We start from the raw sequence: 221,241 nt of genomic DNA, 5'->3' as shown, positions 1-221,241 counted from the left end.
GGTATGTGTGTGTTTCTGTGTGTGAGAGGCAAGATAGAGATAATACATTTCAATGTTCTCGTATGGATCAGAAGCAACTTTGATTTAAAGCAACTCATGATGTACATGAACCATTCTCATGATGTACATAAGCCATGAAGGCAAATATATTTGGCTTTTATTTGTCATAAGGCATAAGGACCATAAGCCATAATATATATTTATATATTATAAACATGTATATATAATATATATATATATATGTGTGTGTGTGTGTGTGTGTGTGTGTGTATATATATATATATGATACACACGTATATAAATGTGATAATGATGTATATAATTATAATACATACATTTGTCTCTAGTTTCTTATCTATATATACACGCATATATTCATTGTATATATATATGATTCGTATATATATATATGTGTGATATATATGTATATAAATATATAACACGTATATATATTTCTCTAGTTTCTTATGATCTCTAATTTTGTTGAACTTTTTTTCTTTCTTTCATGCAACCTCTCTCTCTCTCTAAAATCCTAATATTGTGAATAAGATATCAAAGAACACATGCCAAGATATTTTTTCATTCTATATTAGTGTAATGAAATGTAGTGTATACATACCTACATTGATGCAGAAGTGCGAGCATTAGACATGAATACTGTGCATTGCTACGATAGTTTAGTTTTTAATTTAACCTATATTTGAGGTAACTCTAACATATATTTGAGGGAAATGAGTTACCGTATTTCCCGGCAATGAAGACGCACCACCATTTGAGTAGATAAATTTTGAAAAAAGGATGGCGGGACAGGATCAAGGGTTTAGTCCAGGGGTCTGCAGCCTTTTTTGCATAGGGGCCAGGACCCTCCTGTAGATCAGTGCATGCTCCTTTAACATAGTGACCTCACCACTACTAACCACTCCCCATTATCTCCTGTATAACTGTAGCCTCCCCACGTCTCTCTCGCTCTCTAGCTCCAGTGACAGACCACGGACAGCTAGGGCACAGTGTGTGTTTTATACCAGTGTCTATAATAAAACATGTAGTGAAGACATCGCGTGTTTGGAGGGCATTACACCTCCAGGACTAGTGCAGTTCCTAGGGCGCCTGCGAGCCCCGGGTCTAGCTGCGGTTCCGGTCTGGTCACAGCGGCCGCTCGTGATCCTACTCCTACAATGAATACATATTGCTGGCCCACTAGTTTATGCAATACATCAGCACTTTTAAAACAAACACGGATGTTGCAAACAGGTCACAGGTTGCCACGCACTGCAAGGGAGCAGTGGACCAGACAGGAAGAGCGGACGGAATTACCACGGAATTACTACTAGACAGCCAAACCAGTAGGTAATTTACGGCTGGGGTGAGTACTTTCCCATTTATAGGAGGTAGGATTATATAAATAAGGGGTGTATCAATACAGTAATCCGGGTAGGGGATTCTTAAATAGGACCAGTTAATTACTTATATAAGATGGGCGGCCAGGAGATGTGCCAATACTGTGAGATGTGGGAATTTGTCGACACCATTGATGTAGATGATTCCTACAGCTGCAGTAAGTGTTTGAGGCTAGCGGAACTCGAGCTCCGCATTGATGAGCTGGAGACCCAACTTCATACGCTGCGGAAGCGAGAGGGAGAGAGAGGAGATAGAGAGAGGGGGAGGGAGAAGAGGGGGAGAGAGAAGAAAGAGAGGGGGGGAAGTGAGGGAAGAGAGAGTTAGGTACCAAACACTGGGTAGAAACGGTGGAAGATAGTGGACTTCAAATGGGGGTGGTTGGAGAAAGCATCCTGCTTGCCTGCTAGATTTTCACTTACTGTAACTGCAGGAAAAATGTTCCCGATGTTGGGGGCGTTCAGAACCATGGGTCACAGTTTAAGAATAAAGGGGGGGGGGCAAGTTAGGACTGAGATGAGGACAAACTTTCTTCACCCAGAGAGTTGTGAATCTGTGGAATTCTCTGCCACAGAAGGCAGTGCAGGCCAATTCACTGGATGTTTTCAAGAGAGAGTTAGATTTAGTTCTTGGGGCTAACGACATCAAGGGATATGGGGAAAAAACAGGAAAGAGGTACTGATTTTAGATGAATAGCCATTGATATATATTTTTTTATTAAAGGTAATCAATTACAATGCTTCAAACAACTTTATATCAAATTAATTCAATTTGCATTAAGTAAAACACTAGTAATACTTATCTACTATTTTTTTAGAAATAATGATAGAAAAAGAATAGAACAGTTATAAATCATTAAGAGAGTGATTAAATAATAATTTGATTATATATAAGAAAGAAAAGAGAAACGGAAAAAAAAAAAAAAAAAAAAAAATGAAAAACCATGAAAAACCACAATATGTATTGTTAATAACACTACTACAAGTGATAGTATCAATAAAGACATATATGTTAATTCCAATATAAAAATGAATTATTCTCACCAAATCCCGCAGGGTGCACGCCGAGCTGTGTTGCCAAGAACAGCTACTTCTCTAAATACTGTATATATGGAGACCATATCTGTTCAAAAGAATTATACTTGTCCAATAGGACAAATCTAATTCTTTCCAGATGTAACGTCTCCATCATCTCTGTTGCCCACATTTTGGTTGTGGGGGATAATGTTCCCTTCCAAAATTTCAATATGATTTTTTTCCCAATTATCAAACAGTAATCAAAGAAATTTCTTTGATTTACTGTAAGTGATAGATGTAAATCCGGAATTCCAAATATTATTAGCTTTGGGTTAGGGTCCAATTTAACTTTGATGACTTCAGAAATAACTTTAAAAATTTCTGTCCAGTCAATTCAATTTAGGACATGTAACGAAACTATGTATTAAATTTGCCTCTGCTTTCTTGCACTTATCACAAATAGCGGAGAGATTCGGAAAAATACTATTTAATTTAGTTTTCGAATAATGTAACCTATATAATACTTTAAATTGTATCAATATATGTCTGGCGTTTAATGAACACCGGTGTATTCGTTGTAGACTTTCTTCCCAGTTTTCTTTTGTTATAGCCAATCCCATTTCATTTTCCCATGCTTGACGATATATTTCCGTTATTGGATTCTCCTTATCCAAAATGATGTTATATATATAGGCTATTAATTTTTCTGTATTTGGATATAAATTAAACAGTTCGTCTAACAATCCTGCTTCTTTATTTTTATAATCTTGTGTATTGGATTTAATATAATCTCTAATTTGTAAATACCTAAACAAATGTTGTGGAGACAATCCATAAATATCTTGTAACTCCTGGAATAAAAGAAATTTTCCTTTTCTATAAAGGTGTCCTATCCTTGTAATTCCTAAATCATCCCATTGTTTAAACCCCCCATCTAATATAGCAGGTTTAAACGATGGGTTATTCATAATTGGTAATCTAAATGAGAGATTATCCAAATGTAGAGTCTTAACTATTTGTTTCCAAATACGTCTATTATTATATATTATTAGGTTGTCTTTATAATTTTTTTTTTGTACTTCCGTTGGTGCAAAAATTATCGAACCTACATTGAAAGGTAGACAGTCTTCCTTTTCTATATTTAACCATGTCGGTTCATGATCCATATTTACCCACCAGAAATTCATATTCTTAATCTGAACAGGCCAGAATAGCCATTGAATGACAGTGCTGGTTCGAAGGGCCGAATGGCCTATTCCTGCACCTATTTTCTATGTTTCTATGCTTGAGTATATGGCAATAAAACTCGATCACTTGATATTGAAGCATTCATGCATGGTGGAGGTATAAGGTAGTCATAGAGTGATACAGTGTGAAAACAGGCCCTTCGGCGCAACTTGCCCACACCCGCCAACATGTCCCAGCTACGCTACCTGCTTTTGGTCCATACCTCCAAACCGGTCCTATCCATGTATCATTCTAACTTTTTCTTAAACGTTGGGATGGTCCCTGCCTCAATTACCTCCTCTGGCAGCTTGTTCCATACACCCATCACCCTTTATGTGGATAAAGTTACCCCTTAAAAAGTTACCTCTTAAAAATACTTCATACAAAAAACATTGAAATCATACTTCTACAGTGCACTAAAACATGATTTTAATACATAAAATTTCAAAAGGTTCCTACCCTTGGAGGGGGGACCCCCTTCCTCCACACCCTCTCCCCACTCAGTTGCTCCACTCCCTCACCGGGTATCCGCAAGGCTAGTGATCAGTGATCGCACAGCCTCCCCTCTTTCAAAAACGCTCCAATCCAATTTAAAGCATATATATTGTATTCAATTGTAAGTTAAAAGACTCGCTGCAGTATGCACCATATTGCACAATTCCAATGGGAGGGGGACACCCTCCTCCCCGGTCGCTAAGCTCCCTCGGGCTTGGTCTCTCGCAATTTCTCACTCCCAACTCTCACCCAATGTTGGCAGCCCTGCAAGGGCCTGAGCTAGAGGGAGAGATTGTGCAAGCCAGGACTTTATTCCTGGGAGTGCAGAAGACCGAGGGGTGACCTTATAGAGGGTGAATAAAATCATGGGGGGATAGGGTAAATGCACAGTGTTGTGTTCGAGGGCTAAATAATTCACAATCTACACTTGGTGTACAGAACCCAAAGTGTGTTTATTACAAGCCTAACATGGCTGCTGCAAAACCCCTGCAGATCTCCCAGGGACCCCCCATTAGGAAACATTCAGCTCTGGTGGTGACTCTAGGACACAACACATTTCCCTCCTTATAAACGAAGATTAACATATGTCCCATTATCCACCCAAATATGTCCATTATCAGCTTCACAGCTGATAATCCTGCAGATATATCAGATAATCCTGCAGATTAAAGGCAGAGGCAATGCCAGTTTTAAAGATGGCGTTTCGCGTTCCGTCACGTACTACACGTCAGTCCATTGGATTTTGGAGGAGTGGTCTATCTTGCTCCGCTATAGGATCTTTGCTCTGCTGTACGCTGCAAAACCCCTGCAGATCTCCCAGGGACCCCCCTTAGGAAACAATCATCTCGAGGCAGAGCCCTCTAGTGGTGACTCTAGGACACAACACTCAGGGTCTTTTTTTCACCCAGGGCAGGAGAGTCATAAATTTAAAGTGAGAGGGGAAAGAATTAAAAGGAACCTGAGGGTCAAATTGTTCACAATGAGTGTGGTGGATATATGGTACAAGCTGCCAGAAGTAGTTGAGGCATGTACAATAACAAGCATTTAAATGCAAATGGGTACATTAATAGTTTAGTTTACTGTGTGGAAACAAGCCCTTCGGCCCACTGACCAGCGATCCCTGCACATTAACACTATCCTACACCGTTAGGGCCAATCTACATGTATACCAAGCCAATTAACCTACAAACCTGTACGTCTTTGGTGTGAGGGAGTAAACCGAATATCTCGATGAAAATCCACGCGGTCACGGAGAGAACGTACAAACTCTATACAAACAGCACCCGCAGTCGGGATCCAACCCTGGTCTCCGGCGCTGTAAGTTTTATAAGGCAGCAACTCTACCTTTGCGCCACCGTGCCGCCTGTTGGAAATGTTTAGAGAGACATGGCCCAAACACGAGTAAATGGGACTAGTTTAGACGAGAAATTATGGTCGGCATGGGCGAGTTGGGTCAACGGCTCTGTTTCCATACTGTATGATTCTATGACTCCTGTCTAAGGTATCCATTGATGAGGTTAGTCTCGTTCTGTGAAATTAATAGAAATGCTATCTCTGCACTAGGTCCAATTTGTTTACATGGCAAGTTCAGAAGTAAGTGCAGGACCAGCTGCCCGATTTTTGTCCCCCCTCTGGATTGCATGTGGAGCCCAGCATTGTAGCTTTTTGACAGCCACAGGTGAACATTTGACTGCAAATCCAAGCCATCCGGATTTGCAAAAAATTCCCAATTTGCTGACAGTAATGCAGTGAATTTTTGACATTTCTCTGCAAGCTTTTTATTATAAATTGGCGTAAAGTATGAATGATATCCCCGAGATATATCTTACAATTCATTGAATCGTCAAAACCAACCTATCAAAAATCTTCTCCAGAGACAACAGCAAATTAACCACATTGCTAAAAACCATCCCGTGATGAAATATTACTCATATAAATAGTGAAATATTATCGCAAGATTCAAACGTACTTCTGTGCCATGAGTGTCGATACTTCTCTTCTGTTTTCAACCAAGAAAATAAAAATCAGTGTTATAATATTTCAGTATTCACATAAATTATAGATAAATCCAAATAGTGTAAAAAATTAAATCAAATTCCAAAGAAAAACAAATCACCATTTCTTCTCTCCTTTGTGAGGTAGAGTTATGAATAGTGATCTTTGATATGATCTCCCAGGATACAATTTTATTGTATAAAAATTATTTTGAAATTATAAACAAAAATCATAAATTATAAATACACATTAATTGTTTCCATTTTGGATTAATTTGCTTTTTTTTTGCAATTTTATAAATGTTTTATTAACAGGAAAGTTGCACTAATAATCACAAAATATATGGCACCTTAAATTTATAACATTGCCCACAATGTGACCATGATCTGAGCACAACATTTTTGGAGTGTCCGTAGAGCTATAGTACTATACATAGGAGCTGAGATGTATAAACACAATAACAATGATGCTACAGTATTAATTAGTGAATATTATAATTGACACATGACACTACACTTGCGCTAAATAATTTGCAATAATTGATCCTTTAATGCAAAGCTGTTCATTAGCAAAAAATAGATGGAAAGCAGTGTATAACTCCCGCCAACTTGAAGCAGTACACATCATTACAGCATATTAAATACTAGACTGGTTTATGCATTACAATTTAATAAGGGTTATTAAAGCTGCCTTTAACTTACTAATGCGCCCATTCATTTGAATTCCCTACTCCCAACAGAATGTTGAATTGTGTCATTGTTAGAATTAATGGGTGCAAGGTATAAGAAACTCATTTCTGTTGAGCGATTTCTAAATAGTGACAGAAGAGGATATCGAGTAATACGATTAGTTCTGCAAATGCTCAGGCATTTGAAGGACGTAAGAAGTAATGAACTATTTTACTTGTAACCATTTTGCCGTGATTAAATGGAGCATAATGATTTACATGCGTGCATTTTCTGCTTCATACCTTCAATGTTCTCGCACGAAGAATATTTGTCCGAGGATCGACATAATTATTCTGCATAAAGTAAAGACAAACGTTTAAATGATAATTTAACACATTAGCACATGTTACTCCATTCCGTATCTTTGTTTTAGTAGTAAGTCATACATTACCTGAGGCTGCTCTGATTCGGTTAAAATGAATTCAGAAGATATTAATATTGGAATAGAAATGAGCAAAAGGAAGGACAACATTGTTTTCATTTTCAACAATGCGTGCTTGTCAAACAAGTTGCAGGGAGCCTGGTTTTATTCTGAGATCTGTTAATAAGTAATCGTTGCATTGATCCTATCTCCTACAATGAATACATATTGCTGGCCCACTAGTTTATGCAATACATCAGCACTTTTAAAACAAACACGGATGTTGCAAACAAATTATGCAATCTGACTCGTCCAAAGAGTGGTCTGTGCCATGTCCGTCCTGGGTGCGGTCCTGGAGCAAGATAGACCACGCCCACAAACTCCAATGTAGTGCGTAACGGAACGTCACTACCGCCATTTTAGTAATAAGACCCCGACCTCCGTTCAGCCTCTCGCAGTTTCATCCAGATACTAGAGGAGCTTAATCCTCGTCAGTCAATTGGATTTTGCAGCAGTTTATCTTGGTCTATCTTAGCCTTCTATGATAGACCATTATGATCTTTGTTTAAAATAAATAAGGTGCTTCTTTTTTTATTATTAAAAAGGGAAATTGCGTATAAAATGGGCGACAATGCGCAATGAAAGGTCTCTGGACCATATGCATTCTATGATCTTTGATTTAATCAATGTTGTGGGGGAACGGTATGTGTGTGTTTCTGTGTGTGAGAGGCAAGATAGAGATAATACATTTCAATGTTCTCGTATGGATCAGAAGCAACTTTGATTTAAAGCAACTCATGATGTACATGAACCATTCTCATGATGTACATAAGCCATGAAGGCAAATATATTTGGCTTTTATTTGTCATAAGGTATAAGGACCATAAGCCATAATATATATTTATATATTATAAACATGTATATATAATATATATATATATATGTGTGTGTGTGTGTGTGTGTGTATATATATATATATATATATATGATACACACGTATATAAATGTGATAATGATGTATATAATTATAATACATACATTTGTCTCTAGTTTCTTATCTATATATACACGCATATATTCATTGTATATATATATGATTCGTATATATATATGTGTGATATATATGTATATAAATATATAACACGTATATATATTTCTCTAGTTTCTTATGATCTCTAATTTTGTTGAACTTTTTTTCTTTCTTTCATGCAACCTCTCTCTCTCTCTAAAATCCTAATATTGTGAATAAGATATCAAAGAACACATGCCAAGATATTTTTTCATTCTATATTAGTGTAATGAAATGTAGTGTATACATACCTACATTGATGCAGAAGTGCGAGCATTAGACATGAATACTGTGCATTGCTACCATAGTTTAGTTTTTAATTTAACCTATATTTGAGGTAACTCTAACATATATTTGAGGGAAATGAGTTACCGTATTTCCCGGCAATGGAGACGCACCACCATTTGAGTAGCTAAATTTTGAAAAAAGGATGGCGGGACAGGATCGAGGGTTTAGTCCAGGGGTCTGCAGCCTTTTTTGCATAGGGGCCAGGACCCTCCTGTAGATCAGTGCATGCTCCTTTAACATAGTGACCTCACCACTACTAACCACTCCCCATTATCTCCTGTATAACTGTAGCCTCCCCACGTCTCTCTCGCTCTCTAGCTCCAGTGACAGACCACGGACAGCTAGGGCACAGTGTGTGTTTTATACCCGTGTCTATAATAAAACATGTAGTGAAGACATCGTGTGTTTGGAGGGCATTACACCTCCAGGACTAGTGCAGTTCCTAGGGCGCCTGCGAGCCCCGGGTCTAGCTGCGGTTCCGCTGTCTGGTAACAGCGGCCGCTCGCAGCCAATGTAGGTATGTATACACTACAGAGTGAGTTTTTAAATGTGAATATCTCATAATGACACATGGCTTAGCAGTAATATTGCATCAATCCACTCAATTTTAAATAATTCTACATCAAAATTCATAAACAAGGATAACACTTAATTTCTGTCAATCATGGTAAGATTTGCATAATTTACATCGTTTTATGTGTGAGATATACAGGGTTGCAGTGTTTCGCATATAAACTAACCTATGAAAGTGATGTAAAATGCAACGTATTTCAAACAATGATACCCCCACCCCTGCTTACCCCAAAGGACAAAATGTCCAACGTACATACAACAATAAATGTCGTCATTTGCATTCTTTTGTGAGGTTAACAAATCACAATTTGCTGCTTTGAAGGCTTTGGTGCAGATGGGAGGTTCTCATTCTTCCTCTTGAGTATCCTGCGTTGGGAATACAGACGTTTCGCTGGGTTAGGGATGTCGCTTAGTGGTCTATCTTGCTCCTCTAGTATCGTTGCCCAGAAGAGAGGAGGGTAGGACAAAGCCTGGTGAGCGATAGGTGGATACAGTGAGGGGGGGGGGGGGGGGGGGGAGGAGATGGTTAAGCAGATGATTGGACAAAAGGCAAGAGATTAAAAGGCAAAAGGTGTGAGATATTTGTATGTTTTATGGACACAGGTCTATCTTTGGAAATTTTGATTAATATTAATAAATCTGCTCACAAAAAAGCAAAGCAAAAGGGTAAAGAAGAATTATGTTCACATCACAAATTCTGGACTGAACAGCAGAAAAAGTCCTGATGCAGGTTCTTGGCCTGAAACATCAACCTTTCTTTACCACGCAAACATTTTGTTTGACCTGCTGAATTTTTCCAGGAAATTATTTTCTGCTCGGCATTCAAATCTCTTGACTGCCCTAAATTATATAGTTAGATTAATACTGAAGGTACAGATTAATTCAATTATTAATTCAGTAATTCATTCCTGAAATAAATAGTGACAACATTAGTTCACTCGGGTTAAGGGGAAATCAACCCTGAAATCATGGTGAGAGATGCAAAAAGCTGGAGTGACTCAGCGGGTCAGGCAACATCTCTGGAGAAAAGGTATAGGTGACGTTGCAGGTCGAAACCACTCTTCAGGCTGAGAGTCAGTGGAGAGCGAAACGAGAGATATGGAAAGGTATATAGAACAAGTGAATGAAAGGTCAGCAAAAGGACAAATCAAATCAGACGTTTCACAGAGTGCTGGAGTGACTCAGCGGGTCAGGCAGCATATAACCATAAACAATTACAGCACGGAAACAGGCCATCTCGGCCCTTCTAGTCCGTGCCGAACACTTATTCTCACCTAGTCCCATCTACCTGCACTCAGACCATAACCCTCCATTCCTTTCCCGTCCATATACCTATCCAATTTATTTTTAAATGATAAAATCGAACCTGCCTCCACCACTTCCACTGGAAGCTCATTTCACACAGCCACCACTCTCTGAGTAAAGAAGTTCCCCCTCATGTTACCCTAAACTTTTGTCCCTTAATTCTCAAATCATGTCCTCTTGTTTGAATCTTCCCTACTCGCAATGGAAAAAGCTTATCCACGTCAACTCTGCCTATCCCTCTCATTATTTTAAAGACCTCTATCAAGTCCCCCCTTAACCTTCTGCGTTCCAAAGAATAAAGGCCTATCTTGTTCAATCTTTCTCTGTAACTTAGGTGCTGAAACCCAGGCAACATTCTAGTAAATCTCCTCTGTACTCTCTCTATTTTGTTGATATCTTTCCTATAATTTGGCGACCAAAATTTACACCATACTCCAGAATTGGCCTCACCAATGCCTTGTACAATGTATTACATCCCAATTTCTATACTCAATGCTCTGATTTATAAAGGCCAGCACACCAAAAGCTTTATTTACCACCCTATCTACATGAGATTCCACCTTCAGGGAACTATGTACAGTTATTGCTAGATCCCTCTGTGCAACTGCATTCCTCAATTCGCTACCATTTACCATGTACGTCCTATTTTGATTTGTCCTGCCAAGATGTAGCACCTCACACTTATCAGCATTAAACTCCATCTGCCATCTTTCAGCCCACTCTTCCAAATGGCCTAAATCTCCCTGTAGACTTTGAAAATCTACTTCATTATCCACAACTTATCCACTATCTTAGTATCATCTGCATACTTACTAATCCAATTTACCACACCATCATCCAGATCATTGATGTATATGACAAACAACAGTGGACCCAACACAGATCCATGAGTCACCGGCCTCCAACCTGACAAACATTTATCCACCATAATGCCCCTGTCCCACTTAGGAAACCTGAACGGAAACCTCTGGAGACTTTGCACCCCACCCAAGGTTTCTGTGCAGTTCCCGGAGGTTGCAGGTGGTTGCCGGAGGTTGCAGGTAGTGGAAGCAGGTAGGGAGACTGACAAAAACCTCCGAGAACATCCAAAAACCACACAGAAACCTTGGGTGGGGCGCAAAGTCTCCAGAGGTTTCCGTTCGGGTTTCCTAAGTGGGACATGGGCATTACTCTCTGGTATCTCCCATTCAGCCACTGTTGAATCCATCTTGCTACTCCACTATTAATACCCAACAATTGAACCTTCTTAACCAACCTTCCATGTGGAACCTTGTCAAAGGCCTTACAGTATCTCTGGAGAAAAGGAATAGGTGATGTTCCAGGTATAAACCACTCTTCAGGCTGAGAGTCAGTGGAGAGGGAAACGAGAGATATGAAAAGGTACATAGAAGAAATTAATGAAAGGTAGGCAAAAGGACAAATCAAACCAGCAATGATAATCAAGGAAATGTGGAGCCCACAATGGTCCATTGTTGGCTGTGGCGAAGTTGACAACGAGTGATACAAACAGTGAAACTAAGCAGGATGACAGTGAAACTAATATGATGACTAGGATGGGGGAGGGACGGAGGAAGAGGGGATGCAAGGGTTACTTGAAGCTAGAGAAGTTACTCCAGCTTTTTGTGTCTATCTTCTGTGTAAACCAGCATCTGCAGTTCCTTCCTACACAGAATTGGGATTGTCACTTTGAAATGTATCCATTTCAAACTTTATTTCAAGTCACATTTATCAAATTAAGTGAGTTAGTTTGTAACTACTTTTTATACTGGATCAAATACCAAATTTCTTGCTTGCAAACTGCAATTATTATATATTTTGTTGTTTTAATCACAATTTAACAGAAACATAGAAACATAGAAAATAGGTGCAGGAGTAGGCCATTCGAACCTTCGAGCCTGCACCGCCATTCAATATGATCATGGCTGATCATCCCACTCAGTATCCTGTACCTGCCTTCTCTCCATACCCCCTGATCCCTTTAGCCACAAGGGCCACATCTAACTCTCTCTTAAATATAGCCAATGAACTGGCCTCAACTACCTTCTGTGGCAGAGAACTCCAGAGATTCACCACTCTCTGTGTGAAAAATGTTTTCCTCATCTCGGTCCTAAAAGATTTCCCCCTTATCCTTAAACTGTGACCCCTTGTTCTGGACTTCCCCAACATCAGGAACAATCTTCCTGCATCTAGCCTGTCCAAACCCTTAAGAATTTTGTAAGTTTCTATAAGATCCCCCCTCAATCTTCTAAATTCTAGCGAGTACAAACTGAGTCTATCCAGTCTTTCTTCATATGAAAGTCCTGACATCCCAGGAATCAGTCTGGTGAACCTTCTCTGTACTGCCTCTATGGCAAGAATGTCTTTCCTCAGATTAGGTGTCCTTCCTCAGATTAACAACATCTTAATCATCCATTGCATGTGCCTTCCTCCCAGATAAAATTAATTAAGAGCTGCATTATTCCCTGTGGGCATCCTGCACTTAATTATTAGTCACTTTGCAATTAAATTAGTTCCTTTTCTCTGCTGCAGGCCAGTTTTACCATGGAGTGAATGCTGAGGTATATGACATTCGCCCCAGCTTAGATCAAGGCAAACCTCATGCGACAATGGATGTGAAAGGTCACAAACTCAGGGTGACAAGGTATTATATCCAAGTGCAAATTCTACTAACTTGTCCTATTCAACATTTAAACAATCTCTGTAGATTTCTTACCTGCATTTATATTCCTATCTTCTAAGGGGTCTCAGAAAGATTACAGACTCAATCTGAAACAAGGTACCAACGTTTCATGCTGGTTTGTTCACAACAACGGGAAAGGATTTGTTGACGGAATTCCCACTGACTATGTTTGTAAAGGAGTTAAGTCTGACACACTGTAACTTTACTGAGTCTTTAATAAAGGCACATGTCAAACACGTCCCAGTACTGACTGCATCTAGTCTTCAGGCGTACTGGAACCAAGGGAGGAGCAAGGGGAAGCTATCACAGTTATACCAAAGATCCTATAGCAGAGCAAGATAGACCACTCCTCCGAAATTCAATGGACTGACGTGTAGTATGTGACGGAACGTCATGGCCGCCATTTCTTTATGCAACACGCGACTTCCGGTATGCCACCCGCTGTGATCCAAAGTAAAGATTATAGAGCTCCTCTATAATCTTTGATCCAAAGCAAAGATCCTCGAGTATCTTGTTGCGGGAACAGCCCCCTCCTTTGCGTAGTTTCCCTTGCATTGTGTTGTGCAGTTTTCCTTGTATTGCTTTAACACACACTGCACAAAATTAAATTTAACGTATATATATTTATATGAATGTGTGTCTGTGTGTGAGAGGCAAGTTGGAGATAATAAAGTTTATTCTCATGGATCAGAAGCAACTTTGATTTAAATAATCACTATTAATTCATTTGTCTTGTAAGATGATGTACATAAACCATAAAGGCAATTATATATATAATTATATAGTAATAATAAAGATATGCATATATATATATTTATACACATACATATATATACACATACATATATACACATACATATATACACATACATACATACACACGTATACACATACATATATACACATACAAATGCATACATACATATGGATACATTTATATGCATACATACACACATATATAAACATATATATACATACATATTTACACACATATACATATACATGCATATATACACATACATGCATATATACACATACATATATATTTATACATATGATCATTTTCCAACGATCAATAGATTTACGATCAGTTCCTGTGGATTGGAGGATAGCTAATGCTATCCCACTTTTCAAGAAAGGAGCGTGAGAGAAAACGGGGAATTACAGACCAGTTAGCCCGACTTTGGTGGTGTGAAAGATGCTGGAGTCAATTATTAAAGATTTAATAATGGGGCATTTGGATAGCAGTAAAAGAATTAGTCCAAGTCAACATGGATTTATGAAAGGGAAATCATGTTTGACTAATCTTCTGGATTTTTTTGCCGCAAAGCTTGGTGTTGGGGCCGCAACTGTTTACCATATATATTAATGATTTGGAAAAGGGAATTAGGAGCAAAACTAATGCATACATCCCTACATATTTAAATTCATCTGATAAGTTGGTCAAATAACATGGGCACCTTCTTGCTTTTTTTGAGACATGGATTTTTTAAACGTGAATGTCTCATAGCAACACATTTGTGGGTCAGCAGTATTTTGTACCAACCCCCACAATTTCAAATAATTCTAAATTGAACTTCTTAAACAAGGAAAACAATTTTTATTTACATCATTTTGTGTGGCTGTCAAGGTGGCTGTGTTGACTGTGTAATTATGAGACTGCCGGGCAGTATCACTGTGAATGGCGGTGGCTGTGTGTTTTAATGCAAGTGTGAAAAGGAGAGTAAATTTAAAGAGACAATGTGAGAACCATCAGGGTTTCATCCAAGAACCAATTTAAAGGCAAGGTTCCATCAATTACAGTATTTTAATTGAAAATCTTACTCTTAATATTCTTCCTAATTAGGCTTTTTGTGTTCCCTCTTGAACCTTGTGTCTCCCAGAGCCTCTGGGGAGGTTCTGGAGATACAATAATCCAATCTTGAGGCAAATAACCATCTTTAAAACTGGCATTGCCTCTGCCTTTAATTCTACATTCTCTGAGGATGCTGGATGCCGCGACAATCTCTTGCTACAAGTACAGACAGGCAGTCAACTGCAAAAAGATCAAAGAGAGGAAAGAGTATGGGAAAGGCTTTTCAGAATCATAATCAGATTTTATTTGCCAAGTATGTTTTGCAACATAAGAGGAATTTCATTGGCCAGGTCAGTCATACAATTAAAAGAAACAGCACTCAAAAACACATTTTAATACGGACATTCACCACAGTGACTCCTACACATTCCTCACTGTGATGGAAGACGAAATAAAGTTCAAGTCCCTTCCTTTTGTTCTTCCTCGGTCGGGGGCCTCAAGTTCAAACTCCGTTAAATGGTGAACTCCTCTTGGTCTCCAGGCCTATAGTGCTGCACAAATCACTGCACCACATGCATCTATTTATTCCCTTTTCACATGGTTCATGCAGCTGGATATTAACTTGCCGACATGGAAAGAGATGCAGTGAGCATTCAATAGTTCAGACTTGTGTTAGAGAGTAGTTAGAGAGTAGTGCGTTCGGCCGAACGCACTATGGGAACTTCACTTGCCCCCCTGTAGGAACTATACATCAGGAGGTGCAACTCCAGAGCCAACAATATCATGAGAGACCCCTTCCACCCCTGCAACGGACTGTTCCTGCTGCTACGGTCAGGCAAACACCTCCGTTGCCATACGGTGAGAACGGAGAGGTTGAGAAGGGGTTTCTTCCCAGAGGCCATTCGGACTGTAAACGCCTATCTCACCAGGGACTAACTCTACTGAACGTTTTTCCTTCCATTATTTATTATGTAAAATAATATGTGTGTTATGATTGTGTTTATAGTTGTTTGGTTGTTTGCCTTTTGCACAAAAGTCCACGAGCATTGCCACTTTCATTTCACTGCACATCTCGTATGTGTATGTGGCAAATAAACTTGACTTGACTTGACTTCTGGGTGAATTAAGGGGCTGCTTGATGGGCTGAGGGTAATCGAGATTGGCTGATTGTCATTCTTTTGGAAGAACTGATGGAAGTTCTTATGGAAAAGCTGATGAATTGACTACGGGATGAACTGGTGGGCTCGAGGATTGCTGGATGAGTGTAACAGAAACATAGAAAATAGGTGCAGGAGGAGGCCATTTGACCCTTCGAGCCAGCACCGCCATTCATTGTGATCATGGCTGATCAGCCCCAATCGATAAGTTGAGCTGAAGGGCCTGCTTCTACGCTGTGAGACTCTATGACTAGGTGATCTGTTGAGGCTGGTGGTATGCCATGAGGAACAATGGGCATGGACCTTTGTAAACCACCACCTGGTTGAGTCTCCTTGAGTCACCATCGGCATTGATAACATCAGTCAAGGGTTGATGATCTGCAAAAAACAAGTTGGTCTCATTCTTGTTCTCTCATGCGATACAGGCAGCAGCTCTGAACTGCCTGTGTTTGCCCTCTTGGCTGTCTTGTCAAATTACGCTGGAGATTAGAGTCACTCCTGAAACAAACAGTGCCTTGTGATCCACAGGGGAAAAAATAAAATCTAAATGCAGAACAATGGATGGTTTAAATCAAAGAAAATGATACAAAGAGGCCATTAGAGCAATACCGATCTAGGAAACTGAGAGCAGATTTTACAATGCATTTAAACCTCTCCCATTTTTATGAGATGCATTCCTGGAATATGTAGGAAGTTTATTGTAACCTAGTGCCCTAGTGGATTAAGGGCGGCATGGTGGTGCAGCGGTAAAGTTGCTGCCTTACAGTGGGTGCTGTCTGTACGGAGTTCGTAGGTTCTCTCCGTGACTGAATGGGTGTTCTCCGAGATCTTCGGTTTCCTCCCACATTCCAAAGACATACAGGTTTGTAGGCTTGGTATAAGTGTAAATTGTCCCTAGTGTGTGTAGGATGGTATTAGTGTGCGGGGATCGCTGGTCAATGCGGACGCGGTGGGCCAAAGGGCCTGTTTCCGCGCTGTATCTCTGTAAGAAATAAAAGCAAGGATAAGCCATCTAAGTTCACACCACCATCAGTAAGATTATTGTTGATCCTGCAACTCAACACCTTATTCCCACATTCTCTCCATTATCCTTCATCCTTTTCGTATTTGAAAAAAAATATCTCTCCTTTCAAGGACTCGACTTTCACCGCGATCAAGAATTCCAAGATTCCCAGCCCTTGAGTGAAGAAACTGCTCCTTGTCTCATTACTAAATATCATGACCCATATTCTGAGACTTTGGCCCTCGTTCTAGGTCACCAGACCAGCCGCAATCTCCACCCACGAGTCCAATCTAAACAGAGATAGACACAAAATGCTGGAGTAACTCAGTGGGTCAGGCAGCATCTCTGGAGAAAAGGAATAGGTGACGTTGCAGGTCGGAAGCCTTCTTCAGACTGCGTTCTGACACTTCTTCTTCTTCTTCTTGCGTATGGCGTGCACAGCCTAAAGTTGGAGGACAACTTGTTCTATTTGATCTTATTTGACTGTGCACACCTGGTTGATTGCATTTGTCGAAACAGGTGAAGGTTGCAATCTGACACCAAAGAGCAAAATGTCCAACGTAGATACAATAATAAATATATCGCCATTTGCATTAGTTTTGTGCAGTTAACAAATCACAATTTCACACAATGTACATAAGACGGCAGTTATTTGACAAATACTCTGCAGTTCGGTGCAGGAGATCTTGTCGACGAGTATTCTGGACCCACTGTTGACATCTGAAATTACAGGAGATATCATTTAGGATTAACTAATAAGAAAAAAGATGATCATAACTACATGCCTGAACAATGGATGATATATCACTTAAATTCAATTGTTTTCAGTTGTGTGGAGAGACCTGTATGTTGAAGATGCTTTTTGCCTCTAATAAGTCAATTTACCTTAAATGTAGAAGAGCTTATTAAAATCTTCTTACAAAGACCATTAAGTATTTTCTTTCTATCCTCTTTTGGACCTAAGGCATAGCAGAGCTGCCAACTCTCATGAAGAGGTAAGGGAGGGAGAGAGGGAAGGGAGGGAGAGGGAAGGGAGGGAGATCGAGAGAAGAGAGGGAGAGAGAGAGAGATCGAGAGAAGAGAGGGAGAGAGAGATCGAGAGAAGAGAGGGGAGCGAGAGATCGAGAGAAGAGCGGGGAGAGAGAGATCGAAAGAGAGGGGAGAGAGAGATCGAGAGAAGATAGGGAGAAGGGGGGAGAGGGAGAGGGGGGAGAGGGAGAAGGGGGAGAGGGGGGAGAGGGAGAAGAGGGAGAAGGGGGGACAGGGAAAAGGGGGGACAGGGAGAAGGGGGCGAGGGAGAATGGAACGATAGCACATTATAACGTGCAGCCGTCCCATTCCGACCAAAGATTATAGAGCAGAGCTCCTCTCGTACCTTTGATTGCAGCCGCCACCGCCGAACCCCCCGGCCCACCATTGCACCCAAAGATGATAGAGCTGAGTTGCATAATCTTTGATTGCACCCTTCTTCACGGCGGGTTTGTGATCTTTGCTTGTGATGTCTCGACAATTCGAGGGACATAACGGGTAACAGCCGTCGCGTTCTCGGACTCGAATCTGAGCTCGAAAAATCTCGTGGTCACTGGGCCTAATGTGTCCCACGGGCCATATTTTGGAGACCAATCCCTTACAAGAACAAAACCAAAAACGTACAGAAGTGTTAAAATTGTCTTTATTATAGTGGTAAGTAAAGATCTATTAAAAAATAAGTCTACTAACTTTCTAATGTACCGACAAACCTAGTTTCCCAATGGCCGTTGATGGGAGAACAGAAAATAACATTTTCACGGCGGAATATCGACAAAAAATAATAATAATATTTTCTTACCTTTCTTTTTTATCGGGGAACCTAAAGAATGACAGGTCTGGTCGTTTAGATTTACGATTAGAACAATTGATAGCGGAGCAGTGAGGTGAAGATTTAGATGAGGACGCCATGACAGCCCAATAAAATGCTCAATAAAATGGCGTAGACAATCACACACGTCATACTAGCGGACAGGAGGTTTGACAACCCAACCCGAGCGTGTGCGTATAGCACCATCACCCTCCCCACCAGATAGAAGAGGAGGCGGAGCAGTAGCAGCCGGGAAGGAGAAAGTCGGCGGAGACCCAACCGGGAATGCGGGAGGTGACCCAACCGGCACAGGTGATCCAGGAGGAGGAGACGGGGGAGAAGGAGGAAAAGGAGCAGGGGAGGAGATCATCTGCCCGAAACCAGGAAGCGCAGAGGGAGGAGAACGCGGCAAGCGAACTGACCGGGGCATGCAGGGAGCTGTGGGGTAATTAGTAATGACAGGCTTGAAACGCAACGGAGGAGCGTAGGGATCCGCAGGAGGAGGCTGCGGCTCGTTAACGACCAACAGGTGCTGGCGGCTCCGGCGGTAGACAGTTCCATCAAAGTCCACCAGGTAAGATCTCGGAGAATCGTCCACACCAACAACGGTTGCGAGCCGGGAGAATCCGGTGGCTGTCTGCATGTGGACGACCTGGCCAGGCAGTAGTGGTGAGAGCGGGCGGCAGGACTTGTCGTGAGAGCGGCGCTGTACCTCATGCTTGTGGGCAATCCGTTGCTGGACGGCGGCAGGCTGGAGGACCTTGGGCACCAGGGATTGTTGGGCGATCGGCATCGGTGGGCGAAGCACGCGGGACATCAGACACTGGGCAGGGGATCGCATGGTAGGGTCCCGTGAGATGTTGCGAAGGTTTAGTAGACCCAGGTAGAAGTCACCATTGGACAGACGAGACTGCTCGAGCAAATTCTTGGCACTGCGGACAGCTCACTCGGCCAGGCCGTTGCTCTGCGGGTATTCGGGGCTGCTGGTATAGTGAGTGAAGTTCCACTTCACAGCGAAAGCCTGGAATTCTGCGCTGGCGAACTGACGGCCGTTGTCAGTCTGCAAGCGGACCGGGGACCCAAAGGTAGCAAAGTGTCTGCGCAGCTTACTGATAACCATTTCAGAGGTGATAGCAGGGAGAAGGTCCACTTCGAACCAATTGGAGTATGAATCAACCAACACCAGGTAGTGCTTGCCTCGCCATTCGAATATGTCAGCAGCCAGCGAGGTCCAGGGCATGGCAGGCGCAGGCTGCTGCAGAAGTGGCTGGCGCTGCTGATGTGGGGCAAGAGTGTTGCAATCAGGACAGGAGGCTACTCGGGCTTTAATGTATTTGGCCATGCCGGGCCAATAGTACTGTTCTTGGGCATGTGAGATGGTGGCATCGGCTCCGGGATGCCCCATGTGGGCAGCGTTGTAGTACAAGTCGTATAGGGAGGCAGGGACAACCACCTTGTGACCCTTGATGATGATGCCGTCCCGGAGCACAAGCTCGTCGCGGACCAGAAAGAAAGGGTGGGCGCCCGCAGGCAGTGAGGTGCGTCTGCTGGGCCACCCCCGCTGGATGACAGCTGCGAGCTGTTGCAGGTCGGGGTCGTTGGCGGTGTGCTCAACCAGGCACTGCAGCTGCTTAGAGGGAACAAAGTTAACATTGAGTACCTGCAGATCCTCCTGCTCGTAGGGATGCCTGTCACAGGAGGAGCGGGGGGCCCTGGACAGAGCTTCGGCCACATGCATCTCGGTGCCCCTCTTGTACACGATCAGAAAGTCAAACCGCTGGAGCTGTAGCATCATGCGCTGGAGTCTGCTTATTGAGGATGGTCACCAAGGGTTGATGATCCGTCTCGACGGTGAACCTGGTACCGAAAAGAAAATCCTTGAACTTGGAGCAGGCGAATACAACCGCAAGAAGCTCCTTCTCGATTTGTGCATAGCGCTGCTCAGTGTCTTCGTGGACAGTACAGTCAAAGGACACCAGCCCGAGATCCTGACACGCCTGATTTCTCAACAGAGTCACACAGTCGCAGTCGAGAATGAAGAACGACAGGTCACGCAAAGATTTCTTCAGCACACAGTGGAAGGTGGCCCTCCCCACAGGTTTCAGCTCCTCTCCCCCATAAGCACGCAATATGGAGCGATCAGCAGTTAACAGCTCATTATTTCTAATCTTCCTGAACAGGGATGTTGACATAACATTCACCTTCACCCCTGTGTCTAGCTTAGCAGTGAAGGATTTGTTGTTGACAGTGACTAGTACAGAAGGATCGGGGAGGCGAGATTGATTATGAAGGAGAGAATAAACACTGGCTTCTCCCATGGAAATACTGGGTTCAGAGTCGAGGGCAGTGTCGACAGAAGACTGGGAACCGAATTCATTATCAACTTGTTGAAGGTTGTTGAAAACTTGTCTGGGAGCTGGAAGAACGTTCCCACGGGAGCGACAGGCAGCTGAGAAATGGTTCATCTTCTTACAGAAATTACAAGCTTTACCAAATGCTGGGCACTGCGACTGCATAGAGTGGACATAATTACAGTTGGGACACTTCTTGACAAGCGGGACCCGAGCGGCATAAATCAGCCGCGGTGCAGGGCGAACGTTGTCTTGCTTGCGACGGGGCATAGCAACACCAGTCAGATTAATAGCCCGATTGTCAGATCCCCTCTGCCCATGTAGCGGGGCAACCACCTCAGCAATTCGGCATGCATGCATAGCCTCAGTCAGGGTGAGGTCCGGTTTCCGCAGCAGCTCTGCTCGTAGCTTCTGATCTAGCATGCCGGTGACTAAAATGTCTCTGGTGAGCTGATCACGCGTGTTCTCGAAACGGCACCGCTGAGCAAGGTAGCGCAGGTCAGCGATAAAACATTCAACAGGCTCATCAGGCTGCCGTTTCCTTGTAAAGATTCTAGCCCGCTCCAATATACAGTTGGAGGGCAAATCACAAATCTCCGCAAACTTGCGTAAGAGACATACCGGGTCGTTGGCAGATTCCACCGGCTCGACGACCTGGTCGTTGTCATCCAGGACCGCTGGATTGTAAGTGAAAGCCTGAGCTCGTTTCATAGCATCGGGACCAGCAAGGTTCAGCAGGAGTGAGGCTTTGACCGCATCGGGGTCATTTCGGTGCACGATGTTGATGAAGTGGTTGTAGTCCAGCACAAAAGTAGCCCATCGCTCCGCAATGTCAGCGTCAAAGACAAGGGGAGAGGGCTTGCGGCACGAGAATGCCATGGCAAATGGGGAATTAACCACTAGTAAAAGTGGGAGCAAATAAAACCCGATAAACAGGAGGCGCGCGTTTAACTTACTGACACCATGTAAAGGAATTAAGTCTGACACACTGTAACTATACTGAGTCTTTAATAAAGGCACATGTTAAGCACGTCCCAGTACTGACTGCATCTAGTCTTCAGGCGTACTGGAACCAAGGGAGGAGCAAGGGGAAAATATCACAGTTATACTGAGATGACTAAGGCGTGGTTAGGGGCATTGAGGTAGCTACATTATAGGTTGCATGCATAAACCATCTACAATGTTGTTCCTTCATTATTTGATTATTTTTATCCAAGTGGTGAGATGGAATGGTGAAAATGTATCCCTTTGCCATCCCTTTCCTGGTTTTATTGTTCAATCACTACATCCTAAACACGATACAGTTGCACCCATTACCTCTCTTTCATTCATGGATCCCTGCAGTCATTTATAATGGACGTTGCACATTGAGCTGACAAGTATCAATCATTGTACCTCGTGGACCGGCACACAACGCTGGAGTAACTCCACGGGACAGGCAGCATCTCTGGAGAAAAGGACCCTTTTTCAGAGCCCAAAACACCACCCATTCCTTCTCCCCAACGATGCTGCCTGTTCTGCTGAGTTACTCCAGCATTTTGTGTCTATCTGGCATCTGCAGTTCCTTCCTACACATAGCACCACGTGGTATCAACAGCAATTGTCCATTCACCTGATGATGGCACATGTTAATATAGACTGAACTCCTTGCCAACTGAGTGGGAAAGATTTAAAAAACAGTTTCCGCCAGGCTTCCTAGTTTAATTCAATAACCACTTTGACACAATACTAATTACTCTAGTGGCAATGATGATCTGGAACAAATGCTCTTCCAGTTCCAATGATGATAACAAATGGAGGGGGAAGTTTCCAAAGTCTCCCTGAGCTGAAACAATACACCAGACTAATTTCTGTGTGAGGGTTTTGAAAAGTTGGAAAGAGCCAACAGTAACAGGTTGATTCTGGCATCATTTTTGAGAGAAGCTCCAAAGGGGGGATATTGAACGATGTCTCTGGTGCCCACTTACTTATCGCGGGATAGAAGGAGGCCATTTGGCCCACAGTGTTGGTGTGACTCCCAGAAGAGCAATCTCTTGGGAAAACTGGCAAGCAAACTGTTGAAGGAACTCAGCGGGTTGAGCAGCATCTATGGGAGGGGGAGGGGGGGGAGGAGTAAAGACATGTTTGATGTTTTGGATTAAAACCCAGCGTTGCATCGCGCACACGTTGTTTCTGCATATTTCACACATGCACGAGTCGCCATATTTAGGTGCCATTTACAAAGATGTCCAAAGTACTAAGTGCTCCATGTACTGGAGCATGAAATCTGAGCACCTGATGGAAATCCATGCACTCTGGAGGGGAACATGCAAACTCCCCCAAACGTGCAACACCTGAGGTCAGGATTGAATCCAGGTCACTTGAGCAGTGAGTCAACAGACAAACCACTGCCACAGCTTCAATAATCGTGTCTTTTGAGAAATAGTGCCCTTGACACCGACACTGTTTTACAGAAGTGAAGTCTCTTCACACAATTAAATAAAGTATGTAATTCTGCAAAAGATGCCCATTAAAACTAAACATTAAAATTATTCTGTTAATTTCAAAATAAGTGCATTGTTGCTTTTGCTGTTCCTTTTGTGGTTTGTGATCTTCCATTTAATTGACTCAAATTTAATTCCAACATTTCTCAGGACATGGGTGTTCTATGTAACTTTAGATTTAGATTCCCACGTTTCACTTGAATTAGGGCTGCCAACATTGGGTTGGAGTTGGGAGTGAGTATAATTGTGAGAGACCAAGCCCGAGGGAATGTAGCAACCGAGTGGGTGGGGAGGGTGTGGGAGGGGATTATCCCTCCTTTCATTGATACAGAGCTTTTGCATTTTTCAGCTTGAAATTGTGCAAACTAGTGCATACTGTTCAAGTCAAGTCAAGTCAAGTCAGGTTTATTTGTCACATACACATACGAGATGTGTAGTGAAATGAAAAGTGGCAATGCTTGCGGATTGTGCAAAAAAACTACTAAACCGAATGGAACAGTATGGAATAGAATGCGGTAATCATTTATGGGGCACTTCACGGACCACATTTTGTATCGCAAGATTTGCTACATCCATTGGCTTCCTTGTTATCTAACATGCTAGTTACTTTGTCAAAGAAGTCATCAATTGGTTGAACACAATTTCTCATCCATATAATTATACTCACTCAGCTGTATGTATTCTGTTACCATTTCCTTCATTTTCCTAACAAACTGTCCTGAAGTAATTTTCACCCCCAATATTTTCAGTATTTTGCTGTCTTCCTCGCAGCTGGGACTTTTCCGAAATACAAAATCCAATAACTATATATTTAAGCAATAATATTCTATTTAATGTGATCTTGAGAGTACATAATATTTTCTGTGTTTTCTGTGTTCTGTGTTACAACACAACAATGATAAAAAAGATCTTTGTTTTGATTGCACCTACCAACATGCATACATTATTATATGACAGTTAATATGTACCGAGGGCAATTTTATATTCCATTGCTCCCCATTCCCAATTACTTTTACATTGAAGTGATTGAAATCCAAGTGAAGTTTATATGGCATCAGAAAAATAAAACCTCCGGAATGGATGATATTCATTACGTGGTTGGTTGGAGTCAGTATCACCACAATTACTATAATAAACTTTGAATCTTCAGTTGTCCTGGTTCAAGCTAAAACTAAAGACAAATAATAACCTCATCACACATTCTCCTGCAAGTAGCTCTGTTACTCCTTTAAAATATGCCCCTTCTTAAACAAGCTCATAAACATCTCATCTGAATCAGTTTCCATCTGATTACACTCCTTGAGGATGTTCATCTATGTGTTCAATTAATAAAACAATGAGATTGGGGACATTTCTATTCAACCTGTCAAAGGAATTGGGGTGGGGGGGGGGGGGGGGGGTAGAAATAGTCAGTGAGGTAAACAAACATAATAGTTGAGTGGCAAATTACTCTGAATTACCTTCCGAATATTTAACTGAAGGAAATAATGGGTTATCTGGGTTGTATGTTGTGACAGACAGCCTGCCACCTTGCATGTCATTTTAATATTACACTTATCCCATACCCCTGGATACTCCGTATTAATAAATGAAGGTTTTGTCAACTAATTACAAATCGGGCTAATTACAAATCAATAACATTAGCCAACTCCGAAACACGAAGCGCTGAGCATCGGGATCCAGACATCACGGACAACTGGCCTCAGTTCCCCACTCACATCTGGCAGTGCTCTCTGTCTGAACCACGGGCCGCAGAATGTTTTTTAAAGTGGGGGGCTGAGCGATCACTGATCACTGGCCTTAGGGGGTACCCGACGAGGGAGTGGAGTGACCGAGTGGAGGGAGGGTGTCGGTTGGGGGGGGGGTGGGGTGCCCCCCTCCCACGGTAGGGACTTTTTGAAATTTGATGTATTAAAATCATGCTTTAGTGCATTGCAGTAGTATGATTTCAATGTTTTTTGTTTGAAGTATTTTTAAGAGGTAACTTTTTAAGGGGTAACTTTTTCCACACAAAGTGTGGTGGGTGAATGGAACAAGCTGCCAGAGGAGGTAGTTGATCCCAACATTTAAGAATGTTGGGATCAACTATCCCAACATTTAAGAAACATTTAGACTGATACATGGATAGGACAGGTTTGGAGGGATATGGACCAATAGTAGGTAGTGTAGCTGGGACATGTTGATGGGTGTGGGCAAGTTGGGCCGGAGGGCCTGTTTTCACACTGTATCATGACTAGATTATACCTCTGTAATGTTTGAGACCACGTAAGGCCCTGTTGTGACTAGCACAAGCAGAAGGAAAACACGTCCGACATCTTGTAAGTATGATTTATTCTGCTCCACCCACGGACACTTCTCCAAGGTCACCTGCTCTCGATCACGAGGCACAGCCCTTTATATTAAAGGGGCACTGGCATTTACATCTACATCACATCTCCCCCTTTACTTTAATTACAATTCTCCCCCTTCCCTTAAATTACCTTACATCTCCCCCTTCAACGTTGGTCAAAATTAATAACTTGAACCTTAATGAATTTAATGTGGATAAAGTACCACAAATAACACAGTGCTCATCATACTACAAAACTATAAAATAATTGCCCAACAATTTTACATAACAAGTCGAGTTGGGGGTTTTGACAATCGCCCACTTCTCGTGCAAGTCGTCTTTCCAACTCGTTCTATGTCGTATTTCTGTTGTATGTGAGTGTGGCTTGGCTCGCTTTGAGCCGATTCCCCCACCACAGACCCTTGTGATGCGGCCTGTGATAGTTCGCTTGAGTTTGGGAGACTAGCTCCTTCTGGGTGAGGGGTTCCTCCTTGTGGGAGAGTGTTCGCACTTGTCTGCTGCGTGTTGTCAGGGCATGGCTCAGCTGCTTCGTGCGCAGGTCGTATGTCCTTCCTGTTCCTGCGGAACTCTGTACCGCTCGGTGTAGAGATGACGTAGCTCCGAGGGGACAGGTTTTCTCTTGCAATACGGCCGTGTTGCCACTCAGTTGGTTTGGCATGAAACCATACCTGTTGTTGTTGTTCCAGGCGCGGCAGTGGCTCGACGCTTGCCTTCACATTGAAGTATGCTGCCTGTTTTTCTTGTCGGATGGCCAGTTGTGGTCCCATGGGAGGGACATGATGAGGCAGTAAGAGTGATAGAGGCGATGGCAATTGCCTGACATGACGTCACATTCGGTGATACGTGAGATGAAGGGCATGTTTGTCGGGTATGGCATTTGTTCTGGTCTCCAAATGGAGGCGTGGGTTCGTATCCCACTTCTGACACCATGTAATGTTTGAGACCACGTAAGGCCCTGTTGTGACTAGCACAAGCAGAAGGAAAACACGTCCGACATCTTGTAAGTATGATTTATTCTGCTCCACCCACGGACACTTCTCCAAGGTTACCTGCTCTCGATCACGAGGCACAGCCCTTTATATTAAAGGGGCACTGGCATTTACATATACATCACAACCTCCACCATGCATGAATGCTTCAAAATCATGTGGTTGAGTTTTATTGCCATATACTCAAGCATAGAGACATAGAAAACAGGTGCAGGAAGAGGCCATTCGGCCCTTCGAGCCAGCACTGCCATTCAATATGATCATGCCTTTTCATCTAAAATCAGTAACTCTTTCCTGCTTTTTCCCCATATCCCTTGATTTCGCTAGCCCCAAGTCTAAATGTAACTCTCTCTTGAAAACATCCAGTGAATTGGCCCCACTGCCTTCTGTGGCAGAGAATTCCACAGATTCACAACTCTATGGGTGAAGAAAGTTTGTCCTCATCTCAGTCCTAAATGGCCTACCCCTTATTCTTGAACTGTGTGACCCCTGGTTCTGAACTCCCCCAACATCGGGAACATTTTTCCTGCAGTTACAGTAAGGGAAAATCTAGCAGGCAAGCAGGATGCTTTCTCCAACCACCCCCATTTGAAGGCCACTATCTTCCACCGCTTCTACCCAGTGCTTGGTACCTACTTCCTGCAGCCACTGGTTGTCCTCCAGGATGCACCGAGCCGCAGTCTAGTCCATGACGATCACCAGGGCAAATTCGGCACAGAGACTCTCACGGCAGCGGCGCAATGCTTCCAGCGCCTCCGACGGCCCGGGACTCTTTCACTGAGGCTGCTCCATGTCCGGAGCTGCAGCGAGCGACTCGCCAGCCCGGCAAACACGCGCAAGCCCCGGCTCCCCATCCGCATCTGTCCCCGCCGGTGCTTCTGTTTCCATCCCTCCCTCTGCCCCGGCTCTCCAACACCCGCGGCCCATGCCGTTGATATGCGTTTGAAAATCTAGTTGATCATAGAATTTCTCACGACAGAGAGCATGAGAATTTGACGAAATGCGTGAGTCTCACGCTCAATGCATGAGAGTTGGCAGCCCTGCTTGAATGCAGTTTGATGCGCTGGTTTCATGTTCCAAATCAGATTGCACATTTGATTTTTTTCTGACATCTCCATTCACACATTAAACTCCTCGTTATTATCTGCTCGTTAGCCACACTTTCCCTTCACAATTCCTTTCCACTTGGGACCTCCTTCACCTTTCTGAAGGAACAAAGATAGGGCACAAGCAGGTTACAGGAATAGCAGAGGAACATATATTGTTCCTGTCATGTCCAGGAATAAAGTGGATTGCATGAAATCCAAGGTGAGCGAGCCAATTACATTCCAAATTAGCTTGGAGGATACATAGAAAATAGGAGCAGGATTAGGCCATTCGGCCCTTTGAGCCAGCACCTCCATTCAATATTGTAGATTGTTATTGCATGTGAACCAATCATAGTAGAAATAGCATCACTAACCCCACCTTACTGTATGATTCATACTAACACCCACTTCCTATACTGGTCAGTCTTGGAAGTGGTAACGATGAACTAACAACTAATAACCTGCTGTACCGCTATACTATGTGTACCGATTAAAGATGATCTTGAACTCCAGATTGTACAGACTGCTTATTTACATGGTGTCATTAAGCTTGGAGTAACCCACTGTGTCCGTTTATCGGTTTTCATTTATATTTATCAGTTTTTCTTGCTTCACTATGGCTCAATCATGCAGAAAGCCTGCGCAGCTTATCTTCAATTCTGACATCGGGGAACGATGGAGACTCTTTGAAATTGACTACGAACACTACATCAATATCGTCCACCGAAATGAACCAGATGCTGTCAAGGCTTCCCTCCTACTTAACCTGGCGGGACCCGAAGCCATGATGAGAGCTCGGAACTTTGAATACGCACCAGCCGTCCATGACGACAATGATCAGGTAGTTGTGCCTGCCGAGTCTATGCGTGACCCTAATGTTTCACCGCGTAAATGCCATGAACTATGCGACCTGCCCTCAAACCGCATTTTTGAAAGAGCCAAATTCTTTGCGAGACACCAGCTTCATGACGAGCAGGTAGAAAGATTTATTTGTGACTTGAAATATATGGCTCAAAGATGTCGTTTTGAAATCATGACCAATGAATTAATCCGGGATAAGCTTGTCAGTGGTATGGCTGATCAAAAGCTAAGGACTGAGTTACTGTGGAATGCTGATTTAACCCTTGAGCAAGCAATACATGCCTGTCAAATGTCTGAGATTGTTGCTCCATTAAGCTTGATTCTGAGAAGAGGACCATAAACCTGACGGGTTTCAACAGACTACAAACACCGACCGATAACAGAAAATTTATGAATGAGCCCCCTCGGAGATGCCCTAATTGTAACTATTTCCACAACAAGGGGCGAACTACCTGTCCGGCTTACGGGAAGCCTTGCAATTACTGCAAAAAGATGAATCATTTCACCGTCGTTTGCAGGGCCCGTGGGATAAGATCCTCCAGCTCAGCATCTAATCTGCACCTGCTGCAACAAAACCAAACAATTCTTGAATCTCAAGACCAGCTCGACTCTGCCCACGAGGACGATCCAATTAACACATATGAGGAGTCGACTGTGCATTCACTCCTTCACACAGCTGGTAAGATTCTGGATCCTTCTGTTCTAATGACAATTATTAACAAGCCAGTGAAGGCCAAGCTAGACACGGGGGCCCGCGTGAATGTAATGTCTGTGCACATCTACAACAAGATAAGGAATAATGAGGCCTTGACTAGAGACAAGTCCACCTTAAATGCTTATGGGGGGGGGAGGTCTTGTATGCTCTGGGAAGAACCACTTTCAAATGCGTGCTGAAAAACACAAGAAACCTAACTTTCTATATTTTGAATTCTGACTGTGACTCTACTGGGCATCCATGCGTGCCAGGACTTAGGGCTAGTCTCCTTTGACCAGTCCGTTCACAAGCTACTAATATCTGAGGACCTGATAAAAGGATACCCTGATCTATTCGATGGCAAACTAGGCAAGCTGCCTGTGACTGACAAGATATCCATTGACCCCAACGTTGACCCAGTCGTCCGTGCACCCCACCGTGTGTCACACGCTATGAAAGACAGAATTGAGTCTGAATTAAAGAACATGGTCTCCTCGGGCGTACGAGCCGAGATCAGCGAACCCACTGACTGGGATTCCACCATGGTTGCTACCCTTAAGAAGGACAAAAACGAGCTCCGTGTATGCATCAATCCAAAAGATTTAAACGCTGCCATCAGGCGTCCACATGAGGACTGTTGAGGACGTCACTGCGCAGATCGGGCGAGCAACAGTATTTTCCGTCCTCTACGCAAAAAGCTAGGTTTTGCAGATACCGCTTGATGATGAGTCATCAAACCTGACCACATTTGCCACTCCATTTGGCAGATTCAAATTTCACAGAATGCCATTTGGCATTAACTCGGCCAGTGAAGTCTTCCAGAGAAACATGGAACCGTTGTTCCAGGGACTCCCGTGTGCCATCATCGTAGACGACATCCTGGTATATGGCAAAGACACAACGGAGCATGACAACAACCTAAAGCTTGTCATGGACCGGGCAGGTCAAATCAACCTGAAATTCAACCCTAACGAATGCAAGTTCAGGGTTCCAGACGTCACATATGTTGGACATGTTTTCACTCCTGACGGCCTTAAACCCGATCCGAAGAAAACTGCTGCCATCACAGAGATGCCAGCCCCCACCGACGTGTTTAGCCTACGATTCCTGGGTATGGTCAACTATCTGGGAAAGTTCATACCGAACCTCAGTGAATTGAGTTCGCCTCTGAGACAACTCACTCGGAAGGATACTGCCTGGTCCTGGTTCCAGCAACATCAACAAGCATTTGACTCTTTAAAGTCGAGGCTGACCAGCGCTCCCACCTTGACGTTCTTCGACCTGAGGCGTCCTGTCATGGTTACCTGCGATGCCTCACGATACGGGCTGGGCGCCACCTGCCGACAAACATCTGCCGATGGGACTTTACTACCTGTATCTTATGCCTCCCGCACCATGACGGACACCAAACAGCGCTACGCGCAGATCGAGAAAGAGCTGCTGGCTGTGGTCTTCGCTTGTTCTAAATTCAAGGACTTTGTCTTTGGGAATGTTTTCACGGTCGAGACAGACCGCCAACCCCTTGTGACCATCCTTAATAAACCTATACATGCAGCACCTGCACATCTGCAGCGTATGATGATGCATCTCCAGCGATTCAACTTCAAAATCGTTTACAAGAAAGGTAAAGACATGCTCGTTGCTGACACTCTCTCTCGTGCACCACGGGCATCCAGCGAACGACACCCCTACGAACGGGATGAGTTTACGGTTCTCAGCATTTACTTCATTCCCACGGAACAATTGCGCCGTCTGACCGAACACACACCTGCCGATGTCACTCTCCATCTACTTTCATTCATAATCAAGAGAGGTTGGCCAGGCAGGCGATCCAGCACACCGCTGGAGGCTCAGCTGTTCTTCTTAGTCCGTGATGAACTGGTAATACAGGATGGTGTCATAGTTAAGGGCCACAAAGTTGTGATCCCTTCATCACTACGTGAGGAATACTACAAAGAGGCACACAGTGGCCACCCAGGTACCGCCCACAAACAGAATATGTTTTACTGGCCTGGTATACATAGAAACATAGAAAATAGGTGCAGGAGTAGGCCATTCGGCCCTTCGAGCCTGCACCGCCATTCAATATGATCATCGCTGATCATGATCCATATTCCTCCATTCCCTGCATATCCATATGTCTATCTAAAAGCCACTTAAACGCCACTATCGTATCTTCCTTCACAGCCACCGTCCCTGGTAGTGTGTTCTAGACACCCACGACCTTCTGTGTAAAATAAACTTGCCCAGCCCATCTCCGTTAAACTTTGCCCCTCTCATCTTAAAGCAACAATCGTTGCCATCTCAATGGGTAGTAGCAGGAGACAGCCAAGTGGTGCATCTGAAATGCTGGCAGTTTATTACAACAATTCACATTTTATGTGGTGAGTCTTTAATGGCCTGATGAGCCTACTTGGAGAACATGGGCATGGTGAGAGTAAACTCATGTACTTATGTTCATGCCTGATTAAAGGTGCTCCATTTGGTCACTGCTGTACTCGATGAAGCATTGAATCTGTGGGCTGACTGTATAAGATACAGAAAGGGTGATGGAAAATCATGTATTAAAACAGCCAAGCACGTATGGCCAAGCACATATGGGACAGGACCGCCTCCTGCCCCATCTGCAACAGCCTGGCACCGCACCAACAGGGACAGCCCCTGCTACAACAACCTCCACCAGCACTGCCCTGGACATCGCTGGCGGCAAACATTTTCGAGAGGCACAGTAAACATTATCTAGTCCTGGTCGACTCCTATTCTAACTGGTTCGAATTTGATTTACTGCTTTCTATCACATCAGAGATGGTCATTCAAAAGCTACGGAAACACTACTCCACATTCGGCGCACCTGTCCGTTTGCAGACCGACAACGGAAGACAGTTTACCAGCCATGTGTTCAAACACTTTGCCAACCGAGGGAATTTCCATCATGTCACGAGCAGCACCGAATACCCTCAAAGTAACGGGCTCGCTGAACGAGCCGTCAGAAGCGCAAAACAGCTAATGGAGCGCGCCCACCTAGCCAAGTCAGATGTGTACCTCGACCTTCTAAACCTCAGAAACATCGCTAGAGACCGGGTCCTGGGCTCGCCAGCCCAACGCCTGATGTCCAGAACAACGAGATCACTGATACCAATTGCCCAGCAGAAGCTGGTGTCACAGGTGCTGAAGCCAGCCACGATCCAGAAGCGTATCCAGGAGAAACACAAAATCCAGAAACGATCACATGGCAAGTCAAGTCGTCCGTTTACAAACTGCTGTGGGACATTCCCATCTAGGTTGCGTTGTTGGCCCGTCCAAAGAACCCCGATCCTACCTTGTTGACATCGATGGCGCCTTGTACTGACGGAGCAGCCAACACTTGCCGGCTGTGAAGGAACCACGTCCACCACCAGCCGATCCTTTCGCTCCACCTCTACTGTTCCAGCCGTCTGCTGCCGTGTCCACCACTAGTCCCAGCATGTCCCTTACCCCACCACAACCGGCGGCCGTGACTAACAACAACACTACCTCTCTCGCATGCTCCCCCTGTCGGTCACCACGTGTGTCCTCTGCTGCTTTCTCACTTCCAGGTTCACCGCCTCCCTCTAACTTTTCTGGTGAAGGGGAGAGGGCTTGGTCCGTACGCGTTCGGGCCGTATTAGTAGACCGCCTGACAGATATGGCGAGTATGTTTGAATTATAAGTTTAACTATATCCGCTCTTTATGGGGAAGGATGGACATGGTTATTGAGTAAACCTAGCAATTATAGACCTGTTAGTTTGACTTCAGTGGTGGGCAAATTAATGGAAAAGATACTTAGAGATAATATATATAAGCATCTGGATAAACAGGGTCTGATTAGGAACAGTCAACATGGATTTGTGCCTGGAAGGTCATGTTTGACTAATCTTCTTGAATTTTTTGAAGAGGTTACTAGGGAAATTGACGAGGGTAAAGCAGTGGATGTTGTCTATATGGACTTTAGTAAGGCCTTTGACAAGGTTCCTCATGGAAGGTTGGTTAAGAAGGTTAAACTGTTGGGTATAAATGCAGGAATAGCAAGATGGATTCAGCAGTGGCTGAATGGGAGAAGCCAGAGGGTAATGGTGGATGGCTGTTTGTCGGGTTGGAGGCAGGTGACTAGTGGGGTGCCTCAGGGATCTGTGTTGGGTCCTTTGTTGTTTGTCATGTACATCAATGATCTGGATGAAGGGGTGATAAATTGGATTAGTAAGTATGCAGATGATACCAAGATAGGGGGTGTTGTGGATAATGAAGAGGATTTCCAAAGTCTACAGAGTGATTTAGGCCATTTGGAAAAATGGGCTGAAAGATGGCAGATGGAGTTTAATGCTGATAAATGTGAGGTGTTACACCTTGGCAGGACAAATCAAAATAGGACGTACATGATAAATGGTAGGGAATTAAAGAATACAGTTGAACAGAGGGATCTGGGAATAACCGTGCATAGTTCCTTGAAGGTGGAATCTCATATAGATAGGGTGGTAAAGAAAGCTTTTGGTATGCTAGCCTTTATAAATCAGAGCATTGAGTATAGAAGCTGGGATGTAATGTTAAAATTGTACAAGGCATTGGTGAGACCAAATCTGGAGTATGGTGTACAATTTTGGTCGCCCAATTATAGGAAGGATGTCAACAAAATAGAGAGAGTACAGAGGAGATTTACTAGAATGTTGCCTGGGTTTCAACAACTAAGTTACAGAGATAGGTTGAATAAGTTAGGTCTTTATTCTCTGGAGCGCAGAAGGTTAAGGGGGGACTTGATAGAGGTCTTTAAAATGATGAGAGGGATAGACAGAGTTGATGTGATCAAGCTTTTCCCTTTGAGAATAGGGAAGATTCAAACAAGAGGACATGACTTCAGAATTAAGGGACAGAAGTTTAGGGGTAACATGAGGGGGAACTTCTTTACTCAGAGAGTGGTAGCGGTGTGAAATGAGCTTCCAGTGGAAGTGGTGGCGGCAGGTTCGTTGGTATCATTTAAAAATAAATTGGATAGGCATATGGATGAGAAGGGAATGGAGGGTTATGGTATGAGTGCAGGCAGGTGGGACTAAGCAAAAAAAGTTGTTCGGCACGGACTTGTAGACCCGAGATGGCCTGTTTCCGTGCTGTAATTGTTATATGTTATATGGTTATATGTGAACTAATCATAGTAGAATATCATCACTAACCGCACCTTACTGTATGATTAATACTAACACCCACTTCCTATACTGGTCAGTCTTGGAAGCGGTAACGATGTTGGGCGAGTCCAGAACCAGGGGCCACAGTCTTAGAATAAAGGGGAGGTAATTCAAGACTGAGGTGAGAAAAAACTTTTTTACCCAGAGAGTTGTGAATTTATGGAATTCCCTGCCACAGAGGGCAGTGGAGGCCAATCACTGGATGGATTTAAGAGAGAGTTAGATAGAGCTCTAGGGGCTAGTGGAGTCAAGGGATATGGGGAGAAGGCAGGCACGGGTTATTGATGGGGGACGATCAGCCATGATCACAATGAATGGCGGTGCTGGCTCCAGGGCTGATTGGCCTCCTCCTGCACATAGTTTCTATGTTTCTATGTTTCTAACAGCTTATCACCTGCTGTACCGCTATACTATGTGTACTGATTAAAGATGATCTTGAACTCCAGATTGTACAGACTGCTTATTTACAAATATGATCATGGCTGATCATCCAAACTCAGTAACCCGTTCCTGCTTTCTCTCCATATCCCTTGAAAAGCTGGAGAAACTCAGCGGATGCAGAGCTGGAGAAACTCAGCGGGTGCAGTTGGGGGTGGTTGTGTTAACTCGTTCGGTGCCGTATAACAGCAGACCTGGTTGGAGGTTTGAGTCTGCGTTAACATTGGTGTCTGTGTGTCTGTCTGTGTATGTGTGTGACTCTTTGTCTGTGTATGTCTCAGTGTTTCTGTGTGTGTGTGGCTGTGTGTGTTTCTGTGGCTGTGTGTGTTTCTGTGGCTGTGTGTGTGTGTGTGTGTGTGTGTGTGTGTGTGTGTGTGTGTGTGTGTGTGTGTGTGTGTGTGTGTGTGTGTGTGTGTGTGTGTCTCTCTCTATCTGCGTGTGTGTCTGCGTGTGTTTCTCTGTCTGTGTGTGTGTGGGGGGGGGGGCGTGGAGAGACAGAGGGGGGGTTTTCAGTTTGCAGACCTGACAGAGGGGGAATTTCAGTTTGCAAACTTGCAAAGGGGGGGGGGGGGGGGAGAGGAGAGAGCGGGAGAGAGCTCCCCTGTGCTTCACCACCACTGTTGGCTGCCCTTTGTGAGTTGATTGGAGACCAAAACCAGTTACCCTATAGATCTCCCTCTCCCTACCTCCCTCCCCCTCCCCTTGCCTCCTTCTTTAGAGGGGGGGGGGTGATGAGGGAAGGAAGGGGGGAGAGGGCGGAGGGGAGAGAGGAGTGTGCCTTGCTTGGTGGAGAAGAGGGATGTGGGAACGCTGTACGCAGGTGGTGTCACTCTCACACTGGGATCCCCCCCTGTCTTTGCGCAGTCTATCTGACTCCCTGCATTCCCCCCCCACCCACCCCCCCTCCATAGAGGGGCTATGGAGCGAAGGAAATATGCAACGTTTCGGGTCAAAACCCTTCTTTAGACCCAGCCCGAAACGTTGGCTATTTCCTTCGCTCCATAGACGCTGCCTCACACCCGCTGAGTTCCTCCAGCATTTTTGTCCACCTTCGATTTTCCAGAATCTACATTTAATTATTAGACGTTTTGCGGTGATGGCTGCATCTGCGGTTCCTTTCTGTTGGGGGGAGGAGGGGGGGGAAGAGTCCGGGCCCGTGGCGGCTCCTGATAAGTGATGTGTTCCCTCCGCGGATGCTGCCTGGCCCGCTGAGTTCCTCCAGCACTCTGTGTTTTTTGTTTGGCTCTGAAGTTGAAGGTGGATCCCCCTGTGTCTACCTTCAACTCCCTGTCTGTGGTGGCTCAGCGGGACGGGCAGGGGCTCTGGGGAGAGGGTTGCGGTTCTGGTCGAGACCCTTCTTCAGACAATCACAAATACTCTCACCGACGAGAGTTCAGTTCAGTCTAAAGAAGGGTCTTTTCTCCAGAGTCGCTGCCAGAGGTGAGCGGGCCGCCAGAAGGTGCTGAGATGGCAGTCGGTTCCGCTGTCCAGTGATGGAGGCCGCTCGTAGCTATGCGAGCTGCTTCTCTCCCCGGCCACAATGCGGTGGCACCCGGAGCGCCGCGGCAGCGGTGAGTGAGTGTTACTGGCATAAACCCCGACCCTCTCCTTCTCAACGCTCCTTCCCTCCTCGCAACATTATCCCTAGCTAGACTCCCCACACGCTGTGAAAGGAACTCTCCCCCGAATTGTCATGTTACTCACGACACGTGACCCAATCATAATTATCTATATTACTAAAAGTCTGTTCTTGACCGGTTTTGGCCTTCTGTGTTGCAATTTCCGAGAGAACGCCGCCACCTACGGCTGTCATTTTTAGCCACCTCGCTCAGAGCCCCCCTCCGCCGCATGTGTGCTGAGGATTTCTCTCTCTCTCTCTCTCCCCCCTCCTCTCCTCTCCCCACCCTCCTCTCACCCCCTCTCCTCTCTCCCCCCTCTCCTCTCCCCCCTCTCCTCCCCCTCCCTCCCCTCTCCCCTCCTATCTTCCCCCCCCCCCTCTCCTCTCCCCCCTTTCCTCTTCCCCCCTCTCCTCTCCCCCCCCTCTCCTTTCCCCCCCTCTCCTCTCCCCCCCCCTCTCCTCTCCCCCCTCTCCTCCTCCTCCTCTACCCCCTCTCCTCTCCCCCCTCTCCCCATCATACCCCCTCCTATCCCCCTCCTCCTCTACCCCCCTCTCCTCTTCCCCCTCTCCTCTTACCCCCTCTCCTCTCCCCCCTCCTCTCCTCTCCACTCCCCCTCTCTCCCCTCTTTTTCTCCCCCTCCTCCCCTCCATCCCCTCCCCCACCATCCCTCCCCTAAACCTCCCTTCCCTCCACACACCCCTACCCCCTTCCCTCCACCCCCCTCACCCTCCCTGCTCCCCACCTCTCCCCCTCCCCTCACCTCACCCCCCTCTCAGCACACCCCCTCACTCCTCCCTCTCCCTACCCCTCCTCTCCCCCCCCTCCTCTCTCCCCCCTTCCTCTCCTCCTCCTCTCCTCTCCCCCCCTCTCCTCTCCCCCCCTTCCCCTCTCCCCCTCCCCTCTCCACCCCCTCCCCTTCCCCCCCGCTCGCCCCCCTCCTCTCTCCCTCCCCCTCCCCCCCCTCTCTCCTCCCCCTCTCTCCTCCCCCTCTCCCCCCTCTCCTCTCCCCCTCTCCACTCCCCCTCTCCTCTCCCCCCTCTCCTCCCCCCCCCTCTCCTCTCCCCCCCTCTCCTCTCCCCCCTCTCCTCCCCCCCTCTCCTCTCCCCCCCTCTCCTCTCCCCCCTCCTCTCCCCCCTCTCCTCTCCCCCTCCCCCCTCTCTCTCTTTCTCACCTCTTTTTCTCCCCCTCCATCCCCCTCCCCTCCACACACCCCTACCCCCTTCCCTCCACCCTCCCTGCTCCTCACCTCTCCCCCTCCCCTCACCTCTCACCCCCTCCCATCCCTCTCTCCCCCTCACTCTCATACTCCCTCTCTCCTCCCCTCCACCCCCACCTTTCCCCCTCACCCACCCTCCCTCTTCTCCTCCTCTCCACCCCCCTCTCCCTCTTGCCCCTCTCTCTGTGTCTCTGTCTCTGCCCCTTCTCTCTCTGCCCTAACTCTCTACCCCCGCCCTCCCCCGCCCCCCCCCCCCCCCCCCCTCTCTAGATGTGACTGCAAGTTGGGGGCTATGCGTCAGTAGATAGGGTGGTTATGGGGTAAATTAGGAGCAAATTAATATATTAATATAATATCAAGGGGGGTAATTAGCGTGAGTGCGGGGGGGGGGGATAGTTAGTGTGTGTGACGCTGCATGCCGCCTCCCCCCCCCACAACCGCACGTTGGGGGAACAGACCCAACGGGTCTGCACTTGGTCTAGTTTATTTATATATTTCTACGAAAATCTTTCCCAATTAGGTCCCGCACCTCCTAAGGCCGGCCCTGAGTAAATGGTAGGGACCCTGGAGATTGTTGCTGAACAGAGATCTGGGAGTACAGGTGCATGGTTCCCAAGAAATGGTGATTCAGGTGGACAGGGAGATGAGAAAGTTGTTAGGTGGCGGCGCGACTCACTGTTGCAGCAGCCCCTACTGCCTGTCTGTCTTTTTGTCTAGTTAAATGTAGTTGTTTGTGTTTTTTAATACTGTTTTTAACTGTGTATATATGGGGGGCGGGGGGGGGGGGGAAGGGGGAAACTTTTTAAAATCTCTTCCCTGTACGGGAGACCCGACCTTTTCCTTGTCGGGTCTCCGTTGTCGTTGGGGCTTAGCACCGTGGAGCAGCCTCCAGCCTGAACGACCTGGGGGTTCCAGTCACGGAGCCTGCGGAGCTGCGGACTTGCCATCGTGGGGCTGGCCGGCATCGGAGCGTGGGGAGCGGTGGTGCATTTTCAAATCCTTACAAACCATGGCAAAATTAATTTACTTCCTGAGAATTTCAGTTGAATTCGAATGCGAATCTATTTGGTCAGTGAACTGAGGGCCAGTCGACCCTCTGAACTCTCCATAATTGTTTTTCCTTCAATATTTTGTCCTTGTTTACTTGCTCAAGCTCACTCACTCGGACTCTGTCAAAGTCACGCTTTCTCTCAAACGCCCACGTACAGTGGGTGGCATGGTGGCGCAGCGGTAGAGTTGCTGCCTTACAGCGCCAGAGACCCGTGTTCGATCCTGTACGGAGTTTGTACGTTCTCCCCGTGACCGCATGCATTTCCTCCGGGTGCTTCAGTTTCCTCCCGCGCTCCAAAGACATTAATTGGCTTCTGTAAATTGTCCCCAGTGTGTGCAGGATGGAATTGGTGTACAGGTGATCGTTGGTTGACGCGGACACCGTGGGCCGAAGGGTCCTGTTTCCACGCTGTATCTCTAAAGATAAAACTAAAACTAAAAGGCAACTTCTTCTGAGGCAGTCCCCTGGGATTGAGAAGCACTCGTCTCCACTCCAGTTCAGGGCATTCAGTGAAGAATCCTCTGTGGGAGATGCAGACTCTGCCACAGCTGGGCAGATGGAACCTATTTGTGTGGCAAGGAATACTGTGCACTCCTTTCACAGTTTGTACACGAGTTCCACCGAGCTCTGAGCTGCTGCTTAGTGCCTTTCCCTGATGATCTTTCTCCATTTCGATCAATTTCACAAGTCTGTCAGGATGTTACAACCGATAAATGTTTGCTCCATCCTCCGGAAAATTTCTCAACGTCCTGGATCTCAGAACAATGAACTTAGGTTAGTTTAGTTTAGAGATGCAGCGCAGAAACAGGCCCTTCGGCCCACCGGGTCGGCGCCGACCAGCAATCCCCGCATATTAATACTGTCCTACACACACTAGGGGCAATTTTATATTTACCAAGCCGATTTACCTACATACCTGCACGTCTTTGGCATGTGGGAGAAAACCGAAGATCTCTGAGAAATCCCATGCGGTCACGGGGAGAACGTACAAACTCCGTACAGACAGTACCCGTAGTCGGGATCGAACCCGGGTCTCCGGCACTACAAGTGACGTCGGGCAGCAACTCTACTGCTGCGCCACCATGCTGCCCACCTATTGCAGAAAGGTCAGGGGTCAGCCACATGGATACAGCTGGGCAGGTATGAGCAGAGCCTCAACACCATAGATGTTGGCCTGACATCATTTAACCCACACTACACACGGTCACGCACACAATGAATACACAGATGTGTACTTATTAACGGAATGATTCACTTTCTAACATCTGGTCATCTCTAGCAAGGCCAGTATTTAACGCCACTAAGTCCCTTGATTTTTTTTAGATTTTATTTTTGGAGATTGTAGAGATACAGCGCAGAAACAGGCCCCTTCAGCCCAGCGGGGGGCCAGGCCGACCCAGCAATCTCCTGTACACTCGCTCTATCCTTCACACTAGGGACAATTTACAAATTTACCAAAGCCAATTAACGTACAAACCCGCACGTCTTTGGGATGTGGGAGGAAATCGGAGTACCCCAAAGAATTTTAGATATACAACATGGAAATGGGCCCTTCGTCCCACTGAGACCATGCCTACTGTCGACCTATGTTATCCCACATTCCCACCCGCTCCCTATACACAAGGGGAAATTTTGCAGAGGACAATTAACCTACAAAATCCACACATCTTTGGAATGTGGATGGAAACCGGAGCACCCAGAGGAAACCCACTGGGAGAACATACAGTCAGCATCCGAAGTCAGGATGATGCTGTGAGGCAGCAGCTCTACTAGCTGCGCCACTATTACTGAGGTACTGTCAGAATAGTCCAAGCAAATAACTGCCGTGCATTTTGTAGATGGCATGCACTGTAGATCACTGTGAATTGGCAACATCGAAAATGAATGTTCTGGGTGGTTGATCATATGGCAGCCAAATAGCCTATTTGTCCAAGATGGAGTGATACGTCTGATGGATTGTTGGTGATGCACTCATCCATGCAAACAGAGCATGGACCTTGTTGGCCTGCTTCCATGCTGTATATCTGAACTGAACTGAACAGATGTGATAGTCGCCTAAACTTAAACTGTAAAATAATTCAAGTCTCAGTCAAAACGTTTACTTCAACACCAAGGTGGGAGAAAGCACAGAGACTTGAGTAAACCGTGGCTCATTCAAGCGCCTGCTACCGTCCTCTCAATGAATACACAGAAGTACAGGCAATATTTACATAGCTTAAAGCAGCCCAAAGCACTTGTAGTAATTTTCCATAAATACACAAAAGAAAGCCAGTCTGCAAAAGGACATGGTTGGGTTCCTTTAATTGTGTTAGGGAGTTAAACAGGAGTTGCACATTGTGTTATGGAGTTAAACAGCTACTATGACAAGAAGGTACCATTGTGTGATAAGGAGGCACCACAAGATGTTAGCACCGGACATTGGAATGTCTAAACTCTGAGAAACAATTCTTATCTGTGTTTCTCTGGTGCGGTGAAGGTCGATCTGCAAAGCCTGTTTTTTTAATATAATAGCACATTTAGCTTAAAATGTTGGTTACAGCTAAAATAAAATGGTGAAATCCTCAGCAAACATGTCCAATTCTGCAGTGATGTCCTGTGACTAGGAGGACTGACCTTCAACAATCACAACCATCTTCTTTTGTGCCAGCTGTGATTTAAACCATGAGAGTATTCTCTCTTTGATGGAGTCTCTCTCACTTCATCTGTCGATTCCAGCTTTTTGAACCATGCCTGGAAGGAGTCTGGAGCCAAGTGATGGAGATTATTGGTGGATAAGTGCTGCTTAAAAATAAAATTGTTCTCACCAAGATGGTGGACGCGTCCCATTGTTTAGTCTTCTTTGTTAATTACGTTTTGCTTTATGAACCTGCTGCCTCTAGACAGTGTTCAAACACGTAACCTTCAATGGATAGAGAATTAGAAGTTACCTGGGACACAGTGGCCTACACAATATGATACGATAGAACTTTATTTATCCCAGGAGGGAAATTGGTCTGCCAATAGTCATAAAACAACAAGATACATGAAACATGAACTTAAAGTGACGAGTGGAAAGGATTGTGGATGTTCAAAGATTGGGGAGGTGGGGGGGGGGGGGGGGGGGCAGGGGGGGTGGGGGGTGAGAGGGGACAGAAGGGGGAGGAGTTGTACAGTTTGATAGCCACTGGGCAGAAGGATCTCCTGTGGCGTTCTGTGCTGCATCTTGGTGGAACCAGTCTGTTGCTGAAGGTGTTCCTCAGGTTGACCAGTGTATCTTGGAGGGGGTGACATGTATTGTCCAGGATTCTCTGTAGTTTGTGGATTCCAAATATCTGTAATTCCAAACCATCCTCTTTTATTTAAGGAGAGAGATGTATAGAACAATTCAACAGATCAGGCGGCATCTCTGGACAACATGGAATGGTGATGTTTCAGGTCGGGACCTTTCTTCAGACTTTTTTTATTTCAGGTCGCATTGTTCAGCAGATGTCAGAGAGACATCCTTGAACTTCCTTCATTTTCTCTTGGTTGTATCTTCATTTTCCATGTGCATGCTGGAAGTTCACCTGCTTCACCCTCCCTTTGTGAATACCTATGTTAATATTGGTTTTTTATTGTCAGATGTACCACGATACAATGAAAACCTTTATGTTGCATGTTAAATCACACCAAACATGAGTGCAATCAAACCATACACGTAAACGGATAGTGAAAAGAGAAAAATAAACAGAATGCAGAACATATAGTGTGTAGGAAGGAACTGCAGAAGCTGGTTTAAACTGAAGGTAGACACAAAAAGCTGGAGTAACTCAGCGGGTCATACGGCATCTCTGGAGAAAAGGAATGGATGATGATTTGGGTTTCGATGTCACCTTGGTTGAGACCCGAAACGTCACCTATTCCTTTTCTCCAGAGATGCTGTTTGGCCTGCTGAGTTATTCCAGCTTTTTGGCACAAATACAAATGAAAAAATGTGCAAGAGCCGCAATTAGGTAAGTTGGAGGATTGGGGTTACCATTAGCTTATGAGAGGTGTGTTCAATAGGCTGATAACAGCGTGGGAGCAGTTATTTCTGATTCTGGAGAAATTTCCTTTTAAGCTTTTGGATCTTCTGCTTCAGGGGACAAGGGGGAACGACCAAAGTATAAGAGGTCCTTGATTACGCTGGTCGCTTTTCCGAGGCAGAATGGCAGATGGGGTTGAGGGGGAGAAGGCTGGTTTTATGATGGACTGGGCTGCGTCCACAACTCTCTACATTTTCTTCCAGTCTTGGGCAAAGCAGTTGTCCAGCTACGTTGTGGTGCATTTTGATAGGATGCTTTCTGTGGCGCATCTGTAGAAATTAGTAAGAATTATTGAATACATGCCAAATTTCCTTACTCTTCTGTGGAAGTAGAGGCAGTGATGTGCTTTCTTGGCTGTAGCTTCAATGTGCTTGCACCAGGGCAAATTGTTGGTGATATTTATAACAAGGTACTTAGAGCTCTCACTCCAATTCAACACCATTGATACAAACTAGAGTGCATATGTCATCCTGCTTGCTGAGGCCAATGACCAGCTCCTTTGTTTTGCTGACATTGAGGAAAAGGTTGATGTCTTGATATCATGTTACTAAGCTCGCCATCTCTGCTTGTCGTTGTTCGAGATCTGGCCCATTACAGTGGTGTCATCACCATCCATCTGCACCAGCCCAGACCATCACACAAACCAACCTCACTCCCATTGACTTCACCCTGCCTCGGCAAGGCCACCAGCATAATCAAGGACCAGTCTCCCTCCAGTCAATCCCTCTGCTCCCCTCTCCCATCAGGCATGAGGTACGTAAGTGTGAAAATGCATATCTCCAGATTCAGGGATAGTTTTTTCCCAGCTGTTATCAGGCAACTGAACCACCCTATCACCACTAGAGAGTGGACCTGAGCTACTATCTACCTCATTGGAGACAATCAGACTATCTTTAATCTGTTGGACTTTATTTTCATTACCATGTATCTATTCCCTTTACCATGTATGTATACACAGTGGATGGATTGATTGTAATTATGCATTGTCTTTCCGCTGACTAGTTGGCACACAACAAAAGCTTTCCACCGTACCGACACACGACAGACAATAAACTAAACTAATCTGCAAACTTGCAAATGGGTCAGTGACTTTTGTTCATTTCAGTTGAGCTTCAGGCTTCTGGATGGGCCTAATTTAACCTTTAATGGTTCAAGTCCCTGTTCATCCTCTCCTGGAGACAACTCCAGCTCAGGTTAAATTGTCACAACCACCACACTGGGGCCAGGCTATGGTCAGGGACAGCAGCTCTTGGCTCATGGAATGCTTATCTCTTGGCACTCTTGAAATTTTAGTTTAGTTTAGTTTAGTTTAGAGATGCAGTGTGGAAACAGTCGCTTCAGCCCACCGAGTCCATGCCGACCTGCGATTCCCGCACACTAACACTAGGGACAACTTACAATTTTTACCGAAGCCAATTAACCCTACAAACCTGTACGTCTTTGGAGTGTTGGAGGAAACCGGAGCACCCGGAGAAAACCCCCGCAGGTCACAGAGAGAACGTACAAACTCCATACAGGCAAGAGTCAAGAGTGTTTTATTGTCATATGTCCCAGATAGGACAATGAAATTCTTACTTGCTGCAGCACAACAGAATATGTAAACATAGTACTCTGTAAACAATATGATAAACGAGAGAGAAGAGAAAAGAAAAGAAAGGTTGAACAAGTTAGGGCTTTATTCTTTGGAGCGCAGAAGGTTAAGGGGGGACTTGATAGAGGTTTTTAAAATGATGAGAGGGATAGACAGAGTTGACGTGGAAAAGCTTTTCCCACTGAGAGTAGGGAAGATTCAAACAAGGGGACATGACTTGAGAATTAAGGGACTGAAGTTTAGGGGTAACATGAGGGGGAACTTCTTTACTCAGAGAGTGGTAGCTGTGTGGAATGAGCTTCCAGTGAAGGTGGTGGAGGCAGGTTCGTTTTTATCATTTAAAAATAAATTGGATAGTTATATGGATGGGAAAGGAATGGAGGGTTATGGTCTGAGCGCAGGTATATGGGACTAGGGGAGACTATGTGTTCGGCACGGACTAGAGGGGTCGAGATGGCCTGTTTCCGTGCTGTAATTGTTATATGGTTATATGGTTATATGGTTAAAGAAAGAAAAGAAAAGCAAAAAAAAGAAGTGAAAAAATAAAAGTTCAGTGTGCATATATACACATGCTCACAAGTACACATATATACGGACAGCACCCATAGTCAGGATCGAACCCTGGTCTCTGGTGCTGCAAGGCAGCAACTCTGCTACTGCGACACGGTGCCACCCTGAATGGAAGATGTTTCTGCCGCCCATGCACCATGGCAGATGAAACCCTTGAACTGAACAGCAGCAGTCGTTGTTTTTTGCTTTGACCAATCTTTAGTTATCAGAGAATAGACAAAGTACACTGTTGCAATATTCATTGCTAGTAAAATTAAGGGACTGATTGAACTCAATAATCAAATCATCAAATGAATCATGGTTCATTATTGAGCTCTTTCTACAGAATATTCTCAAAACTATTCAGGTTACGAAAATTTCCTAAACCATCTTTATTTGCTTTAAAACACAGTTTGTTTACATGACATGGTCTGCCTGGATAATACTTACTGGCAGTTATAGGAATGGGGCCAGGCCACAGTTATTTATTAATAGAGTACTGAATAAAGTCTGTGGTGTGCTTTTCAGCTGGGCATCATTCAAAATGAAGACCATGTTAACGTATTTTTTACTAATTTCTATTCCTGCAATAATATCCTCTGATATAATAATAGAAGTAGACCGCCAACAGGTAATCCACAATTATACCAAGAAGTCTGAATAAGAATTGTGTTAATTAATTGACTGTTTGAATCATTTCTTTTTTTAATTTGTGCAGAGTGACTATGTGAATCCTGGGTCAAGTATTTCGAAGTTGTCCCAAAGAACAGTGAAGGTATAAAGTTGCATGTGTTATTTCTGTTCCATTTAATCACAGTTCATTATTGTGAAATTAATTCAGTGGTTTAATTCAATGAAATGTTCTTGTCAATGTACCTATGTACAGTGAAACGCTTACAGAGATCTTTTTTGTTTTGCAATACTAATCATGCTGTACATTTCCACTCTGGTAATAATCTAAAAGTCTTATAACTTACAACTGAAAATATTTTCTAACCACCAAGTCTCTCACCAAAAGGTAAAGTTTGCGTGGCGCAAACCCGATAAATGTTCCAAATGAATCTGCATGCAAACGTAAACTAATCCCCAGTTGAGTCCTCATGTTAGTTTACAATCCTACAGTCGCTGAATAGTTGTCTCATTTGTTCCAAAACATATACTACTTCAGTTCAACGTGAGATTTGTGTTCCATTGGCAGCACCAGTCAGCTGCCGAGCAAAGATTATTACAGTAAAGATCAAAGATTAAGATGCCATTACTGCAATTTAACAATATGTGATGATGATGATGGTGTGAAGCATCATTAATTGCACGATGGTGGTTAACTGACTCGACCAGAAACACAGAGCAATAAACTGGATAATTAAGTACCCCCAGCATTTTCTGTTTTTGTTTCAGATTTTTAGCCTTCTGCAGACTGCTGGAGAGTTTTGATTGATTTTTTTTGAAGAAGTGACGCCAGGTCTAGGTCTCGGATAGAGTAACAGTGTAGGGACAAGAGTTATCCCAGCAATGCAGCTGTAGAGTTGAAAATCAGTTGATAAAAATCTGGTACATTAAAAAATACTTGGCAATAGCAAAACGACTAGATTGCCTTATAATCATATCTGCTTCACTAATGCCCTCCAGATAAAAAAAATCAACATCTTTACCTGCTCTGGTTTATATTTGACTCCAAGCCACAATGTGGTTAACTCTTAACTGGCCAAGCAACACAGAATGGTTGTCTAGAAAGCAATGTTGGTCTTGTCAGTGATGCTGGGTCCTGAAATACCAATATGATTTTAATGACACTCTATTACTACACTTATTCCTGATTCTTTTGAATAATGTTTTAACAAAGATGAATGCTCCAAATTTGCTTTGTGCTAGAATAACTGAAAAGTAACCAATTGAAACTTGGGCAGGTAAGTTTTGTCATCAATTATTGCAATCAATAGTACCCTCTTTGTTTAGTGGTGAATTAGTTATTTCCTTTAATAAACACAAGTCCCCCATTGGTAGGGTATAATCAGCTCATTCAATGGAATGTGATCACATGTAAGTCTGTGTACATTGGCCTGATATAGTGACCAGTGTTTTAGTTTTAGTTAAGTTGAGAGATGCAACGCGTAAACAGGCCCTTCGGCCCACAGAGTCCGCACCGACCAGCAATCCTCGCTATAACACTATCCTACATACACTATGGACAATTTTCTTTTACATTTACACCTACAAACCTATACGTCTTTGGAGTGTTGGAGGAAACCGAAGATCTCGGAGAAAACCCACGCAGGTCACGGGGAGAATGTACTAACTCCATACAGACAGCACACGTAGTCAGGATCAAACCCGGGTCTCTGACGCTGTAAGGCAGTAGTTCTACTACTGCGGCACCACCCTGGTGTTGTTGTTTTTACTCTTCTCAAAGAAAACTGTGACTCAGGTACTCCAGTATCAAGTTCCCTGCTAAACAACTCCTTTCATTTCACCATGTGTAAATGGTTGTGGAGTCCAGGAACAATAAACTCATTCAGCAAGCTGAGCAGCCCGCCATGGAGAGAAAAATCAGCCTGCAGTTTGTGACAAACAAAATGTAGATTAAATTTAATAATTCAGAAAGCAAAATTAAAGTTGTCTAAATAGGAGATGAAAACTTATTAACATAGAAACATAGAAACATAGAAAGTAGGTGCGAGAGTAGACCACCAGGTCCGTCGAGCCCGCACCGCCATTCGCTCATGGCTGAACACTAAACAGACACACTTACCCACAAACAGTAGACACAAGACACAGAACACAAGACACTACCCTCCCCTTTATACCGCTATCACCCCTCTCCACCCCAAGAACCTCGTGATCTCCTGGGGGAGGCAAAAAACCGGATAAAAACCCAGGTCCAATTCGGGGAAAAAATCCGGGAAATTCCTCTCCGACCCCAATCCAGGCGATCGACACTTGTCCAGGAGATCACTCAGGTCTTACTATACTAACCATACCTAGGTCCATATCCCTGCCCTCTCCCCGTAGCCCCTTATCCCCTTGGCAGCTAAAAAAACATCTATTTTAGTCTTAAATATATTTAACGTTTCTGCTTCCACTGCTCCCTGGGGCAGTGAATTCCATAAATTAACCACCCTCTGGGTGAAGAAGTTCTTCCTCATCTCAGTTTTAAAAGAGCCCCCCCTTATTCTGCAACTATGTCCCCTAGTTCTAGTTTCCCCGATCATTGGGAACATCCTCAGTGCATCCACCCGATCAAGGCCCCTCACGATCTTATATGTTTCAATGAGATCGCCTCTCATTCTTCTAAACTCCAAAGAGTAGAGTTCCAGCCTACTTAACCTTTCCTCATATGTCAATCCCCTCATTGCAGGAATTAATCTTGTAAACCTTCGCTGCACTGCCTCCAGGGCTAGTACATCCTTTCTTAAGTATGGACCCCAGAACTGTACACAGTATTCCAAATGTGGTCTCACTAATACTGTGTACAGCTGCAGCAAGACCTCCGTGTTTTTATACTCAATCCCCCTAGCAATAAAGGCCAAAACTCCATTGGCCTTCCTGATTGCTTGCTGCACCTGCATACTAACTTTTAGTGATTCATGTACTAATACCCCTAGATCCCTTTGCGTTGCATTACAACGCAGCTCCTCCTCATTTAGAAAATAACTTGCCCTATCATTTTTTTTCCCAAAGTGAATGACTTCACATTTATTAGTATTAAATTTCATCTGCCAAGTTGTTGCCCACTCACCTAGCTTATCTATATCCTTTTGCAGACTCTTCCTATCCTCCTCATCCCCTACTTTTCCTCCCATTTTTGTATCGTCCGCAAATTTTGATATATTACACTTGGTTCCCTCCTCCAAATCATTTATATAAATTGTGAACAACTGGGGTCCCAGCACCGACCCTTGCGGAACCCCGCTAGTTACCGGTTGCCATCCCGAGTATGAACCATTTATCCCCACTCTCTGCTTCCTATTTGTTAGCCAATCCTCTACCCATGCTAATATATTACCCCCAATCCCATAATTTTTTATTTTTAGCAATAGTCTCTTATGTGGCACCTTGTCAAAAGCCTTTTGGAAGTCCAAGTATACCACATCCACCGGTTCCCCTTTATCCACCCGGGTTGTTACTTCCTCAAAGAATTCGAGCAGATTCGTTAAACAGGACTTCCCCTTCACAAAACCATGCTGGTTCTGTCCGATGAAGTCATGTTTATCCAAGTGCCCCGTTAGTGTTTCTTTAATAATTGTCTCTAACATTTTACCCACCACCGATGTTAGACTAACCGGTCTATAGTTACCCGCCTTCTGTTTACTTCCTTTTTTAAATATAGGTGTTACATTGGCCATTTTCCAATCCACTGGGACCGTTCCAGCCTCCAGGGAGTTTTGGAAAATTATCACCAATGCATCCACAATCCCCACCGCTATCTCCCTCAAGACCCTTGGATGTAATCCATCAGGCCCAGGGGATTTATCCTCCTTCAGTCTCATTAATTTCCCTAATACCACCTCCTTGGTGATCTTAATAGTATTTAGCTCCTCCATTCCTACCGCCCCCTGTTTATCCAGCGTTGGAATATTTTTTGTGTCTTCTATGGTGAAGACTGATACAAAATACTCGTTTAATGCCTTTGCCATTTCCATGTTCCCCACCAACAACTCTCCAGTCTCACCCTCCAATGGACCAACGTTCACCTTAGCCACCCTTTTTTCTTTTTATATAGCTATAAAAACTCTTACTATTAGTTTTTATGTTGTTCGCTAAATTCCTTTCATAGTCTATTTTCCCCGTCTTAATTAATCTCTTAGTTATTTTTTGCTGACCTTTAAATGCTTCCCAATCCTCTACCCTCCCACTATCTCTGGCTACCTTATATGCCCTTGCCTTCAGCCGAATACTATCCTTTATAGTTTTACTGAGCCATGGCTGACTGTTCTTACCCTTACCCCCTTTTTTTCTTCATAGGAATAAATTTTTCTTGAAGGTTATACAGTAGACCCTTAAACGTACACCACTGCTCATGTACCGTCTTATTCTTGAGTCTGCTATCCCAGTCAACTTTGATCAGCTCAGTCCTCATACCTTCATAATCCCCCTTATTTAGACTAAGCACCCTAGCCTGAGTTTCAACCTGCTCCCCTTCTATTTGAATATGGAATTCGACCATATTGTGGTCACTTGTTCCCAACGAGTCCCTAACTATGACATTTTTAATTAATCCTGCTTCATTACACAGGACCAGATCCAAGATTGCCTCCCCCCTTGTCGGTTCTGTGACATACTGTTCTAGGAACCCGTCTCTAATACATTCTATAAACTCTTCCTCTAGTCTACCCTGCCCAGTTTGGTTTGCCCAATTAATATGAAAATTGAAGTCCCCCATGATTACAGCAGCTCCCTTTTTACATGCGACAACTATTTGCAGATTTATGTTCTGACTAACAGCGTCACAGCTATTTGGAGGTCTATAAATTACACCCACTAGTGTTTTTTTTCCCCTTGTTATTCTCTATCTGTACCCAAGCTGTTTCACTATCCTGATCCTTCAACGCAATATCCTTCCTCTCTATTGCCGTTATTCCCTCCCTTATTAAAAGGGCCACCCCTCCTCCCTTTCTTTCCTGTCTATCTTTCCTAATTGTCGAGTACCCCTCTATATTTAACTCCCAGTCCTGATCCCCTTGCAGCCATGTCTCCGTAATGGCCACGATATCATAACTATATATACTTAATTGCGCCGTTAATTCATTTATCTTATTACGAATACTCCGTGCATTTAGATAAAGCACTTTCAGATGATTTTTACTACCCTTCCTTTCCGTTTTTGCCCCTTTTACATCTAGAGTTTTATCTTCACACATTCTGTCTCCTGTCACATTTTGACTTTCCGCTTCCCCACTGATACCCTGCTCTATTTCCTCTACCCCTGCCGTTATTACCCCCCTTGATACCTCCCCCCCGCTACTTAGTTTAAAGACCTCTCTACTGCCCTAGTTATATGATTTGCCAGGACCCCAGTCCCAGCACCGTTCAGGTGAAGTCCGTCCTTACAGAACAGATCCCCCCTGTCCCAGTACTGGTGCCAGTGGCCCAAGAAACCAAACCCATTTTTCCCACACCAGTCTTTGAGCCACGCATTCAGCTTTTTAATTTTACGTACCCTCGCCGATTTGGCCCGTGGCTCAGGTAGCAATCCGGAGATCAGTACCCTCGAGGTTCTGCTTTTTAATTTATTCCCTAACTGCTCAAACTCCTTCAGCAGATCCTCCTTCCTCGTCCTTCCTATGTCATTGGTCCCCACATGGACCACGACCACTGGATCCTCCCCCTCCCTCTGCAAATTTCTCTCCAGCATCGCAGAGATATCCTTAACCCTAGCACCGGGTAGGCAACACAGCCTTCGGGACATGTTCTGCTGGCCGCAGAGAACCTTATCTACCCCCCGAATAATACTATCCCCTATCACTACGGCATTTCTTCTAACTCCCCCCTCTTGAATGGCCTCCTGATCCACGGTGCTGCAGCCAGGTTGCTCATCCCTCCCACAGCCCCTGATCCCGTCCTTACATTGAGTAAGAGCCTCGGTCATGCTCGTCAGGGACAAGGGCTGTGGCTCCTGCCGCATCTCCTCCTGGTTCCCCCTACCTGCCTCGCTTATGGCCACACCTTCCTTTCCTTGCTCACTGCCTACTGAATTAGTTAAACTGGTCGGTGTGACCATCCCCTGGCACAAAACATCCAGGTAATACTCCCCCTCCCTGATGTACCGCAGCGTATGAAGTTGGGTCTCCAGCTCATCAATGCGGAGCTCGAGTTCCTCTAGCCTCAAACACTTACTGCAGCTGTAGAGATCTTCTACATCAATGGTGTCGACAAATTCCCACATCTCACAGTATTGGCACATCTCCTGGCCGCCCATCTTATATAAGTAATTAACTGGTCCTATTTAAGAATCCCCTACCCGGATTACTGTATTGATACACCCCTTATTTATATAATCCTACCTCCTATAAATGGGAAAGTACTCACCCCAGCCGTAAATTACCTACTGGTTTGGCTGTCTAGTGGTAATTCCGTCCGCTCTTCCTGTCTGGTCCACTGCTCCCTTGCAAACTTTAAAAAACAATAAATTGGTTTCATTTTTAAACTAATTGGAATATTTTTTAATCATGGAATGAATGAATGAAACCTTTATTTGTCATTCAGACCTTTCGGTCTGAACGAAATGTTGTTGCCTGCAGCCATACATGTAATAATAAACAACACACAATAAACACAAATTAATATCCACCACAGTGAGTTCACCAAGCACCTCCTCACTGTGATGGAGGCAAAAGTCTTAGAGTTACTGTCTCTTCCCTCCTCTTCTCCCTTTGCGCTGAGGCGATACCCCACCGGGCGATGGTAAGTCAGTCCCGCGGTTCAAGCTCCGTGGCCCGGGGGTGGTCGAAGCTGCCGCCCTCCAGTCCAGCAGACACAGCTGTTGCCACGGGAGCTCCGGAAAACAGGCACCAGCCTGTGACCTGCGAGCTCCCGACGATGTCGTCCACTGGCCCGCGGCTGAGCCACGGATTCAGGTCGCCGCCGCCAGAACGCCGCCTCAGCCACCGGAGCACCGTCTCCGCCCCGCACCGGGCCGCCCACACGGGAGCGTCTCAGCCCCACACCGGGCCGCCCACACGAGAGCGTCTCAGCCCCGCACCGCGCTGCCCACACGGGAGCGCATTCCAGCTGAGAGCCGGGCCGCCCACACGGGAGCGCCTTCCAGCCGGGAGACCGGGCCGCCCTCACAGGAGTGTCTCAGCCCCGCGCCGTCCGCCCTCACCGGAGCGCCGAGTTGTGCCGCTGCCTGAACGCCGCTGCAGGTCGAAGACGGCCAGCCTCGCGTTGGTAAGTCCTGGCTGGGTCTATCTCCGGAGCCTCGAGGTCGGTCGCAGGTTGGAGGCCGCCAGCTCCGCCATTAGGCCTCAGCGCAGACGGGGGAAGAGAAACATAGAAACATAGAAACATAGAAATTTGGTGCAGGAGTAGGCCATTCGGCCCTTCGAGCCTGCACCGCCATTCAATATGATCATGGCTGATCATCCAACTCAGTATCCCGTACCTGCCTTCTCTCCATACCCTCTGATCCCCTTAGCCACAAGGGCCACATCTAACTCCCTCTTAAATATAGCCAATGAACTGGCCTCGACTACCCTCTGTGGCAGGGAGTTCCAGAGATTCACCACTCTCTGTGTGAAAAAAGTTCTTCTCATCTCGGTCTTAAAGGATTTCCCCCTTATCCTTAAGCTGTGACCCCTTGTCCTGGACTTCCCCAACATCGGGAGCAATCTTCCTGCATCTAGCCTGTCCAACCCCTTAAGAATTTTGTAAGTTTCTATAAGATCCCCTCTCAATCTCCTAAATTCTAGAGAGTATAAACCAAGTCTATCCAGTCTTTCTTCATAAGACAGTCCTGACATCCCAGGAATCAGTCTGGTGAACCTTCTCTGCACTCCCTCTATGGCAATAATGTCCTTCCTCAGATTTGGAGACCAAAACTGTACGCAATACTCCAGGTGTGGTCTCACCAAGACCCTGTACAACTGCAGTAGAACCTCCCTGCTCCTATACTCAAATCCTTTTGCTATGAAAGCTAACATACCATTCGCTTTCTTCACTGCCTGCTGCACCTGCATGCCCACTTTCAATGACTGGTGTACCATGACACCCAGGTCTCGCTGCATCTCCCCTTTTCCTAGTCGGCCACCATTTAGATAATAGTCTGCTTTCCTGTTTTTGCCACAAAAATGGATAACCTCACATTTATCCACATTATACTGCATCTGCCAAACATTTGCCCACTCACCCAGCCTATCCAAGTCACCTTGCAGTCTCCTAGCATCCTCCTCACAGCTAACACTGCCCCCCAGCTTAGTGTCATCCGCAAACTTGGAGATATTGCCTTCAATTCCCTCATCCAGATCATTAATATATATTGTAAATAGCTGGGGTCCCAGCACTGAGCCTTGCGGTACCCCACTAGTCACTGCCTGCCATTGTGAAAAGGACCCGTTTACTCCTACTCTTTGCTTCCTGTTTGCCAGCCGTTTTCTCTATCCACATCAATACTGAACCCCCAATGCCGTGTGCTTTAAGTTTGTAAACTAATCTCTTATGTGGGACCTTGTCGAAGGCCTTCTGGAAGTCCAGATACACCACATCCACTGGTTCTCCCCTATCCACGCTACTAGTTACATCCTCGAAGAATTCTATAAGATTCGTCAGACATGATTTACCTTTTGTAAATCCATGCTGACTTTGTCCAATGATTTCACCACTTTCCAAATGTGCTGCTATCCCATCTTTAATAACTGACTCTAGCAGTTTCCCCACTACCGATGTTAGACTAACTGGTCTGTAATTCCCCGTTTTCTCTCTCCCTCCCTTCTTAAAAAGTGGGGTTACGTTTGCTACCCGCCAATCCTCAGGAACTACTCCAGAATCTAAAGAGTTTTGAAAGATTATTACTAATGCATCCACTATTTCTGGAGCTACTTCCTTAAGTACTCTGGGATGCAGCCTATCTGGCCCTGGGGATTTATCGGCCTTTAATCCATTTACGACAAGAAAGTCGCATTCCCCCGAAGGGAGAGACAGAAAGCCCTGTTTCAGCCCCCCCCCCCACACATAACACAACCTAATAACCAAAAGTATAACTGTACAAGACAAAAAAAAACAACACAAAAAAAGTAAAAACAGACAGACTGCAGGCGAGCCGCAGCCGTTTCACAGCGCCGCCACTTCTGAATGGGAGTGATGTTTCACACATATAAGATTAGAAATGGTTCCATGGTGCAGAGACTAGGGTAAAACAGGCACACCATTTTGTGGCACCATGGTGGCACAGCAGTATTGCTGCCTGAGGCCCGGGTTCGATCCTGACTATAGGTGCTGTCTGTACAGAGTTCGCCCCGTCAATGCGTGGGTTTTCTCTGAGTGCTCTGGTTTCCTTCCTTGCTCCAAAGATGTACAGGTTAGTTGGTTAATTGACTTCAGTAAAAATTCTAAATTGTCCTTAGTGTGCAGGATAGTGCTAGCGTACAGGGGGTCACTGGTCGGCCCGGACCAAAGTGCCTGTTTCTGTGCTGTATCTCTAAACTAAACTAAAATTAAACTATTGAGACTTTATAAGAGGTTACAGATCATTCAAAAAGACTTTTGGAGCAAACAAATATTGAAAATGGTGGAAATCCCAAAAAGAAAAAAAGACTAATATTTGAAGCTTTCAAAAAAATTTAGCAGGTTTAGCGGACGTTACCAAATTGACGATGTCTGGAGTGTTGTTCATATTGAATCATCAACTCTGTGTAAATTGTGGAGGAAATAGGTATCACTGTGGTTTCCTGAATTTGTTCTTGCATTTTTGTGACCATCAATGTGAATGGTCATCTCTGAGCACTGCAGTTTTGTCTTCACCTGACAACAATCAGTAAGCGGAGCCATTGCTCATTAGCAAATCTGTTGTACAATGGGGAGAGGAAAACTACACAGCATAGTACTTTGTTAACTTTTGCAAAGTCAAGTATATATTTTCTTTGGGATGTAACCTCCTCCATTTGCCTGTATAATTTGCAAGTGTGATGCAAGCATCTTCTAACATTGATGTGTTTGTTGATCTTTCTCTTGGCTGGAAACAGAAGAGGAGCCCAACGGACCCCAGACCAACAGTAGGTTTGATTTCTCTGCCATTATCTATTTCAGTAAGAGTTTCCATTACTATTCAGTATGCTGGGTGATAGCATTTGTTCCAGTTTTGTTCAACTCTCTTCTTTCTCAGAATAAGAGTTTGCTTGGATTTATTTCGATGGTTTTGTAAATATTCTTCAGTGGTTACCATTGAAATTCCGTCACCGTGTACAGTAAAAATCTTGGGCTGGATAGTTCTGGATGCTGTCTGGTACCTGGGCATATTACACACACTAGTCCCAACATATGATAACAGAGTGGTTCAACTGGGCTTGAATTCACTGGAATTTAGAAGGATACGAGGGGATCTTATAGAAACATATAAAACTCTTAACAAATTTTACAGGTTAGATGCAGGAAATGTTTTCCCGATGTTGGGAGTGTCCAGAACCAGTGGTCACAGTTTAAGAATAAGAGGCAGGCCATTTCGGACTGAGATGAGGAAAAACTTTTTCACCCAGAGAGTTGTGAATCTGTGGAATTCTCTGCCACAGAAGGCAGTGGAGGCCATTTCAATGGATGTTTTCAAGAGAGAGTTAAATTTAGCTCTTAGGGCTAACGGAATCAAGGGATATGGGGAGAAAGCAGGAACGGGGTACTGATTTTGGATGATCAGCCGTGAATATATTGAATGGTAGTGCTGGCTCTTTGGCTGAATGGCCTACTCCAGCACCTATTTTCTATGTTTCTATGTTTTCTACATGCTTTTTCCTAATGTGCATGGCAAAACGAACTGCACCCAAAAAGTGTTCAAAAGGGAACTGCAGATGCTGGAATATCGAAGGTACACAAAATTGCTGGAGGAACTCAGCGGGTGCAGCAGCATCTATGGAGCGAAGGAAATAGGCGACGTTTCGGGCCGAAACCCTTCTTCAGACTGATGGGGGGTGGGGAAAGAAAGAAGGAAAAAGGGAGGAGGAGGAGCCCGAGGGCGGGCGGATGGGAGGGTGGGAGGAGACAGCTAGAGGGTGAAGGAAGGGGAGGGGACAGCACAGGCTAGCCAAATTGGGGGAATTCAATGTTGATGCCATAAGGGCGCAAGGACCCCAGACGGAATATGAGGTGCTGTTCCTCCAATTTCCGCTGTTGCTCACTCTGGCAATGGAGGAGACCCAGGACAGAGAGGTCGGATTGGGAATGGGAGGGGGAGTTGAAGTGCTGAGCCACCGGGAGGTCAGGTAGGTTAAGGCGGACTGAGCGGAGGTGTTCGGCGAAACGGTCGCCCAACCTACGCTTGGTCTCACCGATGTAAATTAGCTGACATCTAGAGCAGCGGATGCAGTAGATGAGGTTGGAGGAGATACAGGTGAACCTTTGTCGCACCTGGAACGACTGCTTGGGACCTTGAATGGAGTCGAGGGGGGAGGTGAAGGGACAGGTGTTGCATTTCTTGCGGTTGCAACGGAAAGTGCCCGGGGAGGGGGTGGTGCGGGAGGGAAGGGAAGAATTGACGAGGGAGTTGCGGAGCGAGCGGTCTTTGCGGAAGGCAGACATGGGGGGAGATGGGAAGATGTGGCGAGTGGTGGGGTCACGTTGGAGGTGGCGGAAATGGCGGAGGATTATGTGTTGTATTTGCCGGCTGGTGGGGTGAAAGGTGAGGACCAGAGGGACTCTGCCCTTGTTGCGTGTGCGGGGATGGGGAGAGAGAGCAGTGTTGCGGGGTATGGATGAGACCCTGGTGTGAGCCTCATCTATGGTGGCGGAGGGGAATCCCCGTTCCCTGAAGAACGAGGACATTTCCGATGCACCCAAAAAGTGTTTGATTGGGAGCGAGCTGTAAGCTGTAAATATACGGCATGGGCCATATCCTGATACGCTACCCTCAGAATGCACCCATCACCATTGACAGCTGATCAGAATTGAAATCATAGCTGAACTATTTTAAGTTGATTGTCAAGTAGATTTAAATTACTTTAAAATATATAATTATTAATACTAGCAATGCAACAAAATAAAGTAAAATTGCTCACCTTTAACTATGAGATTCAAAGAAAAAGAAGTACTGACACTTTTGAAAAATATAAAAGTGGATAAGTCTCCAGGTCCTGACAGGATATTCCCTAGGACATTGAGGGAAGTTAATGTAGAAATAGCAGGTGCTATGACAGAAATATTTCAAATGTCATTAGAAACGGGAATAGTGCCGGAGGATTGGCGTACTGCGCATGTTGTTCCATTGTTTAAAAAGGGTTCTAAGAGTAAACCTAGCAATTATAGACCTGTTAGTTTGACGTCAGTGGTGGGCAAATTAATGGAAAGGATACTTAGAGATAATATATATAAGCATCTGGATAAACAGGGTCTGATTAGGAACAGTCAACATGGATTTGTGACTGGAAGGTCATGTTTGACTAATCTTCTTGAATTTGTATATGTGGACCAGTAAGGCCTTTGACAAGGTTCCTCATGGAAGTTTGGTTAAGAAGGTTCAATTGTTGGGTATTAATGGTGGAGTAGCAAGATGGATTCAACAGTGGCTGAATGGGAGATGCCAGAGAGTAATGGTGGATGGCTGTTTGTCAGGTTGGAGGCCAGTGACTAGTGGGGTGCCACAGGGATCTGTGTTGGGCCCACTGTTGTTTGTCATGTGCATCAATGATCTGGATGATGGTGTGGTAAATTGGATTAGTAAGTATGCAGATGATACTAAGATAGGTGGTGTTGTGGGTAATGAAGTAGATTTTCAAAGTCTACAGCGAGATTTATGCCAGTTGGAAGAGGGGCTGAAAGATGGCAGATGGAGTTTAATGCTGATAAGTGTGAGGTGCTACATCTTGGCAGGACAAATCAAAATAGGACGCACATGGTAAATGGTAGGGAATTGAAGAATGCAGGTGAACAGAAGGATCTGGGAATAACTGTGCACAGTTCCCTGAAGGTGGTATCTCATGTAGATATCGTGGTAAAGAAAGCTTTTGGTGTGCTGGCCTTTATAAATCAGAGCATTGAGTATAGAAGTTGGGATGTAATGTTAAAATTGTACAAGGCATTGGTGAGGCCAATTCTGGAGTATGGTGTACAATTTTGGTCGCCTAATTATAGGAAGGATGTCAACAAAATAGAGAGAGTACGGAGGAGAATTACTAGAATGTTGCCTGGGTTTCAGCAACTAAGTTACAGAGAAAGGTTGAACAAGTTAGGTCTTTATTCTTTGGAGCGCAGAAGGTTAAGGGGGGACTTGATAGAGGTCTTTAAAATGATGAGAGGACAGAGTTGACGTGGATAAGCTTTTCCCACTGAGAGTAGGGAAGATTCAAACAAGAGGACATGACTTGAGAATTAAGGGACATAAATTTAGGGGTAACATGAGGGGGAACTTCTTTACTCAGAGAGTGGTAGCTGTGTGGAATGAGCTTCCAGTGAAGGTGGTGGAGGCAGGTTCGATTTTATCATTTAAAAATAAATTGGATAGTTATATGGACGGGAAAGGAATGGAGCGTTATGGTCTGAGTGCAGGTAGATGGGACTAGGGGAGAATACGTGTTCGACACGGACTAGAAGGGCCGAGATGGCCTGTTTCCGTGCTGCAATTGTTATATGGTTATATGGTTATATGGTTATATGATCGGTTGGCAAGCCCACACAACCAAGTGGGTTTTGCTGTTTGTACAGCTACCATCTCTGGAGTGAAGCTGATGGTTTGTTTGCAAAATGTACCCGGCCCCTTCACTCAGCACTTCAGTACTCTGCCTCTGGGCTCTTTGGTAGGTGCTATCATCAGGGGCCGACAATCCATTAGACTCAGTCCTACAGATGCTATTTTCTGCTAACAGAGTTCGGGGTGGCATGGTGGCACAACGATAGAGTTACTGCCTTACAGCACCAGTACCTGGGTTCAATCTTGACTACAGGTGCTGTCTGTATAGAGTTTGCACGTACTCCCCGTGACCGCATGGGTTTCCTCCGGGCACTCCGGTTTTCTTCCACACTCCAAAGACGTGTAGGTTAACTGTCTGTAAATTGTCCCGAGTGCGTAGGGTAGAACTAGTACACGGCTTATTGTTGGTCAGCTGAACTGGGTGTGCTGAAGAGCCTGTTCCCAGGCTGTTACTCTAAACTAAACTAAACTAAACTAAGTCATAGAGTCATACAGCATTGAAACAGGCCCAATTTGTCAAATGTCGACCAAAGTGCCCTGTCCAAGCTTGTCCCACTTGCGTTTGGCCCATACCCCTCTCAGCTTTCCCAATCCATGTACCGGTCCATATGTTCCCACAGAGCTATAGTGCATTGATTTTTCATTGTTTTACTGTTTCCTCAGTCAGTGCTCATTAAAACATTCCCCCTTCATTTCCTCCAGCCTCTGCGGGAGCTCGAAATCTACAGCATGAAGATTGACTCCAAAGTCACGTCTCGATTTGCTCACAATGTGATAAACAGTCGAGTGGTGAATCGAGCCAATGATTCGCGGGAAGCTTACTTTGAGATCGAGCTGCCCAAAACAGCCTTCATCACCAATTTCAACATGTATGTATCAGCTGCATCAACGCATCCAATTTACTAACAAGCATGAAAGAGATGCTCGGCAGCCTTCCTTCTATATTATAACACAAGGTAAAACCTGGAAAATGTGGTCAATGTTCATCACTGTTAATATGAAGAATCTGACAAGATGACTTATTGGAGCCCGTGGAAGTTTGTGATGGTGGTTCAGCATATGGTTCAGCAGTTAAAACCATTGCGTTGGTAACTTGCTTGAAACTTGCCCATTATGATCCTTTGCAACCCGAAGGAAGAAGCAGCAGCAGGTAAAGGCATCGTGAAATGATGTGGTTTGGATGCCCTTTACATCAATAGACCTCCAGCGGTATTTGAAGTAGGGCCCAGCAAGTTGACCAGGATGCGGAGTCACACAATCGTTATCAGTAACTTTGTGTTTAGCGGGGCTCAGGATGAACAGGATAAGCTGCTCCAGTTCATGCAAGGAAAACGTTGACCACCCAACCAGGAAACTCCAAACCCGCCTTGATGGACGGTGAAGTGGCCACAGCTCGCTTTATCTTTGGCAGCCAGCGACTGATTTGTTCCTATCCAGGGGCTGGGGGCACAGTAATGAGGCCCAATGGATACAATCAGTAAAAGCATGTCGGAACTTAGTGTCATACTGTCACACAGCCCTTTGGCCCCACCCATCCATGCCAACCAAGTGACACACTTACACAAGTCTAGCTGATTTAAATCCCTCTAAACCTTTCCTATCCATGTCCAAATGTATCTTATGTCCCTTATGTTCTACCTGCCTTATCTACTTCCTCTGCCAGGTCGTTCCATACAATCTGTGTGAAAATGTTGTCCCTCGGGTTCAAATTAAAACTTTCCCCTCTCATCTTAAACCTACAACCCCACCCCCCCCCCCCCCCCCCCCCCCCCCCATATTATATATTTATTTTATCTTCCCCCCCCCCCAAACTTTCCCCTCTCATCTTAAACCTACAACCCCCCCCCCCCCATATTTATATATTTATTTTATCTTCCCCCCCCCCCTCTCTTATGACCTTATAAATGCTGACTCGGATCATGCTCAAAGCCTTGTGGTTAGTTTCCAACCAGACTGACGTGTTGTTATTGCACAGCACATATTGACTGGGCACAGTGCTGGTGACCTACCGGGTACACTGCTCGATACAGGGGACAAACAAAAGTCCAACTCCTGGTAATTCCAAGAACTGCCTCTCGTTCGGCCTCTCGTTCACTGAACTCAGTGTAGACATTCAGTTCAGACTCAAAAACAGAATGCATTCATAAGATTTAATTAGTGAATGATGGTTTATATTGGATTTACTAAATAGCTTGGCATGATGTTGACTTCTAACCCATGAACATATCCTTGTTTTATTTATTTATTTTTATTTTACATTAAATTTACAATTAAATACGTTCATTCCAACCTCCAGTGTTTCAAAAGACTATTTTTGTTTGGGGCATTTTGCCTGTGTTTTCCACCAGATGTAGCCTCCCATTGCTGCTCGGATCTTCTCATTACCTGCTCTATGTAGGCAACTAAAGTGAAGATGCCTATATTAATAAAAAATTGAGTATGTTAATGAATATAACTGTACATTAGCTGTACCCCAATTTTCCCTCCACTGTAGGAATAAATGGTTATTCTGCAGATATCGACTAAAAAATGTGATGTGACTTACAAATCCTTTTGGAGTCATAGTCATACTGTGTGGAAGCAGGCCCTTCAGCCCATCTTGCCCACACTGGCCAACATGTCCCAGCTACACTAATCCCATCTGCCTGCATTTGGTCCATATCTTTTCAAGCCTATTTTATCCATGTACCCGTCTAACTATTTCTTAAATGTTGGGATAGTCCCTGTCTCAACTACCTCCTCCATATATCCACCACCCTTTGTGTGATAAAGATACCCCTCAGATTCCTATTAAATCGTTTCCCCATTCACCTTAAGCTTATGTCCTCTGGTCCTCATTTGTGAAGGTTACGAAGTAATGTCGACATATGAATTAGGTGCCTTGTAATAACAACTTGATTTCTCTCTCTGTAGGACTCTGGATGGAGTGACCTATGTGGGAGCTGTGAAAGAGAAGGAAGCTGCACAGAAACAGTACCAACAAGCAGTTTCAATGGGACAGACTGCAGGGATTGTACAGTAAGAACAAAGAGATGACTATTTATGTGATGTATTCCACCCTTCATTCACCCATTCTTCATGTTCCCAGTTAGAGAGAGTGTTAATCTCAGAATAAACTGCAAAGAATTGAAAACCGTCATAGCCATAGAGCTGTTCAGCATGGAAACAGGCCCTTCGGCCCAACATGCCGGCCAAATTGGCATACTGGGCTAGACCTATTTGTTCCATAGATCTCTGGACCTTTCTTATCCATCTGCCCTGTCTTTTAATTGTATCCATTTCTATAGCTTCCTCTGGCAACTCATTCCAGATACACACTAAGCTCTGAGTGAAAGCTTGAGCCTGACATCCCTCTCACTTTAACTATATGACCTTTACTATTAAAATCTTCTATCATGTGAAAAAGACTGAGCGTTCACTTTATCCATGCCCCTCATGAACTTATACACCTCAATAAGGTTACCCCTCAGTCCTAAACTCCAATGAAAATAATTCAAGCCTATAGAAGCTTTGTTACTCAAACCCGCAAGCCCAGTTAACATTCTTGTGAATTTCATTTGCACCCTTTCCAACTTTTACATCCTTCCTGCAGCTGGGTGACCAGAACTGCATACAGGACTCCAAGTGTGGTCTTGCTAATGGCTCGCACCACTGCATCACGATATTCCATCTTTTGGACTCAATACCATTCCTAATGAGAGCAAGCATGCTGAATAACTCCATCATCACACTGCCCACTGGACTCACCACCTTGAGGGAACCATGCACCTGTACTCCCAGATCTCACTGTTCTACAACACGCTCCAGGGCTTGACCATTTACTGTATAAGTCCTGCCTTAGTTTGACAAACTAAAGTGCAACACCTCACATTTGTCAGAGTTCAATTCCGTTTTCCATTCCATGGCCCAGCTTCCCAAATGATCTAGACCTTATTGTAAACTTAGATATCTTTCATCACTGTCTACTATACCACCAATTTTGGTGTCATTGGAAACTTACTATCAATGTTATCTACGTTGTCATCCAAGTCATAACCAGATTTCCCTGAATTTGCTATTCTTGCCCCTCACCCAAATAGGAGCATGCTGCCCCTGAAATCTTGCTACCATACTTTTGCAAGCCTCTCACTTGTCAGCCACCCATTTAACTTTTTCATTTTTAGTTTAGAGATACAGCTCAGAAATAAGCCCTTCAGTCCACCAGGTCCGCACCGACCAGCGGCCCCCGCACATTAACACTATCCTACACACACTAGGGACAATTTACATACATACCAAGCCAATTAATCTACAAACCTGTACGTATTTCGAGGGTGGGAGGAAATGGAAGATCTCGGAGAAAACCCTCGCGGTCAAGGGGAGAATGTACAAACTGCGTACAGACTGCACTCATAGCGGGAGCGAACCCGGATCTCTGGCGCTGTAAACGCTGCAACAACTCTACCGCTGAGTCACATACAAACCGATTCTCCCAATTGAACTCCTGCCTAATTGGCCTTGACCCAATTTAGGATCTCAACATGTGGGCCTGTCTTATAACTGGTTTAAAACTAATAGAGTTATGGTCACTGGTCCCAAAGTGCTCCCCCACTGACATGTCAGTCGCTTGCCTCATCTTGTTTCCTTCGAGGAGGACTATGTTGTGCCCTGTCTATGTATTGTTTAAGGATACATTTAACAAATTCCACCCTGTCCACACCATTTGCAACATGGGAGACACATATCATGGAAGTTGAAATCTCTCACTAATACCACCTTGGTCCTCTGTATTTATGCAATAAATGAATGTGTGGCTATCTATAGAATCAAAGAAGTGAAACACCACAGAAGACCATTCATCTCTTCAAAGCCCTGGCAATTATTTTCACTCAAGTGAACATCCAATTTCCTTTTTAAAGTCTTAAATTACTTTCCTTCCACCACCCTTGCAGACTGTGGGTTCCAGTCTAAATCCACTCTCTGCATAAAAAACTTCAGTTCACACCCCCTGCATCTCTTGCCCATCACCAACAAATGAAGAATTCAACCAGAGTTCATTAAGAAGGGAACTTAGGGAGATGAAGCCAAGGCCTCTGCTGAGGACTGGTTGTTCAGCATCAGAGAGGATGAAGCAATTAGACAGTGATCCATGTGGGATTGATGATAGAGTGAATCGCTGATGTTGAGCAATGTGCACGTGTGAGAGATGGGGAGAGTAGATTTGGAGCAACCTTTATTGGGTAGGTCCACATATTATGTGTGGTGGTTGTTTAAAGATCAGCTGATCAGAATTCAGGCCCACGTGTTCCTGTGAGGATGAAATAACAGGATAGCTAGGTTCTGGAACCTTGGATGAATAGAGATGTTGCAAATTTTAGTCATTAAGGGGAAAGAAACACACGGAAGGTTTAGGAGGTTGATATCAGAAGGACCCTTGAGGGATATAAAGGATGCTGGGAATAAATTAATCAGGGGATCAGAAGGGCTAAAAGGAGACAAGATATTTTCTAACAGAGTAGCATCAAAGATAATTCGAAGGCATTTTATACACATTAAAAACAAGAGGATAACTAGGCAAAGGGTAGGACCATTCAAGGATAAAGGAGATGATTTATTCTTGTAGCCCGAGAAAATGGTCAAAGTACTAAGTGAGTTCTTCATATTGGCTTTCATAAAGGAAGGGCATTGAGCAGGGTATATGGGAAGAAGGCAGGAACGGGGTACTGATTGGAGATGATCAGCCATGATCACATTGAATGGCGGTGCTGGCTCGAAGGGCCGAATGGCCTACTCTTGCACCTATTGTCTATTGTCTATTGTCCATTGGCATGGAGGATGGTGAAATTAGAGATGGGTGTGCTGATATTCTAGGGCATGTTGATATCAAGAAGGGCTGGGTCTCTTGAAGAACATTAGTGTGGATGTCTCAGACTCAATGGGATGTATCCCAGATTACTGAGGGAGTCATGAACGGAGATCGCTAGGGCCTTGACAGACATCTTTGCATCCACTTTAATTACTGGCAAAGTCCCAGAGGACAGAAGAATAGTGAATATTGTTCCTCTGTGCCATCACAGGTGGATAGGATGGTCAAAAAGGCTTTTGGTACATTGGCCTTCATCATTCAGAGTATTGAGCATAGAAGTTGGGAGGGCATGTTACAGTTACAGTATATAAGACGTTGGTGAGGCCACATTTAGAGTATTGTGTTCATTTTTAATCTGTGTAATAGGAAAGACATTGTCAAGATGGAAAGGGTGCAGAGATTTATGAGGACGTTGCCAGGACTCAAGGGCCTGAGCAATAAGGCGAGGTTGAGCAGGCTTTATGCCTTGGAGAGCAGAAGGATTGTGGATGATCTTATAGATGTGTACAAATTCATGAGAGGAATAGATCAAGTAAATACAGATTACCCAGGGTAGGGGAGTCAAGCACCTGTATGTGTAATACCAGTACTGTAGGTTTAAGGCGGGGGGAAAGATAGGCAGCTGAGGGCTAGCTTTTTTACACAAAGGGTGGTGGGTGCGTGGAACGAGCTGCTGGAGGAGATAGTTGAGGCAGGTACTATCGCAACATTTAAGAAGCATTTGGTCGCTTACATTGATAGGATGGGCAAGTACAGGCAGGTGGGACCAGTGTGGATGAGCCATGTTGGGCAGCGCGGGCAGGTTGGGCCGAAGGGTACATTTCCACTCTACTGTGTGACTCTATGACTCCATTTAAGAAGTCAATAGGGACAAACCAGGAAATTGCAGGCTAGTGAGCACTACATCAGTGGTAGAGAAATCAATGAAGAAAATTCATTGAAATCTGGGAACGCATAGACTCATTTATGATAGTCAGCGTGGCTTAATGCTGGTGAGGTCATGTCACACCAATTTGATTGAGTTATTTGGGGAGATGATGAAGATACTGTAGATACATAAATACATTGACAATAGGTGCAGGAGTAGGCCATTCGGCCCTTCGAACCAGCACTGCAATTCAAAGTGATCATGGCTGATCATCCACAATCAGTACCCCATTCCTGCCTTCTCCCCATACCCCTTGATTCCGCTAGCCCTAAGAGTTCTATCTAACTCTCTTTTGAATTCATCCAGTGAATCAGCCTCCACTGCCATCTGAGGCAGAGATTTCCACAAATTCACAACTGTGTGTGAAAATGTTCTTCCTCATCTCAGTTCTAAAAGACCTACCCCTTATTCTTAAGCTGTGGCCCCTGGTTCTGGACTCTCCCAACATCGGGAACATGATTCCTGCATCTAGCGTGTCCAATCCCTTAATAATTTTATATGTTTCTATAAGAAACCCTCTCATCCTTCTAAATTCCAGTGAATACATAGAAACATAGAAACATAGAAAATAGATGCAGGAGTAGGCCATTTGGCCCTTCGAGCCTGATCATGGCTGATCATCCAACTCTGTATCCCGTACCTGCCTTCTCTCCATACCCCCTGATCCCTTTAGCCACAAGGGCCACATCTTACTCCCTCTTAAATATAGCCAATGAACTGGCCTCAACTACATTCTGTGGCAGAGAATTCCAGAGATTCACCACTCTCTGTATGAAAAATGTTTTTCTCATCTCAGTCCTAAAAGATTTCCCCCTTATCCTTAAACTGTGACCCCTTGTTCTGGACTTCCCCAACATCGGGAACAATCTTCCTGCATCTTGTCAGTTTCTTTGTTGAACTAAATTAAGGCGCATGTTGCAATCAAAAGCGCTTGAACAATTGGTTGGGAAGAAAGCCAAACTGTAAGAAAGACGAATGTTGTAAGTTTCTATAAGATCCCCTTTCAATCTTCTAAATTCTAGCGAGTACAAGCTGAGTCCATCCAGTCTTCCTTCATATGAAAGTCCTGACATCCCAGGAATCAGTCTGGTGAACCTTCTCTGCACTCCCTCTATGGCAAGAATGTCTTTCCTCAGATTAGGAGACCAAAACTGTACGCAATACTCCAGGTGTGGTCTCACCAAGACCCTGTACAACTGCAGTAGAACCTCACGGCTCCTATACTCAAATCCTTTTGCTATGAATGCTAACATCATTCACTTTCTTCACTGCCTGCTGCCCCTGCATGCCTACTTTCAATGACTGGTGTACCATGGCACCCAGGTCTCGTTGCATCTCCCCTTTTCCTAATCGGCCACCATTCAGATAATACAATTAATACAATAATATGATAATACAAGCCAGTCGCTCCATTCTTTAATCATATGACAGTCCTGCCATCCCGGGAATTAACCTCGTGAACCTACGCTGCACTCCCTCAAAAACAAAAATGTCCTTCCTCAAATTAGGAGACCAAAACTGCACACAATAGTCCAGGTGTGGTCTCACCAGGGCCCTGTACAACTGCAGAAGGACTTCTTTACTCCTATACTCACCTCCACTCGTTATGAAGGCCAACATGCCATTAACTTTCTTCATTGCCTGTTGTACCTGTATGCTTACTTTCAGTGACTGATGTACTAGGACACCCAGGTCTCGTTGTACTTCCCCTTTTCCTAACCTGACACCATTCAGATAATAATCTGCCTTCCCGTTCTTGCCTCCAAAGTGGATAACCTCACATTTATCCACATACTGCATCTGCCCACTCACCCAACCTGTCCAAGTCACCCTGCATCCTCATAGCTTCCTCCTCACAGTTCACACTGCCACCCAGCTTTGTGTCATTGCAAATTTGCTAATGTTACTTTTAATTCCTTCATCTAAATCATTAATGTATTTTGTAATTAGCTGCGGTCCCAGCACCGAGCCTTGCGGTACCCCACTAGTCACTGCCTGCCATTCTGAAAGTGACCCGTTAATCCCTACTCTTTGTTTCCTGTCTGCCAACCAATTTTCTATCCATGTCAATACCCTACCCCCAAAAGCATGTGCTCTAATTTTGCCCACTAATCTCCTGTGGGACCTTATCAAAGGCTTTCTGAAAGTCCAGGTACACTACATCCACTGGCTCTCCTTTGTCCATTTTACTTGTTACATCCTCAAAAAATTCCAGAAGATTTGTCAAGCATGATTTCCCCTTCGTAAATCCATGCTGGCTTAGACTGATCCTGTTACTGCTATCCAAATGTGTTGCTATTACATCTTTGATAATCGACTCCAGCATCTTCCCAACCACCGATGTCAGGCTAACTGGCCAATAATTCCCTGCTTTCTCTCTCCCTCCTTTCTTGAAAAGTGGGATAATATTACCTACCCTCCAATCCGCAGGAACTGATCCAGAATCTATAGAGCAATGGAAAATGATCACCAATGCGCCCATGATTTCTAGAGCCACCTCCTTGAGTACCCTGGGATGCCGACCTTCAGGCCCAGGGGATTTATCAGCCTTCAGTCCCATCAGTCTGCCCAACACTATTTCCTGCCTAATGTGAATTTCCTTCAGTTCCTCTGTCACTCTAGGTCCTATGTCCCCTAGTACAACTGGAAGATTTTTTGTGGCTTCTTTAGTGATGTTTGATAATAGTAGAACAGTGGATGTTATACACATGAGCCATAGTAAAGCCTTCAACAAGTTCCCTCGAGACGGGCTGATCAAGAAAATTAAATGCACCTTGGGATGCATGGAAACTTGGTAATGGATTCAAATTGGCTTGGCCATGGAAGACAGAGGGTAGAGGTGGATGGCTGCTACTCTGACAGGAGGTCTGCAACTAGTGGTGTTCTGCAAGGTTCTGCTGGGACCTGCTATTTGTGATATGTATAAATGACTTGGAAGAAAATGTATGTGGACTGATTAGTATGGTAGCAGCAGAGATGTGGAGTTGTGAATGGTGATGAACGTTGTTGGAGGATTAAGCAGTCTTGGAGTAATAGTATCTTTAACTTGTTTAGTTAGCCACTGATCATGGGCCTTCGATTTAGAATTTCCTTTTCTTGGTGGAAAGTATTCTGGAAGATCCCTTAAAATGGTTTGCTTCCACCACCTCAAATTTAGTAATATGTTATAAATTGCCCTATAATTATCTCATCTTGTTTTTCTTTCAGTTCATTTGAGTTGAAGATGACTTGATCCCAGTTTGGGTTCTCAGGTGACTAATGAGTTCAATGTTGGAACCGTCAACTTTTCCACCAATGGGCAGGACATGGGTGACTGGGGAAGTGGGCAGATAGTTTGTGAAGCTGGGTGTTCTGTCCAGCGTTTTAGCCAGGGATTCAATGTGCATGGCCTCAAGGTTCTTCACGCCATCCAGAACTCTTGTCTGCCTGACAGCTTCCTCATGTGGCGGCATGGTGGCGCAGCGGTGGAGTTGTGGCACACAGCACCAGAGACCCGGGTTCGATCATGACTACGGGTGCTGTCTGTACAGGATTTGTATGTTCTCTCAATGTGTTTTCCCCAGGTGCTCCGTCTTCACGTGTTCTTATACTCCTGTACCTCTAACCTGTTGGGAGGGGGTAGTAGAGGGAGTGACACTAGACCTTGGTTATACCAGTGGTGTTGCCAAGGCAGTGTGAAGTGTACATGGAGTTAATGGAAGGAAGGTTGGTTTGCGTGATGGTCTGGGCTATGTCACAACTTTCTGCAATTTCTTGCCATGTTGGATGGACCATTTACTGCCTGCTTTTCATTTTAATTCACAAAGGCGATCGGGAAGAAAAATGGAAAAGTTTGATGTGTCCGTAAATATTGCACCAACCAAAAAAGTCACATTTGAACTAACGTATGAAGAATTATTAAAACGGCACTTGGGCAAATATGAAATGAGCATCCGAGTGAACCCCAAGCAGCTGGTCAATCACTTCCAGGTATCACACTAGAGGCACCAATGCTACTGGCTTATAGATTTGGCTGTTTGCGATTTTCTCAGTTGATGATGAATGAGTTTCACTACATTTGGAATTCTTGTTTCCAGATTGATGTACATATTTTTGAACAACAAGGAATTTCCTTTCTGGATGTTGATGCAAAGTTCCCAAAGGATGAGTTTGCTTCAATTGTGAGGAAGAGTCTGAATGGAACGAAGGTATGAAATTTGAGTTTAGTTTAGTTTAGAGATACAGCGTGGAAACAGGCCCTTCGGCTCACCGTGTCCACGCCAACCAGTGATCCCCACACACTAATGCAATCCTACACACACGAGGGACAATTATTATCTCAATGGGGTTAGGTTAGGTAAGGGGGAGGTGCAGCGAGACCTGGGTGTCCTTGTACACCGGTCACTGAAAGTTGGCGTGCAGGTACAGCAGGCAGTGAAGAAAGCTAATGGAATGTTGGCCTTCATAACAAGAGGATTTCAGTATAGGAGTAAAGAGGTTCTTCTGCAGTTGTATAGGGCACTGGTGAGACCACATCTGGAGTATTGTGTACAGTTTTGGTCTCCTAATTTGAGGAAGGACATCCTTGTGATTGAGGCAGTAGGTTCACGAGATTGATCCCTGGGATGGCAGGAATGTCATATGAGGAAAGATTGAAAAGACTAGGCTTGTATTCACTGGAGTTTAGAAGGATGAGGGGGTTTCTAATAGAACCATATAAAATTATAAAAGAACTGGGCAAGCTAGATGCAGGAAAAATGTTCCCAATGTTGGGCGAGTCCAGAACCAGGGCCACAGTCTTAGAATAAAGGGGAGGTCATTTAAGACTGAGGTGAGAAAATACTTTTTCACCCAGAGAGTTGTGAATTTATGGAATTCCCTGCCACAGAGGGCAGTGGAGGCCAATTCACTGGATGGATTTAAGAGATAGTTAGATGAGCTCTATCTAACTCTCTCTAGGGGCTAGTGGAGTCAAGGGATATGGGGAGAAGGCAGGCACGGGTTATTGATAGGGGACGATCAGCCATGATCACAATGAATGGCGGTGCTGGCTCGAAGGGCGAATGGCCTCCTCCTGCACCTATTTTCTATGTTTCTAATTCGCAATTTTTACCAAAGCCAATTAACCTACAAACCTGTATGCCTTTGGATTGTGGGAGGAAACCGAAGAAAACCCACGCGGCCACAGGGAGAAGGTACAAACTCTGTCCAGACAGCACCCGTAGTCAGCATGGAACCTAGATCTCTGGTGCAGTAAGGCAGCAACTCTACCACTGTGCCGCTGTACGGCTCTGCCACCGTACTGCCCCATTGTTGAACAATTTACAATTATTGTAAAGACTAAACTTTACTGAAACAACGTGCAGAAAAATTAACACGGATTCACTCTTTTGCTCAGGGGCATGTTTCCTTCAAACCATCTCTGAGACAACAGCGCACGTGCCATGATTGTCATGATACAGTTCTGGATGGAGAATTCAATATATATTATGATGTCCATAGAGATCTGTCTGCAGGCTCTATTCAGGTATCTGAAAAACACTTTTAAAGTGAAAACCTCTGAAGACCCTGTTGATTTAATCTGATGATGCTTTCTTAATTTTTTCAGATTGTAAATGGGTATTTTGTGCATCATTTTGCACCTGCCAACTTAACCAAGATTCCAAAAAATGTTATATTTGTGATAGACCACAGCGGATCCATGTCAGGCACTAAAATGCGACAGGTAAGGAAACCTGTTTGGGTTTATAAGACCATAAGTGATAGGAGCAGAATTAGGCCATTTGACGCATAAAGTCTACCCTGCCGTTCAATCGTGACTGATCTATCTCTCCCTCCTGAACCCATTCTCCTGCCTTCTCCCCATAACCCCTGACACCTGTACTAATTAAGAATCTATCTATCTCTACCTTAAACTGACCACCCCATTATTTCACGCAACCACTACTATCAGATGGAAGAAAATACTGCCATTTCCAGTAAGCGCTAGACTTTATGGGTGGGCTGGACTCTGTCTTGTACAAGGTCAAAATGGTGCCTCTCTACTGTGGTTCCTCGCCACATCCACAATCTAGTCCTTTCATTATTTGGTGGGTTTCAATAAGATCCCCCTTCACCTTCTAAACTTCAGTAAATGCAAGCCCAGAGCCATCAAACGTTCCTAAGTTAATTAATCATCCCTGGGTTCATTGTCATAAACCTTCCCCGAACCCTCTCCAAGGCCTACACATCCTTCCTCTGATATGGGTCTCAAAACTGGTCCCAATATACCAAATGTGGCCTGACCAGCATCTTACAAAGCTTGTAAACATCCTTGCTCTTTATATTCTAATCCTCTTGAAATAAATGCTAACATTGCATTTGGCTTACTTTCTTCCTATGACATTCCTAAGGACCATTCCTTCCAGAGCTATGGGAGTAAGTCTAATGCAAATCTTCACCTGAGCAGTGGAATTCCCCAACAGTTATAACATAGGCACAAGGATTTAGATCAAATGTCCACTTCTCAACCAAACTGAATCAGCAGTCCAGCATTTAATGGTAGTTCATGGGGTAAAGACAGCTAATGATATTCTAGATTGTAATATTCAAAAAGACAATGTGTTAAGGGTGGCCATTGCCATCAGTTATTCTCCCACCTGATAATCTATGAGACCCCAGAGTTTATTTCATAATTTTATGTTCATGAGTTCTGGGAGCAGAATTAGGCCGTTTGGCCCATTAAGTCAATTTCAATTTCAATTGACTTAAGCTCCATTAAGTCAACAGCCATTCAATCATGGCTGATCTATCTTTCCCTCTCAACCCCATTCTCCTGCCTTCACCCCATAACCCCTGACACCCATACTTATCAAGAAAATGTAGTTGCTGCAAGGAAACAATGATGGTGTCATTATGGTGTACCTCCTCCCCTGTCACATTACTTAATTCCCACTCAGATCATTGAACATCAAATAAATTGAAGTCGCCCAAAATGTAGATTGCTTCCTTGTTAGAAACCATAGCATTTTGGAGCAAATTTCATCATTAATGCTTGAAGCCTGTACTAAATGTAAGTAACTGTTCCCTCAGCACATCTGGTCTATTCTGGTCACCTTTACCAAATGCATACTCATTAGTTGCTGTCTGCATGTCAAAGGGAGCTGCCATGGCAAGACAACATGCCAGGTGGAGGGTATCTAGAAAGAACATACGGAGGCTCAATGTTACTGTAATTCTTGCAATCAAAGCTTCTGAGGTTACAATTATAAACTGATATGTCATATTTTTCAGACAAATGAAGCCCTTGTAAAAATACTGGATGACATGGACGAAAAGGATCATTTTGCTATTATAATATTTGATGATGCTCATGAAACATGGAGGAATTCCCTGTTTCAAGCAAGCCGGGGAAATGTGGATGATGCCAAAACTTTTGTGCGAACAATTATGCCCATTGGAGGTAAAAAATAATTATTGCAAAATGAATGAGTTGAATAAATGAATTGCAAAATGTGTTAACAGGAAGAGGAAACATAGCAGGAAGTATAGCTACTATTCTTCAAAGTATCTCTCCCTTTCTCTCAATAAAAATGTATATTCTCTGTCAGTACTTGAACAGAATTGGCCCAATGATTTCTGAGCTCCTGTTTTGTTAACCCGTAATCCTGTCTGCACACAAAACCAAGGTTGAAAATTGGTCCCTTGGAATGGATCGTGTTGGGAAATTGTCTAAATTCTCCTTCGAGAGCTGAGAGGTTGTATCGGTCCCTGTCACTGACTCCACCAGAACAGCTTTTCATTCACTGAGCACTAATGGGTCAGGACAAGCAGCTGTGACTACGTGGCGTCTTGTACCTTTGAAGTTTTCACATCTACAGCCTCATTTGCCAAACTTGGAATTGTGTCCCAAAAGGAATTCCTTGCTTGTTACGTGTAGGAAGGAACCCACAGATGCTGGTTTACACTGAAGATCGACACAAAATGCTGGAGTAATTCATCGGGTCAGGCGACATCTCTGGAGAAAAGGATTAGATGATATTTTGGGTCAAGACCCATCCCTCTCCCTTGACTCAGCCTGAAGAAGGGTCTCGACCTGAAACGTCAGCTATTTATTTTCTCCAGAAATGCTGCCTGACCGGTTGAGTTACTCCATCAGTTTGCGTCTATCTGCTTTGATTGTTGGATTATTAACCAAAGTTTCCTTAGTGTAATTCAGCTGCCAGCCTCGAATTTGGTTGTGTGGTGGGGATACAGGTAACTTTATTCAACAGATTGTGATGTTTTAAAAGACAATGTGATATTTCTTTGTGTTATAGCAACAAATATAAATTCCCCTATGCTGAAAGCAGTGGAGCTTCTGAACAAGGCCCATCAAGAAAAGAAACTACCTGAAAGGAGTGTCTCCATGATTATTTTGTTAACTGATGGTGATCCAAATACTGGTTAGTGAAATGTCTAGCATCTACAGTATGCATAATAGATTTTTACTTCTGCCTTATATATGTGTCGGAAGGAATGCAGATGCTGGTTTAAACCAAAGATAGACACAAAAAGCTGGAGTAACTCAGCAGGTCAGCCGGGTTCTCTGGAGAAAAGAAATAGGTGATGTTTCGGGTCAAGACCCTTCTTCAGAACATCACCAATTCCTTTTCTCCAGAGATGCTGTCCGACCTGCTGAGTTGCTCCAGCTTTTTGTGTCTAACATCTGCCTTATATATGTCTGTTATGTGAATCAAAGCCCCAAACTGGGCAGTGACTGAGAAGAGCAATATTACAGCTTTGGGGATGTTTCATCCAAAACATGATTCCAAAAATAGGAAGGAGTTTTTTTCGTTCCTTCCAGAAATTGGCAGATTAAATGCAAGGTTTTGTTAAACATCTTCAAGGGTGCATTGGTGTCAGTCACTTCCTAAAGCAGTCTACATGTCGCTGACAATTTATTGAAATTAATTCTCACTCCCCTGTTACCACTCAATTGATTGATTGCAAGATGCAGCATTGAAGCAGACCCTTCGGCCCACTGAATCCATGCTGACCATCGTTCACCACTTTCACATTTTTTATTTAGCGAATGCAAAGTCCTTTAGCCAAGCAGTTGCCTCTTGATCTGCTGTATGAAGGGTGACAAGTCCTCCTTTGAGTCTTTGTTGAGGGCATGCTTCAATGATGTGTTGCATTGTTTGCTGCTCTCCACAAGCACACCATGGGGTTGGACTGCTGCCCCATTTGTGAAGGCTGGCCAAGCAGGGGCCATGTCCAGTCCTGAATCTATTCAGCGTCGTCCACTGCTTCCTTGGGAGATTGGTGCCAGGGACCGGTAGGGTGGGGTCTGACACCAGATGTTTATTTGGGACATCCTTGGACTCCCATTCCCTTTTCCAAGCTGATTGGATGGTGAAATCAGCTGGTGGTGGGTTCTTCCAAATTGGTCGTCTAGATGGAAGTCGAGCAGTGGGTGGGTTGAAGATGTCCGTGTGAATTGGCAGGTGAGGGGAGTTTTTGGTCTTTTGGAGCATCCTTTGAGTGAGGACTGCTCGCCGGATGTGTGGAGGGGCTATGTTGGTTAGGACAGGGAGCCAGGGGAGTGGTGTTGAGCGGATTGTTCCTGTGATGATCCTCATTGTTGAGTTCAATTGGGTATCCACATGGTGTGTGTGGGATGACCTGGACCAAACAGGGGCACAATATTCGGCTGAAGAAAATGCAAGGGCTAGTGTTGAAATGCGCAGTGTGGGGGCTGCTGCCCCCCACTTTGAGCCAGCAAGCTTACTGAGGAGATTGTTTCTGGACTTCACCTTAGCTGCTGTTCTTTTAAGATGTTCCTTGAAGGATAGGGTCCTGTCAAGGGTCACTCCGAGGTAGGTTGGAGTGGGGGCATACTTCAGTTTGGTCCTGCTCAGATAGATGTTTGGTTCTCTTGTGGCTTCTGCATTATGGAGGTGGAACACACTAGAGACCGTTTTTGCTGGGCTTGGTTTTAGGCGCCAGGTTTTGCAGTACTCGTCCAGTTTAGCAAGGTCTTCATTGAGCACCTGTTCCAATGTACCAAAATCTGGTGCTTGGAAGGCCAAACAGATGTCATCTGCATAGATGAATTTGCGGGATTTGGTGGTGGGTAGGTCATTTGTGTAAAGGTTGAACAAGGTTGGGGCTAAAACTGACCCTTGCGGGAGCCCATTCTTCTGTATTCTCCATGCACTCTTGTTCTGACCAAGGTGAACTCTGAACCTGCGGTTGGAGAGCAGAGATTTGATGGTTTCTGATGCCCAGGCAGGGAGTGCTTTGGTGAGTTTTAGGAGGAGGCCTTTGTGCCACACAGTGTCATAGGCTGCGGTGAGATCAAGGAACACTGCCCCGGTCTTCAGTTTGTTCTCGAAGCCGTTTTCAATGCAGGTGGTTAGGGCCAGAACTTGTTCTCCTGTGCTGCGGTCCTTGCGGAAACCTGCCTGATCCATACTGAGAATCTCTTCTACTCCTGGAGATATACGTTGTAGTATAAGGCGTTCTAAGATTTTGAGTGGGACGCAGAGTAGAGAGATTGGGCGGTAGCTTGCTGGTAGTTTTTCGTCTTTGCCAGGTTTTGGTATAGCAATGACTTTTGCTGTCCGCCATATCTTTGGGATGGAGTTAGTCTGTATGGCCCTAGTGTAGAGTTGGGTCAGCCAGGTTAGAGCTCGGGGGCCCAGGTGTTTCATGAACTCTGGAGAGATGTTATCATAACCTGCTGCCTTTCCACATTTCAGGCCCTGCAGGACCTTCTCCAGTTCAGCCACCTCGAAGGGCTCAGGGTTTCTTTCCTTTCCAGGTGTTCGTCGAAGCGTCCTTAGCTCTGTTGCGACAGCTCTTCTGGTGGACTTGTCTTGGGGTGCTTTTGCAATATTCAGTAGGTGGGATGCAACCTGGTTGGGTGTGACAGAAGGTCGGCTTTGGGTAGGGGGTTTCTGTGCAGCTCCTAGGCGGCGGATGAGGCTCCAGCATTTTCTGCTAGAGTGGGTGAAGTTTAGCTCTGTTACTGTCTCCTCCCATTTCCTTTGCCGAGCTGAAGATAGTGATTCAATGAGATGTTCTGCTATCTCAGGGTCCCCTGATGTTTTGTAGGTTTGTAGGAGGGCAGCGCTTTCTCCATCCAGGCATGGGACGTAGAGGGGACGGTAGCCTCTTGGAATTGTTTTGTGGGCGGCTTTATAGATGGCGCTGCAGAAACGGTTGTATGCTTCATCTACAGTGATGGTGTGGAGTGGGATGGTAACAACACTCTGGTCTAGAGTTTCACTGTATTTCTTCCAGTTGGCTTTGCGGAAATTCCAGCGCATCTTTCTTGGACTGTTTATGACTGGGAGGTGTAGGCCGATGTGTATGAGTGAGGGGCGGTGTTGACTGTGTGGGAAATCTTCCAGGATGAGGGTCTGTGCAGGGTAATGGGTTCCATTCAAAGAGCTGACCCAGCACAGGTCAGGAGAGTAGTCCTTGTTCCACCTGGCAGAGTGGAATGTTCCTCTTTGTTTTGGGTCGTGTATGAGAGCAAGGTCATTTCTGGATGCCCAGTCTGAAAGTGCCTCCCCATCATGATCCGCTGCTGGGTAACCCCAGTCAGGGTGGTGGCTGTTAAAGTCTCCCACATAGATGGCAGGGTGGGGAAGGGTGGGTAGGACTTGCAGATCCCAGTTGGCACTTGGTGGCTTGTACACATTGACAATGTGGAAACCACCAATAGTTATGGTATCCGAGAAACTTGTTATGGTCAGGTGACTTGCTTCAGCTATCTCGGAGCGCACATAGGTGGCACGTCCATGTTTGGCATGGGGAGCGTAGCAAAGAAGATCAAAGCCATGGATGGTGTAACGGCCCGCTTCCTCTGTGCCAACATGAGTCTCTTGGAGACAGATGACGTCAATGGAGTGTTGGTGGGCAAGGACTTCGATGAGGCGTCGCTTGGCTGCAGAGAGGCCTTCAACATTCAGTTGTAGTATTCGGAGAGCAGGTCCAACTGCTAGGTGCTCTTGAGGCTGGTCGTTGTTGCTGCTTTCGGCTTTGGGATAATGACTAGGATTCTTTGACTTGGCTCTCAGGCGTCGTCTTGTAGAATTTAGTCTGCTGGAAGGATCATTGGCTTCCCCAGGCGAGCCTGGGTACTGACGGGGGACGCGACGAGAACGCTGATCCATTGCCCACCTTTCACATTGGTTCTATGTTATCCCACTTTTATATCCACTCCCAACACACACTGGGCAATTTACAGCAGCCAATTAACCTGCAAACCCGCATGTCTTTGGGGTGTGGGAGGAAACCGGAGCATCCAGAGGAACCCTACACGGTCACAAGGAGAATGGGCAAACTCCATCCGAGGTTGGTATTGAAACTAGATCTTTGCTCTACCAGCTGTGCCATTGTACAACTCTTTGTTTAGAATGGTATCCAGGAATACAAAACAGTCGCTTATGTCCTGAAAGCAGATTCCATGTGATAAATCATTGTCCATTTATAAAACACCAGCCATGATCTAAGGATGTCCCAAAATGGTTTAGAGCCAGTTATTATGTGAAGATATATGTGATAAGAGCAGAATTAGGCCATTCGGCCCATCAAATCTACCTCGCCTTTCAATCATGGCTGATCTATCTCTCCCTCCTAACCCCATTCTCCTGCCTTCTCCCCATAACCCCTGACACCCCTGAATTAATAACAGGAGACCACTCAGCCCTGTGAGTCTTCTATACCATTTACTTCGATCATGGGTAATCTGATTGCAACTTGAATCCCACATTCCTGTATACTCACCATAACATTCACCCTAACTTGTCACATGTCTACCCACCTCCGCATTAAAAATGCCCAACTTCTCACCTTCCACCACCCTTTAAAAAGAGATTTCCATAGACCCATAGTCTTCTGAGAATAAAAAACTTGTTCCCTCATCTCTGTGGTAAATGGGCGACCCTCTTATTTTTCAAATGCTGACCCCTACTTACAGGTTCTCCCAATAAAGGAAACATTCTCCTCTTAATACTGGCCCTGTCTCACGGTGCGAGTCCACCCACGAGTGATCCCGAGTGAAAGAAAAAATCAAACTCGTGGTTGTCGACGAGATGCCAAGTTTATGTTCATGAGTTTAAACGAGTTCCCACGTGTGTGTCTATGTATGCCATTTACTTCTAATTTTACTTCGGAGTCACGTGAGTGACTACGTGAAGAACCCCGCTAGGACGCATGCGTGTCATATCGCTACATGCATTGCAACGAGTCACAGCAGGGGGAACGACGTTCCCCTTAGCGGCAGAATTTGAAAGCCGGGAACAGCAGGTAAGGAGACTCTGCGTTCTTTCCACTTACTTCACAGGTGGAGGCATGGACAGATCCACGAAGGCTGCGAAAAAGCTGGCGGGGGAGAACCGCGGAGTTGCGGGCAGCCAGCAGCAGCAGCCAACTGCACGCCAATCTCCCGTAATGGGAACAGCTGTGCCCGACTTCGCTCCCGCACCGGCCACGGCCGGGCGGTAAAGCGAAGCAAAAAACTAACAGAGTCGTTGACTCCGATGAGTCCGACTTTGAACAGCCGCGAGCGGCCAGTGCCCGTGAGCATTGGGGCCGGTTGGAGCGGCTTCAGGAGCAGCCGCGAGTGGCCAGTGCTCGAGAGCATTGGAGCTAGTTGGAGCGGCTGTTGGAGCAAATACTCCAAAGTGGCAGGCTCCGGGAGATGGAGACTAGTCACGGTGGGCAGCTAGTAAGTCCTACAGCAACACCTCTTGTAGGGCTGCACAGTGTTTCTCCCTCATCAGAGGGGAGTATGGGGGGTCAATTCTGGGCTGACCCTGAAGAGGGGTGTGCAGAACATACTCCTAGTGTGCATGGGGTGCAAGAAAACCTATTGGATATGGTGTCCCAGTTCATTCCACCCGACCAAACTGGCCAGAACCTGGAGCCTAAAATAGCTGCAAGTATCGACTACTTGTCATTCAACCAGCTATAAGGACAGGCATTATTGGACACCACAGCAAGACACTTACCACCAGGGAACTGCAAATCACTGAATGTTCCCAGTGTCAACCAGTGTATTTGGAAACATGTCGGAGCCTCAATCAGAGCCAGGGACTTGGGACTATGGCATCAATCATTGAAAGGCATAGGCTGTTTTGTGTCGGGAGGAACTACAGATGCTGGTTTACACCGAAGATAGACCCAAAATGCTGGAGTAACTCAGCGGGACATGCAGTATTTCTGAAGAGAAGGAATGGGTGACGTTTCTGGTCGAGTCCCTTCTTCAGACTGAAAAACGCTTTGACCCTTCTCTCCAGAGATGCTGCCGGCTTGGCTGAGTTACTCCAGCTTTTTGTGTCTAGTAAGATTGTTTTATTCCTTTAATCTATCTCTCATCAACACGTTGGTAAACTTCTAACAAAAAGATTAGGTAAATTGAACATTAACGTTATTTTTTCCCCCTACAGCAAGGTCCGTAGACCAGAGGGATAGCAATGTGTGTCACTGTACTCACCCAGTATGTCCGTCAGAGCAGCCGTCCCACTGTCGCGACTTAAACTGTATAAAAAGCAGTGGCTCAAAACATTGCTGATTGGGCAGAACTGCCCAGAAACCACCCCTCTCACACCCAGCCCTGGGAAACAAGGTTTTCAGAGCCCTACAGTCACCCCAGCCCGCCCGCGGACCTCTGCACCGAGGTCAGGATCGAACCCGGGTCTCTGGAGCTGCCAGGATGATAAAAAAATGATCAATTAAAGAATTGAAAGCAAAAGCTACAGACGATACATTTTTTATCAGTTAATAAACAGCAAAAGCAACTTGAGAAAGTTTAATTGATAAAAGATTTCCTGTCTGAATTGGTTAAAATCTGGTATTTTTACCCATCTTTGGTATGTGCATAATGAGGTGTGGAAGGGACAGCTCTGACCTTTAGTCACTCTTGTTATGCACTCAACATGCAGGACCATTTGGTTATTTTTTTAATCTTTATCCTGAGATAGGGGAAATAAACAAAAAGATCCCTATTGACATGCTCTGAGTCGTCATCTATCCATGCAGAAATTTCCACACGGTTAATATAATTGTTAAACAATAGACAATAGGCAATAGGTGCAGGAGCATACCATTTGGCCATTCGAGCCCGCACCGCCATTCAATGTGATCATGGCTGATCATCCCCAATCAGTACCCCGTCCCTGTCTTCTCCCCATATACCCTGACTCCGCTATTTTTAAGAGCCCTAACTAGCTCTCTCTTGAAAGCATCCAGAGATCCTGCCTCCACCGCCCTCTGAGGCAGAGAATTCCACAGACTCACCACTCTCTGCGAGAAAAAGTGTTTCCTCGTCTCCGTTCTAAATGGCTTGCTCCTTACTGCAGAGCTCCTATATTCTCTTTGCTCCTATGTTCGATTGCTCTTGTTATAGAGGCCAACATGACATTCGCTTTCTTCACTGCCTGCTGTACCCGCATGCTTACTTTCATAGACTAATGTACAAGGACCCCCAGATCCCGTTGTACTTCCCCTTTTCTCAACTTGACGCCATTTAGATAGCGGCAGCTTTTTAAATCCTTCTTCCCCATTTTGTCACAATAACCATTTTAATTTTGCGCATTGTTATTCTTGTTACCTTGGATAAAAGATTTTTATTTCATAAATAATAACCAATAATAGTGAGGTGCTTGCTTCAGATTCTTCTGTTCCTCTCATTCTCTCTCTGTTTCTCTCTGCCGTCCCCCTCTCTCTCTCCCTTCCCCCCTCCCTCTCTCCCCCTCCCTCTCTCCCCCCCCCCCTCTCCCCCACCCTCTCTCCCTCCCTCTCTCCCCACTCCCCCTCCCCCTGCCTCTCCCCTCTCCCCCTCCCTCTCTCCTCTCTCCCATCCCCTCCTCTCCCCTTCCTCTCTCCCCCCCTCCCTCTCTCCCCTCTCCCCTCTAACCCTCCACCCCCCCTCCCTCTCCTTCCCACTTTCTCTCTGTACCACAGTTTGTAACATAAAGTGTGTATAAATGACACTAATCCGTGCACAATGGCTGTAGTGTGCACCCTGGCTTGCTCAGAGAGCCTGTTTACTCCAGTACTGGTGACTTGTGACCTGTTGCAGTGAGAACATTAAGAACGCAGGCTGGGCAGGCAGCCAGCACGGAGCGGGCCGACCGATGGCTTATCATTTCAATGATATAGTGAGAGAGAGAGAGCACGGGTTAAAGCTATCTTGGATGATTTGCAGCCTGGTTGCACTTTGAGGCAGTGGGCAGAAACTGATTCTACAGCTGACGATTAAGTGGGAGATACACTACATTGACCCTCAAGAGGCAGCGAGCTCTGTGATTAAAATTGACGCACAGATAGGAGAGATATCCTCTCTCTACAGGGGACCTGAAGGCATTTCACAAACAAACTCCGAGGTTAATGCAGATACAAGGAACTATTCTATCTTCTACGTTAACGGTCGCGACCCAAAACGTCATCCGTCTATCTATGTTCTCCAGAGATGCTGCTGCCTGACCCTGCTGAGTTACTCCAACACTTTGTGTCTTTTTAAGTAAAGCAGCATCTACAGTTGCTAAGCCACAAGGTGCTGGTGTAACTCAGTGGGCTGGGCAGCGGTAAATCTGGAGAATGTGGGAAGGTGGCGTTTTGGGTCAAACAGTCCTGAGTAGGCCCTTCTGAAGAAGGGTCTCGACCCGAAACGTCACCTACCCATGCTCTTCAGAGATGCTGCCTGACCCGCTGAGTTACTCCAGCATTTTGGTGAGTTATGAGCCATGTTATCAATAAAAGGTTCTTGTTATTCAGGGCTCACCCACTTTGTAATGCAACCTTTGGTAGAATATAGAACATAGTCTATAAATATTATTCATAGAAGCTGTGCAATAGTTCCATGCTGAAATGAAATTGAAAGCCAAGCTCACCAATTCCCTCTCAATAAACGTTATTCCCTTTATCCTGTATCCATACATTCTGGACGGCTCGATTGTAATCATATATAGTATTTCCGTTGACTGGATACCACGCAACAAAAAGCTTTTCACTGTACACTAACTAAACTAAAATAAACAAAAGATAGACACCAAGTGCTGGAGTAATTCAGGTCAGGCAGGCAGCATCTCTGGAGAAAAGCAATAGGTGTTGTTTCAGGTCGAGAAACCTTCATCAGACCCAAAACCATCACCTGTTCCTTTTGCCCAGAGATGCTCCCTGACCTGCTGAGTTACTCCAGCATTTTGTGTGTATCTTCAGTGTAAACCAGTATCTGCAGTTCATTTTGACACTCCTTAAACTAAACAAAGTTGCTCACATTTCTTTCTATGAACCTGAATTTTTGTAAAGAGTATCTGAAGTGTTTAGCTCGGGGCAGAAGGTTACATCTGCAAAGAAACGCCCTCAACATCATAGACTGGTAACTGAATCCGCCCCCCCCCCCCCCCCCCCCCCCCTCCTTTTTAGTCAGTATTTCCCAACTGCGGACCTTTGCAAACTCTAGCCAGTTCACAGGCAAGGAAACAAAGCAAAACAGAGACACAAGAGAGTGTGAACACTGTCACAGACTCTGCCCATTACAAAAGCAAAGTAAGTTTTTCTCTTGAGATTTAGTTTAGTTTAGTTTAGTTTAGTTTAGTTTAGTTTAGTTTAGTTTAGTTTAGTTTAGTTTAGTTTAGTTTAGTTTAGTTTAGTTTAGTTTAGTTTAGTATAGAGATACAGGGCAGAAGCAGGTTTTCGCCCCAGCAAGTCCGTGCCATCCAGCGATCCCCGCACACTAACACTATCCTACACACTCTAGAGACAATTTACAATTACACCAAGCCAATTAACCTACAAACCTGTACGTCTTTGGAGGGTGGGAGGAAACTGGAGCTCCCGGGGAAAATGTACAAACCACAGTCACGGGGAGAACGTACAAACCCCGTACAGACAGCAACAGTAGTCGAGATTGAACCCGGGTCTCTGGCGCTGTAAGGCAGCAACACCGCTGGCCACAGTGCCAGTATTTTGGATTTCACATCATCAGCTGCCTGTGATCAGCACTGTGATGAATATTTTGTTTATTTTAATGTCACGTAAACCGAGGTAGAGTGAGAAGTTTTTGTTTGTTCCGGTTGCTTTACCAGTCAGTAGAAAGACTATACATGATTAGAATCATGCCGTCCACAGTGCACAGATACAAGATGTATAGTTTAGTTTAGTTTATTGTCACGGAATTATGGGATACGTGGAGAAGGCAGGCACAGGTTATTGATTGTGGATGATCAGCCATGATCACATTGAATGGCGGTGCTGGCTCGAAGGGCCAAATGGCCTCCTCCTGCACCTATTTTCTATGTTTCTATGTAAATGAACTCTTGCAATGTGGCTTTCCCCACACTGCACAGTTCATTCTTTTTGCCACTGTTTCTCAGATCCCCGGTGAGTGCTTTTTGCTCCCTCACTGAAAATTTTCTATTAAGATCTGACTAATCTTCAACATTTCACTTCTGGCACTCAGGCCAAACCCACGAGTTACTCACGAGTCACTACGGTAAACTCACGGGCTACTACGGTATTACAACAAGTTTAAAAGTTTCAAATTTTTCCTTCAAGAGTAAATTTGACTCGTGGAAATCTTTCAACAAATGTTTCTTACATAGAAACATAGAAACATAGAAATTAGGTGCAGGAGTAGGCCATTCGGCCCTTCGAGCCTGCACCGCCATTCAATATGATCATGGCTGATCATCCAACTCAGTATCCCGTACCTGCCTTCTCTCCATACCCTCTGATCCCCTTAGCCACAAGGGCCACATCTAACTCCCTCTTAAATATAGCCAATGAACTGGCCTCGACTACCCTCTGTGGCAGAGAGTTCCAGAGATTCACCACTCTCTGTGTGAAAAAAGTTATCCTCATCTCGGTTTTAAAGGATTTCCCCCTTATCCTTAAGCTGTGACCCCTTGTCCTGGACTTCCCCAACATCGGGAGCAATCTTCCTGCATCTAGCCTGTCCAACCCCTTAAGAATTTTGTAAGTTTCTATAAGATCCCCTCTCAATCTCCTAAATTCTAGAGAGTATAAACCAAGTCTATCCAGTCTTTCTTCATAAGACAGTCCTGACATCCCAGGAATCAGTCTGGTGAACCTTCTCTGCACTCCCTCTATGGCAATAATGTCCTTCCTCAGATTTGGAGACCAAAACTGTACGCAATACTCCAGGTGTGGTCTCACCAAGACCCTGTACAACTGCAGTAGAACCTCCCTGCTCCTATACTCAAATCCTTTTGCTATGAAAGCTAACATACCATTCGCTTTCTTCACTGCCTGCTGCACCTGCATGCCCACTTTCAATGACTGGTGTACCATGACACCCAGGTCTCGCTGCATATCCCCTTTTCCTAGTCGGCCACCATTTAGATAATAGTCTGCTTTCCTGTTTTTGCCACCAAAATGGATAACCTCACATTTATCCACATTATACTGCATCTGCCAAACATTTGCCCACTCACCCAGCCTATCCAAGTCACCTTGCAGTCTCCTAGCATCCTCCTCACAGCTAACACTGCCCCCCAGCTTAGTGTCATCCGCAAACTTGGAGATATTGCCTTCAATTCCCTCATCCAGATCATTAATATATGTTTAATAATAATGTTTCCCGAGTACCTGCGTTACGAGTCGCTAAGTTACGTCCACGAGTTCCGACGTTCCCGCTACGTTAATTCTACGTGATTACCACGAGTTTGATTTGTTTTTAAATCTGGATCACTCGTGGGTGGACTCGCACAGTGAGACAGGGGTTTAACTCAGTCAAGACATTTTTTAATCAAGTCACCTCGCACTCCTCTGAACTCCATTGGATACAAACTTAGCCATTCAATCTTTCCTAATATAGCAACTACCATTCAGATAGGCCAGTGAACCAATCCTGAACTGTTTTCAATTCATTTACATCCTTCTTTAAAAAAGTAAATGAAGATTGTACATATTACTCCAGATGTACAGAGAAGGTTCACCAGACTGATTCCTGGGATGTCAGGACTTTCATATGAAGAAAGACTGGATAGACTCGGCTTGTACTCACTAGAATTTAGAAGATTGAGGGGGGATCTTATAGAAACTTACAAAATTCTTAAGGGGTTGGACAGGCTAGATGCAGGAAGATTGTTCCCGATGTTGGGGAAGTCCAGAACAAGGGGTTACAGTTTAAGGATAAGGGGGAAATCTTTTAAGACTGAGATGAGGAAAACATTTTTCACACAGAGAGTGGTGAATCTGTGGAATTCTCTGCCACAGAAGGTAGTTGAGGCCAGTTCATTGGCTATATTTAAGAGGGCTTTATTCTTTGGAGCGCAGAAGGTTAAGGGGGGACTTGATAGAGGTCTTTAAAATGATGAGAGGGATAGACAGAGTTGACGTGGATAAGCTTTTCCCACTGAGAGTAGGGAAGATTCAAACAAGGGGACATGACTTGAGAATTAAGGGACAGAAGTTTAGGGGTAACATGAGGGGGAACTTCTTTACTCAGAGAGTGGTGGCTGTGTGGAATGAACTTCCAGTGAAGGTGGTGGAGGCAGGTTCGTTTTTATCATTTAAAAATAAATTGGATAGTTATATGGACGGGAAAGGAATGGAGGGTTATGGTCTGAACGCAGGTGTATGGGACTAGGGGAGAATACGTGTTCGGCACGGACTAGAATGGTCGAGATGGCCTGTTTCCGTGCTGTAATTGTTATATGGTTATATGATTATATGGGAGTTAGATGTGGCCCTTGTGGCTAAAGGGATCAGGGGGTATGGAGAGAAGGCAGGTACAGGATACTGAGTTGGATGATCAGCCATGATCATATTGAATGGCTCGAAGAGCCGAATGGCCTTCTCCTGCACCTATTTTCTATGTTTCTATGTGGTCCAGTCAATACCCTATTTTAAAAAGGCATAACCTCTGCTTTCAATCTTCCTAACAATTAACATTCAGCTTGCTTTCAGAATTGCGCACTCTGCATGCACATTGGCCTTTTGTGAACCATGCTCTGTGACAATAGGATCCCTCTCTACCTCAGAGCATTGCAATCTCTCATTTCAATAATGTGTTTCTTTTATATTTTGCTGCCAAAATGGACAATTTCACATTTCCCCATGTTATATTCCATTTGCCAGATCTTTGCCTACTCACTTGTTGCTTGGAGTTTCTTCCGATAACGACAAGTACATCTCAGACAATTGCCTGCACTACTGTCAGGATCAAAGTCAGGTTCACCCTCACTTTCAGAAACATTGCCTCGTTATCTTTTTAAAGCTTTTCAGAAAAGCATTGGGGAGACAACTGTTTTAGAAGCATAGAGTCATAGAGTGATACAGCGTGGAAACAGGCCCTTCAGCCAAACTTGCCCACACGTCCCAGCAACACTAGTCCCATTTGCCCGGGTTTGGCCCATATCCCTCCAAACCTGTCCTATCCATGTACCTAACTATTTCTTAGACATTAGGATATTCCATGCCTCAACTAGCTCCTCTGACAGCTTGTTCCATGCACCCACCAACCTTTGTGTAAAAAGTTACCCACATCCTATTAAATCACCTTAAACCTATGTCCTCTGGTCTTTGATAAACGTACTCTGGGCAAGAGACTCTGTGCATCTACCCGATGTATTCCTCTTATGACCTTATATACCTCTATAAGATCACCCCTCATTCTCCAGCACTCCAAGGATAGAGTCCCAGCCAACTCGACCTCTCCCTCTAGCCCAGGCCCTCTAGTCCTGGCAACATCCTTGTTGCCAGGACTAGAGTTTGTTAGCATTTGTAATGCTAACAAACTAACACAGATGAATTTCTACGCCTATACTTGGATTCCATCAGGATTTATTTTTAATCATTTTATTGCAGGAGTATCAAATCCCACCAAAATCCAGAAAAACGTGAAAAAAGCAGTACACGGCCGCTACAATGTGTACACCCTTGGGTTTGGTTTTGATGTTAAATTCAGCTTTCTGGAGAAATTGGCACTGGAAAATAATGGTATTGCACGACGGATTTATGAAGATTCAGATGCTTCTTTACAGCTCCAGGTAAAAGGTTTGCTGCATATTAATGTTATCCCTCTAGCCTTTGCCCAGAATTTCCTCAGTTTGCTCCTGCCATAACTTCACCAAGAGTGCAGCAGAAAATGTGTTACTATTGGATTTCCGCTGCACTTCCAGTTTAATTTTAGTGGATTTGGAATCTCTGAAGAAATCCCAGAATTTCACTCATCCCTGCTGTAAGCCATTTTCTTTGCTTGGAAGAAATAAGTGGTAAAATAGCCGGTGACTCGTGTTTTGTTCATTGTAAATGTTATACGTTATTTTATTTTAGTTTGGAGATACAGCGGGTAAAAGGCCCTTTGACCCATCGAGTCCGCGCCGACCAGTGATCCCTGTACGCGAGCACTATCCTACACACTAGGGACAATTTACAATTTTTTACCGAAGCCAATTAACCTACAAACTTGTACATCTTTGGAGTGTGGAAGGAAACCGGAATTCCCGGAAAAAACCCATGCAGTCACGGGGGGATTGTACAAGCCCCGTACCAACAGGACCCATGGTTAGGATCGACACTGGCTCTCTGGCGCTGTAAGGCAGCAAGTCTACTGCTGTGCCACTGTGTCGCCACTGTTTAATTTAATCTTCATTCCTTCGTTCCACATAATGTGTTGATATAAAGGCAAATATCTACTAATTTCGATATGAGGGATTACATTGACTTTTGCAGATTAATTTTGTTGCATCAATAAATTAAAAATAAAATCCTTTATATACAAAATCCATTCTGTGGCACACAAGAAATCAGGCATTTATATGGATGCGGCCAGCATTGGACCATATGACAACTCAAACCTCCTGTTGATTTGTTGATCCAAATTTGACTTCAACTCCTCTTTACTGTCTCATAACCCTTGACTTCCTGACATGTCGAGACCCGTCTATCTGAGATACAGAATTTCCAAGATTCAAAATCCACTGAGGGAAGAAATCCCTCCTCACCTCCATCTTGAATGGATGACTTCTCATTCCAAGACTATGCCCCCTGACTGCAGATTCCAGTCCCAGTCCCCACTCTCCCATTCTTACACCCACCACCCAAGGCAGAATGCTTTATCAGCATCCACTTGTCAAGTCTACTTAGAATATTGCATGCTTTTTTGTGATTAGATCCTGTACACTGTACCTACATGTGTACAGACCCAACCTGTCCTGCCAAAACCACCCTTTAACCAAAGAATCAATCCAACGGCCCATGTCCAAACTACTTCCAATACAATCACAGTGAAATATAGATAGCTCAGAACTCATGGAACTTCTGTAGTGCCAGCCTCTGAGATTTCTTATTCCCTTAACCTGTCAGCATTATTTTACCTTCCCGATTGCTTGTAGTTCTTGCATGCTAAAGGGCCTGTCCCACTATACAAGTTTACCCAAGAGCTCTCCCGAGTTTAAAAAAAAATCAAACTTGTGGTAAGTAGGTAGAATGTACGTAGCGGGTACGTCGGAACTCGGGACGTCTCCTAGCGGCTCGTAACGCTAACGGCAGGTACTCGTGAAACGCGGTAAGCTCATTAAGTTTTTTCAACAGTGCGGAGAATGTCCACGAGAGCCCCGAGTACCTACGAATGGCTATTACCGTAATTCTCCGAGTTCGAATCAGGGGAAACTCGGGAGAACTCTTGAATTACCTCGTACAGTGGGACAGGCCCTTTATTCTCTATGTTTTAGCATACTCCACTTTTTCTCCCATCAAAATGTTGCATTTTCCCACATTATCCTCCTTTTGCAAGATTTCTGCTGACACACCTAACCTCTCAGTATCCTGTTGCAGAATCTTTGTCCATTCATTACAATTTACTTCCCACCTTATCTCTGTATTCTTCACAAATTTAGTACAAGAATCTTTTTTCATCCATCCGATTAATATAGATTGTAAATAGCTGAGGCCTCGTCTCTGTCTTGGCAGCATCCTGCTCGCAAACTTGAAAATGGCCCATTCATCCTAGTTCCCTGGTTCATCTCAGTAACCCAATCCTCCATCCTTGTTCATGTATTACCTTAGAACCCTAGAAACATAGAAAATAGGTGCAGGAGTAGGCCATTCGGCCCTTCGAGCTAGCACCGCCATTCAATATGATCTTGGCTTTGACCATCCAAAATCAGTACCCCGATCCTGCTTTCGACCGTAACCCCTTGTTTCCGTTAGCTTAATCTACTTTCCACATCTGCATGTTTTCATCATTTGTGTTATAATGCTTTATGTGGCATCTTACCAGAAGCTTTTCTGGAAAACCACATCCATTGGTACCCTTAGATTTTACTTCTGAGTCACGTGAGTGACTACGTGAAGACCCCGTCCAGTCCGCATGCGTGTCCATATCGTCTATCGCATTGCGTGACGACTGGCAGGGTGGACGTGATTCTCCTGCCAGCAACAGACCTGAGGTAAGTTTTTTAAAATACTTTCAGGTTTTAAAATCTTCTTGCAGGAACCTCTACTTAGAGGTCCTGCTAAACGTCCGGGGGTAAGTCGGGACGGAGGGGAAACCCCAGTCTCGGACTTCAGGGAACCCCGGTCACGGGGAATCCCGCCCACGGACCTAGGCGCTCGGAACCACGGAATGCGGGTAACGAGCGGCGGTAAATTCACCTTTGAGCCGCTGGCAGTAAAACCAGCGGCTTCATATTGGTGGAGAACCCGCTCGGGAGACGGGGGAGCGGACGGCGGTGGTTTCGCCCTCGAGCCTCTGGCTGTGGAGCCAGCGGCTTCATATTGGTGCCGGGGGCACCTGGACAGCCGCTCCGGAGACCGTGGAATACGGGGAGCGACCTGAGAACCCGCTCCGTAGACTGCGGGATGCGAGGAGCGGACTGCAGTAAGTACTGTGCCGCTGGCAGTAAACCAGCGGCTTCTTATACCCCCCCCGACTTTGTAAATCGTGGCTATCCCTTTGATAGGGACCATGGGGATATCCCGGCTGCAGTTACTGCGGGGATACCCAGAGGAGGGGGGGGGGGGAAGAAAGCCCCAGCTGGAGAACACCGTGGAGAAGCCCTGTTATAAGGGACCGCGGAGAAAAAGCTCGGGGGAGAAATAACCCGCAATGGAGTGTTTCTACAAGGACCACAGAGGAACCCCAGCTGTAACAAACCACGACCACGAGACCAGGCTCCGGAGGAGTGTTGCCCCGCAGCAGTAGGTTTTAAAAGGACATGCAGGTAAATTCCTTACTCGAATGTCGTTTTGTGGTATTTTGTGAGAATATGTTACAGGAATGGACACCGGCGGGAGCAACTGTGATCGCATATCCCGCATGGAGCGGTTGATGGATCAGAAGCTCCAATGTGACATGTAGCAATGTTACAAAATTTTGAGATTTTAAAAATCAAGTCTGTAATTTATCCCATCAGATAAAGCATAAAAATAAGTTTAATTTGACACCTAATTCACTTTCATATCTCAAGTATTTAAAAAGTTATGGCCATTTTCATACTCGGAAATGAGCATCTTGTTCCCTATTGATTTTCTATGGACATAACAAAAAAGCTGTGATCGTGAACAGTCAAAAGCCCATAACTTTCTTAAAAATTAAGAGAACTGAATGAAATTTTCAGTTATCATAGATTGAAGCATTCTGAAACAAATATAAAATAATCTTACTTGGATGACCTGAAATTAAAGCATATAATTAGTTAGTTACCTAATTGTAGCTAATTTCAGACTTCAATTACTAGATCTAAACATCTATCCATTTCTTAATAAATGATTAACATTTTTAAATAGCCTAAATGTCCAAATAATATTCACAAATAATTCACAATAAAACATGATTTTTAAATCTCATTTACATTAATTTATAGGGCAAATGGAAGAAATTCAGTGTTCAATTGCTGTAAATAAATGCCCATTTAAATCAGCTTTCCAGTGGGTCCCTGTGGAACGCGCTGGTTTAGAATGTTCACATTGCGGTAGATTTGTGCCCCAAATGCCCAGAAAAATACTGCGGGATATAATGGGCCCAAAATGAGCTACTCGCAATATTAAACTTTGTATAAAGGGATCTTTAGAAGCCCTTTTTAATGTAAAAATATACAACCTAACTTCAGTTGCCTGCTTTATGAGACCCTGCGGTTGCTGGCGGTCGCGGGTTTAGAGATTGATTTTTAAACTACTATAACTATTTTACGAGGCCTTTAAACCTAATAATAGCTTTTGCGACGGGGTCTTCCAGCGATTTTTCGTTAATAATTAGCTAGGCTGAACATCTTCGATTTGAACAGCCTAGAGAAAATCGCGTTTTAAACCCGCCCCCTCTAAACGGCGCCAAAATCGCGCACACGGGCAGCGGCAGATTTTCAACGACGCTTCAGGTAGGCTTTGCAACATACCTATGACATGCTCCGGTATATGGAGCCTAGTCACCAGGGGGTCCTGGGACGCCCATAGCAGCACCTTATTGAGGGCTGCATAATGCAACTCCCTCGACAGAGGGGTGCATTAGGAGTCACTTCTGGGCTGACTCTGAAGACAGGGGTTTGGCTGAAGAAACCACAAGTGTGCAGGGGGTGCAGGAACAACACTACCAGCAGCAGGAGCTCGACGAGTGGCCGTCGGGTTCAGGAAGGCCACATCATCACGCAAGACCTCACACCTTCGACGGCAGCACCCTTACGCACCCACCAGCAAACCACGATGAACTGAAGCTGGTGAAAGCTTGAAGGCCATACAACCAGGACAAAGGTCTATTTTAGGCCACAGCCCAGAACGGCCTTCCTGGAAGATGCGCTAACCTCGTAAGCGAGCTCATCTACCTCCAGGAGCAGATGTAAAATCATGCACACATGTTTGAGGCAGCTCCTGGTCGGGTTGCATAAGTCCTCCCATTCGGATAAAGGTATGGAACCTCATCGATGATGCCTCCAGTCACGGATACAAGTTGGTAATGGTTTGAATATTTACACTGGTTTGGGATAACCCTAGATTAGTTTTTACTGCACACAGGTATGGTTGGAGTTGCCTTTCAAGACGAGGCTCACAAGAATGGGATGTGGACTGATCATTGTCAACAGCCTCAACCCGCATGTGCAACATAGACTTTTCTGAATAACTTCCATGTGATCATTTCCGCTCACAGGGTTGAAGATATTTGAAATCTAACTGGATGAGGCAACGATTCACTCAGTAGCGTTACAATGGGCTAACTCCAGTTTCCAGATTATTTACCAAATCACTACTATCAGTGCTTCGGCTGCACAGAGCTAACAAATAAGTAGCATGGCCAATCTGGATGATATTGAACATACTGTATTTTACTAAATTAGCCTTATCAGCCACATAGCTATATTTGAGGAATTAGTTCTCACCCGTCCAGTTAAATTTAAATTAAGTTGATACCAACTGAAACTATTGATTGTTGGGATACAATCATCCATTTATTGGTCTGGGATCAGCTCTGAGACAAAAAATTAGACCTCTGCTATTTTTAGCTGAAACAATCAAAGTCACAATGATGGACAGCTTTGCTCCACTAAAACCTCTTATCCGTAAATCTTCAGTCATTTCCAAACTGATGCTATTGCCCAAAGATGGGTAATTTACTAATACCATCTCTAGTTACGGAGGCAGATGGGATTAGCATGAATTATCAAGTGGTCAGTCATGGTATCAACTGCCAATGGACACCAGGTGCATTCTGGGCATTAAAGAGTGTGTGGATATGCATATAAGGCATGCACAAGTCCAAGGTGATACACTTTGGTGGTGGTACATGTTAATCACAGAGGTACAATCAAATCAAAGTATCCGGTGATAGTTTTACCAAACCACATTTAGCACTGGTGTATTATTATGCAAAATCAATGACAACACAGAATGAATGTGTGATCACAAAGTATTTAATGACAATGTGGATTGATAGAACACTAACTATTGAGTTGCTTGCATCCAGTTTCAATCAACAGTGAACGAGGCATACAGTGGCGAAGGGTGCATTCTCGCTACACTAGGAAGGAATGTTCTTTTATGTCTTCCTCCATTTGGTCTCAATAGACGGGTTTTGCAAAATTCAGCAAGATACCCGCTTCCAGGTTTTCATAGTGCCTGCCTGGGTTATACACCTATGGCTCCTGCTGAGGTGAAGGCTGAACATAAAACCTTACATGGTTAATTCCGGATAAAAAGATGCTGGTTCAGTTGTGATGTTGAAACCATCCTCTGCATGATATAATCAATCATAGACTTACAGACTCTGAGAGATCGTTTCTGCGGCTTGGGTTGTCAAACCATGAGCGTTAAGAGTGCTCACTACAGATTGCAGGGATAGCACCAAATAGCAGCAATCTGCATAGGAGATGAGATCTCCTTACGTTTAACTCGGCACGGATGATTGACACATTAAAATTCAGTTTTATGGGATTATAACATTAAGTTACTATTCCATTACTGTGCCTTAAGTACCTCCTAATCATTTGGCTGATGAGTACATAAACCACTCTGTCCGGTCTCACCCTCTGATATCCAGAGAATGAAGGTATCGTCAGCTTAAAACCTCCCAGGTTTAGGGACGCAGAGATATGGGTTGTTAACATTGTACTATGTCACTTCACCGATGGGCACCAGCAACATCCCTGCCCATGGTCATACTCACGTACTAGTGATTACGCCATGGCACTGAGTACAGCGCTATGGGTCCAGTCATTGCAACACTGGATAGGATGTTCATATCTGCGGGCTATAATAACATGTTTTGTTTATGATTAATCAAGCAGATTAGACAGGGACACAAGACCAAACTAGAGTTGCATATTCCATGGACCTTGGGTTGCGTGTGATCACGCATTTACACCAGTATGTCAAGGTTTCCTAAGAGCTTTATAGACTGACAGCAATATTATTAGTTACATAAAATCTTGTTAGAAGGAATCACTACGAACCTTCTCCAGATGGTTATATGGGTCTGGCATATACAGGAGTGTACATTGACATTGAGTCTCACTCCACCAGGACCACTATACCTCAGCAGCAGGGGTGGACCACATCCTAGCGGTTGCAGGATGGTCAAACTATTGATCTGGCCAAATATTCAGAATAAACCTATTGCCAGATCAGGGGTATTTGCAAACACTATGTTAGGTATGGTTCATACTTCCTCCAGGTTGAGGGAGGTTACTATTGCCACTATTATTCATTAATAGCATCAACATGTCTATATCTATGTCATGCCTGAATGCATTCTTAATGTTCACGCATCATTGGCCTACTGATGCAGTGTATGATGCCTGGACTCGGTTCCACGGCATGAAATCACAGAGCTTTAAAATCTTCACGTAGTCACTCATGTGACTCCGAAGTAAAATAGTAAGATTAAACGAGAACTTACCAGTTTGAAGTTTGATCTTTATTTTATGAGGAGTAACGTTGAGAGATTACATGCCCTCCGCTCCCAGCCCTCTATCATAAAGTTCAACTGGTATTATGGTTCTCTTATCTTACTATGTTCAGTTCAACAACTGTTTGATTTCACACCGCTGCTTTGAAGATTGACACGCATGCGTACTGGACGGGGTCTTCACGTAATCCCTCAACGTTACACCTCATAAAATAAAGATCAAACTTCAAACTGGTAAGTTCTCGTTTAATCTTACTATTAATTGTCAGCCACAGTCCTTCTTGACTAAGCAAGCTTGTGAGCTGAAACTTAGTGGAGAAAGTGTTGCAAATCCTCACTGTCAAGAATAAATAGTTTTACAAGTACAATCTGCCTGCTTTGGCTCAATGGGAATTTCCAGTTTGCAGATTAATCTTTATTTTAATGAAATGGGGAAATATGCTAAACTATTTAAATATTTCTTTTCCACAGGGTTTTTATGATGAAGTGGCCAATCCGTTGCTTCTGGATATTGAGTTGCAATACCCAGAGATTGCCATTTCAGATTTAACTCAAGCCAGATTCAGGCAGTATTACGATGGGTCAGAAATTGTTGTGGCTGGCAGGATCATAGACAATACTTTGGAGTCACTCGCAACAGAGGTTGTGGCACAAGCGGTAAGTGCCCATTGTCAGTCATTCCAATTCATTGGCTGACGTCTTGGATGGGTCATGGATACAGTGCAGTAAGGGGTTATTTAGCCTACTGGTCCAGTAAGTCATTAAGCTAGAAATAGCGCAGTGAAGATTTACTAGGATGTTGCCAAGTCTCGAGGCCCTGACATGTAGGGAATGGTTGGGCGGGCAAGGAATTTATTCCTTAGAGCGCAGGAAACTGAGAGGTGATCTTATAGAGATGTATAAAATCATGAGGGGAATAGATAGGATAAATGCGCAGATTATTTTACAAAATAATGAAAGAAACTATTATTCTCGCTCACAAAAGAATGAAATAAACAATTTGAAAAATTATCCTTCCACATCCTCTAGCCTTCCCAAATCACATCATATAACATTACTATAATCTCACAGGTAGCCATGACCATTGAGCACACAGTAATGTTCAAAACCGATAGTGATATAAATGACGTTAGTCTATTTTGATTATGTTTGCTGATGAAAAAATCTTGCCTGGGAAAGTTTTATAGACTTTGTAAGAACATATAATATTAATGAAATATTGCCTACTTAAATGATATCATGCATGTATTCATTATTTATTGTTCCGTTCTTTCAAAATAATTCACAAATTAATTGCCTGACAAGATAGAAAGACACTATTGCAATTTAACTCTTTTGCTAAATGTCATTAGTTGTAAATTGTGAGAATATGTAAAGGAACAAAGAATAATTCATTTCCCCAAAGTTTACTCAAAGTTCAGCCTAACTCCTTATTTCTCTAACAGGCTAATGAAAAGCTGACCTTAAAAGTTGATGTGAACATAGCAGAGGTCGAGAATGTTACTCAACAACAATACATTTTTGGTGACTTTACTGAGCGATTGTGGGCTTATTTGACCATACAACAACTCTTAGAGCAACGGTAAAGTCAGAAGAATTTGCTTTCTGAGAAAATGAAATAGCAAACCTTAATCAAATAATATGCATCTAGTTCCACTGAATTGAAAGCAGTGTTTAATGATTTAATAGAACAGAATACAGTTCAGCACAGGAACACGCCTTTTGGCTTGCAATGCCTGTGCTGAACATAATGCCAAGACAAACTCTTATCTGTTTGCACGTAATCCATATCCCTCCATTCCCTGCATATCCCATCCAACAGACACTTAAACATTGCTATCATATCTGCCTCCATCACCAAACCTGGTATTCCAGCATTACCACCCTCTGTGTAAAGAACTTGCCCCACATATCTCCTTGCAACTTTGCCACTCTCTCCTTAAAACTATGCCCTCTAGTATTTGATATTTCCATCCTGGGATAAAGGTTCTGATTGTCTATCTGACCGATGCCTCTCATAATTTTATATACTTCGATCAGGTCTCCCTTCAACCTCAGGTGATCCAGGTAAAACAATCCAAGTCTGAAGAAGGGTCTCGACCCGAAACGTCATCCATTCCTTCTCTCCAGCGATGCTGCCTGTCCCGCTGAGTTACTCCTGCATTTTGTGTCTTTCCAAGTCTGTCCAATATGCCCTTGTAGCCAATACCCTCCAATCCAGGCATCACTCTGGTAAAGCTCCTCTGCAACCTTTCCAAAGCCTCCGCATCCTTCCTGCAATGGGGTGGCCAGAACTGCATGCAATGCTCCAAATGCGACCTAACCAAATTTTATAAAGCTGCAACATGACTTCCTTGTACTTGATATCTCAACCAATGAAGGCAAGCATACCATATGCCTTCTTTACCTCTCTATCTACTTCTGTTGCCACTTTCCGGGAATTATGGGCTTGGACCTTGACCCCCTAATGCACCAATGCTATTAAGGGTCTTGCCATTAATTTCATATTTTCCCCTTACATTCCACCCGCTGAAGTGCAAACCCTCACACTTGCTCAGATTAATCCCCATCTGCCATTTCTCCACCCATTTCTGTAGCTGATCTATGGCCTGCTGTAAAATTTGACATCCTTCTTCACAGGCTGCAAACCCAGCAAACTTACTAACCAATATATATATACCACAAACAACGGAAGTCCCAGCATAGATCCCTGTGGAACTCCATTGGTCACAAACCTCTAGCTGAATATTGCCCATCCACCACAGCCCTCTGTTTGCTATCAGTAAACCAGTTCTGAATCCATACAACCAAGTCACTGCTAATCCCATGCATTTTAATCTTCTTGATCAGCCTACTGTGGGGGACTTTTCCAAATGCTTTACTAAATTCCATGTAGACAACATCCACCGCACTACTCTCATCAATCAACTTTGTCACCTCCTCAAAAACATATTCAAATTAGTAAAACACTACCTGCCATGCACAATTTCATTTTTAGAACGGGTGTCAAGGGTTATTGGGAGAAAGCAGGAAAATGGGATTAGGAGGCAGAGATCCGCCAGAATTAAAAGGCGGAGTAGACTCGATGGGTCGAATGGCCAAATTTTACTCCTACAACTTGTGAACCTGTGAACAATCTTTAAACTTATGGACGTGTAGGGAGGAGCAGCACATGCTCGTTTAAACTGAAGATAGACACAAAAAGCTGGAGTAACTCAGCGGGTCAGACAGCATCTCTGGAGAAAAAGAATAGGTGACGTTTCAGGTCGAGTCTGAAGAATGGTCTCGACCCGAATCGTCGCCTATTCTTTAAAAACCTATGGAGTTGTGATCACCAACTCCATAATGCTCTTCCGCTGAAACACCAGTCACCTGGACTGGCTTGTTTCCCAAAAGTATGTTCCCTTTTTGGGTTCAGGAAACCCTCTTGGATACACCTGCAAAGTCTTCCACGTCTAAGCCTTTGGCACAGAGCAAGTTCCAGTCAAAATTGGGGAAGTTAAAGTCACCACCAAGACAACCCATTTGCTTTGGCATCTTTCAGTAATATGTCTACATAACTCTTCCTCTGTCTCCCGCTGGATAATTAGGGGACCTGCAGTGCAATCCCAGTAGAATGCTTGCATCTATCTATCCACATCGCCTCAACAGACAAACCCTCCAGTCTGTCCTCTCTGAGTGCCGCTATGACATTCTCTCTGATATGTAGAGCAACCTTCATCTCTTTGGTTGTTGATTCTTCATTATCTTTACCCCAACTATTGCTGTCACTGTTGCAAACCAGCTCCCAATTAGTTTAATTTGTGGGAAGGAACTGCAGATGCTGGTTTAAACCAAAGATAGACACAAAAAGCTGGAGTAACTCCGCGGGACAGGCAACATCTCTGGAGAGAGTTGGGTGACGTTTCGGGTCGAGAAGAAGGGCCTGAACCCGATGCTGCCTGTCCTGCCGAGTTACTCCAGTTTTTTGTGTCTATCCCCAATTAGAGTAATTTTGGTGTCTATTTTGATTTCTCATGGTAAAAAATACCATCAATTGTTAGAAGCGTTTGCAGGAATGTTAATGAATGCATTTATTGCAATGCAAATGCTACTAAGTTGATTTCTACCAATTGTATTTAGGGTTACTGCGGGTGAAATAAAAGCAAAACGCCTAACAGATAGAATCCTGGAACTTTCACTGAAGTACAGCTTTGTCACACCACTAACTTCAATGGTTGTCACAAAACCAAACGATGCAAAGAATGAAACCCTCGTGGCTGACAAACCATCAGAAAATGGTAAGATTTGAGGAAGACTACTTGAGTACGATAAGACGACTAAACTAAACTAAAGTAAACTAAGACTAAACTAAACCAAACTACTCTTCATCTGCAGTTAAACTTTGGATGATAGAAAAGTTAGCACTTTGTTTTAAAAAGTTTTAATTTTTACTATTGCAAAGATTTAATTAATCAGCACAGGGTGGCACGGTGGCAAAGCAGTAAGAGTTGCTGCTAGAGATCCGGGTTCAATCCTGACCTTGGGTGCTGTCTGTACGGAGTTTGTACGTTCTCCCTGTGACCACGTGGTTTTCTCCGGATGCTCTGGTTTCCTCCCACAATCCAAAAACGTGCAGGTGTGTAGACGAATTGGCTTCTGTAAATTGTCCCTAGCATGTAGGATAGAATGGTGTACAGTTAATTAGCGTGGACTCAATTTGCCGAAGGGCCTGTTTCACGCTGTATCTCTAAAATTATGACTAAAGTGATAGTGATAAATCATCCATCAATTTGCACCTGAGAGATCATTTCTTAGTTTTATAATTAAACGAGTGCAATGCTATGTAATAAAACAGCCACTCAAGGATCCTAAGTGGAGAGTAAGATAGGGGAAGTGTCTGTCGGAGAGTGTATTTTCTTTGTTTTCAATTTTTTTTAGATGTAAATTTGCACAGTAGTTATCACATATCTTTAATCGGGCGCTACTGGACTTTATCTTGTACTGAATGTTATTCCCTTTATCATGTATCTGTACAATGTGGACAGCTTGAATGTAATCACATATAATCTTTCGCCTGACTGGATAGCACACAACACAAAAGCTTTTCACTGTATCTCAGTTCACGTGACAATAAAACAAATTAAAATAAACTAAACTAAAAAGGGACCTGACGAAGGACCCAAAACGGCACCCATTCCTTCTCTCCAGAGATGCTGCCTGTCTCGCTGAGTTACTCCAGCTTTTTGTGTCTATCTTCAGTTTGAACCAGCATCTGCTGGTCCTTCTTACACAAGCTGAAAAATATACCTGGTATAATTTTCCCAGGGAAATATAATCTTGCGGTTTCTGCTAGGTAGGATTACTTGGATATGCAACACTGATATGCAACATAGCCCAACCAGTCCATGACGGCATTTATGTCCTATTCATGTCCCTTTCCATGCTTCTTCATCTGTCAGTCTGGGCTTGTGTAAAACCTATGCCTTTCACCACAGTAGTTAGAGTGGTAAATCAGCTAACACAACTAGTTGAATGTTTAGTTTAGTTTAGTTTATTTTGGAAACAGGCCCTTTGGCCCACCGAGTCCACACCAAACAGCGTCACCCCCTCCCTCCCCCGCCCCCACACTAATTCTATCCGACACAATAGAGACAATTTACAGAAGCCAATTAATCTACGAACCTTCATGTCTTTGGAAAATGGGAGGAAACTGGAGCATCCTGAGGAAAACCACATGGTCAAAGGGAAAACATACAAACTTCATACTGGGTCTCTAGCGCTGTAAGGCAGCAACTCTTCCGTGGCCCAATTGCCGACCTAAAAAGGCTTAATAGTTGAATAGTTTGATGGTATTGGTAATACAGATGCACAACCTTTTATCCGAAGATCCAAATAACGAAAACCTCCGAATAGCGGACATTTTTTCGGTCCTTGAAGAAAGGTCCTTGAAAACGTTCACCGAGGGCGGCCCGCAGAGGTGACAGCGGAACCTCCGGTCGGTCCTCGAAGAAAGGGGAACTAAATCCCCATTCATAAAAGAGAAGGTGAGGGTATATTGCGCGGGAGGGTTAATAATTGATAATATGCTGCTGCCTGCCCGCTGAGTTAAAAAGTTCCCACGGTAGACTCACGATACACAGTGTATCGTGAGTCTTGCGTGGGAACTTTTTAACTCAGCGGGCAGGCAGCAGCAGATTGTCGCTCCCTTCAGTTTCACCCCACCTACACCCCTCTGCTTCCCGGCCATGTGTGTGACCCCTTCCCTCCCCTCTCCAGCTCCCCGCCCATTGCACCGGCGCGGGGGCTTTGCACTGTCTTCACGTCGGCGATACCAGCAAGTCAGTGCCAGTCACCGGAGACGTCAGGACCAACGGGACACTGACCCTCAGGCCCACTGCAAGCACGGAGATCCCAGAGGCCCACAGCCAGCAGCAGCCCAGCCCCGTTCCAACTCCAGAGGAAAACTGCAAACTGGCCGGAGACGTCAGGACCACCAGAAGCCGTTCCCCGATGGGCCGCTACGGCGACAAGTGGCAGTTCGCCCACAGCCCGAGCTGTGCCCCCTCATCGGGACACCGACCCCCAGGCCCACTGCAAGCACGGAGATCCCAGATCAGCAACTCCAGCCCAGCCCCGCTCCAGCTCCAGAGGAACACGCTCCCCGTATGGGCAGAAGCTGATGGTGTGCAAGGTACGTCTTGTTCTTGGGGTCGCGCAGCTCGGGCTGTGGGCAAACTGCCACTTGTCGCCATAGCGGCCCATCGGGGAGCGGATTCCTCTGGAGTTGGAGGGGGGTATTGTGCTGTTTGATCGCCCCCTACTATCCCAGGAACAGGGAGACAGGACGTTCACCGAGGGCGGCCCGCAGAGGTGACAGCGGAACCTCCGGTCGGTCCTCGAAGAAAGGGGAACTAAATCCCCTTCATAAAAGAGAAGTGGTGGGTATATTGCCCGGGAGGGTATATCGCCTACCTGGAAGAAACCGGACATTTTTTCCAGGATGTCGTCTGCACACCAAAGCTCACCAAAGCTCACGTTTGGCGCTAAACATGGCACGCCAAAGCTCACGTTTGGCGCCAAACGCACGTCGCCTCTGCTGCACACGGATATAAGAGTGTGAAAATGTCGCCTTAGGCCGCCTAAGGGCATGTAGCCCCGCTAGGGTGACATGAGTGCGAGAGGTGATTCAATGCTGCGGTCACATTTACAAACTCAGGAATTCATTCAACACACTGCATTTCATACAGACATTTATTCTGCAAGAAAAAACTACATTGAAGACTCAAACACGCGACCGAGGAACTGCCGGGATCAAGGCGCAAACTCGCGACCTTGCGGATATGAGCCGAGCACTCTACCACTGAGCCAGCCATTAAAATCTACGCTAAAAAATTTCCATTCCGAAGGCCGACAAATTCCGAATTACGAAAAGTGTCTGGTCCCAAGGCTTTCGGATAAAAGGTTGTGCACCTGTAGTAGTAATAGTAGCATTGGTAATTTAATAGTGATGATAATTGTTCAATTAGTTTAATAGAATGGTTTAATAGTAATGGCAAATATACAGTAGTGATGGAAATGTAGTGATTTTAATATTTATTTGTGATCAAGTGGCTGGTCAAATTTGTAAAGAAAGCCATGAATTTAAGTCAAGGCACCATTTATTGAGGAGTAACAGATTGAGTATTGTGATTCTGTGAGCCAGAAAAAAACTGCAGCCATCTTATGTAGAATTCCAAAAGAAGAAATTAGCTGCATGGGATGCTAATTGGACCAAAACACAATGCCAATGTGGAATGTAAATCCTCCCACTAGGTTACGCAAGCACCTTTTGCGGTAGAATTACTCAGACTTGTATTGGTTACATAATAAATCGATTTTACACAAAGCTTCTTTGTAACTATAAATTTGGAACATGTAAAGTTGGTCAAATTAAAATGGTACAATATTTGAAAGGGGGCGTCCTTAAAAATTTGTAACATGCATCGGAGTGCTGAAGGGAGAGAAAATAGTCGCAGATTAGTCAATGTTCTAAACAGGTATATCAGCTAAAGGCAGCGCAATGGTGTAGTGCAGGGGTCGGCAACCTTGTTCTGCATAGGGGCCAGGACGCATGTCTGTGAGCGGATGGCGGGCCACATCTATCACGTGTACACATGGATCCTGCCTCGGATGGCAGGCATCAAATCACGTGTTGACATAGGTCCCGCCCCTTCGAGGACGCCACCCGGAGCACTGGCCCCTAGTTATGGGCTCCGCTCTATGATCTTTGGTTGCAGGCACTCACGAACATGGCACACCTACGGACCATTGCCTTGTCTCTGTCCTGAAGGCGGTGGCTCAAATACTCATACTCACTCGTCCCCGGCCTATTGACAACCCCAATCCCAACACAGAAGGTGCACGGCCGTGCCGGCGGCTTTGAGCAGGATGCGGTACAGCCAGAGCTCGGCACTCGGCCACACAGGGCACTCGGCGATGCCTTTCTCGCTCGTCCCATTGCAGCTGCCAGCGCAGGCCTCCTTGCGTCCTTGCGTCACCGTGCCTGGGCACCGCGGCCTTGGGCCCGGGAGGAACGATTGGACGGAACTCTGTGGGCCGGATAATTACGGGGGGAAAAATACGCCTACGAACTGGAGGATTTCAGTTTACGGGCCGCATTTGGCCTGGGAGCCGTAGAATGCTGACCCCTGGTGTAGTGGTAGAGTTGCTGCCTTACAGCGCCAGAGACCTTGGTTTGATCCGGGCTGCGGGTGCTCTCTGTACACATGGATCCCGCCCCGGATTTGTAGGTTAATAGGATTTTGTTTAAAAAAATTGTAAATTGTCCCTAGTGTATAGGATAGTTGATCGCTGGGCAGTGCGGACTTAGTGGGCCGAAGAAGAGCCTGTTTCCGCGCTGTGTTTCTAAAGTCTAAAGCTACCATGTTCCTATTTAGTTCAGTTTTTTGTTTAGTTCAGTTTAGTTTAGTTTAGAGATACAGCTCGGAAACAGGCCCTTCGGCCCACCGAGTCCGCACCGACCAGCGATCCCCACATATTAACACTACCCTACACCCACTGGGGACAATTTTTACACCAAGCTAATTAACCTTCAAACCTGTACATCTTTGGAGTGTGGGAGGAAACCGAGGATCTCAGAGAAAACCTAAGCAAGTCACAGGGAGAAAGTACAAACACCGTACAGACTGCACCCGTAGTCAGGATCGAACCCGGGTCTCCAGCGCTGCATTCACTGTAAGGCAGCAATTCTACCGCTGCACCACCGTACTGCCCAAAGTTCTACCCAAACTTAAATTGTCAGCTGGATGTAGTGCAGTGAGATCACAGAAATGCAGTGTGCAATTCCTTGAACAATCTGATCCAACCATTTTGTCATATTTCCTGGTAATAAATAGTGATATGGGGCAAAATCTCTTCCAAATATCTCTATGAATAATTTGTTTCTGCAATTTGCTGAGTGAACCATTTTAATTAATGAACATTTATTAATTTGTGCTAAATTAGTTCAAAACTGTTAAACGATCACATGATTTTTCAAATCTCATCGAGATACAGCATGTTGAAGCTTTGATGAGGTGGGTACTACAAGATAATGTGAATGAACAGTCAAATTATCCATTTTCTTCAGTTTCTTTCAACCTGACAAAGTATGCAGCTAACATTTTTATTTAAAATGTGACATGCACTTGTTCATATTAACATGATTCTGTAAAAGATGCCACAATGTAAATACAATTTCCGTGGATGCAAGTTGTTCACAAAACATTTAAATATGAATATAAATGCCATATATTTCCATTCCCTTTCAGAAAATGGCAGGGTGCCGTTTCCTAAGAGAAACAGCCAAAGAACAAGTAAGTTATTTGAAACAAACTTTAATCTTATCTTAAACAGAATCACTTATGAAAGTAGAACTTAAAGCTTCATTATATAGAAAGTATGAGTGACCACAGCTAATTTCAACCTTGTTTAGGTGAAATTTGCGAACGAACCTGTGCTTGATTTTAACCAATCATTCCCCAATTTCATATTGGATTAAGCAGCTGTGCAAATAGAGCAGTAGAGTTACTGGTATTGTGCAGGAAGGAACTGCAGGTCCTGTTTTAAACCGAAGATGGGCACAAAGTGCTGGGGTAACTCAGCGGGACAGGCAGCATCACTGGAGAGAAGGAATGGGTGATGTTTTGGGTCGAGACCCTTCTTCAGACTGGTTTGTTATTGTCACGCGTATCGAGATGCAGTGAAAATCTTTGTTTTGTGTGCTATCCAAGCAAATCATACCCTACATCAGTAGAATCATATCATACATGAGTACAGCAGGTAATGAAATAGAGTACAGAATAAAGCGTTACAGCTGTAGGGAAAATGTAGATAAAAATAAGCGCAAAGGCTGCAATGAGGTAGATTGGAAGATCTGGAAGATCTGGAATACATCCTTTGCCTATGCCTTTGCCGTTCAAGTCTGATAATAATGGTGAACAGGCTATTCTTCAATCTGGGGGTACGTGTATTTTGAACATTTGCATCTTCTGCCCGACAGGAAAGGGGAGAAATGGGAATGATGGGGGAGTGAATGATCTTTGATAATTTTGGCTGCTTTCCCAAGACAGTGGGAAGTGCAGTTGTAGTTGACAGGGAAGAGGCTGGTTTGTGTGATGTAATGGGCTGTGTCCACAAATCTTTCCAATTTCATGCATTCATAAGCAGAGTAGTTGCCATGCTAAGCTGAGATGTATCCTGATGGAATACTTTATATGGTGCATCAACAGACATTGGTAGGAGTCATAGGAGACGTGCTGAATGTTCTTAGTCTTCTGATGAAGTAGAGACCCAGGTGTGCTTTTTTATTGCCATTTTGTCAACTCGGTTGGACTAGATCAAATTGTTGATAATAATTACACATATGTCCTCAAAGCTCTCAACAATCTCCACTTCAGCATCATCGATGCAGACTGGGGTGTGTACTCCACCCTGCCTCCTGAAGTTGGTGACCAGCTCCTTCCTTTTGCTGATATTGCGGGACAGATTGTTGCCTTGACACTATGCTAAAATGCTCTCTATTTCCTTCCTCCACTCTGTCTCATCGTTATTTGAGATCCATCCCACGATGATATGCCGTCTGCAAACGTATATGGAATTAGAGCAGGATCTAGCTAAATTGTCACAAGAGTATCAGGAGTATAATAAAGGGCTAAAGGGCCAGTCATTTGCACGTCATGCAGATGGCGCGCGAAGATTTTGTACATCACAAATTCCTGCGACACCGCACGCAGCCGCGTGTCACTGCCTATGTCATCACACACCATGTGTGCATTATGCGTACCATGCACACATCACATGCGTGTCACATCGCGCGCGGCGTGACGCGTAAATGATGTCGCGTAATTTACGCGCAAATGATGGCCAAGTGGGACAGGCCCTTAAGGATGCATCTTACAGGACACACCGATGAGAATGATCATGGAAGATTGCAATCTATGGGTGAGGAACCCAAAGATGCAGTTGCAGAGGCAAGTGCTGGTACCAAGGTACAGGAGTTTGGAGATGAGTTTGGTTGGAATAATGGTATTGAAATGGAGTCAAGAAATTGGTGTCTGATGTAGGATTCTTTGTTATCCAGATGTTCCAGGGATGACTGTAGGGCGGGGGTAATGGTATCTTCCATGGACCTGTTGCGACTGTGGGTGAATTGCGGTGGTTTGAGGCTGTCTACGAGGCTGGAGTTTGTTTGCACCACGGCTAGTTTCTCGAAGCACCTTGTGATGGAAGATGTCAGACCCACTTGAGAGTCATTCTTAATGCACGCTACACCTTAGCGCCCAAGCAGAATACAAATGAAGGAAGTGAACAAAGTGAGTGGGAGATAGAAAAACAGAAACCCGAACATCAACAGAAACTGGAAAGTTGAGAAGGGTCTCAAACCGAAACGTCACCCATTTTCTCTCCAGAGATGCTCCTGTGTCGCTGGGTTATTCCAGCTTTTTGTGTCTATCTCTGGAAAGCTGACTGTAGTGTGAGGTGTGCGTGAGTTCTTTGGAATTGCAATCAGTTCCATGCTAAAAGAGTTTTACATGTGGGCAATTAAGAGTAGGGAACAAAAGGCATAGAATAATCGATTAGTTATGATAAACACTAATGATTTTATGATTTATTGTAGAGTTTGTAGAAAAGGGAAGAAGTTACATTTAGGAAAATAAAAGATTTTTAATCTATCTACTCAGTTATAACTTGATTTTTTTTTTAATGCATTGGCATGAGTTATAATTCCATTGTAACCATTGGAAATTGTTTCAATAAAAATAACAGCAGGATTAAGTCACTTGACTCCTGCATCTGCGCAGTCATATTTCCTTATTTCTTGACAGCTTTAGCATCTGTAAATGTCTGCCTTGGACAGCTGAACATCTGTGAAATAGGAATTCTGATTGTAAGCAACCCCCTCTTTGCAGATATTCCTCCCTCAGCTAAACGTTGTCCAAACTGGCCAACGTTATTGTAGATGATTTATGCATGCAACCTATAATGTAGCTACCTCATCACCACTAACCACGCCCCATCATATTAGTATAACTGTGATATCCAACCTTTGTTTCCTCCCAATTGGTCCCGGTACGCCTGAAGGCTGGATGCAGTCAGTGCTGGGACGTGTGTGCCATGTGCTTTAATAAACACTTAGTAAAGGTTACAGTGTGTCAGGTATCACTCCTTTACATGGTGTCAGCTAGTTAAACGCGCGCCTCCCGTTTACCGGTTTTCTTTTTATTTGTCCCCTGAGTGCCCAGTGTTGGGTTTCCCCTGATATGGCATCCTCATGCCGTAAGCCATCTCCCCTTGTCTTTGACGCTGACATTGCGGAGCGATGGGCTACTTTTGTGATGGATTACACTCACTTCGTTAACATTGTGCGGTCAAAGCCTCACTCCTGCTTAACCTGGCCGGTCCCGACGCCATGAAGAGAGCTCAGGCTTTCCTCTACGATCCAGCGGTCCTGGATGACAACGAACAGCTCGTCGAGCCAGCTGAATCTGCCGATGACCCGGTATGTCTTTTGCGCAAGTTTGCAGAGATTTGCGACCTGCCCTCCAACCGCATATTGGAGCGGGCTAGGTTTTTCTCACGGAAGCAGCAGCCGGATGAACCTGTCGAGTGTTTCATCGCTGACCTGCGCCACCTTGCTCAGCGGTGCCGTTTTGAGACCATGCGAGACCAGCTCACCAGGGACAATCTCGTCACTGGCATGCTCGACCAGAAACTACGTGCCAATTTGGTGCAACGGCCTGACCTAACCCTGACTCAAGCAATGCATGCGTGCCGCATCGCCGAAGTGGTTAACCCTCCGCATGGGCAGAGGGGATCTGACAGCCGAGCCATAAATCTGACTGGCGTTGCTGGACAACGACGTATGCAGGACAACTTTCGCCCTCCACCGCGGCCCGTTCGTACATCTCGGGTCCCGCGGTCTCAGAAGTGTCCCAACTGTAATTATGTCCACCCCACGCAGTCACAGTGCCCAGCCCTTGGAAAATCTTGCAATATCTGTAAGAAAATGAACCACTTTGCAGCTGCCTGCAGGTCCCGTGGGAATGTGCCCTCAGCTCCTAGACAACTCCTAAACAACCTTCAGCAAGTTGATAGTGAGATGGATTCTCAGTCCTCTGTCGACACTGCCCCCGACTCTGAGCTCAGCTATTCCATGGGAGATGCAAGTGTTTACACTCTCCTCCACAGCCGATCTCGCCTCCCCGATCCATCTGTGCTCATTACCGTGAACAATAAGTCCTTCTCTGCGAAGCTGGATACTGGAGCAAAAGTGAACGTAATGTCAACATCACTGTTTCACCAGATAAGAAATAATGAGCTGTTGACTGCAGATCGCTCTGTTTTGCGTGCCTATGGGGGAGAGCAGCTAACACCTGTGAGGAGGGCGACCTTCCATTGTGTGCTACAGAAATCATCCCGTGACCTGACGTTCTTTATTCTGGATTGCGACTGTGTAACTCTACTGAGCAACCAGGCCTGCCAGGATCTTGGTCTGGTGTCCTTCGACCATACGGTCCACGAGGTGCAAGCAGTGATGGATCCACTATCCGAGTACCCGGACCTGTTCGACGACAAGTTGGGAAAGCTGCCGCTTGTGTATAAAATCGCAACAGACCCATCCGTGGTGCCTGTGACCCGCCCACCTCACAGAGTGTCGTTCGCCATGAAGGGCAAGGTGGAGGCTATGCTGAAGGATACGGTTAACATGGGAGTGCTGGAGGCTGTCAGCGATCCCACCGAATGGGTCTCCACCATGGTCGCCACAATGAAGAAAGGGAAGAATGAAATACGGGTATGCATCAACCCCAAGGACTTGAATCTGGCGATTAAACGGCCCCACTACCCTATGAGGACTGTTGAAGATGTTGCCGCCCAGGTCGGACAAGCCACGGTGTTTTCCGTCCTCGATGCCAGGAGTTCATTTTGGCAAATACCCCTGGACAAACGCTCCTCGGACTTGACCACATTCGGTACGCTCTTCGGCAGGTTTAAATTTTTGCGGATGCCGTTCGGCATCAACTCCGCCAGTGAGGTATTCCAGTGTTCTATGGAACAATTGTTTGCAGGTCTGCCCTGTGCGATTATTGTGGACGACATTCTGGTCTATGGAAGGGATGTGGCTGAACATGACCGCCACCTCCGACAGATTCTGGACCGCGCACGGCAGATCAATCTAAAGCTGAACCAGTCAAAATGCAGGTTCCAGGTGCCTGAGGTCCCATATGTTGGCCACATTTTCACGGCCCACGGGTTAAAGCCCGATCCGCAAAAGACCAGCGCCATCTCCGAGCTGCCTGCCCCGACTGATGTTACCAGTCTACAGCGCTTCCTGTGTATGGTCAACTACCTGGGCAAGTTTATCCCTGACCTCAGCGAGCTGAGCGCACCCCTGAGACAACTTACTAAAAAGGACATTGCTTGGTCCTGGTTTCCACACCACCAGCAGGCTTTCGACCTACTAAAGACGAAGCTGATCAGCACACCTACTCTGAAGTTCTTTGATTTACTACGTCCGGTTGTGGTAACGTGCGACGCTTCTCGTTTTGGACTGGGTGCTGCTTGCCTACAGCCCCATGATGATGGTTCATTGCAGCCTATCTCCTATGCCTCTAGGACAATGACGGACACAGAGCAGCGCTATGCGCAGATAGAGAAGGAGCTGCTGGCGGTTGTGTTTGCCTGTTCTAAGTTTAAGGACTTCCTCTTTGGCACCAGGTTCACTGTAGAGACGGATCACCAACCCCTGGTGACGATCCTTAACAAGCCTATACACAGCGCTCCAGCCAGGCTACAGCGGATGATGCTGCAGCTACAGCGGTTTGACTTTAAAATCATCTATAAGAGGGGCACCGAGATGCATGTGGCTGACGCGCTGTCCCAGGCCCCCCGGACCTCCTGCGACCAGCACCCCTTCGAGCAGGCAGATCTACAGGTACTGAACGTAAACTTCGTCCCTTCCAAGCAGCTCCAGTGCCTGGTTGAGCACACCGCTAACGACCCCGACCTGCAACAGCTTGCCGCTGTCATCAAGCGTGGGTGGCCTATCAAACGGACTTCATTGCCTGCTGGCGTTCACCCTTTTTTTCTGGTTCGCGATGAGCTAGTGCTCCGGGACGGTATTATTATCAAGGGACACAAGGTGGTCGTCCCTGCCTCGCTGCATGGTTTGTACTTCAACGCTGCCCACATGGGGCATCCCGGGGCAGATACCACTATCTCGCATGCCCAGGAACAATATTATTGGCCGGGCATGGCAAAGTATATCAAGGCCAGGGTGGCCTCCTGTCCGGATTGCAACTCCCTTGCCCCGCATCAGCAGCGACAGCCGCTTCTACAACAGCCTGCCCCTGACATGCCCTGGTCTTCGCTGGCTGCTGATATTTTCGAGTGGCGTGGAAAGCAGTACCTTGTGTTGGTCGACTCCTACTCAAATTGGTTCAAGGTGGACCTTCTCCCTGCCATCACCTTGGAGATGGTGATCAGTAAGCTCCGACGTCATTTCGCCACGTTTGGTTCCCTGGTTCGGTTGCAGACAGACAACGGCCGCCAGTTCACTAGTGCCAAATTTCAAGCTTTCGCTGCGAAGTGGAACTTCAATCATTTCACCAGCAGCCCGGAGTACCCGCAGAGCAATGGACTGGCTGAACGTGCGGTCCGCAGTGCAAAGCACTTGCTTGAACAATCCCGTCTCTCCAACGGTGACTTCTACCAGGGTCTGTTGAACCTTCGGAATATCTCCAGGGACAGTACAATGCGATCCCCTGCCCAGATTCAATTTTAATTGTCATTGTCAGTGTACAGTACAGAGACAACGAAATGCATTGTCTTTGATTTTGAGGGGACTATCCAACGACTCATGTCTCGAGTTATTCGCCCTCCGATGCCGATCGCCCAGCAGTCCCTGATGCCCAAAGTCCTGCAGCCTGCTGATGTCCAGCAACGGATTGCTCAGAAGCACGAAATCCAGCGTCGCTCGCACGACAAGTCCTGCCGCCCCCTATCCCCACTGCTGCCTGGCCAGGTCGTCCGTTTGCAGACGTCTACCGGCTTCTCCCGACTCGCTACCGTTGTCGGGGTCGACAGTTCGCCACGGTCCTACCTGGTGGATTTTGAGGGGACTATCTACCGGCGCAGCCGCCAGCACCTGTTAGTGGTCAACGAGCCCAAACCACCTCCTGCGGTTCCGTTTGCCTCTCCATCGCGTGTCGAGCCTTCCTCCACTAACTTACCCTCTGCTCCCTGCATGCCCCGGTCGGTCCGTTTGCCTCGGTCTCCTCCCCCTGCTCTTCCAGGGTTCGCCTCTCCGGCCCGGTCATCCCCTGTCAGGTCTTCACTCTCTCCGACTTCTGCTCATTCTACCCCTTCTGCTTCACCTGGTTCACCTGTGCCTCTCCGTTCCCCTTTCAAGCCTGGGTCTCCACCAGCCTTCTCTCTCCCTCCTGTTCCTGTTCCTGTCCCTCCTCCTATTCTTTCGGGTGGGGAGGGTGAGGGTGCTGTGCGCACTCGCTCGGTCGGATTGTCAAACCTCCAGCCAGATACGGAGACTTCGTTTAGCTTGCAGGTACTGTATAATCAACCTGCCATTGCCGTAACTTGTTTAATTTATAAGGGGAAGGATGTAGATGGTTTATGCATGCAACCTATAATGTAGCTACCTCATCACCACTAACCACGCCCCATCGTATTAGTATAACTGTGATATCCTCCCTTTGTTTCCTCCCACTTGGTCCTGAAGGCTGGATGCAGTCAGTGCTGGGACGTGTGTGCCATATGCTTTAATAAACACTTAGTAAAGGTTACAGTGAGTCAGGTATCACTCCTTTACAGTTATGTTTTTGGTTTTGGAGATACAGCATGTAAACTGGCCCGTCAACCCACCAAGTTCATGCCAACCATCAAACTCCCATTCACACTAGTTCTCTGTTATTCCCACTCTTACATCCATTGCCTACACACTGAGGGCAATTTACACAGGCCAATTAACCTACACACCCACACAGTCACAGGGGGAGCGTGCAAGCTCCACACAGGTAGCACAGAAGTCAGTATCAAACCCAGATCTCTGGCACTATGAGCTAATGGTTCCACCAGCTGTGTGACTGTGCCACCCCTAATGTATTTATTAATGTTTATGTTTCAGGATTACATTCACATCATGGTGTTTCGATGCCCGGTCACCCAGGTGAGTTTTCCTCTCAAGAAATGTTTTCTCGTTTAAGGCGGTGTCTGACTTTAAGGTTTCAAATAGAAGATTTAATTTGTTACTATGTGTTTTATCTATTATTCCAACAGTTACCCAGAATCTAGTAGAAAGTTAATAGTTGACAAACTATCAATTATTAATGTTATTTGATATTGTTATTTTTATTCCTAAATATTTTGAAAACCGGCTATTTTTTAAATAGCATGTAAGGTAAAATATACCTCACATAGGTATCCCAAATATGCAGCCGTGCTTGTGATAAAACACCTCATAATGTGCTTTAGTTAGTTAACACATTAAATCTCACACCTTTATTTGCAGGTGGTCAATTAATATTGACTTTGAATGGAAGCCCATGACTAATTATTGTTTCTAGTAATTAATATTATTATATATTATTAATAATCAATGCATTATTAATTATTATGGACATTACTGTTCGTCATTTATGTCGTTTGTAATTTTGTTACTCAACGGCCGTCCATTTTGCTATGCTGTATTCCATTTCTACTTCTATACCCACTCTCCCAACCTATCCAAATCCTTCTGCTGCCTCCCAGCTTCCTCAACACTATCTGGCCCTCCACCTATCTTTGTATCATCTACAATAAAAGATTTTTAATCTATCTACTCAGTTATAACGTGATTTTTTTTGATGCGTTGGCATGAGTTATGATTCCATTGTTACCATTGGAATTTGTTTCAATAGAAATAACCGCAGGAATAAGCCACTTAACTTCTATATCTGCTCAGTCATATTTCCTTATTTCTTGGGTAGTCAAAAATGCTGGAGAAACTCAGCGGGTGAGGCAGCATCTATGGAGTGAAGGAAATAGGCAACGTTTCGGGCCGAAACCCTTCTTCCTTATTTCTTGACAGCTTTAACATCTGTAAATGTCTGCCTTGAACAGCTGAACATCTGTGAGATAGGAATTCTGATTGTACGCATCCCCCTCTGTGCAGATATTTCTCCCTCAGCTAAACGTTGTCCAAACTGGTCAAAGTTATGTTTTTGGTTTTGGAGATACAGCATGTAAACTGGCCCGTCAACCCACCAAGTTCATGCCAACCATCAAACTCCAATTCACACTAGTTCTCTGTTATTCCCACTCCTGCATCCATTGCCTACACACTGAGGGCAATTTACACAGGCCAATTAACCTACACACCCACACAGTCACAGGGGGAGCGTGCAAGCTCCACACAGGTAGCACAGAAGTCAGTATCAAACCCAGATCTCTGGCACTGTGAGCTAATGGGACCAGCTGTGTGACTGTGCCACCCCTAATGTATTTATTAATGTTTATGTTTCAGGATTACGTTCACATCATGGTGGTTCGATGCCCAGTCACCCAGGTGAGTTTTCCTCTCAAGAAATGTTTTCTCGTTTAAGGCGGTGTCTGACTTTAAGGTTTCAAATAGAAGATTTAATTTGTTACTATATGTTTTATCTATTATTCCAACAGTTACCCAGAATCTAGTAGAAAGTTAATAGTTGACAAACTATCAATTATTAATGTTATTTGATATTGTTATTTTTATTCCTAATTATTTTGAAAACCGGCTATTTTTTAAATAGCATGTAAGGTAAAATATACCTCACATAGGTATCCCAAATATGCAGCCGTGCTTGTGATAAAACACCTCATAATGTGCTTTAGTTAGTTAACACATTAAATCTCACACCTTTATTTGCAGGTGGTCAATTAATATTGACTTTGAATGGAAGCCCATGACTAATTATTGTTTCTAGTAATTAATATTATTATATATTATTAATAATCAATGCATTATTAATTATTATGGACATTACTGTTCGTCATTTATGTCGTTTGTAATTTTGTATTCATTAATATTTCTAATCGCTATTAATTAATTTTTTTAATTAATATTCAATTTTTTTTCCATAATCCCCATTTGCTCACAAGCAGTTTGCTGTTGTCCCTACAGATGATAATGACTAAATGCTACCCACCTTGTCTCACTGTTCCTCGGTTGTGTAATCTACAGGGAAGACCTCAAAATATGGGGGATAAATGAAGGGGGGGGGGGGGGGGGCAGGGATACTCACTGGCTCCTTCAGTCAATCAAAGTAAGTGCAGTGGATTACAAACATCATCAAGACACTCAACGGCCGTCCATTTTGCTATGCTGTATTCCATTTCTACTTCTATACCCACTCTCCCAACCTATCCAAATCCTTCTGCTGCCTCCCAGCTTCCTCAACACTATCTGGCCCTCCACCTATCTTTGTATCATCTACAATAAAAGATTTTTAATCTATCTACTCAGTTATAACGTGATTTTTTTTGATGCGTTGGCATGAGTTATGATTCCATTGTTATCATTGGAATTTGTTTCAATAGAAATAACCGCAGGAATAAGCCACTTAACTTCTATATCTGCTCAGTCATATTTCCTTATTTCTTGGGTAGTCAAAAATGCTGGAGAAACTCAGCGGGTGAGGCAGCATCTATGGAGTGAAGGAAATAGGCAACGTTTCGGGCCGAAAACCCTTCTTCCTTATTTCTTGACAGCTTTAACATCTGTAAATGTCTGCCTTGAACAGCTGAACATCTGTGAAATAGGAATTCTGATTGTACGCATCCCCCTCTGTGCAGATATTTCTCCCTCAGCTAAACTTTGTCCAAACTGGTCAAAGTTATGTTTTTGGTTTTGGAGATACAGCATGTAAACTGGCCCGTCAACCCACCAAGTTCATGCCAACCATCAAACTCCAATTCACACTAGTTCTCTGTTATTCCCACTCCTGCATCCATTGCCTACACACTGAGGGCAATTTACACAGGCCAATTAACCTACACACCCGAACATCTTTGAGATGTGGGAGAAAACCCACACAGTCACAGGGGGAACGTGCAAGCTCCACACAGGTACCTCAGAAGTCAGTATCAAACCCAGATCTCTGGCACTGTGAGCCAGTGGTTCTACCAGCTGTGTGACTGTGCCACCCCTAATGTATTTATTAATGTTTATGTTTCAGGATTACATTCACATCATAGTGCTGCGGTGTCCAGACAGCAAGGTGAGGTTTCCTCTCAAGAAATGTTTTCTCGTTTAAGGCGGTGTCTGACTTTGAGGTTTCAAATAGAAGATTTAATTTGTTACTATATGTTTTATCTCTTATTCCAACAGTTACCCAGAATCTAGTAGAAAGTTAATAGTTGACAAACTATCAATTATTTATGTTAATTAATATTTTAATTTTATTCCTAATTATTTTGAAAACCGGCATATCCCAAATATGCGGCCGTGTTTGTGATAAAACACCTCATAATGTCCTTTAGTTACTTGTTAACACATTAAATCTCACACCTTTATTTGCAGGTGGTCAATTAATATTGACTTTGAATGGAAGCCCATGACTAATTATTGTTTCTAGTAATTAATATTTTTATATATTATTAATAATCTATGTATTATTAATTATCATTGACATGACTGTTCGTCATTTATGTCGTTTGTAATTTTGTATTCATTCATATTTCTAATCGCTATTAATTAACGGTTATTTTTATTAATATTAATATTTCTTTCCATAATGCACATTTGCTGACAAGCAGTTTGCTGTTGTCCCTACAGATGATATTGACTAAATGCTACCCACCTTGTCTCACTGTCCTCGGTTGTGTAATCTGCAGGGAAGACCTCAAAATATGGGGGACTAGACTAAGTGGGACTCGTTGGGAGGGCTGGTCCCCCAACACGAGAGAGAGAGAGAGAGAGAGAGAGAGACTGGGCTCTCTCTCTGGAATCTCTGGAATTCTCTCCCGCAGAACCTCCTCCTGGGCTAGTACAGATCTGATGGGCCGAAGGGGCTCTTTTCACAAAAAATCGGAGTGAAATCTCAGTAAAAGGCACTTTATCTGGACTTTTCCTGGCCTGGCACGGGCCTTTTGGGCCAAAATGTTCTTCCAGGGCTAATACGGGCATTTTGGGCAAAGAGGACTGGTTTCTTGGCTCATAGGGGCCTTGTGGGCCGAAATTAGTGGTTTCAGCCAAACAACTCATTTCATTTCATTTCCATTTCACTTCAAGCACAGGGAAGGCCAAACAGCTCATTGCATTTTAATTTCCATTCCATTTCCATTGCAGTTTCAAGCACAGGGCAGGCCAAATAGCTCATTGCATTTTCATTTCATTTCCATTGACATTGTAGTTTCAAGCACAGGGCAGGCCAAACACCTCATTGCATTTTCATTTCACTTCCATTGCCATTGCAGTTTAAAGCACAGTGCATGCAGAACAACTCATTGCATTTTCATTTCACTTCCATTTCCATTGCAATTTCAAGCACAGGGCAGGCCAAGCCAAACAGCTCATTGCATTTTCACTTCATTTCATATGAAGAAAGACTGGATAGACTCGGTTTGTAGTCGCTAGAATTTAGAAGTTTGAGGCGGGATCTTATAGAAACTTACATAATTCTTAAGGGGTTGGACAGGCTAGATGCAGGAAGATTGTTCCCGATGTTGGGGAAGTCTAGAACAAGGGGTCACAGTTTAAGGATAAGGGGGAAATCTTTTAGGACCGAGATGAGGAAAACTTTTTTCACACAGAGAGTGGTGAATCTCTGGAATTATCTCCTGCAGAAGGTAGTTGAGGCCAGTTCATTGGCTATATTTAAGAGGGAGTTAGATGTGACCCTTGTGGCTAAAGGGACCAGGGGGTATGGAGAGAAGGCAGGTACAGGATACTGAGTTGGATTATCAGCCATGATCATATTGAATGGCGGTGCAGGCTCGAAGGGCTGAATGGCCTACTCCTGCACCTATTTTCTATGTTTCTATGTTTCTATTTCCATTGCCATTGCAATTTCAAGCTCAGGGCAGGCCAAGCCAAACAGCTCATTGCATTTTCACTTCATTTCCTTTGCCATTGCAGTTTCAAGCACAGGGCAGGCCAAGCCAAACAGCTCATTGCATTTTCACTTCATTTTCATTGCAGTTTCAAGCACGGGGCAGGCCAAACAACTCATTTCATTTTCATTAAGGGCTAACAAATCATTAATTGCAAGTACATTGCAGACTCACAGTTCAGTTGATTCACAGCCTAGAATGAGAGTCGTGACCTTTCCCTCGCGATCTTGCAGAGTGACTGAGTCATGTTCAGGCATCCTGGGATTTATAGTCCTAGCCCCCCTTCCTCTCCCCAGAAGGGGCGTTACCTTAATCGCAGTGATTGACAGGCGAGAGGATCTCAAGGTTTTTCAAACACTCATGACTTTTTTATTTTTCATCGATGGGATAAATCCTCAGGGCCTGCTCAGCGGAGGAGGACTGTGAGTAAGATGGGCAAAAATCATAGAGATATATGGTAGCATTTTGTCTGAAATCAATATACAGCGCAGACAGGCAGTGGTCAAGATGAGACTTTTAAGGAGGGGGGGGGGGGACTTACTGGCTCCTTCAGTCAATCAAAGTAAGTGCAGTAGATTATAAACACCAGGTGTTTTTCATCAAGACACTCAATACCCTGTATTCCATTTCCACTTCTTTACCCACTCTCCCAACCTGTCCAAATCCTTCTGCTGCCTCCCAGCTTCCTCAACATTACCTGGACCTCCACCTATCTTTGTATAATTTGCAAACTTGGACACAATGCCGTCAATTACATCATCCAGATTATAACATGTAACATGTAATGTAACACCAACCCCTGCGGCCCCATAGCAGAAGCGTTCACGTCGCGGGGCTGGTAACTGGAAGCTAAACCTGAGCTAATTCTGCTATCACCATCATCTACTGTGACAAGTGATGGCTTCCACTGATTGTCACCAGAAGCTTGCGTCCTTTTCAGGACGGACGATGACAGCGAGGCCAACATTTGTAACAAGATGGACACGAAAAGAAGAAGAAGACCAACCCCTGCGGAACACCACTAGTCACCTGCAACCAACCTGAAAAGACTCCCTTTATTCCTGGTATTTGTCTCTGCTAGGCAGCCAATCTTCGATCCATGCTAGTACCTTGCCTCTAACACCATGAGTTCCCATCTTATATAGCAGCCTCGCAAGCGGAACTTTATCAAAGAGCAAGTAAACAACAATAAGGCAATATCTCTCATGAACAAACCATGTTGACTTTGCTCTATTTTATCATGTGCTTCCAGATACCCCAAAACCTCATCCTTAATAATGGACTCTAAAATCTTACCAACCGCTGAAGTCAGACTAACCAGCCTACAATTTCTTGTGCATTGCTCCCTTCTTGAGCAGTGGGGTTACATTCACAGTTTTCCAGTCCTTTGGAACCCTTCCTGGCTCCAGTGTACTTGATAGATTACTACTAATGCCTGCACAATTTCTTCAGCTACCTCTTTCAGAATCCTGGGATATCTGACCCAGATAACCTAATCTACCTTCAGACCTTTCAGCTTCCCAATCACCTTCTCCTTAGTAATATAAACTGCGCTCACATCTGTATGGCTAATCATGTATGATATGTGTTTCAGCCGGGCCAATGAACATAGGACGAGCAGTTTCAGGAACTAGGTTACGTGAGTTGTTTTTTAAAACTATTACATTTCCGAGAAGAAGTAAGGAGCTGTTTAAAAGCAAATATGTGTTCTTTAAATGTAAATTATCATTTTTGTTCCAAACAGTTTAGGTTTCCTTTAAAAAGAAACAAAGTGCAGGAGTAGCTCAAAGGTACACAAAATTGCTGGGGGAACTCAGCGGGTGCAGCAGCATCTATGGAGCGAAGGAAATAGGCGACGTTTCGGGCCGAAACCCTTCTTCAGACTGATGGGGGGTGGGGGGGGGGAAAGAAAGAAGGAAAAGGGGAGGAGGAGGAGGAGCCCGAGGGCGGGCGGATGGGAGGGTGGGAGGAGACAGCTAGAGGGTTAAGGAAGGGGAGGAGACAGCAAGGGCTAGCCAAATTGGGAGAATTCAATGTTAATGCCATAAGGACGCAAGGTCCCCAGACGGAATATGAGGTGCTGTTCCTCCAATTTCCGCTGTTGCTCACTGGCAATGGAGGAGACCCAGGACAGAGAGGTCGGATTGGGAATGGGAGGGGGAGTTGAAGTGCTGAGCCACCGGGAGGTCAGGTAGGTTATTGCGGACTGAGCGGAGGTGTTCGGCGAAACGATCGCCCAACCTACGCTTGGTCTCACCGATGTAAATCAGCTGACATCTAGAGCAGCGGATGCAGTAGATGAGGTTGGAGGAGATACAGGTGAACCTTTGTCGCACCTGGAACGACTGCTTGGGACCTTGAATGGAGTCGAGGGGGGAGGTGAAGGGACAGGTGTTGCATTTCTTGCGGTTGCAACGGAAAGTGCCCGGGGAGGGGGTGGTGCAGGAGGGAAGGGAAGAATTGACGAGGGAGTTGCGGAGGGAGCGGTCTTTGCGGAAGGCAGACATGGGGGGAGATGGGAAGACGTGGCGAGTGGTGGGGTCACGTTGGAGGTGGCGGAAATGGCGGAGGATTATGTGTTATATTTGCCGGCTGGTGGGGTGAAAGGTGAGGACCAGAGGGACTCTGCCCTTGTTGCGTGTGCGGGGATGGGGAGAGAGAGCAGTGTTACGGGGTATGGATGAGACCCTGGTGTGAGCCTCATCTATGGTGGCGGAGGGGAATCCCCGTTCCCTGAAGAACGAGGACATTTCCAATGCCCTGGGAACAGATGCGGCGTAGGCGGAGGAATTGGGAGTAGGGGATGGAGTCTTTACAGGGGGCAGAGTGGGAAGACGTGTAGTCCAGATAGCCATGTGAGTCAGTGGGTTTGTAATGTATGTCGGTCAGGAGTCTGTCCCCTGCGTTGGAGATGGTGAGGTCAAGGAATGGTAGGGAAGTGTCGGAAATCGTCCAGGTGTATTGGAGTGCCGGATGGAAGTTGGTGGTGAAGTGGATGAAGTCAGTCAGTTGTGTGTGGGTGCAGGAGGTGGCACCAAAGCAGTCGTCAATGTAACGGAGATAGAGGTCGGGGATGGGGCCCTGGTACGTCTCGAACAAGGATTGTTCAACGTACCCGACAAAGAGGCAGGCGTAGCTGGGGCCCATGCGTGTGCCCATAGCTACGCCTTGTGTTTGGAGGAAATGGGAGGAGTCAAATGTAAAGTTGTTGAGGGTGAGGACCAACTCCGCTAAGCGGAGGAGAGTGTCAGTGGCTGGGTATAGGTTGCTCCTCTGGTCGAGGAAGAACCGGAGGGCTTCGAGGCCATCCTGGTGGGGGATGGAGGTGTAGAGTGACCGGACATCCATGGTGAAGATGAGGGGGTGAGGGCCCAGAGAGTGGAATGCGTGGAGGCGGCGGAGAGTGTCTGAGGTGTCTAGAACATAGGTGGGGAGGGATTTGACCAAGGGGGATAGGATGGAGTCAAGGTATGTGGAGATGAGTTCGGTGGGGCACGAACACGCAGAGACAATGGGTCTGCCGGGAGAGCCGGGTTTGTGGATTTTGGGGAGAAGGTAAAAACGGGCCGTGCGGGGCTGGGGAACGATGAGGTTGGAGGCTTGGTCAGGTAGGGCGTGGGAATTGATGAAGTCGGTGATGGTGCTAGAAATGGTGGCCTGGTGCTCGTCAGTGGGGTCATGGTCCAAGGGTAAGTAGGAGGAGGTGTCCGAGAGTTGGCGCGTGGCCTCAGCTTTGTAGAGATCGGTGCGCCAGACTACCACGGCACCTCCCTTGTCGGCTGGTTTGATGACCCAATCTGGGATTTTGCGGAGTGATTCGATGGCAGTGCGTTCAGAGGGGGAAAGATTAGAGTGAGACAGGGGAGTGGAGAAGTTGAGGCGGTTGACGTCGCGGCGGCAGTTCTGAATGAAGAGTTCCAGAGCCGGGACTTTATGAGGGGGGTTCCACGAGGAGGGGGTGCGTTGGAGACGGGAAAAGGGGTCATCATTGGGGGGCGAGGACTCCTTCCCATGGAAATGCGCTGTGAGGCGGAGACGACGGTAGAAGCGCTCCAAGTCATGGTGGGCGCGGAACTCATTGAGATGGGGACGGAGGGGGACAAAGGTGAGACCTCTGCTGAGGACAGACCGTTGGGTGGGGGAGAGGGGGAGGTCGGGGGGATGGTGAACACCCGGCAGGGGTGGGAGTTGGGGCCAGAGGAAGGCAGGTGGGTAGACTGAGGACGGGGCGATGTGGGGGGGGGGGGGGGTTGTGGGTGCTGGAGGAGTGGTGGGTGGTCAGGGGGTGGGGGGGAGAGAGGGCTGTAATGTGGGTGGGGAAGAACGGGTGTGACATGGTTGGGGGGGGATGGGGGAGGGTCAGTGGAGCAGCCACTGAGGTTAGCACGGCTGGGCAGACGGGCGCTAGGACCCAGTGGAGTTAAGTCCAGAAGAGTGGGAGTAAGCAGCGTGGAGGCTGCAGGCTCCAGGTAAGGCGACGGCTGTGGGTTGCTGGAGGGGGGTGGAGTGGCGCGGGTCACCGGACCCGATGGTCGGAGTCCAGTGGTGGTTGAGTCGGGGTCCGCGGGCGATGCGTGGGTGGTCCCGGTGGGCGGATGGTCGGCAGGTCGGCGGCGAGATGAATCGGGTGCGTAGCGGCGGCCATGTTGAGAGAGCCCCGGTTCGGCGGCGATATCGGGTCGGGCGGCGATGTCGGAGGAATCGGCGATGGGGAGGGAGTCCAAGTTACCGTAGAAGCTGCGAGGCTGGGCGTCATCGATCGGCAGGTGAGGGTCGTCGGCGGCATCGATGTGGAGGTCGGTGAAGGCGGCGTCCCGGTGAGTATGGAAGTCGCTCCTAGTGGCCAAGATGGCGTCGCGGGACTCGGGCAGGCGATGCGGGCCAGAGTTGGGGCCCGGAGTCTGCGGGCGGTCGAGTCGCGGAGTGTAGGCGTCGGGAGCGGCCTGGAGTCGGGATAATTTAAGGTCCTTGGTGGAATTAAGGTGGGCCAGGAATTTTTTATTAAAGAGGTGGATCTTCCGGCGGATGAAATACAACTGGGGTCCGTTGCAGGTCTGGGTTAGTGAGGCCTGAAGTACAGGGAGTGTCGATGTGAGGTCCTGTTGGTGCCGGCGCATCGCGACCAGGGTGGATCTCAGTGCCCGGTTGGAGAATTGCTGGGTATGCCGGTGGATAGCCAGTCGGTACCGATGGTCCGGTTGGGGTCCGAACTGGGAGGTAGGAGTAGCTCAGTAGGTTTGAAGAAGGGTCTCAACCCAAAACGTCACCTATCAATGTTCACCTGACATGCTGCCTGAGCTGCTAAATTTACTCCATGTACTCTGTCTTTTTTTCGCGTAAAGCAGTAACTGTGAGTTACTGTTTCTAGGATTTCTCTTTCATTATTTTAAAAAGCGGTTACTTCATTAACTAATCTGTTGGCACAGTGGTACAGTTAGTGGAGCTGCTGCTTCACAGCACCAGAGACTCAGGTTCAAATCTGACCTAAAATCTGAATGTTTGCACGTTCTTACCTAGACCAAGTTTCTCTAAGTATCTGGCTTCCACCCACACACTAGGTGCAATTTGCAGAAGCCAATTAACTGACTAACTTGTATGTCTTAGGAATGTGGGAAGATTTAATGTGTGTGCATATCTGTGTGTATATGGATATTTATATATATGGGTTTCCATAAATACAGCGCTCAGTAGTGAAACTGAAGGTCTCCAAACTTCCAGATTATTTTCTTGATTTTATGTAATATTCCCATTGTTTCATATCCTATATTTTAAGCGTATAGCCAAAATAATGAGATGAATAAATAAAATAAATAAATCTGTTTTTACAAAGAAAAATATCAGATACCAGACCAAGTGGGAACAGTTGGGTCCATCAACCGGGAAACCTGGTCCCCCAACGCAACCTGTTCCCCAACACAATATTCCACCACTCACCCATAGCTCCCACGGGAGGCCTGGTCCCCCAACGCAACCCGTTCCCCAACGCAATATTCTACCATTCACCCATAGACGATAACTGCACGGGGGCTGCTCATTTCGCCTTATTTTTAAACTTTTTAAAAAAGCATTTGCATTTGCTAGCTAGCAGAACTCAGTGTACTGTGACTTAAAAAATTCATTTGCACTTGCTAGGGCTAGCAGAACTCAGTGTACTTGGACAGCAACAATGTTATGAACATGGGGGCTACAATCCCATTGTGATGTCACAGCTGATTTATAACAGAAAATTTACATGAATTTTGCAATTAAATAATCATATGCCAAATTCAGATTATGCTTATGATTTTTATCCTTTATCACCTGATTAGATAAATTTCAGACATCCTTCCTTGTTGAAGAAGGTGAGTTACGGTGTCCATTTGAAATGTGTCACGTGTGAAATGTGTCACGTGTGAACCATTTTTATATTTATTGTCACTTTTTTTAATTGTTTACATTTTGTGTTTAAGCTTTCCATTGAGATACTTAATAATGGATAGCTTAAAAATCATGAAATAAAAATCTAGTTCGCTCACCTATTTTAGCGCTGTTTCATTCTGCAGTCCTTCCCGCTGTCAATGCTATTTATAGCACCATAACCGTTTTTTTGCAATCACGTGATCTAAAAAAATTCAAACAACGCAATTATAATTACCCTGGCGTGAACTACAGGTCTCGTGGTGGATTAGGTGCCGACATTTTGTAAGGGAGCTTCAAAATCTGTCAGTTTCCCAGGTGTCTTATATGGTTTGTTTTTTTTGAATTCTCGTTTTTTTTTTTTTAATTTTGAAAGTATTACATTTTAGTCAATTTTGATCACAAATTGGCTCAAAAGAATCATAGGTAGGCCCATTTGTAATCTTGTGGTTTTTCATTATGATTTAATAACTTTCAAGTTTGGACACCCATGTCGCAGTTTGTACGGTACTAGACTAAGTGTGACCCGTTGGGTCCCATATTCACACGGGAGGGTAGGTCGCCCGACGCAATATTCCACCTCTCCACCAATTCCAATATTGTTGGCCAGTGGGGGGGCTTTCTGGAGTGCTGGTATGGGTTCTTGAGGCTTCCCTCAAGCCTGATCTGCTGGCAGCTTACTCACGGTTGGTGGACTGGCAGTTGACATGACTATTCCTTGAAATTCATTTTCAAGCAGGGTGCAAGGCCACCAAATTCAAATCCATGTTCCTACCATTTCAAGCAGGGTGCAAGGCCACCACATTCAAGTGCAGTTTCATACCACTTCTAGCTGGATCCAAGGCCACCAAATTCAAGTGCAGTTTCATACCACTTTCAGCAGGGTGCAAGGCCACCAAATTCAGTGCAGTTTCATACCACTTCAAGCAGGATGCAAGGCCGCCAAATTCAAGTGCAGTTTCATTCCACTTCAAGCAGGGTGCAAGGCCACCAAATTCAAGTGCAGTTTCATTCCATTTCAAGCAGGGTGCAAGGCCACCAAATTCAAATGCAGCTTCATACCATATCATGAAACAGCCGTAAAACCACACAAAACACCAAACTCACGGTTCAGTAGACATTCAGTGTGTTCAGTTGATTCACAGCTCAGACAGAGTCATGACCTCTCCCTCCCCCATCATGCAGACACTGAGCCACACCCACACTTCCGGGTTTTATAACCTCTCCCCCTCCCACCGGAAAAGGTGAGGCTTTCATGGCGTGATTGACTGGAGGGATATTCTCAACATTTTTTAAACACTAATAACACTTTTATTTTTCATTGATGGGAAGAATTTTCTGCACCTGGTCAGCGAAGGGGGACTGAGTAAGATGGCCAAATATCATAGCCGTAAGTGGTAGCGTTTTATCTAAAATCAATATACAGTGCAAACAGGAAGTAAGTGCATTTGCAGTAGTGCCTTTCAACTTCAAGCCAAAGCACCAAAGCCGCCATTTGCAGTAATAAGTGCCTTTCAACTTCAAGCCAAAGCACCCAAGCCACCATTTGCAGTAAGTAGTGCCTTTCAAATTCAAGCCAAAGCTCCCAAGCCACCATTTGCAGTAAGTAGTACCTTTCAACTTCAAACCAAAGCTCCCAAGCCACCATTTGCAGTAAGTAGTGCCTTTCAACTTCAAGCCAAAGCACCCAAACCACCATTTGCAGTAAATAGTGCCTTTCAACTTCATGCCACCATTTGCAGTAAGTAGTGCCTTTCAACTTCAAGCCAATGCACCCACGCCACCATTTGCAGTAATGCCTTTCAACTTCAAGCCAAAGCACCCAAGCCACCATTTGCAGTAAGTCGTGCCTTTCAACTTAAAGCCAAAGCACCCAAGCCACCATTTGCAGTGAGTAGGGCCTTTCAACTTCAAGCCAAAGCACTCAAGCCACCATTTGCAGTAAATAGTGCCTTTCAAGCCAAAGCTCCCAAGCCACCATTTGCAGTAAGTAGTGCCTTTCAACTTCAAGCCAAAGCACCCAAGCCACCATTTGCAGTAAGTAGTGCCTATCAACTTCAAGCCAAGTTGTGTGTGCATATCTGTGTGTATATGGATATTTATATATATGGGTTCTCATAAATACAGCGCTCAGTGGTGAAACTGAAGGTCTCCAAACTTCCAGATTATTTTCTTGTTTTTATGTAATATTCCCATTGTTTCATATCCTGTATTTTAAGCGTATAGCCAAAATAATGAGATGAATAAATAAAATAAATAAATCTGTTTTTACAAAGAAAAATATCAGATACCAGACCAAGTGGGAACAGTTGGGTCCATCAACCGGGAAACCTGGTCCCCCAACGCAACCCGTTCCCCAACGCAATATTCCACCACTCACCCATAGCTCCCACGGGAGGCCTGGTCCCCCAACGCAACCCGTTCCCCAACGCAATATTCTACCATTCACCCATAGACGATAACTGCATGGGGGCTGCTCATTTCGCCTTATTTTTAAACTTTTTAAAAAAGCATTTGCATTTGCTAGCTAGCAGAACTCAGTGTACTGTGACTTTAAAAAATACATTTGCACTTGCTAGGGCTAGCAGAACTCAGTGTACTTGGACAGCAACAATGTTATGAACATGGGGGCTACAATCCCATTGTGATGTCACAGCTGTAAGCACAGGGGAAAAGCAGGGTTTTTTCCCCAAATTTCTGCACATTTGTGAACATTTTCATAAATAACTCAAGAAATAATGCATGAAATTTTCAGATAAGACCATTTTTGACCACGGTATAAATCTCTATCTATGTTTCTATAGGAATAAGTAAACATTTTACCATTAGAGCGTCATGTTTTTGAGCACTATGATCACACACACACACACACACACACACACACACACACACACACACACACACACACACACACACACACACCCAAGATCAATTTTAATAGTTACAAAATGTCCCTGTACTTTCTTGCCTTTTTTTAACACATTTTTCAAGTAGGATTTCATCAAATCCTTAGGCTAATATATAACAGAAAATCTACATGCATTTTGCAATTAAATAACTCTATATGCCAAATTCAGATTATGCTTATGATTTTTATCCTTTATCACCTGCTTAGATATCGTTCAGCCAGAAGTCTTTGTTGTAGAAGGTGAGTTACGGTGTCCATTTGAAATGTGTCACCTGTGAAATGTGTCAAGTGTGAAATGTGTCACGTGTGAACCGTTTTTATATTTATTGTCACTTTTTTTAATTGTTTACATTTTGTGTTTAAGCTTTCCATTGAGATACTTAATAATGAATAGCTTACAAATCATGAAATAAAAATCTAGTTCGCTCACCTATTTTAGCGCTGTTTCATTCTGCAGTCCTTCCCGCTGTCAATGCTATTTATAGCACCATAACCGTTTTTTTGCAATCACGTGATCTAAAAAAATTAAAACAACGCAATTATAATTACCCTGGCGTGAACTACAGGTCTCGTGGTGGATTAGGTGCCGACATTTTGTAAGGGAGCTTCAAAATCTGTCAGTTTCCCAGGTGTCTTATATGGTTTGTTTTTTTTGAATTCTCGTTGGTTTTTTTTTAAATTTTGTAAGTATTACATTTTAGTCAATTTTAATCACAAATTGGCTCAAAAGAATCATAGGTAGGCCCATTTGTAATCTTGTGGTTTTTCATTATGATTTAATAACTTTCAAGTTTGGCCACCCATGTCGCAGTTTGTACGGTACTAGACTAAGTGGGACCCGTTGGGTCCCATGTTCACACGGGAGGGCAGGTCCCCCGACGCAATATTCCACCTCTCCACCAATTCCAATATTGTTGGCCAGTGGGGGGGCTTTCTGGAGTGCTGGTATGGGTTCTTGAGGCTTCCCTCAAGCCTGATCTGCTGGCAGCTTACTCACGGCTGGTGGACTGGCAGTTGACATGACTATTCCTTGAAATTCATTTTCAAGCAGGGTGCAAGGCCACCAAATTCAAATCCATGTTCCTACCATTTCAAGCAGGGTGCAAGGCCACCAAATTCAAGTGCAGTTTCATACCACTTCTAGCTGGATCCAAGGCCACCAAATTCAAGTGCAGTTTCATACCACTTTCAGCAGGGTGCAAGGCCACCAAATTCAGTGCAGTTTCATACCACTTCAAGCAGGATGCAAGGCCGCCAAATTCAAGTGCAGTTTCATTCCATTTCAAGCAGGGTGCAAGGCCACCAAATTCAAATGCAGCTTCATACCATATCATGAAACAACCATAAAACCACACAAAACACCAAACTCACAGTTCAGTAGACATTCAGTGTGTTCAGTTGATTCACAGCTCAGACAGAGTCATGACCTCTCCCTCCCCCATCATGCAGAGACTGAGCCACACCCACACTTCCGGGTTTTATAACCTCTCCCCCTCCCACCGGAAAAGGTGAGGCTTTCATGGCTTGATTGACTGGAGAGATATTCTCAACATTTTTTAAACACTAATAACACTTTTATTTTTCATTGATGGGAAGAATTTTCTGCACCTGGTCAGCGAAGGGGGACTGAGTAAGATGGCCAAATATCATAGCCGTAAGTGGTAGCGTTTTATCTAAAATCAATATACAGTGCAAACAGGAAGTAAGTGCATTTGCAGTAGTGCCTTTCAACTTCAAGCCAAAGCACCAAAGCCGCCATTTGCAGTAATAAGTGCCTTTCAACTTCAAGCCAAAGCACCCAAGCCACCATTTGCAGTAAATAGTGCCTTTCAAATTCAAGACAAAGCTCCCAAGCCACCATTTGCAGTAAGTAGTGCCTTTCAACTTCAAGCCAAAGCACCCAAGCCACCATTTGCAGTAAGTGCCTATCAACTTCAAGCCAAGTTGTGTGTGCATATCTGTGTGTATATGGATATTTATATATATGGGTTCCCATAAATACAGCGCTCAGTGGTGAAACTGAAGGTCTCCAAACTTCCAGATTATTTTCTTGTTTTTATGTAATATTCCCATTGTTTCATATCCTGTATTTTAAGCGTATAGCCAAAATAATGAGATGAATAAATAAAATAAATAAATCTGTTTTTACAAAGAAAAATATCAGATACCAGACCAAGTGGGAACAGTTGGGTCCATCAACCGGGAAACCTGGTCCCCCAACGCAACCCGTTCCCCAACGCAATATTCCACCACTCACCCATAGCTCCCACGGGAGGCCTGGTCCCCCAACGCAACCCGTTCCCCAACGCAATATTCTACCATTCACCCATAGACGATAACTGCACGGGGGCTGCTCATTTCGCCTTATTTTTAAACTTTAAAAAAAAGCATTTGCATTTGCTAGCTAGCAGAACTCAGTGTACTGTGACTTTAAAAAATGCATTTGCACTTGCTAGGGCTAGCAGAACTCAGTGTACTTGGACAGCAACAATGTTATGAACATGGGGGCTACAATCCCATTGTGATGTCACAGCTGATTTATAACAGAAAATGTACATGAATTTTGCAATTAAATAATCATATGCCAAATTCAGATTATGCTTATGATTTTTATCCTTTATCACCTGATTAGGTAACTTTCGGACAGACTTCCTTGTTGAAGAAGGTGAGTTACGGTGTCCATTTGAAATGTGTCAAGTGTGAAATGTGTCACGTGTGAACCATTTTTATATTTATTGTCACTTTTTTTAATTGTTTACATTTTGTGTTTAAGCTTTCCATTGAGATACTTAATAATGAATAGCTTAAAAATCATGAAATAAAAATCTAGTTCGCTCACCTATTTTAGCGCTGTTTCATTCTGCAGTCCTTCCCGCTGTCAATACTATTTATAGCACCATAACCGTTTTTTTTGCAATCGCGCGATCTAAAAAAATTCAAACAACGCAATTATAATTACCCTGGCGTGAACTACAGGTCTCGTGGTGGATTAGGTGTCGACATTTTGTAAGGGAGCTTCAAAATCTGTCAGTTTCCCAGGTGTCTTTTATGGTTTGTTTTTTTTTAAATTCTCGTTTTTTTTTTTTTAATTTTGAAAGTTTTAAATTTAGTCAATTTTGATCACAAATTGGCTCAAAAGAATCATAGGTAGGCCCATTTGTAATCTTGTGGTTTTTCATTATGATTAAATAACTTTCAAGTTTGGCCACCCATGTCGCAGTTTATACGGTACTAGACTAAGTGGGACCCGTTGGGTCCCATGTTCACACGGGAGGGCAGGTCGCCCGACGCAATATTCCACCTCTCCACCAATTCCAATATTGTTGGCCAGTGGGGGGGCTTTCTGGAGTGCTGGTATGGGTTCTTGAGGCTTCCCTCAAGCCTGATCTGCTGGCAGCTTACTCACGGCTGGTGGACTGGCAGTTGACTCATGACTATTCCTTGAAATTCATTTTCAAGCAGGGTGCAAGGCCACCAAATTCAAATCCATGTTCCTACCATTTCAAGCAGGGTGCAAGGCCACCAAATTCAGTGCAGTTTCATACCACTTCAAGCTTTAAACACTAATAACACTTTTATTTTTCATTGATGGGAAGAATTTTCTGCACCTGCTCAGCGGAGGGGGACTGAGTAAGATGGCCAAATATCATAGCCGTAAGTGGTAGCGTTTTATCTAAAATCAATATACAGTGCAAACAGGAAGTAAGTGCATTTGCAGTAGTGCCTTTTAACCTCAAGCCAAAGCACCCAAGCCTCCATTTGCAGTAAGTAGTGCCTTTCAACCTCGAGCCAAAGCACCCAAACAACCATTTGCAGGCAGTGCCTTTTTACTTCAAATAACCCATATTTTCATTTTCAAACCACATTAAAGGGCTCACAGTTTTGTAGACATTTGTTCAGTGTTATTCAGAGCTCAGAGAGACGTGACCCTTGGCTTCATCCATCTTGCAGAGACTGTGAGGCACACCACTTCCTGGTTTTATAGTCCCTCCCCCTCCCTCCAGCAGGGCAGCAGAGAGAATGGTGATTTATTTTTAAAAACATTAATATCTCTCTGATTTGTCATCAATGGGAAAAATCCTCCGCACCCGTAAGGCGGAGGGGGACTCTGAGCGAGGTGGCCAAAAATGATGCCCGTAGGTGGCGGCGTTCTGTCGGAAATGGCAGCACAGTGGGCCAAAAGCGGTCAAGATCAGAGTTTTAGTAATATAGATATATTATACAGATTTATATATCTCTATCTATCTAGTTAGATATATATTAAAACTGTGTGTGTGTGTCTGTGTCTGTGTCTGTGTCTGTGTGTATGGTTCTGCCTGGGTGTGTTTCTGCCTGGGTGTGTTTGTGGGTGCTACGTTCGGCCTTTGATTCCATGCTACGCCAGCACTCCGTCATTAAACGCCATCATTTTTTCCATGTCACTAGCTCATTCACTTTTACATCCGATTTTGCACTCCTCAAAACATTTCTTCTTTTTATGTACCCATTTTTAAATAAAATCCTACACCCCCCCCCCCCCCCCCCACTCTCTAATTTTGTCGCCTCCTGCTGGCCAGTGACCATAACAGCTGCTGACGCCCGCACTGCCTCACAGATGCTGACATTTTTCACAGCCGCTGCCAACGCCCGCCAGCAGTCTCTCTGTCTCTGCCCTCTCTGTCTCTCTCTCTCTGTCTGTCTCTCTCTCTCTCTGTCCTCTCTCTCTCTCTCTCCCTCTCCCTCTCCCTCTCCCTCTCCCTCTCTCTCTGTCTCTCTCCCTCTCCCTCTCCGGAGACTGCCGCCCGGTTCGACGACCGCCCGCCGCCTCCCTCGGGATCCTCACGTCGATCCCCGCCCGTGGCCCCCCCCCCCAGTCCATGCCTGGGCTCGAGCAGAGCCTGGAGCTGGAGTGAGCGCCAAACCCGGGGTTTGGGATAGGGCCGTGACCGGGGCAAAAAAAAAGCCTCCCCAAGCCCGCCAGCAGTCTCTCTGTCTCTGCCCTCTCTGTCTCTCTCTCTGTCTCTCTCTCTCTCTGTCTCTCTCTCTCTCTGTCTCTCTCTGTGTCTCTCTCTCTCTGTCTCTCTCTCTGTCTCTCTCTCTGTCTGTCTCTCTCTCTCTCCCTCTCTCTCTCTGCCCCTCTCTCTGCCCTCACACTCCCCCCCCACGCACCAGAAAACAGACCTGGAATTTGAAGAGGCTGAGGATCACACTGAGGCTGACGGCTGCTGGGCGGCAGTACCACTCTCCTCCCCCCCTTCTCCCCTTCTCCCACCCTTCTTTCCCACCCCCACCCCTTCGCTCTTACCTCCATACCCCCTTCTCACCCCTCCCCCTTCTCACCCCCTCACCGTGTGTGTGTGTGTGTGTTTCTGTGTGTGTGTGTGTGTGTGTTTCTGTGTGGGTGTGTTTGTGGGTGCCACATTCGGCCTTTGATTCCCTGCTACGCCAGCACTCCGTCATTAAACTCCGTCATTTTTTTCCATGTCAACCGCTGCGCGGGGGAACAGCCAGCGCGACAGAGCCGGCGTCTCACAAGTGCCGAAGATGCGATGCCTCACACTCTCTAACCAGCTGGAGTGGGGGACAAACCCGGGGTTTGGGATGGGGCCGTGACAGGGGCCAAAAAGAAGCCGCCCCACGCCCGCCAGCAGTATCTCTGTCTCTGTCTCCCCGTCTCTGTCTCCCCGTCTCGTTCGTGCCAAAACCCTTCTTCAGACTGATGCAGGGTGGGGGGGGGGGGGGCCGGGTGAAGAAGAAAGGAAGAGGTCTGAAGAAGCGTTTCGACCCGAAACGTTGCCTATTTCCTTCACTCCGTAGATGCTACCTCACCCGCTGAGTTTCTCCAGCACTTTTGTCTACCTTCGATTCTCCAGCATCTGCAGTTCCTTCTTGAACGTCAATAGAAGGGAGGTGGGTTGAAGCAATGGTCTGGGCTGCGTCCACAATCCGCTGCAATTTCGTGTGGTCTTATATGGAGCTGTTCCCAAATCAAACTATGATGCATCCTGATAAAATGATTTTGATGTTGCATCTGTAGAAGTTGGTGAGAGGTGCAGGGGACATGCTGAACTTCTTAAACCTTCTAAAGAAGTAGAGGCGTTGGTATGCTTTCTTGGTAGTTGCTTCAATATCGGTGGTTGAGGAGAAGTCATTGGTGATATTGACTCCTAGCGATTTGAATCTTTCAACCATCTCTACTTCAGAGCCGTCAATGCAAACTGGAGTATGTGTGCCCCTTCGCTTCCTGAAGTCGACCACTATCTCCTTTGTCTTGCTGACATGGAGAGAAAGTTTGTAGCCTCAACACCAGGACACGAGGTTCTCAATGTCCTTCCTGTATTCCCTCTCATCATTATTTGATATCCGGCCCACAATGGTGGTGTTGTCTATGAATTTGAAAATTGAATTAGATTTGTACATGGCTGCGCAGTCATGGTTGTACAAGGAGTAAAGACGGGGCTGAGAACACATCCTTGTGGAGCACCAATGTCGAGGATCATCGTAGAGGATGTAAGCATCCCTGGAAGAAATATTCCTGTAGACTCGCATTGAGAATTGGATCACTATCCCATCACATCATGTTCTTCACCTGTGTGTGGAGGAAAAAAACATTTAAAGGAGCCAAGATGATCTCTTCTGAATGACTCAATGCTCGACAAAGATCTTTTCTCTTTTCTTGTTATTCTGTCTGAGTAGTAACATACAATTTTACTTCGGAGTCACGTGAGTGACGACGTGAAGAAGAAGGGCCATCCGTCTGCGTGCGCGTCATACCGTCTGAACGCAATGCGCGCGACGGACTGGCAGGCACTGTGTCCTCCCAGCCTGTCGGGATGGGCAGGTAAGGAAAGTTGAACTACTTACCTGCGTTCTTTCGGGCCTGAAGCTTTTTGTAGTTTCAGAGACCAGATGTCGAGGAGACGGTCCGCGGGGAAGTCGGCTGCCGAAGACCGCAGCATTTCCAGTAGCGGGCGACGGTCTTGTTCCCGACATTAGCGCCGGCAGCTGAACCGGCAGGAGACTTCGTGCAGGAGGAGGAGCTCCGTTGGTGGACCCGGGGGACGTAATACCACCCGCAAGTCAAACAAACCCGTTGACTCAGATGAGTCCGGGGAAAAGGGATGCCCTCCCTCAACGGAGAGCGTCTGAGGATGACTCTCCCACATGGGGCAACTTTTTGGAGAAGTTGCTCCAACAATGACCTGCGCCAAAGGATGGAGCTGTGTCAGCCCGGGCCTACAGCAGGCAGTACCGGGAGCCTCGCACATGGGGCAGCCCAATGTCTTCCCCATTGGAGGGGGAAGTACATATGGAAGAAACCACTCTGAATCAGAGTACAAAAGCAAGGGGGGGGAAACCTTCCCAGGGACAAGCAGAAGAAAGGAAGTAAGTAAGTAACTTTTACTTACATAGCACTGTTTAAGTTAACTCGCATTGACACCAAAGTGCTTTACATAAAATGAATAATAAGCACAAAAGAAAAGAAGTACTTCTGCAATCATCCAGGTTCCACTGGGTGCTTCCCTGGATGGAGATCTAGCAAATATCTCCTGCTCTGAGGAGAGGAGCATTCAGGGTCAGTTTCAGTCTGACCCAAAGCAAGAATCTCATCTAGGTCCGCTGGAGGGGCCATGTCAGCGCAGGTATCCTCAGGGGCCTCCGGCAGCACCTGTTTTCAGGGCTGCCTACAAATCTCACTCTCAGTGGATGGGAGTGTAACTGATCTTGAATTTAAAGTATGAACATACTGAAGCACATGCATATGGCCTCAAGAGCCAGCAGTTGGCAGAATATCCGCACGCTACAAATGCTGGCAAGGGAACAGCGCTATCAGGGTGACTTTGGAGAAACCAGCCGCCGAATCCTCTCTTCAGGTAAGACCAGAAGAAGGAAGCAAAAGCTGTCGGACCAATCAAGGTACCAACGACAAGCAAAACTTCATCAGTAGGCGACAACGCACCCCACACCTCCATAGGGGGTAAGCGGTTCACTGAAGCCGGTGGTAGCTTGAAAGGGGCACGGAAATATGATCAGAGTCGTTTTTCAAGGCAGACTCAGAATTATGGCCAGAAGGCAGGCTCAGTATGATGAGGTTTTCAGACCAAGACCCAAGCAGAGGTCAGGAGAAACATGGAATCCACACTCCCTACCAGCCCTATTCCCAATCAAGGAGAGAAAAGGAACCCGCATCAGGGGCCTTTGGGCTTACCACAAGACCACCGGTAGCCATGGAGGTAGGTAGGTCTGGGTTTACTGAAAGAAGGGATTGTGGACCAGTTACATGTTGGTAATTTTACTCTTGTGTTTTTGTTCAAAATGACAACAACATGAATTTCAGATCTGGTTTTAAAAAACAGATAATAACATGTGATTATTTTTACTGCACAACATACATAGGTTCCAAGCAGACTTGGAACTCGGACTGGAGTTGTCTTCAAGGCAGGCCCAGTATTTTGGGCAGGATTGCCTTTCAGGACAGGTGACAGATGGAAGATGTCACTTCATCCAGGTTAAACTCATTTGTGCAGTACAGACTTTCAGAACAGCAATTTTTTGTTAATGTCTAACAACTGTTTTATAGGAGCTTCCTATAAAATGGTCACATGGCATGCATCGACCTCAAAGATGCATACTATTCACTAAGAACAGGAGATATTTGAAGTTTAACTGGATGGCATGGCTCTGCCAAATGGGTTGACATCAGCTCCTAGACTATTGACTAAACTACGGAAACCAATTCTGGGTCTACAAAGGTCTCAGAACCACATAGTAATGGCATATTTGGAGGACATTTTCATTTTGGAGTCACCAAGAATTGGCAGAAGCATCAGTCAAAGCAAACCAAAACCCTGTTTGAAAGAATTGGTTACCTCATCCATCCAGGTCAATCAAAATTGACACCTACAAGGGTAATTGATTACCTAGGATTTACTATCAAAAACAGTAAATATGTTGGTGACTTTGCCTAGGGGCAAACAACAGTATTTAATTAAGCCTGCTGTGACCTGATAGTCAAATACTAGCCATCTATCAGGCAAACAGCGAGTGTAATTGGCAAATAGTAGCTGCATTTCCAGCAGTACGTCACGGGCCTTTGCATTACCAGAATTTACAGCGAGCAAAGGAACGAACACTCAGATTCCATGCAGGCCAAATTGGCAAAACTATGGATTACCAACAGAGGCCATTGTTGAATAACTATGGTGGATAACGAACGTGAGACAGCTCAAGGGAAATTTTGCTCCAAAGCCATCGGGGGTTCTTCAGACCTATGCAAGCGGCTAAGGATGGGGAGCTACCAACACAGTCTAGAGCTGTGGGGGCAGATGGAATGAGCAGGAGTCTGTAATTCCCCAACACATGGAATCAATTACCCAGAATTGTTGGGGGCACAATATGGACTCAAGGTTTTCTGTAGCAATATGCAACCGGTGCTTGTTCAAATTCAGATTGATAACACCACTGCGGTGGCATATATCCATTAACAAGGGTTGTGTAAAATCTGTATCTTACGACAGATTGTCAAACCTCATTTGGCACTGGTGTATCGAGAGGAATATTTGGGTAACAGCGGTCTATCTACGAGGTTGATATAACACGGTGACAGATGCTGGATCACGAATGTTTAATAACAACACAGAATGGATGTTGAATCAGACAGTATTTAACAAAATAACTACACGATTTGGCATACCAGATATTGATCTGTTTGCATCTAGACTAAACCATCAGTTACCCAGATATGTGTCCTGCGAGCTGGATCCAGGAGCAAAGGCAGTGGATGCTTTCTCCCTCAATTGGGGAGGAATGTTTATGTATGCTTTCCACCAATTTGTCTCACAAACTGATGCTTGACCAAAATCAAGCAAGACTAAGCCACAGGCATATTGGTAGTGCCAGATTGGCCTACTCAAGCCTGGTCCTCAAAAAAATTTGGGAATTATAGTCCAGCCAGTTATGGCTGTACCCAAGAGCAGGGACCTCCTAGTGAACCCAGTTACAGGGAGTAATCATCCACTACATGAACGTATTAACTTGTTGGTCTGCAGATTCTGAGGAGGCCATTTCAAGGCATAGGACTGTCCGAACAAATACAACACAGTTCGGATAACGGATGTCTTGGAGTTCCTATCAACTCTGTACTATAACTATAAACAAAGTTATAGTGCAATCTATAGTGCCAGAGGCGCACTCTCCTCCAATCTGATACTGCAAGCAGGGCACGGGTCAACAGGAACGCACCCCTTTACAACAAAATTCATGAAGGGAATTTACAATTTAATACCTCCAAGATACATGGACACATGGGATGTGAGCGTGGTACTAACCCTACTTTGACAGTGGGGACCGCCTATAACTAACCCTGAAGGTGGTATGCTGACAAAGAGTCCAGACACTGGAAAAGCTACGGTTGGACTACATGACCACCAATATGAACAACATAACATTCATAATCAGGAACCTGATAAACAGAGCAGGCCAGGAATGCCAGGGATGGAGATCCAGTTCTTGGCATATCCAGAGGACCAACGGTTGTGTGTGTGGTAACATACTAACACCACTATCTGAGAGTTACGGAGAACCTCAGAGGCTCAGAACAATCGGTCCTCATCAGCCATAAAAAAACACACCAGAAGGTGTCAACTCAAACCATCTCCAGATGGTCAAAGGAGGTAATGACGGTAGCAGGAGTGAACATTTATATGGTTAAATCTCACTCCACCAGGGCTGCATCTACGTCGGCAGCAAGAGCTTATGGACGTGCCCCTTGACGACATCCTAGTGGCTGCAGGATGGACGAATGAAATAACGGTCCACTGGGTTTATAACAAACCCATAACCAGACTGGGGGTGTTAAGTTCTGTCCTTTAGTTTCACCCCAAGGTTGGGAGGGGTAACTATTTTTTTAAACTTATCTTTCATTTAAAGCATCAGTGTCTTTACTTAACTACGTAATGTCTGAATGCTTTAATGATTACACGCATCCATGGTCAATCCATTCAGTGTGTGACGCCTGGATTCGTAACCGGCGTAAAATCACAGAGCTTTGAAATCTTCATGTAGTCACTCACGTGACTCCGAAGTAAAATAGTAAGATTAAACGAGAATTTACCAGTTTGAAGTTTGATCTTGATTTTATGAGGAGTTACGATGAGCGATTACGTGCCCACCGCTCCCACCCTCATACTATCAAGGTCATATGGAAGTTCTAGTTTCTTCACAATCTTACTATTCTCAGGTCTTCTTTTTATCTGTGATTTAACACCGCTGCTTTGAAGATTGACGTGCACGCAGACGTACGGCCCTTCTTCACGTAATCGCTCATCGTAACTCCTCATAAAATCAAGATCAAACTTCAAACTGGTAAGTTCTCGTTTAATCTTACTATTATGAAGCAGAGTAATTGCATATTAAGCATAAAATTCAACATTTTATTTATTTTACATGCAATATCAGAACCTCAATAAGGACATGAACTTAATGTACGAGTCTGCTGTTGAAACTAAATAGTGTTCTTTTCAGACAATAGAGTCTAATTGACAATGCCTAATCTAAATACTAAATTTCTGTAATTTAATTTTTTTTAAACATTTTTAAATGTAGTTTATCCGATATATTGATTATTTGTTTTCACAGCAACCCAAATGAGTTTCCCAGATGATTATTATGATATGCCAGGTAAATTACTGAAGCACATTTTAACTTGCTTTGTATAAGAACAAGATATCTCGCGCTCACTCCCTCTCCTCTCTCTCTTTCTCTCTCAATGTCCTTCAGTGGATTTGCCTGCATATGTTACATGTAATGTGTTATTGCCGATACAAGATATGATAAACTATGTTTATGTAAATTTCATGACATATTGTTATGGTTGCCGAGCAAGTATAAATTATTTTAGATTTGATGCGTTCAACTTGTCTAAATACTGGGAAAGATTTTATTGTTATCAGCAAATGTGTTGATTGTATTTCCAGTACCACTAGGCAGGCTATTAATCCGCAGGAGGGTCTAATCCAGGCCACATACTGGGCTACATTGACATATGTTCAGGTTGAATTACATCCATGATATTGTTTCTTTTAGCTGTTGGTTTGGAGCCATTTCCTAATCTGGCATTTAAAATCCCTAAATGTATCAATTTTTTTAAAGTAACCAAACGTGAGGCACTTTATCAAAAACTTTGAGGAACTACAGCTTAACAATACGCACTGGATTTTCCTCATCCATCAGCATTGTGCACCCTTAAAAATGTTATTAAATGGGGGTGATAGGGAATAGATGGGCTGCTCCTACCCCTCCCCCTCCCACTCTTACTCCCCACTGGCCCCTCTCTCCCCCCACCCCTCTCTCCCTCCCTCCACACTCTTCCCCCTCCCTCCCCTACCCCATCTCCCTCCTCCCCTCCCCCCATCCCTCCCCCCTCCCCCACATCTCTCTCCCCCTCCCCCCCCCTCTCTCCTTCCCCTCCCCACCCGTCTCTCCTCCCACTCTCCATCTCCCTCTCCTCCCCCTCCTCCTCCCACCCCTTCCCTCTCTCCCCCCACCCCCTTCCCCCTCCCCCTCCCCACTCTTCCCCCTCCCTGCACACTCTTCCCCCTCTCCCCTGCCCCATCTCCCTCCTCTCCTCCCCCCCTCCCCCACATCCCTCTCCCCCTCCTCCCCTCCCCCACCCCCACCCCTTTCTCCTCCCCCTCTCTTCACCCCTCTCCCTCTCCTCCCCCTCCTGCTCCCCCACCCCCTTCCCTCTCTCCCCCGCCCCCTACCCCTCAGTCCCTCTTCCACCACCCCACCTACCCCTCTGTCCCTCTTCCACCACCCCACCTACCCCTCTCCCCCTCCCTATTCACTCTTCCTTCTCTCCCCCTTACCCCAGCCCTCTCCCTCCCCACCCCTCTCCCTCCCCCACCCCTCTCTCTCCCCCTCCCTTCCCCACCCCTCCCCTCTCCTCTCCCCCACCACTTCCCCCTACCCCGCTCTCCCATTTCCACCACTACCCCCTACCCCCTCCCTCCTCCCTCCCCTTTCTTCCACTTCTCCCCCAACCCCTACCCCTCTCTCTTGCACCACTCCCCGCTACCCCTCTCCCACCCCCTACCCCTCTTTCCCCCTTCCTGCCCTCACCGCTCTCCTCCTCCCCATCCCCCTCTCTCTCCCCCTACCCCGCTCTCCTCTCACTCCCCAATCTCTCCCGTTTCCTCCTCCCCCTCTCCTCTCCCTCTCCTCTTCTCACCCTCCCCTCTCCCACCCCGTCTCGCTCTACCCCCCCCACCCCGCCGCCTGTGTGTTTGGTGGTGGTTAGTGTGAGTGATGCCGCAGATCATCGTAGAGGATGTAAGCATCCCTGGAAGAAATATTCCTGTAGACTCGCATTGAGAATTGGATCACTATCCCATCACATCATGTTCTTCACCTGAGTGTGGAGGAAAAAAACATTTCAAGGAGACAAGAGGATCTCTTCTGAATGACCAAATGCTCTACAAAGATCTATTCTCTTTTCTTGTTATACTGTCTGAGTAGTAACCTACAATTATGAAGCAGAGTAATTGCATATTAAGAATAAAGTTCAACATTTTATTTATTTTACATGCAATATCAGAACCTCAATAAGGACTTGAACTTGATGTATGTCTGCTGTTTAAACTAAATAGTGTTCTTTTAAGACCATAGAGTCTAAATGACAGTGTCTAATCTAAATGCCAAAATTCTGTAATTTATTTATTTTTAAACATGTTTTCATTTTGTTAACCTTATAAATTGATTATTTGTTTTTACCTCAGCACTCATACGCAGAAAAGCTATTGTACAAGATCCTATCATACAAGGTAAATCACTGAAGCACATTTTAACTTGCTTTGTATAATAACAAGATATCTCTCATTCACTCCCTCTCCTCTCTCTCTTTCCCTCTCAATGTCCTTCAATGAAGTTGCCTGCATATGTTACATGTAATGTGTTATTGCCTATACAAGATACCATAAGCTATGTTTATGTAAATTTCATGACATATTGTTATGGTTGCCGAGCAAGTATAAATTATTTTAGATTTGATGCGTTCAACTTGTCTAAATTGTGGAAAAGATTTTATTGTTATCAGCAATTGTATTTCCAGTATCAGTAGGCAGGCTATTAATCCGCAGGAGGATCTAATCCAGGCCACATACGGGCTACATTGACATATGTCCATGATAACATTTCTTTTGCCTGTTCGATTGGAGAAATTTCCTAATCTGGCATTTGAAATCCCTAAATGAACCTATTTTTTGTAATGTAACCTAACATGAGGCACTTTGTCAAAATCTTTGAGGAACTACAGCTTGACAATACGCACTGGATTTTCCTCATCCATCAGCATTGTGCATCCTTAAAAATGTTATTAGCTTGTATGTGGAGAAATAAAAGCACTTAAAGGTGGTGATAAGGAGACCCTTTCTGAATGACTCATTGCATTACGATGATGGGTGGGAAAGGAATGGAGGGTTATGGTCTGAGCGCAGGTATATGGGACTAGGGGAGATTATGTGTTCGGCACGGACTAGAGAGGTCGAGATGGCCTGTTTCCGTGCTGTAATTGTTATATGGTTATTATTATATGATCTATTCTCTTTGCTCGGCAGTTTACAAGCCAACGATGTGAATATTGATTTCTCTAACTTCAAGTAACCCTTGCATCGTCTCTCTCTCCGTCCCTCCCCCACCCTATTGTCGTACTAGTTTTACTGTTGTCCTGTTGAGTTCTTCTGTCTACGAGTGCAACTCGTCCTTAATTATACTGCTGCCTTGGCGAGGCAGCGTGAGGTATAAATGGAATCAATAGAAGGGAAGGTAGACAAAATTGCTGGAGAAACACAGCGGGTGCGGCAGCATCTTGGGGCGAAGGAAATAGGCAACGGTTCGTGCCAAAACCCTTCTTCAGACTGATGCAGGGTGGGGGGGGGGGGGGGTGAAGAAGAAAGGAAGAGGTCTGAAGAAGCGTTTCGACCCGAAACGTTGCCTATTTCCTTCACTCCGTAGATGCTACCTCACCCGCTGAGTTTCTCCAGCACTTTTGTCTACCTTCGATTCTCCAGCATCTGCAGTTCCTTCTTGAACGTCAATAGAAGGGAGGTGGGTTGAAGCAATGGTCTGGGCTGCGTCCACAATCCGCTGCAATTTCGTGTGGTCTTATATGGAGCTGTTCCCAAATCAAACTATGATGCATCCTGATAAAATGATTTTGATGTTGCATCTGTAGAAGTTGGTGAGAGGTGCAGGGGACATGCTGAACTTCTTAAACCTTCTAAAGAAGTAGAGGCGTTGGTATGCTTTCTTGGTAGTTGCTTCAATATTGGTGGTTGAGGAGAAGTCATTGGTGATATTGACTCCTAGCGATTTGAATCTTTCAACCATCTCTACTTCAGAGCCGTCAATGCAAACTGGAGTATGTGTGCCCCTTCGCTTCCTGAAGTCGACCACTATCTCCTTTGTCTTGCTGACATGGAGAGAAAGGTTGTAGCCTCAACACCAGGACACGAGGTTCTCAATGTCCTTCCTGTATTCCCTCTCATCATTATTTGATATCCGGCCCACAATGGTGGTGTTGTCTATGAATTTGAAAATTGAATTCGATTTGTACATGGCTGCGCAGTCATGGTTGTACAAGGAGTAAAGACGGGGCTGAGAACACATCCTTGTGGAGCACCAATGTCGAGGATCATCGTAGAGGATGTAAGCATCCCTGGAAGAAATATTCCTGTAGACTCGCATTGAGAATTGGATCACTATCCCATCACATCATGTTCTTCACCTGTGTGTGGAGGAAAAAAACATTTAAAGGAGCCAAGATGATCTCTTCTGAATGACTCAATGCTCGACAAAGATCTTTTCTCTTTTCTTGTTATTCTGTCTGAGTAGTAACATACAATTTTACTTCGGAGTCACGTGAGTGACGACGTGAAGAAGAAGGGCCATCCGTCTGCGTGCGCGTCATAACGTCTGAACGCAATGCGCGCGACGGACTGGCAGGCACTGTGTCCTCCCAGCCTGTCGGGATGGGCAGGTAAGGAAAGTTGAACTACTTACCTGCGTTCTTTCGGGCCTGAAGCTTTTTGTAGTTTCAGAGACCAGATGTCGAGGAGACGGTCCGCGGGGAAGTCGGCTGCCGAAGACCGCAGCATTTCCAGTAGCGGACGACGGTCTTGTTCCCGACATTAGCGCCGGCAGCTGAACGGCAGGAGACTTCATGTAGGAGGAGGAGGAGCTCCGTTGGTGGTCCTGGGGGACGTAATACCACCCGCAAGCCAAACAAACCCGTTGACTCAGATGAGTCCGGGGAAAAGGGATGCCCTCCCTCAACGGAGAGCGTCTGAGGATGACTCTCCCACATGGGGCAACTTTTTGGAGAAGTTGCTCCAACAATGACCTGCGCCAAAGGATGGAGCTGTGTCAGCCCGGGCCTACAGCAGGCAGTACCGGGAGCCTCGCACATGGGGCAGCCCAATGTCTTCCCCATTGGAGGGGGAAGTACATATGGAAGAAACCACTCTGGATCAGAGTACAAAAGCAAGGGGGGGGGGGGAAACCTTCCCAGGGACAAGCAGAAGAAAGGAAGTAAGTAAGTAACTTTTACTTATATAGCACTGTTTAAGTTAACTCGCATTGACACCAAAGTGCTTTACATAAAATGAATAATAAGCACAAAAGAAAAGAAGTACTTCTGCAATCATCCAGGTTCCACTGGGTGCTTCCCTGGATGGAGATCTAGCAAATTTCTCCTGCTCTGAGGAGAGGAGCATTCAGGGTCAGTTTCAGTCTGCCCCAAAGCAAGAATCTCATCTAGGTCCGCTGGAGGGGCCATGTCAGCGCAGGTATCCTCAGGGGCCTGCGGCAGCATCTGTTTTCAGGGCTGCCTACAAATCTCACTCTCAGTGGATGGGAGTGTAACTGATCTCGAATTTAAAGTATGAACATACTGAAGCACATGCATATGGCCTCAAGAGCCAGCAGTTGGCAGAATATCCACACGCTACAAATGCCGGCAAGGGAACAGCGCTATCAGGGTGACTTTGGAGAAACCAGCCGCCGAATCCTCTCTTCAGGTAAGACCAGAAGAAGGAAGCAAAAGCTGTCGGACAAATCAAGGTACCAACGACAAGCAAAACTTCATCAGTAGGCGACAACACACCCCACACCTCCATAGGGGGTAAGCGGTTCACTGAAGCCGGTGGTAGCTTGAAAGGGGCACGGAAATATGATCAGAGTCGTTTTTCAAGGCAGACTCAGAATTATGGCCAGAATTGTCCTACAAGGCAGGCTCAGTATGATGAGGTTTTCAGACCAAGACACAAGCAGAGGTCAGGAGAAACATGGAAACCACACTTCCTACCAGTCCTATTCCCAATCAAGGAGAGAAAAGGAACCCGCATCAGGGGCCTTTGGGCTTACCACAAGACCACCGGTAGCCATGGAGGTAGGTAGGTCTGGGTTTACTGAAACAAGGGATTGTGGACCAGTTACATGTTGGTAATTTTACTCTTGTGTTTTTGTTCAAAATGACAATAATAACATGAATTTCAGATCTGGTTTTAAAAAACAGATAATAACATGTGATTATTTTTACTGCACAACATACATAGGTTCCAAGCAGACTTGGAACTCGGACTGGAGTTGTCTTCAAGGCAGGCCCATTATTATGGGCAGGATTGCCTTTCAGGACAGGTGACAGATGGAGGATGTCACTTCATCCAGGTTTAACTCATTTGTGCAGTACAGACTTTCAGAACAGCAATTTTTTGTTAATGTCTAACAACTGTTTTATAGGAGCTTCCTATAAAATGGTCACATGGCATGCATCGACCTCAAAGATGCATACTATTCGGTGTCTATTCACTAAGAACAGGAGATATTTGAAGTTTAACTGGATGGCATGGCTGCCAAATGGGTTGACATCAGCTCCTAGACTATTGACTAAACTACGGAAACCAATTCTGGGTCTACAAAGGTCTCAGAACCACATAGTAATGGCATATTTGGAGGACATTTTCATTTTGGAGTCACCAAGAATTGGCAGAAGCATCAGTCAAAGCAAACCAAAACCCTGTTTGAAAGAATTGGTTACCTCATCCATCCAGTTCAATCAAAATTGACACCTACAAGGGTAATTGATTACCTAGGATTTACTATCAAAAACAGTAAATATGTTGGTGACTTTGCCTAGGGGCAAACAACAGTATTTAATTAAGCCTGCTGTGACCTGATAGTCAAATACTAGCCATCTATCAGGCAAACAGCGAGTGTAATTGGCAAATAGTAGCTGCATTTCCAGCAGTACGTCACGGGCCTTTGCATTACCAGAATTTACAGCGAGCAAAGGAACGAACACTCAGATTCCATGCAGGCCAAATTGGCAAAACTATGGATTGCCAGCAGAGGCCATTGTTGAATAACTATGGTGGATAACGAACGTGAGACAGCTCAAGGGAAATTTTGCTCCAAAGCCATCGGGGGTTCTTCAGACCTATGCAAGCGGCTAAGGATGGGGAGCCACAAACACAGTCTAGAGCTGTGGGGGCAGATGGAATGAGCAGGAGTCTGTAATTCCCCAACACATGGAATCAATTACCCAGAATTGTTGGGGGCACAATATGGACTCAAGGTTTTCTGTAGCAATATGCAACCGGTGCTTGTTCAAATTCAGATTGATAACAGCACCTTGATATTGCATGTAAAATAAATAAAATGTTGAATTTCATGCTTAATATGCAATTACTCTGCTTCATAATCAATGTAACAAGAAAAGAGAAAAGATCTTTGTAGAGCATTTGGTCATTCAGAAGAGATCCTCTTGTCTCCTTTAAATGTTTTAATTTTTTTTAAACATGTTTAAATGTAGTTTATCCGATATATTGATTATTTGTTTTCACAGCAACCCAAATGAGTTTCTCAGATGATTATCATGATATGCCAGGTAAATTACTGAAGCACATTTTAACTTGCTTTGTATAAGAACAAGATATCTCGCGCTCCCTCGCCTCTCTCTCTTTCTCTCTCAATGTCCTTCAGTGGATTTGCCTGCATATGTTACATGTAATGTGTTATTGCCGATACAAGATATGATAAGCTATGTTTATGTAAATTTCATGACATATTGTTATGGTTGCCGAGCAAGTATAAATTATTTTAGATTTGATGCGTTCAACTTGTCTAAATACTGGGAAAGATGTTATTGTTATCAGCAAATGTGTTGATTGTATTTCCAGTACCACTAGGCAGGCTATTAATCCACAGGAGGGTCTAATCCAGGCCACATACTGGGCTACATTGACATATGTTCAGGTTGAATTACATCCATGATATTGTTTCTTTTGGCTGTTGGTTTGGAGCCATTTCCTAATCTGGCATTTAAAATCCCTAAATGTATCAATTTTTTTAAAGTAACCAAACGTGAGGCACTTTATCAAAAACTTTGAGGAACTACAGTTTAACAATACGCACTGGATTTTCCTCATCCATCAGCATTGTGCACCCTTAAAAATGTTATTAAATGGAAACATAGAGGAAGAAGAACCAGCAGTAGGCCCTGTCATCAGCTAATGTATTGATTGTATTTCCAATACCATAAACCAGGCTATTAATCCACTCAGAAGATCCAGTACAGGGCCATATTAACGTAAATCTAGGTTGAATCAAATCTATTTATTTTGGCTGTTTGATTCGAACCAATTCCTAATCTGATATTTCAAATCCCTAAAGGTATCTATTTTTTGAAGTAACCTAATATGACGCACCTTGTCAAAGGTTTTGTGGATCACTATCCCATCTCATCACATTCTTAGCTTGTATGTGGAGAAATAAAAGCACTTAAAGGCAGTGATAAGGAGACACTTTCTGAATGACTCATTGCATTACAATGATCTATTCTCTTTGTTTGGGCAGTTTACAACCCAATGGTATGAATATTGATTTCTCTAACTTCAAGTAACCCTTGCATCCCCTCTCTCTCCGTCCCTCCACCACCCTATTGTCGTACTAGTTTTACTGTTGTCCTGTTGAGTTCTTCTGTCTACGAGTGCAACTCGGTCTTGATTATGCTGTTGGCCTTGCCGAGGCAGCGTGAGGTATAAATGGAGTCAATAGAAGGGAGGTGGGTTGGAGCAATGGTCTGGGCTGCGTCCACAATTCGCTGCAATTTCTTGTGGTCTTGGATGGCGCTGTTTCCAAACCAAACTATGTTGCATCCTGAAAAAATGCTTTTCTGTAGAAGTTGTTAGGAGGTGCAGGGGACATGCTGAACTTCTTAAACCTTCTAAAGAAGTAGAGGCGTTGGTATGCTTTCTTGGTAGTTGCTTCAATATGGGTGGTTGAGGAGAAGTCATTGGTGATATTGACTCCTAGCGATTTGAAGCTTTCAACCATCTCTACTTCAGAGCCGTCAATGCAAACTGGAGTATGTGTGCCCCTTCGCTTCCTGAAGTCGACCACTATCTCCTTTGTCTTGCTGACATGGAGAGAAAGGTTTGTAGCCTCGACACCAGGGCACGAGGTTCTCAATCTCCTTCCTGTATTCCCTCTCATCATTATTTGATATCCGGCCCACAATGGTGGTGTTGTCTATGAATTTGAAAATTGAATTAGCTTTGTACATGGCTGCGCAGTCATGGTTGTACAAGGAGTAAAGACGGGGCTGAGAACACATCCTTGTGGAGCACCAATGTCGAGGATCATCGTAGAGGATGTAAGCATCCCTGGAAGAAATATTCCTGTAGACTCGCATTGAGAATTGGATCACTATCCCATCACATCATGTTCTTCACTTGAGTGTGGAGGAAAAAAAACATTTAAAGGAGACAAGAGGATCTCTTCTGAATGACCAAATGCTCTACAAAGATCTTTTCTCTTTTCTTGTTACATTGATTATGAAGCAGAGTAATTGCATATTAAGCATGAAATTCAACATTTTATTTATTTTACATGCAATATCAGAACCTCAATAGGGACATGAGCTTGATGTACGAGTCTGCTGTAGAAACTAAATAGTGTTATTTTCAGACAATAGTCTAATTGACATTGCCTAATCTAAATTTCTGTAATTTAATTTTTTTTAAACATGTCTAAATTTTGTTAATTCTATATATTGATTTTTTTTTTACAGCAACATACCATAGTTTACCAGATTATTTGCCAGATATGCCAGGTAAATTACTGAAGCACATTTTAACTTGCTTTGTATAACAACAAGATATATCTCGTTCACTCCCTCTCCTCTCTCTCTTTCTCTCTCAATGTCCTTCAGTGGATTTGCCTGCATATGTTACATGTGTTTTTGATTTTCTGTTTTTGGATTGAATTCTGTTTTTAATTTGTGTCACTGTGATGTCTTTAATTACTTGTTTTATTCCGATTATATGTTTTTATTCCGATTACTATGTAAGGTGTCCTTGAGATGTATGAAAGGCGCCCATTAAATAAAATTTATTATTATTATTATTATGTAATGTGTTAATGCCGATATAAGCTATGTTTATGTAAATTTCATGACATATTGTTTTGGTTGCCGAGCAGGTCTAAATTATTTTATATTTGATGCGTTCAACTTGTCTAATTTGTGGGAAAGATTTTATTGTTATCAGCAAATGTGTTGATTATATTTCCAGTACAAGTAGGCAGGCTATTAATCCGCAGGAGGATCTAATCCAGGCCACATACTGGGCTACATTAACATGTGTTCAGGTTGAATTACATCCATGATAACATTTCTTTTGGCTGTTGGATTTGGAGCCATTTCCTAATCTGACATTTAAAATTCCTAAATGTATCATTTTTTTTAAGTAACCAACCGTGAGGCACTTTGTCAAAAACTTTGAGGAACTACAGCTTGACAATACGCACTGGACTTTCCTCATCCATCAGCATTGTGCATCCTTAAAAATGTTATTAAATGGAAACATACAGGAAGAAAGACCAGTAGTAGGCCCTGTCATCGGCCCTGTATTGATCGTATTTCCAATACCATTAGCCAGGCTATTAATCTAGGTTGAATCAAATCCATTTATTTTGGCGGTTGGATTGGACCCAATTCTTAATCTGGTATTTCAAATCCCTAAAGGTATCTATTTTTTGAAGTAACCTAATGTGATGCACCTTGTCAAAGACTTTGTGGATCACTATCCCATCTCACCACATTCTTAGCTTGTATGTGGTGAAATAAAAGCTCTTAATGGAGGTGCTAAGGAGACCCTTTCTGAATGACTCATTGCATTACAATGATCTATTCTCTTTGCTTGGGCAGTTTACAAACCAACGTTGTGAATATTAATTTATCTAATTTCAAGTCACCCTTGCATTTTCTCTCTCCCCGTCCCTCCCCCACCCTATTGTCATACTAGTTATACTGTCGTCCTGTGGAGTTCCCCTGTCTGTATACTAAAGGAGCTGTCCCACTGCACGAGCTAATTCAAGAGTTCTCCCGATTTCCCCTGATTCGAACTCGGAGAATTACAGTAATAGCCACTCGTAGGTACGCGGGGCTCTCGTGGACATTTTTCAACATGTTGAAAAATCTTCACGAGTCTTCAAGTGCTTACCGCGAGTGCCTGCCGTTAGCGTTACGAGCCGCTAAGAGATGTCCCGAGCACTGATGTACCCGCTACGTACATTCTACGTGCTTACCACGAGCTTGAATTTTTTTTTTAATTCGGGAGAGCTCTTGAATGAGCTCGTACAGTGGGACAGGCCCTTTATTGTCACCATACCCACAGCCAACAATGGCCTATTGAGTGCCCCACATGTGTCACCCTATGGTAGGGTGAAGACTATTCCATGCTTTAATTGTGCGGGGGGGGGGGGAAAGAATGAATTGCTATACACATCTGTCTTGGTTGCTGGTATTTGATCTAATTTGAGATACCAGCTACCAAGACAGATGTGTACAGCATGTCATTCTTCCCCCGCATAATTAAAGCATGGAATAGTCTTCACCCTACCATAGTTACTCAACCAGACACAACTAAATTTAAGGTAGCTCTTCTCCTCCAAGAATCCTTTTTTGCTTACGTCCACCCTCCGCTACCTTCAGTTTAAATTCCATTTGGAATATTTTGGAGAACCAAGAACCAAGAAGAACCAAGAACATTTCCTTGATTATCATTGCTTTTTGCATATATTCCATTCATTTCTCCTAAGCACCGTCTGTATCTCTCATTCCCCTTTCCCCTGACTCGCAGTCTGAAGTAGGGTCTCAACCCAAAACATGATCTATTCACTTTCTCCAGAGATGCTGCCTGACCCGCTGAGTTACTCCAGCCTATTGCGACTATCTTCGGTTTAAATCATCATCTGCCGTTCCTCCCTACACATTTTCTCTTTTCGTGTTATACTCTCTGAATAGTAACCTACAATTATGAAGCAGTAATTAAGCTTAAAGTTCAAAATTTTTAAATTAATTTTACACACAGTATTAGAATCTTAATAAGGACATGAACTTGAATGTATAATTCTGAAATTAAATAATGCCCTTTTAAGATCAGAGAGTCTGATTGCTCTAAATACCCAGATTTCTGTAATTCTTTGTTAAACTTTTTTACATTCTGTTAGTCCTATAAATAGATTATTTGCCTTTTACAGAATCAGACCTTATCCTGGACAGTTACGACCTGACAATAGGTAATTATTGAAGCTAATTTTAACTCTCTGTATGTCGTAAGCCTGGTTCTCTCCCTCTCTTTCTGTGTCCTTCAGCAGAACTGCCTGCACATGTTACAAGTAATGTGTTAATACCAATACAAGATATTAAAAAGCTATATTTATGAAAATTGAATTACATTTTGGTGAGGTTCCCGAGCATGTCTAAAGTATTTTTAGATTTGATGCATTCAACTTGTCTCTAAACTGTGGGAACTGTGTCATTAGCAAATGTATTGATTATATTTCCAACACCACTAGGCAGGCTATTAATCCATCAGGGGGATCTAGTTCAGGGCCACACACTGGGCTACATTAACATGCTGTATGTCCAGGTTGAAATATATACATTTCTTTCATCTGTTGGATTGGAGCCGATTCCCAACTGGCATTTCAAATACCTAAATTATCTATTTTTAAAGTATTTTTTGTGCTAGATAATGCACACTGGATTTTCCTCTTTGATCAGCGTTAAAAATGCTATTAAATGAAAACACATGGACACAAAGAATAAGAAGCAGGAGTAGGTCCTTTGGCCCTATGTGTCTGCTTCACCATTCAATACCATTATGGCTTCCACATTTGTATCACATATAGACATAAAAAGCTGGAGTAACTCAGCGGGTCAGACAGCGTCTCTGGAGAAAAGGAATATGTGACGTTTCAGGTCGAGATCCTTCTTCAGAACAGACACGACCCAAAACGTCACCTGTTCATTTTCTCCAGAGATGCTGTCTGACCTGTTGAGTTAATCCAGCTTTTTGTGTCTATCTTCAGATTTAAATCAGCATCTATACACTTTATATTACATATCTTTTGATTCCTTTAAATTCTGAAAGTCATCAATGTGTGTTTAGAGCATCCTCAGCAACAGTCTCCACAATCCTCTTGAATAATGTAAGTCAAACTCTTAACACTCTATGAGTGTAAACAATTTTCATCTTTATCCTAATGTTCTAAATGCCCAGATTTATGTAATTGTTTGTTAAACCTTGGTTCCCTCCTAAATTCAGAAAGGACTGGAAGAAACATTTCTCTATGAATGCTTGACATTATAATGTCATTGCTCATATTCTGTTTTATAACGGAGTTAATGATTGCAATGTTCTAAATCTCTGCCATCTTTTCCAAGTTGACAGTGATCCTCATTTCATCACCTCAGTCAATAGTCACAAAGATACTGTTTGTTTCAACATCGATGGGAAACCAGGTTTGATTCTAAATCTGATCACGGATCCATATACAGGTAGGTTTGTGTTGTGCTTTAAATAGTTACTGGGAAAGGGAAGTCGCTGGTGGTTTATCAACTATCAGAAATGTAACTTGACCAGAGGTAATTGGTAGCAGAAAAAAATGTGGGGGAGTAGGATGAAAGAAGTGCTCTGCAGGGAGCAGATCTGACCTCCTTAGATAAGAAATTCAGTGTAATTATTAACTAGTGCCATGATGAGAACTTGCAGTATTTTGAAATAGCAGGCCAGTGTAGTGCAGCTGATTATATTTAGTGACCCATGCAACAACCCTTGATGTTTCCACTACTCACTCAATCATCACCTGTTCTTTTGCTCATTGACTCCATGAACTAGGCTTCCAGCAATAAGGAGCAATGGAAAATAATTTCAAATAATAGCAATAAATGTCTAGCTGTCTATGACGTTGAAACTTTTTCACTGAATTCTAATTGTTCTAACTGGACTGAATCATGTTGGTTCCAGCCTGCAATTGCATTACAAATAAATTCTATGTTGGTGTCTAGTTACTGCAAAAGACAGACATCTGGACTCTCCAAATCTGTCAGCTTGCTCTGTGCAGGAGATCTTTTTTCATTTATTTGGCTTCTATCTCCAGACCCCATTTTGTTTTTGTTTTCCCTTCTTTTAAATTAACTTAATAAAACATAAGTAGCTTAAGTTGTAAATATCATCCTGGGTGTATTCCAGCCCCTGCCATAGCCATTGCCTCTGGAGGGCCTCCAGCAAACCTGTAGACATCTGGTTTGCTGGAGGTCCTCTCCAATAAAGGAGAGGCTCTCCCCAGACACATCCAAGCACAAATGTCACCTTGTTAACCTGCTCACTGCCAAGTTTTTATTTCAGTATTGACTATGACCTGAGTATACACAGCAGTGGCACTGCACAGGTTAAAGGAGGCAGGCTGTTGGCCTGTACTTATTGGCACCAACACCCTGAACTGCCCGCTGCCTCGGCCAGACCCAGGTGCATTAAGAGATCCTCTTTCCCACTTGGACACCCCTCCCTCCAGCATTACAAAGGGGAATTGCCATTTGGATTTTGTGACTGTTCTTACAGGAAGCAGGAAGCAAGGCCCCACTGACTTGAAGGGGGATTGTAGAGTGCACGATCTATGAGATAAGTAAAGATAATACTGGAGAGATAAGTAAAAAATATTTTTTTAATAGACTGCAGATGCTGGAAATCTAAAATATAGCAGAAAATGGTGGAAATATTCAACAGGTCAGGCAGCATGTGGAAAATGAAGCAGAGTTAACGCCTTAGACCCTTCAATGGAATTTGGAGGCAGACAAAAGCAGCTTGTTAAGCTGTAGAGGAGATGGGGTACAGAGGTTATCACTAATGGGGCAAAGTCAGGGAGTTGTCCTTTCAGGGAGTTATTCTTCAACAAAAGATAAGTTGTTCCTTTTCAAATTATTATGCTTTACTTTGATGATTCTATCATTTCAAATGTTTATTCAACTATTTTGTTCATTTATTGAATTACTTAAATTTGTATTGATTCTTATATGCCTCTTGAAGATATTGTGAAAAAGGATGACATTTGGTGGCAGCTTTGGTGGTAGCAGAGGGTAATGCTCCCACTGGGTAAAGATATGTGTAATATTGGGGTGAGGCTTCAGTATCACACTCCCTTTATCGGCCTCAGGCCGATAAAACTTTATTTATCCCAGGAGGGAAATTAATTTGCTAACAGTCATTAAAAACACAAAATACATGAAACATGAAATTAAATTGACAATTAATTCCGAAAAACGTAAGCGTCGAGTTACACAAGCCCCACTCTGAAGAATGGTCCCCACCCAAAACGCCACCTCCCCAGATGCTGCCCGACCCGTTGAGTTCCTCCAGCACTTTGTGTTTAGTCCCAGATTACCATCAAATGCAACACAAAACAATAATTAGCCCTGATCCAACATCTATAGTAGCATTGAGGTGTTAGTTATAATTTCTATATTTGTTCCGTACAATGATGAAAGATCTATTTCCACACAAAAATGGGGGGAAAGACACAAGTACATTCTAAATTAATTGGAGTCTAAACAGAGACAAATTTAGAATGCACAACATTGGAAATGGCTGATATGTGCAATAGCTGTGTTTTATAATATAATTTCAGAATTCCAACATTGTCAATTTTTTACCTGCTATTTTTCAAAAATGCGAACTGTTCCTTAATGCTCCATGTGGATGAACTAACTCAAAAGTTGTGTTTCTAAAAATTCTAAAGCAGATTTAGCAAAGAATCCTTCATAATAATATACTCTAGACATTGCATTCCATTCCCAGATTTTTATTTTCCTCAGCTATCAACAATTAACCTTTTCCAAAAAGCTGTAGTAACTCAGTGGGACAGGCAGCATCTCTGGAGAGAAGGAATGGGTGGCGTTGCCTGTCCAATTGAGTTACTCCAGCTTTTTGTGTCTGAAGATATTCAGTTTAAACCATGTCTGTAGTTCCTTCCTATCCTTTTCCTGCAGTTCTTCAGAACTTAGGTCCTCCCCAAGAGCCATCTCATTAAATCGCAATAAAGTGGATCTGCGGGACTTTAAAGTGCCATTGTCACAACTGATTGAAAATAATTAACATGGTCTTAATTTTGCATGGAGGCTTCGTGGTAAATGGCCAGTTGATAGGAGAAAAGAAAGTAGAAAAGAATAAGAAAATAAACACATACTTTGGAAAGTTTGGAATTGTGAACAGCAACATGGATGTAAAGGTTGAAGTATCGACTGATGCGACCACAGTGTATCATGGAGAAGACAAGACGGTTTTCCCGTGGTCTGCAACTACATCTGTAACAATGGAGAGGTATGATTTGAACCACATTTCACATGTGTTTCAGGGAACTATTGGTGGCAGCATTAATACTAACAAAGTCACAGTCTGATTGTAATTTTTTTCCCGATATGCTTTACGATACTAAACTTGGGTTGTAAAATTAATTTTCTCGATAGATACTGATGTTTGAATCATGTTATTGCAAACGTGTGAAGTAAAAGTTCAAAGCAATAATGCAATAAAACTAAGAGATTAATATTGCACATTCTAGGCAGAATGTACAGGTACAGGTACACTAACAAATATTAGTGAGGATCTGCCACAGCTGAAAAGTGCTTAATTCAGTTTACATTTAATTGAAAGAAAATGGCCCAAGATTAATAATTTTGTCAAATAAATTCTTCAATAAATCTTTATCATATCTTCCGAAGGCCTAACCCTCTTCCAAATCTAGAAGACTATTCCAGAGCCAATGTATTGAGATGGGGCTACATTACAAAAGGCTAGTAATTGCAACAAATGGTGGTCTGTACAACATCTATTGGTCTGATCACTGCCTGACAATGAGTCAGGCATAGTTCCTGATCTTGCCAAGCCCAACTCATGAGCTTTGTATTGTGCTCGTCATGTCTCTTGGAAAAGCAGTGGAAGGATCTCGACCCGAAACTTCACCTATTCCTTTTCTCCAGAGATGCTGTCTGACCAATTGAGTTATTCCAGTTATTCCAGAGTCTATCTTCAGTGTAAACCAGCATCTGCAATACCTTCCCACACAGTACATGCCAGCCCTAGGCAACAAATGGGTTTCATTCTTCCAGATGTTCACAAGTCAATTTTGTCAGCAAATTTAAAAAAATACAAAATGACTCAATATGGTAATCATACGTCCACAGTGTGGTAATGAATGGCATCAAAGCACAAAAGACTGAAGAGAAAGTACAATTTCTAGAAGCAGAGAAAGAGAGAGAGGAAACTAGTTCTGTTGCTTGCAAGCATTAACATAACTATGATCTCTGAACTTAATATTATTATGGGAGCTCAGGCGTATGCAAAGGCAAGTCGAGTGCTTGTAACCCGGTAACAACCTGTACTCTCCTATTATGAGGTCCTATGGTTGGGGGAAACCTTTTCGAAGACAGGGAGAACTATAAGAAGTCTAAATGAGCCCAATCTTAGTCAGGCTGTAATAGCAACTAGATAATACAGAGTAACCTTCAGAGAATATTCAAAGTGTAAAGATTAGATAGTCACAACACAGAAAATGAGGGATAAGATAATATAACTCAGGAAAATTAACAAATATTATACAGAAAGTAAAATGAACCACTGTTGCAACCAAAGCATTCAAATACTTGGTTAGAATGGGCGGCACGGTGGCACAGTGGTAGAGTTGCTGCCTTAAAACGCCAGAGATCCAGGTTCGATCCTGACCACGGGTGCTGTTTGTACATTTTCCCCGTGACCGCATGGGTTTCCCTGGGTGCTCTGGTATCCTCCCATATTGCAAAGACTTACTGGTTTGCAGGTTAATTGGCTTTGGTAAAAAAATTGGAAGTTGTCCCGAGTGTTTGCGGAGTGATCGTTGGTCGGCTCAGATTCGGTGGGCGAAGGGGCCTGTTTCCACATTCTGTCTCTAAACTAAATTAAACTGAACTAAAACGCCAAATGATGAGAGGGATAGACAGAATTGATGTGGACCAGCTTTTCCCTTTGAGAATAGGCAAGATTCAAACAAGAGGACATGACTTCAGAATTAAGGGACAGAAGTTTAGGGGTAACATGTGGGGGTTCTTCTTTACTCAGAGAGTGGTAGCGGTGTGGAATGAGCTTCCAGTGGAAGTGGTGGAGGCAGGTTCGTTGGTATCATTTAAAAATAAATTGGATAGGCATATGGATGAGAAGGGAATGGAGGGTTATGGTATGAGTGCAGGCAGATGGGACTAAGGGAAAAAAGTTGTTCGGCACTGACTTGTAGGGCCGAGATGGCCTGTTTCCGTGCTGTAATTGTTATATGGTTAAACTAAACTTGGCACAAGAAAGATAAGATGTGAGGGTAGACATGCTCAAGAAATGAATGGCCTATATGAAAATGATCCACACCTCCATTGCAGCCACAGTGAGCCCTTTAATAGAAGAATCACGATACTCTGCAGTGAAATGGTGTAGAAGAGATTTTTTTTGGCAGATTCAACTCCTGCAATGTTATATTCAATTATAGTTGGACGAAGGGAAAAAAATAAGGGAACATACATTGCGATTGCAGAGTGTGCAACCATTCAGACATTGAATTAGAACTTACAGCCAGGAAACATTGTGCAACATTTTCCATCATTCCTTCCAATGCTGGTGGCTAGTGCTTAATACAGAATACACTTGGCTCCTATTCCTCTCTCAAAACTACCCAGTTAAAATCAAGCAGATAAACAAGCTGTGCTCATTATTTTAAATAAAATTAAAATTACACACAGAACGGTAAAGTTAACCATCCTCTTCCACAAAACCAATTAAAAAATACATCATTATCAACCTGAAACTCAGCTCGTAGACTGTCGCTAGCAGAGGAAGTACTGTCATCATCTGGTGAGATAATGGTTTCCTTATTGATAGTATCCACTGAAAGGTCAGAGAACAATGAATGGCCCACATCAGGTCACTATGGAAAACACAGCGTAGAGAGAAAGAGTGCACCTTTATCCCATTTGCAAGAAAATGGCTCCACCTTTATTATTGCAGACAGGCAATATAACTTTCTCGTCTCTCTCCTCATAATACAAAATTCCTGTTGCTCTGATTTCATCACCCAGTCCCACTCTTGATGTCACACAAAATTGCTGGGGAAACTCAGCGGGTGCAGCAGCATCTATGGAGCGAAGGAAATAGGCGACGTTTCGGGCCGAAACCCTTCTTCAGACTTTGAAGAAGTTCTCCTCACTTTGTCCACTCTTGATGTCGATACCTTGTTTTCATCTTACCCAGCGTCATCATCTTAACATCTTCACAATCCCCGTATATATCTGCTCCCATTGCCAATTACGCTTTCTGAGTTGTTCCTGAACCACATACAAAAGGGTGCCTTGATTTTTATATTAATATAAAACTAATGAATCTGCAATTTGGAATATACTGTGTGTTTCAATGGCCAGTGAATCTTAGAGCAAACACATTCATTTTCAAGAGGTTGAACAGAGAGTGTACTCTTACCTAATACCTGTAAGTTTTTTTTAACATTTTATTAATATAAAAGAAATGAATCTGCAAATTGGAAAATATGATTCAATGGGTCATTGAACCTTAGAGTGAACACTTTAGTTTTCAAGAAGTTGAATAGAAAGTGGCCTAACCCAATACTTGTAAGAGTGGGTTATAAGCAGATGTACTACATGGACTTAGTGATGAGGGAATTTTGTTGTTCTGCAGTGGTGTTGAGAGGAAAGTGTATGGATGGCATCCAATTGTTCCATCTTGAAGCAAGGACAAATCAAAATAAGTCATTGGGTAGAGCCTTATTAACCATATAATAACCATATAACAATTACAGCATGGAAACAGGCCATCTCGACCCTTCTAGTCCGTGCCGAACACGTATTCTCCCCTAGTCCCATCTACCTGCGCTCAGACCATAACCCTCCATTCCTTTCCCGTCCATATAACTATCCAATTTATTTTTAAATGATAAAAACGAACCTGCCTCCACCACCTTCCCTGGAAGCTCATTCCACACAGCCACCACTCTCTGAGTAAAGAAGTTCCCCCTCATGTTACCCCTAAACTTCTGTCCCTTAATTCTCAAGTCATGTCCCCTTGTTTGAATCTTCCCTACTCTCAGCCAAATCTGAGGAAGGACATTATTGCCATAGAGGGAGTGCAGAGAAGGTTCACCAGACTGTTTCCTGGGATGTCAGGACTGTCTTATGAAGAAAGACTGGATAGACTTGGTTTATACTCTCTAGAATTTAGGAGATTGAGAGGGGATCTTATAGAAACTTACAAAATTCTTAAGGGGTTGGACAGGCTAGATGCAGGAAGATTGCTCCCGATGTTGGGGAAGTCCAGGACAAGGGGTCACAGCTTAAGGATAAGGGGGAAATCCTTTAAAACCGAGATGAGAAGAACTTTTTTCACACAGAGAGTGGTGAATCTCTTGAACTCCCTGCCACAGAGGGTAGTCGAGGCCAGTTCATTGGCTATATTTAAGAGGGAGTTAGATGTGGCCCTTGTGGCTAAGGGGATCAGAGGGTATGGAGAGAAGGCAGGTACGGGATACTGAGTTGGATGATCAGCCATGATCATATTGAATGGCGGTGCAGGCTCGAAGGGCCGAATGGCCTACTCCTGCACCTAATTTCTATGTTTCTATGTTTCTATGTTTCTCAGTGGGAAAAGCTTATCCAATAGCTTTCTTATTAATATAAAATGATTATATAATGGATTGTTACGTTAGACAGCTTTGCTGGCTTTGCTTGGGCATATTCAATATTCAGCATATTATTAATTGCATGCTTATTAATATAAAATGATTATTATAATCATATTCTAATTATTATAATTATATTCTAATAATCATAATTATAATTCTCCTCCACCCTCCGAAGATAGTTTCTTAAACATGATTATTATATAACGGATTGCTACGTTGGACAGTTTTCAGAGCTTTGTTTGGGAATATTCAATATTCAGCATATCACTACATAACTATTTCTGAAATGTTTATCCTAGTTTCACAATCTCCATTGTGAAAGAAACAAATCTCACACTGGTGATGGGAGATGAGGCAACATTTGTCATCGTGCTGCATCGCGTCTGGAAATATCATCCTCTACACCAGGACTTCCTGGGATTTTATACACTCGACAGCCACAGGCTCTCCAACATGACCCATGGATTAATTGGTATGTGGAGTATTCACCTAATTATCTGACTAGTCACAGTTAAGTACAGCAGCAAAATTAAACTGTGTGCTACCACAAATAGACACAATGTGTTAGAGTAATGCCCCTGTCCCACTTAGGAAACCTGAACGGAAACCTCTGGAGACTTTGCGCCCCACTCAAGGTTTCCGTGCGGTTCCCGGAGGTTCCCGGAGGTTTTTGTCAGTCTCCCTACCTGCTTCCACTACCTGCAACCTCCGGCAACCACCTGCAACCTCCGGGAACCGCACGGAAACCTTGGGTGGGGCGCAAAGTCTCCAGAGGTTTCCGTTCAGGTTTCCTAAGTGGGACAGGGGCATAACGCAGCAGGTCAGGCAGCATCTTTGAAGAAAGTGGATGGGTCTGAAGAAGCGCCTCGCTCCAAAACATCATCTATTCCTTCTCTCCAGAAATAGTGTCTGACCAGCTGAGTTACTCCAGCTTTTGGGTGACTTTTCCGTTCGGGACCCTGCTTCGGACTACTTGCAGTGGTGGTGGGGGGTGGGAGGGGGGTGACCGGAAGTGAGAAAAAAACAGGACAAATCAGTGCCCACAGCAGATGACCCCAGGCAGGGAGGTTCCCTGATAGGCTGATTGTTGGCTAGAGATGGTATGAGCCCAAGAGAGATACATTGTTGTGAACTGTGGAGCTGGTTAATGAACTTTTCATGAAGGAAGAGGGGAGAAGAGGGAGGTGGGAAGGGAGTTGTTTGTAGATGTTTCCTAAAATCGAAGAATTCAACGTTCATACTGCAGGGTTGTAAGCCTACAAGGGAAATATGAGGTGCTGCTCCTCCAATTTTGCACGTGGCCTCACTCCAGCAATGGAGGAAGCCCAGGACAGAAAGATCAGTATGGAAATGAGAAGGGGAGTTGAATTGGTTTTCCACCAGGGGATCCAGTAGGCTTTGGTGGATTGAGCGTAAGTGTTCAGTGAAACAGTCGATGCGTCAACTCTTTGCCTTGTGAACGTACAGACACCCACATCGGGCACACTGTATGCAGTGGATGAGGTTAGTGGAGAAGCACGTGTACCTCTGTCTCACCTGGAAGGACTGGAAGGGTCCCTGGATGGTGTCGAGGGGGGAAGGTGTTATATCTCCTGCGGCTGCAGAGGAAAATACCTGAGAGGGGATGCATTTACGTGGAACAAGGACTTTTTGACACAACCAACAAAAAGACAGGAACAGCTAGGGCCCAAACGAGTGCCCATGGCTACACCTTTAACTTGGAGAAAGAGAGAAGTTGTTAAGGGTGAGGATGTTCCACTAGGCAGAGGACAGGGAAATCGGTTGAGTCTGTATTACCTAAAAATGATTTTACTAATCTATTTATATTTAAAGATATTAATATTAATGTTTATAGATGATCATATTTATTGATGATTGACCACTGAGGAACATGAGAGCTTCCACCAAAATGTTTTCATCAGGTGAAATGCACCTGATATGATAGTAACGTTTAAGAGGCTTTTGGATAGAGATGGATTTGCAAGGAATGGAGGGATGTAGATCATGTACAGACAGATGAGAGTCATTTAATTTGGCCACGTGTTCAGCACAAACATTGTGGGGCAAAAGGGGTTATTCCTGTCCTGTACTATTGTAGATGGGGCATCTTGGTCAGCATGGCCAGTTGAGCCAAAGGGCCTGTTTCCATGCTGTATGAATCTCTACTGTATGGACTTAGTTTGCAGCGGGTGCGGCAGCACTCACCACAAGATCTAAGTCAATAACTCTTCCTCACTAGTTCAATAACTACCTGTCTGAAGAAAGGTTTCGGCCCGAAACGTTGCCTATTTCCTTCGCTCCATAGATGTTGCTGCACCCGCTGAGTTTCTCCAGCACTTTTGTCTACCAATGCTTCATTATTCCTATGGGAATCGAATACTTGTTATATTGTCTTTTTAATCAATTGAATTTTATTTTACTTTATTTTAATGCAGGACAATTTTACCATGAACTGAATGCTGATATCTCTAACATTCGCCCTGGCTTAGATGAAGGCAAACCTGATGCAACGATGATTGTGAAGGGTCACACACTCAGAGTCACAAGGTATTGCATCCCAGATAGTGTCAAACTTTTGATTTCCACTATTTAATAATTGTTTTTTTCTGGGATTTGTTGCTTATATGTATATGACTGGGGATCACAGGCAGACCTACTGAGGGCACCACCAAGCTGTATACATACAGAGTCCAAATTTAATTGTGTTCATCAACCATAGTGCAGGGGGATTGAATACAAAAGTGAAGTTTGTAGTCGATCCATTCTTTCATCATATGTCAGTCCCACCATCATCAGGTTAATTCCCGGGATGGTGGGACTGACATGATGAAAGAAAGGATCGACTGGGCTTATATTCACTGGAATCTAGAAGAATGAGAGGGGATCTTATAGAAACATATAAAATTATTAAGGGATTGGACAGGCAAGATGCAGGAAAAATGTTCCCGATGTTGGGGGAGTCCAGAACTAGGGGTCACAGTTTAAGAAGAAGGGGTAGGCCATTTAGGACTGAGATGAGGAAAAACTTTTTCACCCAGAGAGTTGTGAATCTGTGGAATTCTCTGCCACAGAACCCAGTGGAGGCCGATTCACTGGATGTTTTCAAGAGAGAGTTGGATATAGCTCTTAAGGCTAACTGAATCAAGGGTTATGGGGAGAAAGCAGGAACGGGGTACTGATTCTGGATGATCAGCCATGATCATATTGATTGGCGGTGCTGGCTCGAAGGGCAGAATGACCTACTCTTGCACCTATTTTCTATGTTTCTATGTTTCTAGTGCAGGGGGATTGAATACAAAAGTGAAGTTTGTGCTTTAATTAGATCAGGTAGTGGTGAGATCTTATCCGGAATATTACAAACAGTTTTGGTCTTCTTATTTAAGAAAGGATGTAAATGTTGTGTAAAGCAGTTGAGAGAAGGTTTTCTGGTCTAGTACCTGGAATGAGTGGGTTACCTAATGAGCAACGATTGGATAGACTAGGCTTGTATCTTATAGAGTTAAGAAACGTGAGAGGAGAAAGATATAAGATCCTGAAGGTTTTGACAGGGTGGATGAGAGGATGCTTCCTCTTGTGGAAGAAGCTGGATTCAGGGGTCACTATTTAAAATAAGGGTTGCCCATTTAAGAGGTGTATTTTTTTCTCAGTGGGATGTAAGTCTTTGGAATTCTCTTCCTCAAAGAGCAGTGGAAACAGTTCTTTAAATATTTTAAGGAAGAGGTAGAGAGATTCCAGGTCAATGAGGTGAAAGTTCGTTGTGAAGGGCTGCACAGTGGTGCAGCTGGTGGAGCTGCTGCCTCACAGCGCCAAGACCCGGGTTCCTTCCTGCCCTTGGTTGCTGTCTGTGTGGCGTTTGCATGTTCCCAATGTGACTGCATGAATTTCCTTCGGGTGGATTCCACATCCCAAGGACATGTGGGCTGGTAGATTGACTGTAAACATTTTTTTTTTAAAGCCCTAATATGTAGGTAGTGGATGAGAAAGTGGGATAACATAGAACTAGCATAAACGGATGGTCAGTGTGGACTAAATTAAATTAAATTTCTTTATTTATATAGCACATTTTTAGTCAACTTGCATTGACCCCAAAGTGCTTCACATAATTACATTCACACACACAGGCAAAGGTGGGTGAAGTGTCTTGCCCAAGGACACAACGACAGTATGCACTCCAAGCGGGATTCGAACCAGCTACCTTCCGGTTGCCAGCCGAACACTTAGCCCATTGTGCCATCAGAAGGGCCTACTTCCATGCTGTAGCAATAAACAAAATTAAAATATTGAATTGTGGGTACAGGAAGATAGTCATAATTGCATTTAATTCATAGATTTGTAAACATGATTCATCCTGAGCTCAGCTCGTCTTGCAAATTGTCAGTACAGATGCTGGGTGTGATGGGCCAAGTTCTCAGTCTGGCAGCATCCAAGAACCAGAGACTCCAAGCTACATCTGATTTGGATGAACCATGCAATGTTAATGTGTTTGCTCAAGTCAATGCTGAGTGGGCCATTGCAAAAAAAAAAAGGCGTTTAAAGGTAGAGGGCATAGATTTGCAATGAGGGAAGAATGATTTAAAAGGGACCTGAAGGACAACGATTTCAGAAAAGAATGGTGGGTAAATGGAGCGGACGGCCAGAGGAAGGTGCAAAAATGAGTAGGTCTGTGGATAGAATAGATTTGGATGGTTATAGCCAAGCTGATAGGACTAGCTCAGATAAACATCCTGTTCAGCATGGATGAGCTGGGCTGAAGGGTCAGTTTCCACGCTGTATAACTTCATGCTGTATCAACATATGAGGAGCATTTGATGGCTCTGCCCCAGTACTTGCTGGAGTTTAGAAGGATGAGGGAGGATCACATTGAATCCTATGGGGCTAATGAAAGCCCAAGATAGAGTGGATGTGGAAAGTATGTTTCCAGTAGTGGGAGAGCCTAGAACCAGAGGGCACAGCCTCAGATAAAAGGATGGTTTTTTTAGAACGGAGATGAGGAGGAATTTCTTTAACCAGATGGAGGTGAATCTGTGGAATTCATAGCGACAGATGGTTGTGGAGGCCGAGACATTCAGCATTTTTATAGCGGAAATTGATAGGTTCTTGATTAGTAAGGTCGTGGGGAGAAGGCAGGAGAATGGGGTTTAGAGGGAAAAATAGATCAGCCATGATCGACTGGTGGAGTCAAGTCATTGGGCCGAATGGCCTAATTCTGCTCCTATGTCTTATTGTTCTTTTGAGGCACTATAGGTTGAAAGCAGCATGTTTTCTACTTAGAGACCTTCCCAATGAGTACATCTCAGCATGATTCATGTTGTATAGGCTTCCTGTCTCTTCCTGTTCTGATGCACAATTGTCAATTAATTTTATTTTAGGGGCTACCAGAAAGATTACAGATTTGATCCGATACGAGGTAACAACATTTCATGCTGGTTCGTTCACAACAACGGGGAAGGATTTATTGATGGAACTCTGACTGACTACACTGTCCCTTCATTATTTGCCCCCCTGCGTCCAATACCCAAGACTGATGGTGAAAATCCATCCCTTTAATATCCTTTGCATGCCTTTCATGTTTAATCATTTTCCATGTAGTGTACATATTGATTAAAAATATATCTGCATGCATTTCCTGTCTTTTGATTTATACATTCTCTTTTTTCTTTTCAGTGGATATTTTCTTCATAAAACAGATTTATATTGTGCTAAAATTAAAAGTGAGTGATGTCACTTCAGCACCGAGGTTAATTTTAGTGACGTGATAGACTAAGTGGGACCCATTGGGTGACAGTCACACAGGAGGCCTGGTCCCCCAACGCAACCCATTCCCCAATGCAATATTCCACCATGGTGTGGGGGAGGGGGGGGGTGTAGGGGAGGGGGGGTGGAGGAGGGGATGTGGTGTGGGGGTGAGGGGTGGTGTGGGGAGGGGGAGGGGTGGTGTGGGGAGGGGAAGGGGTGGTGTGGGGGAGGGGGGGTGTGGGGGTGAGGGGTGGTGTGGGGGAGGGGGGTGTGGTGTGGGGGAGGGTGTGGTGTGGGGAGGGGGTGTGGTGTGGGGAGGGGGCTGTGGTGTGGGGAGGGGGCTGTGGTGTGGGGGAGGAGGGGGGGTGTGGGGGAGGGGGTGGTGGTGTGGGCTGTGGTGTGGGGAGGGGGCTGTGGTGTGGGGGAGGGGGCTGTGGTGTGGGGAGGGGGCTGTGGTGTGGGGGAGGGGGTGTGGGTGGGGGAGGGGGGTGTGGGTGGGTGAGGTGAGGTGGGTGGTGTGGGGGGGTTCATGTGGGGGGGAAGGGTGGAGGGGTGGGGTGGGGAAGAAGGGAGAAATGGGGGAGGGGTAAAGGGGTGGGGTGGGTTAGTGGGGGGGAGGGGAGGAGGGGAGGTGGGAAGGGGAGGGGGGAAGGGGGGGAGGGGGCGTGTGGGGGGGACTCCACTCAGCGGCCACTAGCCTCCGCACCACACAGTACCTCCCGGCTCCACTCAGTGGCTTCCCCGACTCCACACATCAGCTTCCCCGATTCCACTCTTGTGGACTCAATCAGCATGGCTTGTGGACTCAGCCCCGCCCCCGGGGCTTTATTCTCCTCGCCCCGGTGATTGACAGTGGGTGCTGGAAGGGGCGTTACCTTCATGGTGACTGACAAGCCAGAAGACTAATCTGCTGATCTCACAATTTTTTAAACCTTCGTAACTTGTAATATTCCACCGATTGGAACAAAACTTGGTGCGCTTGGAGCAGAGGAGAACGGTGAGTAAGGTGGTGAAAAAATCCTAGCAATATTGGGTACCGTTTTTGTGCAAAATTTAAAAATATGCAAACTGGAAAAAGACAAGATGGGAGTATTAGTAATAGTATAGAAAGAATAGAAGAGACAGACAGACAGACAGACAGATAGACAGTAATTCTGGTGTCAATGTCACTAGATAAGCAACAGTATATTCCATCATGTGTAGGAAAGAACTGCAGATGCAGATGCTGGTTTAAATCGAAGGTAGACACAATGCTGGAGTAACTCAGCGGGACAGGCAGCATCTCTGGAGAGAAGTAATGGGTCGAGACACTTCTTCAGAACTGTGCCTATCAGTATATTCCATCGGTAATATCATATAGTGTATGATTCCACGACCAGCTCAGGAAGGAAACCTGAAGGGCAACATCAGACAAGTTCCCTGGTTTCAGCAGTTTGGCACCAATCCAGTGATGCCTGGGCCACTGGGAGTGGGAGCTACTGGGAAGCCCTCCAGCAATGTTAAAATTGCAGGAGGAAATAGTCCAGATTAGTTCCAGTCCCTCCATTGTGATAAAGGAACATTGATCTAAAATAATTGCCATATGGGAACAATTATGTTGGCTGTAGACCTAATAAGAATCTGAGTTTGTCAAAATGATGCATCGACAAGAGTCAACTAGTATTGTAACAATTAAAAATAGTTTCAGTAAGATTTTTATTTGCATTTAGTTGATGCTGCTCAGTGTACAGCTGAGGTTCTCCAATGTAATGGCAAAAAAGTCTTTGTTTTAGGTAATTTCTAAGGTAGGAAAGATTGAGCATTTATAAGAGACAAGGCATGATTCTACTAATTAAGTCACTGTAAACAAATACTGCATTAATAGCACAATTACTTAAAATAAGTTCCTTTTATTTTCAGTATTCTAATGCATGTAATGGATATAAAATAAAAAGTATTAAAAATGTATTTCAATCTAAGACTTCAGTTATTTCTGCCCATTCCCCCCTGGTTTCATATGTCCAATGGATAGATTGTAATATCCCCAAACTTGTCCTGTGGTAAATACATTTTCATCCTGTGACAAGTTTTTCCTGGAGAGAAGGAATGGGTGACGTTTCGGGTCGAGACCCTTAACGTCACCCATTCCTTCTCTCCAGAGATGCTGCCTGTCCCGCTGAGTTACTCCAGCATTTTGTGTCTATCTTCGATTTAAATCATCATCTGCAGTTCAATTCAATTCAATTCAATTCAACTTTAATGTAATTGCACAGATACAAGTATGGGTACAACGAAAAGCAGTTTAGCGTCAGTCCGTAGTAATAGTGCAATATAGAAATAAAAATACAGAATAAGCAAACAATGTGGACGGAGAGACTGGAGAAATCTATCGGCGGGACTCCGAGTTCAGCAATGTGATAGTGTTGTTGTAGAAGCTGTTCCTCATCCTACTAGTACGAGACCTGAGTCTCCTGCACCGCCTCCCTGATGGGAGGAGGGCAAACAGTCCATGGTTGGGGTGGGAGGGGTCTTTGATGATCTTCCCGGCCCGTCTCAGACACCGTTTTCAGTGGAGGGCATCCATGGCAAGGAGCGGGGCACCGATGATGTACTGAGCGGTTTTCACCACCCGTTGTAGTGCCTTCCTGTCCGCTGTGGTGCAACTGCTGTACCATACCGTGAAGCAGGTGGTCAGGATGCTCTCGATGGTACAGCGGTAAAAGTTGGTCAGGATCTGGGGGGACAGGTGAGCTTTCTTGAGCCTCCTCAGGAAGTAAAGGCGCTGCTGTGCCTTTTTGATCAGCTTGGAGGTGTTGAGGGACCAGGACAGATCCTCCGAGATGTGTACCCCGAGGAATTTGTAGTTGGAGACCCGCTCCACCTCAGTCCCGTTTATATGGATGGGGGTATGTCTGCCCCCTCTGATCTTCCTGAAGTCGACAATAATTTCCTTCGTCTTCTTGGAGTTGAGGACGAGGTTATTGTTGGCACACCAGGTTGTCAGGTGCTGGACCTCCTCCCTGTAGGCTGACTCATCGTTGTCACTGATCAGTCCTACCACCGTGGTGTCGTCGGCAAATTTAATGATGGCGTTGGAGCCATTCTTAGGGATGCAGTCATGGGTGAAGAGGGAGTAGAGGAGAGGGCTGAGCACACAGCCCTGTGGCACGCCGGTGTTCAGTGTTATAGTGGAGGAGGTGAGGTTGTTGACCCTAACAGACTGCGGTCTGTTGGTGAGGAAATCCAGTGTCCAATTGCAGAGGGAGGTGGAGATGCCAAGTCCGCTGAGTTTGGTGATCAAGCTGGCGGGGATGACAGTGTTAAAGGCGGAGCTGAAATCAATGAACAGCATCCTGATGTAGGTGTTATTGCTGTCCAGGTGGGTCAGGGCAGAGTGTAGGGCCGCCGATATGGCGTCCTCTGTAGACCTGTTGGTCCGGTAGGCAAACTGATGGGGGTCCAGTGTGCGGGGGAGGCTGGCTTTGAGGTGAGCCAAGATCAGCCGCTCAAAGCACTTTGCAATGACAGAGGTGAGTGCCACTGGGCGGAAGTCGTTGAGACTCCCTGTAGCTGATTGTTTGGGCACTGGCACAATGGTTGATGTCTTGAGGCAAGTGGGGACAACACCCTGGGCCAGTGACAGATTGAAAATGTCAGTGAAGACCAGGGATAGTTGTCCAGCACATGCCCTGAGCACCCGCCCGGGGATGCTATCGGGGCCGGCAGCTTTGTGCTCATTCACCTTGCTCAGTGCATCTTGTACAGCAGAGGTGGAGAGACTGAGGGGTTGTTCATTCGGGGGTGGAGCAACTTTGATGGCTGGAGTTTTGTTGTCCCGGTCAAAGCGAGCATAGAAATGGTTTAGCTCGTCAGGAAGGGAGGCGTTGTCTGGGGGGGGGGGTGTTAACTTTCTGGTAATCGGCAATGGATTTGATTCCTTGCCACATGCGCCTGGGGTCAGAGTTGTTTTGGAAATGCTCCTCAATCCGCCGTTTGTGATTGAGTTTAGCATTCCTAATTCCCTTTTTCAGATTGGCTCTGGATGAGCTGTATCCCTCAGCGTTGCCAGATCTGAAAGCGGCATCGCGAGCCTTCAGCAGGAGTCTGACCTCCCTGCTCATCCACGGCTTCTGGTTAGGGAAGGTCTTTATCTCTTTGTGGGTAGTGACGTTATCAGTGCAGAATTTTATATAGTCCAAAACTGTTGAGGTGTATGAGTTGATGTCCACTTGGGAGTTAAAGGTGGCCTGGGTGGCAAACAGACTCCAGTCTGTTTGTTGAAACTGTTCCTGTAAAACAGAGACAGCCCCCTCAGGCCAAACCTTCACTGTCCTCACGGTAGGTTTCACACGTCTGATCAGAGGTGTGTATTTGGGGAGCAGGAACAAGAGAGGTGATCAGACTGTCCAAGGTGGGGGAGGGGGAGGGGGAGGGCTTTGTAGGCTTCAGTAATATTAGTATATACTAAGTCCAGAATATTGTTTCCTCTGGTTGGGCAGGAAACATGTTGATGAAACCTGGGGAGTACAGTTTTAAGGTTGGAGTGGTTGAAATCACCCGCAACAATAAATGCCCCCTCTGGGTGTGCAGTTAGTTGTTTGCTGATAGCAGCTTGCAGCTCTTCCATTGCCAGCCTGGCATTAGCGTCCGGGGGTACATAGACTGCAGTGATAACAGTCGATGTGAATTCTCTGGGCAGATAGAAGGGCCTGCACTTTATCATCAGGTATTCCAGGTCAGCAGAGCAGTGACTACCAATCATAACAACGTCCGTGGACCATGTGTTATTCACATAAATGCACAGTCCGCCGCCCTTGGTCTTACCGGAGTCCTCCGCTGTTCTGTCGGCCCTGAAGACAGTGCGCCCCTCCAGCTCGATGGCGTTGTCCGGGGTGTTATCGTTGAGCCATATTTCAGTAAAGACCATGGCGTTGCAGTCGGCGATCCGTCTGTGTGTGGTGATCCACAGCCGTAGTTCGTCGATTTTACTCACCAGGGACCGGACATTCGCGAGGAAAATGCTGGGCAGAGCTGGCTGGTGCGGGTTTGATTGCAGCCCAGCTCGATGGCCTCCCCGCTTCCTACGTCTTTGTTTGCGGTCCCTGCGCCGCCTCCGGGCACTTCCTGTCGGGGGAGCTGGCCCGCTAGACCAGGGTGTCATGGCGATCCCCGGCGGCAGTTGGAGTTCGCTTCTGGGGCTCGTTATGCAGAGACGGCCGAGCTCTAGTAGCACCTGACGGCCGTATAGAGTCTTCGCTCGAGTGCTCCGGGCGAAAACTAAGGTAATTATTAACAGAAAAAAAACTAAATTACAAAAACTACGGAGACGCAGAGCCTCGCGTTGTGCACGCGACGCCATCTTGGATGTTTTTTCCTACACATTGGATTGAATTGAATTGAATTGAATAGTTTAGTTTAGAGATACAGTGCAGAAACAGGCCCTTCTGCACCGACCAACGATCCCCGCACACCAACACTATCCTGCACACACTGGGGGCAATTGACAATTTTTTAGTGAAGCCAATGTACTAACCCGTACATCTTTGGAATGTGGGAGAAAAGCAGAGCTCCCAGAGAAAACCCACGCAGGTCACGAGGAGAACGTACAAACTGCGTACAGACAGCACCTGTGGTCAGGATTGAACCTGGGTCTCTGGCGCTGTAAGGCAGCAACTCTACCGCTGCACCACAGAGCCATGGTGTCATACAGTATAAACCCAGATACAGTGGAAAATTTGTTTTGTGTGTAATCCAGGCAAATCATACAATACATGAGTACATCGGGTAGTGCAAAAGAGAACATGAACAAAGTGCAGGATAGTGTTACAGCTACAGAGAATGGAGCAGAGGGATATGGGCCTGCTGTGCAGGCAGATGGGATAAGTTTAGATTGCCATCATGGTTGGTACATACAGTACATGGTGAGCCGAAGGGGAAGCTCCTGTGCATAAACTGTGTTCTGCTTCTCTACTTTCCATTCCTCCTTTCAGAAACTAAGTACTCTCCCCCCTTAATTATCGAAGCAAGGCACATCAGATGCTGGTTTACAAAACAAGACACAGAGTGCTGGAGTATCTCAGTGGGTCAGGCAACATCTCAGGAGAACATGGATAGTTGACATTTTGGATCGGGATTTCCTTAGACTGATTGTAGGGGAGGGAAGGGAGGGAAAGAAAGCTGGAAGAGAGGAGGGGTTGCAAGACTTTGTCCTGGCCCTCCTCTTTTCCAGCTCCCTCCCCCTACCCACCCCACGATCAGACTGAAGAAAAGTCCTGACCCAAAACATCACACAGCCATATTCGGCTGAGAGTACCTTCGATTTTGTGTACCTTCGATTTTCCAGCATCTGCAGTTCCTTCTTAAACATATTCTGCTGAGATGCTGCCTGGCCCGCTGAGCTGCTCCAACACTCTGTGTCTTCTTCCTCCCTTAATTGGTCAGCCTAAGGTTAATTGTACAAGATATCTAATGCATATCTCCTGGTATTCCCTTCTTAGTTATCAACTTACCATGTATACATAACTTTTCCACTTCCTTTGAATCTGAATCCCAACTGCATTAATTAGATGCTAATGCAACTGGATTTCATGTAATCTGATCCTTTCTTTCATGGCCAACGTTAATATAACTAATCATTGGTTCTTTAGGGTGGGTGGAATTCAATGCATTTTGGTTTAGCTTCGCAAGTTCTGCCCATGTAATAGATGGTTTGTGCACTCCTACTTACAAAGGCTTATTGTGCATTGCTGCCACAAACTGGTCTCTTTCTTGTATCATTTCATGTATTAATTGCCTGAAAAATATTCTCACAAAGCTTCATTCCTTTGTTTTGCAGACAGAATCTCTGGCTCTCTTCTTACTCAACTGCCTGTGGAGTCACCTATCTCCTCTGGTTACACATGAGCCCGATGATAGGTCATTGATCTTCATGGGTTGTATCTGACCTGTTGAGTATTTCTAGCATTTTATCATTTTATTGATATCAGGCTTCCAGCATCTGTTTTTTGTTGTGTTTTTTTAATTGGACATTAATCTGGTGTTTATCATCTCCCATTGATCCCAAAGATGTACTTCAATCAAGGTCAGTGTCCAATGTAATCCCACCCCTTACAGTCTTCTCAACTCACCCCTCCCAAACCAACTCCCCCCCTCTCCTCACCATAGACATAGACATAGACATAGAAAATAGATGCAGGAGGAGGCCATTCGGCCCTTCGAGCCAGCACCGCCATTCACTGCCTTCTCCCCATATCCCTTGACTCCACTAGCCCCTAGAGCTCTATCTAACTCTCTCTTAAATCCATCCAGTGAATTGGCCTCCACTGCCCTCTGTGGCAGGGAATTCCATAAATTCACAACTCTCTGGGTGAAAAAGTTTTTTCTCACCTCAGTCTTAAATGACCTCCCCTTTATTCTAAGACTGTGGCCCCTGGTTCTGGACTCGCCCAACATAGGGAACATTTTTCCTGCATCTAGCTTGTCCAGTCCTTTTATAATTTTATATGTTTCTATAAGATCCCCCCTCATACTTCTGAACTCCAGTGAATACAAGCCTAATCTTTTCAATCTTTCCTCATATGACAGTCCCGCCATCCCAGGTATCAATCTCGTGAACCTACGCTGCACTGCCTCAATCACAAGGATGTACTTCCTCAAATTTGGAGACCAAAACTGTACACAATACTCCAGATGTGGTCTCACCAGAGCCCTATACAACTGCAGAAGAACCTCTTTACTCCTATACTGAAATCCTCTTGTTATGAAGGCCAACATTCCATTAGCTTTCTTCACTGCCTGCTGTACCTGTAAGTCAACTTTTAGTGACAAGGACGCCCAGGTCTCGCTGCACCTCGCCCTTACCTAAACTAGCCCCCAACTTGCAGTCACATCTAGAGAGGGGGGGGTGGGGGGGGGGTAGAGAGTGAGGGCAGAGAGAGAGGGGGCAGAGACAGAGAGAGAGAGACACACAGAGAGAGGGGCAAGAGGGATAGGGGGTGGAGAGGAGGAGAAGAGGGAGGGTGTGTGAGTGGGGAAAGGTGGTGGTGGAGGGGAGGAGAGAGAGAGGGTGAGAGTGAGGGGGAGAGAGAGGGGGTGCTGAGAGGGGGGTGAGGGGGGAGCAGGGAGGGAGGGGGAGGGTGGAGGGAAGAGGGTAGGGGGTGGAGAGGAGAGGGGGAGAGGAGAGGGGGGGAGAGGGGGAGAGAGGGGAGAGGAGAGGGGGGGAGAGGAGGGGGGAGAGGGGAGGGGGGAGAGGAGAGGGGGGGAGAGGAGAGAAGGGGAGAGGAGAGGGGGGAGAGGAGAGAGGGGGGAGAGGAGAGAGGAGGGGTAAGAGATGAGAGGGGGAGAGAGGGGGGAGAGAAGGGGGGAGAGAGGAGAGGAGAGGGGGGGGAGAGGAGAGGAGGGGGGGGGAGAGGAAGGGAGAGTGAGAGATAAAGGGAGTGAGACAGGGGGGAGAGAGAGAGAAAGAGAGAGGGATAGGGAGAGAGAGGTGGGGAGAGAGAGGAGGGGGTAGAGAGAGAGAGAGAGAGAGAGAGAGAGAGAGAGAGAGAGCCTTTTTACTTCAACCCAAACCCAAACAACCATTTGCAGGCAGTGCTTTTTTACTTCAAACTAACCATATAATCATTTTCAAACCACATTAAGGGTACTCACAGTGATGTAGACATTTGTTCAGTGTCATTCAGAGCTCAGAGTGACAGAGACTAATTGACAGAGCTCCATCTTGCAGAGACTAATTGAGGCACACCACTTCCTGGTTTTATAGTCCCTCCCCCTCCCTCCAGCAGGGGCAGCAGAGAGAATGGTGAATTTTGTAAAAACATTAATATATCTGTAATTTTTCATCGACGGGAAAAATCCTCGGCACACATGCGGCGGAGGGGGGCTCTGAGCGAGGTGGCCAAAAATGACGGCCGTAGGTGGCGGCGTTCTCTCAGAAATCGCAGCACAGACTAGGGGCGCTGGGGCGCTGCACTGGCAGCAGCCTCTACCTACAGCCTGTCTGTTATTTCTATCTTTTTTTAAATTTTTAGTTAGCCTAAAGTTTTGTGTTGGGGGAAACTTTTACTTTTCTATGTGGGGGAGGGGGGCAGGGTAAGGGGGAAACCGTTTCCCAGTCTCTTCCTGGTGGGGACGCGACTATTTCTCCGAGTCGCGTCCCCGCCCCCCACCTCGCGGCCTACCAACTGGATCGGAGCGGCCTTTCCTGCCGGAGACCGGGAACCGGACCAGGGCTGCTATAGCGGCGGCGCAGTGCTGGAGTCACCGCGGAGCGGGCGATGCCTACCTGGGTCGCCGCGTTTGGAGCTCCGAAGCGTTGAGCCGCTGCTCCAACATCGTGGAGCTCTGCGGAGAGCTTCCAACGCGGGCGGCGCTGAACAACATCGTGGAGTCCTGGGGTGCCTTGCAGAGGGCCTACAGCAGCAGTCTCCACCCGGCGCGGCCTGCGGACTTTGGAAGCCGCCGACTCTGGTAGGAGGGGGCCAACTCTGGTGTCCACGCCGCTGAGGACGTCCCGCAGCCCCGACATCGGACTTACAACACCCCGGTGAGCGGTCCTGAACATCGGGCCGCCCGTAGCGGCAACTGCGGAGGGCACGGGGAGGCCCTGACCACGGGGAACAATGGAGGAAGAGACTGACTTTGGTGCCTTCCCACACACTGGGAAACTCTGAATCTGCTGTGTGGGGATGTTTTATGTCAAACCCTATAGTGTGTTGTGTCCTGTATTTTAATTGTATGGCTGTATGGGAATTTCATTTCACTGTGCCATCTGGCACATGTGATGAATAAATCTATCTTGTATCTTGTATCAAAAGCGGTCAAGAACAGAGATTTAGTAATATAGATACTGCATAACCTCACATTTATCTATATTATACACCAGTGGTACATGTCTCTGTAATTATTTTAATATGGAGGGGAAATGGACATAGCTCATTTAATCAATCAACTGTTAAATTAAAAAGGACATTGAGATGCATTCCTATGTCTTTGTTAGTAATTACTTTCAGATTTGTGGTCATTAAAGGTGTGTATTGGTAATACAGGGGTCTTCCCACCAACTCAAGGGTGGCACTGTGGCGCAGCGGTAGAGTTGCTGCCTTACAGCGCTTATAGCGACAGAGACTCTAATTCGATCCTGACCACGGGTGCAGAGTTTGTACGTTCTCCCCGTGTTCTGCGTGGGATTTCTCCAAAAGCTCCGGTTTCCACCCACACTCCAAAGACCTACAGATGTAAATGTTAAAAAAATTGTCCCTATGTAGGTGTAGGATAATGTTAATGTGCAGAGATCGCTTTTTCCATGCTGTATCTCTAAACTAACAAAGTAATCTTGTAAGGTCCTGCCCACATACTTTCTTTACAGTGCGATGGTGTCTTCTTTCATTCGCTGTTATTTGGCAAAGTATCTTTCCTGCACATTGATACCTTTTTTTTGGCCATTAAGATTCTTAATCCTAGTTCAGTTCCACTGACTTCATTAACATTTTTACAGCCTACCTCAAAGGTAAAACAAACCTTGTTCTGAGCAGAGGACATAAAAATACACAATACCTTTATTCAGTTCAGTGGTGGTTTTGCATAAAGTCATGAGTGATAGGAGCAGAATTAGGCCATTCGGCCCATCAAGTCTACTTCGCCATTCAATCATGGCTGATCTATCTCTCCCTCCTAACCCCATTCACCTGCCTTCTTCCCATAACCCCTGACACCCGTACTAATCAAGAATCTATCTATCTCTGCCTTAAAGATATCATTGACTTAGCCACCACAGCCTTCTGTGGCAATGAATTCCACAGATTCACCACCCCCTAACCAAAGAAATTCCTCCTCCTCCCCCTCCTCATAAGCATCTAATAACTAAAATATATAAAGCAAATCATCGCAAATGCCAGGGGTTTTGAAAAATCATGAAACATCTGTGGAGAATGGAAGAAAGGAATGATTTCAGTCATCTGGTAATTATTACATGTAACTTGTTCAATCTCATCCTCCTTATCCACTTGTTTTTATTGGGTAAACATGTTGCACAAGTAACCTACACTTGGTAATATTAGTCTTTTGGCTTCATAAAGGCTCAGCCTCAGAATGGCCCTGGTTTTGGCATCAGATGTTGTGGGATTTTGCAGTGACATTAACGGTTTCTCTGCAGAGCTTTGTTTTTTTTAATATTTTTATTAGAAGCAATGTACAGTAGTATAAACATATGACAAAATACATTTAATGTACATCTTCCATTTTTAATTTAACAAGAAAGAAGTAGAACAAGAGAGAAAGAGCGAGAAAGAGAGAGAGTGAAAGAAATAGTGAATGTTCTCTGCAGAGCTTTGACATGCCCGTTGTAACTCGTCCACAACTCTGCAGGATAGAGATGGGCACGGACAATTGCTGCCCGGTACCCGGTCTGAGGCCTTGATTTGCTCAGACAGCCAAAGGCAGTACAGGCACGCTGAAGGCGATGGTGAAATTCATCATTCATAAGTTCATGTTCATAAATTATAGGAGTAGAATTAGGCCATTCGGCCCATCGCGCCTACTCCGCCATTCAATCATGGCTGATCTCTGCCTCCTAATCCCATTTTCCTGCCTTCTCCCCATAACCCTTGACACCTGTTCCAATCAAGAATTTGTCTATCTCTGGAAATCAATATTTCCAGTGACTGCCTCCACAGCCCTCTGTGCTAGGTGTTCCACAGATTAACTACCCTCTGACACAATAACAGGGAACAGATTCCCAAGATATGGGAGCAGTCCACTTTTATTTTTCCAGAGGTGTACTGCTGTTGCTGCAGAGTTGTGCACAGGTTGGGGTAGGATCTTTGGTTTACAGGTATCATGGCCCATTCTCTGGTATGTTTTAAAGTTGCATTTCAACCTCTGACTACGGCCAGGGCTCTCCTCATCCCCTTTCTCCCAGTGGTCAAAGAGCTGATCCTCAAATTACAGGGTTGGTTCAGTTGGTGCATTAGGCATGATATTTAACATATGTTAACCAATACAAATGCAGGGACAGCATTAAACATTATGCACAGCACACAAAGTGCTGGAGTAACTCTGGAGTAGCTGGGGTGGCACGGTGGCGCAGCGGTAGAGTCGCTGCCTTACAGCGCCAGAGACCTGGGTTTGACCCTGACTAGGGGTGCTGTCTGTACGGAGTTTGTACGTTCTCATTGTGACCACGTGCATTTTCTCCAAAAGCTCGGGTTTCCTCTCACGTTCCAAAGACATGCAGGTTTGTAGATTAATTGGCTTCTGTAAATTGTCCCTAGTATGTAGGATAGAGCTACTTTCTGGGTGATCATTGGTCGGTGCAGACTCGGTGGGCAGAAGGGTCTGTATCTCTAAACTAAACAAAATCCAGCAGGTCAAATGCATCTCTGGATGACATGGATAGGCATTGTTTCGGTTTCTTCAGAGTTCTCCATGTCCTCCAGAGATGCCGCCAGAAGTGTTGAGTTCCTTTGGCACTATGCAAGTTCTATGCAAGATTCCAGCATCTGCAGTTCCTTGTGTCTCCATTATGCATGGTCTTTATTGACATTACAAAAACTTTTGAGTGACTGTGGAACACCCTCCCCAAATATGGCTGCTTGCAGAAATTTGTCTCCCTCTTGCATCTGTTCCACTGTGATGGAACAGAAGCTATGATCTGAATGAGTGGGCCCACAATGGCTGCAATCTCATTGCAAACTCATGCCAAGGAGGCTGCATTTATCACCCCAACACTTCAGCTTTCTTCACCACAGTGGCACATTTCATCTTCAACAAACATCCTACTGGAGTTGAGCTAAACTAAAGAGCCTCCTCAACAGAATCAAGTTAAAACTAACACCTGCAAGGATGAAGAAAGTCAGTCCTGACCCAAAACATCACCTGTCCATTTCCATCACACGTGCTGCCTGGCCCAATGTGTTCCCCCAGCACTTTTTGTTTTGCTCAAAATTCCAGTATCTGCAGTGCCTTATATCTCCAAACCTTACACCTGGAAAGTTTCTCAATAGATCTGTCATTTTCCCCACTTAGAATTAATAAGAAACTCTTCTTCAACCTGTTTTCCGTTGTGGATCCAATTAATTATTCTTCATTAAAGCCAGCTCTATAAAGGTATTTATTTTATTGTTGTTCTGTTAGTTCTGCATTTACTTTGATTTATCTCATGCTGTAAGAATGCTGAGTGAGTATGCTAAATGGTCCATTAGCACATGTCAGCTTCAGTGTGAAATGAATACCCTTGCCATAGTTAGACACAAACAGTTGGAGTAACTCAGCGGGTCAGACAGCATCTCTGGAGAAAAGGAATAGGTAACATTTCGGGATCGCAGTCCTTCTTCAGACGTTTTCTCCAGAGATGCTGTGTGATCGGCAGTTACTCCAGATTGTTGTGTCTGTCTTCGGTTTAAATCAGCATCTGTAATTCCTCCCTACACACCTTGCCTTAGTGTTCAGACATAGAAATTATTGCAATCATGAGTTAGGACTATATGACTCCGAAACCTGTGGCCAGAATTATATGAATTGAACTGTTGGAAGCACAAGAGCCGGACTCTTTTGTTGGAGCCACAAGACTACAATGACTTGCAATTCTAAATTTCACCCCAGGACCGCGATATACTGCAGTGTATCTGCCTGGACAGAGGATAACGTAACCGACACTGGGATACACCGCAGTTCCACGCATTGCCTGCGGGGAGCAGAGAAACACTGCAGACAGAACAGATGTCAAAATATTGCAATTTCAATATTGGGCAGTTGGTTCAGATGTGCTGCAGTCTTTGTACACATGGCAATCAACTAAACTAGTCTATTTAAAGCTCGCTCAGGAGTCATGTGAGCTGCAGTTCCAACACTGGCCAGTGATGGCGTGGCTGGTCCAAATACGCTGCAGTGTCACAGCTCAACCAGGAGGGGGCGCCACTGAAGGTACACAAAATTGCTGGGGAAACTCAGCGGGTGCAGCAGCATCTATGGAGCGAAGGAAATAGGTGACGTTTCGGGCCGAAACCCTTCTTCAGACTGATGGGGGGTGGGGAAAGAAAGAAGGAAAAGGGGAGGAGGAGGAGGAGCCCGAGGGCGGGCGGATGGGAGGGTGGGAGGAGACAGCAAGAGGGTTAAGGAAGGGGAGGAGACAGCACGGGCCAGCCAAATTGGGAGAATTCAATGTTAATGCCATAAGGACGCAAGGTCCCCAGACGGAATATGAGGTGCTGTTCCTCCAATTTCCGCTGTTGCTCACTCTGGCAATGGAGGAGACCCAGGACAGAGAGGTCGGATTGGGAATGGGATGGGGAGTTGAAGTGCTGAGCCACCGGGAGGTCAGGTAGGTTATTGCGGACTGAGCGGAGGTGTTCGGCGAAACGATCGCCCAACCTACGCTTGGTCTCACCGATGTAAATCAGCGCCACTGATCCTTGTGCGCTGCAGTTCCCACACTGGTCAGTGATGGCGCCGCAGTTCCAACTGGCCCATGGGCGCTGCAGTGCCAACATTCGCCAGTAATGGCGCTGCTGAGCCAGATGCGCTGCAGTGTCAACCCTCATCCACGAGGAGGCGCAGCTGACCCATGTGCGCTGCAGTTCCACAGCTGGCCGGTGATGGCGCTGCAGTTCAACCGCTGGCCGGTGATGGCGTTGCATTTCCACCCCTGGCCGGTGATGGCGCTGCATTTCCACCCCTGGCCGGTGATGGCGCTGCAGTTCCAGCCCTGGCCGGTGCTGGCGCTGCAGTTCCAGCCCTGGCCGGTGCTGGCGCTGCAGTTCCAGCCCTGGCCGGTGATGGCGCTGCAGTTCCAGCCCTGGCCGGTGATGGCGCTGCCGAGCTGCTGTTCCAGCACCCGCCATTGGCGGCGCCGGGCCGCGGGCGGGCAGGCGGAGGGAGGGAGGCCGTTCCGGTTGCCTGGTGATGGCGAAGCTGCGCATGGTCTGGTGTTGGCCCGTCCTCATCGATCGGCTGTAACCCGAGCCGCAGGAGACATGAGTGAGGGCGCAGGCCTGCGAGACGCCGGCACTGCGCGGCCTCCTGCCTAGCGCTGGCGGCCATGGAGCGCTACGTGGTGGTCCGGACGGTGGGAAGAGGCAGCTATGGGGAGGTGCAGCTGCTGAAGCGCGGCGGCGACGGCAAGCAGGTAAACAGCGGGCGGCCCACGGCAGCGGGACCCGCATCACCGGGTCCCCGGACCCACAGCACCCGGACCCCGGTCCAGCCGGCATCTTCCTTAGTCCCCCCGAAAGGCAATCAGTCATCACCCACCCTCACTTCTCATCTCCTCCTCATCCCCCTTGCACTCACACCCCCTCCCCTCTCACCCCCTCCCTCTCTCCCCCCCCTCTCCCCCCCCCCCCTACCTCCTCTCCCCCTCCCTCTCACCCCATCCTCTCTCACCCCTCCTCTCACACCCTCCCCCCCCCCATCATCATCCCCCTCCCTCTACCCCCATCACCCTCTCACCCCCTTCCTCTCACACCCCCCCCCTCCTCTCGCCCCCTCCCCTTCAACTCTCCTTCTCACGCCCCTCCTCTCTCCCCTCATCCTATCTCCCCCTCCTCTCTCACCCTCTTCCTCTCTCACCCCCCTCCTCTCTCACCCCCTCCTCTTCCACCCCTGCTCCTCTCTCGCCCTCTCCTCTCTCATCCCCTTCCCTCGCACCCCCTCCCCTCACTCTCAAGAGTGTTTTATGGTCGTATATCCCAGATAGAACAATGAAATTCTTACATGCAGTTTCACAACAGAATCTCACTCTCTCACCCCCCCCCCCCTTTGTCCTCACTCCTCCCTGCCTTCATTGTCATCCTCATTCCCCTTCATCCTCGCCTGAACCCTCGCCCATCTCCTCACCCACAGCCCCTGCCCATTCTCATCCTTGTTCACACAACCTGTCAATGGCCACTCCCTTCATGCTTATCCTCACCCGCCCTGGCCCCATCTCCCTCGCCCTCCCTTACCCTCAAGCCTTTGCCCCCCCCCCCATTGCCCTTGCCCCCCCCCCCTTTGCCCTTGCCCCCCCCCCCCCCCTTTGCCCTTGCTATTGCTCCCCCTTCTGTACACCTATGCTCTTTCCTCCCTTAATTCCCTGCCACCAGCTCAGTAAGCAAACTGTGTTTCCATGCTGTATTTCTCTATCTAGCAACTGGATTCCATAACTTTCGAGTTCGAAAGGCCATTTTACAGGCCATGAACAAAATCATACAGAAAGCAAGCACTGAATTATAGGGTTTTTTTTTTAATGTATGACTCTACAGATTTAAAAAGTAGCAATTTGTTATGCCTGATTAGGGAGTTGCAACATTGGCCATTGTTTTAAGATGTGCTCCAAATTTGAATTGTGATCTAATAAACCATATATGACAAATCACAATGCAATTTGTAGGAGGTAGTTTGGAACTCCTTCAAGTTTAATCTTTCTGAAGAGGTTTGAACATTGTCTTCGCATCAACTCCCTCTTCAACATTACAAATCTTGAGAGGGCACATTGCATAATCACTGGATTAGGAACAGAACCAAATCACCTGTCCAAAATATAAGATAAACATTGTAAAACGACGAGGTTGTTAGCATTGTATTTCAGCTTCAGATTGAATCCTTGCACTTCTGTTCTAATGTTGTTTCCAGAATTTGACCCTACTTTTATGATCATTTACAGTAACCATAAAGAAAGAGAAAAAATTAAAAAGCAAAAGACATTCTATATAAACTTCCTCTTGGTAAGGTACATATTTGCTAAAAAAAAATTAATTTAAAATTTGGTATCTAATTTGCTTGTAATTTGCATTTTCAGAAAGCCATTGGGAATAGTTAATGTGAATAATACGGACTGAAATCAGTCCCAGATAAAGGGAGTATTACTCTGCTTTTGTCTTTGTTGAGTTTGTTTGTTTGTTCCTGATACATGGAGCATAAAATGGGAAGGTTTTCATTCCACAGCATTGACATCCTGGTCAGCACAAGTTTTACATTTCAGAGTTAACTTTGTGCCACTTTATGTTTTTAATACTAACAACTTTTGAAACTGCAAAGCTTGTGTTCAAGTAAAGACTTTCATAATCAAAGCATTTCTCAAAGTGTTTTATAACCAGTGAAGTACTTTTGAAGATTAATAGAGTTTTGGAATAGTGGGGGAGATTTTAAGCATAGCATAGTCATACAGCATGGAAAACAGACCCTTCAGCCCATCTAATTCATGCCAACCAAGATGCCCCATCTATGTTATTCCCACCTGTGTTGTGCCTGTGTTTGGCCAATACCAATCTAGATCATTATTACCCTGTGCCTGTCTAAATGACTTTTAAATGTCATCATTAAAGGACATGTCTGAAGAAGAGTCTCGACCCGAAAAATCACCCATTCCTTCTCTCCAGAGATGCTGCCTCTCCCGCTGAGTTACTCCAGCATTTTGCGTTGACATCAGTCTGAAGAAGGGTCTCCACCCGAAAAGTGATCCATTCCTTCTCTCCAGAGACGCTGCCTGTCCTGCTGAGTTACTCCAGTATTTTGTGTCTACCTGTCTTGAAATGTTATAGTACCAGCCTGAGCTACCTCTTTTTGCAGCTCATATGTTATATCCATCACTGTGTGTGAAATAGTTGCCAATCAGGCTCCTATTAAACCTTTCCCCTCTCACCTTAATTCTACTCTTTACATGCTCTGGGCAAAAGCTATGCACTCACCTATAAGCACATAATTGTATACACCTATAAGATTGCCCATCAAGCTCCTGCCCTCCAAGGACCAAAGTGTTAGCCTGCTCTACCTCTCCCTATAGCTCAGACCCTCGAGTCCTAGGTACGACCTCTTAAATCTTCTCTGCACTCTTTCCAGCTTAACGACATCCTTCTTATAGCAGGGTGATCAAAACGGAACACAATACTCCAAACTCGGCCTCACCCGCATGTTGTAACGTAACATCCCAACTTCTCTACCCAAAACCCTGATGGATGTAGGCCAATGTACTGAAAGACGTCTTTTCAACCCTATCTAACGTGACTTTCAGGCAACCTTGTACCTGTAATTCCTAGATCATTCTGCTCTACTACACTCCCCAGGTCCGTGCCTTTCACTGTGAATGTCCTGCTCTGGTTTGACTTCCCAAAATACAAACCCTCAGTTATCTGCATTAAACTCCATTAGTCAATAGTCGGCTCACTTGCCCAACTGATCAAGATGCTGCTGTAATTAACTTGACTATCTATGATACCACCCACTTAGGGTCGTCTGCAAACTTAGTAATCAATCAGGTACATTCTCATCTCAAGTTCAAGTGAGTTTATTGTCATGTGTCCCTGATAGGACAATTAAATTCTTGCTTTGCTTAGCACACAGAACATAGTAGGCATTTACTACAAAACAGATCAGTGTGTCCATATACCGCAATATAAATATATACACACATAAATAAATAAACTGATGAAGTGCAAATAGCAGATAATGGGCCATCAATAATCAGAGTTTTGTCCAAGCCAGGTTTAATAGCCTGATAGCTGTGGGGAAGTAGCTATTCCTGAACCTGGTTGTTGCAGTCTTCAGGCTCCTGTACCTTCTACCTGAAGGTAGCAGGGAGATGAGTGTGTGGCCAGGATAGTGTGGGTCTCTGATGATACTGCCAGCCTTTTTGAGGCAGCGACTGCGATAAATCCCCTCGATGGAAGGAAGGTCAGAGCCTATGATGGACTGGGCAGTGTTTACTACTTTTTGTAGTCTTTTCCTCTCCAGGGCGCTCAAGTTGCCGAACCAAGCCACAATGCAACCAGTCAGCATGCTCTCTACTGTGCACCTGTTGAAGTTAGAGAGAGTCCTCCTTGACAAACCGACTCTCCGTAATCTTCTCAGGAAGTAGAGGCGCTGATGAGCTTTCTTGATAATTCCATTAGTGTTCTCGGACCAGGAAAGATCTTCAGAGATGTGCACGCCCAGGAATTTGAAGCTCTTGACCCTTTCAACCATCGACCCGTTGATATAAACGGGACTGTGGGTCCCCATCCTACTCCTTCCGAAGTTCACAATCAGTTCCTTGGTTTTGCTGGTGTTGAGGCCCAGGTTATTGTGCTGGCACCATATGGACAGTTGATCGATCTCTCTTGTGATACGTCCCACAACAGTGGTGTCGTCAGCGAACTTGATGATGGAGTTCGCACTGTGACCGGCTACGCAGTCATGAGTATAGAGTGAGTACAGCTGAGCACGCAGCCTTGAGGTGCTCCCGTGCTGATTATTATCGAGGCTGACACATTTCCGCCAATACGAACAGACTGTGGTCTGTGAATGAGGAAGTCGAGGATCCAATTGCAGAGGGATGCGCAGAGACCCAGTTCTGCGAGTTTGGTAACCAGCTTGGAGGGGATGATTGTGTTAAATGCCGAGCTGTAATCGATGAATAACAGCCTGACATATGAGTTTTTGTTGTCCAAGTGGTCCAGAGCGGAGTGGAGGGCCAGCGAGATCGCATCCACCGTTGATCTGTTGTGGCGGTAAGCGAACTGCAGTGGGTCCAGGTTTTTGTCGAGGTAGGAGTTGATTTGCTCCATGATCAACCTCTCAAAGCACTTCATCACCACCGGCGTTAGAGCCACTGGTCACCTTACTCCTCTTGGGCACTGGTATAATTGATGCCCTTTTAAAGCAGTTAGGGACCTCAGACCTCAGAAGTGAGAGGTTGAAAATGTCCGTAAAAACTCCAGCCAGTTGGTCCGCACAGGTTTTTAGAACACGACCGGGTATACCATCAGGTCCAGGCGCTTTTCGAGGGTTCACCCCTCTGAAGGATTTCCTGACGTCGGCCTCTGTAACTGAGACTGAAATACCATCACAGCGAATGGGGGCTCCGGAAGCACAAACAGCAACATGCCCACCACCGAGCCCTGAGGCACACCATTAGTAGTCACCGACCTACTATTCAGTAGGCTTTTCAGCACGAAAAACCTCCTATTTATTTCCCTGTTAAAAAAAGGGAAAATAAATACAGGTGCACAACCTTTTATCCGAAGATCCAAATAACGAAAACCTCCGAATAGCAGACATTTTTTCGGTCCTTGAAGAAAGGTCCTTGAAAACGTTCACCGAGGGCGGCCCGCAGAGGTGACAGCGGAACCTCCGGTCGGACCTCGAAGAAAGGGGAACTAAATCCCCATTCATAAAAGAGAAGGTGAGGGTATATTGCGCGGGAGGGTTAATAATTGACAATATGCTGCTGCCTGCCCGCTGAGTTAAAAAGTTCCCACGCAAGACTCACGATACACTGTGTATCGTGAGTCTACCGTGGGAACTTTTTAACTCAGCGGGCAGGCAGCAGCAGATTGTCACTCGCTTCAGTTTCACCCCACCTACACCCCTCTGCTTCCCGGCCATGTGTGTGACCCCTTCCCTCCCCTCTCCAGCGCCCCGCTCATTGCACCGGCGCGGGGGCTTTGCACTGTCTTCACGTCGGCGATTCCAGCAGGATCGTGCCAGTCACCGGAGACGTCAGGACCAACGGGACACCGACCCCCAGGCCCACTGCAAGCACGGAGATCCCAGAGACCCACAGCCAACAGCAGCCCAGCCCAGCCCCGCTCCAACTACAGAGGAACCTGGGTTGCGGATGACGGGGCGCAGCTCGGGGCGTCGTAGGGGCCCATCGGGGAGCGGGTTCCTGTTGGTCCTGACGTCTCCGGCCACCTGCCATCCTCCGGGAACTGTACCGCCCTTGCAGGAGAGTGGGGTTGTTTGCAGTTGCAGAGGGAGGGGGCAAGGGCGGTACAGTTTCCAGTCTCAGCTCCAGTCCAGGGGGGTGGCCGGAGACGTCAGGACCAATGGGACACCTACCCCCAGGCCTACTGCAAGCACGGAGATCCCAGAGACCCACAGCCAGCAGCAACTCCAGCCCAGCCCCGCTCCAACTCCAGAGGAACACGTAGGGGCAGAAGCTGATGGTGTGCAAGGTACGTCTTGTTCTTGGGGTGGCGGATGAGGGGGCGCAGCTCGGGCTGTGGGCAAACTGCCACTTGTCGCCGTAGCGGCCCATCGGGGAGTGGATTCCTCTGGAGTTGGAGGGGGAGGGGGGTATTGTGCTGTTTGATCGCCCCCTGCTATCCCAGGGACAGGGAGACACAGCGGCTTTTTAGACTGGTGGGCAATCACTTCCAAAGTTCTGCCCACACAGTCAGTACACCTCTCCTACACTGCATTTCATACAAACATTTATTCTGCAAGAAAAAACTACATTGAAGACTCAAACTCGCGACCGAGTTTACTGCCGGGATCAAGGCGCAAACTCGCGACCTTGCGGATATGAGCCGAGCATTCTACCACTGAGCCAGCCATTAAAATCTACGCTAAAAAATTTCCATTCCGAAGACCGACAAATTCTGAATTACGAAAAGTGTCTGGTCCCAAGGCTTTCGGATAAAAGGTTGTGCACCTGTAGTAGGTTTTAGGTGTTAGTCGACAGATAACTATTGAACAGTATACTAGATAAAGTCCCTTGTGGGTCAAAATATATCTACAAATCGTGCTGTGGAATTGTTTTCACTTTTCTGATAGGATAGTTGAATCATTGTATGGTTTCTTCTGATGGTGGCACATTTGACATTGTGATGTTCTCTCGGATTTACAGTGAACTCCAGGTATTATTGGGTAGAAATCAGATATGGCTGAGCGGACTGGCAGGTTACAATGCTGCCTCTCAACTCGAGAGACCCAGGTTCAGTCTGGACCTTGGGTATTGTTGAGTCGAGTTTGCACAATCGCCCTGTGACTTCAAGGGTTTCCATCAGTGTCCAGTTTCCTCCCACAACCCATAAACATGTAGGTTGGTAGGTTAATTGCCAACTGCAAATAGCCCTTGTGGTTGGTTGGTGGGTGGGTGGCAGGAGACTTGAGCTGGGGGAGGGGGGGGTGGGGGAGATGGGAGGTGTGGGGAGGGGGAGAGTGGGGAGTTGGTGGGGATCAGAGGAAAAATGGGAGTGTACATTGGTGCATAATGGTCAACGCAGTCATGGTGACTGAAAATTGATTTAACCCAAAGTAAGTTGTATTTGTGATTGTTTCTGAGTCCTATCACACCATTTGGAAAATGCAACTGAATATGTTATTCATTGCTCAGTGCTCATTTTGGAGCATTGCAGGGATGTTATGACCAATTGCATCTGCCTCATCAGTGGCCACAGATCTCAGTAATATCTCATCACACAAAGACTAGCATCTGGTTAAAACATGCAAGTTTACTTTAGCAACTCAAGTTCTTTGATGCTGCTTCCTGGTTTGTACTTGGGTGATATGGGCTGTAACACTTGAAGAGATGCCAATGTGTAAGTTGTACGTGAAAGACAGCAGCACCACTAGTTGTGTAAGAGTGAAGCATAATAAATAGATACTATTTGCTTGAGATTATTAATAAGGGGTTGATATATGTTACCATATATCATTTGAAGACTAACGCATCTACGTTGATAATTTTTAGTATCTGAACCTCTGTGCCTTTGGCAAAGCATCAGAGCAACAATTGATTTTCAAACTATTCCCATTATTTCTCTATGCAGTGCCCATCAGTCTTCAGAGACACAGGCTGCCTTTAAGTAATGCTAACAAGTGAACTGCTGGTCTGTGCAGTCTGTGAACTTCAGTGGTTGCTCTGTTTCCTCGGGGTTATCATGTTAAGCTATAGACAGTGTGCATTTACTGTGCTGTACACGGTATAGTTAACAAACAAGGATTAACTACTTACCACAAATTAGGTAATTTGTCTGTCTTGAATTCCCCTTTTAATAATTCCATGTTTTGTGGGAGCTCACATAATGAGTACAATAGCCAGTGTCGAATATTTTAAACTACTTTTATGGAATTGAATAAAAATAAGAATAGAAAGTGTCCTTTTCACAGAAGTTCACCTTCTGTTTTCAACTTTCCCTTCCATTCCTTTAATCTTTGTCTACATTTCTCCAAGAGAAAAGTGTTGCAAATAAATATATTCTCCGTTTTAGTAAATGCTTTTGCTTCCCAATAAGCCAGTGAAGTAAACGGTTATGTTCATGGTGAAATGTTTTTGAATTTCCAGTACGTTGTGAAGAAGTTGAATCTGAGAAGTGTTTCCAGCCGGGAGCGGAAGGCAGCAGAACAAGAAGCCCAGCTTCTGTCCCAGCTTCACCATCCCAACATTGTCACATACAGAGAGTCGTGGGAAGGGGACGATGGACTTCTATACATCGTGATGGGTTTCTGTGAAGGTGGAGACTTGTATCACAAGCTGAAGGAACAGAAGGGCACATTGCTTTCAGAAAGTCAAGTCGTGGAATGGTTTGTGCAGATTGCCATGGCATTACAGGTATAATTCTATGCAGAAACTAATGAATGCATCTACATTAGAAACTGGGCTCTTGTCAGGTGTAAATGACAATGTGTTGGCTGCTGGTGTTGATTTCCTGGAGTTGTTTGCACAGAATTAGATCTTTTAAATAACATACATTAATAGGAAACAATATGGGACCACTGCTTTTATAGAGCACTTATTGTCGACATTTAATCCACTATGTTACCTTAAATGCCAAACATATATTCACATTTGCGTGCTCCTCACTCTCCTCTTCTGTGGCATTCCCTCCAGTCTCCATGTTCCTCAATCTTCCCTCTGTTCCTCTCCCCTTATTCCTCACTTATTTCCCTGTGCTCCTTGTTGCTATCCTCATGAAAAAAACAGCATTTGATTCCAGCATTGCATTCCCACCATTGTGTATGGAATGTTGCACTTGGCCAGTCATAAACTGAAGGATGATAAATCCCCTGGACCTGATGGTCTGCATCCCAGGGTCCTCAGGGAGGTGGCTCTAGAAATAGTGGATGCATTGGTGATTATTTTCCAATGTTCAATGGATTCAGGATCAGACCCTGTGGATTGGAGGATAGCTAATGTTATCCCACTTTTCAAAAAAGGAGCGAGAGAGAAAACGGGGAATTACAGACCAGTTAGCCTGACTTCGGTGGTGGGAAAGATGCTGGAGTCAATTATTAAAGAGGTAATAATGGGGCATTTGAATAGCAGTAAAAGGATTAGTTCAAGTCAACATGGATTTATGAAGGGGAAATCATGCTTGACTAATCTTCTGGAATTTTTTGAGGATGTGACAAGTAAAATGGATGAAGGGGTGTCAGTGGATGTAGTGTATCTAGACTTTCAGAAAGCCTTTGATAAGGTCCCGCAAGGGAGACTGGTGACTAAAATTAGAGCACATGGTATTTGGGGTAGGGTGTTGACATGGATAGAAAATTGGTTGGCAGACCGGAAGCAAAGAGTAGGAGTGAACGGGTCCTTTTCAGAATGGCAGGCGGTGGCGAGTGGAGTGCCGCAAGGCTCGGTGTTGGGGCCGCAACTGTTTACCATATATATTAATGATTTGGAAGAGGGAATTAGGAGCAACACTAGCAAGTTTGCGGATGACACAAAGCTGGGTGGCAGTGTGAACTGTGAAGAGGATATTAAGAGGTTGCAGGGTGACCTGGACAGGTTGAGTGAATGGGCAGATGTGTGGCATTTGCAGTATAATATAGATAAATGTGAGGTTATCCACTTTGGCGGCAAAAACAAGGGGGCAGATTATTATCTCAACGGGGTTAGGTTAGGTAAGGGTACAGCGAGACCTGTGTGTCCTTGTACACCGGTCACTGAAAGTTGGCGTGCAGGTACAACAGGCAGTGAAGAAAGCTAATGGAATGTTGGCCTTCATAACAAGAGGATTTCAGTATAGGAGTAGAGAGGTTCTTCTGCAGTTGTATAGGGCTCTGGTGAGACCACATCTGGAGTACTGTGTACAGTTTTGGTCTCCTAATTTGAGGAAGGACATCCTTGTGATTGAGGCAGTGCAGCGTAGGTTCACGAGATTGATCCCTGGGATGGCGGGACTGTCATATGAGGAAAGATTGAAAAGACTAGGCTTGTATTCACTGGAGTTTAGAAGGATGAGGGGGTTCTTATAGAAACATATAAAATTATAAATGGACTGGACAAGCTAGATGCAGCGAAAATGTTCTCTATGTTGGGTGAGTCCAGAACCAGGGGCCACAGTCTTAGAATAAAGGGGAGGTCATTTAAGACTGAGGTGAGAAAAAACTTTTTCTCCCAGAGAGTTGTGAATTTATGGAATTCCCTGCCACAGAGGGCAGTGGAGGCCAAATCACTGGATGGATTTAAGAGACAGATAGAGCTCTAGGAGCTAGTGAAGTCAAGGGATATGGGGAGAAGGCAGGCACGGGTTATTGATAGGGGACGATCAGCCATGATCACAATGAATGGCGGTGCTGGCTCAAAGGGCCGAATGGCCTCCTCCTGCACCTATTTTCTATGTTTCTATGTTAAAGGATAACAGTTCAGGTATTTTGTGGATTCAATGTTATGCCCCTGTCCCACTGTACGAAGTAATTCAAGAGTTCTCCCCTGATTTGAACTCAGAGAATTACGGTAATGGTTGTTCGTGGGGCTCTCGTGGACATTTTTCACACTGTTGAAAAAAGTTCAAGATCTTACCGCGTTTCCAGAGTACCTGCCGTTGGCGTTTACGAGCCGCTAAGTGATGTTTACATTTTAAACACGTCGCAGAAATTAATGTGATTCATGCATTTTTTTTTCACAGTATTTACATGAAAAACAGATCCTGCACAGAGATCTTAAAACTCAAAACATTTTCTTAACAAAAACAAACATTATAAAAGTTGGAGACCTGGGCATAGCTAGAGTATTGGAGCACCAGCATGATATGGCCAGCACTTTGATTGGAACACCCTATTATATGAGCCCTGAACTCTTCTGTAATAAACCTTACAACCATAAGGTAAAGTTCTACAGTATAGATTTACTGCGCTTTGGTTATGGGAGGGGGGGGGGTCAGCATTTCTGGTACATTTGGAATTCCGGATTAACATTCACCTCTTTCAATCCATTTCCTTTAGCTGTTGGGTTTCCTAATGTAGCAAACGCAACCATGTTTCAGATAAATTAAATGTGCATCTTGCCAGCACGTCAATATGCTCAATTGAACAACCCGGGGAAGGATGACAACTGTTCTTGCTTATTCTGTTCAAATATTTTGTTATATTCACTGTTAGCTCATTTTGATGGTAAAATTATCTCCACCATATTACCACGTGTTAGATTGATAGCTCTATACTGAATACATTTACCACAATGGGAAACACTAAGACTTACTTATAACTTTAGAGCAAATCTTTGCGATGAAGCAGAGAAACAAATGAAAGTTGCAAACTGAGTAATTGCTGTCTTATAAGCTTTTCTTTCTTTTCTGTATAGTCCGATGTTTGGGCGCTTGGCTGTTGTGCATTTGAAATGGCAACATTGAAACATGCTTTTAATGCCAAGGATATGAATTCATTGGTTTTCAAGATTATTGAAGGAAAGGTAATTTTGTGACATTTTCTCTTTTCTGCTAGCCTAACATAGTGTGTTAATCAGTTTACCTGTGCAGTGGCTCAGGTTGAAAGGCCACAGTCGCCTTTCAAGAGGTAATAAGGGTTTGGTAATAAACTGAAATTCACGAATCTGCAGTAATTGAAAATCTGAAATAAAAACAGAAAATGCAGGAAACAATTTGCAGGTCAGGCAGCATCTGCGGAAAGAAACACATTTCAGGTAGAAGATCCCTCATCAGAACCGGGGGGCGGGGTGAGAAAACATATTAACTTTAAATGGCAGAGAGGCCGTGGAAGGGATGGGTAGGGTAAAGGGAATTTCTCTGTTAAGATGAAGCAAATATTGCCCAGGTGATCCCGATATTTACAAAGCCATTTGGCAAATAACTTAATGAAGGAAGTTTAAGAAAAAAACAAAGAAACAAATGTCATACAGCTCCAGAGACCCAAATATGACCCTAATCTCGAGCACCGTCTGTGGTGGCTGCACTTTCCCCCTGTGACCTTGTGGGTTTCCTCTGGGTGCTCCGTTTCCTGCCACATACAAAATATTCACTGTTTGTTGGTTAATTGGCCTCTGTACATTTCTCTGAGCGTATAAGGAGTGGATGTGAAAGTAGGGTAATGTAAAGCTAATGTGAATGGGTGATCAATGGTTGGTGTGGACTGTGGGCCGAAGAGCCTGTGTCCATGCTGTATCTTCCAATCAATTAAAACTGAAATGCGTCAAAACTGCTGCTGAAACCCGAAACCAAAAAGCGAATGCTGGAAATACCAAGCAGTTCAGGCAATGGTGTGGAGAGAGAAGGACTATTAATATTACAGACTGGCCAGCTGATATAAACAGAAAAAGTGTGTACCTGAAATTGTTGAATTCAGTATTGAGTTTTGAAGACTACAAGTCTAGATCAAAGTAAAAATCTGGAGTAAAGGCTGCTTCCCAGTTTCTCACATATGATGAGAATTAATTAAAGGTAATTGCAACGACACCTTCCTCTTATGTGGTCATTGATTAAACTTATTGTTATGGATAAAGTGATACAAATGAACAAAATATAACTTTGTAAAGGGCCTATCCCACTTTCATGACCTAATTCACGACCTCTGCAGAGTTTGCCCTTGACTCATACTCGTAGGTGGGTCGTAGGATGTCATAGGTAGGTCGTAGCAGGTCGTGATGCTAGTCGTAGGTACTCGTGGCATCAAGTAGGTCGGGGCGTTTTTTTCAACATGATGAAATGTCCGCGAGTAAAAAAGGTCGTGAATTAGGTTGTGAAAGTGGGGCAGGCCCTTAACTTTAAGCGATAGAACATTTGTTTGAGATTAACTACTATATTTATCTAATAGACTGTTTATCATTTTGATTTGAATGATTTGTAATCCAATAGTTTACTTCAATATAGTTGTCTGTGAGTTCAAAATAGAGGAAATTAAGTTTTTAGTTTTGAGGGTGAAAGATTCAAGTTATGGATGTAAATATCTTTCAGATGCAGAGATTTTTAAAAACTTGAGTATTATAACTGAATTATTTTGTTGAGAAATAATTATGAACACTGATGTGAAATAGTGTAATTTGGTTTGTTGGACTGTGTTCTCACTCCATTTTGTTACCTTAAACAATTGACTGCACATACAGTTCAACGATACAGGATCAGGTCTTTCACTCCTCTTCTCTCCTTACCTGACACCCTTTTGTCTCTTTGTTTCCTTTTTCTCTCCTGTTATTCCCTTTTTGTTTCAGTTTTCATCTCAAGCCTTTGACCAGCCATCTTCCAATAAAAAAACCCTCCCTGTATTCACCGATCACTTGTCAGGCTTTGTCCCCTCCTCCCCCACCACCTCTTTTCCAGCTTTCTCCCCCCACTACAATCAGTCTGAAAATGGATCCCAATCCGAAATATTGCCTGTCCGTGTCCTCCAGGGATGCTGTCTACACAATATTCCAGCTTCTGCAGTTTCTTGTGTATCCGGATTTATGTCTTTATCGTGACAAAATACTCAAGAATCAATATCAATATGGAATCAATATCAATATGGAATCTCATAATACTTTCCATTTGGTTGCTATGTTTGATGTATACTTTCTAAAAAGTTTACTGACCATGATAAAATGAAAAATTATGTGTGTTCTACTGAGCAAAGCATTGTTCCATATCATTCAGCGTATTTCCAGTGGAATCATAGAAACAGGAGTAGGCCATTCGGCCCTTTGAGCATGTACCGCCATTCAATATGATCATGGCTGATCATCCAACTCAGTATCCTGTACCTGCCTTCTCTCCATACCCCCTGATCCCTCTAGCCATAAGGGCCACATCTAACTCCCTCTTAAATATAGCCAATGAACTGGCCTCAACTACTTTCTGTGGCACAGAATTCCACAGATTCACCACTCTCTGTGTAAAAAAAAAAATTCTCATCTCGGTCCTAAAAGACTTCCCCCCTTATCCTTAAACTGTGACCCCTTGTTCTGGACTTCCCCAACATCGGGACCAATCTTCTTGCATCTAGCCTGTCCAACCCCTTAAGAATTCTGTACGTTTCTATAAGATCCCCCCTCAATCTTCTAAATTCTAGCGAGTACAAGCCGAGTCTATCCAGTCTTTCTTCATATGAAAGTCCTGCCATCCCAGGAATCAGTCGGGTGAACCTTCTCTGTACTCCCTTTATGGCAAGAATGTCTTTCCTCAGATTAGGAGACCAAAACTGTACGCAATACTCCATTTGTGGAATCAACATGGTAGAGGTTTTATACATTTTAATGGCCATAGAAGAATATATTTTATTTTTCAGCAGCAAAATATAGGCCTCAAGTGTTCTCGCTAAACATTTAGATCCTTTTGGTATTTAAATGTTAAAAACACAGGGCGGTAGTTATCAACATAATATACAGGAAAACTAAGCTTTTGATTCATGTAAAATTTTCAGTTTTGAGGGAGAAAGGCTCAAGTTATAGATGTAAATATCTTTCAAATGAAGAGAATCTTTAAAACTATTAAATGATTGCTGAATCAGGAAATTACATGTTTAGATTTTTTTTTAATGTTATTACAATATATTAATATACTATGAGCTCGTATTACTTCCATTATGTTTTGCAATATACATTGTAGAAAAGTAATCCCTGAAGAAAATTAGTGTACGACAAAAGCGAGAATATGACTGATGGAGCTCAAAAGATAAACAAGACCGTACATTTAGTATATAAGTAATATACTAATGCAAGATATTGATTTATTAAACAATATTCATATCTGTGTCACTGTGTAGCTGCCTCCAATACCAAAGGAATACAGTCAACAACTGGAACAACTGATAAACAGCATGTTGAGCAGGAGACCTGAGGAGCGACCAGATGTTAAAGCCATTCTTAGGAAGTCATACATAAAGGGTCACATTGCCTCGTTTCTGGAAGCCACAAAAGCGTATGTGCATCTGATAAATTACGTAAAATAAATATGATTTACTTTAATCCATGATCCATTAAATCATGCAAATACATTTTCTATATTGAATTAACGGGTGTCAAATGTTATGGGGAGAAGGCAGGAGAATGAGGTTAGGAGGAAGAGATAGATCAGCCATGATTGAATGGAGGAGTAGACTGGATGGGCCTAATTCCGCTCATATCACTTACGATCTTAACAAGCCTGGGGCAAACTTAATCGTGGCAGTCTTGATGTTTAAACGGAAGCAAGCTGCTGACCAGCATTGATAGACAATAGGTGCAGGAGTAGACCGTTCGGCCCTTCGAGCCAGCACCGCCATTCAATGTGGATGATCATGGCTGATCATCCACAATCAATACCCCGTTCCTGCCTTCTCCCCATATCCTCTGACTCCGCTATCTTTAAGAGCCCTATCTAGCTCTCTCTTGAAACTATCCCGAGAACTGGCCTCCACCGCCATCTGAGGCAGAGAATTCCACAGACAAACTCTCTGTGTGAAAAAGTGTTTCCTCATCTCCTTCTAAATGGCTTAATATAAATTTAGTGAAGTTTATTATTGTCGTGTGGACCGAGGTACATTGAAAAGTTTTTGTTTACATGATATCCAGTCAAATTACATGATTGCAATCAATCATACATGATTACAATCAAACCGTCCACAAAGCACAGATAAAGGATAAAGGGTCGACATTTATGAGATGAAGTCTGATAACGTCCAATTAAAGATCTTTGATTTCCGGACCAATCAGTGAGAAAAGGTGACAAATCATTCACTACTGATGACTTGCGTACTTGCTGAGAAGAAACTATCCCTGAATCTGGAGGCATGTGTTTTCAAATTGTGCCTCCTAACTGATGGGAGAGGGGAGAAGAGGGAGTGACGAGAGTGAGATTGGTCCTTGATTATGCTGGAGGCCTTGCCAAGGCCGCGTAGTGTAGATTGAGTCAATGGAAGGGAAGTTGGTTCACGTGATGGTCTCAAACCAGGCTATGATGCACCCAATAGAATGCTTTCTACAATGCATTTGTAGAAGTTGGTAAGGGTTGGTGGAAACATATGGAACTTCCTAAGCTCTGAGGAAGTAGAGGCATTGATGTGCTTTCTTGGCCATAGATTTGATGTGGCTGGTCCAGGACATATTGCTAGTGATATTGTTTGGAACTTGAAGCTTTCGACCATCTCCACATCGGCACCATCAATGTACACCAGGGTGTATGTAGAGCTTTGCCTCCAGAAGTCAATCACAATCTCCTTTGTCTTGCCAACGTTGAGGGAAAAGTTGTTGTCTTGGCACCAAGTTACAAGGTTTTCAATCTTGTTTCTGTACTCTGCCTCGTCATTATATGATATACGTGTCCACTACTGTGGTGTCATCTGCAAACTTGTAGATTGCGTTGCATTGATGTTTGGCTACACAATCGTGAGAACAGATCCTTGCGGGGCACCAGTGTTAAGAATTATTGTAGTGGATGATTTGTCACCTTTTCTCACTGATTGTGGTCTCTTGGTCAGGAAGTCAAAGATCCAGTTGCAGAGGTGAGTGTTGAATCCAAGTTCCCTAAGTGTGGACGTGAGCGTGGTTGGGATAATGGTATTGAAACCAGAGCTATAATTGATGAAAAGGAATCTGATATAGATGTCCTAAGATAAACACAAAATGCTGGGGTAACTCAATGGGACAGGCAGCATCTCTGTATAGAAGGAATGGGTGATGTTTTGGGTTGAGACCCTTCTTCAGTCTGACCTGAATAGTCACCCATTCCTTCTATCCATAGATGCTACCTGTTCCACTGAGTTACTCCAGCATTTTGTGTCTATCTTCAGTGTAAACCGGCATCTGCAGTTCCTTCCTTCACATTGGTGTCCTTCTTATCCAGGTGTTACAGGGATGAGTGTAGGGCCAGGGAGATGGCACTTATTATGGTACAAGGTGAATAATGTGTCATAACCAGCCTCTCAAAGCACTTCATGATGGTGGATGTCAGGGCCACTGGACGGTAATCATTAAGGCCTGAGATCTTGCTTTTCTTTGGCACCGATATGATAGTGGTCATCTTGAAGTAGGTGGGTACCTCAAAAGGTACTAGGAAGAGATTAAAGATGTCCGTGAATACTCTCGCTAGTTGATCTGCATAGTTCCTAAGGATGTAGCCAGGGATTCTATCCGGACCAATTTTCCATGGGTTCACCCTTAGGAAGGCCAATCTTACTTGTACAAGAGTGCCCATGGGAGAAGACATGCGTTCTGTTAGCCTTCTGCTCAAAGCGAGCACAGTGCATTAGGGAGAGTTACACTATCATCAGTGCTGCTGCCTGACTTCGTAGCCCGTTACAGTATTCAGGCCTTGCCACGGTCAACGGATGTCCGAATGATGCAAAACCGTGATGTTCAACTAGTGTGGAGCACCAATAAACAAAACAGATGAATTGTTGAATTTTAAGTCTCAAAACTGTGAGATTTGAGTCTGTGGAAATTGTCACCATCCAGTACCATGCTCTGCTTAGATTACATTCTGAATGGTCTATCTATTTCTGATATTAAAATATATTAATGTACCTGATCTCCAGTGTCAACCCGGGTTATGAAGAAAGACTAGAACTAGCTTGTCAGCTGAGCCGAGGAAGGGAAATTAAAACTGTTAGACTGGAATTTTTGAATACATTGAGTGTATTTGGGGAAAAAGTAACCCTGATGTTAGGAAATTGCCATAATGATCCTCAAACGAGATAATCAATATACTTTCAGATGGAGTAGTAGGAATTTAAAAAGTACTGGTATTTAACAACCAACCAGATTCAAAATGAGGATATTTCAGTCGTTCCTGTGTGGGTGAACTTCCAAAAGACAATTATCCATTCTTGTCAATAACTACAGTGCCCTCCATAATGTTTGGGACAAAGACCCATCATTTATTTATTTGCTTCTGTACTCCACAATTTGAGATTTATAATAGAAAAAATCACGTGGTTAAAGTACACATTGTCAGATTTAATAAAGGCCATTTTTATACATTTTTGTTTCACCATGTAGAAATTACAGCAGTGTTTATACATAGTCCCCCCATTTCAGGGCATCATAATGTTTGGGACACAGCAATGTAATGTAAATGAAAGTAGTCATGTTTAGAATTTTGTTGCATATCCTTTGCGTGCAATGACTGCTTGAAGTCTGCGATTCATGGACATCACCAGTTGCTGGGTGTCTTCTCTGGTGATGCTCTGCCAGGCCTGTATTGCAGCCATCTTTAGTTTATGATTGTTTTGGGGGCTAGTCCCTTTCGGTTTTCTCTTCAGCATATAAAAGGCATGCTCAATTGGGTTCAGATCGGGTGATTGACTTGGCCACTCAAGAATTGACCATTTTTTAGCTTTGAAAAACTTCTTTGTTGCTTTAGCGGTATGTTTGCGATCATTGTCTTGCTGTAGAATGAACCACTGGCCAATGAGTTTTGAGGCATTTGTTTGAACTTGAGCAATTATATCATAAATGAAGATAAGTGAGCCAGTACCTTCAGCAGCCATACATGCCCAGGCCACAACACCCCCACCACCGTGTTTCACACATGAGGTGGTATGCTTTGGATCTTGGGCAGTTCCTTCTCTCCTCCATACTTTGCTCTTGCCATCACTCTGATATGTTAATCTTCGTCTCATCTGTCCACAAGACCTTTTTCCACAACTGTGGTTGCTCTTTTAAGTACTTCTTGGCAAACTGTATAGCCATCCTATTTTTGCAGCTAACCAGTGGGTTGCATCTTGCAGTGTAGCCTCTGTATTTCTGTTCATGAAGTCTTTTGTGGACAGTAGTCATTGACAAATCCACACCTGAATCCTGAAGAGTGTTTCTGATCTGTCGGACAGGTGTTTGGGGATGTTTCTTTATTATAGAGAGAATTCTTCTGTCATCAGCTGTGGGGGTCTTCCTTTGCCTGCCAGTCCCTTTGTGATTAGTAAGCTCACCAGTGCTCCCTTTCTTCTTAATGATGTTCCAAACAGTTCATTTTGGTAAGTCTAAGGTTTGGCTGATGTTTTATTCTTGTTTCTCAGTCTCATAATGGCTATTTTGACTTTCATTGGTCAAAGGACAACTTTGGTCCTCATGTTGATAAACAGCCATAAAAGTTTCCAAACGTGATGGAAAGACTGGAGGAAAGACTAGGTGCTGAGAGCTCTCTTATACCTGCATTAAGGAGGCAATTAAACATACCTGCGTAATTACAGACACCTGTGAAGCCATGTGTCCCAAACATTATGGTGCCATGAAATGGGGGAGACTATGTATAAACACTGCTGTAATTTCTACATGGTGAAACCAAAATGTATAAAAATACCCTTTAATAAAATCTGACAATGTGTACTTTAAGCACGTGGTTTTTTCTATTGCAAATCTCAAATTGTGGAGTACAGATTCAAATAAATAAATGATGGGTCTTTGTCCCAAACATTATGGAGGGCACACTGTACCTTGCAATGTGAATGACATTTATTGTCAGTTATTGATATTATTTAGCACTTTTTCTATATATCTTATAGGAAAGCCATAAAAACACGTAAGAAGCCAGCTGCCCCCATTTTAACTTCAAAGTGTAAATCTAGGATCGCTTTGCAGGACCTGGATCCCATCCAAAAGTCTGTAAAGGTCAGCATTCTAAGTCAGTACTGTGTGGTGTTTTGGTAAAGATTTATGGTGTTTTTAAGTTAAATATTTCAGTCATTAATTCCATTATAAGGTGTAACAATATGTTTCCTGCAAAAAAGCAAGGTATTTTTCATTTATGTATTTTGTTCTTATCCTTATTTCCATTCTAAGGGTGTATTGCAATATCACATGTTCCTATCTGATATTAATTTAACAATCCCTCCCAGTTTCTAAGTACCAAACTAAAAGATCTTTACCAATGTTGTTCTGCGCCAGATAGTAAAAAAAAAAGAATAACTCAGTATAACAGAGACAAATTATATATATTTTATAGAAAGACAAACAGGAAAAGGTACACAAAAATGCTGGAGAAACTCAGCGGGTGCAGCAGCATCTATGGAGCGAAGGAAATATGTAACTTTTCGGGCTGAAACCCTTCTTCAGACTGATAGGGGGTGGCGAGGAGAAGGAAGGAAAAAGGAGGAGGAGGAGCCCGAGGGCTGGGGGATGGGAGGAGACAGCTCGAGGGCTAAGGAAGGGGAGGAGACAGCAAGGGCTAACAAAATTGGGAGAATTCAATGTTCATGCCCTCCGGATGCAGGCTCCCCAAGCGGAATATGAGGTGCTGTTCCTCCAATTTCCGGTGTTGCTCACTCTGGCAATGGAGGAGACCCAGGACAGAGAGGTCGGATTGGGAATGGGAGGGGGAGTTGAAGTGCTGAGCCACCGGGAGGTCAGGTAGGTTCGTGCGGACCTCCCGAAACGTTACCTATTTCCTTCGCTCCATAGATGCTGCTGCACCCGCTGAGTTTCTCCAGCATTTTTGTGTACCTTCGATTTTCCAGCATCTGCAGTTCCTTCTTGAACAACAGGAAAAGGTGTTCCTTACTAAACGATAACCCCAAAATTAGTCATATTCTGTCATAATATTATTGTAATATCAATTAATATTTCAAACTCCATAACTAAAAACACTGTGTGGACTCCATCAGTTAAAAAAAATGTGGCCACCACCTCTAGGATGCAATTAATTTTAAAAAAAACATACTAAGATTCTGGGATTGAAAAAGTAACATTGTGCAGTTCAGAGACAATCTTGGCAGATGGAGTTTGATCCCAACAGTGCAAGGTGATTGAGAAGTCAACTAACGGTAGGACATATTTGATGTACAGAGGGACCTTTGGATCAAGTCAAATTTTCCTGAAAGAGATAACACAGAAAGGGTGGCAAATAAGGCATATAGAATGCTTAGTGATATTTGGAAACCACTGCCAGAGGAGTTGGTGAAATCAGATACAATCACATGTTTAGGAAACATTTAGGAAGGCAAAATATTATTAAAACACAAAGTACTTGTGCTGCAACACCAGGATAAGTGCTCAACCAAGAAAACCAAGCCCAATGTCAAAATAGTTTCTAAACTACCTATACACACATGCTATAGGACAATAACTACATATTCAGTAATAAGCTATCTACATGTTGGCAAACACATAAGCTAACTGTTTAACCAAGAAACCCAGTCTTAATACCACATGAGAACCTAAAATGCCTTTAACATAGTTAAACTATTAGACAAGAAAAACTGAGGGTGTCGTTGCCATTGGGGTTATCAAGTGGGCACCACACTTACTGGTTTTCATTGAGTTAGGCATTGAAGATGCAGAACTAATGCAGGCAAATCAGTTTAGTAAATTGGCTATTTTCCATACTGTACAACTATATGACTAACAGTAAGAAACTTAACGTGTGATTTATCCAAGTTTAACGGTATATAGAAGCATAGAAAATATGTGCAGGAGGAGGCCATTTGGCCCTTCGAGCCAGTGGTCATGGCTGAACATCCACAATCAATATCCCGTACCTGCCTTCTCCCCATATCCCTTGATTCCGCTAGCCCCCAGAGCTCTATCTAACTATTTTAAATTCATCCAGTGAATTGGCCTCTACTGCCTGTGGCAGAGAATTCCACAAATTCACAATTCTCTGGATGAAAAGTTTTTTCTCATCTCAGTTTTAACTGGCCTCCCATTTATTCTTAGACTGTGGCCCCTGGTTCTGGACTCCCCCAACATTGGGAACATTTTTTCTGCATCTTACTTGTCCAGTCCTTTTATAATTTTATACGTTTCTATAAGATCCCCTCTCATTCTTCTAAATTCCAGTGAATACAAGCCCAGCCTTTCCAATCTTTCCTCATATGACAGTCCCGCCATCTCGGGGATTAATCTCATGAACCTACGCTGCACTGCTTCAATAGCAAGGATGTCCTTCCTCAAATTAAGAGACCAAAACTGCACACAATACTCCAGATGTGATCTCACCAGGGCCCTATACAACTGCGGAAGGACCACTTTACTCAGATCCTCTCGTTATGAAGGCCAACATGCTATTAGCTTTCTTCACTGCCTGCTGTAAAAGAACATCTAAGTCTCGTTGCACTTCCCTTTTTCCTAATTTGACACTATTGGGATAATCATCTGCCTCCTTGTTCTTGCCGCCAAGGTGGATAACCTCAAATTTATCTACATTATACTGCATCTGCCCACTCACTACCTGTCCAAGTGACCCTGCAACCTCCTAGCATCCTCTTCACAATGTTCACAATGCCACCTAGCTTTGCAAATCTGCAAATTTGCTAGTGCTACTTTTAATTCCATCATCTAGATCATTAATATATATTGTATATTTAACAGTTATCTGATAAAACGCTTAATTTTGTATAATCTTAAATATATTTGTTGCTCATGTTCTAGAAGGAAGAAAAAGAATCTAAGAAGAGCAAACCAAATTATGTTAGCTATAACAATCAACCAGAAGATAATTCTTCAAGTATTTCCCACCAAGCTTTGAACAGTTCTAGTGACTCTCTCGCTACTATAAGCAAGGTACACATTGATGGTGTAGATATACCTGAAAGAAGAAACTCAAATTCGGGCAAATTGATGATGGATGAACCTGCACTACATTTACATAACGGCCTTAATGCAGTATCCTACGAACTTGATGCCGCTGCTCAGGGTGATAATATTGGACTACACAATGGTGTAATGATGGAAGGAAAAGTTGAAAAGTCTCATAATCAGATCTTAGATGAACTTTTGGATGGAAAGGACGATACTTTTAAACTCCTTCAGCCTATTTTTAAGGAAGAACACTCACTTGAGGTGCAGGTAGGAAATGTAATATGTCAGAAAACTTGATGTTGTTTGTTTTGTTGATGAAGCTGCATACACAAATTGTATTTGCAATTTTATTAATGAAAAGTGACCAATATTTTCTATTTAATTGCATGTCTATAAATAGCTTGATGGCGGCGCTGCCTTAGCAGCTGCGGCTCGCCTGCAGTCCGTCTGTTTTTTTTCTTTTTTATGTTGTTCTTTTGTCCTGTTTTAGTTAATTTTTGGTTTATTAGGTTGTGTATGTGTGTGGGTGGGGGGGAGAAACATGTTTTTGGTCTCTTCCTTCCGTGGGATGCGACTTCTCTTGTTGTATCCCCCGTCTCGGTCTCTGCCTGCGCCGAGGCCTAACAGCGGAGCTGGCGGCCACGGAGCTGGGGCAGCGGCCACCCGGCCTCGGAGCTGAGGCAGCGGCAGCGGCCACCCGGCCTCGGAGCTGGGGCAGCGGCAGCGGCCACCCGGCCTCGGAACTGCGGCAGCGGCCACCCGGCCTCGGAGCTGGGGCAGTGGCAGCGGCGACCCGGCCTCGGAGCTGGGGCAGTGTTCCGACGGCAGCGGCCACCGACCCGACCGCGGGCCCAGTGGACGACATCGTCGGGAGCTCGCAGGTCACAGGTTGGTGACCTGTTCTCCGGAGCTCCCGCAACAACAGCTGCGTCCGCTGGACTGGAGGGCGGCAGCTTCTGCAGCTTCGACCACCCCGGGCTTGAATTGAACCGGCCCGTTCGCGGAGCTCGGATTCAGCCGCGGGACTGACATTACTTACCATCGCCCGGCGGGGTCACAACATCTGATGCCTGGATCGCCTCGGCGCAGAGGGAGAATAAGAAGGGAAGAGACAAAGACTTAAGACTTTTGCCTTCCATCACAGTGAGGAGGTGCCTGGTGAACTCACTGTGGTGGATGTTAATTTGTGTTTATTGTGTGTTTTTGTCATTTTTACTATATATAGGACTGCAAGGCAACAAAATTTTGTTCAGACCACAAGGTCTGAATGACAATAAAGGCTACTTTGACTTTGACTTTGAAATGCAATATAACAAACGTTATCAATTATGTATTTAAGTCTCAGATAAAGCAGCAAATATTTTCTGATAACCACTGCTCCAAACAATACTTGCAAGTAATAAGGATTGCACTCATTGTGACTGCTTAAAAGAACAATAGGTACAAATAAAGCTTGTTTCACTCTTTATTTTAAGGAGAATGCAAATTATTTGTTAATAAATAAAGTAGATTGCTGATTTCTGTGGGAAACAACCAAACATCCACATTATGGTGCTTGGCTAAGTTCATTCTGAAGTATCTCTGACAACTAATTCATCACAAATAAAGGTAATTATGGCAATCTTAATATGACTGTGGAGAGTGAAGGAACTGCAGATGCTGGAATCTTGAGCAAAAATCAAATTGAAGGAAGTGTGATTCAGCACCTGTGGAAGAACAGACTGTTTCAGATCGTGACTCTTCTTCAGGTCCAAATCTGAAATATTGTCTGTCCCATTTCCTTCAGGGGTGCTGCCTGACCTGCTAAGTTCCTTCAGCAGTTTGTTCTTTGTTCAGAATTAAGACGGTCTTGCAGAATCTTGAATAAAGGGAATATGGCACTGGTATTCAGTGAATCCAAAATGATAGTGACTGTCTATATATAACAATGTATATGTTCATTTTATTGTTGCAGGTGAATTTTGAATCTACAGAAAAACTTCTGCAACCATTTGAAGCAGTTAAAATAACAGTGAGTATTCAGAAGCGCTTGTTAATTAAACATAAATTATGTTTCAAGCATGCAACTTTATAATTTCTGATAAAAGATAATTCATATCAGTACATAAAATATTCAGCAACAAAATAGGGTCCCCAGCCAATTGTGCCAAGCTGACAATGAGATTCCTCTCACTCTCTTCGTAGTCCTTTTACAATCTTGTGATACAAACGTTTAATTTGTAGTCTGTTACTACTGGATTAACAACATACATTTTAATCCATGTAAATTAATGGATATCAATTAAGAGTTAGCTTTCTATTTGCTTCATTCAATAATCCAGACTTAATAATAGCTTACAAAAATCCAACCACAATTTTTCACAGAAATAGGTCTACAATAGGTCTACAAATCAGATATTATTGGCATTGACACCTAAATATCTGCACACTCTCCCATAAGAACATAAGACAGAGAGAAGCCAGAGTAGGTCATTCAGCCACTGAATTCAACATGGCTGATTTTCAATCTCAGTTATTTTACTCCCTTTTCATTATTATCCCTTAATCCCTTTGATGTCCAGAGATTAGTCAGTCTCCACTCTGTATGTTATTAATGATTACATAAACGGTAGAGACTTCATTAATGACTGAGTCTAAATAAAGAGTAAATATTATAATCTGCTCTTTAAATGTTAATAAATGCACATGGATTACATTTTAGGTGACTTTGTTGAATTTTGCAACCAATCTTGGTGACCTAAGATAAATATTTTTATATTCTCCAAAATTAATTGGTAAAGGTAACATAGTTAAGTATCCAACCCTTAAAGCATTAATATGAAATAAACAACTAAAATATTAGAATTCATAAAATCTGTGAGATTTTATTTATATCTTAACACGTACATGTTGTCATGATGGAATCAGCATTCCACATGAATGATGTAGCCCTTATGCAGTTTGTTAAGGTTCAAGGTACACTGAACTGTTCTTCACGAGTATTGACATAATTTTGTAATTTAGGAAGACTTTTCGGAAAAAAGTAAAAAGCAAACTGAAGAAGATCCTATGCCTTTCCCACCACATTGTTCCTCATCTGAGCCCTCAGTTTCACGGCAATACCGGCAAGAGGAAAATTACTTCAAGAGGAAAACTGAAAAGGTTAGCAGATAAACACGAGTAAACTTGGCAATATTTAATTTGCCTACCTCAAAACAGCTATCTGCGTTGTGCAGTAACTATTTTATTGCAGTTATTGTTTCTTCGCACACAAATTGATGGTATACAAGTAGATCTATCTCAATGCATAACGATAATTAGCGATAACATGATTGATGAACACTATTTGTATTACACAGGCCACATTGCGATTTTGAATAGAAACTAGAGAACCATTTAAAAGTTACTTTGGAAATTGCTGAACAGATAAAAAGACTGGAAAAAAGTCTGGGGAAAAGACACAACCTCCACACGGTGATCAGACACCATTGTCTGTAGAACGCAGGCTGCCTGTTTCATCGCAGGTGGCCATTGAAGTCACTTTTTTTTTAAAACAAAATATTTTTTATTTAGTTTTCAAGACATAACAAAGTGCAAAGTTGTCCATTTGTTACAGACAGAGTGTATGAAAATAATAAATAAAAAACAACTTATGCCAACATATAACAAGACAACAACAATAAAAGAAAAATGAGATACCAAAAATAATCCCTCCCCAATCACTGCCAGTGAGCATAGAAACATAGAGAACATAGAAAATAGGTGCAGGAGTAGGCCTTCAGTCCTTCGAGCCTGCACCGCCATTCGATATGATCATGGCTGATCATCCAACTCAGTATCCCATCCATGCCTTCTCTCCATACCCCCTGATCCCTTTAGCCACAAGGGCCACATCTAACTCCCTCTTAAATATAGCCAATGAACTGGCCTCAACTACCTTCTGTGGCAGAGAATTCCACAGATTCACCACTCTCTGTGTAAAAAATGATTTTCTCATCTCGGTCCTAAAAGACTTCCCTCTTATCCTTAAACTGTGACCCCTAGTTCTGGACTTCCCCAACATCGCAAACAATCTTCCTGCATCTAGCCTGTCCAACCCCTTAAGAATTTTGTAAGTTTCTATAAGATCCCCCCTCAATCTTCTAAATTCTAACGTGTACAAGCCGAGTCTATCCAGTCTTTCTTCATATGAAAGTCCTGTCATCCCAGGAATCAGTCTGGTGAACCTTCTCTGTACTCCCTCTATGGCAAGAATATCTTTCCTCAGATTAGGAGACCAAAACTGTACGCAATACTCCAGGTGTAGTCTCACCAAGACCCTGTACAACTGCAGTAGAACCTCCCTGCTCTTATACTCAAATCCTTTTGCTATGAGCATATGCAAATATCAGCCTGTCACAACAATAATCCACGATAAGTGAATGGGTAGACTGTTAAGCTGTTAAACTGTACTTGATGATCAAGCGTTTACAAAGCCTGGAATGCATTTAAAAAAAGGTCCCCACGCTTTCTGAAACCTTCCATTTGAATGTTGAATGTTGAATGTTGAATGTTGAATGTTGAATGTTGAATGTTGAATGTTGAAGTGAGTACCTGATTTTCTCCAGCTTTAGGCAGGACATAATATCTGTCAGCCATTGTGTATGAGTTTATCTGCAGTTAATCTAACCTCCTCACCAGTGACCCCAAAAAGAGGGATTAGAGGCTTTGGTTCCAATTTGATGTTTAACACCTGGGATAATGTATGAAAGACCTCTAGCCAGAACTTGTTAAGGCTGGGGCATGACCAATACATATGGATAGGAGAGGCTTCAGAAATTTTACATTTAACACAGAATGGACTAACCTCAGGGGAAATAGTAGATAATTTGGCTTTTGAGATATGAGCCCTATGTACCACTTTGAATTGGATCAGGCAGTGACGAGCACATAGAGAGGTGGAATTAACCAGTTTAAGAATGGGACTCCATGTATCTTCCGAGAGAGAGAAGCCCAAAACTTCCTCCCATGCTGCCTTGAGCGCCTTAGATCCAACATCCTGCCATGTAAAGCTGAGACAAGTCTATTCTGAGATGGGTTTAAAGAAAGAACTGTATCAACATGGGTTGTGTCTGTTGGTATAGAAGAGCTGGGCAGTTTATAGAACACATAATGTCTTGTTTGCAGGTATCGGAAAAAAACTGACTTTGGAAGATTGAATTTGTTGCTTAATTGTTCACATGATGCTACAGTGTTACCCATAAACAGGTCCTTGAAGCGCACAAGGTGGCCATTGAAGTGGACAAGCAGTCACTTCTATTGACATTTGTGCCGTGATCCCAGTTAAGCGCTGTAACACACAATCTTTTGTATTTTTAGCTTCCAGTAACAAAAATACACTTAGCAATTAAAAAAACCTCTGACAATCCAGCAGAAAAAATAACCTTGTTATTGAGAGTCTGAAACTTTAGCCGCTGTACCTCCTTTCCCCTTATTAGCACAATTGAATTTATAATGTTTTATAATGCGAGGTTTTGTTAAGAATCCCACTATTGCATTAGAGCATGTTGTGTTGGAAACTCGTTTTTCTCCAACTGGAAACATTTAGTAAACAAAATAACCTTGAGTATTTTTCTTACTGCTAAAATGATATTTTTAACTGGGTAAAAAATCTGTATCACTGTTTCAGGGAAAAGCTTCAGCCCCGAGACAATTGCCTTCTCCACCGTGTAATATAACTGAGGTTCGTGAAAAGAAGCAACACCACAGCTCTGATAAAACCTTCAGTAGCGCTTCCATATCAGTGTCCAATTCAAAGGATAGCGAGACTGGAACTTCACAGGTTTGTTTGTTCCTTTTTCTGTTGGTGATTTTCTGTAATTTCTGTCGAAATGACTTTAATTAGACCTTCCAAGTAGCCAAGATGAAGAAATTAACCAGGACAAAAATTTACGTGTTGTTAGAAATTAAAGAAAGAACTGACAATCTTGTGTGTTTCCAAAAACAAAAATATGTTTGCAGACACAAGGAGCTACAATAATTATTTTTAAATGGATATAAAATCTGTAACTCAGTGTTAAACTGTTTCGGGGAAAGGCTTCAGCCCTGAGACAAATAGCTTCTCTACCTTGTAATATAATCATGGTTCATGAAAAGAAGAACAGCAGTTCTGATAAAATCTTCAGGTACAAATAAAAAACACAAAATGTTGAAGTAACTTGGCGGGTCAGGCAGCATCTGTGGAGGGAATGGACTGTGGCATTTTGGGCAGGGACCCTTCTTCTCACTGAAAAAGGATCCTGACCCAAAATGTTGTCAGTCTATGACCTCTGCAGTTGCTGCCTAACATGCTAAATTACTTCAACACTTTCTGTTTTTATTGAAAATATGTATTTTATAGCTGTTCCTCCTTGAGATGGCTGACATGGTACCAGAGTGGGCTGGTCCATTTTCTTTGAGAAAACCACACATGAAGGAAATTAAAAAAAAACATGAGCAAAATTATTTCTAGGTCGGACCGGTGATGGAAATAGGACTGGTTACATAAAAAATAAGGGAGTTAGTTATTTGGATTATGTTAAGAGATGTAGTCATCCCTAGCCTGGGGTGGGAGATTGCAACCTTTGCGTGGTCTGCCCTGTTTCGACTAATGGGATGCTGTGCATGCCATACGCAAGTAAAAAAAGATCCCTAGCCTACTCCTGGTCATTCTAAACTGACTTTTTCCTTCACGCCATCTAGACTCACAAACAAGTATTGCACAGAGATTCAATTTAGGGTTGTTTACACTTAAATTTACTTCTGTCGCATCGTATTCATAACTAAAACAGGAAAGGGGAAATACCATTTTATTCTGAAGACCAGTGGAAGAAAAAAAATGGATGTGTTGATGAAATTATCGTTAATGTTTAAATGTTTGGTGATTTTTAAAAAATTAAAACGGGGCAAATAAACAGGAGAAGCAATGGATTGTTACAAAGTATTTAAAAATGTTATTTTCTTTATGCACTTTAGGACCGTCCATTATCAGCCAGAGAACGAAGGAGATTAAAACAATCTCAAGAAGAGTTTCCTTATTCAGGTATTCAATAGAGTCTCTTTAATTTGGAATTTTTCTTTTCTTTTTCACCTTTGAAGATATTAATGTAAACATGCAGTATAAAGCTTTATTAACTCAGATTTATAAAATTCCACTGATACTAATAGTGTGGATTTTGCCACCAGTGTCCACATCAAGAAGAAACTCGCATTGTGTAGCTTTAGAATCAGACTCTTACGAAGAGAACCAAAATGTGAAGGTTAACCGATCCTTATCAGATGCTGCAATTCATCGAGGAAAGGTAATGATTTGTTCATTACAAAATATTGTAGCAGGAGCAGGTGTATATTGCCAATATCTGTAACCTTATAGCTTAGCATATTCCTCACTCTACCATTACTATCAAACCATAGCTTCAAAAAACACTATGCTGGAGTAACTCCATGTATTGATGTATTCTAGAGAGAATTAGATATAGCTCTTAGGGCTAAGGAAATCAAGGGATATGGGAAGAAAGCAGGAGCGGGGTACTGATTTTGGATGATCAGCCATGATCACATTGAATGGTGGTGCTGGCTCGAAGGGCCAAATGGCCTACTCCTGCACCTATTTTCTGTGTTTCTATGTTTAACTCAGCGGGTCAGGCAGAATCTCTGCAGGACATGGACAGACAACGTTTCTGGTTGGGTCCCTTTTGCAGACTGATTATAGTAGAGGGGAGATAGCTGGAAGAGAGTGGGAGCAGGACAAAGCCTGGCAAGTGATAGGTGGATAAGTGAAGAGGTTGACTGGCAGATTGATGCTCAAGCCAGAGATGAAAAGGAAACAAGGGATAGAAACATAGAAAATAGGTGCAGGAGTAGGCCATTCGGCCCTTCGAGCCTGCACCGCCATTCAATATGATCATGGCTGATCATCCAACTCAAGTATCCTGTACCTGCCTTCTCTCCATACCCCCTGATCCCTTTAGCCACAAGGGCCACATCTAACTCCCTCTTAAATATAGCCAACGGACTGGCCTCAACTACCTTCTGTGGCAGAGAATTCCAGAGATTCACCACTCTCTGTGTGAAAAATGTTTTCCTCATCTCGGTCCTTAAAGATTTCCCCCTTATCCTTAAACTGTGACCCCTTGTTCTGGACTTCCCCAACATCGCAAACAATCTTCCTGCATCTAGCCTGTCCAACCCCTTAAGAATTTTGTAAGTTTCTATAAGATCCCCCCTCAATCTTCTAAATTCTAGCAAGTACAAGCCGAGTCTATCCAGTCTTTCTTCATATGAAAGTCCTGACATCCCAGGAATCAGTCTGGTGAACCATCTCTGTACTCCCTCTATGGCAAGAATGTCTTTCCTCAGATTAGGAGACCAAAACTGTACGCAATACTCCAGGTGTGGTCTCACCAAGACCCTGTACAACTGCAGTAGAACCTCCCTGCTCCTATACTCAAATCCTTTTGCTATGAATAAGGAGTGAAAAGTCATGAAATGTGAGGCCAGAGGAAGGGATGTATAAGGAAAGGGACAGCAGGGAGGGGAAAGGGGTGTTGGATAGTTGGGGCTACCCAAGCAGAATATGAGGTGCTGTTCCGACAGTATTTGTGTGACCTCACACTGGCAATGGAGGACAACCAGGACAGAAAGATCGTTATGGAAATGGTAAGAGGACTTAAAATGATCCAGCAGGCCTTGGTAAACCGAGCGCAAGTGTTCAATAAATGGTCGCCTAGTCTACACTCGGTCTTGCCAATGTAAAGGAGGCCACATTGAGAGCAGTAGACGAAGTTGGAGGAGATGCATGTGAACCTCTGACTCACCTGGAAGGCCTGCTGGTTCCCCTGGATGGATACGAGGGTGGAGATGTCGGGACAAATTCCATCTCCTGCGATTGCTGGGGAAAGTTCCTGGGGAAGGAGTGATTTGGGTAAGAAGATATGAGTGAACCAAGGAGTTGCGGAGGAAGTGGCCTTTGCGGAAACTGATCGGGATGGGAAGATGTGACTGGGATTGTGTTGAATGTGACGGAAATTTTGAAGAATGATGTGTTGAATACCGAAGCTGGTGGGGTGGGATTAAGGACCAGAGGTTCTCTATTCTTGTTCCATCTGAGGGAAGGGGGAGCAAGAGCAGGACAAAGAGGAGACGCGAGTGAGGGATCCATCTACGACAGCAAGGGGAAAACCATGTTTACTAAAGAAAGAGGACATCTCGGATGTTCTGCAGTGTAAAGCCTCATCTTGGGAGGATACACATGTCCCTACACCTCATCCCTCCAGGGCCCCCAGCCACCCTTACAGGTGTGTTGACATGCACCTCCTTCAAGGAAGTTCCTGGCAAGCAGTGGGCCGGGACACTCCCGGCAAGTAGGCCCTACTCGCCCGCCGCAGCCCGACGTCAGAGGAGAACCCGCCCGGTAGCCTGACTCTCCCACCGCGGTGGGACTGAGAACCCGCCCGAAGGCTTGTGTTCGGCGGGACCTTGCCCGAAGGCTTGTTGGTCAGCGGGACTGGGAGCCGACTCGAAGGCTCGTCGGAGTCCACGTGAAGGTTCGCGGTCGACGGGGCCTCGCCCGGAGGCTCATCGGAGTCCACCTGAAGGCCCGCGGTCAGCGGGACCGGGGATCCATGCAAAGGCTTGGCAGATGGCGTAACCGGGAGGGTGATAGAGAAGTTGGACGTGAGGAGCAAGGAGGGTGAACCGGGGTAATGCCACCAGCGCTTTCAAGGACGGCTGCAGGAGGCACCTCTGGGACACAAATGTGGCCGGACGATAAGAGGACATGGACGTCGGTTCGCAGGAACTGCTCCAGTACATTGAGCGAGCGGGCCCAACGGACTTTGGACTTTCAACAATGGCGGCACCCGCATGTGTAATATATGCAAAATGAATTTCACAGTGCAGTTGTATATTTGACAAATAAAGCACTATTGAACCCATCTATAGCATTCGGTGCTCCCAATGACCTCCCTTACATCAGCAAGTCCATGCGTAGATTAGGCAACTGAATTCTGTCCTCAAAGCCTGCTGGATCTCCTGTTTGCTAATCATTTAAATTCTTCTCTCCATTCCATACTGATGTTTCTGCCCTGGGCCTCCTACAATGACAGAATAAGGCCACATGCAAACTTGGACGAACAGCGTCTCATATTCCGTTTCCGTGATTATACCCAACAGTATAACAATTTTATTCCATCTCCATTTTGTCTCTTCCTTTCCCCCATTCCTCCCTCCTCCCCCCTCTCCTCTTCCACCTATTCAGTTCAGTTTAATTTATTGTCACGTGTACCGAGAGGTACAGTGAAAAGCTTTTTGTTGTGTGCTAACTAGTCAGCAGAAAGGCAATGCATAATTACAGTCGATCCAAGATCAATCGATCTCTTTGCAAGAGAGAGTTAGATTTAGCTCTTAGGGCTAAAGGAATCAAGGAATATGGAGAAAAAACAGGAATGGTTTACTGATTTTAGATGATTAGCCATGATCATATTGAATGGCGGTGCTGGCTCGAAGGGACGAATGGTCTACTCCTGCACCTATTTGTTAAGTTTCTATGATCCATTTGCAGTGTATAGATACATGATAAGGGAATAACATTTAGTACCAGGTAAAGCCAGCAAAGTCCAATCAAGGTTAGTCTGAGGGACATCAGAGGGAGATAGGAGTTTAGCATGCTGTCTGGTTGTGGTAGGATAGTTTAGTTGCTTAATAACAGCTGGGAAGAAACTGTCCCCGAATCTGCTGGTGCGCGTTTTGACACTTCTATACCTTTTGCCTGATGGGAGAGGGGAGAAGAGGGAGTGGCCAGGGTGCGACTCATCCTTAATTATGCCTCTGGCAGCTTGAGGTATAAATGGAGTCAATAGAATCCCTTCCTCTGACCTCACATTTTACTGCTCTTCCCTCCCAGCCTTTTGACTCCTTTTCATCTCTGGCTTTTGTCACCCATCTGCCAGTCAGCCCCCTCACCTATAGCCACCTATGGCTTGTCAGTCTTTGTCCTTCCCCCACCTCTCTTCCAGCTTTCTCTCCCCACTACAATCACTGAAGAAGGGTCCTGATCTGAAACAACACCTATCCATGTCCTACAGGTATGCTGTCTGACCCGCTGAGTTACCTCAGAATTTTTTGCTCGAGATTCCTGTGTCGACAGAAATTATTTCAGAGTTTGTTTTGTAAACATCACCCAATATCTGTGACTAACTAATGGACATTTTAACTACAAACTAAAATCAAACTTCATATCATTTCTGATAACCAAATCATTTGAATTGCTTGTCTCAGCAGCATCAATCCAGCATCAATCATGCAGCTTTGCTTCCCCTCACTCATTCCTACCCACACCTACATTCCTCACTCGATCCCTACCCACCTGCTTTCAATTCTCTTTATGCCTCAACTCCTCGCAGTTCACTACACACTGTACAGAACATATTCAAACTAAATACTATAATGCTTCATTGTAAAATTCCAGCTTGCGATAATTGTACTTGGTGACATTAAATGGTCGGGTCCGTGAATTCACAAGATGACGTAAGAGCCAATTTGATTCCTCCTTTTCATTACATTTAAATAGCTGCGTACAATGTACACCAATATTTTCTAAATCAATAGCAGGGATGTATGATTGTAAACCAAATATGCTTGAACTTATCTCACTTAATATAAATAATTGTTATGGTAATTTTGAAATGGAAATAGAAATCACAATCAAAAATGACACGTGTTCTGAGTTCTCAGTACTTGCTGTATAAAGTTCACCTTGTTTTAAAATGTATATCTTCTATATTGACTTTAGCAAGAATGCTTATGTACAGATTTTGAATTAATGTTCTTTATACCGTGCTTTTGCCAGAATATGAGTGAGTTATCCTACCAACTTTCAGATGATGATGACTTTAGCTCTTCAACCAGCTCAACTGATAAATCAGAGGGGGATGGCAAAGAAATGTGAGTACATACTGTAAATCTTTTGATGGCAGTAATATTGTAACAACAACTTCCAGTTATACATAGGCTTTAATTTACAAAGCCCCCACTAAAATATTTTTAAAAATAAAATCTTCAAAAATTCACGCCAAGTTATGTAAAAAGTAATTGGAGCATGTTCAAATATTTCATGATGTGCCATTTAAAAGAGAATAAAAGGGAGAGAGATGGCACCATTTAAGACAGTAAATTCCAGACCTTCAACATTGCCTGGTTGACAAAAGTGAAGCGATTAGGTTTCAAATGTAGCATGAGGGCAGAACTTGAGGCAAACAGTTAGCTTAAATTGTTACTTCATTACAAATACGAAGAGAGAAGTCCATATTAACTTGGAATTAATACAGGTCCACTGTGACCAATTGGTGGTGGAATCTGCCCCCCGCGGCGGCCAGGGCTCTGATCCGTACCCATGGCCGACTTTGAAGGCCGGTATCTCGGCCCACCCCGGCAGTCTAGGCAGACCGTTCTGACACTCCTCTTGGAAGCTCACATCTGGCCGCACGGCCAGCGGGCCTGCCGACCCTATGGCACTTTCAACAGATTCAGCTGATCTGCTGGTAAAGCGGCACCTCAGCCCCACAGACAACCGTCGAATCAACCCTCATTGGGACTGCCAAGGGTCACTCGTTAACTGGCGTCTGAGCTGTCCGTACAAGAAATGCAAGTTTTGCTGGAAATTTAATTTAGTTAATATTTGTTTTATTTGTCCATATCAGTCCATGGTGCTTTAGAGACACAGGAGGGGTATAATTAGTGGGTCAGAGGTGTTTTGTATCATTGTTACCCGACCTCTGTTGGTCCGGCCAAGGATAATATGGCAAGGATCTGGAAGCAAGGGTGCTAGAAAAGGAGGGCCTGTATCAGATGGAATTTGAGATGCAGATGCAGTTTTGGGTTGCCTCGAGCGTTTAGAGATGCATGGTGTGAATCAATTAATAGGACCTTATTTCTGCCACAAATATAGAAATACACTGCCCTCCATAATGTCAGGGACAAAGACCCATCATTTATTTATTTGCCTCTGTACTCCACAATTTGATATTTGCAATAGAAAAAAAATCACATTTGGTTGAAGTACACATTGTCAGGTTTTATAAAAGGGTAATTTTATACATTTTGGTTTCACCGTGTAGAAATTACAGGTGTGTTTATACATAGTCCCCCCCCATTTCAGGGCACCATAATGTTTGGGACACATGGCTTCACAGGTGTCTGTAATTGCTCAGGTGTGTTTAAATGCCTCATTAATGCAGGTATAAAGTTGTGCCAATGAAAGTCAAAGAATTATGAGACAGAGAAACAGGAATAAAACTGTTTGAGACATCAGCCAAACCTTAGGTTTACCAAAATCAACTGTTTGGAACATCATTAAGAAGAAAGGGAGCACTGGTGAGCTTACTAATCGCAAAGGGACTGGCAGGCCAAGGAAGCCCTCCACAGCTGATGCAGAAGAATTATCTCTATAATAAAGAAAAATCCCCAAACACCTGTCCGACAGATCAGAAACACTCCTCAGGAGTCAGGTGTGGATTTTTCAAAGACCACTGTCCACAGAAGACTTCATGAACAGATGGCCAGGTTACAGTTTGCCAAGAAGTACTTAAAAGAGCAACCACAGTTCTGGAAAAAGGTCTTGTGGACAGATGAGATGAAGATTAACTTATATCAGAGTGATGACAAGAACAAAGTATGGAGGAGAGAAGGTACTGCCCAAGATCCAAAGCAGACCACCTCTTCTGTGAAACACAGTGGTGGGGTTGTTATGGCCTGGGCATGTATGGCTGCTGAAGGTACTGGCTCACTTATATTCATTGATGATACAACTGCTGATGGTAGTAGCATAATGAATTCTGAAGTGTATAGACGCATCCTATCTGCTCTAGTTCAAACAAATGCCTCAAAACTCATTGACCAGCGGTTCATTCTACAGCAAGACAATGATCCCAAACATCCTGCTAAAGCAACAAAGGAGTTTTCGAAAGCTAAAAAACGGTCAATTATTGAGTGGCCAAGTCAATCACCCGATCTGAACGCAATTGAGCATGCCTTCTATATGCTGAAGAGAAAACTGAAGGGGTCTAGCCCCCAAAACAAGCATAAGCTAAAGATGGCTGCAAAACAGGCCTGGCAGAGCATCACCAGAGAGGACACCCAGTAACTGGTGATATCCATGAATCACAGACTTCAAGAAGTCATTGCATGCAAAGGATCTACAACAAAATACTAAACATGACTACTTACATTTACATGACATTGCTGTGTCCCAAACATTATGGTGCCCTGAAATGGGGGGACTATGTATAAACACTGCTGTAATTTCGACATGGTGAAACCAAAATGCATAAATATAGCCTTAATTAAAATCTGACAATGTGCACTTTAACCACATGTGATTTTTTCTATTACAAATCTCAAATTATGGAGTACAGAGGCAAATAAATAAATGGTGGGGCTTTGTCCCAAACATTATGGAGGGCACTGTAGCTGATTTTTGTGATTGGGACTCCTTTCCTGAGGAAAGAGGTGGTTGAGGGGCTATAACAATGAAATACAACACTACATAAGTATGAATGGTGGAAGATACTTTTCACCTTTAATCCTTTGCTGTTTGTGTAGGAAGGAACTGCAGATACTTAAACCAAAGATAGACACAAAATGCTGGAGTAACTCAATGGATCGGGCAGAATCTCTGGGGAAAAGGGTCGAGGCGATGTTTCGGGTCGAGACCCTTCTGCCTCACCCATTGTGTTACTCCAGCATTTTGTGTCCATCCTTTGCTGTTTCACAGCTCAATTGACTTTATGAAAGCATCAAAATGATACAGAATCTTGAATGTTTTTGTAAGCATGGATTGTGAGGCACAATGTTTTCATGCCAAACGGCAGTGTGAGATTCTTGGTGAAAGCAAAATGGCTGCAACTGTAGAAAAATTGGAGAAAAGACTAAAGAAAGTTGGCAGTTGCTGTTGTGAACAGAATGGCTCCGTGATGACCTTGTATCGGTTTACAAGACAGATAGATTAGTTGTAGAGGACAAAATGAAACCTTCATGGTCAGGAAAGAGAATGCAGTTTCACTCAGCAAGGTTTAAGTCTTATGATTAGAAAGTTCATTTCCCAAAGATGTCTGTGTGGAGCAGAGCCTGAATTAACTTAAACAAGCGGCACAGTGGTAGAGTTGCTGCCTTACAGCGCCAGAGACCCAGGTTTGATACTGATTATGGGTGCTGTCTGTACGGAGTTTGTACATTCTCCATATACATTTTCTGGGTGTTCCTGTTTCCTTGCACGCTCCAAAGATATGTGGGTTTGTAGTCTAATCGCCTTCGGTAAAAAAAATTGTAAATTGTCCCTAGTGTGTAGGATAGTGCTAATGCATGGGGTTATCACTGGTCAGCGTGGACTCGGTGGGCCGAAGAGCCTGTTTCCATGTTACATCTCTAAAGTCTAAAGTAAAAGTAGATATAGCAATTCAGAGACGTCATGGTAAGCTCATCATGATTAAAAAAACTTAACTTTCAGCTGGGCAAATGTTTTTTCTTAAGTTTAAATTATATCATCAAAAAAGCATTTCAAGCTGAACCAATTAGATTTCTTACTTTTACTTCTGTTATTCATCTCAAAAGTTATTAGCAGGTTTGCCATTGAAAATGCTCTTTCATAAACCAAGCAAATGGTTAAACAAGAAATGACTGCTCTAGAAGTGTTTGAACATTATATTTTACTTAACTGTTTCCCTTGTGAAATGAATAGCAAAGTGCGTTTGGCTTAGCCAATGTTTGAGCGAGTAGCTCAATTGAAACGTGTCAATTTCCTATTCTTTTCCTCCTTACCACACTTGATTTTGAAGCTATATTTTAATAACATTGATGAATATAATCTTTAAATATCTTTGATTATCCTGCTGTTAACTAAGCATTTCTTAATTATCTACTAGGAAGCCTGATTCAAGTGAAATGCATGATCTCGTAAAATTGATGACTCAAACATTAAGGATGGATCCAAAAGATGCCAACAAAGAAAATCCATTGCCTGCTCCAGAATTCAAACTACGGCGGAAATATAGAGACACCCTGATCCTTCATGGGAAGACTAAGGAAGATTTCTGTTTCAATGATTTTCCTACAGGTTTGTGACAATCTGGAACACAAAACCATATATTTGCAATAAATTTCAAATTAGTGATTTTTTTAATTTGAAGCAATCTTAATTTGAGCTTTGAGATGCTAGTAAAATTAAAGTTGTAACTTCATTTCAAATTGCTTAAGCATATTTCACATTACTGTATTATTAAACTATTTGCTGGGTATTGCTTTGTTTAGAGGTTGGTTCTGCACCAGCAAAGATAAAGAGAACAGTTGAAGCTCTAAGAATAGATGTCCTCAAAGGATTAGGAGTGAAGCTTTTGGAAAAAGTGTACAACATTATGGAAGATGATAATGAAGCCAGGAGAGAGGTGGGTACCTCATCTTTTACTTCCATTGAATAATTCATTTGTTGTGAGAATGATCTTTTTACTTATCATTGGTCTTGTTTATGTAACCATTTTAGGAAAGTCTGCAGGAACATATGGGTGAAGAATTGTACCAGAATTACAGTATGAAGGTTCAACAACTCAAGTTCTTTGAAGACAATTCCAATTTTTGACAGAACAAAACAATTTAATGGTTTCATTTGCTTGTTGCTTGTTTACAGACACTGACAATTTAAAGTTTGGCCATCACAGGTCGAAACCTATAAGTCTTAATTTGTATGACAAATCCTGGATTTCTTTTTGGCCATCACAAGTCGGAAAACCGGATGTCTTAATGTGTAATGGCAAATCCTGGATTATTTTAATGTTGCTCCATGCAATTGAGGACAAGGCAATCTCACAGATTATGAAATAATGGACAAGTGTGCCCAGCCAAAATGACTTTCAGTTTTTAATTATAATGACTGTTGTATCATATGTTCTTTATCAACCTGTTGTTCTTTGTGAAATATTAGATGAACTGTTAAATAAGCATTTACTGCTACTTTTGATATGCAGTTTTTGACATTAAGAATATTTTATGCAAGCAATACCTATCAATGGAATTGACTACACTTTTAATCTTAAAAGAGTGTGATTTATGGGTCCAACTATGTATACTGAAGTGTTTATCTTTTAATTGATCAGTTGAAACAATTACCCATTGCAGAAAAATATTTAGACCATTCAACATTTTAGTGTGTGATTTTCGTTCTTTTTCACCAGCTTCTAAAGGACTGATTTTCCTGCTGTTTTCTTTGTTTTATTTATTCCTGGTTTTCACCCTTAATCTGTGCTTCCATCTCTCCGATGGTTCACAATAGTGTCTAGTCTTGATGACCTCAGCAGTGAATAACATCCAAAATGCACATACTGGTTTTCTGTTAAAGGGCACCAATAGAAATCATAACCAAATGTTTTCCATTCCTTATGTAGAGGAATTAGGCTATTTTTAGTGCTTTTAATACTGAACTTAGCACAGCCTATATTCAGCATTACACATTCAGTACCTGACCAAACAGGGCAGGAGCATTGAGCCTTTGGAGAACCAATTTTCACAAGAAGTTCTATAATAGCATCGGTCTGCCTTAAAATGAGTTTTACTTGCTCAAAGTAAATCGAAATTCATTGTATCATAATGTATTAATTATGTATTAAGCGGTCAGAAAAAGTAGAGGAGAAACAAGAAACTATTTTCAACAATAATTTCAATTCCAATCAAACCAACACATCTAAAAATGTGGTGTGTGCATTTGTATTGTATTATTTAGCTAATAAACAGTAATTGATCTTTTACAAAATAATTTTGTACTCCATGTTTAGTGAAATATGTTTCTTGCACCAAACTTCATCCAGACAATCACAATAGTATAGTATTTGTAAACACATTCGTTCAGTGCAAATGTTTTATTACAATGTGTACGAAAACTTAAAAAAATAGTACACTATCCTAAGTAAATGAAAGTTTAATTAGTGGATTATCTGCAGACTTATATTCCACACTTTGCTAGTCTCCTATTATGACCTCCTTAGAGTCACAATTCAGTGAAGTAAAGAATAGTAGAATCTAGATACATAGACAATAGGTGCAGGAGTAGGCCCTTCGAGCCAGCACCGCCATTCAAAGGTCTTTTATTGTAAAGTGTACCAATTAAGGTACAGTGGTATTTGTATTACCATACAGCCATACTTAAAAAAACAACGTCACACAACTACATAAAGTTAACATAAACATCCACCACAGCAGATTCCTCACTGTGATGGAAGGCAATAAAGTCTAATCTTCCTCATTTTTCTCCTGGTGTCGGGGCGAT

At 44.4% G+C, this 221,241-nt stretch overlaps 2 protein-coding genes and 2 long non-coding RNA genes across 4 annotated transcripts; 3 read left to right on the top strand and 1 right to left on the bottom strand.

Annotated features, from left to right (window-relative positions):
• Nucleotides 1-6,102: 6,102 nt before the first annotated feature.
• On the bottom strand, nt 6,103-7,419 carry LOC116983510. Its single transcript, XR_004414714.1, has 3 exons — nt 7,248-7,419; nt 7,099-7,149; nt 6,103-6,132 (listed from the first exon to the last, which is right to left on the bottom strand). It is a non-coding gene; the product is annotated as an uncharacterized LOC116983510 (long non-coding RNA).
• Nucleotides 7,420-8,612: 1,193 nt separating this feature from the next.
• On the top strand, nt 8,613-23,781 carry LOC116983512. The gene is made up of 3 exons (XR_004414716.1): nt 8,613-8,623; nt 18,994-19,000; nt 23,534-23,781. It is a non-coding gene; the product is annotated as an uncharacterized LOC116983512 (long non-coding RNA).
• A 22,141-nt stretch (nt 23,782-45,922) lies between these two features.
• On the top strand, nt 45,923-165,569 carry LOC116983527 (inter-alpha-trypsin inhibitor heavy chain H3-like). Its single transcript, XM_033037336.1, has 29 exons — nt 45,923-46,071; nt 46,159-46,215; nt 56,117-56,146; nt 60,466-60,632; nt 62,677-62,781; nt 70,343-70,505; nt 70,613-70,723; nt 71,914-72,042; nt 72,124-72,240; nt 73,788-73,956; nt 74,813-74,938; nt 88,326-88,507; nt 96,325-96,510; nt 97,299-97,435; nt 99,976-100,133; nt 105,645-105,689; nt 113,516-113,557; nt 114,893-115,058; nt 116,735-116,748; nt 127,970-128,002; nt 130,395-130,427; nt 139,379-139,420; nt 146,643-146,684; nt 151,340-151,378; nt 152,529-152,642; nt 155,259-155,460; nt 160,147-160,319; nt 162,283-162,394; nt 165,217-165,569. Exons 1-29 carry the CDS (start codon nt 45,985-45,987, stop codon nt 165,392-165,394), a joined length of 3,159 nt encoding a protein of 1,052 aa, XP_032893227.1. The 5' UTR covers nt 45,923-45,984; the 3' UTR covers nt 165,395-165,569.
• A 14,821-nt stretch (nt 165,570-180,390) lies between these two features.
• On the top strand, nt 180,391-220,731 carry nek4 (NIMA related kinase 4). Its single transcript, XM_033037314.1, has 16 exons — nt 180,391-180,683; nt 188,583-188,849; nt 191,149-191,346; nt 191,823-191,930; nt 195,212-195,366; nt 199,925-200,030; nt 202,788-203,204; nt 204,892-204,948; nt 205,941-206,078; nt 208,585-208,737; nt 209,910-209,976; nt 210,120-210,235; nt 214,783-214,877; nt 218,852-219,042; nt 219,237-219,370; nt 219,466-220,731. The coding sequence occupies exons 1-16, from the start codon at nt 180,597-180,599 to the stop codon at nt 219,559-219,561; spliced, it is 2,385 nt and encodes a 794-aa protein (XP_032893205.1). The 5' UTR covers nt 180,391-180,596; the 3' UTR covers nt 219,562-220,731.
• Nucleotides 220,732-221,241: the final 510 nt, after the last annotated feature.

This window comes from Amblyraja radiata, chromosome 18, assembly GCF_010909765.2.
Source record: "Amblyraja radiata isolate CabotCenter1 chromosome 18, sAmbRad1.1.pri, whole genome shotgun sequence".
NCBI lineage: Eukaryota > Metazoa > Chordata > Chondrichthyes > Rajiformes > Rajidae > Amblyraja > Amblyraja radiata.
The sequence above is the reverse complement of the archived record's forward strand: the minus strand, read 5'-3'. Positions and strand labels throughout refer to the sequence as shown.

What these genes read in the sequence shown, in the direction of transcription:
- LOC116983527 (XM_033037336.1), top strand. Translation starts at nt 45,985, where the DNA reads ATGAAGACCATGTTAACGTATTTTTTACTAATTTCTATTCCTGCAATA. An exon ending in ACATCTGTAACAATGGAGAG is followed by an intron (nt 155,461 to 160,146) that starts GTATGATTTGAA and finishes TGTTTATCCTAG; the next exon opens with TTTCACAATCTCCATTGTGA. An exon ending in CATGACCCATGGATTAATTG is followed by an intron (nt 160,320 to 162,282) that starts GTATGTGGAGTA and finishes ATTTTAATGCAG; the next exon opens with GACAATTTTACCATGAACTG.
- nek4 (XM_033037314.1), top strand. Translation starts at nt 180,597, where the DNA reads ATGGAGCGCTACGTGGTGGTCCGGACGGTGGGAAGAGGCAGCTATGGG. An exon ending in CCATCCAAAAGTCTGTAAAG is followed by an intron (nt 200,031 to 202,787) that starts GTCAGCATTCTA and finishes CTCATGTTCTAG; the next exon opens with AAGGAAGAAAAAGAATCTAA. An exon ending in ATAATGAAGCCAGGAGAGAG is followed by an intron (nt 219,371 to 219,465) that starts GTGGGTACCTCA and finishes TAACCATTTTAG; the next exon opens with GAAAGTCTGCAGGAACATAT.